The following is a 259,642-nucleotide window of genomic DNA, read 5'->3' on the forward strand; positions in this document are numbered from 1 at the left end:
AAACAACAGTTAAGTGGATCAGGTCAACTTCATGGATACCGTTGAATGCATCTATTCTGCACTCAGAATGGGTTTAGTACAACTCGTGCGACTGTAAGACGCATCATTAAAGACTTTGACCCCGAAGGCATAGATAGCACTGCGTTCAAGACTTCGATTACGTAGACGAGCATATCGTCCATTTGAGCCAAATTTCGTATGGCATATATAAATGGCTACGACAAGCTAAAACCAGACAGAATTTGCATAAACGGTGCGATCGATAGATACTCTCGTAAAATAATGTGGTTAGAAGCTTTTCGAACTAATAGTGACCCCAAAGTCATAGCAATTTCAGTGGCCAATCACCAAAACAAAATCGTGGCAATTCGTCCTAATCGTGATTATATCAATTGATATCAAATCAATTTACTAGGCAAGTGTGAACACAAGTTGTAATGTTTAATTACGACTAAACTTATACTATACCGTCTTTAACTATTTTCCAGAAAGAGATGGACGAGGTAGTTTCAGTATAGAACGCACATAGAATGCGTCCAACACGCAACTAAATTGTTCCGAATGGTCGGCCGATTATGCTTTTTAGTTGTACACAACTATTTGGAACTGAATCTGAACTTGAATCGAGGCATGTAAAGAGGAGTGAACATTGAAGGCGCATATCCTTGTGACGAAGATATTTTCGAATTGTGTTGTATACTTATGATGGAAATCAACATATGTCCCAAAAGATGCATATCAAGCTGCCTAACTATACATTGACCTGCGCACTGCTATCGTACAGGTCCTGGCTTGACGATACTGTAATCATGTTGCATTTGGACACATTGTGGGACCTTGGATATATTAATTTGGTAACATGGCGTTTGTTCAAAAGAGGATGACGGAGTAGATGTCGTGGTCATTTATGCACGTTGTTTTCAAATATTTGATGCAATTGCATATAAAACTTCAATAAAAAAGGTTAGTATTTATTGTAGTAAATATTCATGTTTGATTTGAATAAATTGTTATATTCATCATGATGATATCGTGTGATATGAACAAATATTCATACACACCGTTGGTAAAAATTTGATAATAATTACAGACAAAATTGAGAGTTTAATTAATTTGAATTTTAGCATATTTAGACGAAGTGGGGACTTGTTCTTTGCTTTATAAAATGTAAGATATGAGATTGCATCACTGGCTAACGTAATTGGAAACGATGAATTACGAATATTTAATTTGTATTAGTAAATAACACTTGAATATCCAATCAACAACGTGTATCAACTCATTTAGCAGAGTATACAGTGACAAGTAAAACATACCAACGTTCTACATGTGGTCAACGCCCGGGGGGTCACTCTATATGATGTTACTACCCCATGTACGTTCCAAATTTAGCGGGAAAGCGGGGTGTTTTTCACCTTCCAGAGCGGGCCCGCGTTGGAGGCAAATAGCCCCCCTTTAAAATGCTAATGTCTGCAATAGGCTCCCAAAAATAAACTAATAGGGTTGCTGCGTCCGCTGTAGGCCCGCTCTTGCAACAACCACTCTCATACACCGCCCTAGGCTCGAATTGGCGGACCCAGAGCCCCGACTAGGCCGCAAACGTCCGCCTGAACTTTCCCACTGGGACTTACCCGCCACTTCCAATACGTATTAATAATATTATTATTTTCGGCAAATATTTTGTAAATATTGTGCGTATAAAACCCATTTTCACTGATTAAAGTTTAATTTTTATTATGTGTGTTATCCCGTTTTGTTTCGTTTCGTCGATTACAATAAGCCGCATACAGAAAGTCATTCCCCGGAGTCATCCACACTTCCGAAACTTCTTTCGCGCCTCGGTCTCATTCGCATTCAGCTCCTGCTTTTTTTCTGACTTTTCTGCCCTGTAATCATGCCAAAGTCACCCGGAGCGGAACATAAAATTGCGCAATGATATCTGAGGGAATAAAAATCCTGGCAAAGTTGTGTGCATTGTGTATTAAACTATAAAATAAATGATCATATTCATAATCATGTCAATAGTTTTCATCTTTCTTCATCTAACAATGAATGACACCAACAGGAGTTGCACACAACTAGTAACTTGTTTGAGTTGATCACACTCCACTTGATTGCAAAAAAACGACAGAGAATGCTCGCAATATGGGGTAGGATGTTCTCAATATGTGTCTGAAATAGGGGGTGTTTTTTTTCTTCAATATGTCTGCTCTAGGGGGTACTAAATTTACATTGCAATAGGGGGTATGGTTTGCCAATGTGCTGCCAGCCCTAGGGCCTATTATTTTTTAGCAAGAACGCACATGGTGTAAGGTTTTAATATAGAGTGACCCCCCCGGGGGGTCAACGCAGCTAAAACTGAACGTCTGAGACATGTGAATAAATGTAATAGTCACTGAAATTCAATACCATAACAAGAGAAGAAACGAACAACATAATATTCAGTAGATAAAACATGATTTATAATAAAAAAATCGGTAAAGCATGAGTAGGTGATTTATAAATGATCTATGTAACACAACGCAACAGTATTTTGAAATGTCACTACTATAACTGCTCTAGTGTTTACTGATAGATTACTGATAAACGACAAAAATATGGCATTAATGACTGCCTCTTGAACTGAACAAGAATACAAGAATAACAAGTGAAATTAAACTTTCTGTCCAATGCAACTGGGCATTTTCTCTTTCCAAATAATGTCCATCACCCAAACACCAGCATTAACAATGGTGTTAAATTCGGCTCTAAAGTCTGGATAGTTGTCATATAATGAAGGCAGTTGCATTAAATTTGAGCAGGTGTGTGCTACTGGACGACGGTTTATACCAGACAGCTTGACAAATGATATGTTTGGAGGATCCCCAGGCATCATATCAGATCCAGTAATTTTACGTATATACCTCTGTAAATGATTCCCCACTATCCTTTCTTCTGTATTCATTTGGTCTGGAAACTGTAACTGATTCATAACTTTCTTTGGGATGGGCTTTTGTTCTGATAGAACTTGTTGATATTGTCGCTACAAATGGTACCGGAAAGTGGTATTTATCCCCAACGACCTGCAACAAACATAGGTTCCTGTATAATCTTTCTGTGAGCAATCTCCAAAATAATTTCACGCATATTATCAGCACTGGGCAACTTCCGGCATTGAAGGTTATACAGAGCATCAGTAAGATCTTCCCCATCTACTACATTCAAATCAGAAATTGCTTGATTAAATAGCTCAAGCTCGCTTTTGGGTACAAACAGAAAGTAAGCTTCAAGTAACTGCTGGGAATCACGCTGGAGATTTACTTTAGAAAAACTTCCATGATAAATGGCTGTGTTAAAGCAGTTGGGAAGTATTTAGCTAGATAGAAACCTTTGACAATAGTTCTGCCTACTGCTTTACATGAACTACGTGTGAAGTCATGTCGTAGGAATGGAACTCTGTATATGTTTCCAATAGTGCAACGTTCATAAAACTCCATCCAAAAGGCGGCGAAACACTCCCTAATGACTCCACCACCAACTGCCTGTTCCATGGCTGAACTGTCTGGTAATACCTAATATCAATATATTCTGCCAGGATACCAGGGTCAGAACATTCTTTCAACATGTCTTCCAGAACTGTGCTTCTATGTATCACAATCATACGTTCCCCCCAGGATGTGGAATTTCCAGTTCATGCATGGTTTCAGTGTTATCTAAATTTGGGATGGTGTCATTAAAATTGCTGAGACTATCTTGTAATAACACATCATCACTGCAAAACTAGACTATGCCTGAATTGATGCTATCATCATCATCATCATCATCATCATCATACAAAGCTTCTTCAACTTTAGTACGACCTGTACTTGGACCAGGTAGTTCTCTGTCTACTTGGTAGTGTTCTAGGTTATCCAATACAGGTGTTCGATGGTCTTCCTTTGTAACACCTGTGCTAGTACATGCAACAGCTGTGTCTGATTGCAACATTTCAAAATTCACACACAGTGACTCATTCATTTCAGATTCACAGACTGCGCTTTTACCAACCATGGACTTCTTCTTTGTTGCTAGATAAAAGCGTAGGAGCTTGAAACCAGATGTGTCATAAATATATTGAACTGTGCTGTTGTCACACGCAACGTAATATTACCGTAATTGGTGTAGTACAGGTGTGATGGTTCAAATATCAAAAATGGCAACAGTAACAGAAAGACTTCCCTGGCGGCGATGATAAAATACGAACAGGGAGCCAACAGATGAGGTTTCAACTGGTACTGGTATTATTATACTCTGCAAACATCAAGTACAATAACGCGGTAAAACTCCACTACTCCAATAACTAGATACTTAAACTCCAATAAAATTCAACGAGATCTTCGATCTGATCTCAGTGCTGAACAACTCCCCTATATATACCTCCATGCCTATATATACCCACACTGTCTATAAATAAACCATTACATCAGCATACATAATGAGTCTGGACTTTACTATAAATTTTTAGAATGTTCCATTACCTTCTATTGCCTCCTACATGTTCTATTACCTATTCAACCAGTTTCTAAAAAAAAATCTAGAATATTCCACCCAGATACAGTACGATTCTAGAACATTCTCAGTGACACGGAAGTGGTAAATAAGTCGTATGCGACAGATGTCATCATCTATAGTATTAACCTCAACATACTTTAGATCAACTTCAAATTCGTCAAGCCTTCCCCTTTTTGAAAGTTCATTTGGAAAGAAGATCCCTAACCCTAAAGTTCTTTCTGACAGACATATTTCTTGTACCGCCACCTTCTTTACTGCAAACTTTGAATGAGTTGGTTGAGTAACAGTAGTCCAGCCAACCGTAATCAATACTTCTGTCTCTTTTCATGGTATTCTTATTACCAAAACAACGATCAGATGATTGTAACTGTTGTTTGTTCTTCTTATCATCTCTCAACTTATCTATCACCTCTCTTGATACACCACAACGTTTCAAAAAGTCATATAATTTATCTGCCATGGCTACTTTAGTACTGTAGGAATGTAAAACATTTCTTAATATATAACACTATGTGGTCAATGTGATGAAAAACATATTGCATTTTTGGGATGACATTGCTTAATACTAATTTAATATTTCGACTGTTAAAGCTAGTAAAGACTGTCACTGACATTTGTACAATTTGGATCTCAATAATCAATACTTGAAATATGATACAGGGGGGGTGGAATTCTTTATTTTAATGAATTTACCTCTAATTTACACCTGTCACAACTGAGGAAATTCTAAAACTAAGCAAAAAGCAATTTGAATGGTCAGTATTAATTATACAATTTTACTAAATTAATAGTTCTGATAAACTGAATGAAAATAATTATGCAAGTCTTCTTTGTTAATGTACTTTACTTTACAGACTTGGCCGAACCTGTAATCATGTCGCAGCAGTTCTGCTTAAACTTGACCTCATTGCCTTGTACAAGTGGCTGGGAAATCTATGATTGTTGAACCATTGCAAATTAGAGACATGCAGTGGAATTTGCCCCATGCAGAGAGAAATGGTGAGTATATATCCTTCTCCCATGTTATAGTTTCTGAACTGGTAGACACACTGCTGAAGCAGTAATTCAACTGTCGGTGGTCCAGCTGGGCAGTGTTATCCCTGGTTGATAATCATGTTGTGTAAATTCTGCCAGGTTTTGAATGTTTCAATAAATATTTCACTTGTGCTTACCATATTATAAATATGATAGGCTGTCTATGAAAAATAAACAGTATAAAATAAATTTCTTGCAACCACTGTCATCTTTGAAATGTAGTAGCACCATCACCAAAATCAGTAGTCTGTGGTTTTTTAGCTTTTTATTTTGGCTGATCAGATTTTGTGAGCAGATTTAGATTTGATTTGATCAAATATCACCCAGTCTATAATATTTGTTTCTTTTTTTGTTCACAGATCATACAAAAACCATCAACCCACCAGTGAAGGCCAAACTCATTCAGCATTCTAAGAGTAGGAAGAATGGAATGACTTTTGATCAATTTCCTGAAAAAGCCCATAACTTATCCCCAAAGTCAGTATTATTTGCTGAGTGTTCCACCCAACGTGACACATCATTTGATGCTATGAGTCCTTCTACAGCCAGTTCATGTACATTCCCAGCACCATTGCCTCCCACCATTCTGGAGACAATAACTTTGTCAAAGATTGTGGATACAGCCGATCTACCAAAGTACTCCAATAACACAGTAAATACTATGGGAGAGAAGTACTGTGGCCAAGGGGACAACAGCTTGTGGCTAGAACAAAGAAACTGTCGCATCACAGCTTCCAATTTCTACATCAAAGTTAAAACAATTCAGGCAGTTGATAATGAACAAACTGTGAACACAAGTTCCTCTGTATGTAAACTATTAGGTTGTGTTTCCCTAAACCCAAAACTTGCCACTCTCAAGTATGGAAGATGAATGAAGCCTGTTGCTAAACAAGAATATCATATGTAAAATTGACGAAGAAACAGAGTCATAGAAATGTTACTCTAGTTGAGTGAGGCCTGTTTGTTGATAAAAATTGCATTTATTTGGGAGCAAGTCCAGATGTACTTGTTACCTGTGACTGCTGTGGTACAGGTTTACTCGAATGCAAATGTCCTTTGTCTGTTTCGGATTCTATACCAAATTCTGTCAATTTAGTTTATCTAACAAAGTCTGAGCCAGTAACAAAACTGAAACAAACACACACATATTACACACAGCAGTAGCACGCAAACAATGGTGTAATTTTCTTTGTTTACACCACACATGGCCATCATTTTGGAAAGAACCTGCGATATTTTTATAGCCATTATATGTTACCTGAGCTGAAGCAACATAAATGCAAATGGTCCAAGTAAAACATATAGTGTCCAGGTTGTGTCATCTTGCAAGCCTTGTTGTAAGTGGAGGGGGGGTTAGAAATTTAAAATCAATATTTGTTATTCACTGTAATAAATATTTTTTCATCATATGTAAATATTTTCCAGTTCACCTGTATTTATCAAAAAATAATTTACATGAAATGTGTTACAGTATATCACAACATTTCACACTTAAAAATGAAATGATGTGCAGTATTTTCACAATGAATAAAACTAGTAATATTTAAGTATACACTTTTTTGTTTTCAAAATCTTTTATTCTTTGCTTAACAATTTAAATAACTTGACTAAATTAGAACATTGTGCAATTTTTATTTACAATGAATAAACATGTAAATATTTTCTAACTCTCATTGTGTTTATCATACAATCTTTTTAAAAGTTTGTGTAAATGTATTTTATTGTATAAGGTTCAATGCAAAGAAATTGATTTTATTTAATATTGATGAGGACTTACTGTGTACATACAGTACTCAGAATGGCTGTGATCAATCTACAGCTTACATTGAAAATTGTATGAAAAGACTGATTTTATTTTTCACCATGAGTTGAACACTTTTGTTGCATGAGCACAAATATTTGAAGTACATCTAAATATTTAAGAACAGCATTTTAAAACAGTTATTATGTTTATTTGACCAAAGGTGGTAACAAATTACATCATCCAGAATAGCTATCATAGAGATTGGGTATGTATGCTGAAGAATTCTAAAGTCCATAAACCTGTTGATAGCCAATCTAAGGATTCGTGTGGAAAGATTTATCTTCTTTGTTAACTTTACATCAGTCTTTGTATGCTGGTCTTTTCCTCGTACACCAGGAGGGACTATTAACTCTGCACCTTTCATTATAAAATCGTGCCCCATTGAGAAACCCTTGTCTGCTAAATGCTGATCTCCAGGCTCTACAAAAGTCATAAAGCCAGAGTTCGATCCTGACAATGTGATTGTCAGATGCTCTACCTCTCCATGCATTTGAAATGAAGCTTATTGAGCCCCTAGGTGGACACGCTATGAGAACCTTTGCTGCATTGTGCTTTTTGTAGTCTGAAATGCTCACTAGCCTGGGTAAATGTTGTTGAAAGCACTGTGGAAGGTTTGGTACTACATTCTCTTTAGGATGGTAGCGAATTAGTGGTTTTAGTTCTGAATCAGTTGAGAGAACCTTATATGTTGTGAATATTCTACTGACGTGACTTGTAGATATTTCAAATCTGTTTGCCAGATCCTCATTCAGAAGGCCTAGTCTCAATTTCAATTCACCCTTACAATCAAGTTTACGTTTAGAACCAAATTTCTTGGGTTCTTGGACAAATTTTCTCTGCACATTTGTACTGATAACTTTTATTGGTCCATACCAATATGTCATCTTTTTAGTCTTAAATTTAACAAAGCTATACAATAAATTAAAACTAGAAAGACTTGGTAAACCGGTATAAAATTTAACTTTACTGTCACTAGACATATTTGCACATACTTTTTGCAGAACATTATTTGCAACCTTCACAGTTGTTTTCAAATTAAGTTTTCTTTCTAGTTCATCTCTTCTTGAAAGTAAAAGTTCAATAGTTTATTTGCAACTCTTGCATTCACAATTACATTTGAAGAAATAGTTTGCAGTGTTACTGTGATTTTTCTGAGTTTTATCCTTGTCAGGTTCTGAAGTGATTTGTTCATCTGTCTCGGGTGGAATATTTTCAATGTTACCGGTATTGTTTGTCTTTTTTTATTGGTACTTCAGCAGGGCTCTTCTGTATTTTACGCCGCGGAGCTACCACCTTGACACTGTAACCAAGATTCAAGGTAGGATATGGATTGGACTTGGTTGGCATACTGATCTGAGCATACTCTGCTGTATTTGTTGGGAATCCAGTTTTTGTTAGTTTTGGTGTCTTTGCGGTTGATGAGCTTGGGTCCACATAGCCAGACCATTTGGATCATTTTCTTTTTTTTTGGAAAGCTAAAGAGCTGGTATGGAGGCTCGCAAAAACAGTTTCCAACACCATGATGAAATCGATGAAACTGGCAAAACTTCTTCTTCTATGCTCTAAGTTTGTATGTATTATTGGCACATCCAGGCACAGCACAAGAACAAGTTGGCATTGTAAATATATAGAGAATACTGTAATACCTAACAAAAGGAACAGTGAAAGTTTATTGTACTTTAACTGAGATGTAAAGAATATCAGACTAACAAAAAACATTGTATATGAAACTACTCTACATTTTAAACTTTTAACCTTTAAAAAGAATCATAACAAAAACTTTAATATGTTCAGTAAAACAGTCAGTCCCACATTCACAAAGAATGAGTTCCTATTTTTTTAATGGTGAAAGTGATTAATAAAGCAAAATAAAAATAGACAGCCAGAGTACATACAAACTTCAATTTAGAAAGATGTATTTTAATGAATGGAAGTGTTAAAAGACTCTTTCTCGGTTAGGGAACTGTGAACATTTGATTCACTCCCTGTACTGCTGTACACTGTGAAAAAAATCAAGTTGAACAAGTTATATAAAGCACACCATGTATTCCACTTAAAAATTACACAAATAATTAACTGAGTGGAAAATTGTCGTAAGTTTTTTTTTCTATAACTGCAGTGAACAACTTCTGTATACTGTACTTTCAAAATGAAGTGAACAGGCAATTTAAGTTATTTGAAAAAAAAATTAGGATTTCCTATTTAATTATTAAAAACACACTATAAACTAATCTGTCAAAAGTTTAAGTTAATTACAGTTGAAAATTTTGAGAAAACTCACCTTAAATGGTTGGTTTCTGGGAGTACAGACAAGTGAGACTACCATAACACCACGGACACCATGTGTACGGAAAGAAAAGACACTACCTCATGTACCAAGTCTAAATCCTACTACAACAAATCACCACTCGCATACAACAGCAACACAAACAGAAATAACAACACAGCCTAAAATTCAAGTACCGGTAGCAGAATCATTTCAACCATTGCAAATACCTACAACGGCATCATCATCCAGATCAGGAAGAAACGAATGAGGATACTGGGACCGCACTTAATCAAAAAACTGCAATAATTGGAGACTCTGTGCTTCGCAACATCAACCCTAGACGTCTGATCAATACTGATTACATCAAATATGAAATCCAAGATTGTCCAAATGAAGTGTTAAAAGGCTTTGATGATCATTCACGTAGGGACTAATGATTTGAAAAGAAGTATAGGTATAGATGCAATGGTTGAAGAATACCATGAAACCATTCGACTAATGAAAAGAGTTGCCCCTAAAGCTAAAGTGTATATATCCAGCATATGTCCAAGAGGTGACAGGAAGAATGAAAATGTTGGTTTCATATATCACCAATTCCAACTCATAGCCAACAATAATAATTGTACCTTTATTAATAATGACAGGTTCTTCAAACTACAGAATGGTCATACTGATAGATCATTATACTATGATGATGTTCATCTCAACTATAAAGGTACAAAACATCTTCTACATTGTTAATCATCATATGTGCCTATTTTAAGGAACCACATGTCTTGAGTAATAACAAGAAAACAGGTACACAATATGACACAACATGATTGTTATTACTGTGGGGAACCAGGACATGTGCAATGTGTTTGTAGACATGGAAAGAAATTAACTGCTATAATTGCCATCGACAAGGACATAAAGCTAAGAACTGTCCAATGAACTATAATAACTGATTTCCTGGAAGAAAGCGCCGATAACAAGGGGACAAAAACTATGAACACAAATACTTACTATGATGACACTTTCAATATTAACACTGATGAATTTCAAATAGACGAGATTATGAGTAATAAGGAAAAGGATACTAGGAGTGATTCTTCTACTTGAGGTGATGATCTCAGATCTCAGAGAACTAAAGTAAGACGTAAGTCAAAGAAAGTAAAATCACACACTTCACAATTATTAATAGGTTATGTAAATTTTCGGGGTTTAAAATCAAAAAGTCATGAACTTGGTGACTTATTGAGACAACTAGAAGATAATCAAATGCCTAAATTAAAGAAATATAAATGGTTGGGAAAAAAACGAAAAGTCAAAAAAAGTAAAAAGGGGGTGGGGGTCACTTCGCTCCACTAGCAGCTCGTGTCCCTCGTTTGGGCATTGGATTTCATCCTGACCCCCATTTCAAGGTCGGGCAGCCTCATACATGTTTTCTTCCTCCTTTTTTTTGATCACGAAATCCATTGCTCAGGGGGGCACGTGCTGTCTTGGTGGGTAGAAGTGGGCCCCTGCCCAATTTTGTAGTTTTGTGAATTGTATCTTATTGAATTGTAATTTTATTAATTTTGTAGTTTGGTTCTGTAAGTCGTTTTTGCTCAATAAACTTGTCTTTGCCTTTTACTCGTTTACCGCGTGGAGTGTCTTTACAAAAGAGGGAGTAGATGAATTATACCATGAACTGCATGATAACATATCAAAATTGCTTGAAGCAAATAATCAGTTCATATTAATATTTCAATGGTAGAATCGGGGATATATCTGGGGATGTAATTATTAATAATTGTAATAAAATAATATCATTAATAGATGATTTTGTCGGTGCTCAATAACAGTGAAGTTAGCTTTGGAAAATGGACATGATCTAGACATACTCAACAATCTGTTATTGACTATCTGCTGACTAATGACCAATATAAATACAAAGCTAATGAATTGTATGGTGACGATGAAAGAATATTTGACATTGGAAGTGACCATAACATTATGTACACCAGACTAGCAATACCTGACATAAAACTTGAAGAACAAAAATAGGACATTAATATTGACACTAATTGGAATGAGTTTCAGAATGTTTTAACAAAAAAACTTGAATCATATTATAGTATTATTGCACTGGTTTCTGACAATGCAGATAAACAAACAGAATGTAATGAAGTATGGAATTGCTGGCTAACCAGTGATATTGATACATGCCATGAAGTTATCGGTGAAAAAAAACATTAAAAAGTACCACTGAGCCATGGTTTGATGAAGACAGCTGACCAAATTTTTATTTTGAAAGGTATACCAACTATCCGTAAACTAGACAAAAAGCACACTTTTAAAGCATTCCTGGACTTCAAAAAAGCTTATGACAGTATTTGGCGAGAAGGGTTGTGGTATGCTTTATGGCAAAATGGCATAAAGGGAAAACTTTGGCGTGTAATAAAACACACTTATGACCACATTGAGAGTAAAATTTGGAGATGTTGAAACTGAATACTTTTACCAGACTCTCCGTCTTAGGCAAGGTTGTGTCCTGGCTCCAAATCAATTCACAAAAAAATCCTGAATGATTCATCACTAGACATAACAATAAGTAATATACTCATTAATGGGTTATTCTTCGCTGACGATGTGGCCCTTATGACCCCCAAATGAGGAACAGCTAAAATCTATGTTAGAGATTGCCACTAAGTTCTGCAAACTATGGAAAATGTCCATTAATGTGGAAAAATCTAATATCCTGATAGTAAATAAAAGAATAAATAGACATAAGGAATGGTATATTGAGATTTAAAAATTAAAAAATCTAACGAGTACATTATTTATGCTACTGGTTCACCAGAAACCTGTCTGACCATACTCACTGTGTAAAACTAAGTGAAAAATTCAACAAACTATTCCAATTACTATTACATTCTGATTGGCTCATGTGAAAACTCAGATGGTGTTGGACAGACCCAGGACAATTTTGGTCCGTCATTTCAACTTGCTTTCCTGTGTGTTCTGCTACAATTTTGTTTGACAAGTTATACAGGCTACAACCATCATTCTGTGAGACTTGTATAAACTGCTCTGCGATCTCCTGCTTTCAGCGGTGCCCTCCAGAATACCAGCGTTCCTCTGAAAGCAAGACTCCTATATTTCTTCGTTGTTGTGTTGCAGAAGCCATTGACTGTCGTCCATTAATACATCCTGGAACTGTGAGTTATCACCAATACACACTTCCCTAAGCAATCTGTGCTTTATTTCTTGTAATTATTTTGAGAGGTATTAAAACCAGGAGCTTTAACTCGATATTTTGGTGTATGTGTATTTCATTCCCAGTACTATTGTCTTGTCTACCCCCATACTAGCAGGGAAAGAACCCCCTGTACAGTGTGAGTTCTGTAGGTGGCCCTCTCAATTGCGATAAGAAGGCCTTACACTGTGCCAAACATATAATACACATCTTATAAATTCACGATGTGTTTCGAGCGCGGTGATCAATCTGAAAACATTTATTTCGTATAACCTCCTTTGTAGAAACATATAAATGTTTTAGTTATCCACTTTAGTATGAATATTGCTTTGATTAGGTCAGCATTATCGGGGTGTGTGTGCATGTGTGTGTGTGGGGGGGGGTGTACTTGGATTGCTATATGTTGAGAGGACATAAATACAGATATATACCAACTTCCGAGGACATACACACCTTCCGAGGACCTTTTTCATAGTCCTCGGGAAAACATAATTTATATTAATAGTTAATTCGATTATTAATATTTATATTAATTTAATTGAACCATACCTCCCCCGATACTAAACCTAAGCTTCACAAACATTTCTATGTTCAGTCACGAGATATTCAACTTTTATTTAATTAAACTTAATTAAAACCTGATTCTACATTGTATTGCATTGTAATTTGATTGTAGTTTAATTAAACTCCAATTAAAACGCAACCCTATATAGGAACGCGTTTTAATCGAGTTCATATTGCAATACATTATAATAAAAGTTAATTCAACTATATTAAAAGTTAATCCAATGAAGTCCTCGTAACATATAGCAATATAAGTATGGGTGCGTGTGTGTGTGTCGAGGGGGGCGTGTGTGTAAGGGTGCATTTGTGTGTATTGGGATGTGTGTTTAAGATGGGTCAGGAAACAAGAGTATTGGGATCCATATACTTTATATATATATATATATATATGAAGCCAAGTCTGCTCTATATGCCCTACATATACATTTATGTAGCACATATTACATTTCATAATCAAGTCAATTCATTGTCAATCAATCAAAGTCCAAATTTGTTCTAACCCTTGTTTATTCAAATCTTAAGAACAAATAAGTTTACCATGTATACCAATTCAACAAATGTAACGATTGCACCAGTTCTGAACTGAATTATACTGAGAATTGCTCATAACAATCATCTATTTATAATTTCATTATTACAAATTTCAGTTCACATAACTTTTTTTTCAATCTATATTCCCGTCATCAATCCATTGACACAAATTATTAGCATTACTGAATAAAGGGCACTGGATTACGGCTCTTAACAATTCTTAATCCAACTGAAACTTAGGGTACCCATTTTTACTCTGAACAGAGAACATAATTTTAATTGTTTGTTTGTTTACGAAGCCGCCATTTCGGATTACATCACCATTACATTACATCATGTTTGTCAATAATTATTTAAAATTTTGAAACCATTTGAAAAGAATGTGTTACACAATTAACTTGTCACAACTGCACAGACTGTTGAAATGTCAAGTATGTGGAATTATACAGATATTTGACAAAATATTTGCAACCATTTAAATAGAAACGTTCAGAGCAATGTGTGACACATATTTGTGTTTCCAAAATATACGTGATACATCTTTTTTTCTCTCCCGTAATTTAATGGGGGAATCAATATCTTTCTTTTTTCTTCAATTATTTTGTTCTTTCAAAATCCTGTCGTCTAATCCAGTTTTCATATGGGAGGAAGCTAGATCCAAATTACTTGTGTTGTGTTGATATTGAATGTTTTCGGTCTAATCTAGACAATTTATATATTTAATTTGAAGAATACCAGAACATAGTCATCTGAAAATGTAGTCATTAGTCCTTTATTTCGCCTTTTCGTTTTACTTTTCAATTTTGACTCATCAATGATTTTCTATTTTATTTGTAAATTAAGGTAATCACGAAAGAGGCTGTAAAAACAGCTATTCAGCATAGTATCACACTTGCTGTGACAAAATGAAAAAAACGTGGACTCGGTGTTGATGTCAAGAAGGTTGTCCAAAAGTTGAATTTGTATCCAATATGATATCTGTTGGGTGTGGAAGTAGTAGGTTTTTAAAAAAAATCGTTAAAAATAAATTGACATAAATAGTTTCAAATAATGCAATATATCTTGTTGAAAAGAAAACATTACTGTCGTTCCACCTGTTCACGAATTGAAGTTGACTCTCTGGAAAAATGCCCACGAACACCAATTAGCATTTTAAAGATCTACCATAACTTCTGCGCAAGTGCAGAAGCACAATATGACGTCTTTGACCACTAAAGTAAATACGCAAATTTATTGCCCGCCAATCTGATTGGCTGATAGGGCTTTGAAGTATAATATTATCGAATACCAATAATAATACAAGGACATCTCTGTAATATGAACATATATTCAATTCTGTAGGTACCATGGACAAGCCAATCATTGACTATGCACTAAACCAGGCAGATGGGAACAGTGTGTACTGAAAGTTGGGGAGTATTTCACAGATCCAACGTCTCCCTTCATTCACAACACTCATCTACAAGTTTCGAGAAACCTGCAAACATGAAATAAAAAAGAAATTAGTAGAATATCTGGTTGAGTGTTGTCAGAGAGGAGATGAGATATTATTAAGTGGTGAAGAACGAGATTTAGTCATCTTGATTTTGAAAGCTTTAATTTGTAAAACTCTCGTAATTGATGTACCAATATACTTAGTATCCTTGTTCTAATCAACTAACATATCGTTTTTAAAATCTAGAGTTTGAGAGATATAACTGAGCATACTCGACATGACTTTAATAAGACTTATCACTGTGCATTGATTGTGAGTTGTCATCACTGACATGCACTAGTCTATTATTGATAGCTGATTACATTTTACACCATGTTCATGTCTACGAGTTTACGTTTTTTTATTTATTTAAATAACATTATTACGAAAATAAAAACAACTGATTATAGCTTACGAAAATACACCTTGCCGACCCTCTATAATAAATTTAGTATAACAAATAATTTATGCGCCATACTTTCCTGTAATATTATAACATTCAGGTTGATATGTAATACATTGGAAAGTAAAATAAATGAGTAAATCAAAATTGTATTACTTAGGGTATCCCTGTGTGAAGTATTGATCATTCAAAACCAGCCACAAGCTCATCCTGCAGGATATCGGTCACGGGATAACATAGTCAGGTCCCCTGAGGGCGGTTATGAAAATAGAGTAAACTTAGAATGATACACGAAATCAAAACTTTCTGCCATGTTGAAGTGAATCAGGATGTAGATAACATACTTATAATGACGACCAATGGCAGCCGAGGACACAATGGGCCGTACTTGACCCTATTTTCCTAACCGCTCTCAGTATTGAAATTAGGGCAGGGGACCAGATTAGGGAAAACATTGACTAAGTCACAAAACTTGTTTGTTTGTGGTACGAAAGTAGTTGAATGAGTAAAATAAAAAAATAACTCTTTCCACTTAATTTTTAAAAAAAAATTTCCCTTTTTTTTGGATAATATATAGATATTTTGAAAAATTAAAACATTCTTATTTTAGAGGAACGCCAGAAAAATACGCTGTTCTGTTTGAACTTCTTTGTGCATTTGATCTTCAACTGCCTAAACACTTTTATATTGCCAGGTCCTCTTGCTTGAACAATGCGTAGCTGTTAATCTTTTAAAAAGTAACCCTTTTGGGGGGGGGGTTTCGCAGATGTGCAAACTTCAAAAAAGTATACCCCTTTCTCTGTGAAATTCAGAACTAATCCTTCCCCCGCCCCATCCGCTAAGAAGAAACAACTTTATATAATTTATAATGTGGTAGAAGATTTTGGGATACAGAATGATGAGAACTTCATTGCCTACATGATCACCCATGTCCACTAGCAACTCTCGATGTTGTGAAAATAAGCTAGCCATCCAAGACTGCAATCAAAGTCAATAGAAACCGGTTTATGGTATTTGTACGGTTAAATCTCAGCCTTTCAGATTTTCTCCTGAATATTTGGCCTTAAGTTTCTGGATGTTCTGGAAATTTAATTTGTATGTAAATGTTAAAGAATGAAATATGTTTCTGATCACATTCAAAACTATTTTTATCTGTAAATAATAGAAAAAAATCAAATTCTGTGTTATATACTATAAATAGAACGAACCTATTCCCTTCATTTTTTATAAATATTTATAAATTTACTTGAACCCAACCATCCATGAAACATTGAAATGCAGCACTCAATGACGTCATTTGAAAACGTTTCACTGTCATTTTTCTTCTTTCAGTTTCAATTTATTTATATTTATTTATAAAAAAATAATGAGAATGGGCTTGTTGTGTTGATAGTATGTCTGGCATTATATTAATAAAGTAATTTCATGATTTCACCTCTAGGTGGCAGCGTTCAACTAGTTACACTTGCTTATCCTTTGGTTGTCACTTTATTACTATCTATATTACTTGCCGTGTGTATGCTTTTGTGATATTAGTATGTGATATTTTACCTGACCAAGGCAGTATGTGATATTTTACCTGCCCAAGGCAGTATTTGATATTTTACCTGGCTAAGGCAGTATGTGATATTTTACCTGACCAAGGCAGTATGTGATATTTTACCGGGCCACGGCAGTATGTGATATTTACCGGGCCAAAGCAGTATGTGATATTTTTACCGGGCCAAGGCAGTATGTGATATTTTACTGGGCCAAGGCAGTATGTGATATTTACCTGACCAAGGCAGTATGTGATATTTTACCGGGCCACGGCAGTATGTGATATTTACCGGGCCAAGGCAGTATGTGATATTTTTACCGGGCCAAGGCAGTATGTGATATTTTACTGGGCCAAGGCAGTATGTGATATTTACCTGACCAAGGCAGTATGTGATATGGGCCAAGGCAGTATGTGATAAGCGCCCTCTGTGGCGACCTTTTGGTGTGAAAATTGTCCCATGTTCGTATAACGACTCTATTCCACCAGTCATTACGCCGCGCTCGCTTTCACACTGATCGGTTCGCTGTCTATGACATGCATGAATAAAACTCTGTATTCTGTTACGCCCGTTGTATACTGTTTCTGTGCATCAAAAAAGTTGGGTCCGTCTTCTCTCGCGTTTCTGTGCACGTCACTTCAAAATTAGGACGAAACATGTCAGCAGCAGAAATAGAACCTAGCGCGTGTCATCTATTTTTCGTTCATAAATAGCGGCTTACCAAAGGTCACCGACTAATGGCACCCCTTAGCCCGTGCTAACGACTGTCCCTCCCTGTGCGTGGACGCAATTGGGTCTAGCCGAAATGCAAATATGCTAGATAAGCCTAAATCAGCTTAAATCTTAGCCCGTACTTCGTGTAACGTGAACACAACTAATATGTGGTGTTATATTCTAATTATATTCATATTGATACTAATCTGTGTTCTCGTAGTTTACAGCGTCAGTAATTTACCTTGTGTAAAATTGTATGTGCACTTGTGAAAATATAATGTAAAATAATATTGTTTTTTGGTAACAAAAATTATTTTAACAATTTATTTATAGACAATACTGTGTATTATTACCCTCTGAAGGTTTTTAGTAGTGTAATAAAGTTATTATTATTATTATTATTATTATTATTATTGTAATCGTCCCACTTAGCGCCAATATATGCCTAAGTGCCCATCCGCGATTTTCGGGGCCTTTCTATTTTCAGAGTCACGTTTGGCTATAAGCGCTTATCCCTTCCAAAATGATTCAAATTAGACTGTTCATATAACCTGGTATGTTGATGTGGCACCAACATTATAGTCTATCTCGGTTATCTTCTCTATAAAATCCAAATATAGTTGTAAGAGCAGCGGTTTAAATACCAGTTCTAGTGGAACATTGCTGAAACGCAGTTTGGTTTCCATACAATGGGTTGAAGCCTGATATGTCAATGTAGTTGTGGAATGATTTACGTACATGTAGTTTGTTATATTGAGTGCCACTTTCATTTGATTGTATGCATGCATTAACCATTTGATTTGAATCGGGCTTCAAGCTATCATCAAATTGCTTTCTATCCATGCATAATTCAGTTACATCTCTCGGTCACGTGGATGTAATCATTAAATACACATTTTTTACTGCTACTGTATTGAATGCCATTCACATTCATATGCAAATATAAATGTTCATGCTCCCTTAATGGATTTGGCAATGTGTTACCATGGAAACATCCGCTTCATCCCTAGTGATAGTGTATCTTAAGCCACATGACAAAAACTGATGTGAATTGGGGGATTTAAACGCTATCAGTTTTTGCAATTATACATACTAAATTTGAGTGCAGTCACTGTTACTCATGAAATGTTACTTACCACAGGATACATTTGTTCTCATAAAAGAACAATTTACTTGTCTGATATGAGTGTAATCAAAGTATAATAATTTTCTTTGGTTTAACACCATACAGCATGGACTGTGATATTTTACCTGGCCAAGGCAGTATGTGATATTTTACCTGGCCAAGGCTGTATGTGATATTTTACCTGGCCAAGGCAGTATGTGATATTTTACCTGGCCAGGGCTGTATGTGATATTTTACCTGGCCAAGGCAGTATGTGATATTTTACCTGGCCAAGGCAGTGTGTGATATTTTACCTGGCCAAGGCTGTATGTGATATTTTACCTGGCCAAGGCAGTATGTGATATTTTACCTGGCCAAGGCAGTATGTGATATTTTACCTGGCCAAGGCAGTATGTGATATTTTACCTGGCCAGGGCTGTATGTGATATTTTACCTGGCCAAGGCAGTATGTGATATTTTACCTGGCCAAGGCAGTATGTGATATTTTACCTGGCCAAGGCAGTATGTGATATTTTACCTGGCCAAGGCAGTATGTGATATTTTACCTGGCCAAGGCTGTATGTGATATTTTACCTGGCCAAGGCTGTATGTGATATTTTACCTGGCCAAGGCAGTATGTGATATTTTACCTGGCCAAGGCAGTATGTGATATTTTACCTGGCCAAGGCAGTATGTGATATTTTACCTGGCCAAGGCAGTATGTGATATTTTACCTGGCCAAGGCTGTATGTGATATTTTACCTGGCCAAGGCAGTATGTGATATTTTACTGGGCCAAGGCAGTATGTGATATTTACCTGACCAAGGCAGTATGTGATATTTTACCGGGCCACGGCAGTATGTGATATTTTACCTGGCCAAGGCAGTATGTGATATTTTACCTGGCCAAGGCAGTATGTGATATTTTACCTGGCCAAGGCTGTATGTGATATTTTACCTGGCCAAGGCTGTATGTGATATTTTACCTGGCCAAGGCTGTATGTGATATTTTACCTGGCCAAGGCAGTATGTGATATTTTACCTGGCCAAGGCAGTATGTGATATTTTACCTGGTCAAGGCAGTATGTGATATTTTACCTGGCCAAGGCGGTATGTGATATTTTACCTGGTCAAGGCGGTATGTGATATTTTACCTGGCCAAGGCAGTATGTGATATTTTACCTGGTCAAGGCAGTATGTGATATTTTACCTGGCCAAGGCAGTATGTGATATTTTACCTGGTCAAGGCAGTATGTGATATTTTACCTGGCCAAGGCAGTATGTGATATTTTACCTGTCCAAGGCAGTATGTGATATTTTACCTGGTCAAGGCTGTATGTGATATTTTACCTGGTCAAGGCAGTACATCCACTGGGCAACTTTAAAGGTCAGTGATCATCGTGCCACACATGTGTGAGATATGGGTCTCATATAAACAAAGGTGGACTTTCTCTGACTGTTGCGCACACCAGCTTCAGTTTTGTACTGATAATATTGAAATCCAGTCTTACCTTGAAAACTCATAAATATATAGAAAAAGGTGTTTTACATACACTCAAAATAATTAAAAAAATTAAATTTATATCTCATTTATAAATTAGTTCAGGGGAACAACACACAAGTATGTATATATTCAAAACAGGCTTCAATGAACGACCGGTTGTAAAATCACCCCCAGCAGGTAAAATATCACATACTGCCTTGGACTGGTAAAATATCATATGCAGTAATGTGGAAACCATGGAACATGCCAGACAACTATTGTCCCAGAGGGTGATCTCAACTGCATGGTCAGTACAAGTGTAGTTATAAACTATGTGTTGTAGTAATGTCTTAGATTCGATTTATTTTTTTTAAATACCAGGGTATATGCACTGTATAGTCCCCGTGGGACTATCATTACATTTAGTGCATGTCTTCCGGCAGTGATGGAACACTTGTGATAAATTAGAATCCTGTGTTTTAATGGTAATTTACATATGCCTGTAATGTATTCATTCCCACTCTTCAGATAGGTAACCATTTCCATGGTAATGTTTTATATTCTTGTATGATATCATATAGTGAAGATGATCCAGGTTGTATTATGTGAGGATGACAAATACGAGGACACATAAAAAACCTTACAGTAGTTTTAATACCATATATATATATGGTCATCATTTGAGGGACAAAATTACTTAATCTTGTATTTGCTTCAGGTTTCTTGGCAAGTTCAGTTGGTAGCCAATAGTTGAAAAGTTACTTTGAACATTTAATTTATTATACATCTGTCACCGTAACGCCATAAGTTACAGCGTGCCGTAATTTTGTGGCATTGCACTGGTTATTTTCATCCTACCTATATCAGAAAACGCAAAATTCCAAATATGGAATGATTACACATGATGTAATAATAGAAAACAAAACACGGCTGTTCCCCCACAGGGTTTGACCGGACCCCGCACAAAAAAGTTTGCTAAATCTGTGCTAAACGTTTTGGATTTCGGCATTCCCATGATGTATTCCTGGGTGGAAAAGATGTATAATAATGTTATTACGAGGATACTGCAAAGTATGTGCTCAGACAGTAGGCGGTCGCATAAACCTTCATTGTGTCTGTCAATACTCTTGCTGTACTCCCTTCGTGCATACTTTGCAGTATCCTCGTAATAACCTCATGTTAACCATGCATAGCTCTATTATTATTATAGGGCAAATCAAAACTATGCATCATCCACTGGAAATGGGCAATAAAAACATAGCAAAACTATTGAAACCTTGCCCTCAAGGGAATAGTTGATACTACTCGTTTAAGTTCAAGAATTGGCTTAATGTTCTACACTTTTTCTACTAAATCACTACGCATTACGCTCTTTCTCAAGCTGTTGTATATTTTTCCTCCTCAACCTCATTGCATTTTTCTCCTTTTCAGATTGTTTTACTTGAATATCTTTCCTTTTCCAGTTATGAGATATATTGCCTTTTAGTTTTTTTCTTAACTCGGATTGACAGCAACATTGGTCATTACGTTTCTCTTTCATATATTTTGTACATTCCCTCTTACAATAGCATAAGCTTTCACATGCTTCTTTTTTATTTCATCAAGCTTAATTTGCCTGTGTAATTCTTTACTTAACATATATTGAAGAGATGAACTAACATCAGCCTTGCATTGTATTTTGAACCTGATCTTTCACATCAGTAGATAAATCTCGCAAATTAAGTATGTTACATGATTCTTGGCTGTAATTGGTGGATCAACTGAGAAAATAACATCAATCATCATTGAAATTATACCAGTTATCAGATGCTTTAATACACGCCATAGTAATGTAATGGATTATAAATGTAATATTACACCATATAACTTGTATGAAGTATTACCATAGTAACTGTTGCTTACATACTCAGGCATGTTTAAATTTGTTGAATAACTGACAGACAGGTGTCTCTATTTTATTCCCAAAATTCGAAAAACGTTTCAACTGTATAACAAGGTATGGTGGTAATACTTGATTGATCACATTTTTTACAATGTCATGAACTTTGTTGCAATGACTACATGAATATTCATGTATTGGTTCTACACTAAAATAATCATAATAAGGCAATGTGAAATAGAAACTGGTTCACTATTACTAGAATATGTGATAAGAAGCTGTAAAACATTAAACATTCTGATATGCACAGTGTTTTGATTTATGTGTTATTATAGATACCCATAAATATACTTTGTAAAGTATTTACTGACATATTATTACTGTTCACGTCATATTGTTCTAATATGTCAAACATATTGACAAGAAACTCATGGGCATCATTTCCCATAAAAGGATTAAAAAGTTCTTAACTTTTATTTCTGTAACCATGCTGCACTGTTAAAACTGTTGTTACCCAAATACATCTCGATTATAAATGATTCCCATTCACATAACAGACAAGATATTGTTTTATTTCTCCTGCATTGATTGGTTTTTAATTGGGTAAGAATGTAGCTGCAAATGCTGGAGTATGTATTAATACTTGTATAATAACATTTTGATAATGAAAGTCCAAGGTTTTCTGAACCAGCACTAGGGAGTCCATTTATACCATCTAACCAATCAGTACTCACAATATTCTTTTGATACAAGTGAAACTGATTTAGTAATTGCATTACATTTGAAGATATGTTTCTTTGATTTGTTAGTCTGTCAAGTTTGTGCATTATTTGGTCCATAAAATTAACTTCATCTAATTCTACATGATTATCTGACTGAGAAAATATTTCACTATTTACTTCAAGGTTTTGTTGTTTACTGTACTGTTGAGGCAGTGACTTGCATGCTCTTATTTCCAGCATGTATTTACGTTTTTGTTCACGTTAACTTCAAAGCTCTTTTTCTTAAGTCGAGGCATTCTAAATAATGATAATATTGAAATGACACTAATATAATTGTGCAAAGTTAACTTAAATATTGGAAATTAGCAAATATTGCTCAGTGATTAACTACTATATATGCCAACTTATAGTATAATCATCTTATGTGACTTACAGTAATAACAAAACTTATTGCACCACAGTTACTAGAAGAACAATTAGGCAACTTTATTGTTAGATATGCTAATTATCTATTGACTTCACTATGACGTCATCGCTTATATTGCAGTCGATGTTCGTTTTCCATGTGTGTCCACTAAATTGATGAAATATAGCTCATTAAGCTGAAAGATCGTAGTAGAAGCATCTTCGACTTCTGTGTGAATGTTGTGTGATACTCAAGGTTTTGTTGTTCTCGTAAACAAAATGAAAATGCCAATAGTTTGTTTTGTTGACAGATTTTTCGTCTGTGAATCAAAATTGACCATGGCATTTTATACTCAAACAAGCAGCCTATCGGCTGAGATAGCTCCGCTGTTAGCAATGCACATTTCAATTAAAGAACAAAAGGTATCATTAGAAAATGAACAATATGTATAGTATCAAGCAATGGGACTTGCTGTTTTCAACAAGAATTCAAAAATATCACTTTTTACCAAAAATTACAAAAATTAGAGAATTGAAGATCTCATTACAAAATGAACAAATCTGAGAGAGGTCCACATGTAGTACCTATATATGCAATATCAAAGCAATTGCGGTTTTTAACAAAAAGTCGAAAATATCACTTTTTACCAAAAATGACAAATATATTCACGAAAATATCATTACAAAATGAACAAATCTGAGAGAGGTCCACATGCAGTACCTATATATGTAATATCAAAGCAATTGCACTTGCAGTTTTTAACAAGAAGTCGAAAATATCACTTTTTACCAAAAATGACAAAAATATTCACCAATATCAGAGAATTAAAGATATCATTACAAAATGAACAAATCTGATAGAGGTCCACATGTAGTACCTAAGCAATTGCACTTGCGGTTTTTAACAAGAAGTCGAAAATATCACTTTTTACCAAAAATGACAAAAATATTCACCAAAATTAGAGAATTAAAGATATCATCACGAAATGAACAAATCTGAGAGAGGTCCACATGTAGTATCTATATATTTAATATCAAAGCAATTGGACTTGTGGTTTTTAACAAGAAGTCGAAAATATCACTTTTCACCAAAAAATGACAAAAATATTCACCAAAATTAGAGAATTAAAGATATCAACATGAAATGAACAAATCTGAGAGAGGTCCACATGCAGTACCTATATATGTAATATCAAAGCAATTGCACTTGCAGTTTTTAACAAGAAGTCGAAAATATCACTTTTTACCAAAAATGACAAAAATATTCACCAATATCAGAGAATTAAAGATATCATTACAAAATGAACAAATCTGATAGAGGTCCACATGTAGTACCTAAGCAATTGCACTTGCGGTTTTTAACAAGAAGTCGAAAATATCACTTTTTACCAAAAATGACAAAAATATTCACCAAAATTAGAGAATTAAAGATATCATCACGAAATGAACAAATCTGAGAGAGGTCCACATGTAGTATCTATATATTTAATATCAAAGCAATTGGACTTGTGGTTTTTAACAAGAAGTCGAAAATATCACTTTTCACCAAAAAATGACAAAAATATTCACCAAAATTAGAGAATTAAAGATATCAACATGAAATGAACAAAGCTAAGTGAGGTCTATCCAAGGTACATATACACCAAGTATCAAAGCATTCAGGCTTGTAGTTTTCAAGAGGAAGTCGAAAACGTAACATATTGACACGGACGACGGCGGCGGACAATCACTCATATGATAAGCTCCGCTCGACAAAGTCGACAGCGTAGCTAAAAACTCTTTGGGAATGTTCTAAAATGTTAATATTTGTTACTACGTTATTATTTCGGTATTTTAATGTTGTGCTACGATTATCATAACTAGTTTCAATCTTAAATTTTTGGACAATTACGCTTTTTTTTATTGAGGTTAGCGACGTCAGCCATTGTGGCTGCCTTAGTCGTAACAGTTCAGGAAAATTGCTGAATAGTCGGCAGAAATTATATTTTAGTACAAAGCATTTGTTAAATTAATATTTATAGGGCGATCGTAAGTCTGCGTCTGCTGATGTCCAACGTTGCAACGAAGATTTGTACCCCAAAAAATGCATCTCTGAACGTTTCATAAGTTTATTTTGTACCTTGAATCATAATCTGCGAGTCTTTTATGAGAAAACTATGATAGTTTAAACAATGTTAGTTTCATTTTATCAAAGTTTGCAGACATTTTACTCCCAGATAGCAACGTCGGCCATCTTGTTTTTTTCCTGACCAGTGCGAGGGACACAGGAAGTTGTATAGTTTCATGTGTAGAGCAGTTTTAATCTGAATATATTTTTTTTTATTTCAGTGTTCATATTTCTACTAAATCCTGACAATGCTGTATAAATCGGAAAAAAAATTTACGAAAAAAAACAACATTACAGACAACCACAATCGAATCATTTTCAAAAGAATATGTAATTTTATGCAAATTACTATGGCCGCAACATCGGCAGTATGCTAATTTCATTTGTTTTAAATGTTTACCAAGACACGCATCCTAACAAAAGAAGCGAGAGTGTTTCCTAACCGTTCTTCTAGTAACTGATTGCACTTGTTTTATAACTCTCAGTGTGTAATGAAGAATACTGAATATGCTTTATGGCAACTTATAGTATAATTATCTTACATGACTTAGTAAGATACAACTTATTGTACAGTAATAACTTTACAAAACTTATTGCACCACGGTTACTAGAAGAACGATTAGGCAACTTTATTGTTAGATATGCTAATTATCTATTGACTTCACTTCCCTTTGATGCATGTTCATGCAACCACTATGACGTCATCGTTTATGTTGCAATCGTCATTCGTTTTCCATGTGTGTCCACTAAATTGATGAAATAGGGCTCATTAAACTGAAAGAACGTAGTAGAAGCATCTCCGACTTCTGTGTGAATGTTGTGTGATACTCAAGGTTTTGTTGTTCTCGTAAACAAAATGAAAATGCCGATAGTTTGTTTTGTTGACAGATTTTCCGTCTTATTGCACTTAGTTTATAACTCAGTGTGCAATGACGAATACTGAATATGCTTTATAGCAACTTATAGTATAATATCTTATCTGACTTAATAGGATATAACTTGTATATAATAGATAGAATGTTTAACAAACTAATTAAATTAAAAGAATGTTTTTGTACTGACAATAGTACCAAGCTCACAGTAAAAGTGTCAAGCAGTTGTTAACAACTGTGTTTGAATATAAACCTTGACCAGATCTAATTATCATAGAATGACTTCTCACAAAGATCAAATATTAACTAAAGTATAAATAGAAGGCATTTTCTAATAATGAACTTCAGATGGCACTGATTATAATAAGATGGAAAAATATAGTCACACAATGGAAATGAAATGACACATATACAAATGTAGTTGTACAAAGTTAACCCAATATTTGAGAAGATTACTGCTCACAGTATTAACTGTCAAGCACATGTTAACAAATGTGTTTGAAAATACACTTTGAACAGATCTAATTTCAATACAGTGACTTCACACAAAGATCAAATGTTAACTAGAGTAAAAACAAAGGCATTTTTCTATAATGAACTTAAAGATGGCTCTGGTTCCATTTAGATGAAAATGTATATGTAGTCACACAACAATGGAAAATTCCAAAGGATTTCAAAACAACTATTACACCATGGATTTTCTGGTTAAATCCTGATACAGATTAGAGGGATTTAATTACAAACATTAAAATTACTTTTCTTTAACTAAAAAAAACTAAACTTTCACAACAATACCTTTCAACTGAAAAAATAATTACTCCATATCTCATTAATTATGCACGTAAAATGCACCAATATTGAACTTGGTTATCCTTAAACCCTGTGTTTATAACATATAAAAATTTCAAACTGATCGTGTAAAAATTACTTGAGTTATCATGCCCACAAGTCAAAAGTCACGCTGACAACGACGCAAAAATTTTCCCCTTACTATACCTTACCCTTCAATTACACTACGGGCAAGGCAATAAAAACTGTTCTTGGAGGTGCATTTCAATTTCAGTCATCTGTTAAAAAAAAAATCTATAATTTCATTACAATGAAAAATGGTACAGAAACAATTTTTAAAAAGATTTCATATTTTGTTACTAGTTGAGTATGGCTTTATATATTGTAAACAAACTGTAAACAAAGTAATCTGAGTGAGAATAGCTCTTCTAACACTATACACGTACATCTGCTGTTAAAAAAAAACGTCAGGGAGGTCAGAGAAAATCAAAGAAAGCTTAGAAAGAACTCCCGTGTGCTGAGAGTATTGAAGACACATTAAAAATTAATTCAAAATTACTTGTACATGAGATATTGATAGAAGAGCTGAAAACTAATTATGTACATCAGGTAACTAATATGAACAGAACAGAACAAAAAAATTATGAATTATTATGCTAATTAGAGAATTAATATGAACAAATTTTAACCCAAAATTAATCAGGCCTGTCTATTGTCCTAGAGCATTTATGTACCAAATTTTATTCAAATGTGATGATCAGTAATTGAGATATCAGTGTTAATTATGTTAATTAGGAGATTAATAAGCATAAATATTTACCAAAAACTAATTGGGTTTCTGCATAGTTCTCTTTAAAAGTTTCATTAAAATCCAATTTGTGGTTCTTTATATATCAGTGGAACATTATGCAAATTAGGTAATTAATATCCAATTAAAACTAATTAGGTCTCTGCATAATCCTAGAAGATCTATGTAGCAAGTCTCATTGAAATATGATGATTACTACTTGATATATCAAAAGCTGAAAATTAATTAATTATGCAAATTAGGTGATTAATATGTACTCGTATTACCTTAAAAACTATCAGGTCTGTGCAGTGTCCTATGAGATCTATGTACCAAGTTTCATTGAAACGTGATGATTACTACTTGAAATATCAAAAGCTGAAAATTGATTAATTATGCTAATTAGGTAATTAATATCTACTGATATTACCCAAAAAACTATCAGGTCTGTGCAGTGTCCTATGACATCTATGTACCAAATTTCATTGAAATGTGATGATTACTACTTGAAATATCAAAAGCTGAAATATAATTAATTATGCTAACTAGGTAATTAATATGTACTCGTATTACCCTAAAAACTATCAGGTCTGTGCAGTGTCCTATGACATCTATGTACCAAGTGTCATTGAAATGTGATGATTAGTACTTGAAATATCAAAAGCTGAAAATTAATTAATTATGCAAATTAGGTAATTAATATGTACTCATATGACCCTAAAAACTATCAGGTCTGTGCAGTGTCCTATGACATCTATGTACCAAGTTTCATTGAAATGTGACAATTACTACTTGAAATATCAAAAGCTGAAAATTAATTAATTATGCTAATTAGGTAATTAATATCTACTGATATTACCCTAAAAACTTTCAGGTTTGTGCAGTGTCCTATGACATCTATGTACCAAGTTTTATTGAAATGTGATGATTAGTACTTGAGATATCAGTGGAAAAGCTGAAAATTGATTAATCATTATGCAAATTAGGTAATTAATATTGCACAGATTTTTACCCAAAACTAATCAAATCTGCGCATTAGTTTGGAGCATCTGTGTGCCAAGTTTCATCAAAATCCAATGAGTGGTTCTTTAGATATCAGTGGAACAGTCATGAAACAGCCAAAAATCAGCTAATTATCATGCAAATTAGGTAATTAATATGCATGGATTTTTACCAAAACCTAATCAAATCTGCGCATTGGTCCAGAGCATCTATGCACCAAGTTTCATCAAAAACTGATGTATGGTTCTTGAGATATCAGTGGAACAGACGGACACACATACACACATACAGACTAACTGCAAAGACTCCCTTTTTGTGCTTCGCACACGGGAGTCAAAAACAAATCAATTCATATTTGGATTTTTGTTAACAACAATAACACAATGAACTACGCATTTCTATAAACTAGTGAACTTTTCTAAGAATTCATTTATAACAGCTTGTATTAATGACCGTGGACAAGACTTACAAAAATTACTCTTACAGATGTTACAGTTATGAAAATATGAGGGGAAAAAAAATGAGTGTCTATTCAAATTATAATGTACACGTGGATAGGTTCAAATATATTAATGCAATGCCTGCTGAAAGCGTTTACGAATATGGTACATGTAGCTTGAATGAGAAAAAAAAAAGCGATGCGTTAATTCACTACGGTTGTCATGCAATTTTGACGTGGGTTCCATATGCAACACAAACAGGTTACATTGTTTACATGAAATTCACATACACACTTTAATAGTGATAAATGTGGCATGTTCCCCTGCTATTTGTTTTACAACTTTTTGCTTAACTTTTTTTGTTGATGCTCACTATGAAAGAGACACTAGGTACTGTACAAAAAATATGAAATAAATAACAGAATGAAATAGAAATATATATATAATTCATTATAAAATATTAGAAAACATATCAGGTGACTCAGGAGAATATATCTGATTTAATTATATGTTTTTTCCCATGTATGAATTTTTTTTAATTACCATTTCAAACCAAATGTACATAATTTAAGCAAAAAGAAAATGTTACAGGTTGTCACACTCGTTTACGTTTTGTACACGTACGAGTGTGCAGTAACGGGTTGGCAAGAACCAATAATTCACACTTGAAGACAAAATAATGGTATTGGTCGTTCACTGCTGCGGTTGTTAAATGTACATGTCCGCATTTATGTTAATACCAGTAAAACTTATGGACAATGTTATTGCAGCAGATCGCAAGTCTGGATGATACTTATTACCGCTTCGCAGGAACAAGTCATTGAAAATGACACAGTCCCATTAAATTTTTGAAAGTTCTCTTTGTGCTTGTTATATTGTGGCGTATACAACAGATTGTTTATTTACATCAAAACACGTGTTGCGTGTAGTAGTAATATGGCCAAAAATAAAAACAGCCGTTATTCGGCCATCTTTGATCTGATTATGAAACACACTGATATGTATGATGTATGTGCCAAATACGAATGAAAATGGTACATAAATTGTGGAAATATAGTAGTAAGGCCAAAAAGTCAGATGGCTGTCAATCGGCCATCCTTGTATAACATCCTAACATGTATAATCTATATAACCAAGTTTGAATGACAACTGACAAAGCATGTCCAAAATACAACTTTTTCAAAAAACAAGATGGCTGCCAGTCGGCCATTTTGAATCGAATCACTAAACTACTGCATGTGCATATGTCCCACACAAAGTACTAGGCACATGCAAAGAATGAACGAAATCGGTCCAAGGGATTCTGAGATATGACTCCGCACGGACGGAGACCGAATTATAAGTCCCCGTTTTCGGACTTCGTCTGAACGTGGACTAATAACGATTAACAGCAGTGAACAACACCTTAATCTCATTTTATCTTTGAGCGCAAATGACTGGCCAATCAGTCACTGTGCACACGCATGCACACAGAACATAAATAAGTATTCAAAGTATATAAATGTAGGAAAAAATTCCAATTCTCAGCAAGTGAGGGTATATAGGAATTTAGCATATTCCATAAAGCTACTTCAAGCACAAAGTAAAATCATCTACAGTAATTAAACGATCAAAAGTACAATGAATAAAAACTTGCAAAATATTTATGTGGATACGTTTTATATTTTCAATGTTAAAAAGCAGCGGTCATCGCGCAGTGCGTGTCTGAATTTCATGTAAACAGACAATGTATTATACAAATCATGTCGTGCATGTTGAGTCCCATAATGGACAGAATACGATGCGACTACCATCGCCCTTTACTATTTACGTTCCACTGGAAGATATTATGAATAATACTCCAGAAAAATTTGTCATCCCAATTCATGTAGTTTGAACAAAATTTGTTAAAAAGGCACAAGTCAAATGATTCTCACATCTCAGTTTCAAACAATAAATAGAACATTTTTTTTAAAGTATTTTTGTGCCAGGCGACAGTTCCGGACATTGAATGTCACTGTTGTCTCTCCTGACTTTTTTTTTTTGTATGTGCAAATTGCAAGTGCTAGTGCTGACACAGAAATCATTTCCTGTTTGGGACTACATGACAGAGCTGTGTGGCCATCTTCCTATCAAATGGCAATTTAATGCGCTATCCTGGCGTCAACCAGGCTCGGTCGAACACAAGCACCTGCGGACCTTAACCAAGGTTCCCCCAACATCGCATTCATTAGTGAATGAATCTCTGCCAGTGGATTGGCCTTCCCATCGAGTCTGTAGCACACTCACCCAGGGTAGGGGTCGACCCTGTTAATGTTCAGCCTATGGTAGGATTTGAACTTGGGTCTACCAATCATGAGTCTGATGCGACAACCACTATGAGGTCCCAGTAATGAGGGAGGGAGGACCCACGAAATGAGGGAGGGAGGACCCACGAAATGAGGGAGGGAGGTCCCACGAAATGAAAGGACCCATGAAATAAAAGATGAAGGACCCACGAATTTTGATTAAATTTCCTGTACTAAATATCAAGGAAATAAAGCATAACATCCAATGTTAAGTTGTCTAAACCACCTGAAAATCGTTGCCACCCATGGTTTTGGGCACAACATTAATTTTATTTCAATTTTATCTTAATTATGAAACAAACACGTAAAATATACCATGTATACAAGGAATGAGGTATTTGTAATACCAAAACATCTTATTATACAAGAGGTAATAAATATGTTACATACCTATTTTATTTAACATTCTAAAATCCGACTTTAGTGTCATATGATACATTACATATATAATTCAACTGCTTTTAATATTTCAGTTGCAAGATATTCACATAAAGCAATATACAGCTGCTCTTAGATTTTCCCAGCATATTTTGAAAAAAAAAATACAAAATTGTGGGGTGGAGGTATTACTATCAGTTAAATAAAAAAAAACTGTTGAAATACAATATAGATAAGAAACTAAGAACAGAAAAGAAAACCAAAAAAATAGATTTGTTTTTCTAGAAGCCAAAATATTGATATTAAACATTTTTTGAGCGTATAACATCAGCTTCGCTCATGTGCGGTAGAATTTTTAAGAGTTCGTTGATGCCATCTTGAACTGTCAACGTAGTACTGAAGCCGATCTTACGGATCTTCTCATAAGATACCTCGTAGTCACGCTTGTCTTTATCCTCCCCATTTTTTGATTCGGTGATCCTGCATCCCTTGACGCTCTTCTGTATCAAGTGTGCAATGTCGGATTTTGTCATATTCATACTTTCGTGTCCAACGTTATATGCATTGCCACTCATTTTGTCGTAATTTTCAAGGGCCAGTATAAAGCATCGGGCAGCGTCCTTTACATGCAGGAATGTACGGCGATAACTGCCTTGGTAAAGATCGAAATGCTTCAAATTCAGTCCTTTGTGTGTTAAGTCATTAACGAGCAGATCCAAGCGCATGCGAGGGGCAACGCCAAACACAGTTGCAAGTCGGAGGCCAACACCACCAACATTACACACTAGCTCTTCTCCTTTAGCTTTTGTGCTACCATATAAGGTAAGTGGGCAGATCGGTGTATCTTCTGAGCAGATTCCATCAACGGCTCCATAACAAGACCCTGTAGAAGCATATATCAGTTTCTGATAAGATTGCAGGTTCTTGGTTATGGTCTCCGTGGCGCCCACGTTGATTGCACAGGCTTTATCGGGTTCTTTGTCGCATGCCGGATACCCAACTACAGCAGCCAAGTGAATGATCACATCAACATTCTCCATGACTTTAACCAAATGTGCCTCGTCACAAACATCCCCCTTGATTATATGTAAATTGGGGTCACCTGCAAGCGGCAATAAAGAGTTTATGCCCCAGCGAAAAATATCATAAACAGTCACCTTGTAGCCATCTCTTAGTAGCATTGGTACCAGCGTTGATCCCAAGTAGCCAGCTCCGCCAGTTACTAACACATGGGTCTTGTTATCATTCTCCTGGTAGCCATTTTGATTGATAAGCAGTCCATTAGTGAAACCGTTCATTTTACCATTCGTCATACCGTTAACACCGTTTAGGGCGCTATTTACTGCATGTCCATTATGAGCCATTGTGTTTTGTAACTCTACAACAAAATGAAAGAATTTGATTGATTAATTAATAAATTATAAATTAATACAAGGGTGACGAGCACAACTGAAGTGATAAGAGTATGTTGCTTAGTGCATGAAACAGATCAAAAGGGTACAACGTGTGCAGACGATAAGTTTCAACTCATGCGTGCCAGTTTTGTTGCGGCTGGTAGTGATTTGTAACGAATCCAACAGAATTTACTGCCTGAACTAAACCACTGCAAAATTAAATGTACTGGTATAATTATTATAAATACATCTGCCACTTAAGTAAACAGTTATTTGCTCGTTTCTCTCTGAATCTCCATTCGGTTTATGAGATACGACTATGCATGGTATCAATCAGTAAATGAACGGAGTTATAAGGTCAATTGGTTGCATACCATCGTAGATTACAGCTATCTGAGATCACATGTGACCCACGCGAGTTTAGGAGACGTTTACAAAGCAACCCATGTTATGTTTTTATGTGTGTTACTAATATCTTCACTTCCAGCATACATTTGTAGTTATTTTAGTTTCACTTTTAACTAAGAACCTGATTCTGATTTAAAGCAGACAATGACAGATATTTTTTTTAACAGTGTGATTCAAATAATCACTCGGCATGTAGTTTTCGTCAATAGACAACATTTTTTCCACACTAAGGTCATATTGTCGTAGTGACATCAAAACATGACGTGGGATTCGACAAAAGAAGTACTGAAAATCGACTATTATTTATGATGTATACACCAGCACATGTAGAATCAGAAATATAGACATGGACAATGTTGAACTCTTGGGTCAATCAAAATACTTATTTGAACTTTAATCAACAGGTGGTACAATTATTGTGTAGGGGTGGCAGCTACTCCTTCGAGGGGCAGCTACTCTGCCTAAATGTGTCTCATATGAGTAACATAGGTAAATAAGTTGAAATCATTGATACGCAATTAAAAATAAAACATATTTTTGAAGAGACTATCTAGCTGACAGCCAGCTTGGAAACTACTCCCAGCGCAGACCAGCCACTGACCTGCTGCATCAACGAATAAAATAAAATGCACCAACTGAGCGGCACTTTTGTTCTTGACATCTGAATTATACAGTCTATTCAGTGAGAGTGTTGGATGCATGGGAGAGGTGGAAATACAGTTAACAGTTGCAATACTCAATACAAACATAAAATCTTTTATAAACCTATTGAATATGTACATGATAATGGTAATGGTAATGGTAAAAATAAACAATGAGCGAACAAGTACGTGGGTTGTTTTACAATGAAACCGAACCTGTTAACACAGTGGTACCAATTTTCAATTTAAAGATATCTTGCAAATGTCAATACTTATGATGGCTTTCTGAATAAAACAATAATCAAGATGACAATGCTTTTTGTCTTTCATCTTCTTTTCGACCTATTAAATAATAGCTTGCATTCATACTTCAATTCAAGTCGTAAAACGAACAATGTTTTACATAATGCATCTTTATCAGAGACACTGCTTTGAAACTGGTACTTTGAAGCGGGGGAGTTGTCACCTGTGTATGCGTCAGATGGCCATAGCGTATCATCGTTTACAAACAAGCCTTTACCCATGAACCTTTGAGTTTTTAGTGTGTGTTGATATCATCGCTTGGGACTCAATTCCCGTGTGTGCGCAGGTGATGACCCTCTCGCTTCAACAGCTTTGCATGAACGAAGGTTCAACTCAAACACTCAACGTTTATAGTTTAGCGTGTTCTATTTCGTTGCTTGATGCTGCAAGAATGGGTTAACGGCTGGCGTGCACAGTGCTTAGGTTGTAACTTAAGACATTTGAATGCGGACATTACTCTCAAAAATACATTTAATACCATCATATATTGTTGATGGTGATAGAATTGAAAACTATGCCATCATCTTATGAATGGTTTCAGAAATATGCATGAACAAAACTTTCAAAATTATACGTAGAATGTAGATTGAAAGAGCTCAATTGTGATTTTCATTGGCACATGAATTGCCTCCAAGTCCAACCGTTCTTACATTCATAGTTGCTATGTGTTAAGTGGAGACTCTCTGTCTACTATACTGATATTACAGTGTATACATATATTGCAGTGACTAGACTTTATGAACTGTTCACACAATAACACTGTGTAAATACAAGTCTCATTTGAAAAATTAACATAACACAATGTTATTATCAACGTCATTTAAAACAAGTACTTGACAACGCATTCGTAAGCATCCCAAATACTTGAGTCAAGGAAAGACTAAAAGAACATGTATCTATTTGGGGTTTTGTGCATTTATTCATTGTGTAGATTCCACTTACTAGTTGTTTAAAAGCTTTCCAGCCAAATAAATATGTTTAAAAGAATTTATTGATGACAAAATTTGGATTTAACCTTTCTTTGCTGTTATGGCTTTCTAAATTTAATTTTGAAAGACAATATTTAACAAGTTAACAATGTACAAAACTCAAAATAGATATTTTGATGGCTTTGTATTTGTTTCTTGATGTTTCCCTCACTTTTAAATCCATTGCTAATAGTTTTCATAATACAACTCCTGCTAAAATAGTATAGCTAAAGAGAGTTACCTAACCAAAAAAATAATCCTCTAAATGAGATCAGAGAAGGGACCTTGATATATTCTTATTAACTCAAGCTTCCTTCTTCATCAAACAACTTCCTTTCTCATCAGATAACTCAGACAAGTTGACAAAAATAAAAATGTAACAATTATATTCAATATAAAACAATTTCCTGTATATCATTCTATTTTTAACTATCCTCACTAAGGAAAACAAACAAACAAGCAATTGAAAAAAAATGACAGTGTCAAATAATTTGTTGGTATTCGTGACATTTGCAAATATATTGGTTTTCAATATTATTAACCTAAACTGGATTTGAAATGTTCTTTCACCAATTAGATATAGTTTTGTGTCACAGCAATTCAAAATTTAGGCTCATTTTTATAAATCCAAAATCACTGGAGATATTTTAGTTTACTCTGGATGTACGTGTTAGCATACACGTTTGCTATACGGAGGCTGCAGAAATTTGCTATTTCTTTGAAGATTAACAATAAAACAGAAAGAAATGAGCATTCTCTTGGCGCGCCGTTGCTACATACATGTACAAAATCAAAACATCGCGTCAGTACTATTTCAAGGCCGTTACTAGGATATTAATTTAGCCTCATTTAGTTGACTAGTACAGTTTTTGCCCTGGCGTATAATATTTTCAAAGGCTTTTTATAATCAGTGTTCTCCACAAGGGGTTTTAGGTGGGCGGCCCGCCCATCAAGTTGTACGGCCGCCTAGTAACTCTCAACAAGCGCCCACCAACGTACATCCAGCTGAAATTATTTGTTAAAAGCTTGCATTGTTCTTCCCAAGCCTAAACAAAAGAGTAGTTGCCCAACCCTTTATTTTGCTATTGTTTCATGAGTCCAAACATAAACAATGACCACTGGAAGTCTGCAAGCAGTTATCGAGTGTATTCATGGCAATGTGTCAATCGCCTGAATTCATTGTCGCCCGACATTGTTGCCACTTATTGCTCACGATACGCAACTACAGTGGTTTCAATTTACAGCTGTATTTTTAATAATCGTCTTCCGATCACGAAAGAAAGAAGTAAATACAAACGAAATGTATATGCACAGAAAATAAACAAATATATTAGCAGATTGTATGTAAACTCGAACAAAAATTAAAATTCTAGCCGTATTTACAACGTTCGCTCGATTTTCATCATGAAAACAGCATGGAGAAGGCAAACTGGTGACCTTTTGGCCTACCCCATTCAACGACCGTCGGCCACCCATCGCTGTTGGCGCTGTAACGATTTAGTATCTAAGTTGCATAGGGGAACAACGCATTCTGGGTGTTCGTGTACAGAATTAGGAAAACGGTAATAAACATCAAACATGGCTGCCGGATTAGTTTACCGCGAGTATTTGTAATTGAATAATATTTTAGTCATCTTTTCCACGTACTTTTTTCAATTTATCCATTTTTTATGTCTAATCTTTCGAGAACATAGCAGATTCTTTTATTTTGCCGATTGCTAGCATTTTTTCTTGAATTCCAAAAACAACGTGTGAAAACGCAACGTATCGTGATCGTACATGCGTAAATGCCGCCTGTCGGCACGGGTGAGTACTGATGCCACAAATAAAAAATGTTATGAGTTTTATTTTGACAAATCGTTCGTTTTGGCGTTGGGGACAAATCACCTCGTATATTTTCTACATTAATGTTTTGTACTTGCTCTTGGTTACTCAAATTGCATTTCATGAACGCAGAATAATTTGCGAACGTATAAATCACCGATTTCAGACTTTTTGCATTTCGTAAATATTAATAGTGACCAATCTGTTTGTATTTTAAAAAATTGTAACATGTTTCAATTAAATTAAAAAGAGAATAGTAAATAACTTAGTATGTATTGCAGTTCATGACATAAATGCTAGAATGCTGTATGTAAATGATATGTAAATTAATATGCAAATTTATGCTAATTAGGCCGCCCACCAGCTATTTTAGATTGTGGAGAACACTGATAATACATGTACATGATCAGCGAAATATATTAACATAAGGCGAGTTTTGTTGTAAATATGGCGACTTTAACTATCCCAGAAAATTCAAGTAACTATCGAAAAAAATGTCCGTGTTCTGGTAAAAGTCATTCCTTTTTCTTAATTATACATTCAAGAACATTACTATGAAGATAGTCTATACATTCAAATAATCGTTACTTTTCTAAAATATGGTCAATTTTAGCTAAAAAATATAACATTCAGCAACTCAACTCTCGTTTCCGGGTGATCTGATCTGAACTGAATAAAAGAATGACTGAAATGCACGCGAGACCAAGGATTCCCGATGAGTGTACTCTCCATTTGGCAAAATTAGGCAAAGCGCGAGCCACCAGCATAGCCGAGACACACGTTCGCCAGGAATTAGGCAAATTGACACCTCTAAACAATAGCATTGTCAGTGTGTTTATTAGTTGTCCGAGGTTTATATATCTATGAAGCATATCATATCCAGTACATGTATACATGTTTTCCAACATAAATGCCATAATTTCTTTAGATTGTTTAAAGGCTTATTTTTTTTATACAAATCTGCACCACTCTCTATGACTACTGTGAGTCTCATTTCAGTTATGTTCAAACATAAAAGCAAAAAGTTTTTGTAAGTGAGAATTTATCTACACCTACATGCACCGAGTTGTTGATAATTTTTTTTAGCAGGTGTGACTGTGATGCAGTGAGGACCGAGAATTGCGAATATGAGGATGAACTGTGAATCACCAAGGGCTGCAAGTATAACTAAAGCATATACAGAGCAGAGGTAGCAGGGGGTTATGTGATATGTATGGGTGAGACAGCGGGGGCTACAAGTGATATGTATGAGTAGAGACAGCGGGGACTACAAGTGATATGTATGGGTAGAGACAGCGGGGACTACAAGTGATATGTATGGGTAGAGACAGCGGGGACTACAAGTGATATGTATGGGTAGAGACAGCAGGGACTACAAGTGATATGTATGAGTAGAGACAGCAGGGACTACAAGTGATATGATGGGTAGAGACAGCGGGGACTACAAGTGATATGTATGGGTAGAGACAGCGGGAACTACAAGTGATATGTATGGGTAGAGACAGCGGGAACTACAAGTGATATGTATGGGTAGAGACAGCGGGGACTACAAGTGATATGTATGGGTAGAGACAGCAGGGACTACAAGTGATATGTATGGGTAGGGACAGCGGGGACTACAAGTGATATGTATGGGTAGAGACAGCGGGGACTACAAGTGATACGTATGGGTAGAGACAGCAGGGACTACAAGTGATATGTATGGGTAGAGACAGCGGGGACTACAAGTGATATGTATGGGTAGAGACAGCAGGGACTACAAGTGATATGTATGGGTAGAGACAGCAGGGACTACAAGTGATATGTATGAGTAGAGACAGCAGGGCTACAAGTGATATGTATGGGTGGAGACAGCGGGGACTACAAGTGATATGTATGGGTAGAGGCAGCGGGGACTACAAGTGATATGTATGGGTAGAGACAGCGGGGACTACAAGTGATATGTATGGGTAGAGACAGCTGGAACTACAAGTGATATGTATGGGTAGAGACAGCGGAGACTACAAGTGATATGTATGGGTAGAGACAGCAGGGACTACAAGTGATATGTATGGGTAGAGACAGCGGGGACTACAAGTGATATGTATGGGTAGAGACAGCGGGGACTACAAGTGATATGTATGGGTAGAGACAGCGGGGGCTACAAGTGATATGTATGAGTAGAGACAGCAGGGACTACAAGTGATATGTATGGGTAGAGACAGCGGGGACTACAAGTGATATGTATGGGTAGAGACAGCGGGGACTACAAGTGATATGTATGGGTAGAGACAGCGGGGACTACAAGTGATATGTATGGGTAGAGACAGCGGGGACTACAAGTGATATGTATGGGTAGAGACAGCAGGGACTACAAGTGATATGTATGGGTAGGGACAGCAGGGACTACAAGTGATATGTATGGGTAGAGACAGCGGGGACTACAAGTGATACGTATGGGTAGAAACAGCAGGGACTACAAGTGATATGTATGGGTAGAGACAGCGGGGACTACAAGTGATACGTATGGGTAGAGACAGCAGGGACTACAAGTGATATGTATGGGTAGAGACAGCAGGGACTACAAGTGATATGTATGAGTAGAGACAGCAGGGCTACAAGTGATATGTATGGGTGGAGACAGCGGGGACTACAAGTGATATGTATGGGTAGAGACAGCGGGGACTACAAGTGATATGTATGGGTAGAGACAGCGGGGACTACAAGTGATATGTATGGGTAGAGACAGCTGGAACTACAAGTGATATGTATGGGTAGAGACAGCGGAGACTACAAGTGATATGTATGGGTAGAGACAGCAGGGACTACAAGTGATATGTATGGGTAGAGACAGCGGGGACTACAAGTGATATGTATGGGTAGAGACAGCGGGGACTACAAGTGATATGTATGGGTAGAGACAGCGGGACTACAAGTGATATGTATGGGTAGAGACAGCGGGGGCTACAAGTGATATGTATAAGTAGAGACAGCAGGGACTACAAGTGATATGTATGGGTAGAGACAGCGGGGACTACAAGTGATATGTATGGGTAGAGACAGCGGGGACTACAAGTGATATGTACGGGTAGAGACAGCGGGGACTACAAGTGATATGTATGGGTAGAGACAGCGGGGACTACAAGTGATATGTATGGGTAGAGACAGCTGGAACTACAAGTGATATGTATGGGTAGAGACAGCGGAGACTACAAGTGATATGTATGGGTAGAGACAGCAGGGACTACAAGTGATATGTTAGGGTAGAGACAGCGGGGACTACAAGTGATATGTATGGGTAGAGACAGCGGGGGCTACAAGTGATATGTATGAGTAGAGACAGCAGGGACTACAAGTGATATGTATGGGTAGAGACAGCAGGGACTACAAGTGATATGTATGGGTAGAGACAGCGGGGACTACAAGTGATATGTATGGGTAGAGACAGCGGGGACTAGAAGTGATATGTATGGGTAGAGACAGCGGGGACTACAAGTGATATGTATGGGTAGAGACAGCAGGGACTACAAGTGATATGTATGGGTAGGGACAGCAGGGACTACAAGTGATATGTATGGGTAGAGACAGCGGGGACTACAAGTGATACGTATGGGTAGAGACAGCAGGACTACAAGTGATATGTATGGGTAGAGACAGCGGGGACTACAAGTGATACGTATGGGTAGAGACAGCAGGGACTACAAGTGATATGTATGGGTAGAGACAGCAGGGACTACAAGTGATATGTATGGGTAGAGACAGCGGGGACTACAAGTGATATGTATGGGTAGAGACAGCAGGGACTACAAGTGATATGTATGGGTAGGGACAGCAGGGACTACAAGTGATATGTATGGGTAGAGACAGCGGGGACTACAAGTGATATGTATGGGTAGAGACAGCAGGGACTACAAGTGATATGTATGGGTAGAGACAGCAGGGACTACAAGTGATATGTATGGGTAGAGACAGTGGGGACTACAAGTGATATGTATGGGTAGAGACAGCAGGGACTACAAGTGATATGTATAAGTAGAGACAGCAGGGCTACAAGTGATATGTATGGGTAGAGACAGCAGGGACTACAAGTGATATGTATAAGTAGAGACAGCAGGGCTACAAGTGATATGTATGGGTAGAGACAGCAGGGACTACAAGTGATATGTATGGGTAGAGACAGCGGGGACTACAAGTGATATGTATGAGTAGAGACAGCGGGGACTACAAGTGATATGTATGGGTAGAGACAGCGGGGACTACAAGTGATATGTATGGGTAGAGACAGCGGAGACTACAAGTGATATAATGGGTAGAGACAGCGGGGACTACAAGTGATATGATGGGTAGAGACAGCGGGGACGACAAGTGATATGATTTGTAGAGACAGCGGAGACTACAAGTGATATAATGGGTAGAGACAGCGGGGGCTACAAGTGATATGATGGGTAGAGACAGCGGGGACTACAAGTGATACGTATGGGTAGAGACAGCGGGGACTACAAGTGATATGTATGGGTAGAGACAGTGGAGACTACAAGTGATATGTATGAGTAGAGACAGTGGGGACTACAAGTGATATGTACGGGTAGAGACAGTGGGCACTACAAGTGATATGTATGAGTAGAGACAGCGGGGACTACAACGACCAAGGCTAAAGTAGAATAGAAATTCAAATGAGGGTAAATTAGTAAATAAACAAACAAAAATATAATAATAACGTCATCAGAATATCTTAGGGTAAATATGCATCTTTAAACTGGAATACCAGCAAAATTCATATTTTTTTTTTCTAGACAAACAGATTATGAAAATTAATATGGGAAATACTGCAATACATTTTGGCAAAACACTGACGATAAAGTGCACAATACCATTTATTTTTCAATATAAGAAATAGACAGCGGGAGGTACAAGTTTTTCTGTGTTTTTTGGTATATTTTAAACAGTCTATTCAAATTCTTACTACTGACTAAATGATTCAACCACTCAAAAAATAACATCTTAATGTTACTTCTAGCAATTCAGCTAGCTTAAAAAATAATCAGAAATTCTTTCTAATCAGAAATAAAAGAATTACTGTAATCACAATTTTTTGGGGGCGATAGGATTATCGTTCAATGGTTGATTCGAAATGGAAAATGTAATAGGAAATTTTTTTTTGTTTTCCTTATTAAAAACATTCAATAAAACTGAAAATCTAAAACAAAATGGAGCTACATGCAACTAACAAGCTCTCTCTGTGGTCGTTTCAATCCAGGTTTGAAAGGACATACTACTTCAATTTGATATCAACCCTTTAATCTTTAAACACCAAAGTCTAATTTTGTAATCAAATCAACACTGAAATACCAGCAAAAATTTTTTTTTTTTAATCTAGCAATGTAGACTATGAAAAATAATATTCAAATATGCCAAAATTGACATAGAAATGATAGAAAATACATTTTGGCAGAAAAACGCTGATGATAAAGTGCACAATACCATTTATTTTTCAACATTTGGAAAAAAGATTTTTATATCAACAGTTTTTAAAGTATAAAGAAGAATCGCATATAACAGTGACTGTTACTCAGATACATGTATCATAAGAAGATCAAAAACGGTATAATGGCCTACAACAATTTCATTCCCATTATATATCAGAGAGGTTTTGACAATACAGCTCTCGGTATTCGTGTTGTCTGTTCAGTAATTAAGATTTAGCAGAGCTCGTTATCATAAATTAAGCGGGTTCAAACTCCGCAGGAAATGCAAATTTCCTGTTTTATTTGAGTTATAATTGTTGCAGCTGATATTGATGATGTGTTGTCATAGAAACGCAACCTACAATTTCAGCTGTTGACTTGTTTCTATATACAATCAATTTACAAAGGGTAATTAAGGTAGCGAGAAGGGAAATTTTCACTTTTTTCTTGATTTTTCAAAAATTGATAAAACGGTTACTTTAGACCTTGATACATCACCCCAGGTTTACAAAAGATCGAAATTGCGAAATAACGTTGCTCAAATTAGTGTTTTAAAACACTAGCAGAAAAGACTACAACTGGAGTTTTGTGGATATTTGCATAATGTTCATCTTTGAAAGGGTTTAAATGATAACATCTTATCTGTATACTCTGTTGTTGACGATTCTGATATAACGGGTGATAAGCTTCCAGTTGCAAACACTGCGTGTTTATCTAACGTCCATTGTCAGCATTATTGTCAGTCGAGACTTCGTCCGAGAAACATGGTCATACAGTACTCATTTCGCCCAACCTTCCGCTTTTACATCGACCGCTTATCGCTTAATTTCCGACCACGCGGTCTTGTCCGACCGGAAACCGACCGCATTTTAAGCGCGTTTTTTTTTCCGCTCGCTCCTCATTGAAAACATTGACCGCTCGCCCAAACACTGATCACTGGCACATGAGTGGTCGAAATGGTGGTTTTGATAGTAAAGTGTGAACATACAACTAGTATTAACTATTATTACATTCTGAACGACACTTCAAATCTAATAGTTGTATTACACTTGTATCGTGAAAGCAACTGAACTGGGACCTCTTGTTACGTGTTTTGGGTGCTTGTTCTAGATGTAATATATTTTTTTTATTTTAATGAGACAGTTACGTGAAAAAAGCCTATGTAACTCCTTTTGAGAGAGCAGAGAAACGAGGAAATGTTAGTGATTAATTCCAAAAATAACGATACCGAATCCACATCGGTCCACGTCTGGTAAAATTTGACATTCAATTTTTAAAATTAAGTCACGATCATTGAATGAGTTCGGTCTATACCGTATACGTACCGCAAAAGTGTTCCCACAACAAATATTTTCGACTAAAAACGGTCATATGCCCTGAAAAAATTGAACAGAACTTGACATGTATGAATAATTTATTGGGCTTAAAAGAAAAACGTGTCAAATTTAGTTATAGCCATAACTATTTGGTGACCAGTCGATAAACAATTCGAAACTCAGGATTTACACATACCGGGGGTAAGTCCTTCAGGGCTGAAAATCATCGACCCTACTCTGGTTTACTTTATTTCACAACTTGCTGATTCGCGTGAACTCTAATGTATCTTAGCCTAGTATTTTCTTTTTGAACTAAGGTCAAATTCCATCAGTTTGTCAAAATATATGTTTTTCAGCGAATAATTTTGAAGCCTGTCACAGCACAAAAAACTATGCGAATCGACGCCGGAGATTGGATTGTACGACGACCCTTCAATTAGCGTCAAATATGCTTTGTTACAACATCATTGATTGGCTGAGAGTCGCCTGATCGAAACACGACCTGGGTCACAGAACCATATTTGTCCGGACTTTGCAAGATAACCACACCCACATTTTCAATCTTTTTTAGCGCGGAAGTTGCCAACAAATGTAAAAAAAAATCGTGAATTTCATGGATTCGAATAAAATAAAGCAAGCGATTGATAAGGATGATTATTAATATTTTCCCCGATGCTCTTCGAATTTTTTTTTTTTTATTTCAAGGTAAGAAATGGCTAGTTGAAGTTGCATCGTCTTCAATGCGGTTGTTTCACCGCGAACAACTCTAGCTCTGTTTTGGGCATGGTTTAGTTTTGCGATGTAAAATAAAATATATATTAAAATAATAATACTTGTTTAATTATTTGGGGTTTCAGCCCACAAATTACGGACATGATCCACATGAATTACGGTCATTGTTTGTCTTCTCTCGGCTGATTGTCACGGTGTTGATCGACGCCCTTCCTAAACTCAGTATGGAGAAACCAACAGGGATCGACATTCCAAACAAACAATCGAAATTATCAACGAAAGACGAGATTTTTCTAGATATTTACAAACATACTGTCATGACAAACATATGTAAAATTAACAAATACACAAAGAGGTGTAATATTAGGTTTTATTTTAGGCTTAGAAATATTTTCTTTCACTCAGCCCATGCATGTAACTGCCATTTAGCTTTACGGTCCTTCAGCATCGGGGGAAAACAACAATAATTATACAAAACACATTGCGGAGACTCAACAATCAGGAAAGAAACCCCAGACAACCATGTCGTACTTGTGTTGAAATATATTTTGTATTTCACGTCAGAATATTGTTTAAAATAAAATATTCAGGCCAAGGCAAATCGAGGTCAAAGGGTCAGGTTGCGTGCATATAATTAAAGATAGTTAAAACAAAAAGTATTTGAACGTTTGTCAGCTGTTCAACATCTATAAAAACCAAAAAGACAATTCTAAGACAATGTGAACCTCGGAAATTATTCTGTTAGTCCGAATTTTAAATGCGCGCGAGCGAGCAGGTGGGCGATGATATTTCATGGTTTGCGCGGTCGAAAATAAAGCGGAAATTGTATGGTCGAATTCAACAAGCGGTCGCAGAAGCGAGAGCAAAAGGTGATTGGAAAGCGGAAGCGGGCGGGAGGTTGTGCGAAAGGAGTACTGTAACTTTGCACAACTTTCTTTTAAATCGTTTTATTTTCCAAGTCAATATTCTATTTTACTAATACAATTTTTTTCTAACGCAATGGTGAAGAAAAGAAAGAAAGCGTTGACAGACGAGGCAAAGAAAAATCTGCCACTCAGTGTCGCACTCTGACACAGCAATTTTTTTTTAAACATCGGCCATTTTGTTTCACCATGAAAACCGTTTTATTAGATGTCTTATCAGAGACACTTGAAGGATTAGCTTGTTTGTAAACTGTCAGCGTGTACAGTGGGACAGTAATGTTTGTCAGACGATTATCCTTCGTTGTTCATTTGCATAACAATGGAAAACCCGAACGTTCCTGGAGTACGGACTCAAATGCCAGCAGTTTTCTTCATTTTTCACGCTCGAGCTTGAAATTATTCATTATCTGACACTCTTTATGAGTTCTATGATATCAGTGGTTAATATGTTTGGCCATTTTTAGTGTATATTTATAACAATGCAGCAAATCTACAGTGTTTTATTAACCAAAACTGTTTTTCGCGTTTTTCTCGAATTGAAGTTTTGATCGAGTACGACTCATCGGGACCGCCGCCAAATCAAGTGCGTTCGGACTAGGACATTCAAATTCGCAGTTATCGTTCAAAAGATAATGATGGTGCGAAATATGTCTGGGTTTTTAAAGAAAATGCTTTGTCACAGAATAATAGTCTGTTAAAGGTGCAAGTATGAAATAATTTAAGGACAAAAAAACAAACCTGCATAGAAATCAGAATAATAGCTCTTGATTATCGGAGACGCATTTCGGACAATGCATGACGTAAATTTCACCAGGAAATTCCGCAGTGTGCTCTCGCAATTGCGAACTTAGTCATTTTTACAAGGTTCGCCATTTTTGATGTCACGTGATAATTAAGTAAACAATGACTGTCCAGTTTGTGCGAACTTGTACCTCTATACTTAGTCTTTTGATATATATAACCTAAATTACTGTTCTGAACGAGACAACAGACTGAGAATGTTTTATTTAAAAACGTCACAAAACCTTCTCGCTACCTTAATAAGGGTACATGTACTTAATAAAAACTACTAGTGATAAGACTTTCCCCTTCTGTTCCATCACAAAAAGTAACTGGACATGTACGATGTAGCACATCACTGAGTAGAGCCGAGACAAGGCCGAAATTTGTACAATGAAAAGGCACATTACCATGGATTTCAGCATAGGTGATATACAGAACAAAATAGAACAGAATGTGTCTTGTCCGAATTAATTTTGAATCATATTCTAAGTATAGTTTGCATTAGGATGAATCAACATCTATTACTTAATTTGTTTGTTTGTTTTTAGAATAGAACTTGACTCTATTCTATTCAAAATGAATAATGTAAATATAGTTATTATTATGACATTAAAATTCATTGAAACAAAAACACAAAATAGAATGCATACGAAAATCATTATTTAACTGGTCAAGTATGTCTAATAATAAATGTTTAAATTTGCCAGCAGTTTTAGAACAGAGAAAATAAATAACAACATGCATGTTTGGACAAATTATTTGTACCTGTACGTTAAATTTTACGCCATTTTATCAGCCCTGAGATGCTCAGCTCAGTTCATTTCTATAAAATTTTATAATTTTGCTTAACTTTTGTAATTTGTCTCTTATGAACTAATGGGTTAATTTGTAGTGTACCTTTACCATCACTGTAGTCATAACAATAATATTTTACAATAAGACAGACATTTTCTCCTGTATTCTGTAAAAGAATTAATTATTCACCGAGTTTTAATTTTGTTTATTTCGCTGACTGGAAAATGCGCTAAATTAAAACCCAGTGAATATGTAAAATTTAGCATAGAACAGATTATCTAAATGAAAAAAAACTGAATTTAAACCCACTGAATATGCCTGAAATTGTATATCAGTGAAATTTAAACCCAGTGAAAATTACCCGGTAGTCATTTTACAGTATCTTTCCCTTTTTTTTTTACATTTCAGGCAAGGTTAAAAATGGACATTTCTTATTGATTCTAACATAAAAATCCAAGAATTTTAAAAATTTCACAACAAATTCTACAAAAATTGGGTCAGACCAACAAATAATTTATCCACATATTTTTCAAGACAAAATATTTGGGAAGCACACATGTTTTGTTTTTTATTCATTACACAAAATGCATTGTTTCTTTGAATAATAACATTGTGCTAAAAAATGCTGCACTACATGAATTTTTCGTGATTATTTATAAAAAAAATCTCGCTGAACTAGACTAGATGCAAATATACTATAGATTGCCTCTGCAGTCAATTGGACAAATTCACAGTATGTTATGAAGTCGGCAAGGAATTTTTATCCCGCAGTTTGTGAACAAATATTCTCTCGATACTCTTCTACAGCAGTCAGTTTGACAAAATCAACTGCTGTCACAATATGCAGGTCATTGATGTGACTTTACCAAATAGGTCAGTGATCGGCCCAATTCTCTGCTCGACTCAAGTTTCACAGCATAGCAAATTCCACAGAAAGTTGAAACAAGGTATCTACTGGCTAAAAGGCTAAACTAATCGCCGACAGATATCAAGAAATGAGCATGTTGGATTTTTTTGATCAAGCGACAATAACAGCTAGTTGACAATTTAAGAACACAGTTTTAGCTGAAAGGAACGAATTCTTGGTTCTACCACGGTCGGCTTGTAGAACCAACTTCTCTGCTTGGTCATAGGGTTAACCATTTCACCACCAGTTCCCACTTTTCATCACAAAATCCCAAACTAGTTTCATTTATAGTCAGCATTTTCTTACGAAGATTGGAACAAAAATAACTATTTTTTTTAGTAAACACTGAAAATATACTCAAATGTGGTCTGGTAGCTCCAAAATTAGGGTTAATTTCCAGAAATATTGAAGAATATAAGAAACAAGCAGCCTCTTGGTTGAGATAGCTCCGCTGTTATTCATCAAAATTAGAGAGTTAGCGATATCATCATGAAATGAACAAATCAGAGGTCTACATGCAGTACCTAGATATGTAATATCAAAGCAATCGACTTGCGGTTTTTAACAAGAAATCAAAAATATCACTTTTTACCAAAAATGACAAAAATATTCACCAAAATTAGAGAATTGAAGATATCAGCACGAAATGAACAAATCTGAGAGAAGTCTACCCAAGGTACATTAACACCAAGTATCAAAGCATTCAGGCTTGTAGTTTTCAAGAAGAAGTTGAAAAAGTAAAACATTGACACGAACGACGGACAATCACTCATATGATAAGCTCCGCTCGACAAAGCCGACAGCGGAGCTAAAAAGTGCAGACAAATTTCAGTGCCAAATGGTGTATCGACCTGTCACGTCTTATATAGAAGCTAACTTTATTGGGTACTTTTCGCATATATCTATATAGAATCTAAGTTTCTTGGATACCTGCCGAATACACCTTGCATTCAGCATAAAATCACAATACGACAAAACGTGACAACAGGTGGGCCATTAATATTGAGTATTGAAACCAACATGTACTATCAGTAGTACTTCTAAGTAATTACCGTTTATAATAAGCTGTCACAACTACACTGTTAACACCTCACGATAATGTGAATACAGCGTTATATAAACAGCAAAGTGCAAATTCAAATGGAAGTTTACCATCATAATTACTACAATAGATGGAAAATTCATCGGTTTGAAATGAATGTTAAAAGTATTGTACACTTTTGCTACTCCTTAGCACGGGCTAAGAGGTCAAATTCCTTAGCCCGTGCTAAGAAAACGTGCGTGAACGCATAGCACATGCTAAGGAATGCTAAGTACGGGTTAAATCTGATCCGAATTTAAGACACAGTCTAGACCTTAGCACGGGCAAACAAAGTATGCGCGAACGCTTAGCCCAGGGCTAAGCGCCCTCTGCGGCGACCTTTGGGTATGAAAATTGTCCCATGTTCGTATAACGACACTATTCCACCAGTCATTACTCCGCGCTCACTTCCACACTAATCGGGTCACTGTAGTAGAGCGTATAGCAGCTTCAATCGTAGACAAAATAAATTTGGTTCGCTGTCTACGACATGCATTAATAAAACGCTGTATTCTGTTACGCCCGTTGTATACTGTTTATGTGCATCCAAATAAGTGGTCCGTCTTCTCTCGCGTTCCTGTGCACGTCGCTTCAAAATTAGAACGAAACATGCCAGCAGCAGAAATAGAACCTCGCGCGTGTCATCTATTTTTCGTTCGTAAATAGCGGCTTACCAAAGGTCACCAACTAATGGCAGCCCTTAGCCCGTGCTAACGACTGGCCCTCCCTGTGCGTGGACGCAATTGGGTCTAGCTGAAATGCAAATATGCTAGATAAGCCTAAATCCGCTTAAATCTTAGCCCGTACTTTGTGTAACGTGAACACAACCATATACTCTATCCACGTTTGTCACACTGCTGAACAGTAACAGTAAACTGTTAAATGTTGCTATATCACAATGATAAGTATTTAGTGTTTGGGACAACATTCACCTCATCTCCACACTCGCCTCTCTTTCCTGCCTGCCACACTGCATAGGAAAGTACTTTGATAATAATATAGCCTCCTTGAAAGCAGTTTTATATAGAATGATAGCCAAAAATTATAATTAAAAAAAAAGTATTCAACACAAGTTAATAAAATAATTTTTTTATAAGTATTTATAATATTTATAGTTTAAAAATCTCACTGTGGTCTATATATAGTCAGCCAACTTAATAATAACGTCTGATTACATAATTTCAAGTAATATTCCATCTATGAATAACACCTAGGAATTCTTGCATTTACGCATAAATTAATTTGTGCTGGGAATTGGGAAATTACTCATTCAATTGTTGCCTAGCAACAGACACTTGCATAACCGTACGGTGTTTACTTACTTAATAGTTAAACTTAGCGATACTGGTTTACTCACTATAAATCCCTTCATCCTTCATCTCTTCATTCATTGGTTATGAAAACATAATGTAATGCAAATTCTCAGATTATAATTTCTTTGAATGGAATATTTCTTTGATACCGGAATATAATTTTACTAATTATGGACATCAGAGTGAACCGATGTTACGTTATTTCTTCTTCTGGAAGCTGAAGTAGAAATGTATTTTACCATCACCGTGGTTATGAAGGTAAACTGAACAGCAATGGTATTAGCTTGTCAATAATAGCCATGCAAGTGAGATTTTAGTGACAGCCACAGGTCAAATGCAATTTCTATTCAACAGTCAAGCAATTAGTATTAATATAGCTATATAACTTCACAAACACTGCAACTCTGACTATAATTGGCATGATAAATTACTCTGAGACAAAATAAAGTCTGCTCTTGCAGAAAATTAGTTATTCACTCAGGTGAAATGTATAGCGCTATAAAGCTACGAGTTTTTCTATCTAAAATACAGATTACAGAATAAAACTGTTACCATGGTTTTTTGATGACGCATTACGCATAGCTTGAGAAGCGTACGTCAAATGCTACGGTAACGTATTAGAATTGACAGAATATGTTGACACAGTTGCCTTTATATTGTAATGTTTTATAGAGGAAATTATCATTTCAAGATTTTAATGAAACAATTGATTATTTTCTAAATGACCTTTTCCTTAAGATGAGATCATCATGTCACTTTTAAATTTCCAATCTATTTTAGATTAAATATTGATAATTTGACATATTTGCATCAAAATTGTTTCAGAGGTAATATTTCTGATCGTTTTAATTACATTAATGTGAAAGATGTTCTGCATATAATACTACGTTGTAATGCAACTTTAAGGGATGACCATTTCAAATGGAGGGGGGTTAATTGAAATCTTTTCACATAAACAAGTATCCCATTATATTTTGGCAGAAAAAAAACAACAAACATGAACTGAAAGTACCAGTACTTCTATAGCTAATTAATTAGAATTTAGTAGAAATGCTAATGCATGCGAGGATTGTACTTGCTGCAAGTAATTGCATGACCAATTAGCATACTAATATCTGTTTCTGCAATGAAACTTGCCTCCAGAGGAACTCCAAGCTGTTGGTGACAACAAGATCGACATACCGGTACACCATTCATGTAAAACTAACATTTATATATCCTGATTTATGAATGAAGACAAAATCAGAGATGCATTTCAATTCCTTATACCTTGTCTCTTTCTATAATAAGCAAAGACAACAGATACATGACGAAGTTTCAAGATTCATCCCTGACTTAATGCAACGACACAGGATAACAAAGTGTATAACACAATGAACTAAAATGACATAATTACTGAGAAAGCCAAATTTTTTTTGTTAGTATTGCTACCCTTATTTTGTGTAACATTACCGACTTAAATGGTGATCTTTCTGAAGATAGTGTTGTGGCTAATAAATCGGACCTTTGCAATTCTAATACAAGAGAGCTTTCAGTGACGTACTCGTGCATTGTTATAAAAGTTGCATACATTTTTTAGTGTATTCACCGATTACTAAAGCAAACATTGCAAATAGCCCACCTAATGGTAATTACACAAGGTCTTACATATAACTATCACAAGAAACCACGCCTTTACATTACAAATTTGCCAAGTCATACCCAGACTCGCATAAAATAAACATAGTCATGGTGACAGATCAACATTGGAATGACTTCAAACACTTCACACTTATCAAGTTAATTTTCTCGAAAAAAAAAAAGAAGATAATGTACATATCATATATTCAAGAGTTTACTAATCACGATAAATACGCTCATCCGCTTTTACCAATATCAATAAGTCACGATACGGCACTGGGGATAACAGCAACGTCAACAAACTGCCAATCTCTTCAATTCGATCAAACCATGGAGCTTTTTTTAGCTCCATGATCAAACGTTATTTTCAAGATCGCAGATGGGAAAAAATAAAAAAAAAATACAGAAAACCGATAAGACGTGAAACAGCCGAATGCGTGTGTATTGATTTTAGAATGTGTAAATGACAGCACTGTACTGATCATCTGTGGTTTAAAATCGCAGTATCACTGACTTACCTAAAATAAATTCTGCTCACCACACCGCTGTCGTGTCAAGTATTTTCGGAGCGGAATACACTAGTCAGACTGCTGTGTTTGATCACTACAGTGTCACCGCTCGAATCCGTCACCTTCGTGTCAGTCTCACTGCCAAAAATCTCAATAAGCCGGTATCCGAAAAGACACGCCAGACTGAAATCAGCACATGTGAAATTGAAAGATATACAGGTCGGAGGTCACATACTCAATGCGCATGGGTAGAACTCGATTGATCACGCGGGAAAGAACTGGGGACAGGAATGCACATACATGTACACCCTTACATACACTATTAGCATTACAATTAACCACGCATTGTGAATTGTTTCTTAGTCACATTGCAGATTTGCCAAGTCACGCTCTGTTGTCATACGAGGCTCACTAAAATTATGATTCACCTCTATTAAATAATTCACAGATTAGCTGCCCCCTTATAAGTTGACAACGTAGTTATTTTATCAAATTCAAAAATAGGTTTTCAGATTTGACAAACTGGCCTTGAACACGGTAAATCATGATATTTAAATAATCAAATAAACTTCTAAATAACAACATTTCCTTCTATGAAAGCAAAGAAATATATAAGACAATTTAATTACCTCGGCCTCAATGTAACTCTAAATGAAAAAATTCTAGACTAAAATCACTGAAAAAAGCCCCCCAAGAGCAATCATGTTACAGGAGAATATTGGCTCAAATAAAAAAAACTGAATATTCAGCTACAATTGTCACTCTTTGACAAACTCATTCAATCCAAGTATAGTCTGTGGCTGTGACGTATGGAGTGGCGAAAGTTCAACCCGCTCCATCAAAGATGTACACCTCGCTTTCTTCTGAATATCTTACAAAAATTAACCTATTTACAGTGACTTGGTTAGACATCCAATTCATTGCTTTATTCAAAACAGACAATTAAATGTGTAAACTTAATAGCCCTTTCGAGAACATACTCCTGCATCAAATATTCTTGGTTAACAAAAATCTGAAGAACAAATTGTACATGAAAATGATATCCATTTTTTAAAATATGCAAACACCAAGAGCTAATTCATATGAAACAAAAACATCAGCAAAAATCAAAAACATTGAAATCTAAAAAAAATAATAATAATAAATACATTGGAAAATTGTAATACGTAACGAAAGGGGAATAGGAGAAAAGGTATCAGACAAAATAAACTTGGAAACTATCGACTTTTTAAACAATTGGAGTATTACTTGACAATTATTACAAATATTGAACTTAATTTTTGGACTATGTCTATGCATATACTAAGTAGCTGATTTGCATACTATTTTTGTTCCTTTTATCTTGTGTAAGCAAATATTTAACAACCTCCTAACAGATTTGATCGAATTCGGAATCCTAGGTAACCCAAGGTAATGCAAATTTGATTAATTTAGGCCATGTCCGTATCACGTGCTCTGACTCTGTGTTTGATTTTTCAAATATTGTTGTTTATACATGTATATTATATTCTGTATTCACACGGGTGAGCTTGCATAAAAATTTGACAAAGCATTTAAAAATGAGAAATATCAAAAGAAAATGTATATATGTTGTGCATCTAAAAAAATGTTTGAACTGGGTTGGAAAGTGATGTTTGCGTCGCAGTTGGAAAATTAATCATGCAATGTCATCTCGGTTTGCAATTTAATTGTTCCCATCTTGTAATAATGAGCATTTTGTTATGGTACCAGTAATGTTTGTACCTGTGTCAGCATGGTTTCAATTTCATGTCCGTCATGATGTACAAAGGTCAGTTAAGATGATCTGTCTTTCATGGTCAAAAATACGTTTGTTTGTTTTTGTCAAATGCAAATGTGTCATTTGCGCTGAGGCTTTGTAAAATGCACAAAATAAATTGGAATATTTAGTTCTCAATACAGAGAAATGTTGAATAATTTCACGATAAATATGGATATTAACTATTTGCGTCCTCTGACAAATGCAATTGGAGCATTCGTGGACCCCTTAGTTCCATGAAAATTGTTATTATTGTATCTCTGCAATTATGGAAATATATCATGATCCACTGTTTGAAAACTAGAACTAAGTCTAAGTGTTGTGACCTAAGTCTTTTAATTGGAAATACTGGAAACATGGAATGTAGAAAACCTGAAAAAAATATGAAAAACGTTCCGATTTTAAAATGATGAATAATTACGCATCCAACGGTACGTTTGTCAGGGGTAAAATCTTCTTCTCTCGGGGTTCTCCACACTTGTCAGGGGGGGGGAACTCGTCTCGTCTCTCTATCTCGTCTCCTTGAGGTACGGGATCGGGAAAGTCACTTTAACTTTACAGTCAAATAAGGCACACACAACGAAATACGTTTCAGCTCTCGTCTTAGTCGGTCAATCGAGCACTCTATCAGACACAGCGCCCTGGGGAAAAAATCCCCAAGACTCTCGCAAGGCTGAACCAAGACTCGCCCAAGACTGGACTCTCTCAAGGCTCACCCCTGGACTGCACTCTCGACTCGACTCGACTCGACTCGACTCGACTCGACTGCGTCTGTCGTGGAGTATTCGCCAAGACCAACTCAAACTCTCTTTATTCATTTTCACAACTCTAACCAATTACAAAGCAGTAAAAGACTCTAGGGCGTAACCTTCAATCATAAAGCCAATCACACTAAGTACTGAATACGTCATATCTTTTGATTAATCGTTCACTACATTAATAACTATGAATATAAACTGTCAAAATGGCGACGATTATCTGGTAATTAGTTCCAAATCACTGAGCCAAGTTCCGTCCAAAATTTCAAATAGACCTACACGATGACAGACATAACACAGCAATTCGCTAATAATCAGTTAATTAAGTCGGTTAACAGATACGCGAAAACAAATTCATGACACGTTATTCAATTTTAATATTTATTTCTTGTCGAAAGTCACTACTGTGACCAGGGATAGCTTGCTTGAATGACGACTGAATTTTAGTAAAATTATTGTTATAACTTTCAAGTAAATTATTGCAAAAGCCAAAAATGTTTTTATTATTATATTAAAATTAAAATGGCGATTTTAGAGACATAAATTGTAAACTTTTTTAATTATTATACAAAAAACTTCTAATGCATTTATAATAGTACCGATAAGCCATTCTCCAAATATCAGCAGTCTAGAAAAACTATACTGACAAAATCGATGGAACCGGAACATCACAAACCCCCACAAGGGAGTCAGACCAGGTGTACGTGAAGGGTAAGCATCTGCTGCTGGCATGCCACACCCGCCGTGATGTTTTAAAGTCATATCAGGGGAAAATGTCAAATCAAGTTTACAGTACAAATAACCACACCAAGCCACAAGGACAAACATGACCACATACATCAATCAACAACAAAAAAGTGAAATATTATAAGTGACTAAAATATTAACCGCTTTAGACCAGATTTAAAATTATCAGAACCAATCTAGTACATTTCAAAGTAAAAACAAAAAATACCTGTATCAGAAGTTCTTAATATAATCTTAAAGACTCAATAATTAAGATTATAACGCAATTAAAGTAAAACAAGTTTTGTGGAAGAATGTGTAATTGTGACTCACGCAGACATTTAATTCAACAATGTGGAAAGGAAATTATCATTATTATCGCGTCATTGTGATAATAATTCTAATAAGTCTTTCAATAGGTGTGTATGATTTGAGAAAAAAAATATAACAGCTTCACTATAAACTAAATTGTTTGTTACTAGTCTTATTGATTTAGTCAGTCATTTGAATTTAGTAGGTGTGTATACATCCACTAAAAAGTTATTTATGCTAAATATGACAGTTTATCATATATTACTTGTTTTTATAATTCATGGCATGGGCTTGATTGTTGCCTGGAGACTGAAGCATTTTTGGTCAAAATGAATACTAGTAGGCCTGGAAACTGTTTATTCGATTGTGATTGGTCAATGCAGTGGACAGCTCTCCCAATACTATGGTGTCATTCATACGTTTGTATTCGCCGTTGTTTTGATACAACGACGAATTAAATTCAACTTGTACGTAAGGTTAATATACATTTATATTGTTCTGACATCGTTCTAATGCGATACACATGTTGGTGGCATGGGTATTTTAAAGCTTTCTAGAATTTTGAAACTATTTCTTGTTGAGTGTCCAAAATAAACTTATATGTTTGCTAATTTGCATAATCACTTCAACAGCACAACCAATATTGTTCAGATCCCAAGCCAATCATGCCTATATCGTGTTCGGCGGTTTTTACCCGGAATCTAGTTTGACAGTTACGAGACTCGGGGGTTGTGAAAGTCTCCAACTACTTTATACTACATGCTCATTTCTAGGCCCGTAATCGTTGGGAATCGAAATGCAGACGCTGAACAGCGCCACTAGCCGGAGAGCACACTGGTTTCATTCGTTTTATCGCGCATCATTCTTTGAATTGCTCAGACTACTATTACAGCTGTACGGTCTCATGCCACTAATCAACCAATGGCTGCTTAATTTAAATGCCCAGCAAGAACCAATGAAATTTTTTAAATATTATTTTTCTCAGGTGCTCCCTGTTTGAGGGCGTAATCACCTGGGTCAGAGGTGAGACCAACATGTGGTCTTTTGTTTACTACTTAGCGGCTGTGTACCTGTGGGTTTATTCTGTGTGTTAATGGATGTTCTAATCTTGGTGTTTTTCCAGTGATTTCTCTTGGTGCAATCCAAATACAGTAGGTGTTTCTTGTTTACCTGAGATTTGCAAGAGTTTGAGCTGGCCAACATGTTAGTTTTTTTCATATGGTTGATTACTGGCATGTTGATTTCCCATTTTTGAGCCATATTTTCAACTTTCTTCGTCATTTTCATATAGCAATCTCGTCATATGTTAACATTGTCGTCTATGGAAATTCAATTAGTGGTATGAGCCCTGTATAGCAACACCACGCAGCTCTTGTGACTAGACGAAGATGGTGGCCACAAGAGGGCGCACGCAACTATTGTTCTGCTACCTAGATTCCGCAATCTTGAAATGGTTCACTCAGTGCACATCTACCAACAGTCAGATTTGTTTCTAATGTTCTTCAAATAATCAAAAGTAGTATTAATCAGATAAACAGATACAGTAGTTTTTGAATATTCTGTCACTCCAATCGGAGATCAAACGATTGAATGATGCCATGGTTCTTAGTTGGTACTAGTTGGGTTTGAATTACGTAACTGCTAATCCGTTTTTGTGAAAGACGTAATAAAAACTTAAAGAACGAACCGACATTTTGTAATGATATAATTCTTAAGAAACTTTATGACTGGTATTCTCGTTGAACTACGACAGAACAATAAATTTTCAGACTGTCACAAAAAACGAGATAAGAGTTTGCATTGCGCGATTTGAAATAGATCAACTTCACATGTCATGCTTGCTTCTCGACCAATCAGAATGCTCAATTGCATAATATTATATACATTAAAACAATCCTGTTTCCTAGGTACCCGGGGCTAGTTCGTGTTCGAAACCTGAGTGATGGAATGTACACGTTGTTACCTGTGCGACCTGAAATTGACAAAACATGGAACAACCCAAAACGAGCAAACAGGCCAAAAACTAGCCAAGTCACAAAGGAACCAAAATTAGGCACAAAATCAAAAAGGGTGAGTGATCAGCCATTTTGAAAGGATATTATTACTCTGAACTGGCAGTAGGGGCGCTGTTCTCATCTTGCTAATTAGGCGATGTCCCAGAAAAGTCAACACACGTAAATAAATAAATAAAACATCGTAATAAATATATGTACGTATGCAAATAAATAATAAAATGATAAAGATACTAATACACAATTATAATACATCAGAAATTTATAAATTGGTATATGACTAACTTGGCTAAGGTTGGCCTAGTAATATTGTAATGTTTTCCGAAAACAATTATAGTATTTGGTTTTTGGCGTAATTTCAATGAATTAATTAGCAGTAAGCAATTCAGATTTAGAGTTTAGCTGTGATTTTCAAAGCTTTACCTGTAGTAGTGACATTTGGTTTTTAAAAATAGGATTTTGAAATGAACGGCTAAAATAAAATAATAAAAAAACTACTTTCATGTTTAGAAAGAACCACCGGGAGTCAACGCAGCCATGAAATCGTCTTATCGTCCTCGCATGAATGATACGCCACAACAAGCAACGCTCCTAAAATAGCTCATTTTTCCATAAATTGTAATTTATATCATGAAATCTAGGATACTCCGCCACGTGTAAAAGATGTTTTATGTCATTCCGTTTAATTCCCGTATATACACCAGCTGTAAACGTTATGTGAATGAGCACAGTGGGCCAGTTTATGCCGCATAATTAAAAAAAATATATCACAATACGTCATACAATTAACCTTCAGGGAAACCATTCAATTACGGGTACCTCAAAGGCGTATCTGCGGGCGAGTTTTGCGAGCACGCAGGAGCCATAACACTGGTGCCTGCGTGTTGATCGGCGTGCAGGTTCTGCGGGCATGCAGATGCAGATGCCGTTTTGATCAAGTTTGCGTGTGCTACTGATTCTTTTGTTTTAATACGATAAATGCAATCCGTTAAGCGAGCAATAAAACTTGTTTTCAGTGCCGAATATATGGAGATGACGACAGAAAGAACTTAAGCAAGAAGCAAGGCCCATGTTTAAGATTAACCGAGCTATTATTTATTCTTTTGTTTTTACGAACGATACGAGTAAACCGACTATTCAATAGTTTGAATGTTGGGATCGAATGTACTAAATTTACAGTAGCACGATTAATTAATACCTGTTTTAAGAATAGCATTACCACTGGAGGTTCGTAGCCTGTGGTAGTGAAACTGCTCTACACGTTGTATGTACACAAATATGTAGTCATGTGACTTATTATGACAGCCATAACACCACGGCATCGCCAGTTTGAGCGGCACGTCGCATGAGCGGATGATTGCGGGGCTAATGTAATACATGGCCAATCGCGTTCATCTCATAATGATTGATACTACTTAAACACCTTTTATTCCTTTGGGTGTTCTGGGTTATATCAATGTAAACCTGAGTATTCTCAATTTGTTCATTGTGACATATAACAATAGTGTTAAAATCATTTTGTTGCACGGACGCATTTAACCAACCAGTAGAAATAATGTTAACCGCGTTTCGCAGTATAGCGGTTAACTATTGTTTGTTCGTGATGGCCAACAGACGGGTATGGTATGTGGGGTTATATGACAAGGGGTATTTAAGTGGAGGACAGAAGGTTGAATGTCAATCTAGGCCAGTCTCGCTACAGTGCAGTTTTCAACTGATTGTTTTGTAAGTTTGTTTATGTTTGTTGTATAATACAGGGCGACACCCGCCACCTTCCCCTGGGCACGTTCGACAGTGCGACGGGTACAGGTTTCCAGGTATTTTTTGTCCCCAAAGGGTTTCGTTTTATTCCTGGTTTTTCCTGGGTGGTCGGCGTGCCAGTAACGGGGGTTACTATTTTGTCGATGTTTTTGTCAGTTATTTTAAATGTTTCTTTGACCGAGTAATGTTAATGCCATTTGCCGAGCATCAATAGTTGATCTTTTTTGCAGTACATGCAAGTTAATTTTTCTCTCATTTAGTTTATTTCAATTTGAACACTACATGCAATGTAATGGCAGCCTTGTTTAGTCGGCTTTATTAGTATGTTTTGTTAAATAAATGGTTCGCCGGACCGACTGCACATGCGTGGCCGCACCTGGAATGAACCTTACCTTATGTAAGTGTGTGTTGCACATTGTCGGATGTGACGAGTCTAGTAAAGGCAGCATGACAAATGGCCGCCACCAGGTATGACGCAGACATAATCGACATAACGTTTCACGTGACACCCTTTAACCTCTTGGAGGTTTCGATGCGCGATATGCGCGGTGAAATTTTATCGGGGATTTTCTATTAAAAACTTGTGAGAAAAATATGTCAGAAAAATATACAGAGAAAATGTCATAAAACAAACGTTTAAAAAATAACTTACTCCTTGAATAGAGCGAAAGAACGAATCCAGCTCAAAACTTAAGAACAAAGTAATTGCCTTTCTGCTTTTCAACATTTCTATTGTTCAACTCCTTATTTTTTGCTCAGAATGTTAGCGTCATTCACAGTGATTCTGACGATCAAATGGGCGAGTCTGGATAGTATGTAAAAAACCGCTTGTATGCATAAATATTTTGTTGCGATAAATTCCAGGGTGACATTTTAACATTGATTAGTAGTTTCCACGCCACCGTGACGTCATATAAATCATTCGTTACAGTGACCAATCTTTGTTTACTTCAATATCGCTCTCTCAAATACAATTTTATTTTTCAACTAACTGCCATAGCCATAAACTGTTGCATAGCAATCGTTTTGCGATCTAAATTTAAATTTTTATCTCCCCAGAAAAATGTACTGGTCGCCCTCATAACAAGTTACAACCATAGTCAGCTGGCGCAAGCAGCAAACGCTCGGAACGTTTCTTGGATAACAAAAAATGACCTAAAGTGGGGTCGGCATATATAGTAACAGATTTTGTTATCGGTTGGCTTACTATTGTAAATGAATCATCCGTTATTAAAACTACTGGAAATCGCGTGTACGGTCACGCTGAAAGTGAAAAGCGTTGTGAATCCAATGACGGCTGCTAGAAGGGTGCGTCGCAAATGTATCAAAACAAACTTTATTGTAGCAAAACAACTTCAACAACAACATTGGAAGCAATTTACCGACAATGTTGATAATAACTTGCTGTAGTGTAGCAATATTTAGTTAAACATAATCGTTCAAAGAATGACTGAAACGATAGTAATATTACCCCCAACGGATCGTATTTATGTGAAAGATTGGCATTTTTGTCCTGATTTGTAGGAATCTGAAAAACGCGTTGCACAACTTGTTTCTTACTTACGTTTTATGCCGCATTCAAGATGGCGGCTACCATATAGGAAATATCGCATTTATTTTATTATCACGCTTGCGTCAGCTGACTGTGGTTACAACGCAATTTTACAACGCGTGATACTGTCCTTAGGGGAAAACGCGTTGTACTATCTCTCCATTTTAAGTTAAAAGCCGGGCGATACCGAGCAACATAATAAATAGCGGTTTTTTAATTTTAATGTAGTTTTACAGTTTTTTATTCTTACCACACATTTTTCTTATTACTTTTGTTTTTCCATTTCTAGCACAGCTTGGAAATAGTAGGTCCAGACTTTATTTACTGGTTACTTCTTAATAATAATTATCTAGTAGTGTTTATTTGGTTAAGATTTATTTATTACTTAAAATTAGTATGCATTAGTTTGTTTATTGTGTTATAATTATTTAGTATTTACTTACTCATACTATATTTTCATTTACATCTTTTCATTGTGTCGTTTGAGGACAGCGCCCCCAACTGTCAGTTTAAAGTATCCTTTTAAAATGACTGATCGCCCATCTTTTTTGAATTTGTGGCTAATTTTGGTTCGTTTGTTACTCTTTTGGGTAGTTTTTGGTCAGTTTGGCTTGTTTTTGGCTCGTTTTGGGTCAGTTTGGTTACGGTTCGTTTGGTTCGTTTTAGGTCGTTCCATGTTTTGTCAATGGCCGATGTTGGGCTACTATAGAAGAGGATACCTGTATATTAATTTTTTTTAATTTTAGGAGATTTGACGTTGTAGAGATAGTCACTGGATTGAAACAAAAAATATTCTGTTGTTAAATTTGTATAGTCACTGGGTTTTAATTTATCGCATTTAGCTGCCAGAGAAGTAAGCAACAATAAAACCCAGTGAATAATTAAGCCCTATATAGTACATTTGTACATCATGTTTGGAGTTGAATCATGAACATTAATAAGTTGATTATTACGCAACTGGTGTTACTTTAAATAGCAAGTTTAGAAAAGACAAACATACAAATGCAAAACTATAATTATTTCTTCTTGCAGCTACCATCTATACTTTTATATGGTATTTATTCCCAACAGTAGAAATACACAAGAAATGCTAAAAATACAATTAACATACAAAGACATGCAGAATCTACATAAAGTGGGTCTACGAAAGTAATCTGCCAATTAGACATAACTTAACATAGATATTTATACCATATTACCGGTAATAAACCATTTTTTTTCTCTTAATTCACAATAAATTAAATAAGATTTGAAAAATTTATTGATCGAATGGCAGACAATTGTAGAACATTTAAATGAGAAATTCTTTAAAATCAGAAAGTCTGGCTTAAAAAACTGAGCTTGCAAAAACTATTTAATAGCTTCATCCATTGGAAATACTCAAAGCAAAACTTAATTTATTTAACTTACATCTCTACAAAGCCTAAATGAGAATCTAGAATCAGGGGTTTCCAAGATGTCTACACTGAATATGGTGTTGGTCAGCTTTTTTTTTATCCATGGAAATCTACTGAAATGTTACATACTTGAACCATGGGAAGCAAAATACTCAACCAATCAAATTGACTGCTGACCATGTATGTTTTCATCGAGTGTTGTATTTGTGTATGAATTTGTTATAGAGGTCTTGGAGACATCAAAAAGTGCCTAGATTCTTAGCTGTGCTAATCTCTGAAATGGAGTTCTTGCCAGCTATTCATTACAACACAATTATGAAATTCTAATGTAAATATTCATCTACTGTTGTATAGATGCTCGCTTACTGATGCAAAATTTCCTAAAATGTACTAGGGTTTGTACATTCATATACTGGTAATGTACACAATTATTTTAGCAAGCATGTTATTTTAGCATCAGTAATTCTAAACAAATGATTCTTGTATTCTATTTTAATCCAGGTTTCAGTGTCGTGTAATCTTTTTGTCTGAGTATGTCATTGTGTCCACCATTTTGTTCATCATGATTTAATCACTCAAACTGTCTTCCGAATAACTTTCTATCTTACTACATGGCGTTTGATCTGTGCTACTGCAAAATTCTGAAAATCTGTTGTCATTATCTAATGAATCAGTTTTAAATGACCTATTTGCTGACATAATCAAGTGGCTATTCATGCGCAGAGTTGTTATGACTGAAAATAGCATGTAGCTATTAAAAAGTCTGCTTCATGAATGAATACAAGACAAACTCAGGGGCCATCTTTGATGAGTAGGAGAGGACTAGAATAATTATTCATCTGATCACAACTGGTAAGACACTGGAAATGTTGACAGACATTCGTATTTCATTAAAGTAATTACTACGGCAAGTTTTGGCACAACTACTGCCTAGACCCAACAACTACTTTGTGGTGGACCTAAAACAAAAACTATTTTTTGTACTGTAAAATACTTTATTTTCATTTGGAATTTCATTTGGCTATTTTCAGGGAAAATAAAATCCAGTGAAATTACTTTTTTTCCTATATTTTGCATTCAACTCGTCAAAAATCAGTGAAAATAAAATACAAAACACCCGAAATGTCTTTTCTGAGAAAATTAATTCCAGCTAAAATAAACTATTTTACAGTAATTAATTTGATGAAATTAATTATAAAACACATAAATTATACCAGTCCATATTTTTTTTTTTTTTATACAAAGGCTATCAATTTTTGCTAATTTATACTACAACAGGTTGACATGTTCTTTTTGCCTCTTCCCACAATTTTATGTGCAAAATAATTTTATTAATATTACTGAAACTGTTTTCATTTTGGACATTCTGGAACTACCGGTACATTCTTCATGTAAATTTATTTTTTTGTCTATTTTTTAACTTTAGCACCAATCTCAAAAAATTATCCGACTTCATCTCCTCTTATGTATATTACTATAAAATATTTTCAAAAACAGAGAAATTTACATAACTGTAAAATATTCAAAAATACAAATTTGTGCTCAATGTAGCTGGTGACGTGGTTTATAGCTCTGAAAGCCGATGCCAGTGTGTTGTTATAGTAACAAACACCTACGAAATCTGTTTGAAATCAAGAGTTTCCTCTAATAACCCAATCAGGGAAAGAAAACGTAATTTAAAAAGGCAGTCATTATAGAATTCAAAATTACCATTATTGTCTAAATTTCAAATGTTCATTCTTCTCTGTAAGAAATATTAATGCCCAAATGTGTCAACCCTTATCTAGTGGTTCTGAACAATTACATATACATGCCTAGTTTGCAGAATCTACCTTTGCCTAGAATCTATGTGGCGTTCCATTCACTATGTAAATTTCATTTGTTGTCATGCCAATTACAATGATGAAAAGAGTCACAGATGGATCTGCAAAAGCTTGCAATCTGAAGTGACAATATTGTACGAATTATTAAAGTTGTTTTTATTAACCATACATACATGTTTATTAAATAACGACAGCAGTGAGACACCATTACTCTAGCTTCGGATGTTAACAGCCGGTTCTTACCTACACATGCCAAAAAAGCATTAAAAAGTTTGTTCTTCAACATGACGTTAGTGGTATGCCGCATATATTCTATGCTTAACACGCACCTAGGCCAGACTAACAGGTACCTAGACTGGAGGTGCCTAGACTAGAATCTAACATGTACTTGACAAAACCACAAAATCATGTTAGCAAATCTTACACGGCAGGAACATAGTCCAAATCCCCATCGTCACCGTCAGCATCAGCATCAAACGAAGCTTTATAACTAGCATGACGAATGTGATTACTCGTTGAAGCGCCACTTTCAGACGCTGTCGCACTATCTGCGTAATGGATTTCACTATCAGTGTTTCCATCAAAGGTCTTGTTGACATACAGCTCCGTCCACACAGGGCAATGATTGGATACAACAGAGTTCCAGTTCCAGCCATCTGGAATGCACGGATGTTGCAAGCCTGAACGAATCACTCCAGTTTCACCTAAAAACACAGTCAAGATTTCTGCTTTATTATCTGGATATCATGTGCTATTAAAATTACTTGACAACTTGTATCGATTTTCAAATTTAAAATAAATAGATTTTGATATCTTGTATCCAGTCATATGTTATTTTGCATGAAAATAGTGTTCTATAAATGGGATAATGTTAGAAATATTTATAAAACAAATGAATCTCCCCATTTCATTTATCATAGAAATGCATCAATGTGTTTGATTTCATTGACGGTGAATATAGATAAATAGCGACAATTCTGACAATGTATAATGTCGAAGCAATCGCCGAATAAATGAAACCTTGACTGAAGTTGATGGTACTATTCCATCTCTCCATTCTCTTCACAATTATAAATATGAATGGAATTTGAATCAATCCAGCCAATTGGCCAATGAAAACTTTGCATAAAAACAGGACAAACAAAGGTCATAGCGTCGTAGTGGCGTCAAACATCGCGTGGGATTTGACAAACGCGAAAATATTTTGGGGGCATTTCCATGCTTAATAATGTGCTGTACACATTTGATGATAGAGAATTTTGATTAAGTGAGGGTATTCGAAAGCAATATTCCTCTGTCGAAGATCGGCTGGTCGGCTGAGCTACGAAATAACGAAATTCAAGTTCAAAATCAAATTGTTCGATTTTTGCGGCAGACGTTCGACACGCGTCTTTCATGCATCTCACGAGATCTCGCAGTTGAACGGAAAATAACCTATTTGACACAGTACAAAAAATGATTGAATTATTCATGTGTAGGGCATACAGTTCCACAAAATGCCCAGGTAATAATTACAAATATACTCTGAAAATCAAGAGTCCTATTATGGAAGAAAACATAATTATAGATGACTGAAAACTACCGTAAAATCTGTATTAGAAGCTGCATCTCTAATAAAAGTCGCACCCATTCTTTTTGAATAATTGAGAACCAAAAATTCACAATTTCTCATATGTGTAGATACTTTAATAGAAGCTCTTCTGTTGCATTGTACCATTTTAAGAAGCCGCAGCTTCTAATACAGATTTTACAGTACTCAGAGTAGTAGCGCTATTTCTTACCAGTTTTTACGTCTTGCAGTTCTTTACTAATCCACATGTTATCATGGCAACAAGAACCGTCTAAATCAGTTCGTGAAATATTTGTAAATAAAGTGGCTGCTATACTGTTTGTAAAACCTAAATTCTTCAGTATATCAAACTCCGATACTGTGGGTTCCGTGTGGAAGTCACCCACTATCATTATATTACTCTGCCCTGTAAAAAAACAAAAAAAACAAAAAAACTACAATAAGAAAATGCAGAAACGAGTTAAACTGACTCAAATTCTCATTACTTTGAATACAAAAGTATAAAACTTTGAATCTTTCATAGTGTATTGCAGCATGGGAAATAAAAACACAGAAGACATCCACAACAAATAAACAGGTCATACCAGTCTAACACACTGTCGTGCATAATTTAGTTAATAGTTTCTTTTCAGGATAGCATTACTATCATAAAGAATTTGGGGTAATTTTTGGGCAAAGACAGATGAGCAACAGTGAAAATGCTGATATTACCCTGAAAATTACTTCTGTTTATGTTAAACAGTTTGGCCATGCGTGATGCTACCCTCAAAATGGCTTATTCAGAGGCAAGTGTTCTGTGGAGACGAGCTAGGACACCAGATGGTACATGTTGATTTCATACACCATACTTGTTGGCCAATTCAAGACAGCCACATTACAATGAAAGTATGTCTCCAGGTATGCCCAATAATCGGGGTAGTAATGTGCATATCCCTGACTTTCTCTTATGTGTTACTGCTGTTAGCTACACAACACAAGTGTGTACCATATACGATCAACATCTGTTCAGAAAATGAATTTGGCTATTTGATTGGTTGAATTATTAATGAGCCGAGTAGACAAGCTCATTTATTCAATTGAAAGGAGTAAACGGAATGCCAGGAAGCAGCAATTTGAAAGGTGATTGTGCCGATGATTTCACTGTTATCTAGCATGATTAACTCTGGTCAGTCTGATTCAATTTAAATAACATTGTGATGGTTTTATTTATTTATTTAGTAAGCAGATCAACAGACAAAAAACCCAATTACAGATCTGGGATGAGGGAAAGTTTCAGACATCCCAGGGCAATCCGCTACTTGTTGACACATGGATGCTGTGTTTGGTTTTGTTATGTGCATTGAGGACAGGAACAGCTAATGGCAACAATTTCACGTCTCCTGCCACTGGTTGCCATATATCCAACCCTAAATGTAGCCTAGCAAGTGTTCAGTTGACCACGGGAGTAGAATCTCCAAATCCCCTGATGCTTAGCGGACATGCTAAGCTTCAAGCCACACACACACACCAGGGTTGCACCACAATATAAGCATGTAAGTTACCGGTAGCAACTCAAATAAACAAACAGCAAAGGAGGCTTTTAACCTGCAATATTCCTAATACAGTCATCTAACTTATTTAGGTGTCGGTAACATGTTTGTGTGATTGGCTACCTTTCGTGAAAGGTCATACAAAATTAAATTATGTCACTCACAGCAGAACTTCTGGGGAAAACGAAAGAAATTATTGTTAATCATTGTTACCTTGTACTTCAGTTTGGAGAGACTCAATGAGATAGGGTAGTTTTTTGACATCACTCTGAAAAAAACAAAAAAAAAAACAGACATGTACTGATAAGAAATAAATAGAATGGGCATAGATTCTAGGTTGATAAATTCTCAATATTTTTTTATCTGTATTGACTTCTCATATATATGCTAATACATGAGACTCATAAATTTCTATGTGTCAGCACTAGCACTTGCAATTTGCACATACAAAAAAAAAGTCAGGAGAGACAACATTCAATGTTCGGAACTGTCGCCTGGCACGAAAAAACTTTAAAAAAAGAAAAAAGAATAACAAGTCTATAAATAGACATATCGGTTGTAATAATTTATTGTCCTTGTACCATAGGTAACAGCCTGGAATATTTGAAAGCCTGAGTTATATAATAAACCACGTTTTCAACAGCTGGCTATAAATTGTGAAGTGAGGAAACACCATCAGGGTTATCCGTTGTAATATGCTTTTATTTTGTGAAAGAAATCTTTGTAGGTTTCATGAGCCAGTGAAAATTACAAATGTTGGTTAGCAGTAAAAATTGGGAGTTTTTGTGAAATATAAGTAATTCTAATACATTGTTAAACATCAAATATTTCTAGCAGCCAAAAATGTTTACACTGTAAATTAAAAATGTAAACTCTTAAAACAAAATTCACAAAATAAACTGACATAAGTTTTTTCCCAACATTTTTCCAAAAATTGTCATAGGCTTGTAGACAATGGGAATATCCTTTTGGTTGAAAATTTACAATGAAATTATGGAAAAACTCATACAAATTTGTGAAATGTTGCACCAAATACTCAAAGGTTCAAAGGGTTAATGAAAATTGAAGTGTAAGGGAGTATTGAAAACTTCTATTCTTTTTGGTCACCATCTTGCGATCTAACAACACCATCATATCATACTTATTCAATCTGCGGCAGTATAATTAAAAATGTAATGAATACTAACCACTTCTTTGTCTCTCCTATGATCCTGCGACTCTTTTGAGTTCAAATGTACACTGACCAGAGTAATGTCTAATTTGGCTGCCTGTTATAAATAAAGAGACATGAAATTAGGAACATATTTATACAAGCATTGATACTATGTATCAAGCATTCCATCCATTTAAAAGACAATATTTGCCACAATAAACCAGATCTACAACTGTTTGTCTGTTGACATTGAATAAAAAATGTTCAAATAAATGAGATGTGTTTCAAATTAATATAAAACATTTGTAAAACTGACCTGAAATAAACCAATGTAGGGCTGCCTGACAAATTGTTGATGTGCTGGTTTCTGCACTTGCTGCAACAGTCGAGCATCTTTCAAAGTTATTCCACGACTTTTGTCCCAGAGAAAACCATTATACTCTAGTGACTGAAACAAAAAAAGCATCTGGTGGTTAGTATGGTATAATATTACAGCAAGTAAGAGTAGTAAGAATAATCATTGAAGAATGCTACCCCACCCTCACCACTGGTTACTGGACAGCAATCAGAAAACACGAGTTAAAATTTCTGTAAAAACAAATTTTTTTGCCTCACATGCTTGCTTTCATTTTTGAACCTAATTTTGGCCATTGAAAATGTATGATGATTACAGATAAATTATTAAACACATTTATCACTGACTTGTTTGTAGAAGACAAACTTTAGTTCACTTTAAAATTACAAATATTTGAGAAACGTGCTGTGAGATTTGGTGATAAAGACTGAGGATGGATATTTTTAGCTTGCCAGAATAATCACATCAGTGACCCCCCCCCCCCCCCAACACAAGGATCACTACTGTAGAATACTTTATTTTCGCTTTGAATTTATTTTCGCTGAAAGGATGATTCCGTGAAAATAAAATCCAGCGAATATACTTTTTTCCCTATATTTCACATTTAACTCATCACAAATAAGTGAAAATTAATTCCATACAAAATGCCCAATATTCCTTTTCAGCGAAAATTTATTCCAGCAAAAATAAAGTATTTCACAGTATTTTATAAATAACTAACGTGGGTTGCCCTGTGGTTGTAAGTTGTACTCCTTGGTAACATTATGCTTATACAATGAGATTATTATGAAAATAAGTATGCATGAAGACAGTACGGTGATCGTATCCACCGACCAACGCCCACTGGCCGAGTGCATAGTTTGTGGTATTCTTGTGTTAACTTTATTACTATACATTTTCACCCGAGAAATATCAGCTTGAAATGGCAATGTAAAATGTTTTGTGTTGTGAAAGTTTGCAGATATGCAACACTTGGAAAACATCATTTAGGGATAGACGACTTCTATTGTTTGCAACGTCATACATACAATAATTAGTCGTTTTTGTCTCTGTTCCTGTGAACATTCACCTCGGGTTAATGTTGAAAAAAAATCCAGAAAACTATTTGTACATTTTCATACCCAATGCCTCCTCATTCATAGACATTGCCAATAATATAACAAGTTGTGTTTACAGTATGTATACAAGGAATAATTACACAGAGTTATTAGATATCACTAGTGTACTTGGTGAGTCTACTTTGTACATGGTTAACCTCTTCTATATATTGTGGTATATGTACCAGAATAATTAAAACCAAATGTATGAACACAATGGGGGTTAACTGTTGTCACAGAGATGATCAATTAGGACTTCAAATAAAACATTCCAATACATGGGTATTTTAGAATTAAACTTAGTTTGAACATGAACTTCTTTGCTTATTAGGCAGAGAAAAACAATATTCATGTTTCTGGAAATTGCATGAGTAGGTTAAAAAAAAAATCATGTTTCTGTTCATTGCACAAGTCAGTTAAAAATATTCATGTTTCCGGTCATTTGATGCTAGAAATATTCATGTTTCTGGTCATTGCACAAGTCAGATAAAAATATTCATGTTTCTGGTCATTTGATGCTAAAAATATTCATGTTTCTGGTCATTGCACAAGTCAGTTAAAAATATTCATGTTCTGGTAATTTGATGCTAAAAATATTCATGTTCTGGTCATTGCACAAGTCAGATAAAAATATTCATGTTTCTGGTCATTACACAAGTCATTTAAAAATATTCATGTTTCTAGTCATTGCACAAGTCAGTTGAAAATATTCATGTTCCTGGTCATTGCACGAGTAGGTTAAAAATATTCATGTTTTTGGTCATTGCACAAGTCAGGTAACAAAAAATCATGTTTCTGATCATTGCATGAGTAGGTTAAAAATATTCATGTTTCTGGTAATTGCATGAGTAAGTTAAAAATATTCATGTTTCTGGCAATTGCATGAGTAAGTTAAAAATATTCATGTTTTCGGTCATTGCATGAGTAGGTTAAAATATTCATGTTTCTGGTCATTGCACAAGTCAGTTAAAAATATTCATGTTTCTGGTCATTTGATGCTAAAAATATTCATGTTTCTGGTCATTGCACAAGTCAGATAAAAATATTCATGTTTCTGGTCATTTGATGCTAAAAATATTCATGTTTCTGGTCATTTGATGCTAAAAATATTCATGTTTCTGGTCATTGCACAAGTCAGTTAAAAATATTCATGTTCTGGTCATTTGATGCTAAAAATATTCATGTTTCTGGTCATTGCACAAGTCAGTTAAAAATATTCATGTTTCTGGTCATTGCACAAGTCAGTTAAAAATATTCATGTTTCTGGTCATTGCACAAGTCAGTTAAAAATATTCATGTTTCTGGTCATTGCACAAGTCATTTAAAAATATTCATGTTTCTGGTCATTACACAAGTCATTTAAAAATATTCATGTTTCTAGTCATTGCACAAGTCAGTTGAAAATATTCATGTTTCTGGTCATTGCACGAGTAGGTTAAAAATATTCATGTTTCCGGTCATTGCACAAATAAGTTAAAAATATTTATGTTTTTGGTCATTGCACAAGTCAGGTAACAAAAAATCATGTTTCTGGTCATTGCATGAGTAGGTTAAAAATATTCATGTTTTCGGTCATTGCATGAGTAGGTTAAAATATTCATGTTTCTGGTCATTGCACAAGTCAGTTAAAAATATTCATGTTTCTGGTCATTTGATGCTAGAAATATTCATGTTTCTGGTCATTGCACAAGTCAGATAAAAATATTCATGTTTCTGGTCATTTGATGCTAAAAATATTCATGTTTCTGGTCATTGCATAAGTCAGTTAAAAATATTCATGTTTCTGGTCATTTGATGCTAGAAATATTCATGTTTCTGGTCATTGCACAAGTCAGATAAAAATATTCATGTTTCTGGTCATTTGATGCTAGAAATATTCATGTTTCTGGTCATTGCACAAGTCAGATAAAAATATTCATGTTTCTGGTCATTTGATGCTAGAAATATTCATGTTTCTGGTCATTGCACGAGAACAGATGCATTATGATATACAAAATTAAATGACTAACATGCATATCTCATTACTCATTTAAAAATATTTTGTAAGAACGTTTACGTTATAATCCAACGGCACTAGATCAAAACAAACCAGTTTAAACATATTGAAGTACATGTAGTTGTTTTCTCAAAAAAAAATTGAAGTAGCTCACACAGCCATCTGCAGATCTGCCTAACATCAGGGTGCATGTATCTTGGCTCACTAGATATCAATACGTTTTATATAGATTAGTTATTAATATGCTTGGATGATAACTTGCAATATAAATCATCATCACCAACACAAGTGTTGCCCTTGACTTTTGACCCACCATTCTGAGAGTTGTAAACAAACCGTAAAACAATCGATATAATCAAAGTACACCTGTGATGTATAATCAAATATATATATATATATATCGGTAGTATTCAATCAAATTTTTAAAAATTACTGTACTTTTGCACTTTGGGTGATGTTTTTACTACATTTTAGTATGAAGTCTATAGTTTATATTAAAGCATTAAAATGCTTGAATGGTGTTACACAAATGTTGCCTTTGTTCTCTTAATACCAAGTAAAGTATCCTTAAACTTGAATCCAAATTGACAAAAAACAGCTGTTTGTCGGTTTTAAATAGAGAAACCCAGACAGGAAATAAACATATCAGCTTTGCTTGGTTTCAATCTTATACTTAGATATTTAACTGTAAATTCCCCCTGACCACATTGTAACTATGGTAATTACTATACGCGTGTCATAGATACTGCTATCAGGATAAGATTGACCAGACTGTACAGACATACCCGCGAAATAATAACCACAAAGTAATGGTTAATCATTAAACCATAGACCTTACAATAGACTCATTGTTCATCAGCTTAGAGCTAGCAATGTGCAGAAGAAGAGGAGAGACAATTAAATGAGACACCTTTGGGACACGTTACTGATTTTCAAAATCTGCCGCAGGTTGGCAATCCTGTACAGAATACAATTGTGAACATAAAAGCGTGTATATATTTACACACGTGTACAGGTCGTGAGTACGTACCTGATTAATTCTACCAGCAACATCTGAGACTTCACATTCCCACTGGCCTTGATGACCTGTCCAACCTACTATATTTGGCAGTGTAGGATTATTCAGTTCTGTACATACCTACGGAGAGTAGAAACATATCGTGAAGTTATTGTGAAATCACATTACATGTACAACAGAAGCAGTTTTCTTACATATTTTAGAGGCGAATCGCAACAGTAAATCAGAAAAAGAAATTACTCCACTTGCGACATCTTCAATGCCAATCGAGCAAAATGCAATTTACGAAATAAGATTTCTGCAATTCATCAAAAATCTTACTATAAAATCACAGATGTGATGATTTATCTTCATAAATAGAATTTAATATACAATTACCATGTTTAAAGATTCTTGATCAACTAGTTCTTGAAACGCCATCAGACTTAATCTGTAATGCAAAGGTAATTGATAACTTGAATGTAAGGCCGAAACAAAATCCTTGTTCAAAGAAAATCACTTGATCATTGATTCTCGCAAACTGGGAAAATCGGGCAGAGAATTGTTAGGGTGGCTTTCCAACTGCAATCCTATGTTAGGGGGGCTTTCCAACTGCAATCCTATGTTAGGGAGCCTTTCCAACTGCAATCCTATGTTAGGGGGCCTTTCCAACTGCAATCCTATGTTAGGGGGGCCTTTCCAACTGCAATCCTATGTTAGGGGGGCCTTTCCAACTGCAATCCTATGTTAGGGGGCCTTTCCAACTGCAATCCTATGTTAGGGGGCCTTTCCAACTGCAATCCTAGCCATAGTCCACCACCAATGATCATCTGCTTGTAATGTTTTCAATAAATTTCTAAATTTCAGTGCGTTTCGTTTTAAAGATGAGCACAAGTTTTTAAACTTTTTGGCAAAAAAAATAAGTTATGGTAATCTTATAAGCACACAGTTGACGAAATGTTTTACGATACTAGGTACTTCAAAACCACACCTATATGAAGACATACACTTGAATGCGTGTACATTGATGACCACCAAAGTTAAAGGACGGTGGTCGTCACGCTACGACGTCCTGTTCGATATGTAAATCTGTTTGATGTAAATCACGTGTGTAAAATACATTGTTCGTTTCATCAAAATTCAAAAACACACTGTATCAGTTTGATTAAAATTACCATTCAGGTGAGAAATGACATAATGTCATTAAGCAAGTCAAAAATTATATCCACACATGAACAAATTAATAACTGAAAACTATTTCAGTATAAAAATTTACAAATATGGGCATTTTCGCTCCATATATCTGTTGCAAAGAATTCATATGAGAAGAAATAAGAAAAGATCGGCATTTTGAATTGTATTCATACAATTATAATCAACAAATCATATAAATAATATTGATATAATGACCCACAAAAGATCAATATTGAGAGTCAAAACGGTGTTTCCTAGAAGAGCAAAGTTACCATCACTAAGTGTGATCATAGGCCATTGATGTATAGGTTACAACAAATCATGATTTCGTGCAATTTTTGTTTTCAACATGATCCCTGGGCAACTGATAATATAAAGTACCTAGATCTAGACCCCAACAGCATTATTTCACACAAATAAGCGGCTTATGTTATTACTCATGATCTAAAAATAACACACACACACAATATGCCACATCATACAACTAATGTGTTAGAGGAATACCCTGTTAATTGGCCATGTGTTCATGCAAACTAAATATAACATTTTAACTACTCGATATACTAGGGATTTTATTTTACCATTTTCGAGGTTCAATTCTGGGGGGTAAATGTTACCCTCATTATTGATGTTATGGAATGCATCATCATAGAGATGTTTTAATTTATAGGGAACTGTTTGTTTCTAGTTTGTTCACTAAAATATTGAAATTTCAATAAATTTGGACACTGAATTCAGATACCGTGAATAATTTTAGATTCACTCACATAATGAACTACTTGTGTATTCCACAACGCTATGTCACAAAGGTGGCTGTCTTTGAAAACTATGAATACCGGTAGTTAGAATTTTTGATTATTTTATTTAAAATTTTTATTTTACAAGAATTATTTTGTAACACATTCATTTTGCTTTCCCGTCGATTCAAAAAACAAAAGCTTTTTTATTCATGATTTCTAGAAATAATAAAACAAAACTACCGTGTGGTCAATCGCTACCACAATGTAACATGTAACACTGGACTCATGGTTGGAATCCATTACAAAGACATTAGAGTTAACATAATTTATGGTAATTTGTTTTATGCCATAATTTTTATAATATACTTTGTACACTTTTATGAATTTTTCAATGTCTACAAAATATTATCAGAATATATGAAAAAATTATACCAGGTAGATTTATTTGATATAAGCTTGAATCTCTGTCTTTTTTATTTATTTTGATTTCTTTTGGGGTAAAGTTTAGTACAGGTTTACCAGGTACATATTGGTTAGACCCAGAAAAACAAAAATAAAAACATTTCGGGTTACCGGTATATTGATTTTTGAAAAATGTTGACAAAATTCTGTGATGCAACATTTTTTTTTTTATCGGATGTACGTGATCACCAGAATCATAAATATTTATTTTTCAGTTATTACTAGTATATCAACCAGTAGCCATGAACTGTTTGCATCTTACAAAGCAATGTGTCGCTTCTATTCCCTGTTTTATGGATTGTATTTATTTATGTGGTGATAGCAAAGTAGGAGAATTAATTTTGAAAGCATGTAATTTTTATATGTAGGTAAAAGCGTCCTCACAAACACCTCATATTATCATTTGGGTTTGTTGTATATCATCTAAAGTACATACAAAAGTGGCTGAAAGCAACAATAACTCATTTTGAACATTTTTTTGTTTAAATATTACCACATAAAAATAACTAAATCTTACCAAAATATTGTTTTAGACACAATTGCATGATTAATAACACATAAAATGCGATATGTAAACTGAGGGTCGAGTTTCACCATGTCGCTTAAATCTGTCATATGGTGGAGGCCGTAGAAAATTATGACAACCCTGTGGCCATCTTTTTTCACTTGCAAATGATTTAATATACAACGTTAGTAAATATCGTATACACTCTGCTTTCAGTGTCCACATTTGGCAGTGGTCTTTACAAATTGGTACTAATAACCCAGGGAATGGTTTATTGCAGACAAATCAGAGGAAAAAAAAGGATAGCTACAGCTAATGCTGCTTTAAAAGGTGAATGTGTGAAAATGTGCACTAGTACTGTAGAAGAAGAAAATAATCAGGTGTTATAATATACCGGTATATGGTTTGTGAAGAAAACATAACATATATTATTATTTACTTGGTTTTAGTTTGGCATATAGCTATCAGTGAAATAAACGAAAATAAAACCCAGCGAATAATTAAGCCTTACGTGTGTGTACAGTACAATGACTGATGTGACGAGTCTAGGTCAACTTCATGAGGTCATAGGTCATCAATGGCATTTTTTTTCCTCTTTAAACTCAAGTGCTTAGTGACTATTGATGGTTGCATCATCTTTAGTCATGTCAATAAAAAACAAAAAACAAAGATGACTTTTACGCCCAGAAAAAAAATAAAATAATCAAGCTTGTCAGTTAACAAAGTGCATGTCACAGCATTTTTTTTTTTAGCTTTTTAAGGGCATTCATCAATAAATTTTAAAAGTTGACTCCCTCCATTAAAGTAGCTCAGTAAAATTTAACTGACACAAAATTGCACAATATGTCTGTAATACTGTCGACTGACCACACCATTTTTTTTTTTAGACATCTTAGAAAAAAAAAGACAAAATCATTTTTCAGTCGTAAAGCATTACAAAGTAAATATGAAATATTCAGTTATGTGCACAGTTTACTTACCCATTTTCAAGAATTGTAAAGCAGATAACTTCCATTACACCACTGTTACTGGCTTTTTCTTTACTCAACTTAGACATGTTCCAGCTGCCGACACGAATAATCGGCAAGCCATCTTTAACTCCAGTGAACTCAACGACTGGATCTCTGATATAGCTTGATCCTGATGGTGGGGTGGTTGGAGTAGGTGCTAAAAAGTCAGTTTGAGTACCGCTGCTTTTGCTATTTGAGCGATACAGTCGCCGCTTTGGCACGTGTCCATTCGAACCAATATCTGATCGACTGTTCGAGTACTCCATCTTCCCTAGTGTTATTTGGTCCAGGATTTTTATCAAAGTAGCTTGTCCAACACCAGGTATATCTGCGATTTCATCATATTTATAAAAAAGTCCATTTGTGTTACGATGATGGATAATCTTTTTAGCAAAGTGTTCTCCAAGTCCGTTAATTTTGCTTAGCTGAGCAACAGTTGCTGTGTTCACATCTACGTATTGAGCAGACTGACTAGTTTGAGCACTAGTTGAAGAAATTTTACCATTACCCGACGAATTTCTCGATATCCCACCTTCACTACCATGAGGTGTCCCATTTCTATTATTAACGCATATTTCATTTCTCATATGAGCCAACTTGACAGCACCGACTCCAGTGACCAATGCAATGTCTTCAACTTTACGAAAGCCACCAATCTGTCGTCGGTAATCCACGATGTTTCTAGCTACCGGTCTACTGACACCAGGCAATGTCATGAGCTCTTCCTCTGTAGCTGTATTCACATTCAGTTGATTAAAGGTGAACGCTAAATCTTTGGCACTGTATGTCGCGCTTAGATCTCGTTTGTGGCCTTTTATGTGAGGAACCAAATCATAATCACTATGCAGCCGACTCTTGTTGGGAAAACGCCCACAGCAAGTAGTAACCATATTTCCCATGTTATTAGAACCAGTGATTATACGAGAACATCAACACATGGCGCTGGATAATAGATGAGGAGACCTCCGTACTCTACACAGCTGTATATAAAGTGAATCAATATTATGTTAATAATACTAAATATAATACCAGCACAGTGAAATACTGCTAACCCATAGAAGAAGAAGAATTAAAAAGCTGTGATCATAGATGAAATAAGTTAAACATTAACATATTTATAAACAACAACTCCGATAAGATAAAGATTATTAAGTTTGTTCAATAAAGGTCACTACCCAGGAACATAGTCTATGTCAATGATCAAGCCACACTGATAATGAATTCAACTACAATTGAAAACTGAATATTCATAAATGACATCATTAGATTACATCATACCCATTACATTACATCACCTTGCCTGGGAATTTGACTTAAATTGCACAATTACTGTTCGTTCACCTTTTCAATAAAATTACGAAATGTAATTGATAATTGCTTATTATATGATAGAAAGCTTTTATGAATTTTCTTTCTATGTAAGGCTTCCACAAAATTCTTAATTGAAGCCCAGGAACAACATGGCACAGGCATGGCATGAAGCCCAGGGACAACATGGCACAGGCATGGCATGAAGCCCAGGGACAACATGGCACAGGCATGGCATGAAGCCCAGGGACAACATGGCACAGGCATGGCATGAAGCCCAGGGACAACATGGCACAGGCATGGCATGAAGCCCAGGGACAACATGGCACAGGCATGGCATGAAGCCCAGGGACAACATGGCACAGGCATGGCATGAAGCCCAGGGACAACATGGAACAGGAATGGCATGAAGCCCAGGGACAACATGGCACAGGCATGGCATGAAGCCCAGGGACAACATGGCACAGGCATGGCATGAAGCCCAGGGACAACATGGCACAGGCATGGCATGAAGCCCAGGGACAACATGGCACAGGCATGGCATGAAGCCCAGGGACAACATGGCACAGGCATGGCATGAAGCCCAGGGACAACATGGCACAGGCATGGCATGAAGCCCAGGGACAACATGGCACAGGCATGGCATGAAGCCCAGGGACAACATGGCACAGGCATGGCATGAAGCCCAGGGACAACATGGAACAGGAATGGCATGAAGCCCAGGGACAACATGGCACAGGCATGGCATGAAGCCCAGGGACAACATGGCACAGGCATGGCATGAAGCCCAGGGACAACATGGCACAGGCATGGCATGAAGCCCAGGGACAACATGGCACAGGCATGGCATGAAGCCCAGGGACAACATGGCACAGGCATGGCATGAAGCCCAGGGACAACATGGAACAGGAATGGCATGAAGCCCAGGGACAACATGGCACAGGCATGGCATGAAGCCCAGGGACAACATGGCACAGGCATGGCATGAAGCCCAGGGACAACATGGCACAGGCATGGCATGAAGCCCAGGGACAACATGGCACAGGCATGGCATGAAGCCCAGGGACAACATGGAACAGGAATGGCATGAAGCCCAGGGACAACATGGCACAGGCATGGCATGAAGCCCAGGGACAACATGGAACAGGCATGGCATGAAGCCCAGGGACAACATGGCACAGGCATGGCATGAAGCCCAGGGACAACATGGCACAGGCATGGCATGAAGCCCAGGGACAACATGGCACAGGCAGTACTGGTAACAATAATGGGCCATTCCAGTTTATATCTGCACCCCCCCTGTTGATGAGTTTGTGAGTTTACTTCATACAGGGTATAATTTCCATGGGTGTACAAGTCATACAAAGTTTTATTTCCAAATCACCATTCACCATACAGTAATGGAAATCCAAAACTATAGGTTCTACTTATGGTGTTGATGAGTTCCTTTGTGACACCATACAGAGTAGGATTTCCAAATATAACTCTCATCATATGCTAATTTACCAAGTTCAAAATTTTATATCTGATAATGGAAATCCAAACTAGTCCTGATTCACGGTGTTGATGAGCTCATTCGTCCCACCATCATTATCTAATTTCAGTAATAACTATTTCATACTGGCCCAATACAGTCCGAATTCCAAGTTTTTTTAGTCATACAGTGTTGGAAATCCAACCTCATCAACTGGTATGTGGTGAAATAAACTAGGCCATATTTTATTTAGTAGCCATAACTGCCTGGATTTCCAGAATTTTTTTTTCCATACTTGTCTAGATTTCCAGATTCTGTTTCTCCATATACAGTTGGAATTCCGGGGTATTTTCCCCATCATACAGTGCTGGAAATCCGACCTCATCAACAGGGGGGTGCAGATATAAACTGGAATGGCCCAATGGTGCATTTTCTTTCACATATGCTTAATAGAGTGATGGACCAAGGTATGTTTGTTGTGTAAATATACTTCCACTTTTTTAAGCTTGGAGATGATCTAACTAATGTTCACATAAGTGAAATGCATCATGGGAGTACCACAATACACTATGGGATTCATATATGATATATCCTCATATCATTTTTCAAATTTATTTTCAGGACAAAATTATTTCTTCCGTTTTTGGTTGTTCTTGGTCATTCTATGTTTAATTTAGACATGAAAAAACCTTGATAAAATCAAAATATAACTGATGAAGATCACTGACCTATCCAACTGAGTGTGGGCGGATAGTATATCATTCTGTGGATGGGTGTAACCTAGCATGCCATACAACCACTGTGAAATACCAGTAATTAACCTTATAGCATGTACACACACCTACTAAGTTTACAAAGGTTTAGAACAATTTGAAATTTTTGTTTATGATATGGGTTCTCATGATGAGGACACAGTAAATATGACAGTGAACTGGATAAAGTTTTTTTTTTTTTTTTTTTTTTTTTGTTTTAGAAAAAACAGAATTCTTGGAATACTGGCAAAAGCTTTATTTTATGTTTGTTCAATTTACCTCATACCTTTTCTTGGCAGCATGGGAAGGAAAGGCCATAATGACAACGTAAGAAATAACAATTTCATTTAATTGGTCTATTACATTTAATGGAAATTCCCCTCCCATAATGTATTTATGCTGAATGGCATGCTACCGGTATGTAATAGATATCTGAATCCTGCTGAAACTACTTGTGTTACAGTGAAAATACATATACCAAGCTAGCTTTAAAAAGTCTAGTAATATTTATTATGCCAGTATCACAAAGCTGAGGAAATCAACTATATACATTGTGTATATAACCCCCACCCCCACCCCCGGTACTGTAAAATCTTTTATTTTAGCTGGAAATTATTTTGGCTGAAAAGACTGTTTCGGTGTTTTGTATGGAATTTATTTTCACTGATTTTTGACGAGTTGAATGTAAAATATAGGGAAAAAAATATATTCTCTGGATAATAGTATTGCATTGAACAAGCTGGTAAACATTTATCTTTTGATACAAAAAGCAGGTCCAGACTGGTTAATATTTGTAGAAATTAAAAACAGATGTTATCTATGTAAAAATTATACTAAATATACTTTAGTAACCATGCAATTTAAAACAAAACAAAAATATCAGGCAAAGACATTTCAAGATGGTTATACATTGTATAATGTAAAAAATAATAGTATCATGAAAAAATTGTTTTTTTTTAATTTCATAAGTAGTGACAGTGTCAGTGACTTCACCTAACTTTTTTTTAGCACGGATGCCATAAAATCATCAAATAATGAAAATGAAACTGTTTACAGTACACGGAATTACATAATAGAAGAAACGCATAGTGTAATAGCGCAACAGTAAGCATGGTTACCGCACAAGTAAAACTAAAAGTGTCCTCCAGACTGTAGTTACCAGTTACACAACAGGAATAATGTTATCATAAAATATTTATTGTTCTACGATAAAAGGTGTAAACTTCAAGAACAATTGAGATCCCACATTCAGTCGACAACTATTTAACTGAATACAAAGAGTTTGACGACGTTTATTTTGTAAGAGCACGTACCACATAGCAATACACCCTATGGCTAGATTAGTACGGAGTTTCTGATTCTGACCCCCCCCCCCCACAAGATACAACGTCTATTTATAAGCAATAGATTACCATTACTTTACAATGTAAAAATAAACGATCCAGTGGTCGTTTAATACTACTGCGGGTACACTATGCGAAAGGGATGGGACTGATCCACCCCGACCCAAGAGCTACATTTGTAACAAATAAGTTCATTTTTTAAACAGCGACACAAAATATAAGAGTCATTGTACACTACAGCGTAATTTCACCGACTACAGGTTCACATTTGATACGGATCACCACTCGCCGCGGTGTACAGAACGTATTGCAGAGGTGTCGACCTTGTATCGCAAGCCTTTCTGCATTTTTTTCAGTAGCTTGTTTATAGTCAACCTCAAAACAGCGCAGTTTTTACACGTTTTTATCCTGCTTACATATGTGGCTTACCGCGCTGGGTTTACCAGCAGTAGTTCTACCTTAGTAACAGTGCCTATGTACTAGTTATTTTCCGAATCAAATGTGTCAAGAGTGAAAACACGTACGACTACGTTAGATGTTAGAACATAATATTGATACATAGACAAAATATGTGACAAAACAATACAAATGTACCTGTAAAAATGTCAGCTAGTCATCTTCGTGGACAGTCTGACTCAACAATATTACGGAGGATGGCAGCGTGAGCGCGAAAACACGTCAACAACATTAAAACAACAGCCAACAATAGAGTATTTGGCATGCCAGGGAAATCCAGCTGGAGATGTAAAGGTCAGTGCGCATGCCTGGTATGTTCTAGGGGTCATCAAACTTTGTAGGTGAGGCTTCGTCGGGCTTCACGAAAATGAGTCATCATCATATGGGCGAATCACGCACCAGACGCCCTCTAAAGGATATGACAATGACTTGGGGTGAATGTTCTGGCTAACATTTCAGATATGTATTATCTGAAACTGACAAGCTGTGCAATCTGTTCTTTTTCAGTATAACAGAAAATAATTGTACAACATCTGTAAAAATACAGTTATAGAGTGTGGGTGTGGTACGTTCTCGTTATGAAAAAATGTGATATTTTGTGTGTGGGGTGTGTGTGTATGGGTGTTTTCACATGAATAACATACCCACTATGTATTAACCCAGAGCCTGGAAAGATAGTGACAATAATTTTAAAAAAAAATGACTTGTCAGACCAAAATCAAGGTCGATAACGTAAGACGAAAATTCTAATTATGTGTGAACAGGAATTCTATTCTATTCTATAGTAATTCTGTTCTGTGTAAGATAGTATAATAAATACACGTTATTATTATAGTCGTTTGGGGGAGGGGTAATTGGAATCTCTTTTATACCTTTGCCAGCCAAGTTTATTTTGTCATGGCATCACGACCATTCTTTGTTTGTATTTAGCAAAACCATGTTGTGCAGACTTTTACACGTGATATGGGCATTTCAGTTGAAAAAAAAAAATAGAAATTATTATTATTTTAGAAATTATTCAGAAATGTAATTCAAATTCAAACGAGAGGCTGTAAGAGAATGGAAAATATTTATATCTGGATGTTTGAAAATAATATATACATATTTTTTATATTTTGTTTGGCAGAAGCCCCCCCCCCCCACACACACACACACACATAAGCGACACACACTATTTTTGTAGCATAATTCGCTATTGGGGTGCGCCTTTTCAGGGACGGATGCTGGAAATTTTGTTTGGGGCGCACATTTACAGCGACATCGTCGCCGCATTACATTTAAATGCGCGTTTGTCGTCACGCAGCGCGTGTTCGAATTTCATGTAAATAAACAATGCATTTTACACGCGTTGTACACGTCGCCATGAGTCCCATGCCGATCAAGACGCGACACGACGACTGTCGCCCCTTACAGCAAGTGTCAGAAGTATTGGGGCAGCCAATTTGCAAACTCGCTAGCGAATTGGCTAAATGTTTTGATTGTAACTAAACAGTTGGCTTTCGAATCTCACTGGCGCCGACTCGTGGTTGCGTCCACTCCGGGTGAGTCTATTTTGCATTAGGGAACATAGTATGCTTTTACGTAGCCTGGTAGGTACATGTCTAGATTCCCCTGAATGATTTTCTTTGCGAGGCGTGGTAATGTGAAAGTAGTTTCCCTGGTCATCCTGAGAATGGCCACAGTCGCTGGCGTGCAAGTGATAATATGATAAATGCACCGATATTTACTATATGGGAGTAGTCATCTTGAACACTGATTGAAACTAAATAAAGAAACAAGTTGAGAAAGCTTTCCTATAAATCACGGAGAAAAGAAATTTTCACATCCAAACGATTCGTTGGGGTAACATTAAACCAACCGCTAATAAAATTCAACTCATTCATCGTTGTTGCGTGGACCATCCCTTGTATACGAACACCACGACGAAAATAGAACATTTTCCCTGGTATATTTGGAAGCGAAATCGCCATCCAACTAAAGTATGACGACTGTCCCCGACTGTTATATGGATTCACCCAGAGTGGGCGTGACCACAGAACGGCGCCAGCGAGATTCAAGCCAACTGTTTAGTCAAAACCCAAGCAGTTAGCCAATTCGCCAGCGAGTTTGCAAATTGGCTGCCCCAATACTTCTGAGACTTGCTGTAATATGAAACATACGAATGCCACAGTGAAAAGAGCCACACCCTCAACGACAGAATAAATAAACAATTCCACTTGAAAATCTTGGATAACTTCAGTATGTACATTTCACATAACGTCGATTTTATGGACGCGCCCCTCTAAACGAGACACCGTTTTGTATATCCGCCCGACCGCATCTCACTGTATAAGTTAATTATTTGCTGAGATTTATTTTCGCTTATTTCGCCGACCATGGCAATGAATGTTAAAATTTTACGACACTATGCAGCGTTCCTTTCATAAAACCTAGGCAACCAGTGCCTTTAATTGCCTTTCTTATGTGTACAATTCCCATTGCCATGGAAACACCAACACGTACCGTGTCTACTTATATTTGAGACTACAATATGTAGCTTAGTAGATACCATAGCACAATTGGAAAGCCGTCATGCATGATATTCATTGTCAATCTCGCTACTGGTACACTACCGGTTTGTACCAGACGAGACTTGCGCAGCGCCACTCCATAGTATACACCACGGGCAATGACATTTAGTTACTAAAATAATACTTCGATTTAAATTTCCGGTGAAAAAAACAAAGAAACAAATAGAACAGTACAATGGATATTAGTCGGATGTTCTGTGAATTCAACTGAAAACTCGTTAAATTAAAATCAAATCTTCGACAAGTAATTTAACTGACCTCTGGGTTTCCAAGCTGGGGTGTTCGGCGGTTTCGTTAGCAAAATGCTTGTCAGTGTCCGCGAACTATGACCTTGCAGGTTCTGAAACCCGACACAATAAGTTTAGCCATTATGGTAACATATATGTGCTGCAATATTATTCAAAAATGTTTATTTGCAATAATATATATTTTATTTCAAAAAGTAAATTCATATTTAAAAACACATATTTAATGCATAATTCTTGGCATGTTTTTTTTTTGTTTGGCAGAAAACAGAAACTAAAACACTAGACTGAACCAGACCAGCTTATTACAGATTCCGTTAATGGGACATCAGCACATCAGGAAAATGGTTCTTGAATTTCTTGGAGAAGAATCATACCACAATCCGAGAAAATGTGATATAAGTAGAGCCTCTGTTTAAATTTTAACATAATTCTTAGAAATGTATTCCTAATGTCCATGCTTTTACGCAGGTTGATCATATTGATACCGGAAACAAAACACAACACAATGAGGCATTTTGTAAGTTACGTATAATCATGGCACAGGTATAGAGGGACTGGTCACGGTTACTATAGTGCAGGCAAAATTCAATCATGATGATGTTGCGGCTGATGTTTTGTCTGTCCTAGAGGGCGCTTCTGGCATACTCGTACTTAGAAATTAACTGGTTCCCGGCGTCCCTTGCGAAATGCCATTCTTGAGGCGGGAACCAGCCAAACTTAGAAATAGAATTTTCAGTTCGGTGACGCATTTTTTTGTATTAAAATTAAAATATACCGGTGCAAAGTGTGTGTTCAACATTTAACATTTCTTAAATAAAACTTTTGAATTCATGCATTAAAGCATCCACGACACAAACACTTCCCCATTACACCGTATATGGCGCACACTGTTACATACAGGACACTGGTAGTAACTCTTGTTATTACTCGAGTGATTTTTGTTAATGACTGGTCCACTCAATAACAGTAACCCGAGCGAGCGTCAAATGGGATTGCTTAGGGGGGTCTCAAAGTTTGTAACTCTTTAAGTACGAGTTAGAATCTGGTTTAAACTTGTTAGTACCTAGTTACAACGGGTTAGTATCTTGTTATTACAAGTTAGAATCTCGATTTAACGATTTAGTATCTAGTTATTACAAGTTAATATTTCAGTCAGTTCTTTCGTCTCCTCACCCTAATCAAAAACCATCATTCAGCAAATTATAAGCAGATATTGTTCCCAAACCGAAATTAGTAGATATACAAATATGATTGATCTAAAAGGTATAAAACCAGGACGTGTTTTTCCCTTCCCTCTATTCATTTTGATATCAGTACATGTACATATAATTTGTCATTTTGTTTGTTTAAAAAATACTATTGGTAACAAGTATTTTTTTCAATTTGAAACCTTCAACCTTTTCACAATGAGACTTTCTCGCCCAAATTATTCTGCACTTTTTTTCTCTTATATTCTTTAATATTTCTGGAAATTAACCCGAATTTTTGAGCCAACAGACAAAATTTGTGTTAGCTTTCATTCAAACAATTTGGCCATTTCTTCTGAAGGAAAGTACAGACTATAAACGGGACCATTTTGTGAATTTGTGATAAAGAGAAGGAACTAGTGAAAAGATTAAATCAATTCGGAATACGCCTTAGGATAGGATACGGATTATTTATAACCGAGAACACTGACCGATGAGTTGACGAACCCGTGATGACAACCACCACATATTACTGTTGAGATATTTCTGCCTTCAAATTCATTTTGTTCAATAAGTAATTTTATGTTTTTGTTCTCATGAAGGCATGTACCGGTAAGATCATATTTCCATCTCTGTGCGCATCTCTTACGATTTTAGCAACGCCATTAGCGTTCCAGCCAAACGTCTCCAAACCGAACTGAACAGCGCCATCAGTGGTGACAAATGATTTTTCTACCATCAGTAATTTTTTTTTGATTTACAGTGAACACAAAGAAATTATTCATTATAGTTTACCATACTTGATTTAGCCTGGAATCCAGCCCTTCCCTTCTCTTTGAACTCAACAATGGCCTGGTGAATCAGTACGTAAATGCTAAAATGGCACGATTCAGTTACAAAATTGACCAGAAACTTTTTTTTTTCTGCAGAAAATACTTTGCATTACCTTATTTTCACTGAAAACTGGGTCAGCACAATTTTCATGGATTTGTTAATGAACACCGTAGGCATGATACACTGGTTTATCACAAGACGATGATGCTTATTATTCACAGTTGCGACATTAGCATGAAATATCACTCAATATCAATAAACAGTATTTTATTACATACCATTTTACGTGTGCTAGAAAATACAAATCATATGGTATAGTTTTTATCGCAGCAACAATACAATAACAGACTTGGATATTTACTCTAATGGTGCAACAACTTTCAAAAATGCATCGACAGAAGGCCATTATTTCTGTCAGTTATTGCGAACTATCAGTGGCCATAACTGCAAATACACTTCCATCAACGCACGAGTAGCATAAATTAGCATATAATTCGTAAGCACACTTCCATCAACGCACGAGTAGCATAAATTAGCATAAATTAGCATATAATTCGTAAGCGTAGTTGCATGAAGATGCAATTACTTTGTAGCACTCAAAGTTGGTCATGTGATACATTCTCTTGCGGCTTGTGTAAACAATACTGTAAAATACTTTATTTTCACTAATGGGATGATTCAGTGAAAACAAGTCATTGTTAATGACATAGTCCCCGTTGAAATTAGGGGGAAATAAAGTATTTTACAGTAGTAGCCGACGACCTCACTTCAACCAGCTCTACAAATAAGTGATATAAGGTGTCAGCCTTATAACATCCCTTCAGAGTAAATTAATTACCATTGAACAGTTCAGCAAAAATGTTTTAAACACATGGGCCATGCCATCAATGGAGTGAACAGAAAACACAACATTATTTAACTTTTCAGTGCTGCGATTTATTCAGATGTTAATTCCAATGGCAACAATGAGTTTTTAGTTTTCAATATTTAAAAAAGAATATTTATGGCAACCCACACAGCTGGATATCATGTTCATCTAACAAAAGGAAACTACTATAAAATTTGGTAATACGTACACAACTCAGCACTGACAGTCAAAATTAAATCTATTCATTCAAATGCCTGTTTTAAGTGTCGGGAGTTATGTTTTTTCTATCTGAAAATAACATAAAAATACACGCAATACAAAAAAAAAAACTGTACAAGAGATTTGAAAAAACTTAAAATATTTGTTAATCAATAAAAATAACACCCCCCTCCAAAAAAAATAATTACTGCAATACAATCCTGCCTTATATTAATGACACCCTCTTGCGAAATTAATCAAGTGGTGAAAAAAAGTACACAGGTGATTAATAACTGGTGAATTATCTTTGCAAGATACATGCACCAAATATGGATACCAATGATGTCACTTATTGACATGGCGCCCTCACAGGCTGCCTGAGAATGAACTCAGAAACTGGGTCAAAACACTACAATAAAAAATTGAAAGATAAATGGCAGTCATAATTTACAGGGCTATGGAATAAATTGCAAACATTTTCTCTTGAACAATACAAAAAAGATCCATTCTATTACTACAAATTTAGAATGAGTGAAACATTCTTGTTTCTATTCAGCATTCAAGCTGCTATGAATAAGCTCAGTAAAGTACTATCATTCCATTAGAAGTACAGTAATTCAGTTTTCACAAATAGTATAAGTATAATGTAAATTTGGCTTAAATTTCTTAACACTTTTAAATGTGGAAGGAGTCTAAATGTCGCAAATAACACAAATAGTGATGACGGATTTCAATCTGAGGAAAACTGCACTATGACCTTACAAATTGCATTTAACCACTAATAAATTCCTAACAGGGGGTAGTATTACCTGGACTTAACTAATAATACAATGTCTAAAAAGACTAACTAATCCTTTAGAGGGGACATTTAGACAAAAACATTAGAGAGAAAGTGATTTAAAGCATGACAACAAAAAACACTTTCTATGTTTTTAGATTTAAAAAAAAGACACTTAACTAGTATACAGGGAAACTTATGCATACAACCAGTGCATTAAGGAATTTACCTAATTTCAGTTTAAGAAGAATCAAATTGAAAAAACTGACATGGTTATATGAAATTTACAAAACATACTCAACTCTGATAAACTGTAATGTGAAATTAGTCCATAATTGGTTATAAATAAAAAAAAAAATAATGTTTGGCTACAACAAAGGGTGAATGTCAGCTGTAGAAGCAAGTATTCAACTTATACCAGTACTAATACCGGGGGGTATGTTGAAGAATTGAATAATTAATAGAATCATACTTACCCAAGTCAAGTCAATGGAATCTTGTATTCAAAATAGGGGATACAATCTTACACATTAACTTAAATAATACAAATAACTGACAAATCAAAATGGTTTACTAACTACAATAGGAAGGATTCACAAGTACTGCAAACGTTGATTGTACAGCAGCGTAGTACCAGTAAAGAACCAAAAACAAAGTGGAAACAGCAAGATGTATCAATAGTAATGCCACAGAATCAGAATATACTAGTGTTATGAAGTGCCTACGAGTTATAAAGATTAAATCTACATGGAGATACATCAAATTGGAAGCAATTCTAAACTAAGTATTCAATTTCTTTGATACTATATATGGAAGATAATCGATTATAATTCGCAGTAAAATGCTATTCCTAAATGCGACAAGCACTCTCTCACTTTCACACAAAATAAAACATCAAAGGGAAGGAATAATATTTTAAGCGAGTATTGATAGCTGAGTTCAGACACCAATTCAGGATCTAAGACTCCCAACACACAGAGAAAGAAAGTAATAAAGTCTCTATATCGATGGCTAAATTGGAATTAAATACAGCAGCTTGCTGAATAGATTCAATAAACAAAATGTAAGTTTGAGTCGAGCAACAAACTCAAATAATTATTTGGACCATTAAGAATATGACCAACAATTAAAGTACCACAGTAGTGGTACAGTATTCAAATTTCATCAAGGTGTATGCGTCTCATGGGACCCACATCAAATTTGACACGACGCGATACCTGTGGTGCTTTATTTGATGGTCATCCCAACAAATTTTGAGGTTGGTGCATTATTAATTTAACAGTTGAACAATTAACCAGATAATTTAGATGTTGAAGACGCGTTTGAAGTTTGCTAGTGAGAATAGTATATCATAAGAACACATTGTCTGTGAGTACCCCTTCCCTTCCCTGAGAATTAACTCAGTTACAATATCTGAATTATTCTGATAATAATCAATGCAGCTCGCATACATGAATAATTAACACAGTTCTCGAACTGAAGCGACAGCAGCTGCAATTTCTTTAGTATTTTTGCAATTTTCTACTCTATAAAAAATACATTTTCGTCTCTACATATTGTCACAAGTTTATGTTTTCAAAGGATGAAATTATAATCAAGTCTCCCTGTTGAGTTGTGTCCTGGATGTTCGAAAACACCAATAAAGCTATTTCAGAGTTCAAGTTTAAAACCCCCTCGTGAAAATGTTCAATGCAAACAGTGCAGCACAGAATATCACTGAAAAAAATAATAGCAATATGCTTGCGAGTGAGAAAAATACTCAAACTAAATTGTTATCATTTAATGCAAAGTTTCATCTGCTGTGTCTGACTGAGTCGTCTTTGACTGCCCACACACTATCAGAGCATGTTGTCACATGTGTAACCATATCATTAGGTGAGAGCACACCTCATTATTTGGTAGTACATCACATTTTTTTTGTCATGCTACAACATGCATTGGGACCTTCTACCCAGTGTATTGTTATCTCTACAGTAGTTCTGATATAAAAAAAAAATGGATGACAAAAGATGTCAATTCAACTGGACATAGTACGTTTCTTTTATGAATTCCCAGTGTTATGGTATTGATGCTGATCAGACTTTGAGTTTACCATGGTCCCCGTCTGGGATCCTCAAAACAGAGAGGTTTTCTTCTTTTCTTTGCCTTTTTTGTTCATATCTAGTGTTCTGTTAAGTAAAACGGGAATAGTATTTATACACACATGTACCAAGTATCACTGGCTGGTTCATAGCAAGAAAAAATCACCCCTGATAAAATTTTTCCCACATGAACTAGCAGCAGTATTGTTCAAGGTTTTTTACAAGAGAAAATAATGCACATCTCACAACTGTACTGACGGTACCCGAGGAAAAGGATTCCAAGAATAGGAGAAAAGAAGCTGCCTGTCAGTCTGCTGTTAGCAATGCACATTTCAATTAAAGAACTGAAGATATCATTAGAAAATGAACAATATGTATCGTATTCAAAGCAATCAGACTTGCGGTTTTTAACAAGCAGTTGAAAATATCACTTTTTACCAAAAATGACAAAAATATTCACCAAAATTAGAGAATTGAAGATGTCATCATGAAATGAACAAATCTAAGAGAGATCTACCCAAGGTACATATACACTAAGTATCAAAGCATTCAGGCTCGTAGTTTTCAAGAAGAAGTCGAAAAAGTAAAACATTTACACGTACAACGACAACAGACAATCGCTCATATGATAAGCTCCGCTCGACAAAGTCGGCAGCGGAGCAAAAAACTTGTAGGTGCAATTTCACAGCCTAAATTAGCATTATATGCACAATATATCAATATGGAAGTAATTACCAACATAAATCTAAAATTACACTTTGAGGTCATCGTAACACCACATGAAGGCATTTCACTGATTTTTATTCAGTGTTATGTCAAAGCACTTACTTGGCATTGTCCAATTGCCTCCTTTTCAATTCATCTTCTTTTTGCCTAAAAGCTTCTTTTTCTTTTTCAAATTGACGAGTTTTTTCTTCTAATTCCTTTTGCTGTCGGTTTAAACTGATTTTCATTTGTTCATACCGAGTTTGTAACTAAAAGTGAAAAAGATATGATTTAACAATAGTAAAAGATAGAGGTTTTAAGTGAATCAGGATTCAATTTATACAAGGTCCGTAATAACCAAAATTATTGAATTAGAACTGTGTCTAAAGTTGCATTCCCACTTTGCAAATCACCTCCCACGGATTATTGAGAACATCATGAGAAATGATAAAAATCTAAATCGGTTTCTATATCACACTGAAGGTCGCAGTTTAATATCACCAAATCAAGAATTTTTTTATTGTTGTAATCACTCATGATTATGGATTTTAAAAGACTTTTAAATTCAATTCCAGGACTCGGTTAGATAAGATTTCACATGAACAGTTCAAAATCAAAAGCTGTTATGATGTTTACATGGGTTAGTGAGAGGATTTCTACAAATTATACAATGATTACGACAACTCTGATTGGGTGCATGTTTTAGAGTTCCTGCCAATCAGATCTATGTATTTTTACAGGTCAAATACGCGACATCATAGTAGAATCATGCACGAGGGTCATGTTTACACGTTGAGTTTGCAAAAGCATGCAATTGGAACAATGATCCTTGTTATGTACATCAAATAGTTCTCGCGACATAATGGATTATTCAAATTAGCTGAAAACTTAAAATCATTTCAACAAACAAACTCAACAAGATCAACAACTTACATCTACTTCTGAATCTTTTAATTTCTTTCTCTTTTCTTTGACTTTCATTTCAAACACTTGTTCCATCTCAGCTTCCATCTTTTTCATCTTAGTCTGATGTTCCCTCTTTTCTTCTTCAAACTGAGACATAGGGTTCTTTGATGATGCTCTGTGGTGAAAGGACACATGTTAAAACTCTTGTATATCCACAAATCAGCCACTGCCTAACATCTTTTGCTTGACTCCCTTCCCACATTCTATTGTCATCTTATATAACCTACCTGAAATTAGTCCTGTTTTCAATCTACTCGCAAATAATAATTTGAAAGTTAGCACAGTACAAATTTGATACTCTTATAACAGAAATGGTTTACAGCAAATAACTCTGATTAAAATATGTGTATACTGAAAAAAATTACTGGAAAATCTGTATTAGAAGCCACATCCCTAATAGAAGTCGCACCCATTCTTTTTTAACAATTGGGGATCAACAATTCAACATTTCTCATATTTGTAGATGCTCTAATAGAAGCCTCATCCCCTCTGTTGCATTGTACCATTTTAATAGAAACCGCATCTTCTAATATAGATTTTACAGTTTTTGAAAAAATAATTTGCATTGCAATGTTCTTAATAATTTGTGTTTCATTTTGAAACAAGATACTAAGTCCTATTTAATCATGTAGAAAGAAAAACTTGTTACTTACTTGGCCGCTCGAGATGGTTTTTGATCTCCTGACGTGACTTGTGTTAATTTCCGACACCTGAAGTTTTCATAGTGTACATTATTCGTTACATCTTTCAAATCTTGCATATGTGTTCGCAGCAAAAGATTCCGGAGAGTGACAAAATCACTGTGTTCCAAATTTTCAACTAGAAACATCAAGAAATTATTCACATACAGCATTAGTTGTAAAAATAAATACCCCCTATCATCAACCTGAAATTTTACTCATTCTGAACTCTAGGGGGCAGCCTTTTACTACACAGAGACTAAAGCTTGACATACTCATTACAAACACCCCCTTGACTTCATGCTTTAGAAATAATTTTCAAAAGTTCAAAACATTGTAACACAATCAATAATAGCAACATGAATAATTTGAAATGAAAAAAAAATACCTACCTTCTACGATACCCCAAGGGTACTGCCTGCCTCGGACTTTCTTACCATTTACTTCTAAAACTGTATTACTACCAACCACTGCAAATGGAACTCTATCCTATGTAGAGAATAGGGACAAAATGAAAACTATGACTATGTGAAAACTGCTGATACAACACTGGCGGATCCAGAAATTCGGTACGGGAGCGCACACTCCTATTGATGTGGCCGAAGTAGACCTCCAGTGGGCTGGGTTTGTCAATTGATTTGTCAATTTTTTTTTTTTTTTTTCACGGGTTGAAGGGGGCACGCCTCCCCTAAATCCATGCGTGTACAATGTACACATTGCTTGATGTAATGCAAAAAAAAAAGCCTTCTTCCAGTGGAGAAGATTTCATCAAGTTCAGATAACCCATCTTGATTTGTTGAATATACTCAATAAAGATGAAAACTGGTGCATGTCAAAAACAGATGAATGAAAAAATAAAGGGAATAAAGGGGTAAAGTAGCATTTTAGTTTTCTTAGGAATTGCGGGAAAACAGGGAATGAGAGTGGGGACAGATGCTCATACTTGACAAAAAATAAACAACGATGGCATATTTCAAAGGAATCAACAGTATAGAACATTATATATGCCAGGGAGTAGCCAAATAAAAATCGTGTTAAAAATATACTGAAAGGGGAGGGGGAGGGGAGGGGAGGGGAGGTTTTGTAGGAGGAGCAAAAAGCAACCTGAAGCATCCCTTAATAAACACCTCACACAAGACATGCAACAAGCGATAACAGCAGCACATGCACTATAGTTAAGTCTAAGCAGCAGCAGCAGCTAGGAAAGCAACATCAGTACTCTTGGTTAATTTTACATATTATGAGTTTTAATCTGATTAATATCTACGCTACAGCGATCACGGTTACTATTTAGTAGATACCTTCATAGTTGTTTTTTCTTTTTCTTTGTCCTTTGTCTCAAATCTCCGCTATATCAACAGAAATAAAGCAATCTGGAGTTCATACAAGACTAACTAGAAGGGGCAATCAATTGCGATAGTAATTGATAAATCACTCAAACCTTTGCAGTAAATACAACAGACAACTTTGACATGTGCATTTGCAAGTTTTTTCCAGCATTCAATTTTTAGGTCCTTTAAAGCATCTTATTATTTAATTTAAGAAGAGAGACACCAGCAATAGAAATACAAGTTCAAATGATGTCTGCTGTTCATTGCCTTTATTGGCATTTGAAACAACAAACAAAGCTAGCAAATAATGATAAGCAAATTAGATAAACGAATCCATTAATAAAATTAAAACATTCACATGCTGAAGCAACAACAAAAATATTGTAATGGCATCCACTGGCAACTGAAAACGAAAAGTCGTACATAGTTGAATTATAAATTAGAACAAAAACTTGAATAGAAAATCAGGTAGAGAAAAAGCTACTGCAAAATGTTTACAATTTAAAGGGCATTAAACAATAACACTATTGTGAGTTCAGTAAATTCATATTTCTTTACCTTAAAACTTGGGGCTTGTGGTACTGGTGTATTTTTAGCATTATTTTCTTTGTTATCATCTTCATCATCCGGCGTGTCTGGAAATTCATAAATCTTGATTTTATTTTCTTCTATGTCTTTCATGATCTTCAAGAAAAGAAAAGAAACGGCTGATAATAAATGCATTGATTGCGTGACAACGCTCGCATATAAGATTTTAGGGTGTCCAGTGCAAACTGACTAAAAAAAAGATGATAATATTGAACAGCAAATGTTCATGTAGTGTTATCTTGAGTGAAAACTTTCTTTCACCAGCTAGACAGCGCCATCTAGTGGCCATAATCAAAAAATTCAATCTGAACACCTATCATCAACTGAATCAAAATAATGTAATAACGATGTCCAACATAATAAACATCATCTATAAATAAAACATCTAGCACATTAACAACAAATATCATGTGAACTAACACCAGTCATTTTAACAAAGCAATAAGCTAATAGATGACTGTATAAACCCAAGGCAGATAGAAACGCGTGTTCTACATCACACTGTCAAAGTCATCGTATACAATTCACTGATGAACACCATCATACCTGTTTCTTGAACTGTTTACATTCTTCTGGTGTTAGAGTGTCTGCTTTGGAGATTAATGGTATAATGTTGACCTTCTCGTGAAGCTTCTTCATAAATTCAATATCTAATGGTTTTAACCTGTGAATATGCATAGGGTAGGATATGTCAATACAGTGAAGTGTTGGGGTAAACCATATGCTTGGCATTTCTCATCAATATTAATGATGGATGAATGACCTGGGACATCTAGTGTTCTTTAGTTTCCTTGTCTATTTCAGATTTTTTATCATCAGATTTTTGTTTATGGAACAACAAAACAATCCTTCAATAGTTGACAATTTGCTTCAATTATGTTGTTAGATTTTTGTTTATGGAACAACAAAACAATCCTTCAATAGTTGACAATTTGCTTCAATTATGTTGTTGCTTTTGTTTCAGAGGTTCATACACTGATTTGGGTGTTTTACATATAACTTAACATACATGGCATCACAAACTATGAAAATTCATTATCCACAATTTGGTTGGTACATGAGGAAATACATTTAGTGTATAATACTTTTTTAGGCAAAAATATATACCGGTAGTTTGCATTCATGTAAAAACCCGCACTTCAGAATAAAGAACTCCTGCTGCTATTACTTAAGCAGGTGAAGTGTTCTAAACGGGTAAAATACACATAGTTGTTAGAAGCAGGATGATGATAGCATATAAATGAACTTGTAGCTTAGATTAAAGTGCCTGTGAAAGAGCCCGGGTCCTACGTATGCATTTTATACATGTTTTGGAAGTTGTTAAAATAATTATTTGGTCTTTCACCATTTTGTGGCCATTTGAAAATTATAATTATAAAACCGCAACCTTTCCTTTATAAACACAAGAAAACCTCCATCTAAAGGAGAGAGTGTGTATGACGACAATTTTGAAAGGTCAACCAGGAGTTCATTGCAACCACATATATAAACATTCCATGACATGGTGTGTAAATGCCATTTTTTATTGGTCAATTACTTGACTTGGTGTACATCATTTAGTGTGAAAGATCACATGATATTTTACTACTGCAAGTTTTTACTATTCTGAGTAAGATATATCCTTGAGAACCATAATGGCGACATTGTTTCCTTTTTTTCTGACATTTGATAAAGGAGTTTTACTTTGAGACAAGTCAGAAAGCTAGGAACAATCAAATGCGACGGGACATAGGTGTGACTAAAACTCATTCAATTTTACTCAAATATTTTTTAAATGTCCACTTCAGTACAAAATGAACCAAAACATGTCATACATGAGTTGGTGGGTCTTTTACAGGCACTTTACAGAGTTAAATAAAACAAAATTATTCAACTCCCTCGGGCGAAATGGATAATCCAGCAGAGAATTTGTCAATATATGGTGAAAGATCATTAAAAGGTTGGACTAGACACATAAAAACACACCATCTTTAGGATTGTTGGACTGATTTAATTTATAGAGTCATACTGATACAGTTCATCTTCAGTACCCTGTCAGACACATAAGGATTCTTGTGTCAACCCATCATATTATAGTGGGACAGTAGTAAAAACTAACTCTTTAAATAAGAACACTTACCCATGCCCTGTCGGCGCTATAAAATAAAGACAGCAATGGACTCTGTTATCTGGCATTGTGCGTCTATTAACTCTGGATTCAGCATTTAAATAATCTTCAAATGTATTGTCAATATAGTCTGTGACAGGTACCCAGCTGAAAGAAAAACACGCAATACAGAGTTTACTGTTTATTTTTTCTACTTTTCTATGAAATTTTCACGTTGAAGATGATCATAGCACACCAGCATCCACAGCCGACTGACATCAAACTTTTCAATTTCACATAGAAGCTTATATAACATCATTGCATTCTATTAATTTAGCAAGAAAGTATGATGAAACCTGTGGGCGAAACAATAAGTGGCTAATTTACTTTACTAGGTGCAGTAATCTTGTGCATACAAATATTAATATTTAACAATATGTTAACAATATTTATTTATTCTATGAAGTATAAATACTACCATGGCTCATTGTTCACCAGCATCTTTGGGGAAGCCAAGCATGCAAATATATGCCAAGAATTATAGACTTATTAATATTGATGAACTGTGAGTAACTATTTTCAGACTTAATATCAATTTATTAAGCATTGACAGCAGCAAACATTCTTGAGAAAAGCAACTAACATTAATTTACTTTATTAATCATCTAGGGTCTGACTAATCTGACCTAAAGTAAGTGGTTACATCCGCTTTGAATCTGAAGTTTGATGACATGAAAATGAAGGATTGTGTGTAAATTCAAAATGTGTCATGAAGGATGTTTGCAATCACAGTAATAGTCGACTCACCAATTACTATTATCAACCGCATCCCCAAATCCAGGTGTATCTACTATTGTAAGCTGAAGCTGAACACCGCCCTCTTTGATTAAAACTTTTGATGTGTCCACCTGCAACAAAGAAACAACACCACTTGTTTATTATTATCACAGTATTTTTGAATGAACAAAAACAAACCAAAGTTTGAAGAGAAATGAGCACTTCAACTAAGAATGATATTTGTTTATCTAAAGTGTAAAGTTTATTTGAAGTGTTTTACATTATGTTGCTTGTTGGTAAAGAGTTTCCTACCGGTCACTGGTAGCATAGTGGTTGTCGCATCAGACTCATGATCGGTAGACCCAAGTTCAAATCCTACCTTAGGCTGAACATCAAAAGGGTCGACCCCTACCCTGGGTGAGTGTACCACAGACTCAATGGGAAGGCCAATTCCATTGGCCGAGATTCATTCACTAACAAATGCGACTTTGGGGGAACCTTGGTTAAGGTCCGGGCCTGGTTGACGCCAGGATAGCGCATTACAAATTGCCATTTGACAGAGATATGGCCACACAGCCCTGTCATGTAGTCCCAAACATGAATATGACTTCTGTGGCGGCAAAATGCACTATGTGTCGTCACTAGCACTTGCAATTTGCACATAAAAAAAAAAAATAGTCAGGAGAGACAACAGTGACACTCAATGTCTGAAACTGTCACCTGGCACAAAAAATATTTAAAATATATATATAAAATATATATCCTTTTCTCAAAATGAGAACACAGCACAAATGTGTATAGGTACAGACGATGAGTCCTCCCCCCCCCCCCTTTAGTCTATGGTCTAACCACACCACACCACAAATTTGATTGTGAAAACCATTCATTGACCATTTTAATATAATACTGAATAATTACAGTGACCACTGAGACTAGTGTGAATGGGGTGTGATTTAGTAAATTATGCTTCCATTGACCTGATCTGTTGACAACCGTGAATAATGGTATACTTCCTCACACTCAGTTTACCTTTCAAATAGTGCGAATTACAATTTTTTTAAAAAATCATTTTCGCTGAAATCAATGCCAACTGATTGTTTTTAAACATCGCAGTAATTCATTTTACCATTTTGTTAAAAAAAATTACTATCATCAGTATTCATGGAGAACTGTGTCAGTACGATACAGCATTCTCATTGAACCTGTCAAGTTAGAGGATGCTGTCAAAGGTTAAATCGTGCAAGAAAATACATGGTGGAAATTGCTTTGGATCAAGTACAAGCAAAAACATTCAACATCAAAGATAATGATGTAGATTTTGTTTCCTGACTGTTTAAAAGTTTCTTCAGTACATAACGTGCATATGAACTGAATTTTAAATAAATCTCAACTATAATAGCATTTTAAGCCGGAAAGGGGCTGACACACACCATTTAATTTAGCTGTTATGGTTGCTGAATTACCTCTTAGCACAAATAAATTTGATGCAAAAATAAAGCATTCTACAATACAGAAAGTAATTAAGAATCTAAACAAGTGAAATTTCAGGTTCAAATATAAATAGAGACTTATTCTTATAAACCAGTCTGAGAGAAGAGGGTGCCAGATCTTTTATAATTTTGACTCTGGTATAAATGCAATGTTTGTAAATACCAATTGAACTTTCTACAGTGATTGGCGCACGTCATTCAAACAGCAGGCTAGCCAATAGCATGTGCTGCTAAATATGCAGACAAGAAATGTACAGTCAAGATTACAAACATGCATCTTTGATTAAACATACAGAGAGAAAGAACTTGTCATTATTTTATACCATTGGACATAAAACAACATAAAAACCACAAGCACGAAGTCAGACTAGCAATGTTATTCCAAGAAAGATGAAGTCGCTATTACAGTAAAAACACCAAAACAAAACAAGGCCTCTTGTTGTGAATCAGAAAAAAACTAAATACAGAGTAGAATAATAACTGAAATCTCTTCATCTCTTTATGAATTTAAATAAACAATTAGTAACTTGGGCATTATTAATAACATTTACATTCGTGCATAACGACTGAAGCTCATTAAGTACACCTTGGTAACGGAAATATTGTGTTTGTTATTCAAGCACTTTAAATTCATATGTAATTTTAATCTTGCAGTACGCTTCTACTATATCAAACAAACTGAAGAAAATATCACAAAGTATGCACAAAGGCAGTTTGACGATTTTATTCATTAACGCTTATAGTTGGAGGTAGATGCAATCCCGTATTGCCCGAGTGCATACTTTGCAGTATTCTTGTGATAACCTATAAATAAACCTATAAATCTTTTCCTGCGTTTAGTCATAATTAAAGTACCAGCAAAAACTATTTTACAAGATTCGTGCAAACATGAATGTTTGCGTTCACTGATGGGATTCTATTTCCGGCATTCACTACATTGCTCCTTCGTAAGCGGTAAACAAAAAAAGTATTTGAATGTGACGTAAAATGAGACATTTACATATTCGAACACGTCAGTACATGGTTTTACAGATGAATGAATTCTGTATTATACATCTACATTGTAGATGTATAATACAGATGCATAAATTGCTTTAATTTCAATTTTTTCTGGCAATTTTTTGGTAAAGAAAATAAGGTCTGTGGTTGAATGAAATTTTTACACAAATGTTCAAATTTTCCACTAAGCAATGGTTACATTGTTAATAATCAACTGGGGATTTAATAATTAATTCTGTAAGCATTTTTCAGTCGCTAACCATAGACTGATAGAGACATTGCAATGACCATCATTCAAGAAGTCAAACAAAGGATTGTCCTTGATGTCATCTACAGATGCTATACTGATATCAAACAGCATACACTTGCATCTGTACTAAAGTCAATTCTATCTAAGTGCTAGTATATCACAACCAATGTCATCGCCTTGCACTTACCCTGTCAATATTTACAAAGTTCCAATCAATTTTTTTTTATTTTACTTTGACCTGATGATCGGCATAATTGTGACCCCAATCTTCCCAAACTGTAGACACCAAACAAGGTACCATACTTAAACAAATGCAGGATGATAATTTTAAGCACAAGTTTTAAGTAAAAGTGATACAAGACTCTGCAGTTATTATAAGTGATGTATTTAAACAGTTGTGGCTGTGTATTTGTGTACAGTACTTTATAACACTAACCCAACAATGCACTATGCCAATACAGTTGACCAGTCCACAACAAAAGATTTCTCCTTCTGTCAATATGAAAGTGTATCTGATGGCATGGAACGTAACAATCACTCAGCAAGGCTACATGTATTGTATCAAGATGCCATTTCAAATACTCTCAGAGGTGCAGATGAGAGTATTGTTGGCGAATGGGTTGTACATGTAGATTAAGGTGTGTCTAGTCAGGAATGTCCATTTAACAAAAGAAGTGGCAAGATCAAAGTGAAAATGCGTATAGGGCTTTATAATGATTAGCAGTGTTTTATTTTTGCAGTGAATTTGCACATTTAATGTATTAAATTTATTTCCTTCACACACCAGCGAATATCCTCGCAACATCCACTCTAATTGAACCCAGTGAATATTTCCCGTTCTACAGTCCTTCGAGTCAATGACCTTTCTGACTCGCATAAAACACTTCTGGGAGAGTTGTACTTATTGCCATCTGTCTGATAAATTTGCAATTGATTTGTCTCGCACCTGAATCTATCAGCTGGTTACATTAGTGTATTGTAGAGCAAAATAAGTGAAATATTTCCTAATTACAGTGGTCAAAACATTGGTTTTCAATTTCATAACATGCCTAGTAATAAAGCTGCAATCAACTGATGTGCTGACAATTGATGGGTTTCCTCACTTCACATGAAGGGATAATACCAGGGTACATGCATGCACGTCTATGGCTGACAGACAGAGGAATTACATACAATGACATACTATTAAGGTTAAGGTATGACTGTCATCAAAGTCTGTTATATCCTGTAGCTGGGTAAGAACACAAGTCTACAGGGATATTGAATGCCTAAGTTAATGAGCCAGCATTTCATTCTATAATTGAGGCAGCCTACAATACTGACAATCAAGACAAATGAATTATGACTGTTTTTATGTGTGATTTTTAGATCGTATAAAATTATTATTTTAATGACTTAAATGTACCATTACATCTAATGGTACTATGTATGGTAAAATGCTTTACGTTTGGTTGCCAGAAACACAAAAGTTTTCAAAATGAAGATAAATTATGTTACAAGGAAGCCATGTGTCAATTAGGGAGAAAGAATATAATGGATACAATCTTGTCACAGACAACTGTATATGGATATAATTATAGACATTTTGACAAAAACAGGAAATTAACATAGTCACATCACACGATGCCAACAAAGTTTTGTTTTCAGATACAATGATCCTGGTATAAATTGAATGAATTCCACAACACCTGTGTGTACTCAATCAATACTTACAAACTGTGCAAAATTGAGTCAGGAAGAGTTGCTGGTGGCATTAGAAGCATCATGGTAAATTTAATTATGTTGAAGATGCCATTTGAGATTCATGATTTTACTGTGTATGCTCTATTGGAAACGTACATGTATGAGCTCATTATGAAAAAACAGTGCAAAGTTTCATAGTGCATTTTCAATAGAGAGAATTAAAAAATTTTTTTGTCTATGGAGTCTATTGCAGATGCACTTTCAAACACTTGAGAGCAATTAGAGAATCAGAAACTAGGTTTTTTTTTTTAACACAATGAAAAGAAAAACCATCACTGTTTTGATATTAAGTCAACTAACAATATTCTAGTTCTTCAACTGTGCAGTGTTTCCTCCGATGAATAATTTTTATAACACATGGTTATCATATCATTTCTAAATTGAATTTATTATATTCAATAACATTCAATCTAGTACAATTAGAATACACAATCCAATGAACAGCTATTTACACCATGGTAACAACTGTTTCTAGGGTCAGTAATTCACTTTTCTAGACATGGATCATATAATAAAAGCCAGCTGAGTGTACAGACACAATTATCATCAATGAAGAGATTGATGCTAAAACTACATAGAACATGTGCACATTTGTGGCAGCCATTTTTAATTCCAATGGAAATAAACATTCGCTAGTTATATGCACTTAAAGTGGAGGATTGTTTTGACTCTGAGAATAATGATCACCTTGTTTAACCTTTTCATTGCAAATTCACAAAATAGCCCAGATCATAGTATGCACTTTCCTTCAAAAGATTGGGACAAAACAGCAAAATTTTTTTGTCAAAACTGAAAATTGACTCAAATTTTGTCTTTTTGGCTCTAAAATTCGGGTATTGAAAGAAGAAAAAAAAAAAAAAAAAAAAAAGTAAGGAATCAAGTTAAGTGGAAATGGAAACATTTTGGAGAAGTGAAAATTTCACTGGGGCTATTTGTCGCATTATCTTCCGCAAAATTTTATTCTCATGAAGAGAAAGTAAATCATGAAAAAAGTCCTGGCAGCCAAATTTTACAGCATATTTACAAGGAAATATGCACGACTGAAACAATGAATCCTAACAATAGAAATAAATCAGGCTACTTAATTCAAATTCATTCTAAAAGTAGACAGCGATTGTGTCTAGACAGAAGAATTCCCCCTATTAATAAGAGAACATAAATCATATCATTGAAACATGCTTCAGGGCAGATTATGCAAACTTAAGGGCATAAATAATTTGTTATTAAAGACTAATTGGTCTAGCCTTGACAAGTGTGAAATGTCCATCTGTAATGAGCACAATACCATTCGGATTTCAAAGTCAGTTACATACTTTGTAAAATTTCTTAATGTTATGTGAATGTTGCCTGATGAAATACAGAACTGTTAAAATTATATACACCGTAGAAACAGCATGAGTATCAGAGCTTATAACTAATGCGAAGTTACCCATTTTTGTGTGATAAATAATGTTAAAAATATCTTGGTCGTATGGAAACTGTGTGGTGAAAATTTAGGTGCACTAAGACAGTCAGATAGGGCATTGACGCAATTGCCTTGAATTTTTCATCTCTCGACTTTACCTCCACTCAATGGATAGTTTCTCCTAAAAGGCTAGATTAATTTTAATCTGAATAATTATATATGGCTGTGTTCCAGAGAGTTTGAGTGTGCTCTGTATTCATTTTATATGATTTGGCAATCTGAAGTTGGTGACACTTGTGTATATTAATGGGGGGGGGGGGGGGGCACTAGTGGATCATCAGTTGGCATCGAGTGCTGAATCATTACATCAACATAGAATATGCCGGATCATAACCCAGGATGACTAATAAAGTCAATAATTTAATAAGCAACCAAATTAAATATTTGGCCTGTTTCATCTTACAAAAATCCATATGCATATGAAGTTGTGTACAAAAATGTAGGTCCATGAAATATGAATGGTTAATAAAGTTTAATAATCAAATAAATGTATTGGTACTTTTGTCATGTTGCTAAATTATTAAAAATATTAACCAACCATTTTATTTTGACTGTAATGCTTACAGGACAGTGATTTAATACAGTGTAAACTGAAAGTGTTGTGAACTAGTAGTTTGCATATCCATGATGCAACCCAGAGCTTGGGGATATATTTGAGGGATTGGATGAGACATCAGGTGACATAAGCAAAGAGATGCAGAGTATAATTACTATGTACAATGTATGTATTACTGATTTCAATGCAAATATACCTATATATTATACAAGATACAATAGTGTCAAATTAGAATAATAGTTGTATTGCCTTGTATTGGAATACAACACTTTATCATCCTGATGGTCGTACATATTGACATCTTTGGAATAAGGCACATATTCAACATCAATGAGACTTTTTAGTTAACCCCCCCCCCCCCCCCAAATAACAAGAAACAAGCAGTTGTAATTGACATCTTGAAAGCAGTTTTAAGCGGGGGAGACGTCACCTGCGCATGCGTCGGATGGCCATAGCATGTCATTGTTTACAAAGAAGCGTCCACCCATGAGCTTTTGCATTTTTTAGCGCGTGTTATTATCGCCGCTTGGGGCTCAATTCTCCGTGTGCGCAGGTGACGACCCTCTCGCTTTAATGTAAATGCATTAACTGGGTTTCAATTTCTCTATTTCCACTGAATCAAATCCATGTAAATGAACGCAAGAAATAACAATAGAACTCGCCGTTTCACTGGCAAATTTCTGAACTTTTAATATGCACATAATATTAAAACAGGGAAATTAAATGATAGTGAAAATAAATAGTTTTACAGTAACATGACAAAAATAGAGACATGATATGGAAATGATAGTGATAGTGTCTTGGAAAGTGATAGAATGTACGACACTCGGGGATCATGTAAAAGGTTTATTGGATTTTATTGGAAGGGAGCCAACCTCAGTTATCCATTAAATGTTTTAACTGTAAAAAAAGCCTCAACTGAATAAAGTATTACACCACAAAGTATGTTGCATACTGTGGAATACTTTATTTTCGCTGGAATTAATTTTCGCTGAAAAGGCTTTTTGGGCGTTTTATATGGAATTTATTTTCACTGATTTTTGATGAGTTTAATGTGAAATATAGGAAAAAAAGTATATTCACTGGATTTTATTTTCACAGAATCACCCCTTCAGCGAAAATAGCGAAAATAAATTCCAAGCGAAAATAAAGTATTTTACAGTAGTAGAAGAACAAGCAACAGGGTAAAGTTTTCAGTTCAAATAAGACTAATTTCTGTTTACGATTCCATTAACTGCATTGGAACTGTCCCTCCCATTGCAAACCATCATTGTTTAGTCTTGGTGTAAACAGGGGGAAGATACATGGTAGGGAAGTTTCCTGCTGAACAATACTCGCTTGTAAATAAAGTAAAAGTAATTCCACTGTTTATACTTGAAGAAAAAAACAATCAAGAAACAGGAAGTGGTCATTAAAATATTTCTACAGATCATGAACTGAGGTTGCAAGTAAAACTGACCTCTGATTTACTACCATTTTATATCAAGTCTAGATTTCAACTGGAATGCATGAACGGAGTATAAGTCAGAGTATAAGTCGTGTCTGGGCCCAGTAGCTAATGAGGGAGAGTCTTTATTATGCTTGAAAATGGCACTGATGTGATTGGGATTGGACTGTTACGGAAATAGGATTTAAAATTAATGTACTAGGTATTAACATTGTTGTATGATATTGCTTATCAGTGAATTCTCAAATTCTGTGAGTAGAGAATGCAATGGGAAGCGGGGAGATCCAAGGAGTTATTACATTTAGATTTCCTATTACATCAAAACCCCATTTGTTTGATATTTCTAAATCTGGTGATTGAACCAAACTCATCGACGAAATACAAACTTCTAAATAAACACGCATCTACACCAATAAAATACCACCATGGTAGCACATATTGGAGGAATCATTGCACTTTTTGCATTATGTTACCCCCAGGAGGTCACCGATCTCTCCTATTCCCAGCATGCTTCAAGTTCTTCTAAGCAGCCTCAACTGTGTTCTGATAGCCCAATTAAACAGTACTCAGTTTATATTTTGACGAGAATTGCTGGTCTATGGGGAGTAGCCATAAAGAAATGTTCCGAAACAAAACACCAGCACTGTATGTCATAACTACAAACTATCGGTATATGCAATATAAATTTCAACCTTCCACATGGCCAGCAGCCACGTACTAACTAGCATCAAAGTTGAATATTATGACCACAGGGTATCATGGATGGATGAAGACAGATTGCGCTCTTTTGAAAAAATGTGGGGATTGTGTTCCTGATCCTGAATTGCTGAGTTCAATCCACATTTTGGGAAATTTGCAAGTCCCCTTTGTGTAGTACCACAGAATTAATTTTCAGTTCCTCGGCAATTTTTCACAGAAAACAGGGAATTTATGAAAGATTTATCACATCTTCAAATAGAAGGAAAAGCATGATGTATCTGTAGTGTGCTTAAGGCTTATGAATGTGTCAACATCAGTCAGACTGACAAAAGTTGGTTGAAAGTAATTACACAACACTGATCAGATCAACATAGCATGGCAATAATAGAGTTTGTGCTAATTCTTCAACATGACAGAATTATTGCCAACCTTTTTGAACCAAAACCTGTAGTTGGTTTACAATATTCCAGAACCTGGACAGTTAATAAAGGTGACAGCACTAATAATGATTAATTTGATAGCACTTTAACTGGTTAGTATCATTAACTATTATTAACCAAATTTAAGGTCCTTAAAATTTGTCATGATTAAAGGCTCAGTCATTTGCCTGATTGAATCCAAAACGAATCCACAGTGAATACAACCCAGACAATAAAGACAGATTTAATAAATTATAAACTTTATTAACTGACAGAGCCTTGGATACTCACACTTCAGGATATGTTTGCAAACTGTGATCTGGTGGTGAGTTGGGTATGGAGGGTCATATTACTTACTGAGACAGTTTTCTTGATCCTCAGTGATGGACCTGGATACTCCTTGTCATTATAGATATCTGTCAGGAATAGTGAGTTTATCAGTGTACTTTTACCAAGACCAGACTCCCCTGAAAAGAAGAACAAAACACATTAAACACCATGCAACACCTTACACATTGCAAAATATGCATAAATTTCTGGACGGTTCAGTTTTTCCTGACACATAAATTAGGCTTTCACATTTGCCTGATGTCTAAATTATTAGTAACAGTAGACAACAAAATTAAGTAAAGTATGTGAAAGCAAATGTTATTTTTGTACAAGATTCACAATCACTGAACAGACATTGTAGTGTATATTAATTTAAAACGCTGATACCTTGCTATACCTGCATATATAAAAATTCACATTAGGTGTAACGTGTAAAGCTATTTGTAGCTTTCACTTGGTTCACTCCCATTTTAATAATATTATTTTTGTATTTAAGAGAGTTTATTTATCCAGCATGCTTCCAAAAATTGAATTTGAACAATGGACCGCATTGTTCAGCAGTATTGTTCTGTTTTTTCCATGACAAGTTAGGTCAAAGCATGATAAAAATAGTGAAGGGCCTTCAATTACTTAAATGGCACTAACAACACAGGTACATGTGCAGTAAAGTGCTACCTGGAGAGGGGATACATTTCAGGAATCATTTCACAGTTCACTGCTTCGTGCAGGATGTCTAAACTAAACAGGTCACAATTTTCTTAGCTGTTTAAAAGTAACTGGTGGAAATAGTGGTACAATTATTACAAAGGCGACACTGTCAAACAGGTATGAAGAAGTGAATGAGATGAGATCTGGTTATTTGTACCACTGACTGTCAGAACTCCTTTAAGAAAGTTGGTTTGATTAGTTGCAGTTGTGAAATGCTTTGGCAAACAAATGAAAATGGAGATTAACATAGCTATGCCAGTGGAGTAAAGCTCAGCAAGGTACTAGTACTAGGCTACACATTGTATATATTCTCATACTTTGTTCATATACCTTGAAATGTTATAGCAAATAGTCTTATTTTTCTAGTACAATTAAAATTACCATTAAAAAAAAGAGGTTACTGTAATGTTCAAAATTCTGAAATAAACATATACATAATGTAAGATCACCACATATTTTTAGCAAAACGATCTCAAAAAATGTTTTTTTTTAATAGTTTACAATTGGTTCCTATGACAGAAAAGTGCCATCATATCCCCAAATTATTCATTGCCTAATGCTACAAAAAATGATATATACAACTGTCATGACAAAATTGTGGAATTTTGAATATTAGTATAAGTTATCCATGGCAGAATGTGTTTACACGGAATCCTATGGTTTCTATGGTCACAGTAAGTAATAATGAATCACTATACACCAAATGCAATTTTTGGTTTATAAGCATTTCTATTTGAGATGTGCTTCTAATAAAGCAAATACAGTACTATACATGACAACGCTCATACTGAATAATTAATCAAGAATAAATAAACCAGATCATGTCAAGAACATTTTATATTTTATTAGGCATCATGAACTCAAAAACCGAGAACTTGTGATTCTGCATGTGGTGTCACTGTCTATCCATCACCTTCAAATCAGATCAAAGAAAGCTTAGAAAGAACTCCAGTGTGCTGAGAGTATTGAAGACACATTAAAAATTAATTCAAAATTACTTGTACATGAGATATTGATAGAAAAGCTGAAAACTAATTATGTACATCAGGTAACTAATATGAACAGAACAGAACAAAAAAATTATGAATTATTATGCTAATTAGAGAATTAATATGAACAAATTTTAACCCAAAATTAATCAGGCCTGTCTATTGTCCTAGAGCATTTATGTACCAAATTTTATTCAAATGTGATGATCAGTAATTGAGATATCAGTGTTAATTAATTATGTTAATTAGGAGATTAATAAGCATAAATATTTACCAAAAACTAATTGGGTTTCTGCATAGTTCTCTTTAAAAGTTTCATTAAAATCCAATTTGTGGTTCTTTATATATCAGTGGAACATAATGCAAATTCGGTAATTAATATCCAATTAAAACTAATTAGGTCTCTGCATAATCCTAGAAGATCTATGTAGCAAGTCTCATTGAAATATGATGATTACTACTTGATATATCAAAAGCTGAAAATTAATTAATTATGCAAATTAGATAATTAATATGTACTCATATTACCCTAAAAACTATCAGGTTTGTGCAGTGTCCTATGACATCTATGTACCAAGTGTCATTGAAATGTGATGATTACTACTTGAAATATCAAAAGCTGAAAATTAATTAATTATGCAAATTAGGTAATTAATATATACTGATATTAGCCTAAAACTATCAGGTTTGTGCAGTGTCCTAAGACATCTATGTACCAAGTGTCATTGAAATGTGATGATTACTACTTGAAATATCAAAAGCTGAAAATTAATTAATTATGCAAATTAGGTAATTAATATATACTGATATTAGCCTAAAACTATCAGGTCTGAGCAGTGTCCTATGTCTATGTTCCAAATTTCATTGAAATGTGATGATTACTACTTGAAATATCAGAAGCTGAAAATTAATTAATTATGCAAATTAGGTAATTAATATGTACTCGTATTACCTTAAAAACTATCAGGTCTGTGCAGTGTCCTATGACATCTATGTACCAAGTGTCATTGAAATGTGATGATTACTACTTGAAATATCAAAAGCTGAAAATTAATTAATTATGCAAATTAGGTAATTAATATGTACTCATATTACCTTAAAAACTATCAGGTCTGTGCAGTGTCCTATGACATCTATGTACCAAGTTTCATTGAAATGTGACAATTACTACTTGAAATATCAAAAGCTGAAAATTAATTAATTATGCTAATTAGGTAATTAATATCTACTGATATTACCCTAAAAACTTTCAGGTTTGTGCAGTGTCCTATGACATCTATGTACCAAGTTTTATTGAAATGTGATGATTAGTACTTGAGATATCAGTGGAAAAGCCGAAAATTGATTAATCATTATGCAAATTAGGTAATTAATATTGCACAGATTTTTACCCAAAACTAATCAAATCTGCGCATTAGTTTGGAGCATCTGTGTGCCAAGTTTCATCAAAATCCAATGAGTGGTTCTTTAGATATCAGTGGAACAGTCATGAAACAGCCAAAAATCAGCTAATTATCATGCAAATTAGGTAATTAATATGCATGGATTTCTACCAAAACCTAATCAAATCTGCGCATTGGTCCAGAGCATCTATGCACCAAGTTTCATCAAAAACTGATGTATGGTTCTTGAGATATCAGTGGAACAGACGGACACACATACACACACACACACATACAGGTGTCCCATGAATTGTGGAGCCACCATTGAATTAACTTTTAATATAGTTGAATTAACTTTTAATATAGTTGAATTAACTTTTAATATAGTTGCGATATGAACTCGATTAAAACGCGTTCCTATATAGGGTTGTGTTTTAGTTGGAGTTTAATTAAACTCAATTACAATGCAATACAATGGAAAATTGCACTTTAATTAAAGGGGAACTAAATAGAGCCTATTTTGGTGTTTGTATTTATCAAGTTATGTATATTGATAATAAATTTGAAAAAAAAATGTAAAAAAAATGATTATCTTCAGAATTATGATGATTTAAATATGAGAAACCATAAACCTGCGAAGGACTTCCGTTTGCGCCATCTTGCCATAAAAAAACGCCCTCATGAGGAATAAACAGGTAAGGTAACAAAGCATGATGACGAAATAGTATCTGATTAAATATAAGCAACTTAGGGAGCCATAGCTGGCTGGACTGGTGAATTGACTTCTAGTTTAGGTTGTTTCGACTTTTACGTTAATGTTATTTACAAGCGTATCAACATACAAACATTATGGATGTGCCATTGATCGAGACAGGCATTTTGTTTTGTTTTTTGTCTATCTAATAAATGCTGTTTCCAGTACTGCACTGTGCGGCGTGCAAATTATTCAAAGTCTGGATGCTGGAGTTTGCTATCTTGAGTTCGTAGGGTGGTGGTGGAAACATTTTCGTCCATGTATTCACGGGGCTGCACTGGCAAATCATGGGACAAGTGTCACAGGAACACCAAGCAGATTGTTCACAGACTTCCGTGTAATTTGAAATAAAACTTTCATCCGAACAAGGGGCATCGTCGACGATATACTCTCATCACTCACACTGGACTGATCTGAATTGTCACAGTATACCGTACTTCCCTGATCATAAGCCCGGAGGCATGAACACGTAAAGGAAAAGTAAGGGATGAGCTTGTACTCGAGGACCAACTCAGAAAAAATGATTTTGTTTTGGGGTTAAACACTGTAACCATCTTGCAAACAACGAAAAATTATCCAAAAAAAATATTCGTTCACCACGCCGGGCTCAGGAAAATAATACTTATTTTTGAAAAAAAAATGCGTCATTGATTTGAACAATACTTACAATGAAGAAACAAACATGTTCATAAAAAACACACACATTTTATTACAATACGATTTACATACCGTCTGAATTTACGGTGAAATAATGGGTGGGTCTGTGAGGAAACGGTGGACGAAGGCGTTTATCATTATCTTCGTTTTGGTATGTTTTCGATCGTACGCAAACTCTCGACGCAAAACAATTTTCCACCATGAGGTTTTTCAGCACGATTTGACCTGGAACAACTTCCTTTGACATAACAGGTCATGTCTTTCATTAACCAATCAAAATGATGTGTCGTAATGATGAAATTTTCCGATTATTGACGATTTTTTTAGCGCAATGCGGAAGTGAATTACCGCAATGTTAAAATGCGATCTGTAGCACTGATTGCAACGAAAAAACGATGATTTTTTTCCCTAAAAACTGGCGATTCGCAATTTCCGAAATATAAACGACGGTTAATAGTAACCGTGGGTAAACTGAGTGTGGAGGAAGAATTTAAACACCTTTCTCGGTCGCCAACATGTCTCATCGTTCAAACCCTAGGCCTTTCATGATAGTCTCAAAGTAAACCATGCCCAATATCCAGGTACACGCCTTGACGATCACATTTTTGGCTTTTCGAAGGCTACTACTCAAAGAAATATGGATTACTCCAGAATTGCAACATCGATGTTCATCCTGAGTAAATGACAGAATAGAAACGATGCGAATCACGTTGTGTATGTTTGCCATGCACTCTGAACTTGAAATTAATGCGAGTTTTCTCATAAAACTAAAAGCATGAACCAAACTAACATGCCAATCACGATTATTATGAAATGAAACGCCTTTTACACGCATATTTTAAAGAATATCGTCGACGCCCAGTAAAAACACTCTGGGCTTATAATCGTGAATGCCCTCAACTCGATAAATACCAAGTAAAAACATAGGGATGGGCTTCATACTCGGGAGGGGTTTAAGATCGGGGAAGTACGGTACTTTAACGCAATTGGGCTTTCACTCTCAGAATACTGTGGTTCAAACGCATAAGGCTCTAACCCAAGTTTTAAAAAGCACATTGTGCATATAAAAGTTGAGTTTATACTAATAGTACACAATGCTTGGCAGCGTGAACGGCTATGTACAATGGCGTATACGAATGCGATCAGATACTAAAACGTCATAGCTTTGAAAAGTACCCGGATGTTAAATATGTTCGTTCGTTAATTATTCCCCTCCATGAATGGCCTCCATGGCAAGCACTTCAAATGCTTATCCAAGCTACAGTTATAATTAAAACAAAATTAAACCACTGCAATATTATTTCGAATACAGTTTAGAATATACACAACTATAAATTAAGGCCGCATTTAGGTTCGCTTTAAGTTTAATTAAACTAGAGTTGAATATCCCGTGACTGAACATAGAAATGTTTGCGAAGCTTAGGTTTAGTATCGGGGTAAGGTATGGTATAATTATATTAATATTAATATAACGTGAACCATACCTTCCCCGATACTAAACCTAAGCTTCGCAAACCTGACTTAAATTCGATTAAATATTAATATAAATTATGAAACATTGTGGAGCCACCAATTTGGGGCTCCACTTGTACAAAGGGCTCCACTTTGTTTGTGTATGTCTGGTCTACAGGCTTCACTTCTACGTCTACACCAACACACACACACACACACACACATACACACATACATACAGACACACTAACTGCAAAGACTCCCTTTTTGTGCTTCGCACACGGGAGTCAAAAACACTACCTAATTTACTGAACTGGATGGTTTACATTAAGAGAGGAGAACAAGCCGGGCTTTGTTCAAGTTATAGCCTCAGCTTATGCTTCATTACAATTGTATATTGACATAGATGGACGTATTTGACTATTACTATACCAGATGTCTCTAAATGTGAGCCATGGAGGCACAGGTCACAGTATAAATTTCAATATTGTACACTGGAAGAAAGTCACTGTTAACTCTGAGCTCAGTCACCCATGAGTAACCTAATGCTAGGGACCTTTTGCTATATTTTAAGATCAGGGCTGGAGTGTTGACACTCATTGCTATTTCAAACAGCTGAACAGTAACTTGCTTGTCCTAACAACTATAGTAAATATGCGAATCATTCTTTTATGGACGCATTCCACTAGAGTAAATAATTTATTTTAGATGGAATTAATTTTCACTGAAGACATTTTGGTTATTTTGTACGAGTTTATTTTCACTAATTTAGTCAAATGTAATATATAGTAAAATGGGTATTTTCACTGGATTTTATTTTCAGATTCATCCCTTCAGAGAAAATAAAAAAAAAACAGGTAAAAATAAAATACTTTACAGTATAGAAGACATTGCTTGTCGAAAAACGGAATAAATGGGAAAAAATGGGAAAAAATGGCGTCTGAAGCTAATGTGTTAAGAAACGCTCGTATTGTGGCTTATTCAAAATTAGATCATAGCTGTAAAATCAGTCAAGGTATATGTAAAGGCACATGGCAAGGACTATTCAATTTTCTTAGAAATGAAAGCAAAACAAATTCTTTCATATACAGTACTTCAGATTGTAATTAATGATTTCCAGAAAGACAACGGAGCATATCAGAATACTTGTGCTTATAAACATTACACAGGATGTGGTCAAACAATGTATGAATGGATGGGTGGTGGTTGGGTGGCGAGAATCAATGGGCACCATTGACCAATAGATGATGAGACTGCAAAAGTAGGTCAGACATGGTACCGGACATGAGTCATTCAGTAAGCACAATGAGTCATTAGTACTTGTAGGGGTTTTACCTCCATTCACATCAATTCTATAGATTTACGTACACATACATACATACATACATTGGAGGATGAAATCAGAGTACATTCAATTCAAGTAGTAGTGACTCATCCATGCATGGTACACTCAGTTGAACCGAGTTGAACACTGACAATGTGAAAAACAGCCATCAAAACATTCTGGATTGAACACTGGCGATATGAATAACAGCCATCAAAACATTCTGGATTGAACACTGGCGATATGAATAACAGCCATCAAAACATTCTGGATTGAACACTGGCGATGTGAATAATAGCCATCAAAACATTCTGGATTGAACACTGGCGATGTGAATAATAGCCATCAAAAATACTAAGTTGAACACTGGCAATGTGAATAACAGCCATCAAAACATTCTGGATTGAACACTGGTGATATGAATAACAGCCATCAAAACATTCTGGATTGAACACTGGCGATGTGAATAATAGCCATCAAAAATACTAAGTTGAACACTGGCAATGTGAATAACAGCCATCAAAACATACTGAGTTGAACACTGGCAATGTGAATAACAGCCATCAAAACATACTGAGTTGAACACTGGCAATGTGAATACTGTTTTGTTTTCAATTTCAATCTAACACGTGCTGAAGTGTTGACTTTTTTCTTTCAAAGAAATGTTAAGAGGTGGGCACAAGTCAGTCTTGATTAGCCTTGGTGAAGTATATCTATATATGTTATTACTTCAGTTTACAAATTTGCAATTCAACAGACAGACAATTGGCAGTAACTACCCACATTCTGCGTCACGAATCATGCATGCACCGACTGCTATGCAAATAAAAACAGATGCGACATGGATTTGGTTATCAATATTCAGGACCGATTGATTTTACTAAAGGGAATTGCTAACTCAATATCCTTCACAACTGTTAATTCATAGTTTTGGCTCAATGTTAACCCTTCTCAGTGAAGTGCGACTCATGATTAAACACTTCTAAGTCAATTGAACAGATATTTATGATCACCATATTTATGATCATATGAAATCAGTGAAATTGAAGCCAAAAGATTGAATAATTGTAAAAAAAAAAAAAAAAAAAAAAATTAGCAGTACCGGTAGTTAGGATTACACATTCTACGAATTTATTAAAATTTACCTCACAATGTATACAATCAAGTACACTGGACACACTACAAGTATTTGAAGCTCTTACAAATTAAAAAATTATATTTATTTTATGTTTGATAAAAAAATACAATTAATTTTGACCACAGATGTACATGTATCTGCAAATTAAGTAAGTACATACAAATAGAGTAAATACGGTATTCTCATTGGATCTGGTTGAATCGAGACACAAACAGACATCCTATAAAAATCAGACATTTTAATATATCAAATGGGCTAATAAATTGCTGAATCAAATTTTTTGAACTCACAATGAACTAAGCCAATCATATCCATGATTTCTATTAGAACCAGATAACACAGCAACAAGACAGATAACATAACATCAATTGTCATTTGCATGCAATGAGCTAAAAATAGATCAATATACATCAATATACATGTGCATGACATTAATATAATTCAAATATTTGTATTATAATCACGCTGTGAAGATAAAAACTAAACAGCATATACATGCTTGCAAGTGTCCATCTATATGTACATGTAGACGCCGCCTGTCCGCAATATCTAAATTTTATTAGGTCATCACTAACAATGAAATTACTAATAACTAAATAACAGTTGAGGAAGTGGTTGGATATTATATTTAATATAATACATGCATGCACAAATAGGCATCCATATAAGGAGAACATTTTGTCAGACAGCATTTATTTCACAGGATATAAACAGAGACAGTGCATCATTTCCTCTTGCAGCAGTTTTCTCACTATTTTTATATTTATATGAATATAATGTACATGTATTAGGATATTTCCTATGCTGCACAACATATTATACGCTAGAAATATAGAACACACAGGTAAAAACACAGTGAAACACGTAATTGCATTACATAGTCTTTGTGAGTTCTCAAAGTTTAATAAATATATAGATTGAACATAAACAGTCAGAGAATATGGCTTCAAAACTGCATTCACTAAAACGAAATGATTGTACAAAACAAAGTGACATGCATTAATTAAGAACCCATTAAGTTCGATATACATACCAAGTTTGAAAAAAAAAAAATCAAGATCCAGACTAGGAATTGCAGAATGCTTGATTTTAATGAATTTTTTTAACATTAACAACTACAATACGACCATCTTGAATGGATCACCAAATAAATATGCACATGTGGGACATGATGAATGATATATATATTTATTATACATCTGTCACAGTAACGACACAAGTTACAGCGTGGCGTAATTTTGCGGTATTTTACAGGATATTTTCTTCCTACTATATTAGGAAATGCGAATTCCAAAAATATGGAATGATTACGCACGTAAACGTCCTCTAATAATAAAAACAAACATGGCTGCCACCAGAGTCATACTCCACACAAAGAAGTTCGCCGATTCTGTTTTGAAATTTGGCATTTCCATGGTGTATCCTTGAAGGAAAAGATGTATAATAATAAGGTTATTACGAGAATACCTCAAAGTTTGCACTCAGACAGTATGCCGCGCATCTAACTCCGCTGCACGTCGGTCGATATTCCAACTGTACTATTTTCGTGCATACATATGTACTTCGAGGTATTCTAGTAATAACCTTATAATATTATAATATATTATAAGTTTGAACATCAAGAGTCATTATTGTAAAGATATAGCTCCAGAACTGCATTGGTTAAAGCAGAACGGCCACCAGTTGGCCATTTTGACATTTGATCTGAAAAACAAGCAATTTGCATCCAGGTCCCATAATGCATGTACTAAGTTTGAACTGAATCTGTCCATACCTGACCAAGATCCAGTTCTGGAATGTTAGAAATGCTCTATTTTGATGAATTTTTAACACCAAAATAGCTGCGATTTGCCTATTCTGAATCAGATCATGAAACATACAGATGTGCATATGTTGCATATGAATGTGATCGGACCAGGCCGAAAAACAGGTGGCGACACATGCACACACAAAGGTCAAAACCTAAGTATCCATTTCTGGAATGAGTCCAAACTGGGACTAACTAATGAAAGCTTGCCCTGGTCAAACTCAACCTTTTCACAGCTAATACTATTTTGTAAAGGCTGTATTTTCATCAAAATAAATCGTGCAGGGTACACAAATCGAATTGGAATCATTCTAGTAATTTTGCATCTTTTTATATTGCCAGCCATTTTAAATGTTGAGAGTACAATTCTTCCGATTGATTAATAAATAGAATTTGGCAGTGGATAATCAAAGACCTACTGGGTCAAAGAACAGGCACAAGTTTCAACTTGTTGAATAGTAAAGGCAAGCAAGATAAAATACTGTATGACCCACTACAGAGTCCCAGACAAGTTTCAGATGAGTTAGGCGTTTGATTTAGCTGAATGAAAACTATTTATTTATTTATTGTTTATACTGGATAGCATTGAAAACAAGAAAGAATATTTTTTATTTCTCGAGTGTGAAAACGAGCAAGGATTACGGTTGTGACCCCACAATTTTATTTTAATAATTCTACAAATTCAGACTGCTTTATTTTCAATAATTCCAATAATTAGCCTATTATGAAATCATTATTTAAAAGTGTTTCAAACTAATAATTACCATTAAGGTAACTGTAACCTCAAAAATAAATTTCAAAGCACCCTTGTCAGTGTTAATAAGCCATGATATCCATGTTCATCTTCCCTTCAGTGAGTAAACAACATCACACTTACAGATGCATTTTAAATGAGGAACAAACTTTTGACCTATGCCTTTGTCATCTCACAATTACTATAACTATGTTGTTTAGCTTATGCCATCTGCCACTGTAAGCTTCTAGCACACCAAATAATCTTGCACAAGAGCATAAAAGTTGTCTCCACTAATTTTTAGGTACCGGTAATCAAATTTAAAAGCACATCTTGAATTAGTGTTCGAATTGTACTGTACTGTAAAATGTATTAGACGTCGTGACTTCTTTTAAATGGTAAAATGCCAAAGAAGGGATGCTGATTCTATTAAGAACATCTACATATATGAGAAATGATGAATTTTTTTTCTCGATTGTTCACACAAAAAAATGGGTGTGGCTTCTAATACAGATTTTGAGCAAGCAAATGTTAAATAAATTGTATTTTATCAATATAGCATTAATGAACATTGCAGATAACCATGACTTAAACAGATATGAACCAGGGTAAACTCGAAAAATTTAACATTATATTTGTCTAGAAAATAACGAGATTGGTACTGTTGCAACAAAAACATTTATAACTTGATCAAAAGTTTGAGATGCTGAAGTTAAAAATTGTCTTACATACTGTATGTACAGAATGCTAAATAATATTTTGGTAGCTACGCAAAGGTGAACCCGCAAAAATATTGTTTGGTGGTCAAATAATACTGGTTCTTGCGGCTGCCTAAAAATGGTCACTATAAGAAGGTGGTCTTTATATAGAGGTGGTCAATAACAAGGTTTGACTGCACTATAGATGGCTGAAACGTGTACAGTAACAGGAATAACGAAAAAATAAGCAAACCCATACCCATAACCCAAATACGAAAACTGATAAAAATACCTCAGAGTGAGAGAAAATGCGCAAGTAATTTGAAAGGAACTATCAAATGCACTTAGCTGGGTTTTCTTTTCACTCATTTTGCCGACAGCTAAATGCCCCATATTAAAAACCAGCAAAAGTTAAGAATAGAACAAATTGTTCTCAGTGAATTTGAAACCTTGTGAATATTCTTACAACATCAAATCCACAACTACACCCAATGAATATTTCTCTTTATATTGCTAGGGCTTCACTGCAGGGGAATCCACAGAAAGTACCTTCAATGACTTTCTAAAAAGCCCTTTTATGGTTTGTATGAATTGTTCATATAAGTAGGGTTTGATCTTTAGTATTCTGAGGGCACCCGAATTCAAGGTCGAAATTTCTAAAAATGCCTTGAACTGATCTTGTGAAGTAATCACTGAAAGGCATCAAGGCATTCAGGCTGGGCATCAAGGCAATAGGTGATTTTCCGTACAACAGCGAGTTCTAGCGTGTTGCGTGAAAGTCGTGCACTGAACGTCTGTCGCAAAAATCGAACGGTTTGATTTTGAACTCAAATTTTTTTATTCCGTAGCTCACATTGAAAGGCCGATTTTTGACAGGGAAATATTCTGTTTGAATACCCTTAACTTCATCAAAATTGACCATCATCAAATGTGTACAGCACATTATTAAGCATCGGAATATCCCCCAAAATACTTTCGCGTTTGTTGAATCCCACTACGACGCTATGACCTTTGTTTGTCCTGTTTTTACCTTTGATTTCTCGCATAACACGGGATCTCGCAGTGAACGGAAAATGATCTATTGCTGCCATGGTCTCCGTGAATTTTGAACACTAAACAAGTGTATTATAATATAAAGTATAAACATATGTATATTCTGATGGAGATATTTTACACGTAACAAGTTATTCATATTACATAAGCGATCTTGAACCACTTTTATTGATCCTCATATGAATGGTTTGTCCACTGTAGTCCAACCAGTTGTACTAACAGTAACACTAATATACCCAGTGAATTGATCACTGGGTGCTCTGCCGGAGCATACTCAGCTGCATGTGACAGATGTGTACGCACAATCATAACACACCAGGCACACACTTTCGGAACCCAAGCTGTCGCATTATGCACTCGCTTCCTTTTGTCCTAGCAGAAGAGAATAATATACAAACCATACAAAATCAACAAACTTACTGCAGACCTATCACTAAAGCTGACATTAAACTGTCAACTGGAACAAAAACCATGAATCAAACAGTGCAAGTTTTATTACGACCCTCTTTACATACTAACTAGCAGAGCAGGCACATTATGTCCAGTCCAAAGACTGCCATTAGTGCAAATCAACTTCATATTTGGATGCTTATTACCAGACTGGACTAACATCTGGTTAGAAAATAATTGGGGAGTGTGTTTGAGGAGAGGATATGAGAAATTAATTAGTTGGATCACACACAAGTCACCAGTGGTGTGGCAGGCCCAACCTACAATTAATACACCACATGAATTCATGGAATGTGTGACAGCTAGCTACTTTGCAGGCAAAACAACAGATGATGCATTGAGCCCTGTTATGATATTGCTGGGTGGGTCACTTAATGTCATGGCCATGACTGCAATAATACACAGGTTAAAAAGCAAGATGGAATGAATCATGTTTTTTCAGAAATTTTTGCACTTTTCCAAGAGCTTAATCTTGCGCTAATGTTTTATTTTGAAATTACTGTCAATTTAATTTCACAGGACAGTGAAAATTGCATGAATTTGTATTACTGAAAATGTCTTAAATAAATTTAACTGTCTTTTGCAGGGAAAACTTAAGTAATCCTTCAATGAGTTGAAACAAATGTAATCAAGTTGAATTAATTCTACTATTTCAAGTAAAGAGTTGTAAGATAATACTGACGACTTTCTTAATTGCAAGATTTTGTAGCTCTGAATATTCCACTGGGGCCTTTAGTAACAGTGGCTTTGACATAAATATCATCTTGAACAAGGTCCTCAAACTTATTAAAATGCAAAAATTTGTTGTATTTAAAATTAAGTTTACAATAAATAAACATAGCATACTGCATGTGTAACAAAGATCTGGGTCATGAGTGTTCACAATAAGACTAATCACTACGGACAAGTAAATGCAAGACATCTCTTCATATTTAAATTTAATCATTGTTACTTTCTGTACGAAACCATACCACTACAAATTATAATAGCTTTTGTAAAAGATTCACCTCACTGTGACCTTTGAATAGGATATTTCAGATGGAATATTGACTCTAGTTACAACTCACATGATTGAAGAATGAGAAGATAGCATCTTTAGTTACCTTACAGCACTGAACAAAATGTGGACCATGTAAAATTAAATAAATGAATCATTATACTCAATAAGATGAGAAACTAGTGCATAGGAAACTAGTTATACCATTGAACTCCACAAACAAAGCCTCTATATCTGTTATAAATAATTTTAACAACAAGCCAATCAGGAAACTTCATTAATTATAAATTCATTAAATTAGTTTAATGACAATGAATCTAATTTTTAAGCAAGAATTAAAATATTTATCAGTTATTCTACAATTTGTGTTCCAAGTGACAATTGTTATTACTATGTATATTACTGTTGAGAATATCATTTTTGTTTTAATTGAGAACACTGAATAATATATTAACGAGTCTAGAACATTTTTAATAAAATACCCAAGCACGAGTAATAGACCATTAAGAATATGTACCACCCACCTGGGTCTCCAATTTTAAAGCGATTAAACACAATATATACTCTGAGCACACAAATAGAAATTGTGTAATTATAGCACAAATTATTAAATTCAAGAACAGACCAAACAACTGGATATGCATATTCAAATACATTGATGGGTAGACATTAGGAATCGCCAAGAGAAAAACAATTAGCATTTCCCATCAAATATTTGAAGTTAATTCATACAGAATATACGTAGGTCCCATTACAAATTTAATTCTAAATTAACAATATCTGAATGTCAAGCAGCAATGAAACCAGAAATTACAAAAAATCGGAGGGCATTTGATTGACATGTATAAACAACACTAGCAAAAATGTCACATATCACATTTTAAATTTTACGGAAGATGTTTTCAGTACACTATTATCCAGAATGTAAAATAAAAAAATGTTTGAACAAATATAGCAATATTGGTTTGATAGAAAATACTGAAAATACTAATTTTTAGTTTAATACCTTATAAATACAAGTATACCCAGGATGCATGTAAATTTTTCAATGAACACATATTCGTCTTCTCAATAACAAAAACAATTATTTAAACATAATCACAAATACTCAGTTATTGACTTTGTCTCTAACATTTATCTATCTGATAATACTGATATGAAAGCTGGTATTGAAAGTTTATTACTGTAAAATACTTTATTTTTCGCTGGAATTAATTTTTCGCTTCAATTAATTTTGAAGGTATTGTCACTGAATTTTTTTTCACTAATTCATCCTTTTAGCGAAAATATTAAAAACAAATTCAAATAAAGTATTTTACAATTATCAGTGGAAAAAATCTGAATAAAATACAACATTTCACTTTGACTCTAAACAAAATACACTGCTATTATTAAACCATTAGAGCTGAGAATGGAGACAAAAAAGTATTTATTACTCACAAGAGTAGGAGATTCTATTGGATGATGCTATTATGTTCTTTCTATACCTGTCTATTTGAGTTAATTTAACAATCACACAGAAAACACACAAACAACAACAGGTCCATGCTTTGTACTAGATGGAAATATGATATTTCTATCCACAGCACTCAGTAGCATTGGCACTTGTTCACTCTTCTGGGACTGAATAAGCTGAAGTGCAGAGTCATGTTCCAGCTTTGAAAGCGGACATTCTCCACTAAACCATGAAGTATTCCACAGCACACTGTACAACACACCAACTATCAATATAAATTAACAGCTGACCCTCACTCACACAACACCCATGCTAAAATGCAATCCAATCCACTTTCTGGTGTATTGAAAAGTAACCAAAAACTTAAACAAACTATGAGAAAGAGAACGCCCTTTGTTTGAAGGGCAACGCTTAGCTATTTGTGAAAACATTCTTTATAGAATTGATTCAGGGCAAAGTTTACTGACCATTACCTCACCACTGCACTGATTCAACAAACCACTGCCAAAACAAGATACCTTGCCAGCCATAGCATGACTAGTTGGATGCATGGTCTTTATGGAAATGCAAGGCCTTAGAAAGATTAAACAAAGTCAAATCATCAGGTTGCAATTGACTTCCTTGCTTACTATATACTATATAGTTACTGTTGACAATGGATATAATCCCATCACAAGTGTTTTCATGAGCTCATATATAACTGTCTTATTCTTCACTCTGATACAATGGCACACCCACCCAGAAGTTGAATCTGGGTCAAATACAATTAAATTAAATTGAGCAATCAAACTAGGTCTAGTGAGGTCTACATGGAATGACTTCAATGACCCAATCTCCCTCACTGTGGTAATACTGCTTCACAACAATATTGGTTATTTGTAGTCCCGTGTATACATTGTGATTTAGCCTGCAAGGTGTACACAGAATACAATACACACATGTCCACTGCAAGTTGGGCCAAGGGGATCTTGTCAACTAGTCTCTCTCGGTTTCTATACAACTTCATCCTTGATTCACATGTGTTCAGTTGCTATAAGATATCCGATTACAACAACTCATCAAAAGAGAAAAAAACCTTTACATATCTTTTTTGGAAGGATTCAGCCTGGGTATACACAAAGGTCCTTTAAAACTTGTGTGTTCAAGTCAATTAAAACTACACATCAAACTTTCATGCTGGCATTAAACATGAAGTTTTTTGAACTTTCTGATATTCAAAATAAAACAGTATTACAGTACAAACTTTTTAAATACTATTTTAGAATACAGTCACAAACAAGTCACAAAGGTGTATCCATTCCAGATTCCGACAAAGTATTCAAGCAAAACAAAAAGTTTTCATCAAGAAAACAACAATTTCACAATAGTTTAATAAAGCTTTTATGACGGATCATAAAAAGTGGACTTCTGCATCACACATATTCTTATTACACTTAAACGTCAATTGAGGTTGTTTTTTCTACCTTTGTTTTTTTTACTGCCCATATGTAAAATTTGGAGTTGGTTGAAGGGCATTGTTATAGCCTGATAACCTCGGACAAAAGATAAACAAGCTGTCAGGTCAAAGTTCACAGCATTGTAGCAAGATGACCTACACAGTGTTAGGAGACAGCATACACTTCAGTGACTACCACTGCATAGTTAGGATAACTTTATATGATCTACCTACACATGCGTATCACAAAGAATCCTGGCTCCATATAATTTATGACTAATTTTGTCATGGTTACATTCTAGCTCAAGTGTTTCAAAGTACAATGATTAACAATTTTTCACCTTGTTCATACACAATTGGTGCCCGAATATCCTGTGAAATAAACAACACCACTGATAAGTGACATCATTGTTTATCAAGCCACACCCTAAACATATTGGTTATAGTATTAATAAGACAACTTGAAATTCATTTAAACAAAAATAATCAGAGGTGTTAACTTTCAAAGTATTGTTGTTAAATTTAAAGGGGAATGACACGTGTATGTCTGAAATGATTTGTTAGCCTATTACAGGTGATTTAAAAACTAGCGTAAACAGTTCAATTTTTAGAGCTAGAAATGTTCATGATTTCTTGCATTCAAGATAGTTACAAGAATTAAATTAATTTCATTGATCTTCAGACTGAAGCGTGATTCATAAACAGGATACTAGCAAAGTAATGATCTGTACACTAAAGCTACATGTATCCCATCAGCGTTTCTATGGCTTCCTTGCGTTGCCATCCTGTACTGTGACACTTGACAACCAGTATCAAATGACAGTTTTCACCAACATTATTTTGTCTACACCCAGTTAAATCCCAAGACACAAAATTAAATTTTCTAAGGCCCCAGTCCAATTACATATCATCATTAGGTTCAAATAAGACTCAATCATCAAACTGTAAATAAAGTAATATCCAGTCCAAGTTGTCTCGAAAATATCTTGTACAATGACACTGGAGATGGGAATTTATACAAGTTGTGTAAAGTAGGTCACCCATTTTCTGTAGCTCTACTCAACCAGTATTTTTGAGTTCAGATCATTTTGAATGCCACACCAACAGCAGGCAATAAAGCATTGTACATGTTGACAGTTCACTAGTTTGGCCTGCCTTACGGGTAAAAAAAAGTTGCTAGAAACGTTACTGCCTTCTAGCATTTAACAATCTAGCAATCGTTTCTGTCCTGTATTCTAGGAGTACTAGAAAAGCGCAAGGATTTACGATCTCTGCAAACAGCAGAGTGATCAAACCTACAATGGAATGTAAACATGTGTTACTTACCAACCACCATTAATGTAAATTCAAAACCTCTTTTCACAGATCTTCGATACACTTGATTTGGAAGATTGGCAAACCCAACGTATCCTTCTAGTTCTTTGGCTTTGGTGTTCTGATATACAAAGACCAGAAAGGAAATTTTAATACATATATTGAGCACGCCACAGGCACTAAAGATCACTTTAATGAAAACAAACAACATGAAACTGAGATCAGGTGAAGGGATTGTGTGATAAAGCAAAAATTAATGGTTCTTACCGCTGTGGTCATTGTTGAGTCGCATGATAGGACAGGATAGCCAGGAAATATCCATGGAGAGAATTGAATATAAAAAATATTAGTCATTTATATTTTATGTGCATCACTTCCTACATAAACTATGGCGTTTTAGCAAACACGTGTTTGGAAGGGTGTGTGTGTGTGTAGACGAAACTAATATCTATTGTTTGAACCGACTGTGTAATTATTTCATTTTGATTAAAAAATAAAGCCAATTGTGTTTTTCGTCCACGTCAATTTAAACGTATATAGAGTAAAATAATAGCGCATTCATTGAACCTGATCAAGATTTAACTATTTTTGAATACAACATTCGAAAAGTGACAAGTATGTTTTTTTTTAAATTACAACGACTTGACGTGTGGACCACAGTACTAGGCAGGCTTAATTAAGCCTTTAAATTCAAAGTTCATTTTCTAGATTTGTCAAGGATAATAAACACCTCGTTTCATCGATAGTATATCATGTGAATACCGTTCACTGGTGGGTCATCCGTACAATGTGATAACATTTGGATTTCAACAAAACGAATAATACGAGGAAGATGTATTACACGGAAAGACGACATAGCACTAGCAGGTTGAAACTTCCGACTTGCCTCGCTCCGCAGACGTCAGTGAATACACCCTGTTTTAAAATAGTGTGTTTTCACTATTTTTTTCCGATGATTCATAATTTTCATTCTATTGAAAATCCGTGTACACATTTAAATAACACTCACAAGCGTTCGAAATGTCTGAAATATAAATAACACTCGTAAAACGTACCCATTTTCTGTAAGTCCAGAGGATAAAATCTCACCGCCACTTTCTAACTCCTATTGTATACGCATGCGCACAAGCTTTACCGGTAGTCCCGGTCCCACGAAGGTTCACGTGTGACGCGAGAATTGTGAATCATCATCAATTTCCGCAGGTACTGTATGAATAAAAAAGTCAGTCAAATACGGGACGCCATCAATCATATTAAAATAAAATCCTAGTTTGAGTTTTTTTTTTTAATTTCATTTTTGTCTTTACATTCTTGTATGTGTTTGATTATATATTGTAATTTATTCATGTTAATCTACAATGTAACTAATCTTTATTGACAAACAAAGCCTATCGAATGTCTACAAATATAGCTCAATTTATGAGAACCGCGTATTATGCAGCTAATTTCTCAATACCCCCGCACAATGTAATGCAATCGCCCCTCGAAAAAAATGTTGGGGCGTCGCCCCTCCAAAATCAAGCTGAAATCCTTTGTGTAAGAAAAAATCGGACCATCAAAATGCAGGAAATAGCGTTTCAGAGGGTCACGATTTCCAAATTTTTAAGGGGGAGCATGTCCCCGGACTCCCTAGTAAGGTCGAGCCTTCGGCGCGAGGTTGGTGAGCAGATCTCGTCCCCATGCTAAATTTCGCGCTGCTGCTTCTGCTAAATCGTTCTCGTAAAGACGAACGAGTCAAAATGAACGAGTTCAGAGTATCGGGTGAGTATACCTCTGATTCCTCAAACACGCCGCCAACGGCAGTAGGTGCTTGGATAATGAAAATACGCCACACAGAGGGCGCACACGTCATTATAAACCTTCTGTAATATAATACCCAAGCTTTCAAATCATCGATTTAAAATTTACACCTATCTCAGCGTTAACTGTAAACTAGTATTTAATTTGCTCTGAAAGCATATAATTGTTATCTTATTTGTGGTGATGTGAACCACATACTGATTTGTGGGTGGTTTTCTGGGATGACATATTCAGACGTCCGGGTATCTGTAAAAGCACAACATTCCTACCAGTCACGCGTTCTAGTGGCGGGGCGTCGAAATTGACGTACGTGAATGAAAGCATTTGTTATTCAAATTTACAGGTCTGTTCGTTTGTGTAGTCGTTCTTCATCTACAATATTATGAAATTTCTTCTCAACATAATATTCATCGATGAATGGCTAAGTACAGAACGTAACGATATTGACGGATTGAAAGGCGTACGTAGACGCCATAGAAACGCGTCGTCGCTAGGGACGCAGTTTATAGAAAAGGTATGGTGTCGTATATTCTCGTGGATGTTTTTCTTATGCATTCTCAATTTCTGACGCAACGAATGACCAGTTAATTTAGCAATTATTGAAAACTTAGGGAGGTGGTAAAATAACTGTTTCCCTCAATTAGTTTTGAACTATTTTTTTTTTCATCAACGCTACTGTCGTAAATGTATTTTTTTTCTGTCAAAAGTGTGCATATACAATGTAATTAGTTTATCTAATTTCGTTGACTTATGACACAGTAAATATATACATGTATAGTTAACTATAATGTGTTGTTCAAATCAATTAACCACGGTCTCTATTACAGTGTCGCAATATCGAACATTTATTCAAATTGCAAAATAAGCGAATACGCACCACTGGCATTCGACATGCCAACTCGGAGGTACAAATTTGCCACCCGCCCGTCCCAAATCTTAATTTCCACATACAAAACCATCAACACACATGCGCTCCGGTGAATAGCCCTGCGGACACCCGGTCGAGCGCCACAGTGACGCCGCAAGTCCACGACAAACCAACCACAAACCAGCACATGTAACAACCCTTAACGCCGAGAAGCAGCACGTGACTCCACCCACACCTCTTACTCATTATATATGATATCACCAGTTTAGAGAGTTTGTGCAAAGCCCTTGTCTGACTATGCACTCTCCCATTTGTACAGTTACCTGAATTAAGAACTCAATTTCTGTGTATTTTATACAAATTCATTAAAAACTGTAAAACTTAATTAATTAGGGATTGGTCAGTTACTTCGGCCTAGGGGGGGGGGGTCGGCAGATTCCATTTTGCCAGCTGTAAATCTCAGTTGACCCACCCCCTATCAAATAAAAAAAAGTGGGTGACCCCCCCCCACATTATATTTTAAAACTTAAAACATGCTGACCCCCCTAAAAAACAAAGAAACATTAACAGTTTTGGCTCTGACATGATTACAAAATGTATTATATGTGCATTGAAAATATCATGGTTTGCCATAATTTTTTAGCGTTTGCATTTAATGGACCTTAGGAGGGGAGGGGAAGCATAAACCCAAAAAATGACTACAGAAAAGGCTGCAGGAAGGAGGGAAATCTATTCTGCTAAAGATAGTAAATAAAAGCAAAGCTGTGGAGTACTTACTCGATAATCGCCCTTATAAGATAGGAAAAGAGGATTTGAATCTAGGCGGTTTGAACTCTTTGAAAACTAAGTTGGATTTAAAATATCTTTCATATCTTATAGACCAGGAAAGCTTTACACCCGAAGCACAGTCTGTGCTTATGAAAACAAAGGAAACTTTGATTTTTGCTTAAATTTGTGTTGGACTTTGGTATTTTACAGAGCAAAATATGCATATTTAAAAGTTAAAAAAAAACAAAAAAACTATTTATTTATTTTTTCATCATTTATTTTAATTTATATATCAGCATTTTCACAAATTTAACTTTTTTGATTTGCTGAACAAAAACTGTCACTGCTCTTTGTACTAATTGCTGTGTTGTCTTTCCGTCTCCTGTTATAATTGGATAAATCCAGTAAATATCTTATACAATAGTGACTTCAGACTTTAAATAAAATAATATGATATCAGCAGCACATGGACTTGGGATGTGTTTAAAACTTAACAGTATAATTGGGGTTCAAGCCGCATTGCATAATCTGTTAGTTATTTGGCAACTTTAACCTCAAAATATTTAGCCTATAACATTTCTTGCATCAACAAATTTATAGGCAATATAGGTAATAGTTATTAAGAACACATTTGTACGATTAACTTTTTTATCGTTTGTTCTGAAATAAATTTTTTAAAAATATATGCATGAGCGCGTGTGTGAATTCTGGAAAACATGATATCAAAAACAGGGTGACCCCCCCCCTATTCGCACAATCAAAAACAGGGTAACCCCCCTACTGATCCACCGACCCCCCCCCCCCCCAGGCCGAAGTAACTGACCAATCCCTTACAGAAGTTATCCCAGTTATTTTGGGTATAACGACACTTACAACACAGATGGACAAATAATTCGCTTTCAACTCCAATGCAAATCATACAGTACATTAGGTGGAGTCAGATTGTATAATTTCTCATTAGTCTAAATTATGTAATGTACCAGATTCCTTTCTAAGATTTATCTCAATATTTAGATAAACATCTTTTGTACACCTCCTTCTATACAATATGTTGATTTCTCTCCCACGAATGTTTGTAAAAATATAATTGTGAACGTGGTTGTCGATAACATGCAATCATGTAATCCTAAGGTACGTTATTCTATAAATATGGTGCAACTGTTTATCACGTAATAACGAGTATACCATCGACCATACCGAAATTGCATTGTGGGATAGTTGTGTAAGGTTGCACGTCGAGCGGGCGCCCTTTGTGATTGGCTGAGTTGTGTTTAATCACGCTTCGCTATGATTTAAAATTGCAATATGGTTTGTGGTCAGTGAATTATTTGAGCTCATTTTCAACATTCAACCCTGGCCATCCACGTGACTCCTGTGATCGAGTGTATAATACTACTTAATATCACATGCAACACGTAATGACACAAATACATACATACCTCACATAATCCAACGAACATAATGTACATAGAGATAATGCTAATTTTGTCATCGTGAGGGTGGTAATTTTATTATTATAATAATCAACCTGAACTGATTATAAATTATTAGTAAAAAAACATAATTTGCATAATCTAACATACACACATGACCTACATTTTGGATAAAGCACTGTCCCTCTCTACAGTAAACTTGAAGACATTGCAAAGATCTCACTCGAATTTCGTTAAAACAAACAATGTATTTTTTACATCGTATGCGGAAACCCATATTGACCCGGTCTTGTAATTGTAATGTAATTTCAAAACATTGACATTTCTATGTCACAACTATATCGAAGTAACGTGTATTTTTCAACTAGCAAAGTCAGCAAAAGTTCAAAATCATTTGTTATAGCAATATTTATTATCTTAACATTTCGAACTTAACTATTAAAAACAAGCAGAAATATAACTTGAAATGAATATTGACATTATAATCAATAATATCGAATAAAATCGAAGACCATGAATAATGTATGAAGGTTAACTTTTTTTTGATTATGTGTCAATATAGTTCCAAAACAAAGTTCAAATAATGAACTTCACACCATTGATGCCTGTGCACAAGACTTTCGTCAAGACGAGCGAGTCAAATGAGCAGTTTGAGGCATTTTTCTAAATTAGAATATATTTTAAAATTCGCAGCCTCTCTCTTGTCACAGGCTTAGAAACTATGACAGTCAATCGCAATGTGACATTGCAAACCATTCCAATACATAAATGCATATACGTAGGCATAAATCAATTTGACAACAAGTAATTGAAACCAAAAAATATGTATCATTTTTTAGTCAAACTTCATATAAAACAATTGTCTTTCATAATTTCGGCGTTTTGTGTACGATTTACGAGCTTGTGTCGAGATATATCCAGATTTCCTTAAATGTACACGAGTATACGATCAGGTATGACAAGTTGTTATTCTGCTTAGGCTAGGAGTACTCGTAGAGTACTTGATACAAATTTAAGGACTTCCGTCTTTTCACTGGGTAAATTGGTACGTTTGTAGTTGCGTGTCGTAATCATTAGGTAAAACGCTCTTAACTGATTCTAAATGTGTTCATGATATAAAAAAAAATAAAAAATAAAAAAAAACGAGACAATTGAATGATTTGAATCGCCTCACTAAAATGTACAGCGACAGTGCTTAATCCAAACTATGAGTGAAATGTTCAATTGGAAGATCTGATTTACGTTAATTGACATATATTATCTGTGCGACTTTGGCGAAACTAGGTCAATATCCGGGTGTTAAAGTTTGTTTGCCCAGTGGCGGATCTAGAGGGGGTGTTCTTGGGGTCCTCCTCCCGTTGAAAAAAATATTCAAATTGTTTTTAAATAAAAAAAAATATCATTAACTTAGTCTGGCGATTTTAAAGTTTGGACCACCACCGCCCCCCCCCATAAAAAAATCCTGTATCTGCCCCTATTGCCGTAGTATTCCATTAACGAATTTCTGTAAAATTATTATGCTAATATGATAGTTATACACCTCAAGCACAGTACATCAAATCCGGAAACCCAAGAGTGAATTGTTAGTCATATATGCTCATAGCTGATTTCTTATCCACTCCTTTAAATGCGTAGGAGCTATTTTCTCAGTGAGAGATTTTGATTATCTAACACCGAATGTCTCCCATTTCGGAAATCGTTTCTCAGGATTCGTCAAACTACATGATGAATTTTCGTAGATATCTAACAATGTTGCTAGGCAATCTGAAGTAATCAAATGCGGTGTTGTAATCTTTTGCATAATACTCTCCCAGTTCACATCTGAACTGATGCTGGGGGTGGGGGCGTGGTTTCTCATTCAATTTGCAGACGTCCGAGGTTCAGGTAAACCTCGGATTTAAAATTAAAATATCGGTAATGTAACGTGGTACTGCGGACCGCCTACTTGACATTCTCGAACAAAATCTTGAAATTCCAGTTTCGAAATACGTCAACTACAAGTAAATCAGGATACAGGACCTGCGATGACATCACCTTCATCCATCTTTTGTATTTTTGAAGTTCGCTCCCATGCTAATCGATTTCAACATTGCCACACACGTTTTCCGAACGTCATTTAATCGCAGACGAGGAGAGCCCACGTTTCGGGATTATTTTTGGGTGGTACGTTGTTATAAAGACATTTAATATAGTACCAAAACGATCAACATCATTGTTATCACCGATTCTATCTATGAACAGATATTGTAATTCCAGATCTTTGATCAATGACAGTGGCGGCGACAAGGCTGAATATTAGTGTAGGTGTAATAGTGAAAAAAAAACACTTACCAATACAATTATACTGTAAATTGAATTTTCCACATTTTATAATGTTTCATAAAAGTATACAACACATAATTATATTTTCCCGATTTAAATATTTAAACTGATAATAATAATAAGTGTAATAAGTCAGATGGTTTTGTGTTCGTTGTTTTGTGTCCTTAGAATTATTATTACACGTCATAGATTATGATATTTCTATCCTAAAACTTTGACCATTATGAATATACTAGTATATGATAGCAATGTAAAATAAAGTCCCACCAAATGTGTGTTTATATCGTAAGATAACACATAGAAATTATTATCTTATTCTGAACACATAGAATAGTAGTATAGAAAAAAACAGTTTTTGTTTTTTTATTCAAATATTAGAAGATTGAATCTTGATCATTGCAATATCATAAAAGATAAAGCAACAAACAATATCCCTCCCATTGCTAATGTTTATAATCTTTGAATATTTATATAAGTAATCGGTAATACAGGTTGTTAAATAATTTTACGTGACTTGCGTGTTTCTGATTGGTGAGTGTTATATCTGTCCGACTACGTCACAACTTGTAGGCTCGTTCAATGTGGGTTCATGTTACACACGGTCACCATCTCATATGTACGAATACACAGACATCATTAACTTTTATAGAAATCGAATCGAACATTTAGACATATTTTGAATGACAATTTTGCGATTATTGCACGACTGGCTACGAACAAGACATCAAGTGTCATGACGTACTCGGACAATGTTATGACGTACTCGGACAATGTTATGACGTACTCGGACAAATATATTACGTGATACGAAACGACGCAAGTCACCTACTACGTATATTATGTATTCAACACACTGATTGTTGAAGAGTGTATTCATATTGCGGAGGTTGTGGGACATCGGGTGATGTCGGAAGGGTGGTGTGGTCTTCTACATCAGGCAATCGGCCTCTACTCAGTGGTGACTGTTCCGACCCATTGCTAGCGATGTTTATATAATATACAGGCGCTGGTGGATTAGTATATCCAGGTGGCAACGTATTATAGGCATATAGTGTACATTTCCTGTAATCATACATATATAATGTCAACGGGATGTCACGTCGAAACTTTTGAAAGTGCTATCAAGATTTCGCTTTCAATTCAGTAACGGTTATAACATAATTAAAGCGGGGGAGTCGTCACCTCCGCATGCGTCAAATGGCCATAGCGTGTCAATGTTTACAAAAAAGCGTCTACCATGAGCCTTCGCGTTATTAACGTGTGTTGTTATCGTCGCTTGGAACACAATTCCCGCTCGTGCGCAGGTGACGACCCTCCCACTTTAAAGTATTATCAATACCTTCAGTTAATGGAAAATTATGCTAAATTGTTCAAACATTTGCGTGAGAACGGTGTGTTGAATTAAAGCGGGAGGGTCGTCATGCGCGGGAATTGAGTCCCAGGCGACAATAACAACACACGCTAAAACGCAAAGGCTCATGGGTAGACGCTTTTTTGTAAACATTGACACGCTATGGCCATTTGACGCATGCGCAGGTGACGACTCCTCCGCTTTAAATACCAAATACAAACAACGTGACAAAATTATGACACACATTGATGTGTTAGGTATACGCATTTGAACAATGGAGGAACGTTTCTTGAATGATGAAATAAAAGCAAAGAGGCACCTCGAACAAATTGCGTACCGTGAACCTGAACTTGAATCGGAAGTTGGTGGCGGAGCTGCATCTATATCTTGACTATATTCAGAAACTGAATTTGTTTGTTTTCGACATTTCTTGCAACTAACGACTACAGCAACAACGCAGGTCACTAGAAGCACCAAAAAGCATGCAGCAATAACAACCATTCTCGAACCTGAAATAATAACATATATTTTAATAATCGAAATTATCCGTATTGTTATGATTACTTGCAAATGAATGTGCTAATTCACTGAAATTTAGTTTAGAGTACTTTCAATTTATTATTTTTTTATTTTTCAATTACCATATATAGAACAGCGTAACATACAACATTGAGTATAATGTTTTCTAAAACAAATTTCAAAAAAACTAAACATATTTAAAAATTACATCATTCTTATCTAACCGGAATGGTGACCTTTTGTTGTATGAGTAGTATGAGGGATGCGGGTCGGTAGGTAACACATTCCCGTTTGTTGTATGAGGGGTGCGGGTTGGTTGGGGTTCGGTGAGTGTTGCAGCTAATGCAAATATTTTAATCTTTTAGATGAAGGGGTGGTGACTATATGTGCAGCGAATATAATTTAAATTAGAACACGTATAAATAAACTAAGCAGAAAATCCTAATTATTTCGGCCGTTCATACTAGCGGCAAATACGTTACTTTTCATGCAGTAAGTTTGTACTCGAGCATCGCTGGTTATAACACTATAAGAGTTTATCACAAATGTGATGAATGAATTGTAGCGACGAAAACAGAAGTTACAATAACTACTAATTTAATTAACTGCAATTGTACCACATCAACCCGATATTGAAATGAAAAAAAAAAATGCTCTATTCTACTTGATCCATTTAAAAGCAATTACCATATGTTGTATCTTTAATACGATACGTAGCCTGGAAACCCATCTTTGTATCTGTCTCATCACTTACAAAATGCAAGGTCAGGTAGGACCCCGAAGACGTAGTGTCTGGTGGTAAACCATACCCGGAGTATGTTCCAATTAGTTGAGCTGAAGTACTGCTTCCGTCGTATATATGAACGAAATCAGCATTCTTCTCTGTACTGAACTCACTGAACGTTAACTTCAAAGAGACAATCGAAACATACAGATGTGTTATTTGACAGTTGGACAACCCGCAATGTAAAGGCAGCGTTACTTAATAACATAACACTGAAAGAACTATAATTTTTACCTCTATTTGTTTATCACCGCAAAGTGCAATGTGGTAGTAACATTCACAGTTATTGTCGTATCTGTTTGGGAAGTTCGGAGAGCTCAGCTTCCCTTCTTCTGACATAAATGTATCGCCGCAGTTCGCTGCAAGGAAGTTTGCGGAGAATCCTTGGTACTGATTGATCTCATCCGAATGAAACTCAACCATGATAGATGATGTGCTTGATAATGCTACTATGGGTACAGTGTTTCCCGAATGCTTAGTCAGAAGTGGTTGATCCAATGAGTTCGAACCGTCGTATACGTTAACGTAATCTTCATTCTCTTCAGTGCTAAAAAAATTAAACTCCAACTACAAAAAATATATTCATTCAATTCAATTTGAAAATTGCTTTATAACCTATTACATTTTACACCTTGCCAATGTCTACGGATTTACATTTTTTATTTATTCAAATTACATTATTACGAAAATAAAAACAATTGATTACAGCTTACGAAAATACCCCTTGCCGACACTCACTATATATACATTATTTCTGTTACACATACACTCAATTGACCATCGCAATTTCGTTGGTTTCAACCTTAGCACGTTACACGTGTCATGTAGTTGACCATTACGATTCCGCTAGTTACCACCTTAACACGTTACACATGTCATGTAATTGACCATCGCAATTTTGTTGGTTTCAACCTTAACACGTTACACATGTCATGTAATTGACCGTTACGATTCCGCTAGTTACCACCTTAACACGTTACACAAGTCATGTAATTGACCGTTACGATTCCGCTAGTTACTACCTTAACACGTTACACAAGTCATGTAATTGACCGTTACGATTTCGCTAGCTACCACCTTAAGGTAGCAGAATAGTTTTTTGGGCACTTTTCACATTTTTTTTTGAAAATCACACGAATAGCTCCCTAAGGCATGCTACATACATTGGTGTTTTCATTTTATTAAAAAAAAAATATCTTGTACAAGTAAACTGATGGCCAAGTTTTTGTTTATCCAGTGTACACCAAACTAGTGCATCTCATTAATATGCATGGTTTACAAACATAACTGAACTGAGGGTAAATAGTTTTAAGTTGGGCCACTTTCTTTATTTGCTATTTATAAACAACTGATAAGATATCTGTTTGTAGTTTACACACAGCTGATAAGATGTGTGCACTGCTGCCTTTCTAGACAGGAAGTACAGCAAAGACAAAACAATCGCTTTTGAAACAACAAATTTTGAATAAACAAAAAAGTACATGAATGTACCACTTCAATGTAATTATATGTTAACAGAATAAAAACTTACAATAAATTTCTGTAATATTTTTTCTTGGCTTTGTCATAGAAAGGTGACTGACCATGGGGTTACTTTCTTACAGTCCAGAAGAAATGCAGTTACATTGAGTGGAGGCTCCCTTTTACAAAATATGGTTGCAAACAATAAAATACGGCCATCTGTGGTGGCTATGCATTGCATGAAAAGTCTGATAACAGGCCACAAACTACATGTAAAGGTTGATCAATGATAAGAATATGCTTGGACCTGGTTTATATAATCCATTTTTCAGAGGAGTTTTCACCAAGTAGGCTTACTTGCATGCTTAGGTTTTTCTAAATTCGTAAATTATGTTACATGTAATAAATCTCTCTGATTACACAAGTCATGTAATTGATCGTTACGATTTCGTTAGTTACCACCTGAACACGTTACACATGTAATGTAATTTGAACATGAATTTGAAATAAATGTGTAAACATTGCCCAAGCGTACCAGAGATTATTCACTATTCAGTTACTTAGGAATGTTGATCGCATGCCCGAATAATATACGTATTCTTATATATGACGTCATAACACATTGTGAAAATCATTGTTTTTAATAATAAATAATTATAATATTGACTGGATTACCTGCACTGACATGCCGTCCCTTACTGTGATGTAATATGAACAGTTTAGGTCGTTTGGGTAGTTGTCAGGATACTTAGGCGATGTTATCACACCGGTATCCGTATTGTAAGTATTAACACAGTTTCGAGGATGAGTGACAGCACTGTATACGGCGAGGAATCCTTGCCTGACCTGTGATTGGTCTGATTCAAATTCAACTGTCATATGCGAAGTGGACGACGTGATTGATGGTGGTATATCAGTTCCCGAGTAGACACCCAAACTCGGCGACAGTATTGATGGTCCATCGAAGACGAAGACATTGTCAAAATGATTTTCTGTGTCAAAACTTGTGAATTGTAACTGCGAAAATACATATTGAACCAACATGAGGGGTTAATATGTAAATCAGTATGTTAAACTGTTATTAATTATTTGACAATTAAACGAATAATACATAATTCGAACAAAGAATAATTAAATAAATACCATCACAAACATTCCATATTGGACTGTAATATAATAGTAACAATTCTGATTATTAGGATAAAGATAAGGATAGTTCGGCGAAGCAAATGTGTATTCTGACAGAAATGTACCACAGCCAGTATTATGAGTGATCGGTGACGTCATCACTAATGTTGCGAGCGTCGTGTTACCGTTAGTAGCACCATCCATTTCTGTGGGTTGTGTTGTTTCAGCATTCAATGTTGTATACGTTCCACCTAATGGAAAATAAAATAACACATATTATACATAATGAATATTATTAACCAACACTGGTGAGACCATGTTTTGAAATGAAAAAAAACATTCAATTCAATTGTAATGTTTCCTTTAATTCATATTTTGAGGTTATCACACTGTATTTACAAAGTGCAGACATTATGCAGGCATTGTGCCACGACTGGCCATGTGTCGCATCTTGTCACGACTCAATAACTAATTTGTACTTTGCGAATGCCGTAGTGTTACACAAACAAAATCGACATATTTTATTACAACTACGGCTCAAAAAATATTTACACAGGTTGTATATTTTCATCTAAACAAATCTGACGCCATCTCGACTAACATGTTTTTGCAATAGTTGTTGAAGGGTCAAGGCCACTGCTACAACTGGAGAAGAGTACAAATACATCGTAGGGGTTGACATACTTTTAAATTTGACATCATTAATTGCTCCATTGCGAGACGCAAATACCGGGATTTGATGGTTATTCATATTGTGTGTAAGTCTGATTAAAATTAAAATTACAACATTAATTATTAATTGAAAGACGACAGTTTATATAGAGCAGTGAACGTTAAACACAGCGCGCGTTCGTAAATTGTGTTAAGAAAGACACCTAGTCTAATAAAATATAAATACCAAGAATTTATTTATTTTGTAATTTGCACTCCGAGACAATATAGAAACGGATATTAACTTTGAAAAAGTTGGAGGTCACCAGCATGTATTTTAGTAGATAGTTGTTATTTTAGCACTTTTTCACCACAGGTTTCCATTGCAGAGATATGGTATATCTTAAATTGTAGGATGGCGGCAAAAGCTGAGAAAAATATATTAATATTGTAAATGATGGGACACTTTTTGTTGTCCTGAATTATTTCGAAATTCTGGGTTTTGAAAAATTGTGTTCTATGGAATTGTTCGAAAATATCGATTTTTGACACATGTTAGGAAAAGTTTTTCCCAAACATCACTGTACCACACAAAAGAATGCTATTTCATATATCACAATAGCTCCATGGCTTTACATAATAAAGCACTATGGCTTCTACCTAAACAAACATTGTACCTGTATAGGGTACATGGTTATACTACCGTCATATTGGCTTTACACGTGAGTTTCAGACCCGGAAATAATCCAACAAATCAACTGAATAACTTACATCAGATACTGCAAAAGAAGCCCCATGCAATAAAACTACACTTAACTGTAAGTGATTTCAACTCCACTCCATATGACCAAATGAAGTTTACAATATACTGAATGCATTTGGACAATTATAGAACAAAACATTAATGAAGACAAAGGGGCATCCATTATATTGACAGAGAACACTAGGCTCATATCAGCAATTCATTCATTTGATTTCGCAATGATTGGCATCTCTAAGACAAATTAAAGAACTTCTTCAAACCATTCGACTTAGGGGAAATCAAATTGAAGTTACAAATAGATTGACACCTTAACTGCATACACTCACTTATGGTTGAAATGTTTGAAAAAGTTGTAGGTAGGGATTCAATACTCACACGATCAAAACATAACAGACTATTCAATTATAGATACAGCTGCAAAAACAATATTAATCAGAAAAAAACATAATGCATGTTATAACAATAAGAAGCAGCAGAAGAAGTCGAAGAAGAAAAAAAGGAGGAAATTGTTCGATGATGACTGTAAATTAGTTAAGTCTGATATAATCACAACAGCTCTGCTTTTAAATACGTTTTTATATGACACTAGATTAAGAGAAATGTTAAAAGAAAGAAAAATGTTAGATAAATTTACATCTCTAAAGATAGCAACCCTAAAGTATTCTGGAATACATTAAAGAAAATAAGAAATAAGTAATTATATCAAGGAGTCAGGAACAAATATAGGAAAACATTTTTGTTTTATAATTAATAACAAATTAACACATTATTTATAGAAAAGAAAAACATTAAATATCAACCAGGCAGGTTTTTGCAAGACATGTCAAGAATACATTAAGTTGTATATCGGCTACGTACATTTTAGAGAAGCTTCTGATAGTGTTTTATATGAAATGTTAAAAGCAAGAGATAATTTATTTGATAATAGTAAGGGACCATTTGATTTAGCCACTTTGAATGACCACAATATCAACCATATAGCTACCATATTAAAATGACTTAGTAACAATGACACAAATATCAACTGACTTGCAGAACGAAATCAACATCCTCTGATGATTAATTTCAACAAAACTAAAGTCACAATTATACGTAAAAGATCACTGAAATTATCAGATTTTTACGTCATCGGGGAATTTCATAGGAGGTAGACATACTTTAGCAAAAAAGCAGCGAAGGCAAGATTTGCCCCCAACAAAAGCCTATCATATAACACATATACACTTGGACTGAATTGATACAAGTAATTCTATTTGTAGTAGTGATATATGTATATTTATTACTATAGATATTCAGATTAAGCTGCTCAATTATTGACTAAAGCTAAAAGAACTGTCAGAAAACAATTTCGATACATCAGCATACAATGAACAAAAATCACCAAATGATCATATGTGGCTGTCGGCAGTTAAATATATCATAAGAAATAGCATCATACTTAATATCTATTGGTAATATAAAACATAGAATTATTATGGACAACCAAGATTTTAAATATTGAACGCCGCGCGTCCAACAACCACGAACAGAACTGTAAACAGTGTGAAAATGAAATACATTTTCTGGTGATATGTTCTGAATACAACATTTTACGACCTACTTTCCCAAATTAACTATACATCACAAATTATCAAAAATAATATTACAAGAGTGCATTAATTATTGCTGCACATTGCATTCACACTTTTTTCAACAAACGAAACATGTAAACTTAATCGCGTTCATTTTTATTTCATAATTATATACTTGTATTTTCAAATATGCAGTAAACCACCGCTTTTACTTTAACCGCATTAAAAAACAATGTGTTTTCATGACATCATTTTATTTTTATTCCGAGAGAGCAGTCAAAGCAAATGTGCCTGCTTACCTTGGCTATTTGAAGTTGTGCGCAACACTATTAGTATTGCTGCGAGCAAACGTGACATCGCGGCAACACCAGTGAGGATCTGCTTTAAACGTGCACTTGAACTCTAGAAAAAAATAATTTATTAATTATTATTTTAATTAATTTCCACAGCTATAATTTCCTACATATTGTGGGTAGTTGCCGAGATAGAAGATTCTGCTACAATAAACAAAATACACACACACACACACACATATACACACGATTATCGCTGTTCGTCATCCGGGACAAACAGTATAGAGGTGGACTTTGGCATCTCGGGTTGTCAGTTGGATAATATTGTCTTACCAGAATAGCACAGTTTTCTGTAGTAATGAACAATCAACTACAATTTCATTGATATCCCAGTCAGCATATGATATATGGATGTGGCACACCCTTCGATATTAACGTCTATTTTACAAATAAAGACAGTTTAATCCATACTACGAACTATACTGTACAGTCAGTGGCTACGGCATCAGGAGATAATGCTCAGGTCAGAGTCATGTGATTACAGGGGTCACTTGACGGACATCTTACAATACGTTTGGTTGGGTATTAAAAAAACTACTTTGTTTTGATTTTAATTATAGTCTTTCAAATGTTTCAGAACCAGACGAATAAAAGCAAAGTGTTAAAACTCGTGATAAATCACACCCGAAAGCATACCAAACCTGTTTGTACTAGAAGTGTTAGTTTGTCTGCCGTTTAGCGTCATCATTCAACATGGCAGGTGATACATATAAAAGGCATGGTAAAAAGTATTAGCGACAGTTGGGTTATCAAGGTAATGCTATAAAAACACCCGACGACACTTAACTCGCACTGTTCTGAAATTATACGTTTTACTATTAACTATTAATTATTAATTGAGCCCAAAAATAGTTAGCTCAAAATGACCTGTAGTGATCATGAAAATGACGGAAATACGCAATTATGGACTATATAAACATATTTTAACTATACGCATATAAAACCTCGGATTCAAAATGAGCCACTCTGCTTATGATTATCCGTGAGATAAATACTATCCACCATCGAAGATAACCGGCAAGGGAAATCGGTGATTTTCCGTACAATTGCGAGATCTCGCGGGATGCATGAAAGACGCGCGTCGAACGTCTGCCGCAAAAATCGAACGATTTGATTTTGAACTAGAATTTCTTTATTTCGTAGCTTACATTGACCGGCAGATCTTTGACAGAGTAATATTGCTTCTGAATACCCTTACTTAATCGAAATTGTCTATCATCAAATGTGGACAGCACATTACTTAGTATTAAGCATGGAAATGTCCCCGAAATATTTTCGTGTTTGTCGAATCCCACGCGATCTTTGACGCGACTACGACGCTATGACCTTTGTTTGTCCTGTTTTTACGTTCGATTTCACGCATAACGCGTGATTCTCGCAGTGAACGGAAAATGGTCTATTTACACACACATGACCATTTAACGTTTTATCCAAATCTCTACTTATTCCAAGTACTAAAACATGTGGAGTTTTAGTTTTTCTTGATATACAACTACATGGTGAAATACTATGTTGGCTCAAAACCTTCAATTTAAGTAATTAAGAGGAAACCCATCTTAGTACATAAATATCAGCCAGAGACACTGTTTTGAAATATAAATATTTCAAATATCGACGTTTCACCTGAATAAGTCTACCCCCAATTGAATACAAGGTAATGTGCAAATTGTCTATCTTTCAATAAATTGAGACCTACCCTAAATAAAATATGTTTTAAATTTGAGGTGAACACATATAGTGGACATGGTAAGACCCAAAAATTATCAAAAACCTGCACTTTTTAGTACAAACATCCCACTCGGCGTGAAGCTAGTCTATGACCATATGAAACATTTAAGATATGGACACAATTTGTGGTGACCTTCTTTAACCCTCATTTACATAAATTCAAGATGGCCACCACCAGCGAATAGTGTCCTGATGTATTTTTTCCATATCTCTGGTTCTAGTCAGAATATTTGTAATATGTAAGGTTCGTAATGTATGTTTTTGATGACAGATTATCTGATAAGATAGTAACTTGGGTGCTACGAGATCAATTTATGTCTCTACAGCGTTCAAGGATAATTTTATCAAGTTTTAGGCAAAATTTACAAATTACCTAACAACTCTGGATATAAATATGGAAATCTTAGTTTTAAAATTTATGTTAAACATACTGAGCTGTTAAACATCTGTGACCATGGAGATGTAGTTTGACGGTTTTATGTTGCAGATTAAATATCATAATCATTATCTGGTTTATATTGTGAGTAAGGGTAACCCTTCACATGTTGGTGATATTTGTCACCCAATGAAGACTCACATGAAGAAGGAAGACTAAGCCTGCTCTGCGAAAAGGCTGGTGGAAACAAAGTTAAGGAAAGCTACCACATTCGGACTTGTATGAAGATGTGCTGTGATTATTGGTGACAAGGCATTTATATTGGGAAGATTCGGTGTACCATCTGTCATGTCTTACTAAGCTTTACAGAGATGCTGCAATAATTGAATCTACAAAGGATGATGATGACCAGCAAATTAAATTGCTGAAAGCACAAGCGTTTGCCGACTTGGTTGACTATATTGAATTACAACGAGGTACAAAAACTGTTTTCAAGATGGCAGCTCTTGCTAATCTGTATTCTTCTCGCCTAGTCTCCCTTTGCTTGAATGATTATGTTCACACATCTCGTCTTCGCCACAAAGTGGTAATTGCAGAGTCAGATCTTATTAAGTCAAATGTCCATCAAGCCATACTGATTTAGCATTTGGTGAGGATTTCAGTCCAACCCTTACTAGAGATATCAGTAGGGATTTTGAGATAACAGTTCTGGTCAAAGCAGCAAAGATACTGAGAAAACATGTATTCAACATGAAGTATGATTTCAATGGACATTTCCCACCAGATAGTGAGATAAAGTCAGTACCATAAATACTCTTGTCTTTCCAGCAGATGGTGTTAGATGGACCTACAATAATGATACCAGCTTCAGAACATGTACCCGCTGCTGCACTTTCAATTTCACAGCTCATCATTTACAACTCTGTGAAGCAACGTTCGACCAACCCTGGCTGCATTCCACGTCATATTTGCGAACGTGATAATTCACTTGTATATATTTCCCTAAAGATCTATGCAAATACCAGAAAAGAAGCCTTGTTGATTTCATGCATGAGCATACTCTCGCTTGCAGACAATATCAACTGATCTCGCTTTTATGAAAAGAGTGGTATAGTCATTCCTGTGAAAGCTTGTCATGTAGTCTTTGCGACAAATGCCTTTGACAACATCGACCACAACCCAAGTGCAATGATAAGCAAGTCAAGTTTTCATGGATCTTGTCTGTCTATTCTTCAATTTCCTACTCCTGGCAATGCTGGCACTAAAATTGGTCAAGAATGCATACTCAACCTAAAGGGGATCGACATTCTTCCACAGTCCTACACAACCATGAAAGAGGTTGCTTTGCCTAATGATGAGGTCATTTATGTGGCACCCCCTCTAATGACAACTTTGCAAGATACCTTCCAGTGGTTAGAGCATGCTCGTAAGATCTACCTCAAAGTTCAGCTCAGCAACAGTGATTGGATCTCCTGGGCAGCATACCATGTGAGTCAAGCGGTTGAAATCCCTACTGTTACACCATACTTCATGCTGTCATTGTTCAGGGAGTCAGATCCGGATCTGTGTCAGAGAACCCTAATGATATCCTTCTCAGCTTTGATGCCTGGTTCAATCAATAAAATGAAATTGAGTCACAGTTTCTGTATTGGCACCGTGAATGATGCTTGAGCTAACCACACTCCAGTTTGTCAAGTCCGTCCATACTGGAGACTTCAACCTCTTCCTTAAGACCATTGAACAACTATTACCCTGGGTATTTGCTCTGGAGAGAACTAATTACATACGAAACCTGACCATCCATAACCATGATATGCATGCACTTGAGGAACAACATCCAGACTAGGTCACTTCGTTGGACAAAAATCTAGCCATGCATTCTCCACAATTGCTCTTGACCAAATTCATGAGCAACTCATTTGTGAGCTCAAAAACAACAATTCTGGTGTAATGGGTCTCACGGAAATCCCAGCAAAGCTTCGATGCCATTTGATTGTTGGACCACAACTGTCACGCCTTATACAGGAGTTTGAGCAGCCAACTCCTAGTACAGACGGAAGGCATCATGAACAGTATGCTAAGTTTCAGCATACCTTCCAAGCAGATATCCAGACACTAGTTAAGGCATTTGTTGACCCTGGGAATCAATTCCTTGAAGATTCTAGGAAGCTGATTGAGCTTGATGGCTCTCTAATTATGACAGATGAAGTAAGTTGCACATTAGAAATATAGATGTTATTTGAAATCATTTAGACAGATTTCTGTATATCTATAAAGATGTATAATATTATATTTGGATATATTTGATATTGATGTAGTTGTCTTCAGATCATATTAGTTACTGGGAACGTTTATTGTATTGATAATATCAATTTTCTTCACAGGTAGTGGATGCTGTCAAATCTGTCATAATGGTTGTTAGCCAGCAGTACAATCACTTCTTTGAAAAGCGCATTGCACCTCCAAAGTAGAGAAATGAATCCATGGACTGCACCTATTCCCTGGAACAAGCTGAAACTATTAGATCCATACCCACAATTAAATAGACAAAAGACAGAGGTGACTACTCTGAAAGAAAAGCGGTTAAAAGTCATACAGCTACTGCTTGCTGCAAATTCAGAATGTGAAATCAACAAAGATGTATTTTCACCAGAGAGCAGCTCCAGCCCACTATCACTTTCTCGAATGGACATATGTTCCATGGTACTAAAGCTGACATCCTAACACTCCTAGAGGGAGAAGCTCACATTATGCCTTCAACTCATCCTCAAAGTGATGCTGCAATACTGGATGGTCCAGCAATTGTACAACTTATCAAGCCTGGAAGTTCCATGACAATATGTGATTACATTTATGGCAAAGTTTTTCCTCATTTGTTAGCTTGGCTGGAAAATCTTGCAAGACTGGACAGTATATGGGACATCTATAAGCAAAACAGTTTAAAATCTGGCACCAGAGAGAGTCGAGGCACATGTATACGCAGACCAAGGAACCTGGCAACTTCAAAAGGTTTCTGTGAGTTGATGACAACTAAACTGAATTATTCACACTCATGAGTGATGAAATTGAAAAGACGAAACTTCAACTAGAGAAGCAGCTGATATCAACTTGTGGCACCAATGCTGTCAGCACACTACCTAGTGAAAACCTTGCTAATATCCCTCCTTGTTTGCATGTTACATATAGAGCTGCCAATAGACACAAACGGGTTATAATCAGAACAACTGACAGTGATGTTGTGGTGATTGTCATAGCAGTTAAGCAAGACTTCCAGGAACTTTGTGAGCTCTGAATTGCTTTTGGATGTGAGAACTTCAGGTACATTCCTGTGCAAGAAATTGCCCAGCAGGTGGGCAATGCTCGTTCAACTGGTCTCCCATTTTTTCATAGCTTTAGAGGCTGTAAGAAGACTTCTTGGGCCATATGGCAGCAGAACACAGATATTACTTGGACGTTTAGGGCCCTCTCAGCCTCACCTGCCTCCTGTAAGTAATTCCACGATTAATGTATCAAGTGATGCTATATGAAAGAACTAATCTGAGGTGTAATAACTAGTCCAATAACTGAATAAATATTTATTTAAATGAGAAATGTTTATTAGACTACCGCGTGCTACTACCGGTAGTTTCATACCCAATGAATTTGCCTTGACCTATGCTGTAGAGTCATAAATCTCATGTCACCAACGTTATCAGATAATCTGTCATCAAAAACATACATTTAGATCCTTACATAATACAAATATCCTGACAAGAACCAGTCAGGATACGATTTGCTGGTGGCGGTCATTTTTAATTTATGCAAATGAGGGTTAAAAAAGGTGACCCCAGCTTGTGTCCATATCTTAAATTTTTGATATGGTCATGGACAACATTCATGCCAAAGGGGATGTTTGTACTACAATTTGCAGGTTTTAAGCCTTAGCAAGCCCACTAATAGGTAATCTGCTCTATGTTGTAAAAAAACAACTTTTCAATGGCATGCTCGAATGTTAAACTGTCATATAACACCAGTATAGCATAGCATTTGTGTGATTTAGCGAAAACCAACTGGAGATAGGTACAATTAGCTTGAAGTGTATTTGGCTTAATTATTTTTTTTTAAATATACAAACCACATTAGTCTAATTTAGTTTGTGGGAACATGAATCATAAGTTTACTAGGCTAACTTTGTAAAATAAAGTTGTTAAAGTTTGTACATTGTGTGTATACTTTAATCTTAATAGTGTGTCATTTTAGAGTCCATGAATTTACATAAGTTCAATGCACTACTTGAGTTTGCATGATATTAAATGAAGAAAGGTCCACTATAACTTTATATGTATTGATGTCATTCTATGCGAGTTCCCCAACATTACATATGATACATACACCTGTCAAAATGTTATTAGTGACCAATGGATAACATCAATCATCCCAAATATACACTTTTGCCAGCTGTGGGAAGACGAAACATGTAAGCTTTATATTGAACACTATTAGAGACAATTGTATATTCGACATTCCATACACCACATGAAGACTGTTCATGTTAACCCAAGTCAGCAGCACAATACCTTCTACTCGAGTTTATATACCGTATACAAATATACACAAAAGGCCATGATAATAAATAAGCCTGTCATACCTGTATGACCAACGTGAGACTGGGTCATGTTGGTTCTCTGTAAACAAGTCACTGACCCGATTTACTCGTTCATCAAATAAGAGTTACACGACAAGAACAGGTATCCGAGTTGTAAATAATTAGTATTCGTTTTTCTGCTTTTAAATAGTTGCGCAAAATACATACACACACCTTTATTTATCTTGGTATACACACCCACAATTTGTCTCCTCATTGTATTTATATATAAATAGCGTAAATAATTATCACAATTAAGTTTGTACAACACATACAACTTATACAAATTTGCAATCGGCATTTGCTCTCTGTATATTCAGTTCTCATTTAACTATTTTAAGTAATATACGAATAAAAGTAGATGGTGTCCTTATGACTATCAACTTGCTGATTTTAAACAAAACTTCAACTAATATTAAAATATTCTTATATAATATATATATCATAATATATATACTACTGGTAGAGAAAACACATGCTCTGTAACAGAGTGATTATTTATAGGATTTATTTTAGAAATAATAATCAAATACTTAGTGAAAACAATAAAATATTAATATGCACGCTGATTCAATGGAAATATGCCAAAAATAGTGGCTGTGAGACAAGCTAAAACTATCTTTATTACTTTGTACACAAGACGTTCGAGGCACTTGGTTAGTTGATTGACGAGAAATAATGCAATAACCAATCTAGTGTAAATAGAAATATTGTTAAACTTTATGAGCGAAGCATGCAGGTTCACTGAAGTTTGAATAACTCCCGTAAGGCGGTGCTGCATCTTCTGTTACATTAGCAGTACTTACATCCGATGGGTTGTGCGATATTTCTTCATACATTGGAGGCGGTGGTCGACTGTTCGCTAAATTTGCGAGAGGGTTGACATAATATACCGGCGAAACGAGACTATGTGATTCCGGTGGTAATGTGTTGTAACAAAATAAACCATCTGGGCTGTAACAAAATTGAACCAAAATATATGACACTGTAACAGTTGAACATTTTCTGAGGCTAATGTGGGAAAACAATATTTCAACTCAATGTTAAAATTGTAATAATTATTATATAGTTATATATTATGAACGCCATGATCTATTTTAGAGCAAAAAAGCCACTTGTTTTTACCTCACAAAACAGTGCTTTAATCTTCCCCCTCTCTCTCTCCCTCTCCCTCTGCGATGTTTACTTACCGCGTACTATTCTCATATGTAGGAGGTCGCACAGGCCTTGTAGGGTTGTGTTGGGGCAATCTTGACTTCTTGCAACGTTTGTAACCATGAATATAAATTATCACAAGTGAAATACATACTATGGCTAAAACGAGAACTAGTGGAATTGCCGTCATGTGAGCTAGAAGAATTAAAGTATGTGTTAATAAATTAAAATGTTAAAAAATATCTGGCATTTAGCAGCTCAGTTATAATAATACCATAATAACTAGGCTAGAGTGTGAGTGACACTGTTTAGAAATAGAATCGAAATATTGTGGACTGGCTGTGAATTCACTTAAAATGAGAATGCGTGGAAACCAATGGTGAATGAGAATAATCCACTGGAAATTGCGAAAACCATTTATCAGTTTTTACATCAAACTCTAACTATCAAATCACAGCAACTGGCAGCAATACATTCAGAAAGTTACTACAAACTATGTATTACCCACGTCCAGCTACCATGCTTTCAATATCAAAATTATGGAGATCATGGATGATGGAAGACAGCATCATCCTTGGCAGTAGAAACTATAAGAACGACACCGTGGACAAAAACATGATTGATACAAGAAATATTCAATATTCAACACCAATTATTAATTATCCTTCTAGATTACAGACTGTAGTACATAAGAAACCCAATTAAATAGTCAGAATTCAAGATGTAGGGAGATTAAGATTAAGACATTCAGTCTGATTAGTTTCAACATAGAGGGTCTATGGTTTTAATCATATACTAAATGGTTAAAGCGGGCGAGTCGTCACCTGCGCATGCGTCAGATGGCCATAGCGTGTAATTGTTTACAAACAAGCGTCTACCCATGATCCTTTTGCGTTTTTAGTGTGTGTTATTATTGTTGCTTAGGACTCAATTCCCGCGCGTGCGCAGGTGACGACTCTCCCGCTTCAAATACACCATGCATGCAACTACAAAGAATGAACAGTTAATCCATTGTCATATCGTTCGTACGGACACCCATCATGGGCTTTGTCAGGATTCCCATGGGTGACGCTTGTATTGACATAATATCAAGCGTATCTTCACATTGCTATCAATAACCGTGGTTTCTAAAACAATATCCGTGTCACTTTTAGCAAATATGTGGTATATGGGAAGCTGACAGTGTATAGCACCACGTGTAATAATATACTTTGTAAAACATTATCACCTGCGACAAATCAGCCTGTAAATGTGGAGGTGCTAAAATCACTTTTGTATTTTTATTCAATGTATTTTTCGGGAAACTTATGCCGGTGTATTAAACCACTGTCCTATCATAAAAGGTGTTTTGAGTCATGTAATGTATCAATTTGCATCACGTGATTTACCTCATAAAAAGACATGTTACTTTAGGAAGATATACTAGTAGACAGACTCAAACTTAGAGATACATACTCAGACATACAGACATTTACACCGGACCTGGTCCAATTGTTTGCTCTCTGGGCTTGGCAATTCGGCCAACGCCCAGGGACAACTATTGTACTCTATGCTCTGGCTAGGCTTCGTCCTCCTGATGTCACCATCCAAATAAAGATCACTGGTTCATGCCACTCTATGTTACAAGTAAATATCAAACTCTAATGCTTCTGTCTACACTGGTACATATTTCAAAACCTGGCAGTATGGCTCCTGGGAATAAGATTCTGTCATGTAGTATGGTCATGGATCCAGTATCAATGGGTATCATAGTGTCCTCTGGAAATACTTTGCATTACGGAAGATTAACCTCAGCAAAGGGGAGAAATAGCTGTGGTGTAGAAGTTGAACTCAATGGAGTAAAGCTGGAAGCGTTGGTCAGGTTTAATTGGGTACGAATTCAGTTTATAAAGAATTTGTTTTCAAAAGAGCCATAACGAATGAAATATAAAAAGTATGTATATATTAATACATACATGATTTCATTTTATGTGTGTTATATTCTAAAACATGATTCTTGCGCAACACAGCAAGTCCAAGTAGTCCATGTGTGGTAAGATTAGTGAATTTTATATATTCACATGGGTATGGCATAGTATTTCTAGTTTTATCTAAATGATATTTAAATGTTCATAGCTATTGACTTTGAGGTAGTCACACATTTTAACTTGACTTAAGTCATCTGTAGTAGAGTGTTTCTAAGATGTGTATTGTTGGCAGATGAGCATTTGGCAGGAGAGACATACATGACTGCTGAAACACACAGGGAAGCACATCCTTATTCATCAGCCATCAAAGCATATAAGCAGATGGTAGACATATTGAGATTTGGGATTATACAGCCTCATCATCACTATAGTACTTGTCCGAAAAATGGCTATGTACGTGTTTGTGATATTAGCGGCTAAATACCCAAAATAATGGATCAATGAATTTTTAAAACTATTTTCTGGAACTTCCTGGTTCTCAACGGTAGGTATGTCATTCAGAAACTGACAGACGAAGAGAGATACAAGTGCCAATGAGTAACATGCACCAAGTTGTTCGCTGAAGAGTCATGCCTTTTGAGTTGAACAATGCACCCTCAACTATCGAGACTTATGAAGACGGTGATAGCAGGATCACATTGAAAGACTCTGGTGCTGTTCCTGGATTATTTGATATAGTATTTGGAAGTACAGTGAGAGAAGAAATGAAATTCTCAGCATTTGAGAAGAACAGGGTTAAAACTAAAGTAAAAAAGTGCTTCTTCTGTCTTGTCAAATATATCAAAATAAAGTAAAGACTATTAAAAATTGTGTCAATCGACTTTCAATTTCAAACACAATCAAAATATTTAACATAAATAAAAACACCAAAACATGGAAAAGTATCGCATTGGAACTTGAGTTTTCAATCTATCAAATCTTATTCATGCTGTGGTACTTAAAATATACAATGAAGAGATACGAGTATCTACGATGGTGCAGAAAGACCAAAGTTTGATAGTTTGTAATTTGATTATAGCCTTAAAAATAGATATATTGGTTGAGAACAGAATGAGCAAATTCTATGACTAGGAACTGACGTATGTGGTTTGTATAACAAATTATAATAACCACAAAATCAATGTGCAAAAATGTGAACAAATATCCTTATATTGTTTAGTTGTATAGTATATTGAGGATAACAAAAACCGAAATGTCTTATTTAAATAAAGATGAAAAGTGTAATAGATACCATGGTAATATCAGTAACTATGAATCTGCTCTACCAAAAACCTGGCACATCCGATTTGTGACTGAGAAACGTAATCATCTAAGGCGGGACATCAAACAGTCCTGAACCATTGCAAGGTTTAAATTGAAATATAATAGAATCTTTTCACAATGTAAACTGAAATATACAAGTAACTCTTCACAACATACTCACTCACCATGATTGTTTGTAGTTATTCTATTATGATAGTAAGGTGTTGCTGTAGTGGGGGGCTCAGTTATATAATATGTAGCTCTGAATCCTGAATAACTATTGTTCACGTCAATGTGGAAATGAATAACCATGTGTGAACCGGTAGAGAACAAGTCAGGCACGTGATCAATCCGTGTAAAAGTCCCCATTAATGTAGCCGATGTGCTGCTGCCATCATACACATGAAGGAAGTCATGAGCAGCCATGTTGATGTCGGTGAACGATAGCTGTAAAAATTATGGTAAAATTTGTGTCAGAGTGAACGAGTCCCGGGGAACGAGTAACAATGAAACAAAAATAAGACTCAATAAATGATTACCTGTATTGTGTCGCCATAGGACACTAAGATGTAATAATAACAGTCTGAATCATAATCTCTGGGATATGAAGGTGATGCAAATGCAGCTCCTTTGCGTGATGTGAATACTCCACCACAGTTTGCTGACATGAAGTTGGCAGAAAAGCCTTCGTATTCAGTGTTGTAATCAGAATGAAAAACAACCGTTATGGAATTGCCGCTTGATAGTGGCAAAACAGGAGCACTGTCCCCTGAGTGTCCATTCAACAACGTTATCCCATTTGCGTAAGGGCCATCGTAAACAGTAACATTGTCGAATCCTTTTTCGGTGCTGAATGCACTAAATTCCAACTAAAACGAATCGAATAAGAAAATTCACAAACTAAGTAAACGCATGATTATCAGTACATTGTATTAATTCAAACACAATTATAACAATAATGATTTGTTTTTCAAGGATAATCTAAAACAGAAGTCCCTTGGGACACTTGATAGCATAGCTGGGAGGGATGTGCCCCTGAGTGCTCAAAAGCGTGACCATTTTTATACCTGGGTAGTGGCAAAATCTATACCCATATTTATACCAAAGTACCATTTCTGTCATCACTATTTATTCCAAATAAAACAGTTACCGTATTTGCTCTATTAGAAGAGCATCTCCAATGGAAGCAAATGTAAGTCAACAATTGCATTGTATATTGTTTTATTAAAATATGTATTTTGACCATAGAAACACCTCTGTCACTTACATAAGAGCATATTTATTACCGATATTTATACCTATCTTTACTAGAAATAAGACCGATACTTATACCTAAAATCCAAAAAAACGAGACCCATTTCAGGGGCACGTCCCCATTAGGCAAGTTCCGGGGGGCTGAAGCATGCAGTAAACATGATGGCCTTTACCAGTGATAATTGGTGTTGTGTTCTAGGTGTGTTCTAAATCTATGTTCTTCAACTGCAAAACAAACTCCGCGATATACGTCATCTACTAGTATATATTAGTCTATTTTTCTGCAATATTCATGTTTGTGACTTTTCGAACAGAGTTTATATCTAACACAGTATAATAAAGAAGTTCTGATCTATTGAATATACATCATTAAAGCATATCATCAACCATCTCAATAACGATTATAAGAAAGGCATTTACCTGCACTGACATACCAGTGGTCACAGTAATGTAATAATAACAATGTATAGACGAGGGATACTTGAAAGGATAATGAGGCGAAACAATTACACCTGACTCGCCATTGAAATAACCACCACAGCTAAATGGTGTTGTCGTCCATGGCAACGAGGATGTTGTCATTGGTTGGTATGTATCCACTGCATTGAACCTAGCTTGGAACCCCAGTCCAATGACATTGTAATCAGATGTAAACCTAACCAGCAGGTTTGAACTTTGCGATGTTATGCTAAATGGGTGTTTTGCACCAGAATAATATAACGTATTTAAATCATCCTGGACGTAGACAAAGTCACAGTAGCGTTCCGTATCGAATGTCATGAACTGCAACTGTAAGTATAAGTAATATTCTTTCAGTTGAAACACAGTACATAATCAGTTGAGATATTTTGTTTTTGTTTTAGCACACCATTTAACGTTGTTGTCGATAATATTTCAGAACCTCATAATAAGTGCAAGAGTACTTTCAGATTTAGGGGATTAACACATGGAATATTTGTATGTACTAGAAGTGGTAGACTGAATTCCGAATCTGAAAGTGTTGGGTTAATGAACATTTTAAAAAGATATGTGGCTTTTGTGTCAATACACAGGGTTTACAAACATTTTCACTAAGAAAATAACATATAAACGGTGCCGAAGTTTCAGTAACTAGCGATTTTGTTCAAGGTTAGGACAATCGTGGTTTTATTACATTTTTAAAGGTCATGGTAATCGATTTTAAGTATGTATGAAATATACATGGAGTAAATTGACATACACAATATATGTATTCACTTATTTCAAATAATCAAATGATAAAAAAATAAATTAATATGCATATTACCTGCACTGACATTCCATCGCGTACTGTGATGTCATAAAAACAATCTTGGTTGTTTGGGTAATTATTTGGATAATTAGGAGAACTGATTATCCCGGTATCACTATGAAATGTACCACCACAATCTTGTGGTGTCGTCTGTTTATCATAGTCTGATGTCGTTGAAATATCTGTCGTTGAAATATATATAGGTTGAACCGCATTGAAATAGGCGTGGAATCCACGTTTGGTTACCGTGCTATCTGAATAAAATCTCACCATCAAGTCTGGACCAGAGGAGACTATGATGGGCGGAATAGTAGAACCCAAATATGTTCCCATGTGTGCTGATGAAGTTGTTAATCCATCGTAGATAATCACGCGGTCGCAACACTCTTCTGTGTCAAATTCTGAGAATGTTAACTGCAAAAAATGTTAAAAAACAGTGTTAATATCAGTCATAAACCATTATTGCTGTACATGCAACATTTCCATAACATCCAATTTCACTTATTTTAGTATAAAAATAGCTTCTCAATTAAACTAAATACAAGTCGTTCGTTGAACAATCATGAAATATTTTAATTCATTGCAGGTACGCAATTTACTTTTTCTGTTGTATTAACTAACCATGTTTAATGTTTCTAAAGTCGCTTTTAAAACATTTTTTCTCATATGTATTTTTTGCCAATAAATAAATAACTACTAACATTCTTTAAATTTGAAAATGAAACTATTTCTAACTTCGAAACGTTTCCAGTAAATTTCAATTTCACTTTTTTCATTATGAGACAGAAATAAACAGATCCTGTACTCTCCACAATCTCTCAAAATCAGCTGGATGTATCATTGGAATATATACAAATATATATATATATATATATATATACGACAATTAATAACGAGGTTAGTATCATACTATATAAATTAATCGAAGATATTCACATTACCTGCACTGACATTCCATCGCGTACTGTGATGTAATAATAACAATATTGATTGTTTGGGTAATTATTTGGATAATTAGGAGAATTGATTATCCCGGTATCACTATGAAATGTACCACCACAATCTTGTGAGGTCGTCTGTTGATCATAGTCGGATGTCGTTGAGATATCTGTCGTTGAAATATATATAGGTTGAACCGCATTGAAATAGGCGTGGAATCCACGTTTGGTTACCGTGCTATCTGAATAAAATCTCACCATCAAGTCTGGACCAGAGGAGAGTATGATGGGTGGAATAGTAGAACCCGAATATGTTCCCATGTGTGCTGATGAAGTTGTTAAACCATCGTAGATAATCACGCGGTCGCAACACTCTTCTGTGTCAAATTCTGAGAACGTTAACTACACAAAATGTTAAAAAACAGTGTTAATATCAGTCATAAACCATTATTGCTGTACATGCAACATTTCCAGAACATCCAATTTCACTTATTTCAGTATAAAAATAGCTTCTCAATTAAACTAAATACAAGTCGTTCGTTGAACAATCATGAATTCGAAATGCATGTCATTGCTTTTTATAAACATTATATGGCCGTATTTTTGTCAGAAATTTCTATGTGAAATATTTTCATCGGTAAGTTTTAATTGTTGAAATTGTTCAAAAATTTGTATGGAAATATATGTCATCATGATTGGCTTCTGGTTATTTGAACAGCTATGTATTCTTTTAAAGACAGAATTTGTCGAAAATTTACCAAATTATTTGGTTTCAAAAGAAAATGACGAAATAATACAATTTTATTTCGATTTACTATCGATCACCAAAGGTATTTTTCAACATAGAGAAGAGATGACATTCAGAAAGTTATTGTTATTGTAGTTGAAGAAGAATTTAATTTTGTATAGTTTGCCCTGCTTATGAACCAATTAGTTGGCATATTTATTTTCTATTGTGATCCCCTATTGAAATGGAAATCTTATGTTTTAAGGAAAACTTGGATTGACAACCCTATATTATCAAGTATTTTTTTTTATATTTTTATCATTGTACGAACGGCCGATGGCCATAGGTGTTAAATAAATAAATATATATATATACATATATACGTAGATGAAAACACATTTCAATTTTGAATAATTTGCCAGAAAAAAACGCGTTTTCGAATTAAACAGTTTTAAAGCTGACATATTTCGCCGTTCATTGACTAAGATTTTATTTGTCTCACTACTACAATTTCCGTCATGCATTGCTTATCGAGCTCTGCTTCGGGAGCACGCTAAATATAACAACACGGCCAACGTAGAAAGTACGTAATGTGGAATGTTCGAAGTGTGTTCGAATGCAGTAGTAACATAAATAAAATAGTGGTTCATTAAATACAACAGACAGAACAGAGTGCACATAATAGTTGTACAAGAAACAACAAAAGAGTATATTGTGCATCTCAGACTAGTCTTAATGTAAAATACAGTAAACGGAATATGGATTATATAATTTACTCTTCGATCGTTGAACAAATAATCCCGCATGCAATTCGGTGACTTAAGGATGTAGTAGACATAACACGTATGTTATAGTTAGGCTTGATGTTTTCATATAAGAATTGTCCTGAACTATAGTGAACCATATATTGTATGAAACCTCTTATCTCACACTTCCTGAAATTCTGGGTCATTTTGGATAGAATTTAATGGTTATCACGTGACTGCTAAGTAAACAAACAAAAATGTTATTTTAAAAAAACGAGTACTGCGCGAAACTGAAACTAGTTAGATGAGTAACAAACATCGTAATGTTAACCAACGGATGTCCCATCCAATCGGGTAACAAGATTTTTGCCCAGCGAGATGCGTTTATTTCATGAGACCAGCTTGAAATGATGGACCACGGTCACTGAATTACACTTAATTTACTTTTAGTTTATAACGAGATTTTTCGCCAACGATTATTGTTAGGATAAAACGCTCTCACCCGGTTGTTTGACACTTTCGGCAGAACATCCTGTGCAAAATTCAAGCGAATGCGATACCCAGGGCACGCAGCGTACTCGATAATGTAGTTCACTAATTAGTCCGTTTTCATTTGGCAGAAACGACAAACGGAAACTCAATCACAATATAATCTACGGCATTACTCGGTGATGTTCGGCTATTAGCAATGCAGAATCTGGCAGATATCTTGCGAATATCGTAGTTGTTACATTTATTACAATATTTATTATAATTAGTATGTAAAAGGTTTCAAACAAAATTGTACTGACAATCATGGAAAAGCTATATAACTGACTATAGACAATGCGCTTTTATCACATGTTTTGTAGCACTAGGTTATATATTTACCTGAACTTGCTTTCCATTGTGTACTGTAATGCGAAACTCACAGTCCTGGTTGTTAGGATAATAGGAAGGGTAGTTAGGTGATTTAATTTCACCAGTGAAATAGTTTGGTGTTCTACAATGATTTGGTGGTGTCCAGAATGAGCTGTTGAAGTAAGTCGGCCTTTCTGTTGTTACGGCACGGAACACAGCGTAGAAACCTAGGTTCTGTCGTTCAGCGACACCAGAATGAAATACCACTCTCATCTCCGCATGAGGTGATGTCACGTCAGATTGACCATACGTACCATGGTACGTCGCCAATAGCAGCCCCGAAGTTCCATCATACACATGGACAAAGTCGACGTCATCATCTACGCTTAGCGTCATAAATGCTAACTACAATGAATGCAGACATGGACATAAATTTCTATGGCGCATGAACAATAACAACTATCTTCTGTGAAGTTTGTTTATTTATATTAGTCTAAGAGACAAACCTTCAAATACACAATACATGACATGGTATTTCATATTTTGGGTTGAGGCAAGGTGAGTTTTGTGTTGCAATTATTTGTTTAAACGAACTAACCTGTGCTGTATAAATAAGTATCAAATTGACAGTATGAATATAAATGGAAAAACAAAAACAAATAATACACACATTTGTCATTCCAATACATACATGAAATAAAAGTTGATTCGAAGCTCAGGGTGTACCGAAGTTATTCAAATTCGTGAACGTAAAACTAAAATTTACCTGCGCTAACATTCCGTCCGTTACTTTGATGTAATAGAAGCAAACTTTGTTGTCCGCATAGGGCTCAGGATAATTAGGCGATGTGATGACACCAATGTCAGAGTAGAAACTACCACCACAACCACAACTGCAGGTTGGAACTGACTCCACAGTTGTTATGTGTGTTGCAGTGGCATTTGTTGATGTGGGCACGTATGTAGTATTTGCTGTTATGGGCATGCGTGTGGCATTTGGTGTTATGAACACGTGGGTGGCATTCTCCGTTGCATTTCCTGGTTGCGTCGTATAACGGGGAATTTGTGGTGCATTTCTGGGTCCTGTCGAATTGAAATACATTGCATCAATTTTTCGAGAAGCACGTATTAATGAAGATCAATAATGTATTGTATTTCAGAAAAGCAGATGATAAAAGTAAACTACATGATATTGTTTTCTTATATTTTGGTGCCGGCCCATTTGTATCTATCTGATTCGGCGTACTGTCACTTCTAGATCCGATCCACGACGTCTTCCAATAGCTGAAAATCAAACGTCCAACATACAAAGTGTAGGCTAATTGTGTGTCGTATGTCAAAATGTCTGGATACAGTAAGTTCCTGTTTGTATTTGAACAATCATTTCCCTAAGTTGGTCAAATTAATTCATACTTATTATTATTTCATTATGTTGTTGAGCTGTTAAGTCATTGTAAAAAAATTTTGAATGAATGGCGTAGTGACCTTCTGTGACAATAGGAAGAAAAGAGTGTGACAATTGTGTCAAATGCGAATTCTATAAACTAATGTCTGCTTCTTATTATTATTGTATCAAAAAGAACAACTCTATGTGCAATTATATTTCTGGTTGGTTTTCTATATATTTTATTATATATATATTTTTATATATTTTTTACCCTTGCAATAGTGAGTCAAAATGTCATTTGTTGAACCAAATTAGTGAAGACATAGTTCAAAAAGCTGTAAAATGAATTTTAGATCAAACAGATTATATTTTCTGCCGTATGTTGGCGTAGTACTACATATAATATAAATATTTTGACAAAAAAAGCATAAGTATACGATAGCTATAATCGTGACATCATTAATACGTGACTTCAATACTGACTCTCCGCCACTATTTACAAGGAACTCTACCCCGATAAATCTCTGTGACCTTCTTTCGAAATCACTGGGTATGGAATTTTCCCCCTTCAGGCCATCCACATTCATAAACACAGAAAGCTTTAAATTGTGTTTTATTTAGATTTTAGATTGAAAATGAGTATGAGTATTTGTCAATTGTTGGTTGTTTTGATCTTGTGTAGTGTTTATGCATATTTTTGTTTTGTGTTTGTGTACTAACACATTGTACGTCAAGTAATGTAATAGAATTTATGAAGATAACAAGACGACTTAAAGCGCAGTGGTCGTCGCGCAACGCGTGTTCGAATTTCATGTAAATAAAACAATGTATTTTACACGCGTTGTATATGTCGCTATGAGTCCCATATCGAACAGGACGCGGCCCGACGACTGTCGCCCTTTAAAATATTAAAACACTAGGAAAGGCTCACCTTTATTCTGGCCAGAGACAACACAAGGTATAATCAAATTAACCAGGGTCGTAACTATAATGTATTTCTTGCTTGACTTCATTTCTGCATACTGCGTTATGTATGCATATATCTAAGAACAGCACGCAAAATATATATTTTAGACATCGACCAATTGTGGAAGGAAACATATCACATAGTGTAAGCCTCAAACTTGCATTCCAACTCTACAAATTTATGAGGTAACCTCCCCTGGCCTGTTATTTGTGGTTACATAGTTGGAGTAACCTTGGGGCTTACTTTATGTTTGGGTCAGAGTGCCACCGAACTGCTTGTGGTTGATTGGAACGGCGTGCGATGACAAATGATGGGTTTTTATTACACAACTACAGCTAGTGTTTACTGCACATTCTGTGTATACATTGATTGCGCAAGTCGACAAATAATAAAAACCCGCTTTCAGCATACATTGTATGGTATCTAAGCACATATAATTTATTGTTTCGAGAATATTTGCTTGTCTTCTAATTTATGGCTATTTGTTGACAAATGGGAGGGGCATAGTATCGTCAGTTCGTATATCTGGTAGTGTATTTAGTCATAGGATACAATTATACTAACATCTAAGCACAAGAACTTGAAAGTGGTCATTATTATAAAGAAACTGCAGAATACGACTATTAGACTTATGAATACTGTCAAACAAATTAGCGTTTGGCGTCGATTAAATACATTTCACTCACAATGGCCAGTAGCAGCGACGCCATTGTGGCGCACAACACACACGGAAGTTGACACAACACGTCGGTTTCTGATAATATATATCGTACATATCAACTCCGGCTATTCAGCGACGTCTGGTAATACACCAGAACAGCAAGATCTAGAAGTTGAATGTTACTCAAAAAATAGTTACCGAGCTTTCACTTACCGCAAGGTAATACTTGCACCCGATCTTTTATTTGGTCACGTGATGATAAGTGATAGTTGGCACGACTTCACCTTTGTGAACTCTTCGAGCGTGACCTGTTGGTGGCACTCTTTGAGCAAAACAGGTACGCATTTAGTGGTTTCGCGAAGCAAAGTCTCACGCGAGAAACTAGAAAGTGATCCCGTGTGAAGTAAATTTAATAACCAATAATTCAACTTTGTGAACTCTCCAAGCGTGACCTGTTGCTGGCTCTCTTTGAGCAAAACAAGTACGCATTTAGTAGTTTCGCGAACAAAGTGTAACGAGAGAAACTAGAATGTGTTCCTATGTGAAGTGAATCTGTAGTTTGGATACAGAACAAGTTAAAAATAGTTAATTTGTATTCACAGATAGGTGTCCGATTGAACAAACTACTATTATAACATTGAATGTACTAGACTGACAATTAGAATGCAAATTACCTAATTAATACGCGGCACAATCTTTTAATGCATTTGACCATGATAAACATAATGGTCACAAAAGATCCACAAAATCAAAACTCAGATAGAGAGGAATGTTGTACAGTGAATACAAGTTTATGTGGTTGCCAACGTAAACAGTACAGAAGAATTGGTGTTGATACAAACGCATGGTATAACGAACGTTTACATGTTTATCTAGCAATGCAAGTGTAATGCTTACTCGAATAGGTGATTTGAATTTGAACGATTTGATTTTGAACTCGAATTTCTTTACATCGAAAGGTCGATCTTTGACAAGGGAATATTGCTTTCGAATACCTTTACTTCATCGAAATTGCCCATCATCACATGTGTACAGCACGTGATTAAGCATGGAAATATCCCAAAAATACTTTCGCGTTAGTCGAATCCCACGCTATGTTTGACGCCACTACGACGCTATGACCTTTGTTTGTCCTGTTTTTACGTTCGATTTCACGCATAACGCGTGATTCTCGCAGTGAACGGAAAATGGTCTATTAAATGCCTAGTAGACAGTGTTGTAATTTAATTTGAAAGATAACTAAATCAGGTGTGTCTACAGCAAGTATCCCAATGGTTATACTCACTAGTACACACATGATTCGTTTTATATTTGGTCCTCTGTGCTAGTAACAAGCGGCATCGAGATGCAGATTTTTATGTGACACTTATTATGCAATTATTCACATTAATAGTATGCATCCCCTATAGACCCAAAATGTTATGAAAATTTGTTGTGCTGAACAACGAAAAAGAATTTCAAAAGATGGCACATTTCGAGTAAAAAATGTTTAAGATTTGCTGGGTAACTTTGTGGCAGATATTTTAAATTGCAACCATTAACATTAAAGGAGTATCAATTAAGTTTTTTTTTTCATGAGTTATTTTTCCCAAAATCTACAAGTCGGAACACTTTGTTTTGGCGATAATGTTCATATTAATCGTTTGCCTTACTTAATTGAACACGGATCATTTTGCAAAGTTGTAAGGTATATTATCTATAATTTGTTGCCATGGTTATTGTCGTACACTGGATTCGTTATTTCTTTTTGACGCCAAATTTATGTAAATAACATTTTATTTTTGGTAGAGTGGATAACAGATTAGTCAACTGAAGTTTTTTGGTCGCGAGAACGTTTCTTATTGTGTGTTTACTGGAAGCAGGGGGCGACAAATAGCCTTGTATTTCTCTGCTGAAAGTTATTATTTTATTGAAGTTTAAGTTTATGCATGAGTTATTATTTTACCGGAAGATGGGGGTCAAAGAACCTACTTTTGTTTTACTGTTAACGTTGTCACTGGGCATAGCCGCGAGGCTGTCACTTGGCAACCAACCTACTATCTGATATTTTCGCAAAAAATGGCGTATGTTATAACTACATAAACCGTGTGTTCTCGGCTGAATTCCCCAACACCAACCGAGTCTGAAACCAAACAAACTCTCACAGTTAGACTGATACAGTTTTAGTAATGACGGCACAAGAGTAACGGCAGATAGCTCTTACACGTCGTACCAGCCATTGAAAAAACAAAAGAGCAACTATCTTGATACCCGTATTTCAATCAGTATTCTAGCATACGAACTTATTGTTAGCTTCGACTTTTTTCAAACCATCGACCAGTTTTCTTTTACGTTCACAAGAGAAAATATTTAGAGTGGTATTAATAATATCTGTTGTTTATACAAAATATCTTGCAAACAAGTTACTGGTTTACAGCCGTTCTGAGAATTATTCGGACAGTCAGTTAGCAAAATGACTCGCAACTTTGCAAAACACTTTGGTCTTTGCCCAATCTCGACTTTGGCAACATATAACCTGTTAATATATAGTAACCAACGCGTGTCGTTTTGAAAACAGCGTTTTACCTGCATCTTGCAAGATAATGGAATGATTCCAATTGTGGGCGTGCCAATACAACGGCGCTATCAAGTCTAGATTGGAAAAGACCCAAGTGTTTTGCAAAGTTCCAACATATATTGCTAACTGACTGTCCGAATAATTCTCAGAACGGCTGTAAGTGTCGGATTTAGAGGGATGTCCCAACGGTCGAATTCAATATAGACACTTATGATGGAAACACGGACGGAAAGTGATATTGAATTATTGTTTCTTTCTGAAAAGTTTGACGCGAAAACTACAGCAAATGCCGGGAAAAGACGACAGCAAAATGCTTTATTTTTAATTCTCACAGAAACTATAATTGATGTAGCTTCAAGAGTGATATCACAGGCGAGTTAGGTAGCTAAATTCAGAATCCAGAACCATTCAGATAACCGGAAATATATTCACTTTTTTCGACGATCATTGTTGTGTCCATTCGCCGTCAATTACCACCGTCAATTTGGTACCGAAACCTAACACTCAACAATTCACCGACAGAGCATCTTTTTGACATTTTTTACTTGAAAAATTAAGCCTTGTCATATACATCTTTACAATTTTCATCTCTTCTCTAAAACCGTGAACCAGACAGCTTTCGTACTTACTAGGGAGGTTCACTATGGTTCTCTCCCAAATTATGTGAAGATAGTTATATTTTCTATTTTCAGTGAATGTTTTCTTGTTTAAATTGCTATTTTCGTTTACGTCCAAATATTGACTTGCGCCTAAGATTCGTCACTCGTACAATTTTTAAAGAAATGACGTTTGTTCTAATTAGTCATCAGTGGCACTGTTACAAGATATGGAAATACACGATTTGTGTTTACACACTGATGAGTTTTGAAACTTCAGACAAGAAAGTATTTTGAAATGATTTGTCTCATCTGGTTTAATTCTGTTTTTTGTTTTTTTCTTATGCCATTTGTAAAAAAAAATATTTTTCACTCTGTCGTGAATTGAATCAAAAAGGTGCTCACTGCCTAGAAATATTTGCCGAGAAATTTTCTTTTTTTGAAAGTTGGTTGTTGTTCTGGTATAAATTATAGTTTGATTTAGGCCCGCAGTAAACTACTCTCATTGTGTAGAAAGGTAAAACTTGCTGATCACAACGCCCTCTGTAGTTCAGATACAGAAATTATCGGTTTCAAATTATTACATGAATTATTAATGCATGTAATTTACATGTGCATTGTCTTTGCCCACGACTCTAATACTATAATTATATGAATTACCTAAATTGTCACTTAAATTCTCCATCTATGCATGAACCCTCCAGCAGAGGGTCTATGATCTAGGTGATTGAATGAATCATATATCATCCTTTATTGAAGTGTATTCTATTCACACTTTCAGTAAACATAATGTATTGTACACATCTGATGTTCATCACGGTAGAATATGTTATCAGTAGCGTGGTCAAGCACTGGTGAACTAAATTAAATATTACATTATTTTGTGGCCACGAGAGCTGCCATCTTTGCCAGAGCACATCACTGTTGCTTTGGTAGATCCTGGTCAGAGAACGATTATTAAAGTAGGCTCTCTGGCAAGCTGTGGTGTTATTTGTGAAAAGCTGGTAGTTATATGTATGCCAAGTATTTATACCTGTCACTTATGAGGAAAAAAAGTAGCGCCATCACAAAATATGATGGTGCCACCTAGAGTTGAAAATAGTCAATGACATTGTTTTTAAAGTTTAAGAACTGCTAAAAAAAAAATTATTGAACGGCTGCAAATTTTCAAGACCATTGTTTAGCCCCAAATATTAAAGAGGGTTGAAATAAACTCACCCAACCCAACATAAAATGCGAATAAGATACTGACAGTCATGACTACGCCCATATCTGTCTTTAGATTCAGAAAACAGTTTTTGAATTTTTTCATTGCATAGTTAAAGGTGCAATAAATTTTGCTTAATTGTATCATTAACGATAAATGTAAGACAAAACAAAAATTGTAAATATGAAGGAATATTTAATTGGAATAATTCTCTTTTTTTTTTTACAAACTTTCCATGTATGGGGGTTTTGTTTCTTTTAAAAAGATTAGACAAGCTGGAAAACAACAGTAGGTATTTCATGTGATTTGTGTACTGGTTTAACTACTTCTTGGCAAATGCTGAAGTTTTTTTCAAAATGCCAGCAATAACTGCTAGAAATAGTACATGTTTTGGTGGTTGAATTTTATATTTATTATCTCATGATAGAAGGTTGTCAAAAAACAGCTGCTGAAAAAAAAAAAATCGACTATTGTTCCGTTTAAAAGTTTTCCAGAGACTCTGTGCAAACTGGTGACCTGCGAGGCAGACGAATAAGCTGGATGTATTTATAAAAGTGAAATCCATTTAATGTTCATCACAGAATCATGAAGAACATGTTGAATTCTATTCCACAACAAATAATTTAGATTATTTAACAATTTGGAAGTCTAAAACTCCTAGGACGAAATATGTACATCATATCAAAATGATACATTCACAGTTAATGAAGTGTCCATCTCCCTTCTTATCAGTTGTACCTAATCAAAGTACAGAGCAGAATAGATGATTATCCACGTCACCTGGAAAAAACAAAACAAAGTAATTACAAATATTATATTTTTTGTTTGTGTTTAGTAACAAGTTGGTATTTCCATCATGTGCTTAAGCAGTACTGCATCCAACGTGATAATAAATATTTAAATTTGGCATCGATAACTTGGAGCATGTTCAATATTTTTGTATAGAGGGAAATTCTAATATTGGAATGAGTACAGATACATTCTGAAACGAGTGCATATGCAGCTTCTTCGGAAGAATTAATTCTATTCTTGTTGGTGCTAGATCATCGTCCGGATCGCACGGTTTCGCTAAAGCCGGCCATTCATAACCGGCCCAAACCCGTGCGTGATTGTGTTAGGAAAAGCTGCATTTCACTGCAGTTAAATTGAGTCATTTGATTGGGTGTGCCAAGAAGCTGTCGCTACCAATCAGCGTTGCTGTATCCCAAATTTGAAGATCCGGGGGTCATCACAGATTAAAACAATGGCGGCGTGTAGGCTTTGCGCTGATTCACCGGGAGTCAGGAACTGAAGGTCTATATTCGTTGACACTTTCCAAAATTGTTTATTCCACCGTTGAAAATTGTTTGTGGACAAGTGAATGAAGACTATGGAATGTTTGTGCAAACCGTGTTTTAGTAAACTTACAAAACTGTCGAAACAAATAACATATCGACTTTTCCGAACCGTTCCTCGTTGCTACTAACACATCATTTCCCTTAGATACAGCAGTAAGTTTTTCTTTTGATGGTCAGTAAGCTCGTTCACAGAGAAAAAGCTAGCAACATGTTAATTTTGTTTATTCTACCGAGCTAACGCCATGATTTTACAAAGTAATATGTTGTTACTATCGTGAGTTCTGATTGGGTAATGCAAAGGAGCCCAAGTGAATCTTATAATCGTTTGAGGGCATGCGACATACAGTAAATAATGGTGAAATCTGCCAAGGGTTAATGTTGAGGCTTCGGCCGAATAAATGGTCCTTGATTAATGATAATGTTAACTATCTTCTCTGATACACATCTTCAATAGAATACGGTAGCATGTATATGCATGGCAAATGAAAGTCATTTATTTAGTAGTTAATTGTCAATAAATGAATATGATGAGCTAATAATAGACCACAGTTTTAAAATCTAACTAAGAAATTTTGACACCAAACTGGTGTACAGGCTCTATTTGCCATTCACTTCTATCAGAGTAATATTGTATTATTATGTACATGTACTTGAGTTTAACCCTATTGAGTACCTTAATGTCACCCGCCAAAATTTAGAGCAACATTTTGTTCACATTTATGTATTTTTCTATAATTTATTTGTTAATTTTGGATCAGATTAACCTAATTACAAGTTTTTCATCACAATTTTGGAAAATTAGGAAAAAATTTGAATTTATTTTTTTAATTTTGAAAAAAGTTTACTTAGATGCTCAAATTGTTGGATGGGAAAAAAAGATAACTTACGAGAAACATTGCAAATGATGACATGAATCCTTCTTTAATAATCTCCCATATACCGCCATACTCGTCTTCGTCTATCCTTTGATACGCCATTGAGTAGACATAAGTTACGCCAGCATTCACTGCACCAAATCTAGCAGATATACAATTTACAAATCAAGGGTGAATAAACAAGGGCATGAACATTTTATACAGGTGTATGACGAGATCTCACAGCAAACCAAGTTTAATTGTGAAGAATATAGGTGAGTACCGGGAGTACAGAAGCCACCCATCATCAACAAAAGTTTTAAACCATTACTGGTACATTACATGTGGAATGTGTGAATGATGCAGTTTTTAATTGAGGAATAGTTTCAAAATCATTCTGTGTGCTAACACTTGACACTGCTGGTACATGAAGTGAAAACATTGCTACGGTACTTCTGAATCAATGACCAGCATGCCTCATCGATACATTGTATGAATACACAAGATGGAAAGTTTATTTCTTGTCACCCAACACTACCAGTAAACTTCAATGTTTTTAATAAAACATTTCCTTTGTCATTAATGTACTTTATAATTATCCTCTCCTATACCTTGACCTATAAGGTTAACTTACAGTCCAATACCCACAATGCCTTGCAGTGGAACAACACCCCATATAGCGCCAACTATAAGAGATAAAATCTGTTTCATCCAGTAAACTACATCCAAGAACTCATCCTGCAATACAAAGTTGAATCCATTAGAAATTTCTTAAAGTATTGTCAACAACTAGAAGTTACACAAGATAGACGTTGAAAACGTTGTCTAATAGAGACCATTAAAATTATAAGTCTGATACTAGTAATAATCAAGTAATACATAGTGTAATATTCATTCTTATACATCCATCAACGTAACCCATAAGTTACAGCATGCCGTAATTTTGCGGTATTGCACTGCGTATATTCATCCTACCATATTAGGAAATGTGAATTCCAAATGATTACGCATGTACAGTGTAAGCATACTCTAAAGATAAAAAACAAACATGGCTGACCCCAGGGTTTGATCGAACCCCACACAAAGAAGATTGCTAAATCTGTTAAACGTTTTGGATTTCAGCATTCCCATGATGTATCCTTGGGAGGAAAAGATATACAAGTATAATAACTTCATATTATACAAGCATTTCAATTGCCTAAATATGTCATTCTGATTAGCCAAGAATATATGTTTTTTATTTGGGCAAACTACAGGCATACATATGGTTTTCTGTGTTTAGACCCCAAATGTCAATAACACACACAAAAAATTTTAAATCCTTTCGTCAACAGAGATTGGCAAAAATAATATTTTACACTAAAGATGTAGCACATAATCACGAAAAATGCAAACTTCAGATATTTTGGGTTCAAAAGCAAGGCATGGGGAAAAATAATTTTTTAGAATTACGCACACAATGCCAAACAAACGATTACTGTCTGCCACAATCCTCAAATTGCAATCCTGTGTACAGTGTCTGTATTTTTTTGAAATTATGTCAATTTAGGATGATTACACATATATCAACATTGCAGCTGACAAGTAACTACATTAATATTTACCTTGCATTGCTGAACAATGGGCGGAATTTATGTCACTGCTCAAAGTATTTATAATCATTGTATGCTAGTTCCAGGGTACATTTCACTTAACGGTTGCAAATATGTTGTATCACATTTGAACATGGTTTTTGTGCTTTAAAATCATTTTCTTTATTTCTGTATCTCAGATCAGGGAGCTGTAACAGCCCCCTGCTCAGATTAGCTTTAAAATGAAGTTATATAATATGAAGTTATATAGTATAAATAATATAACAGGAATAACCACACCAAGAGGCGAGTATGCCGCTCGATCTTGACCAGTCCACTCTAAATACACACTTGCTATTGCTCGCAAAATTTCGTTGTGTACTCGCTTCTAAGGTGTGTGTGGTTATTTCTGAAATAATGAATGAAAACTCACTTTGTCTGGCCAATCCGATTTGCTCGTTAACGCTCGCTTTATAATTGCTGAGGTCGACGTTGAACCCGTCGGTTCGATCTCTACCTTTCTCCGTCTCACATTAGACATATTTCGAATGTTTCTGTTCTAAAATAGTGTAAATCTAAGTAAATGTCACGATAAAAACATGCCAGTTTTAAAACAACGTGCACTTGCTCTGCCTTTCTTTTCCGGGGTAGGTCAACGCTGAGGGCGAGCATTGGAATTCCTCTTTCTACCCTTTTTACACTAAGTAAGCATTAATTGTTTTGATAAATTATTTTTTCATAATACAACACTTCTAAAATGAATAAACTAGTGAGTTTTATGTTACATTCAAAATATATTCGAGAAACAATTTATGTATTTTAGAAAAATATACAATGTTCGAATATGTACTTTTGTACGAGGTTAGAACTGACCTCCCCGGTACTGTGACGTCATTAGAGATTCGGCGTTTACGGGCTTAGGGCGTATTTCGAGACTCGACGACTTGGTGGTGAATCAGTTTGTACTTTGACCACAGTTTACGTAGTTATTGCTTCACTCACAGCTCAAGTAGTGCGGGGATATTGACATTTTTTGTGATTATTGTCCGGATAGTTTATTTCGTCGGTAGTAATGTTATAATGACGGACGTTTTCACAAACGGTGTGGACGAAAATGGAGGGTCCCATCGAAAGGTGAGTAACGTAAACATCGCGACGCAATAATTTTTCGCGAAGTCGTTGCTTCGCACCGTATTTCAGTATTGTACGTCAAATGATGCGCCAGCGAAGATGGACATGCACTACGTCTATTTCTACTATATTATCTGTAGAGAGTTCCACGGTTTCCTACGAGATACAAAATAAACAGTGACCATTTATGTTATTATTTTGTAAATTCTCTATTGTTGTTGGTTTAGAAAAAAAGGTGAAATCGTTTTACTTTCTTCCTAATTCGGGTCATATTTTCAGTATACGCGAAATATTACAGGACACGACAATCATGGCGAATTACAAGTACATGTCTTCACCTATATTCACTACAGCGTTCTACGTTCTGTGTTTTTTTTCACCAGGGATCGGACCCTCTCGCACAAACAGTCCGCGGTAAAATGCAGAACAGGAGGCAGAAGTTGAATTATCAAATAAATAAAGAATTGAGGATGAGGGCTGGAGCAGAGAACCTTTTTAGGTGAGTCATTTTAAGGTCTTTCCCTTTTTGTTCGGGTGTGAAGGTCACCTGTTGGATCGCACACATACCAACATACCTGTGGCCAATTTACATATCACCCATTTTTATTTGGGACATTTCGCCCACGGTGGTGATTGTATTCGATATCGTACTTCCGTCGACTTTCAGTCAGAGTCAGAATCACGACCTGGGTGTGTAAAATATAATTATATGTAGGTTAGCGAAACGTTTTTGATTTTCCCATGCCAGAAATAAAAACAAATATATGAAAAATAAAACTGGGACAGGTAGCAGAATTACCAATGTGGGTTCAACCCTGTGAAAAACACACAATCAATGGATATCTTATTGTTCTTGTGTCCAGATTGAGGCAGTTTAATATCACCAATTGATTTAAATGTGTTAACTGTTAATAACTTAATTTAGCCTGCTCACTTTGAGTGATAACCCCAATCTCATTTGCACAACAAACCTAATTAACACATTGTGAATGCTTCCCAGCAACTTGAATTGTATGAATAATGTGTTTATATTCTTGTGAATGGGTTTTCCTATATTACCTGACTAGCTTTGCTGGAGTGCAAATTCACACTCCTGACATGCATTGTCAATTTAGTGGCTGCATGGCTGAAGTTGCTTTCACATTAAAATACAGAATAACTATGATTCTTTTCCATGAATGAATATTTAGGCCAAAAAATAAACTATGGATTCTATAACCTGATGAGCCCTATTTTACTCCCTGGTGCTACATTTTTTTTGGCCATATTTTAGAAAATGTCACAAATTCAGGCTTTGAATAAGATTTTATATTAATTCAAAAACAATGTTACATTGTAAATAACTGTTAACATGACTTATCACACTTGTACATGTATCTGCAAAAGTATTTGTGTATGCAAGAAAAAAAATTAAACTCAGTTGTTTACAACAACAAAATATTTAGAAAAATGATATTTATTAACTACCTACTTTTTGAAACCCACAAGATTATTTGTTATTGGCCTATTGCATTTCACATCTCTGTATGTGCATTCAGTAGTGTAGTTTGTAGTTTGATAAAAGAGTTTTCTGATTTGGGTGTAACATTATGATTAAGCACAGTGAGTGTTTACACATATGTAATCTGGCTGCTTTGTTTACCTTTTGATTATAATAAGATTATTGATGACGCAGCATTTGTTACCTCCTTGTTCAAGCAGGAAATTAATTCATTGTGAGTTGATGATGTCACTGATTCATTTTCCAAATCTAAGGTGTGGATTATTAGAAACTGTGCACATATTTTTTCACCCAAAATTTGAATAAAAATTTTATATTTGGGGGTTTTGATGCACATTGTACAAGTAGTACATTTTACTTTTATTTATATCTTATCTATTTTTTTCCCCCTATAGTCAGTTAATGCAGAATATTTGTCAGTGAAATTTGTTTAATTCATTTCTGTTGATTGGCTGGTTGGAAACAATTGCCATTGGAATTTATTAATAAAATTAGAGGGAATGGGTTTGCTGCATGTATGCTGAGAGTGTACAAGGTTATGTTTGAAGTATTTAGTTTGGTTGGAAATTTAAAATATTTGTGGTATATCAGGAATTAAAAAGGTGCTGTTTTGTCAGTCTTAGCCATGTCAAGTTGCATTTGTTCACATTGTAGTTTTCCAGTTTAGTACATGTTCATCCTGAGGGGGCATTTCTCATGATTGAATTCTCTTTCTGGTTAAGTATAGGTTTACTCTGGATCACACCACATAGCCACATGATTTACTTGCACATTATGCTTCAAGAAACAATGTTTTCTTACTCGTCAATACTGTAACTTGTATTGTCTATTGAGTACTGCGTACTGTGGCTTAGATATGAACTATCGTATACTGTGTGAACGATATGTACATTGCTTCCTTTGCATCCTGGTAGTATCATATCAAGATATTTTCATCTACTAAATCATATGTTTTTTGTTTGTTGAAGGTTGTCAAACTGACTAACTAACAATTTCATGGTCGGCTGTCCATGGAAGCACTGTCACAAAAAATATTGCTTGTCCTGAGAGGATACACTCTGAGACCTTTCAGAGAAAGAACATCTTTTGGGTCTTGGAACTATTAAGTAAAATATTTGAGATAATTGAAGATTCACCTGTCAGAAATAGACGCGACATGGCAGATCACATGTTTTAAACACAATTGCCGTAAATTAGAAGCTGGACTGATTGTCAATGTTAAAAAGCACTTATTCTCACAGGCTGAAAATCATGGGAAATTTGGACACATGACAGAGTATTCCCAAAACTCCAATAAAACCCTGTAAAAATTACCATGCACAATTTCACTTTAAACTTTTCGATTTTGAGTTTATAATAATTTTCACTGTTCAAACATTTATTTCATTCTAAAAATAATATGTATGATACCTAGAGCATATGTTTACTGTAAAATACTTAATTTTAGCTGGAATTAATTTGCACTCGAAAGACTTTTTAGAAGTTTTGTATTGAATTTATTTTCACTGATTTTTGACGAGTTAAATATAAAATATAGGAACAAAGGAATATTCGCTGGATTTTATTTTCACTGAATCATTCCTTTAGCGAAATTAATTCCGAGCAAAAATAAATTATTTTACAGTAACCAGAAATCAGCTAGAAACTTCAATTCAATGTGGATGTTATTGGATCTTATATAAAGCCCATTCTGATGATAAATTGAGCTATTGGTTTCATTGCAGAGTTGTTAAATGAGGTCATATGTCAAAAAATATTAAGTTACATTTTTTTTAGTTGCAAACAGAATGAATTTTGACAGAATTAATCGATGAAAGCCAGTATTTCAAGTACATGTAATATGGTCTTGTGTATTAAAAACTGTTGATTTGATTTGAATATTTAACAGTTTATCAAGGATATGCTTGTAAGTAGAAATATCTGGATATTGTTTTGATAATTTGCTAGCTTATGTTTATTGAAATATGAATCATTTTGATGGAGGCTCTTCACATAATCAATCAATTTTTGTTTTTGTAATAATGTTTTTTGATAAATATTGATATTGTTACTTTCAGATTGAAATTTAGATATTAATGGGGATTCGTTATGGAATTGTTGGTGGTAGGTGGCCAGTTTGATGATGCACTCAAAAAGTTGTGAATGTACTAGTGTTTATTCATTAATAACTGCCACTCGCCGTAGCTGGTTTCTAATATTGTCTTTGACCAAACTTTTACTTTGTGGCAAATACTTTGATACATTTCAATGGTATTGAACTTTTTCTAAATATAATTTACAATAGAAACTGCTAGCTGTAATATATGAAACTATTTATCATTCATTATGTGAATGTCTTCCTTTTTTTTCACTTTAATGCCCATGACTTTCCACCTTTTGAGTTTCCCTAACCATAATTTGTTTTGAGGTGTGTTCAACCCCCTGTAAGACTGAACTCTGGGAAACATTCATTGATTTAATCAGAAATAATGTGAATATATACAAACTTTATTTTGTTTCTTTTTCACTAAATCCTCACCATGTACACTTGTATTCTAAAATTTGAAATATAATTTCCTTTTTATTGAAAAATTTAATTCAGCGTTAGTTTACTGAAATTTCTGTACAACTAAAAAGGGCTTGTATATAAAAATATAAGCAGTGGAGCTGAGTTTGGAATGATGCCAAAATTCATGTTTGTAACCTAGCTTGTGATATCATGGCCAAAGGTTTTTTGTAAACAACATTGACATTCTACATAAGGGAATTGATCTCATTGTACAAATGTATGTGAATTACACTACATTATTTAATTAATTAATTGTCTGTTATTATAGTATATTTGAATGAAATGATCATCTATAATATTTGCATAAAGTAATGCAATGCTAAATATACATTTTTTCACATATTAATTAATTAATTAATTAATTAATTAATTTAATTGTCATTTATCACTAAATCTAATTAAAATGCTACTTGCTCACAGTTCTTCTCTTCTAGACTAGCAGATCTTTATCGGAAAAATATACATTATATGCCTTTGTTCTTTCAGTTGAATTAGATCTTGATCTAAGCTACAATATGCATGGTATGAATAAATTATTTTCTATTTGGTTTCACTCTCAAAAGTCCCTACTGGTAATTCCCTTGCGTGTCTGTCACAGATAATGTTTCTTAAACTGAAAAGCTGGGAGTTGAAACTAGGGTCGATTTCAGAGGCGAACAAAAAAATGTCTATACTTAGCCCTTCAGAGCTTGAATTAGCAGAAAGTTACGATAACCGACTTCAAGCAACACTTAAGAAACCATTACCAATTGAAAGCAAAGCTGCCCAAAGAGTCTGTACCGGTAAATGGAATGTGTGTGTGTAGTGGGGACGGGGTGCAGTGTTTATGGTTCCCTTAATGAACCCTTGATTTTCTATTTCATATGTCTGGAGTTACTTCATGAATATCTTCATATTATTAAAATGTAAGAATTTCTGATATTAAACAAATTATCAATAGTGAAAAGAATACAATTCTTATGTAATACACTCTTGTGGCTGAATCAATCCTACTGTCAAGCAGTCTGTTCTAATGTAAGTGGTTAATTTTATGTGTTATTAAGAAAGAAGGAAATGAAATTTCCTAGTCATACAGAGAACACTTTGGGTTTTAGACACAATTCACTGATGCGTGTTGTCTAGAATATTTATCTCTCGACTGAGGCTGAGCTATTTCTGATGTAATTGAAAATCAGTTTCAGAAATGAGTGCACAGCTGTTTCAGGAGCTACGTGCCTCTAGCGCTGTTGATAACAATCTGTCTATATAGTTTAAATGAGATATCTTACTGTAAGGCACAAGGAGATTAAACAATCTGTCAAATCAGTGTAACTTTATTGCCCATCTGCTTATCCATATTTATACTTAACACAACTCACTCACTGCCATCAATGACCTAAATAGAGAACAGACAATTCTCCTTGGAGATGTTAGTTTGATGAGTGGTGAAAATATCAGTGAAATCACTTTGCTGTGTTATGTTGTAATTATCAAGTGTTGAGTTGTATGTTTTTGTATTGATATAAGGTTCAGCTAGTACCGTAAAATCTGTATTAGAAGCCACATCCCTAATAGAAGTTGCACCCATTCCTTTTGAATAATTGAGAACCAAACATTCACAATTTTCTCATATGTGTAGATTCTCTAATAGAAGCCGCATCCGATCTGTTGCAATGCTCCATTTTAATAGAAGCCGTGGTTTCTATTACAGATTTTACAGTAGTTTCATTGATGTGACTCTAGCTGATTTTTAAGCCCTGGGTAATGGTATGCCGCTAAGAACAACAAATATTTAACCTTGCATGAGGTCCACTATATGATGTTTTGATCAGTGATGTTGCTGACCAAATGTACTTGTGTGTTTTCCATCTTCCCTTTACATGATTGTCTCCGTGGAAACCATCTCTGGCAGCCATCTTGAATGATCAGGTGTTTGCGCAAATTCTTCAAGATAAATACATCTTGTTAAGAATAGATATCACCAAGAAATTGGGCATGAGGGGACATCAGTTGTTTACCATTTTAAAAGACTCCATACAAGACCATATACATGTAGTACTAGAAAAATACAAAAAAATACAACTGCTGCTTTGTGTGATGATAGTGAAAAAATCTCATTCCCTATACAAAGTTTATTATAACAATATTTGGTTCAAGTTACACTGAGCTCTAGATTCATATAATTCTCAAAACTAACATACACTCTGCATGCTGGTGAAAAAAATTATTCAATTACTATCCAAAGAATTTCTGAAGCCCTTTGGTGGTCGACTGGGTGTGTCAGAAACAATATCACTTGAAGGAGGTCCCATAATAACTAACTGGGTAATGACCTCCACAAGGCCAAGAAGTGCTTCAGATTTCCACTTTCTGTATGAATAGATAGAAAATTTCCATGTACAAGTTTCCATGTAGCTTTTTCTCGTTCTGTGCCTGGTGCAGGTATGCTCCTGGTATGTTCTTGTATGGTCAGATATGCATCTGGTCTGGTCAAATCTGTCATATCATTGCAAGATGTTATTTAGCACTTGACATGTAGAAACCAAAAAATATGGAGAATAATTACTCGCTAAATTTAATTAATGATAATGTATTTATTTTCCCCAATGTTTTAACCCATTCAGTGCCAAAGTCAACTTTTAGTCATCTTTACAGTGATCTGTAGGCAACTGATTGTCAGTCATGTCTTTTAATCAAAATTAACAAAAAAAATTAGTGTAAAATTCATAAAGATGTTGTACCAGAATGTTAGTTTATGTTGTAAAAAAAGATTTGCAAGGAGTTAAAATAAATGTGTGTATCACAAGTGACTTACTATCAATTATTCACAACAACATATTAATTATAGCCAACTAGTGATTGTATGATCCTTGCAGTTGATACTTGACATTGACAGCTACTTAGTAATAAAATCTTTGCTAAACAGGTGTTCGGAAAGATTGGCTATCAAGGATGTCTGCTTGAGAAAGCATGGAAGGTCATGTTACTGTATAAATTTAATGTCTGTCAGATTTTCTGTGATTGAGGTCACTGTCTGTGTGTGTCACTGGCTAAACCCAACCCTATAGGTGTGTCAGCATCACAACCATGTGAAATTTATCACTATTGTTTCTCGATTTGAGAGTTTGCGAGTAATATATGAAGTGAATTCACTGGCTCAATCCTGTCTTGGAAAATAAACTGAATTTTCACTGCTACGTAATTTTTCAATTTCCTCTTGATTCATGAAATTGACAATTGATACGGAATGTCACACACATAGAAATTCAATTCAGTGTTGCACAAATTGCTGCCAACATCAGCAACTGGCAGTTGTTGATTGAGTAGACACCTGTCTGACAAAAAATGTACTACTTTGCGTTTATGGTGGGATGCATCTTGTTTAACTCCATTGTCTTTGTCAGTTTTCGGATAAACCTTACTCCATCATTGTCAACTTCTGTCACTTGACAATTGCGATAAATATAAATTGATGTTTCTAAATTTTACTTTGAATGGTCGTGAATTCTGAGTTTTCTTTGATAGTGTGGTATATTGGCAAGTGAAAATCATAGCAACCACATTTCATGTAAACTACCACATGATATTATATGACGTGCATGCTCAAGTCTTGGCTGAACCTTATGTAATCACCTTTCTATCAGGAAATAGAAGAAAAAAATATAGACATCTAGTGTGCATTGGCAGCGGAGGTCTGCTGTCATAGGGTACATTTACCAATCACCTTTCCATTGGGAAATAGAAAAAAAAATAGGCATCTAGTGTGCATTGGCAGAGGATGTCTGCTGTCATAGGGTACATTTACCAATCACCTTTCCATTGGGAAATAGAAAAAAAATAGGCATCTAGTGTGCATTGGCAGCGGAGGTCTGCTGTCATAGGGTACATTTACCAATCACCTTTCCATTGGGAAATAGAAAAAAAATAGGCAGCTAGTATGCATTGGCAGCGGAGGTCTGCTGTCATAGGGTACATTTACCAATCACCTTTCCATTGGGAAATAGAAAAAAATAGGCATCCAGTTCCCACTGGGAAAGCGGATGTCTGCTGTCATAGGGTACGTCAACCAATCACCTCTCCAACTAGGCATTCAGTCCTTTAGGAAAGCGAATATCTGTCCTGGTGTACATTTAACAATCACCTTTTCATCAGAAAATGGGGGTCGACATTCATTGCCCAGTAGGAAAGCAGATATCCGCTATCCTAGGGGTACATCCACCAGTCACCAATGGAAAACTATAAACAACTCATCATTCAGTGCCCAGTGGGAAAGCAGATATCTGTTCCGTTGTACATCTACTAATCATCTTTTCAATATGAAATTAAAACTGGTTCATTTAGGTCTCAACTAGTAGATTTGTTAATTCTGTATAATTATGCATATAATTAACAATGCTCCTGGGAACTATTCACTTTGTTATCGTCTCATGGTGGGTCACTGTAATCAATCAATAAAAACATAATTCTAATTTATTGTCCAAGCACACACACAAATTAAATTGATATTCCCGGTAACTTGGTAAATCAATATTTGTCATGCATGTCACAAGTATACATGTGGTTTGTACAGCGTATTGTGAGTTATACTAAACAATTGGTTATATGGATATACCAACATGGGTTATAACTGTATCAATTTACACAATATATACCGGCAGTGTAATATTCACTAATATATAGTCTGAGTAAAAAAATAACTCTTTGAAGTCAACTTTTGCCACCATTAGAAATTTTTTTTTCAAATTTTTTTATCAAGAACTGTACATGTACCTACCGGTATAAGGGATGATGCCCATTTGGTCCAAAATAATCTAAAAAATACCAAAAAGTAGGCAAAATGTTTAATCAGAATTCTGGCAGGAAAAACTACGGGGTTCAAAAGGTTAATTACACTCTTGATAGTGACCAAGCAAGATGGCTTGATGGCACTGTCCCATTGACATGCAACACAGTCAACATAATAGACAATGGTAAAAGATTTTTTTCAAAAGAATACAGAATTGTTAGAATGCACAAGCTTGTTACTTTGATGTGTTTTAATTTTTTTCAAATTACATAGTAGATAAACAAATATTGAATAAGTACACAAGACGGGGGTTTCATTAAGAGCCGGTCACCGGTCATATGGCCTGCTACAAGCCCAAATTGGCCGTCTACTTCCTGATCTCTGCCCTGACCACCTATGCCGGTCGCACTGCCAAAAGCCTTTTTATTTTTGTTTGGCCTGTTACAGGATGATGACATGCTATTAAATGCATTTGTGAAACACCTGCAAAATTTGAAAATCATCAGGTTGATCATCCCTGTGGTATAGTGAATCCCACGCAGCACGTAGTCTGTGAAACTGTGCTGTCATGTACACAACAAAGCAAATGTGTTTTGCAAACCAACTTGCTAACTGACTGTATGAATAATTCTCTGAACCACTGTTGTTTTTCCTAACGAGCATAGTGCATACATACACTGTGATTGTCCAGCAATCGGGGGTGGGGGTGGGGGGGGGGGGGTCTAGGAGATAACTGATGTCAGAAAATAAGTTTAAAAGTAGTTGCATCAATAGTTCAATCCATGAAAGTTTGACTGTTTCTTGAAAATTAATCTTTGTGAAAATTTGAATGTCAACCAAAATTAAGGATACCAAAATAATTATCAACAGTCAACGTATGATTTAATTAAAAATAGCTGTCTGAAAGTTCAATCCATGAAAATTTGACTGTTTCTTGAAAATTATTCTTTGTGAAAATTTGAATGTCAACCAAAATTAAGGATACCAAAATAATTATCAACAGTCAACGTATGATTTAATTAAAAATAGCTGTCTGAAATTCACATTTTCAGCTTTCTGCCTTGTTACGAATTACTGCAGCCCACAGAGCTGAAACATATCCATTGACCTTAAAGCAAGGGGTGAGGGATATGAAGACATTTTAAGGTAGTCCTATCTATCATACTGCTCCTAGTAAATCTGAAATGGTTTGCTGGTCTCTAGGTTAGCATGAACAATGTCATAAGATTCCACCAATTGTTTCTTTAAGTTTGCTCAATAAGTATTGAGCAATCATAAATCGATTTCATGCTCTAATTACCATGTTGTCTATGGTCATCCTGAATGCAGGTGAGAAATGTGTGTGTGTTCAGTACCAAGTGATAGCATTCTTTCTACTGCTCCAATGCCATTTAATTACTGTTTGTTGCTTTAATATTGAGTAACTTCACCCTCATCAAAACAACCTTTAAAGCTTTTACAATACCAGAATGGTTGATACAATATAATAGTTAATACAATACTATGCAACACAATACAATACTATGCAACACAATACAATACTATGCAACACAATACAATACTATGCAACACAATACAATAAAATACTATGCAATACTATGCAATGCTGTGCAATGCAATGCAACACAATAAAATACTATACAATGCAACGCAATGCAACACAATACAATACTATGCAATGCTGTGCAATGCAATGCAACACAATACAATACTATGCAACACAATAAAATACTATGCAATGCTGTGCAATGCAATGCAACACAATAACATACTATACAATGCAATGCAATGCAACACAATAAAATACTATGCAATGCTGTGCAATGCAATGCAACACAATAAAATACTATGCAACACAATAAAATACTATGCAATGCTGTGCAATGCAATGCAACACAATAACATACTATACAATGCAATGCAATGCAACACAATAAAATACTATACAATGCAACGCAATGCAACACAATAAAATACTATACAATGCAATGCAATGCAACACAATAAAATACTATACAATGCAACGCAATGCAACACAATAAAATACTATACAATGCAACGCAATGCAACACAATAAAATACTATACAATGCAATGCAACACAATAACATACTATACAATGCAACGCAATGCAACACAATAAAATACTATACAATGCAACGCAATGCAACACAATAAAATACTATACAATGCAATGCAATGCAACACAATAAAATACTATACAATGCAACGCAATGCAACACAATAAAATACTATACAATGCAACGCAATGCAACACAATAAAATACTATACAATGCAATGCAACACAATAAAATACTATACAATGCAATGCAACACAATAAAATACTATACAATGCAATGCAATGCAACACAATAAAATACTATACAATGCAATGCAACACAATAACATACTATACAATGCAATGCAATGCAACACAATAAAATACTATACAATGCAATGCAATGCAACACAATAAAATACTATACAATGCAATGCAATGCAACACAATAAAATACTATACAATGCAATGCAATGCAACACAATAAAATACTATACAATGCAACGCAATGCAACACAATAAAATACTATACAATGCAATGCAATGCAACACAATAAAATACTATACAATGCAACGCAATGCAACACAATGCAACACAATAAAATACTATACAATGCAATGCAACACAATAACATACTATACAATGCAATGCAATGCAACACAATAAAATACTATACAATGCAACGCAATGCAACACAATAAAATACTATACAATGCAATGCAACACAATAACATACTATACAATGCAATGCAATGCAACACAATAAAATACTATGCAACACAATACAATACTATGCAATGCTGTGCAATGCAATGCAACACAATAACATACTATGCAATGCAATGCAACACAATAAAATACTATACAATGCAATGCAATGCAACACAATAAAATACTATACAATGCAACGCAATGCAACACAATAAAATACTATACAATGCAACGCAATGCAACACAATAAAATACTATACAATGCAATGCAATGCAACACAATAAAATACTATACAATACAATGCAATGCAACACAATAAAATACTATACAATGCAACGCAATGCAACACAATAAAATACTATACAATGCAATGCAATGCAACACAATAAAATACTATACAATGCAATGCAACACAATAACATACTATACAATGCAATGCAATGCAATGCAACACAATAAAATACTATACAATGCAATGCAATGCAATGCAACACAATAAAATACTATACAATGCAATGCAATGCAATGCAACACAATAAAATACTATACAATGCAATGCAACACAATAACATACTATACAATGCAATGCAATGCAATGCAACACAATAAAATACTATACAATACAATGCAATGCAACACAATAAAATACTATACAATGCAACGCAATGCAACACAATAAAATACTATACAATGCAATGCAATGCAACACAATAAAATACTATACAATGCAATGCAACACAATAACATACTATACAATGCAATGCAATGCAATGCAACACAATAAAATACTATGCAACACAATACAATACTATGCAATGCTGTGCAATGCAATGCAACACAATAAAATACTATACAATGCAACGCAATGCAACACAATACAATACTATGCAATGCTGTGCAATGCAATGCAACACAATACAATACTATGCAACACAATAAAATACTATGCAATGCTGTGCAATGCAATGCAACACAATAACATACTATACAATGCAATGCAACACAATAACATACTATACAATGCAATGCAATGCAACACAATACAATACTATGCAATGCTGTGCAATGCAATGCAACACAATACAATACTATGCAACACAATAAAATACTATGCAATGCTGTGCAATGCAATGCAACACAATAACATACTATACAATGCAATGCAACACAATAACATACTATACAATGCAACGCAATGCAACACAATAAAATACTATGCAACACAATACAATACTATGCAATGCTGTGCAATGCAATGCAACACAATAAAATACTATACAATGCAACGCAATGCAACACAATAAAATACTATACAATGCAATGCAATGCAACACAATAAAATACTATACAATGCAATGCAATGCAACACAATAAAATACTATACAATGCAATGCAATGCAACACAATAAAATACTATACAATGCAATGCAATGCAACACAATAAAATACTATACAATGCAATGCAATGCAACACAATAAAATACTATACAATGCAATGCAACACAATAAAATACTATACAATGCAATGCAATGCAACACAATAAAATACTATACAATGCAATGCAATGCAACACAATAAAATACTATACAATGCAATGCAATGCAACACAATAAAATACTATACAATGCAATGCAACACAATAAAATACTATACAATGCAATGCAATGCAACACAATAAAATACTATACAATGCAATGCAATGCAACACAATAAAATACTATACAATGCAATGCAATGCAACACAATAAAATACTATACAATGCAATGCAATGCAACACAATAAAATACTATACAATGCAATGCAATGCAACACAATAAAATACTATACAATGCAATGCAATGCAACACAATAAAATACTATACAATGCAATGCAATGCAACACAATAAAATACTATACAATGCAATGCAATGCAACACAATAAAATACTATACAATGCAATGCAATGCAACACAACACAATAAAATACTATACAATGCAATGCAATGCAACACAATAAAATACTATACAATGCAATGCAATGCAACACAATAAAATACTATACAATGCAATGCAATGCAACACAATAAAATACTATACAATGCAATGCAATGCAACACAATAAAATACTATACAATGCAATGCAATGCAACACAATAAAATACTATACAATGCAATGCAATGCAACACAACACAATAAAATACTATACAATGCAATACAATGCAACACAATAAAATACTATACAATGCAATGCAATGCAACACAATAAAATACTATACAATGCAATGCAATGCAACACAACACAATAAAATACTATACAATGCAATACAATGCAACACAATAAAATACTATACAATGCAATGCAATGCAACACAATAAAATACTATACAATGCAATGCAATGCAACACAACACAATAAAATACTATACAATGCAATACAATGCAACACAATAAAATACTATACAATGCAATGCAATGCAACACAACACAATAAAATACTATACAATGCAATGCAATGCAACACAATAAAATACTATACAATGCAATGCAATGCAACACAATAAAATACTATACAACGCAATGCAACACAATAAAATACTATACAATGCAATGCAATGCAACACAACACAATAAAATACTATACAATGCAATACAATGCAACACAATAAAATACTATACAATGCAATGCAATGCAACACAATAAAATACTATACAACGCAATGCAACACAATAAAATACTATACAATGCAATGCAATGCAACACAACACAATAAAATACTATACAATGCAATGCAATGCAACACAATAAAATACTATACAATGCAATGCAATGCAACACAACACAATAAAATACTATACAATGCAATACAATGCAACACAATAAAATACTATACAATGCAATGCAATGCAACACAATAAAATACTATACAATGCAATGCAATGCAACACAACACAATAAAATACTATACAATGCAATACAATGCAACACAATAAAATACTATACAATGCAATGCAATGCAACACAATAAAATACTATACAATGCAATGCAATGCAACACAACACAATAAAATACTATACAATGCAATACAATGCAACACAATAAAATACTATACAATGCAATGCAATGCAACACAACACAATAAAATACTATACAATGCAATACAATGCAACACAATAAAATACTATACAATGCAATGCAATGCAACACAATAAAATACTATACAACGCAATGCAACACAATAAAATACTATACAATGCAATGCAATGCAACACAACACAATAAAATACTATACAATGCAATGCAATGCAACACAATAAAATACTATACAATGCAATGCAATGCAACACAACACAATAAAATACTATACAATGCAATACAATGCAACACAATAAAATACTATACAATGCAATGCAATGCAACACAATAAAATACTATACAATGCAATGCAATGCAACACAATAAAATACTATACAATGCTGTGCAATGCAACACAATAAAATACTATACAATGCAATGCAATGCAACACAATAAAATACTATACAATGCAATGCAACACAATAAAATACTATACAATGCAACGCAATGCAACACAATAAAATACTATACAATGCAATGCAATGCAACACAATAAAATACTATACAATGCAACGCAATGCAACACAATAAAATACTATACAATGCAATGCAATGCAACACAATAAAATACTATACAATGCAACGCAATGCAACACAATAAAATACTATACAATGCAATGCAACACAATAAAATACTATACAATGCAACGCAATGCAACACAATAAAATACTATACAATGCTGTGCAATGCAATGCAACACAATAAAATACTATACAATGCAATGCAACACAATAAAATACTATACAATGCAATGCAATGCAACACAATAAAATACTATACAATGCAACGCAATGCAACACAATAAAATACTATACAATGCAACGCAATGCAACACAATAAAATACTATACAATGCAACGCAATGCAACACAATAAAATACTATACAATGCAACGCAATGCAACACAATAAAATACTATACAATGCAACGCAATGCAACACAATAAAATACTATACAATGCAACGCAATGCAACACAATAAAATACTATACAATGCAATGCAATGCAACACAATAAAATACTATACAATGCAATGCAATGCAACACAATAAAATACTATACAATGCAACGCAATGTAACACAATAAAATACTATACAATGCAACGCAATGCAACACAATAAAATACTATACAATGCAACGCAATGCAACACAATAAAATACTATACAATGCAACGCAATGCAACACAATAAAATACTATACAATGCAACGCAATGCAACACAATAAAATACTATACAATGCAATGCAATGCAACACAATAAAATACTATACAATGCAATGCAATGCAACACAATAAAATACTATACAATGCAACGCAATGCAACACAATAAAATACTATACAATGCAACGCAATGCAACACAATAAAATACTATACAATGCAATGCAATGCAACACAATAAAATACTATACAATGCAACGCAATGCAACACAATAAAATACTATACAATGCAACGCAATGCAACACAATAAAATACTATACAATGCAACGCAATGCAACACAATAAAATACTATACAATGCAATGCAATGCAACACAATAAAATACTATACAATGCAACGCAATGCAACACAATAAAATACTATACAATGCAACGCAATGCAACACAATAAAATACTATACAATGCAATGCAATGCAACACAATAAAATACTATACAATGCAACGCAATGCAACACAATAAAATACTATACAATGCAATGCAATGCAACACAATAAAATACTATACAATGCAACGCAATGCAACACAATAAAATACTATACAATGCAATGCAATGCAACACAATAAAATACTATACAATGCAATGCAATGCAACGCAATGCAACACAATAAAATACTATACAATGCAATACAATGCAACACAATAAAATACTATACAATGCAACGCAATGCAACACAATAAAATACTATACAATGCAACGCAATGCAACACAATAAAATACTATACAATGCAACGCAATGCAACACAATAAAATACTATACAATGCAATGCAATGCAACACAATAAAATACTATACAATGCAACGCAATGCAACACAATAAAATACTATACAATGCAACGCAATGCAACACAATAAAATACTATACAATGCAATGCAATGCAACACAATAAAATACTATACAATGCAATGCAATGCAATGCAACACAATAAAATACTATACAATGCAATGCAATGCAACACAATAAAATACTATACAATGCAATGCAATGCAACACAATAAAATACTATACAATGCAATGCAATGCAACACAATAAAATACTATACAATGCAATGCAATGCAACACAATAAAATACTATACAATGCAATGCAATGCAACACAATAAAATACTATACAATGCAATGCAATGCAATGCAACACAATAAAATACTATACAATGCAATGCAATGCAACACAATAAAATACTATACAATGCAATGCAATGCAACACAATAAAATACTATACAATGCAATGCAATGCAACACAATAAAATACTATACAATGCAACGCAATGCAACACAATAAAATACTATACAATGCAATGCAATGCAACACAATAAAATACTATACAATGCAATGCAATGCAATGCAACACAATAAAATACTATACAATGCAACGCAATGCAACACAATAAAATACTATACAATGCAATGCAATGCAACACAATAAAATACTATACAATGCAACGCAATGCAACACAATAAAATACTATACAATGCAATGCAATGCAATGCAACACAATAAAATACTATACAATGCAACGCAATGCAACACAATAAAATACTATACAATGCAATGCAATGCAACACAATAAAATACTATACAATGCAATGCAATGCAACACAATAAAATACTATACAATGCAACGCAATGCAACACAATAAAATACTATACAATGCAACGCAATGCAACACAATAAAATACTATACAATGCAACGCAATGCAACACAATAAAATACTATACAATGCAACGCAATGCAACACAATAAAATACTATACAATGCAACGCAATGCAACACAATAAAATACTATACAATGCAATGCAATGCAACACAATAAAATACTATACAATGCAACGCAATGCAACACAATAAAATACTATACAATGCAATGCAATGCAACACAATAAAATACTATACAATGCAACGCAATGCAACACAATAAAATACTATACAATGCAATGCAATGCAACACAATAAAATACTATACAATGCAATGCAATGCAACACAATAAAATACTATACAATGCAACGCAATGCAACACAATAAAATACTATACAATGCAACGCAATGCAACACAATAAAATACTATACAATGCAACGCAATGCAACACAATAAAATACTATACAATGCAATGCAATGCAACGCAATGCAACACAATAAAATACTATACAATGCAACACAATAAAATACTATACAATGCAACGCAATGCAACACAATAAAATACTATACAATGCAACGCAATGCAACACAATAAAATACTATACAATGCAACGCAATGCAACACAATAAAATACTATACAATGCAACGCAATGCAACACAATAAAATACTATACAATGCAACGCAATGCAACACAATAAAATACTATACAATGCAACGCAATGCAACACAATAAAATACTATACAATGCAATGCAATGCAACACAATAAAATACTATACAATGCAACGCAATGCAACACAATAAAATACTATACAATGCAATGCAATGCAACACAATAAAATACTATACAATGCAACGCAATGCAACACAATAAAATACTATACAATGCAATGCAATGCAACACAATAAAATACTATACAATGCAATGCAATGCAACACAATAAAATACTATACAATGCAACGCAATGCAACACAATACAATACTATACAATGCAACGCAATGCAACACAATAAAATACTATACAATGCAATGCAATGCAATGCAACACAATAAAATACTATACAATGCAACGCAATGCAACACAATAAAATACTATACAATGCAATGCAATGCAACACAATAAAATACTATACAATGCAATGCAATGCAACACAATAAAATACTATACAATGCAACGCAATGCAACACAATAAAATACTATACAATGCAACGCAATGCAACACAATAAAATACTATACAATGCAACGCAATGCAACACAATAAAATACTATACAATGCAACGCAATGCAACACAATAAAATACTATACAATGCAACGCAATGCAACACAATAAAATACTATACAATGCAATGCAATGCAACACAATAAAATACTATACAATGCAACGCAATGCAACACAATAAAATACTATACAATGCAACGCAATGCAACACAATAAAATACTATACAATGCAATGCAATGCAACACAATAAAATACTATACAATGCAACGCAATGCAACACAATAAAATACTATACAATGCAACGCAATGCAACACAATAAAATACTATACAATGCAACGCAATGCAACACAATAAAATACTATACAATGCAATGCAATGCAACACAATAAAATACTATACAATGCAACGCAATGCAACACAATAAAATACTATACAATGCAACGCAATGCAACACAATAAAATACTATACAATGCAATGCAATGCAACACAATAAAATACTATACAATGCAACGCAATGCAACACAATAAAATACTATACAATGCAACGCAATGCAACACAATAAAATACTATACAATGCAATGCAATGCAACACAATAAAATACTATACAATGCAATGCAATGCAACACAATAAAATACTATACAATGCAACGCAATGCAACACAATACAATACTATACAATGCAACGCAATGCAACACAATAAAATACTATGCTATGCTATGCAACACACATTTTCTGTTTCTTCATTTCTTGTAGCTAATCATTGATGCAGCTAGTGCAATAAAGTGCTTGACTGATTGAATTTATTTTTTATTTAATTTGTAATTTTAACATGTATTGTCGTAATTAAATAATTTAATCATAAATTACTATTTCTGATCTGTTATTAGTGGTGCTTACTGTGTCTATCTAGTCAAAATAAGACAATACAGTACATTGAATGCAATTTGGTTTATTTGTCCTTCTATTGAAGATGTGCTTCTAGTCACAGAAAATAGAGGGACTGTGTTCTCTACTGGCTGGTTTAAGTGTTTTGGGTACTTAAATTGATCTGTATAATGTGTTTGGTTGTTGTATTCATCTAGCTAAGCTGCTTTTCACTCACACCTTGACTGAGATGATGTATAGGTTTTTGGAACCACAAAGCAATTTCAGTTGAATAGCTGTTTGTGTACCTCTTGTACAATTTATGCTTTGGCCTTGTATATACACGCAGTTTGTTCTAGTCGCAATCTTAACATTGAAGTGTCATAGTCTGCAACTAATGCTTGGAGTTCAATCTATATTATAATTACCGACATGCTGTGTTTGGTAACTTGAACTTGAGCATCATACAGTGGACTTGAGTTTTCTCCTCAAGGTGAAGTAGGTCCAATCCAAGTAGCAGTTTCCTTCTCCAGTTTGAATTAAAAAAAAGGCGGTGTCCGCTTGATGATAAATGATGATGCCACTTTTCAAATTTGCATTCTATGTGCTATCAAATTTAAAATGGCTGACATATATTGGAAATTGGCACCCATTACTTTTTTATCGATCACAAACCCTAGCTGTATCCTTGCCTTGAAGTGTAGGTGCTGCTTTAATTTTGCTCAAATCAGCTCAAATCAGCTCAAATCGCCCTACGACTTTCCAGCTCTACTTGGTTACCATCATTTTGTTCTTGAATCAAAAAACACAGTGCATTGTGGGTAAAATTATTGTTGATCTGAAATGGTTTGTCACAAGACTGTGTTCACCTGTGTGTGCAGATGATATTGTTCTTCAGAATTCCCAATCTATTGCTATACTTGCAACCAATGCCCCGAACAGTTGCCCCTAGAGTACAGATGTACATCCTATTGTTCAATACACAACTTCCTGTATACACTGTAAAATGTTTGATTTACACTGTTATTTGATGTCACAGATTTTCGTATGTTTAAGCATTGTCACTTGGGTTTAAATTAACAAAATCTAGCAGTGAAATAATCTATAACTGAGTTGCACAATGCTGTATTACTAGAAAAAGGATTCAAAATGGCCGCCATTTTGGCTTGCGAGACTCATTCAATGTACAATAATGCACAAGCTCATTTCCCTGGATCCAACTTTTTTTTGGCTCATTCACATGCCAACCAAGTAATTGTAATTCAATTTACTTACGAATATGGATTTAATTTAACAGATTTCTTTTCATTCAAAATAGTGAAACTAATAGTAATATACACAATGAGAATAACTGTGATGACGGGAATGAACAACAGATCATTCAACAGAATGGCTTTACAGTTTGCACTTTATATATCTAAATGCATATATACATGTAGATGATGTGAAAACAAGAACATACATTTCCTATCTTGTTTGTAAAACATTTTGATTAAAATTCCTCAGTAGGCGACTGCATGGACCCACAGATTGTTTTCTCGCTCAATGAAAAATGCAGTAATTGTCTACTTATTGCTTCTCTCTGGTGGTTGTGTAAACATCAGTGGATTTGTTCGATCCCTGACATAAGAACATTTCTACAACTGTCAAGTTTACAAGTGTTAATTTTATGCTTATATATTAAACATCTTTATATCAAGTTCATGGTGAATGGAACACATCACAATTGGTTTTGAAATGTTGAGCTGCGATGTTTTTCCCTATTATATCAGTTTCTCTAGAACTAAATTTTGAAAAAATAAAAAGATACTACAGTTCAAGTAATTTCCCCTGTATTAACACGTGGGCAATAGACTGTTCTTCCGTGAAAACGTCTGCCTCTCCACCTAAACCCCCACCTCATTTGGGAAACGTCCTTAATTTGATATAATTTTGGGGATTTTTTTTTCTTATGCAAGGAATGTTTCATATAAATGATATGTATATTTGACAAGTGGGAGTTGTTGAGGCGGCATATGTTATCATTAAATCACTTGAAAACTATCTGTAAAAACGAGGTCCAACGAGGTCACTGGATCTCGTTAAAAATATGGTTGGCATTCATATGGTGATTGCCCAACTTTTGTATGAGGGGTACCTTAAAAGCACAACAATTGACGGCTGAAGAATGCAGCGGCTCTTGTTGCTATGGTCGGCTGCATGCATGCCTTCCTTCGAAAATAGCTCAGCCATGCAGCCTTCCCAATGCCCTTATGCAAAAATGTACTTTGTTTTTTCATACTCCACAAATGTGTTGATCCTGAAAGTTGTTGTTCTATTAATTTTTAATATATTTAGAAACGTTTCCCATTCACATATACAATGTATTCTATATTACCAACTCATTGTTAGATAAATAAGACTACTCTGTATGTGTTTGTAAGAGATACTGTATAAGGTAATTCACATGTAACAATGCGTGACCAGGTGAATTTTTGTGCAGATTGTTCTTCACTGAATGTCACCTCTTCACAAGAAATACTAGTGAATTGCACTGGAATTCAGTCTGGCCATTACAATTTATTATTGTGATGAAATGTTGGTCCTTAACAAGGCAACATGGGCACATTGCCCTGTTGTAGTGACAAATAATAATTTGACTTTTTTTTTTTAAATATTATTTCTCTATAAAATTAATAGAGCAGTACAAAAACTGAAACCAAATTTAGGGAATTAGCATTGTTGTACTTTCTAAAAAGTTCTGTACACTGCATTTGATAATTCGCATGTATGTATATGTAGATATATGCTCCGTACTACAAGTATCATCAATATAATTGCTTCTTATTGCACCCTTGCTAATAAAGTCCTGGCGTATAAATTATCTGGTCTGTTTTAGCTTTAAATTGTGAAAAGTGGGCTTAACATAAACTCGTCCTTTGAAGATATTGTACAAAGTTTTGTGTTAAATTCCTGCATGAAATTTTTCTGAAGATTACATTTAATACTAAGAAAACAATTTCTGATGTCTGCTGATCGGAATTCATGTCTCGTTCTTTGTGCCTGAGTGAACTGAACTCATCTCTTAGGGTAGGTCTCGCTAGAATAGTTGTTTACATACTGGTAATGAGACTGATTATAGAATTATTATTAATCATAATTTGTTGTACATTCCGTTAAGTAGCAATCATTTCTTTCTGCCTTTATCACTTATTTCTCATTAACCTTCAGAATGTCCTTTCTGTATTTCTGGTAATTACCATCAGTGTTCAATTAGTAAAAGTTACCATCTAGTTAATCATCCACCTGCCCAACAGCTTATCTTCTAAAAAGTATACCAAGACATATTTCCATTTAGCTGTTTTTGCCCCACGTTTTTGATGACCTACCCCCGGTATTTCATTAAAGAATCTCATTATTTGAGCCCCTGTTGTTACAGCCAACAGTATAGTGTGATTTCTTTGTCATCTTAGTATGATTCACTTCATGATGCCTAGGTTTAGACCCATTAATTTGCACAATTAAATCTACATGTCGTCTTTTGTATATTTTTCAAACTTAGTATGATTCACTTCATGATACTCAAGTTTCTATAATAATACCCAACTCTGCTTGGTATTCATACATGGTATCACTGCAATAAATTCAGTAATACTGCACAGTTTTCTCCGATTAACGTGAATATTGTGATGTTTACGACCACATAGTGTATCTAATTAAAACAAGAATGTATGTAAGCATTTTGTGGGATTTTTAAAGTTCACAACTACCGACTAGCGTATATATATCTGTCATACTACAATAGAAAATCTTGCTACAAAGTAAATTACTCAACCAATCAAAAAACATTTTACTTCTAGAATATACCTGCATCATATTGTAGCATGGCTTTTTTCTGTTTGAAACGCGCATTCCGAGTGGCTCTTCCAAAATGTGAGATTTGAACGGTACTTTCTATTGGAGTTTATCAGATCTTCAGACGGCTTTCACAGTACTGTAAAATACTTCATTTTAGCTGGAATTAATTTTCACTGAAAAAAATGTTTTGGCAGTTCTGTATCAAGTTCATTTTCTCTGATTCTCTGAGTTGAATGTAAAATATAGGGGGAAGAAGTTTATTTGCTTCAGCAAAAATAGCGAAAATAAAGTATGTTACCATACAGTAAAACCAAATTACAAAAAAATGTAGTAAAAGTAATGGGGGAAAAAAAGACAATTTATTCTATAAAAGCCAAAACTATAGATATTATTTTAATCAGCTAGTGATACAAGTATTTCATAGCAAAATGCCACAACAGGCAATGATGTGCACCACGGTCATGATAAAAAACAGTCCATGTAATATACTCATTCATCCCCTATGCTTTTAACCAGCGGATCTGATTTACATCATTTAAAAACTAATGAGACCAGAGTGTTTTATGATACATAAAAATACTGTAAAACATGTTGAAAAAGCGATATGCAATTTTAGCGAATTGTAGTAAAATGACGTAAGAGTGAAATGTTGATTTAGCAAATCTCTCTTGTCATTGTTGATTTCTTGTTTGGCGGCCATATTGAATTGATAATTAATGATAGCGACATCTTGAATTAGCGAATCAGTTCTCTCGCTAAATTCGCGAAAAAGACATGTTTTACAGTAACATCTTTGACCAAAGTGTACCTGTTTAATGTCATTGACAGTTGCTAGGCAACGTATAGCTCGTATCGATGACATTAGTCAATCCGTGTGTTACCTAATAAGTATTATAATAGTGATATTATATTTCTTATGCAAAAGTCTGAATAAGTGATATGTTGTCAATGATGTATACCGCTATGAGGCTTTTCACAGGCCTTTGCATGTTTGCATATCCACATTGGCGCAACATGTAATATAATAATTGTGATATTTAATAATTTTTCAGAAGAACTAAGAAAATTTATATTTTTTTGTGAGGCTTCTTTCATTTTTTTTTTTTAGTTGTATGTTGTGCATTAATTAGGTTCTGTATGCATTTAATTAAATTTAATAATTATACTAGAAATCCGGGTTTGAAATTATTCTGATTAAAATTTACTGAGGTTTGAACAAATTTGAAGCATGGAGTTCTTTATAACCACAATTCGAGTTCCTTTCGCCTATCCGTAAACTTACATATATTTTTTCTCAGGATAACCATGAAATCATCCAAAGTATTGCAAGATTTGTATACACAGCTTTTCAGATTAGATATAATTTGTTAGTGTGAGTTCTCCAATAGATGAGTTGTATATGTGTGTGTATGTGTATATATATATATATAATACTTTATTTTATTGAGGCGAAAAAAGTCACGCCTGTAACTTGTAACTTTCGCATTGTAACCTGTTCCCCTAGGTTAGTGGGGTATATTTCTTTAGAGAAATGGAAATAAAATAATAATAATATAATGTGCATTATTGTATTGAAAACATGAACATGAAAGGCAGTAATATTTTGGCACCACAAATATCTTAATTTATGTAAACACTATTCTGTTAAATTTAACGAGATCAAACTCATTAAATGTGTCCACGCAAGTAAATGGCCGTAATTTATCATTATTATTAAGCACAGGCATTAACCTTACTTGGAATTTGTATTACCTAATATGGTAGTATGATGGTGCTGAGCGTGACATAATTTATTGCTTGATGGTACCAGGTGTGTCTAATAAAGGCTATTCTTATTACTACGTTTATTTATCACTTTGTTTTGTAAAAACTGGTGGCGAATATCCACAAGTGTGTGTTTATGTGAATACCCCGTCAAAATAGTCTGTATTTGTTCATTGCCGTGGGTGTGCTTGTGTAAATAACTAGTGTCTATGGTCAAAATAAAATGAACCAGTACACAATAAATGCAATGATATGTTTGTGTGTACTCCTTAACAAGGCAAATACAGGTAAAATTGGTTAAAATGAATTTTTCAGCTGTTGTCTAGGTAACATCATGATGCATGACTTATTTTGTTTGTGCACAACGCTGTAAGCCATATTTATTTTTGGGAAAAACAAATTAACAAAATTGAGTCGAGGGATATTCACAAAATGTCATGCGCATTCTTGAAAGAGTTGCAAATATCAAGGGAAAATTAGGCTCCAAATATTGAAATCCAAAACATCCCTGAAAGCAGAATTTACAAGCCTCGTGGGTAATTTCCACTGGTTATATACGGCCCCCTCTCTCGCGCATGAATTCATCTTTTGTCTTCTTGTTGAGATTTCTCCTCTACTCCAGTAGGTGACTGACATTATTTGATTGGCTGATATCGTGCTGGTGATCTGAATATATTACTTTTCCAAACATACATTAATAAGTTGTCCCTGCATGCTATATCAATTAATCGTTGATATCTGCATTGACCAAAGTGTGACTAGCCAATTCTTTATGATGTAGCAATTAAATTAAAAATTTTATTCAGGCAATTTGGGCAATTCGTATTCAGGCAAATGGATTTCAGTAGTTTAGAAAATATAAACAAAAAAATCAAGCATCGATCACCCAAATACAGATTGCTCTTCCAGCATATATAAAAAGTGTTTACTTGGCTTTGCATCATTCATTGAACAATTACTGTAAAACATGTCTTTTTCACGAATTTAGCGAGAGAACTGATTCGCTAATTCAAGATGTCGCTAATGACTTTATTATCAATTCAAAATGGCAGCCAAACAAAGAAATCAACAATGACAAGAGAGATTCTCTAAATCAACATTTCGCTATTACGTCATTTTACCACAGTTCATTAAAATTGCATGCGGCTTTTTCAACATGTTTTACAGTATACTCTTGTGTCACAAACTAACATTTTATCTTTTCTTTCTATTTTTAATGTCAATAGAGCGGCAACAAATAAGAAATTAAAAGAGCAGGTAGCGTTGGAACTCAGCTTTGTCAACTCCAATTTACAACTACTGAAAGAGGAACTTGAAGAGCTGAACAGCGATGTGGAGGCTTACCAGAATGACAGCCAGATGTCCAGTGTTCCAATGATTCCCTTAGGCTTGAAAGAAACCAAAGAAGTGGACTTCACAGTTCCATTTAAAGTGAGTGTTGCATGATGGGTATGGAGGGGGGTGGTTGTGGTATGAGGTAAAATGTTATATACTAGTAGGTCACAGATTATTATCCTTAAAACCGAATACTGTATCTTCTAGTTTTCGCATTTAGGGTATTCCATCAACGTCTGTTGATAATTCAGATCATTTGCCGCACTTGACAAAAAACTAGCCCAGGTATCTCGGCAACAATAGGCTTAGAATCTATTGAGAACACCAATGTTGTTTTCGCTGTTGTTAACAGAGCAGAACGTTGACTTAAGAAACACTGTATTCAAAGTGTTTATCTTTTTTGTTAAATGGCCAAAAATAAGCTAATATTCAATGCTAGGTTTTATGGCTGCTGCGCGCTCCCCTGCTTTATTTTCATGGAAGACAATTTTTTGCTAATTATACAAGTCCAAGAAAGTCATCACATTTTGTAACAGTGAACATCGGGATCTATACGACAGTGAGTCACAGTAACTATCCCAAAACCCACTCCTCAAATTATTTCAAAGCTGTCGGTGCTTCTGTGATCAACAGATTGTTACCACAAATTTGCAGTGAAATTAAAAATCTGTTAATAAATTACAATAAGGTCATGTAAACATCCTGATACTTTCTGAAGGGAAAAAGCCAGGTGACCTTCAGAGGTCATGACCTAGATTCTTACCATTGAAGCTTTTTTGAAAATGATTGTTCACTGGTGTTAATTTTCTAATTTTTCCCGCAGTACATTAATATTCTAATCAAACTCGCAAATCAAATTCGACCGAAATAGAATGACCGTATTTGCTGTATTAGAAACGCATCATTAAAGTACGACTTCTGTTGACCATAGACATACATTTGTCTTTTTTCGCAAGTGTGTTGTACGTGTGCTATTAATAGTGCAAATACGGTATATGTTAATGTTACAAGTGGAGTGCTCAAATATCTATATTGTCATTCCAGGATTTTATTTTAGAACATTATAGTGAAGACTGTGAAACTTATGAAAAAGAAATTAAAGAACTCATGGTCCTCAGACAGGTAGGAAATGGTTTTAATAAAATCATGTTTGAATTTTTGAAAATCTAGATGTTCATCATAATTTTTACTCAAAACATTGTGTCGATTCTGGCTATAGAAGAAGAGTCCTCTCAAATGTAAGTTGAGTATCATCTAGAGAGGACGTATATGTGTTTGTTGTGTTAAATGATGTCCTGTAAAAAATACTTTATTTTAACTGGAATTAAATTTTGCCCAAAAGAATATTTTGGTATTTTGTGTGGAGTTTATTTTCACTGATTTTTGATAAATTGAATGTCAAATATTGGAAAAAAGGTATATTTGCTGCATTTTGATTCTCTCAAAAATATGCATTTTATACAATAATTACTTTTTGAATAAAGTTTAAAATAATTGCGACCATAAACACATACATATGACAAATCAAGATGGCTGCCATTATGTCATTATTATTAGCTGTCTGCAATTTAATGTTTTTTTACTACAAAATTACGTATTTTGGCATTAGTTTTAAGGTCAGGTCAGGTGTATGGAAATTTTATACTGTGATTAGTATACATATATTCAGTGACCCATATCTAAAGATTCTATGATGTCATACTTTACCCATAATTCTTTGCTTGAAAATCAAGATGGCTGACTATATAATACTGTTGAAAAGTTGAATATCTAGAGAATGAAAAGTGATATAAAAAAACTGTAAATTGCATTCCCCTACATTTGTGGAGCTTTTTCTTGAGGGGTCATTATGTTGTTTGACTTGATGTTTCCTTTAACTTTACTAGTGGTGGAATGTGCAGGAGAAATTCACTGTTAGTAATTGCCCAATGTGTTCTTTGCAGGCTATGAGGACACCCAGAAGAAATGAAGAAGGGTTAGAACTACTCTATGAATATTACAATCAACTTTATTTTGTAGAAAATAGGTTTTTCCCAACAGATAGACATCTTGGAGTATACTTTCACTGGTATGTACAAAATAGCGTTGTTGAAATCAGGTGCTACCTGCATATTCTTGCAATAGACCATTCTCAGTTCACTGCGAGATCCCGCGTTATGCGTGAAATCAAACGTAAAAACAGGACAAACAAAGATCATAGCGCCATAGTGGCGTCAAACATCGCGTGGGATAGTAATGTGCTGATGATCAATTTCAATAAAGTAAAGGTATTCAAATGCAATATTCCCCTGTCAAAGATCGGCCTTTCGATGTGAGCTACAAAATAGAGAAATTCAAGTTAAAAATCAAATCGTTCGATTTTTGTGGCAAGCATTTGGTGCGCGTCTTTCTTGCAACTCGCGATATCTCGCAATTAAATGGAAAATCACCTATTCAGTCTATTGAGTCAACTAGTAAATACCTCATAAATCATGATTAGTGTAGAAAGTATGCACTCCCATATATTAAGCAAATACTTTTCTATATGGCTGGTCAAGTGTACTGATTGTATTCTTAAACTTTTCACCAACAGTTCCCTCTTTTCATCACAAATTCAAAAATAGTCCCATTTATAGTCTGTACTTTCCTTCAGAAGATAGGGGCAAAAATAGCCAAATTTTTTGAGTGAAAACTTAAAATTGACTCAAGTTTTGTTTGTTAGCTCTTAAATTAGGATTCATTTCCAGAAATATTGAAGAATATAAAAATGCAGAAAAATTTGGGTGAAAAAGTCTGGTGGTGAAAAGGCTAAGAATGGAAACAGCTGACATTTTTTCCATGACAGGAATTTTCTTGCATTTTGTCAAGTTATTATCCCTGTTCCTGGATATTTGAAAGTGAGAAGAAAATAACTTGGGATATCTGAAATAATGTTTTCATTCATCTAGTAGGACTTGGCTCTATAGAAAAGTCAGCCACTGTTTCCATGGAAACAACCTCATGTACCCCATCTTTTTTTTTTTTTTTATTTTGATCACTATCATTTATTCGATTTAATTATTGCTCAGCAAAGTATCAAGAAATTGTAGCTTTTTATAGTTTCTACTTGTTACTAATTTTACTAATTACATATTGTTGGTTTTACAATATCTCGTGCACACTTACATATTATATTAACCAGTTTGGGCATCTTGCCAAGTTTGATTTTGATACGTGTTCAATGTATATTTTCCAAGGTATTGGTGAAAATCCACTTAAATTGTCTTATAATAATCCAAACAATTTGTATTTATTTATTCTAGAGTCATAATAAGCAAGGTTGTAATAGTTGTGCTATGTTAATTCTAGTTACATCCCAAAACTGTGCACTCTCTCTTTCCTAATGAGATGTACTGGATTTGAGATAACAATTCCTCCTGTAATTTGACTGTGCTTTTACTTTTAGGTATGACTCGTTGACAGGTGTACCATCTGCACAGAGGACAGTAGCCTTTGAAAAAGGCAGTGCTTTGTTTAATATTGGAGCACTTTACACACAAATAGGAGCTAAACAGGTACAGTGTACTTCAATATGAAAAAACTGAGGATGGTAGGAATGGTTAAATATTATAAAGCGAATCGCACATCGTTATAATGCGTTATTGTGTGTGTACGGTTCATTATAGTGTGTTATTATACGTGTATAGTGATTTGCCTTGCAGTTCAGTTGTTTAAAGGTTAATTGTCAGTACAAATGAAAAGTTGATTTAGGTTTCAAATCATAAACATCATGAAAATATTGACATCAAAGATGTTGTGTTGCATTATGGGATTGAACACCTTGGCATAAAAACACAAACACTTACTCCCTCTTTAACTACACTTTACTGCAACGTAATTTCTAGTTCACATTTATTGAGCAATACCTGCGGTACAACGTTTTTAAAAGGCCAGGTCAGGAAATGCAGGTTTTGTTTTATTATTCCACAAACTTTATGCGGATAACCATATTTTAGTGCCACAATCTTAACTTTTTTCTTCATACTATCCACAGGACCGAAGTCATAAAGAAGGAATAGAGAAAGCTATAGAAAATTTCCAGAAGGCTGCTGGTGCATTCCGTTACTTAAGCGATAATTTCAGTCATGCACCCAGTATGGACATGAGTAATGCCGTACTCAATATGCTAGTGCATTTAATGCTGGTGAGTTTTTTTGTCTTCTTGAATATTGATTCTTGCCTATCATTTTTTTATTTTCATGGACTTGACATTTCCTCTGCTTTCACCCAATGTAGGCTCAGGTTCAAGAATGCGTCTTTGAAAAAAGAACCATTGGAGGAATTGAAATGTCTGTGAAAAATTATTTAGAAGTTGCACAGGAAGCATCAGCAGTAAGTGAAATAAGTGTATTTGTCATTCCTTTCAAAGAAATAGGTAAATTGAAAGATGTTGTCGAATGAACAAAAGTATTTGATGTGTTCAACACTTGGTGGTGCTGTTCATGTTATGACTGTATTTCATTCATCCAAGCATAGTCTAAAATTATCTAAATATCTAAAATCACTGTTGCATTAGTTGGTTTTCTTAAAATTAAAATAATTATGTTTTTATTTTCACAATTTTAGGTTTCAAAAGCTTATGGTACAGTACATCGTGCGATGAACGCAGATACAGTAAAAGACTATGTACCGTACTCATGGATTTCATTAGCTTTAGTTAAATCAGAACATTACAAGGCTATGTCACATTTCTACGTTGGAGTTGGATTACTTTGTCGGAAAGGTTAGTTTTATTCACTAATTTTATGCATCTCGTTATTATAAGGTTATTACGAGAGTACCTCAAGGTATGCACGAAGACAGTACAACTGGAGTATTGACGCAAAGTGGAGGTCGATGTGCGGCGTACTGTCTGAGTGCATACTGTGAGGTATTTTTATAATAACCTTATTATTATACATCTTTTCCTTCCAAGGATACACCATGGGAATGCCGAAATTCAAAATGTTTAGAACAGAATCAGCGAACTTCTCTGTGTGGAGTCAGACTCTGGTGTCTCTGGTGGCAGCCATGTTTGTTTTTAGTATTAGTAGACGCTTAGGCGCATAATTCCATATTTGGAATTCGCATTTCTTAATTATGGTAGGATGAAAATCCCCTGCAAAATTACGGCACGCTGTACGTTGCGACTTATCTGCGTAAACAAGGAGTAAGCAGACAATTAGCTTTAGATCATCTGATTATAATAATAGCAGTGTTCATAGTAACCAAGTCTTTGTGGTGTGTCTGCTTTTTACACAGATAATAGTGAGCAGGTTGTGTTGGAAGCTATGTTTCCTAAACTCCATGTGAAAACAGATAAGACGGATGAAAATCTTCCCATGCAAATACCAAAGAATTTCGATGACAGCAAAAGGTTGGGTAAGTAAATAGTCCTCAAAGTTGCACTCTGATATCAAGGGGGTGGATTATCATGTGAAATGTTCAATGATCAGATTAAGCATGTATTGCGGGTAATGTACACTAAATGTTCAATTTTCAATGGTTTTCAGCAAATATTGGTGATCGTTTTTTGCTTCCAGCTTTGAAATATTTTTTGTAACTTGATTTGGTTTGTAATTTATCTCTTCATAGAATTTTATTTCATATTTATACTGAATCTTATTTTTCAGCAAAAGCACATTTACACGCTTCATTGATGACACATGAAGAAACTATGAGGCTGCACAGAATGAGCAAAATGCTCCGGAAAATTGACACTTTAGGCGGTATCCTACGACTGTCACATGAGAGGGCAATGTCTCGGTATTCAGAGATAGACGAGGAAGATGAGTTCTATGATGTTGTTGTGGTTCCTGACGTCCAAGGTGAATTGCTTTTAAACCCTTCATGACACCATGTCTGCCAAGATAAAATTTGGGAACTGTGACTCCCCTGTCTTAAGTGAAATGTTGCACTTTGTGCTAACTCAGAGTTGGTGAAAATTCGTCTCTGCTGATTTAAAGTGATTTACTGTCTACCTAAAGCTACTCTAACTTGTAGGAATTTGTAAAATTTGTGTGTATATTTCTGTATACCTGAAAATGTTTCTGCCTTTTGACCGGCAAGTGATAAATAATTCTCTTAAAAGCACTGAAGCAAGTTATGAAAGTGATTTTGTATCATTTTGATTGAGGTAAAATAAAAAAAAAACATGTTAAAGATACTTAAGAAAAAGATACTTAAGGTCTGATACATATTACATGTATTTCATTTTTTCTCAGCAATTACATCGCAAAAAGCTGAATGTGTACTTCCTGACTTCAGTCAAGTCAAAGTTATGGACATATTCCATAGACTGGTGAGTATATGCAGTATGGTCTCCATTTGTTAGATCTGTCATCCAATCATTTCTATCAAAAACAGGTGGCATTTTGCTCCTTCCAGTGTCATTGGCATCATTATTGTCAGTATTCTCCTCCATGTGTGCAAAACTACAAAATTGTTGGTCATTGGCAATATATTGACACTGAGTGTGCACATCTCTAACATATGTGTAACATAATTGGTTCTGTGAATCTATTTCACAGGGTCCTCTGGCGATTTTTTCTGCAAAACACAGGTGGAGTGCCCCCAGAAAGGTAGAAATGGAGAGGACTGAAAACGGATTTGGATTCACAGTACGAGGGGATTCACCTGTTATTGTAGCGAGTTTAGACGAAGACGGGGCTGCTCAGGTGAGTTTATGTCAAATCGTTGGTAGTCAGTATTGTAGTAGGTACTCTTATCTGGGGATCAATGAGCACAGAAATGAGAGATGTCTACATTCTTTTATTACTCCATGAATACTCTACGAGTATAAGTCACTATTTTGAAATTCTGTCACTCAAGAATATTCAATCATACAGCTTTGTGAGGCTCTACAAAAAGTACAGAATTAGCAATTATTTTTTGTGCTGTTTCCTGTATTTTATTTTATGTTTCAATTTGCAGAGAAGCGGGATCAAAGAAGGCGATTTCATTGTCAAGATTGGTGAGAAAGATGTGAAGTGGGCAAAACATGACGATGTGGTGAAACATATAATGGAAAGCCATGGTCAGTTATCGATAAGCGTTGTCACACCACAAGGACGTGACTTCCTCCACCCCCAGGATGAAAGGCGATTAAGAACATCAGGTCGACATGACCACCAGTCAATTGCACCGAATGGAAATGTTATAAGTGCAAGAAACTCCCCAATGATGGGTCAGACAAAATCAGACGTACATTATCGAATGGGAATGCGCGATTCCATTGACAGTCGGAAAGGGCTAGAGGGAAAGAAAGAGAAAAAGGAGAAAAGAAAAAGCGGGGTTGGCATACTCGGGAAGAAAGAAGCAGCATTGTGGTAAAATACATTGACTGTTGGGAAGGGTTTGAACATACATTGATCAGGGTAAACCCTGTTGTGGCTAGCCTATCTTACAATGTCATATTGAACTAGAATGTATTTTTATTTAATTTTATATTCCCGTATCCACAGTGAACTTTCCATTAACATTGGTATTTAGCATAGTTGCTGGTAACCATCTATTCCATTTGTAATTTTCTTCACTCAATATTTATAAGTCAGTCTTCTTACCTTGGAGTATTCTTAAATAGGGTGAAATTATCCTTTTTGTGAACTACATCTACTTTTTCATTGTCAGTTTATATTTATTTGACCTTCAGTACTACTCATTTGTTTTGTAAAATTTAATTTAAAGAAAATGACAAAAGTTTCAGTGATTTCAAAAGTTTTGTAATATTTTTGTTAAAGAAGGTACCGGTAAATGTATGTATATAATTACTTACCTGGTATAAATTTCTAGATAGAGAAGGGGTGTCATTTGTATTCCAGTACACGTATGTACTGGTTGATTAGCCCCGTTTTTTTCATGCGTTTCCAAATAATGTAGAATGGTAACCTAACCCTTTCGCTGAAAGATATGTGGTTTTATCCCCTGTGTACTTACAGTTTGTCTCATTTCTTCAAGGCATAATAACAACACATTTTGTAAAAAAAAAGACAAACTTTTGAACCACTCCCCAGATGAACACAAAAATAAAAGTATTCCTACCAACCTACCTTTTTGTCCTATAAAAATTTGTAACAGATCACACAACAAAAAACAAAAATTTTTGAGACTAGATTAAGGGTGGGGACTATCTCCATAAACACATATATCTATCTATCCATCTATCTAATTACAATTTTGTTTCCAAAAAACAAAATTTTTGTCATCAATTTGCAACTCTTCCAACACCTTCTTCCTATGTCATGTCAGTCTTCACCAGACCCAAGTGCTGGATTCCATCCTTTGGTACAACATTTACTTGCGGTATTTATTCGAAGGGTATCTCTATGATCAGAATAAGTCTTACTTTAATGTTCCATATAATGTGTAAAAAATAAAATAGGTATCATGAATTTTGCCTGGCAAACTCTGGCAGTAAATAATAAATTTTATTAGATAAAAAAAATATATTGCTGGTTGGATTGTCCATATTGTGATGAACTATCATAACAAAGTAATCATTGTCAAGCTTGGATACCAAGGGTTTTCAAGATAATATATGTATATAGTGGGAAGACAAATGAACGACTTGTATTTTTATTATGTAATATATTCCCTGTCAACTCTTGAGTCAAGAAAAAAATTGCTCAAAAATATTTGATAATGTTTTATTATTGTTTTAGTTGAGGCTGGTTTCCATGGAATTTAAGAAGAGCTTTATCTATCTACATGCGATGCAATTTGAACACTTTGACACTGTGTTCTCCTCAAATGACTTTGCATTTGGTTACATACAGGCAGGAAAAATTATTCTGCCATTGATTTTTGTATTGTACGTTTTCCATTTTACTATTGTTTCTCGGCATCAAACTTTGCTGAACTTCTGTCATCTTAGAAAAAAACAAAAGTATTCATTTGTGTTGCCACTGGGTGGCGACATAGTAATAGATTGGCACCAATTTCAGTTAACTGTGTAAAAGTATTGTAAAATCTAACCATTTCATGTACAGAATTCAATTTCCTGCATGTGCTGCAGGATATTTATTTTTCATATTGATTTCATTTTTACAATCCAATGAAATATTGTTCTTATGTTGAATTTGATTAACATATTATTTATATTACTATATGTAGCTTTGAATGCTCAGTTAGTATTATACTGACTGTACTAGGTTATTTTGTTAAATTGCTCAATGTGAACCTCCTAGTTAAATCACAAAACTATAATGGGAATAATGGGGTTCAGCTCAGGTGTTCTGGTTCAGTCGATTTTCAGTTTAAACAGTTAAGCAAGGTTTTTTCAAGTAATACATGTACTAGTATGACAGTGTGCATTATATTTTCAGGTTTTATTTTCATTTTATATTATCCCGAGGTCTGATGTAGTATACTGCTTGTGACATGACAGAGAACTCAGTACTCCCAACCCACACCTCTGTCTTGACTTGCTTACATTTCATTCAGTTTCTCTCAATCAAAGTACAAAAAAAGGTTTGAGCCAATCATGACAACAATTGTCACTTGTTAACAGTAGTGTTGGGGAACCTAATTCTGTTTATTTTATCGTTATAATGCGTCTTCATATTTGTACAATTAATGTTTTATGCAGTGCTGTCAACAGCTGTTCTTTACCTTGTTGAGTGATTATACTCATTCACAGCTTGGTTCAACAACCAGGGAAAATGTTTCTCATTACTTGTAAATTCCTTATATCGCAAAATCTTAAAATAAGGCTTTTATTTTAACTCTTTGATTTTCATGGTATTTAATTTTTGATTTACACATGAGTTTTCAAACTGTTTTGCAGCTCCGAAAAATGGCACAAAATACTAATTTTCCAAGTGAATCAAATTGTAGTTTTCTTCAGACTTTCTCAAACTGAAGTGTAATCGCTGATTTTGCTATGATTTGCTAAAACATTATCGCTGCAAAAATATGCTAATTTACCTGGGCTATGATATGCGTAACTAAATAGTGCAACTTTTATAAAACATTGTACTCGGGTTTTCTCTGCGAGTAGCACTGTTTATTGGCAGTTGCTTGTTTTTGATATACTGGTGTTTGTTTTTTCAAGCATTGGTGTGTATTCTTATTTGTTTAGTCTATAAAATAGTCATCAACATCAGCATTATTGTATTACTAGTTTATTTTTTATGAGAATTGTAATTGTGCAAATGTATTGTTGCACTTTTCTGTTTCCAGTGAATACCTGCTACCATTGACAAGAACCCACGTTTGTATTCAATAAAGTACAGTGAATAACTATAGACTGTGTATCAATGTAGATGTGCCATTCTCAATTCGTGTACAGTTCACCAAGTTTGTTGTCGTGTGGCACCTGCCCTATAAATGGTGCCTTCTAGTGGCATCACAGGGAGCCCAGGAACTATAATCAACTGTAATACGCAGTCTCCCCCGCTCATAGAGACTGCGTATTACAGTTGATTATAGTTCCTGGGCTCCCTGTGGTGGCATAGTGCGAATGGGTGACGCGAAGGTCGATCAAAGTGTCGATATCGTTTTGATCTGTTGACGTTTATCAATGAATATGTTTTGAGTAATTATGCTTTTTATATGACGAACAACCAAACACAGTGGTCGATTTGCCTTCACCCATACACGTCATTTTGATGTTACAGAAGCATTGCATCAATTGAGGGCGCTATTTATAGGAAAGCTGCGTCATGTGATATGTCATTGTACAGGTACCTAAAGGGTTGGTGGACTGTAGTTATTAGATCACCGTGGTTGTTTTTAAAAGCTTACAACAAGTTATGTGCCATGTATGTTGTACCCACTGATATAATATACGATTTGTTCCATCTCTGAGAGTGAATTTTACGGGGGAAAAATACGAGTAAAAAAACACATCAATGACGGTCTTACGACTGATCATATGAAAAACCAACCCTTCCCTTTCTACTGCAAACTCTAAATTAGTATTTTGCAGTAACGTGACCATCAGCGAAGTCAATTGAAGGACATTCTTTATTGGCGGTGAATACGTGTATCCGACCTCGCTCGCTCAATCCCAGGTCTGAAAATAACAATTGTTTCATGGATTTCCGTGAAGTGGCATTGATTTATCCATCGACCTTATGAGGTCCATGATTAGATCAGTGTCATTGCATGCCTACTTCACACTACACCATCACATATGTACACTATATTAGTATTTTTATCCATAAAAAGTTCGATTTTTGCGCCTGTGTATTTCAAATGATTAATTATTAACTATTATAAACCATGGGGTAGAATGTGAGAAGTGCAAATTTACTTTTCATGGTGGCTTATCTGAACAGTTTTCTTTTTCTTGAACAACATCTTGCTAGTATTTTTTCCTCTCTCAATACGCAGCTCACAATTGTTCTCAACAAATCTTCCTGTCACCCTGACTGAGGAGTCGATCATTGATACACACGTGTTCAATTCGTTCAGTTCAGATTGTTTAAGCATGTATGGTGGGTGTTGGTAGACAGATTTGATGCATGGCATGTTATTATTGGAGAAGAATTGATTTTCAGTATTGTTGTTTTATGTTACGTGGTCACGTGATGAATAACATTGGACTACGACTTATCATGAAATGAAAACACTATTGTCGTTCGATTAAACCATAGACCCTTTTTAGAGGGTCTATGATTAAACATTGAAATTCTTTAATACGCATGCGCACTGGTTGTTTTTGGTACTTAGAATAACAATCATTTCATTTTCGTCTAGCGAATACTTTTGTGTGTCTTTGCAAACGCAGCATTTTTAGTTTATCGTAAATCATAATCCGATTTGGTCTACAGTATGGAGTGTATCGAACAACAATATTAAAAAATATCATCCATATTTCATATTTTTAACTCCAGAATGATAATCCTTCACTGTCTATACAGGATATTGAATGAACTCCAACATCCGACTTCAGGTACATAACAATCCTGTCAATAAGGAATATTAGCATTGTTTTCGACCATGGAAATTCACGAGCTAGTTCCGTTCAGGTTTAGTTGCTTGGGATAATGTACTGAACATTTATGTTACCAAGGTGTCCTTCATATGTGAATTTTATTTGAATGTTTGCTTTGGCCTTCATTGGTGTAATAGCGCCCTCTTGAATTCAACTGACACGAACGTTAAAGGGCGGTGGCCGTCGCTCAGCGCGTGTTCGAATTTCATGTAAATAAACAATGTATTTTACACGCGTTGTATACGTAGCTATGAGTCCCATACTATGACTGCCGCCCGTTAAACATTGAATTATAGAACAAAAACAGACGGCAACGAAATAATCGTATTATTTCGGGAAATCTGCAGTCGGTGGTACAGGGGGCTTTGTTGTCTGGACACTACTGAACTTGTACAAGCCAGTGTGCCATTTTACCTGTGCCATTGTATTTAGTGTCATCATTTCTTGTGCCAATTTACCACGCACCCGAACAATCACTTGAGGTCTAACATCAAATTAATAAAATCAAATCAGTACTATTTATTATTATTTTTTCTTCATTTCCATCACCAATTCTGAATTCAAACCTAGTGTTACAATTACGTACTGGCATCCCGTTACACACTGTCAGTTCACACGACGTTACAGTATTATTTAGAATCAACAACTTGCATGTTTAAAGTAGACATCATAAACATATATTACAGAAATTTTATAAATAGATTGTTTACTAGTTATATTCATTAGTGGCAATTTCGCAATGCTTTAACCGTGAGATCACCTAGTAATCACGTGATCGCGCAAACGGATGCAGCGATTGGCTGGTCGCATGTTTACTATGTCACGACTTAGAGTTTTATGAGTTTCCTAAAACAAGGACGTAAACAAAGATCATTTTTTTACCTCCAAGCCTGAACACAACCCTTTGTTCACAGCACTAGTTGAAGGAGTTTCATAAAATGGATCGTGGAAGAATGCATGGAGCTTTTCAGCCTATGGTTGAAGTGAATGTTGCGTCGATTTCACAGCGGTAGAGTTTCATTTTTTAGAGAGAAATAGCTTTTAAAATCGTGGAAAATTAATAATAAACAGTACTGACCATTTAATTAATTTTAAAACCTCAAGTGACTGTTTATAACAGTTCCGGCCTGCCATGATCAAACACTAATCTAGTATATACAGCGTTGTGTGTTCGTACTGACAGTGCATAGTAATACTGACTCCAATTATTATTATTTTTTTTGATTTTGTTGAAAATGGATTATGTTTTGAAAGTTTTTTTTTTGTTTCCACGTTGTTTAAATTATACATAAGTAAGGGTGTCGTAATAGAATCAAATAATGCATTCCATCTGTCTGTGGTGTTTTTCCACAACGGAAATACATCGACTGGAACAAACAATTCAATGAGGTGTGTATAATACTATTACCCCCCCTCGATCTACTCATGCAAGTACAACTGTCAATACAATATTTTAGCTGACACAAAATACTAACATCGATATTTTGTTTTCAAACAATGGAATTAATGCCGTGTGACGGCTGTACGTGTTCAAAATTCAGTCATTGAGCTATATATGATTGTATTATGCTTATTATGATATTGTTTTAGTTTATAATTTCGTAAATGTTTACATTACGTAATTGTCGTGACTATGGCGTTATATTCAAACAGACAAATAAAATATGACATTCATACATCTAGTAATAAATATAATGGAATTTTATTTTGAAATTAGAAAAAAATTTACATTGTGTCGTCTGCTCCTGGTGGGCCAATCCACTACGTCGATAGGGGTGAGCATTTTAAATCCTGAGAAGGGTGATTTTTTGTTTGTTTTAATCAATGAAAATATAATTTATTTTCTAACTGTACGAAACGTTCATTGTGATGGTGTTATATTCATTGAAGTCAGATTAAATTTGATTAGTTCCCTATCTAATCATCGCCACCCCCTTAATATCAAATTACCCGCAACATTGTTCAGTGGTCTTTTATTTCTATTGAAATAAGAAAAATTACATTTCGTATAATTAGTAAAATGAAGTAATTTATTTCTACATATATTTCTAGACTACTAAATCGTATTATTTCCGTCCACCTTCATGTAAAAGAATGACTGGCCTATACGTCACGATTTTTGATTAGCTCCACCCCTGCATTTATAAACTGTTTGTGCTATGGATAAAAACCATGGAAGGTAGTTCTACTGCCTATTACCTTCCATGATATTAACTGGTAAATATTATGACTGAACAAAACGTCCGCGGTAAATATTTACATGATTGTACCGGTTATTATTTTTGCAATTGCACAATAGAACCTGCAATACTTATTATGCGTTCTATGGTTGAAACCATGTTTGTTTGTTTTTAGACATTTTCGTTCACTTGAAGCTTTCCGCGTTAATTTGAGATTAGGGGCCCGATACGACTGATTAAATAGTGCTTACTCTGACTTTTCTGTTTGTGGTGTTTTTTTCCCCAGAAGCGGGTCTCGTTTTAGCTAAAGACCATAATATTATTACTCACTAGGTCGACTCGGAAAAAAAATGTAGTGTGTATAAACATATACCGGTACATCAACTCGGCATAAGCATGTTTAGCATTTACTCGCCACGGTTACACGTGTTCAAAAACAGATAATCCCATAGACTGAGACAATCACGTCTTGTCAGTGGGATACTTTACGTTATTATAGCGCAAATAAAGCTAATAATTTTAGTTTATTATTTCACAATAGACCATAGTGTCCACGTGGTCTGATGTGATATTCATTTGTGCATTATGTTCGAAATATTACATGTATACACAACCTGTTGATTGTCTACGCATCGATTATTGGTTACTGTGATAAATATAAAATATAATGGAATCTGTTTATAAATAAAAGTGGTGGATAGATGCAGTGTTGTCTATATCATGTTTTCGTCTTTGGTGGGCCAGTCCATTATGTCGCTGGGAGGGAAAGATATAATGTGAATTGTTTCCGATTAACCAAGGTGCAACTCATTTCAAAACTATATACAAAACCCATCGTGGCAAGATTTTGTTCATAAAAGTCCGATTGAAAGCTGCTGCCCCTCAAACCACCCTGTGCACCCCCTTGATCTCAATCAAATGGGACACACCTTATTTCACTGGCGCATATCCTTCGGTTTTTTGAAATATTTTTGAAGTAGTACATTTCGTAACACAAAAGATGCAATTATTGCTGCACATGTATCGTAGTTGAAATGGCTTACACCTTCGAGCTATGTTCGTTCATTAATGTTTTACCCTTTCACCACCAGACTTTCACACCTATTTTGTCTTGTATATTCTTCAATATTGCTGAAACGAACTCTAATTTGGAGCCTGCAGATAAAATTTGAGTCAATTTTCAGTTTGCTATTTTTTCCCAATCTTCTGAAAGAAAGTGCAGACTATAGACCGTACAACCTGTATATCATGTGAAACGGTACCTCCATGATTGTGTATCTTTATTGTTAAGTGTATTGTGCTTTTCACGTATTATAAAAAACTATTCATATATAGAACGCGTTTATTTCATATTTATTTCAACAAAAAAATTGTTAAATTTAGACACTCTCGGCTCGAACCTACTAACTCCATGGAACGACGTATACATGTCCGTTCAAATATTGTACAAACGTTAGTGTTTAGCCGTGTAAACTCTAAACTGGACGTTATTATTCTGACCACGTAGCCATATTATGTTTCTTAACTCTGGAACTTTTAGCAGTTCATCGCAGTGTCATGAATTTGTTTTTGCGTATCTGTTAACCGACTTAATTAGCTGATTATTAGCGAATTGCTGTGTTATGTCTGTCATCGTTCAGGCCTATTAGAAGTTTTGGACGGAACTTGGCTCAGTGATTTGGAACTAATTACGAAATAATCGTCGCCATTCTGACAGTTTATATTCATAGTTATTAATGTACGTATTCAGTACTTAGTGTGATTGGCTTTATGATTGAAGGTTACGCCCTAGAGTCTTTTACTGTTTTGTAATTGGTTAGAGTTTTGAAAATGAATAAAGAGAGTTTGAGTTGGTCTTGGCGAATACTCCACGACAGACGCAGTCGAGAGTCCAGTCCAGGGGCGAGCCTTGAGGCAGTCCAGTCTTGGGCGAGTCTTGGTTCAGCCTTGTGAGAGTCGTGGGGACTTTTCCCCAGGGCGCTGTGTCTTATAGAGTGCTCCAAAAGATCGACTAAGACGAGAGTTGAAACGTATTTCGTTGTGTGTGCCTTATTTGACTGTAAAGTTAAAGTGACTTTCCCGATCCCGTACCTCAAGGGGACGAGATAGAGAGACGAGACGAGTTTCCCCCCTGACAAGTGTGGAGAACCCCGTGGAGAAGAATTTCCCCCTGATAGAGGATAAATTATAAATTTACAAATAAATAGTAAAAAACGTTGGTAAAAGGCAGGTTTCCCTACCATTAACGACACGACATTGAACTTTGTCACATGATTTTGAACCTTCGAACCTGAATCACGCGAGATCTCATTAGAGGCTGAGAGTCCGCTATTCTATAGTTTAAAAACGATTGGAATTGATATTAAAAACATGCCTGTAAACACTATAGTTGCAGGGTAGTAACTGCATAGCCAGAAAAAAAATTATAATGTAAAGACGCAAATACGATGCGCGGTGCGACGACCACCGCCCTTTAATTATGGTGGAGGTAACACCAGCGACCATTCCCGAAGAGGATTGTAAGTGCATCGGCAATTGGGTTTGGTATAGTTTAACTGAAAATGACACAGGTAATTATTACCGCCTAGGCCATTTACACAGTGCCATTTTCTACCGCGCATTGGTCTGAAACATGTCTAGAAAACAACAATTCAATGTACCTCCCCGACAAATAAAAAAAAACGTGACAACACAGTGCAGAGCAGAGTAACGTCCCTTAGCAGCAACCACAATGGGTGTAGTGACTATTTCCGAATTACCGTGTTCACATGTGTTTTTGTTTTGTTTTGTTATGCTGGTGTAAGTTGCGTCATCGTAAGAGAAAAATAAAATTTAAACACGTTACGCCTACGTAAAGGGGTTTTAAAATGGTGGAGTTTAAATGGCGGCGGTCGTCGCGCCACGCATGCGCGAGATATTGAACTCAACGAGTACAAAGTGGGGCGTTACTAAGCTTTAACTATGTAATTTCTTCGGTGATTGGAAAGTCTCGAAAGAGTCACCGGCGCTAATTATAGTGTACGTTGCGCCTTGGTCAAAACACATACTCGTGATTTCCATTAGAAGAGCGCATTTGATTGTGGGAGAATCAATGTTTATCAACACAAATGTCGCACATGCACAGCGCGACGACCACCGCCCTTTAATTACGGTGGAAGTGACACCAGCGACCATTCCCGAAAAGAATTGTAAGTGCATTGGCGTCTTGGCAATGTGGGGTAACATAATCAACTGTATTTCAGTTTATCCACATTCCTTGTTGAGGGACTGTGGTTTATCATATTTAATAGCAGTCGGAATACTAGTATGCCAATTGGTTCCGCCACAGAACTAAAACGTCAAGAGATTAGCTTCATGTTCCAACACGTTTATATGTATGTATATTATTATAACATTTTTCATGATCCTATTATTGCTCGATTGAAAAAGTACATAAAGGACAGAAATACACCTTAATAATCTGTGAAAATTCTACTACTTATGCTTATTCAATATCGCTTTCTGCATGGTCAACATCAAATTTATCATCTCCGTAGTTACTGATGGATAAGAACATTGGTGGGCGGAAGTGTCAGCCACCGGAATTTCGGCAACCATTCGCCAGAAGTTTTTGCCACGGTAGTTCTGGCCTCATACATGTTATATATCTTATTAATTGAGTTCTTACAGTTATTTATTTAGTTTTGACACGTACAAGCACGGCGTATTTCCAATTATTTAATTGTAACATAATTAAGCCTGCTTGCAATGTACGAGTTATTATTAGATAAATACAACTGAACCGACCCTGCAACGTACACGTTATTAGTAAAATACATATAAAAGCGGCGTACCTGCAACGTACTGTTTTGTAAAAAATGTTCTCATCAAATATTGCTTACCGGATTTTTCACACCAAAATATATGCGGTTATTCAAATAATCGATAAGTTGAGAGTTGAAAAACATAATATGGCTACTTGATCAGAACACTGACGTTCTGTTCAGAGTTTTATTAATAATACAAATGTATCTCAATTTATGCAAGTATATTGTATGATGACAATGAATAGCAAATGTACAATAAAACAATGAATTATGCCCGCATGTTTCATCATGTCATTGCCTGTGCAAACGATTTCGATTACATTCTGGGGTAACAGACGATCAAGTTGGACTCTAATCTATTTCTCACATTCATTGCCTGATAGCAGCCAAGCAACAGAGTTGTTCGTGGCGTGTAAACACACTACATGGGCAGTGAATAAATAACATGACACTCAAACAATAAAGTTATAAAATTGAGATCGACACGAACCGTTTGTTCTGATTGCTTGCGGGGTAAGATTTTAGAAAATAAATGGCACACTCAGGTCAAATGACAGGAATTAATGGCACGGGTAATAACGGCACAATGGACACGGTCGGGGCGGTAATAATGTCACACATGTGGGAAAACTTGATCCGAGCATGGAACTATGGGGTTTATAGTTCCATGATCCGAGGAATAAAAGCAAGGCTCGTGTTTCTGTTTGTTAGCAATCATGGTGTAGTAGACAAGTTGATATCTGAATTCATGGGGTATTTTTTTAGACATTTTTAATTAACCTTATCAAGACAACAAAAACTGATCTGATCTCCGATAATTTAGATGTAAGATACCCAGAGTATTGCTAAAGGCCCGATGGCTAATGGTGGTTAACAAAACAGATGAGGGCGATTGAAAGCAACGATTCGTACCACATTTGGTGGTAGTTAGGCACTTAAATAACGTTCATTTTGATTTAAAATGGCGTCCGACCTACTTGTATAGCAGTTGTTGTTAGTGCAAATAAATAAATATGCTAATTTAAAACTAATATAATATTTGCCGCATAAACTCATACTTGTATGTTATAAAACATTCCATTGCTTCTTTCGCAAAACGCGTAGGAGAAAAGTCCCAGATACCATGTTGTGTGGTGTGGTGTGGTGTGGTGTGGTGTGGTGTGGTGTGGTGTCCGATTGTGTCTATAAACACGTGAATGTGAAATGTGTGAACTGGGCACGCGATTTTGATGAATGAAGAGACTCGTTCATGATTGGACGCAAACATTGGATCTTCTAAAATTTTCTAGATGTCGCTTTGTTTTCACTGTTACTAATTTTATCCCAAGCATATACATGGCACGCGTCGCAAGAATTATTCACAGCTACAAAACAATCACACGGTATACTGACATAAAACGTGCATTTTAGCTCCGTCGCGGCATGGAGGTAGAAAAGAGATTTCTACCTCCATGGTCGCGGTTATTAAAACCCCACCCCAACCAAACCAATCCCTTACATACCCAAATAACACTTATTAAAATTGATTATTATTTGTTTTATACTGCAGATCTGTTGGTGACACTTCATACTGGATTCATACGTTGGGGCGATTACTGAAACTTCAGATAGTATCTTGTATGTGCGTTTGTTTGGAAGACATTGGCCATACTGCCCGCATCATTATCAAACGGCGACCGTCACTTTATTTAATAGACAACGTTAATATTAGCTTGTACGGGATGTTCGCCACTAACGTACCGGGTCACGCTTCTATCGTTTCTATCAATTTGCATGCCTAATTACCTACTAAACAATGGGCAGATATGTGGACTACGTTCGGATAGGTCAGTGTCATATTCATTGTGGATCCAGCGACAACGGAGCAAGGTTCGTGGTCCTCTGTCAGCGAGTTCGGACCTACACTTGCTATCCGTGCTTGTCTGCTATAGAGCCGAGTGCTATCGCTATTTGCTTGTTTTCGGCAAACTTCACACTTTCGGATTTATAAGTAAGTTGACTTTTTCTAGCTCGATATGGTTAAAGACACAGACGTCAATTCCTCTCTGAGTAAACGGGCGATGGGTGGTAAAAACATCTACGATCCTGTCGATGTGGCCACATCGAACGGTCATGCACCCGTGGGCGAAGGTGGGAATACTGAATCTGAGAGTTGCGAACAATTAACAATGAAACCTCAGATAAGTTTGATGAGCGGCTGCAACATCATCATCGGTACAATTATCGGGTCGGGTATATTTATCTCACCCGTTGGCGTGGTCAAGTTTACCGGCTCCGTCGGCCTGTCGATCATAGTGTGGGCGGGCTGCGGACTATTCTCCATGGTAGGGGCGCTTTGCTACGCGGAGTTGGGGACATCGATCACAAAGTCGGGTGGAGATTACGCATACATTTTGGAAGCCTTCGGTGAACTACCTGCATTTCTCCTACTTTGGATAACGCTAATTATCATAAGGCCAACGTCTCAAGCCATCGTTGCCATCGTATTCGCCACCTATTTCTTGCAACCCTTTTTCCCGCAAGAAGGATGTTCACCACCGGAAGAAGCTGTCGCCTTACTTGCAGCAATTTGTCTTTGTAAGTACAAGTATGTTTAATTAAAATAATTTTCATTCCATATGGTAAGTTTATTGGCCATCTATGTTTTTACATATAAAAAAGTTATTACAAACAATGATGTACATTTAAATCGTCAGTCTTGCTCCAGAAATGGCTTTATTCGTCTTTGTTTTAGAGTTAGTTTGAATATTGCATTTATTTATGTATTTACGGGGTAGGTGTGAATCTGCGAGTACACTCTTTGTCTACGTGCTTTTTGTGTATTTAGATAGGGGGTCACTATTTGGTGCTTATTACCAAACGCTTCAGCGTGGTATTAAGATTTTGTTTTCAGGCTTGGGTGGTACCAAGGTGGAAAATGGTTGCACATATGGGGGGTAATTCCTGGAATTGCAATAGAGAGGGTTCAGGCCGAAATACATATATATAGTGTTTCCATGTTTCGTCTGATATTTCTGTGGTATTCTGCTGCTGTAAATAATGCAAGATTTGTTCCGAAATTCAGTGTGTTGTGTGCACTCCAGGGTTATTCGTTTTTTTTGCTCAAAACACCCCTATTTTTTAATGGCAGAGTCGAATAGTTTCACTCCCACTGGGAAATCTGCATTGTTACTTGAATGAGAGCTAACTAAACACATTTTCCAGACCGGCGAAAGTGTATGCAACAGCCAATTTTAACAGCCTGTCACGTGATTTTAGTCTGAATGTCAACCTCAAAAGAGGCTAATCCATTTACGCAGGTATAACTGGGAATAGAATATGTGAGGGATTGTATCAACAGAGATGTGTATAATGAAAAGTAACATCTATCCTTCTTTTGCATCGCTGAGCATTTCTGTTTTAGTATACTGGTTTGAAAATGTTGAATTTGCATGATTTGCAATGTGTTTTTTTACTGAAACTCCCCTATTGATCGAATCCCGGGTTTGAAAGAGAACGGCACACCACGTGATTCGTTTGAATACAATGGTGAAGGCACGCAAGCACGACTTACGTTGTCAGCAGTAGTCGCTGAGCTTCACGCTACATCTTCACTTGTGATGTTGCTTGTTAGCCGTGGATTGAATTAATCTTGATTACCGGTTAAAATGTTGCTTATTTGGCGTTGGTGATCTTTATTTGGAACTGGGTAACGTCGCCAGCAGAAACCTCCTGGGATTTTGATGTTGATGGTTGCGCCTCCATGGCAATCGCTAATTTTACTGCGGGTGGATCTTCCAAGAGCCCTTCGGGGTTTATAAAACTCATTCAACATACATAAAGTTCTCTCAATCGTAGTAGTCCATGTGATGTACACCTAATATGCCAAACATGTTACTGAACGATTTTGCCAATGAAAACAAGCCGGTTGGCGATCCACTCCACTAAAAAAAAACTAGCAATATGTTTTCGGCTGTTGCCATGGTAGGACATGAACGTGAAGCTAACGTCGGTTTATAACTAAAACTGGGCACCGTATACAAAGTTCGCAAAAAAACATTCAGTCCTTAGAAGTCATTACCAAACGCTTCAGCGTGGTATTAAGAGTTTGTTTTCAGGGGTGGGTGATACCAAGGTGGGAAATGGATGCACATATGGGGTTAATTCCTTGAATTGCAATATAGAGGGTTCAAGCTGAAATACAATATATAGTGTTTTCATGTTTCGTCTGATATTTCTGTGGTATTCTGCTGCTGTAAGTAATGCACGATTTGTTCCGAAATTCAGTATATTGTGTGTATTCCAGGGTTATTCGTTTTTTGCTAAAAACACCCCTATTTTTTTAGTGGCAGAGTCGAATAGTCTCACTCCCACTGGGAAATCTGCATTGTTGCTTGAATGTGAGTTAATTAAACACCTTTTCCAGACCGGCGAAAGAGTATACAACAGCCAATTTTAACAGCCTGTCACGTGATTTTAGTCTGAACGTCAACATGAAGAGGCTAGTCCATTTTACGCAGGAGTAATTGGGAGTAGAAAATGTGAGGGATAGTATCATCAAAAGAGGCTAATCCATTTACGCAGGTATAACTGGGAATAGAATATGTGAGGGATTGTATCAACAGAGATGTGTATAATGAAAAGTAACATCTATCCTTCTTTTGCATCGCTGAGCATTTCTGTTTTAGTATACTGGTTTGAAAATGTTGAATTTGCATGATTTGCAATGTGTTTTTTTACTGAAACTCCCCTATTGATCGAATCCCGGGTTTGAAAGAGAACGGCACACCACGTGATTCGTTTGAATACAATGGTGAAGGCACGCAAGCATGACTTACGTTGTCAGCAGTAGTCGCTGAGCTTCACGCTACATCTTCACTTGTGATGTTGCTTGTTAGCCGTGGATTGAATTAATCTTGATTACCGGTTAAAATGTTGCTTATTTGGCGTTGGTGATCTTTATTTGGAACTGGGTAACGTCGCCAGCAGAAACCTCCTGGGATTTTGATGTTGATGGTTGCGCCTCCATGGCAATCGCTAATTTTACTGCGGGTGGATCTTCCAAGAGCCCTTCGGGGTTTATAAAACTCATTCAACATACATAAAGTTCTCTCAATCGTAGTAGTCCATGTGATGTACACCTAATATGCCAAACATGTTACTGAACGATTTTGCCAATGAAAACAAGCCGGTTGGCGATCCACTCCACTAAAAAAAAACTAGCAATATGTTTTCGGCTGTTGCCATGGTAGGACATGAACGTGAAGCTAACGTCGGTTTATAACTAAAACTGGGCACCGTATACAAAGTTCGCAAAAAAACATTCAGTCCTTAGAAGTCATTACCAAACGCTTCAGCGTGGTATTAAGAGTTTGTTTTCAGGGGTGGGTGATACCAAGGTGGGAAATGGATGCACATATGGGGTTAATTCCTTGAATTGCAATATAGAGGGTTCAAGCTGAAATACAATATATAGTGTTTTCATGTTTCGTCTGATATTTCTGTGGTATTCTGCTGCTGTAAGTAATGCACGATTTGTTCCGAAATTCAGTATATTGTGTGTATTCCAGGGTTATTCGTGTCCCACTGGGAAATCTGCATTGTTGCTTGAATGTGAGTTAATTAAACACCTTTTCCAGACCGGCGAAAGAGTATACAACAGCCAATTTTAACAGCCTGTCACGTGATTTTAGTCTGAACGTCAACATGAAGAGGCTAGTCCATTTTACGCAGGAGTAATTGGGAGTAGAAAATGTGAGGGATAGTATCAACAGAGATGTGTATAGTGAAAAGTAATATCTATCCTTCATTTGCATCTCTGAGCATTTCTGTTTTAGTATATTGGTTTGAAAATGTTGAACTTGCATGATTTGCAATGTGTTTTTTTAATTGGGACTCCCCTATTGATCGAATCCCGGGTTTGAACGAGAACGGCACACCACGTGATTCGTTTGAATACAATGCTGATGGCAAACATGCCGTGTTACTGCAGTACTGCACTGACGGGATGACTTACTGGTACTGCATGCTACAACTTCGCGTGTGATGTTGCTTGTTAGCCATGGATTACATGAATCTTGATTACCAGTCAAATGTTGCTCATTTGACGTTGGTAATCTTTATTTGGAACTGAGTAACTTCCTGGTACTTCGTACTATGATAAAAATCAGTCAACATACATCAAGTTCTCTCAATCATAGTATTCCATGTGATGTACACCTAATATGCCAAAAATGTTGCTGAACGATTTGAACTGAATAAAAATAGCAGACGAAAATTTGTTTACAAAATAAAAATACTTCGGTTGCCAATGAAAAGCGGTAAAAAAACAAGCAATATGTTTTCGGCTGTTATCATGGAAGGGACATGAACGTGAAGCTAACGTCCGTTTATAACTAAAACCGGGCACCTTATACGAGGTTCGCAAAATAACATGGCAGTCATTAGAAGTCACATTATTTTATTGTTAGGACGTATTCAGCCGTTAAATGTATTATTTCCAACCGTTTTGCGATAGTATTTTCTAGATTGGAGGCAGCATTTACATTTTATTCAAAGTTCAAAGCTGCGTTGGGATTCCGTTGACAGTGGTAACAATGTCGGCGCCGGTGATCTCTTACCAGTGCGCAACGTAGCCACAATAAAAGGCATGATCATTTGGGCACTGCTATTACAAGACTTTGGCTGTTGCCATGATAGCGGTGGGTCAGGATTGTTTTTCCAATTAGTGATGGTACGACCTGCCTGTCAAATATGAACCGTGACAAAATCAGCCAAGCCAAAAAAATCACAGAAGAGTTAAAAAGCCATTCCTGCTGAACAGTTACTCTAACTTCGGGGTCAACTTTCTCATTAATGAAAACAGATATCAAAAATTCAAATAGTAACTTTTTGCCCACACTCAAGCCGAGTACAATGAGCTATGTCTGAGGTGTTGTATCACAGGGAGTTGGACAAACTTATGTATTTTAATAAATTATTGAATAATAAAATGTTATATAACTTTTCTTTTACCCCCCTCCCCTTCCTGGTATCTATTTCAAGTATTTTTGTCAGGTTCAAATCGTTCACCAGCATTTTTGGCATGTTAGATGTACATCACATAGAATACTAGGATTGGGAGAACTTAATGTTTGTTGACCACCTGGAATCTGAGTTTTATAAATCTTGAAGGGCTCTCGGAAGATCCACCCGCTGCCTGGACCCGCAGTGAAATCTCCGATTAATATGGAGCCGCAACCATCAACATCGATATACCATGAGGTTTCTGTTGGCGACGTTGCGGCGTTACTCGGTTCCAAATAAAGATTACCAACGCCAAATTAGCAAAATTTAACCGGTAACCAAGACTCAGTCCATCCACGACAAGCAAGCAACATCACAAACGAGGTTGTAGTGTGCAGCTCACGAGTCAGCGACGACCGATTTCAACGAAAGTCATTCCGTCAGTGGAGTACTGCAGTTGCACGGCATGTTTGCCAATGCACAGATCTGTGGAGGAACTTTTAACTTCAACATCAACCGTGTATCGTAGTCGCCCAGTTTAAGTTCTGGTTCTGTCGTGGTCCCAACTAAAGGGCGACAGTCGTCGTGTCGCGTCCTGTTCAATATGGGACTCATAGCGACGTATACAACGCGTGTAAAATACATTGTTTATTTACATGAAATTCGAACACGCGCTGCGCTACGACCACCGCGCTTAAACATCCACGAGTTATTTATTCGGACAATGACTTAAATTAGACGTCTGATTATTTTATTTTCACACGTACAGCGACACGCGTTCTACACTGACAAGCGTTGCTAGGTCGCAGCACTGTCTTGGAGCATATTAATGGGCAATTGGGTTCCCCGATCTAAATTTCTATCCCGGTTTGTTGCACGTTCTTTTTTTAATATGAAATAATCAAATATGGGACATGTGTATAATAACAGAACCCCACACCCTCCCCGTGGCTTCGCTCGTGAAAGTACGGCAGCAGGATACACCGCATCACTCGTGAAAATAACTTCCATACGCAATGAAAGCCACGGGGAGGGTATCTGTCATAATACTTCATTATCACTGAAAACATTTTTCCCCTGAAATAAATTCCAGTGAATATGCCATTTCCCTCATACTCTATTGAGACACAGCGCAGTGAAAATTGGATTCACATGTAATGCTTGAAAACATGTCAGAAAAAATAAATTAAGTGAAATTCTACGTGACTTCATAATAGTTGGAAATGAACACATTACACCCGACCCTACCACTCTATATACAATGTAAACTACACCCCAAAACATCCTTTCACCCACAGTTACTACCGTGTTTCACCAGTGTATTCTATTTGACGTCAGGAGAAATTGAAATAAACAAATTAATTATAATTTCAGCCTCTAGTTGACCACTGATTAAATAAACTACCTCGTCTTTATGTCAACTTGCAGTTATTCGTTGCCTACACCAGTGACTTCAAAATATATGTTTCAATCCCAGGAATTTCACTCGCTGTTAATTGCATGGGAGTGGCAGTCTTTAATGAATTTCTATTGTCATGTCAATTTCTTGCGATTACTCGAACATTAAGCTGTAACCACATACCGCCTAGGTGCTGTAATTAAATCCTGGTGTAAGCACCATATGAACTATGAACAATGTATGTGAAGCCAGCTGTGGGGTATATTCAATCCTATAGATTTCTCATTGTTTGGTAACTATTTGCTGCAAATGCAACAAAAATCAATATAAAAAATATTACCCACACAGTATTCTACAGGTTACTTGTTTACATAATTATACTTACTTTGTCTCTATTGGTCTAAATAAGAGCGCTTCAACTGCATATTGAAAAAAAGGTTATATCTTGTTGGTGTAAATATTTATATCAACTATCCCGCAGAAGGTATTTTTTTCACACTTGATATCATTATATCCCTCCTAAAAAATGCACATGCTGTGTAATACGTAAGGTTAATACCTGTAAACTCAATATGCCAGTTTTCGCACGGTGTGCAGTCGATCTGCGATTCCCCAATAAACCAGTTAACACGCAAAACCAAACCATTACTGAAACTAAAAACACGATAATCACACACAAGCTGTCCAAATGTGAGATTAGTATTCCCCCGTTTCTTTTTTTTTCTTTTTTTCAGCAAATTGGTCTACTCACTTATAACATGGAGATAAAAAGAGCTCTATGTTTATTTAACAAAAGACTGTAAAAGATCCTAGTGACTTCCGTCTAACCGCCCGGAAGTGTGCTATGCTAATGATAAAAGTATTACACGATATAGAGAACCCGCGCCATGCATAAATTCAATGTATGTATGTAACCCCATGAAAAAAGTAAAAAAAGTATGGCTATCAATCAAACTGCGACTCTCTTGAATGCACCTGCTGCATTTCCAGTAGATGAATGGAATAGAATGACGCCCCCTATCTTCAAACGTATGTTATGTGTGTTGTAGTTGGAGACCGTTCATTCATTTCAGCTCAAATAATTCCAATTTTCAATCAGTTGCTGAAGTAACTTTTTAGCGGCGTAATTAAAATTAATTATGATAAACATAAATATAATAAAACATATATGATATCATTTGGACATGAAGGCGGAAGAATTATAAGTATGTTATTAGCCCCCACGAAGAGCTCTCTGTAAAATAGAGTCACTACACGTTTTAATATTAGTGTTTTATTTATCCTAGTATTTATTTAGTAAATGGTCTCAATAAACTATAGTACCCGTTATTCACGATATCACAACATTATCGTCTGGTCGGTTGTTGATTTCCCATGTGAAGGCCCCGATGTTTTGCATACAATGTAAGGCAATTACAATAATATAACATAGCGAAGGTCAAGTTCAGATATAAATTGGAATATTATAATGTCAAGGTCTATGTATTCATAAAATTTATAATATTTCTCTATGCCTAAAATATAACATTGAAACACATATATATAAATTATAATGACGAATTCAACTCAGGTCAGTGTATGGACAAGGATGGTTCGCAAAAAGACCCACATGTTTAAAAAGTTGGATGATGCAATCCACGCTTTGTGGATTTGTTCACCCACGATACGTGACACTATGCATAATTTAAAATTGTTAAATTGTATTTTAACGTTATTAAAACTCGTGGCGTCCCACAATATATGGTCTGGGCACGAGAGGTAGTAAACTAGTAACTGGCATGGCGACCACGTCGCGATGACCAGGCAAAATAGAGAAGTCGTCTTTCCAATGAATTACGTGTTAGATCCGGCGCAATTTCCTTTGTATGCAGATGCACGACTAGAAACAATGAACCTGGGTAGAAACCTCGACAATGCCACGTTGCTTTGTTTTCAAGTCACCCGTGGCGGTTGAAAAACCTACTACACCCCATGATATTGGAGCATGTTTGTTTCTTGTTTACTATTTCAAGGACAACCTTTTACCTCATTGAATATGTAAATCTAAATCCTGTGATTGGTCAAAATGAATGCATGACCTTTGACGACACATCAATGAATGATTTGCCGCTCTCCTGCGCATGTCCGTACGAATTTCCTTTCGCAACGAGATAGAGTAACGTGGACTGGTGTTTTTGAACTTCCATATGGGAAAGTAACGCAGATTTGTCAAAGAGTGTTCCAGTTTTTTAGCACGCCTTGTTTCTCGCTGCGCTCCCTAGACCTTCCGACTGCTTCATCGGTGTTGTCACATTGCACAGTGCTCTGCTTGATAAGCAAGACATTCGAAAGCTCACGCTGCCAGCACTTACTCTACGAGTCACTATAGTTGAACATACTTTCACTACAATGGGCAAAGATAAAAACGAGGACCCACTCAGTAAACGCGCATCGGGTGGTAAGAAGATCTACGACCCAGTGGATGGCAGTGCACCGAATGGAGACATTGATGTAGGTGATGCTGTACGTTTGAAACCGGAGATATCTTTGTTAAATGGCTGTACTATTATCATCGGTACAATCATTGGGTCGGGGATCTTCATTTCGCCGGTTGGTGTAGTGAAATTCACCGGATCCGTCGGTCTATCGTTAGTCGTATGGGCGTGCTGTGGACTCTTCTCGCTAGTAGGTGCCCTCTGCTATTCTGAGTTAGGTACATCTATCAGAAAATCTGGAGGGGATTACGCCTATATCCTCGAAGCCTTCGGGGAGTTGCCTGCTTTCTTGTTGTTGTGGATAACGCTCATTATTATTAGACCAACTTCACAGGCGATCATCGCTATTGTTTTCGCTAATTACATTATCCAGCCGCTATTCCCTGATCCGGACTGTGCTCCACCCAAGGAGGCAACAGCATTATTAGCAGCTCTCTGTTTATGTGAGTATCCATCTGCCTTTGATAAATACATTTATTTAAAGCCTAAATTTAAATCATTGATTACAGTACCAGCACATGGTGACTTGTATCCGGTATATAAAGCTGTAGACCCCACAATACGCCCGTGTTAGTTACTATGTATATACTAGTAGTGTAAGTTCCATTTATTGGAGCTGAAACACCAGAAGGTGGCACAACATTATTAAAGGCATGACAAAAATATTGTAATCAAGCTAACATCCAACTCAATCAATAACAATGACCTGTACTACTTTCTATCCAAATACAAAATACGTACAAAACGATACACGTTCATCACAATATCAAAAAACTACGTCCGAATCAAAAACAACGCCTGAATGTATTTATGAAGTGTGTTGATAACATGTAGGAAGTGTTGTTTACATTTCACTAGTAATATACGTGGGTTCATAAGGTAAATACATACCCGCTATGTGGTTGACCTAATTGCATGTCACTTGTTTTACTCGGCGTTAATGCTATTCGAGTATGATTTACAACTGCATGTAGACATATGGCGATCCAGTACTAGTGGTGTAATGAGTGAAAAAAATGAGTTATATTTTTCCGAAAAATAAATGTGTGTACAAAATGTATACTTTATCTCGTGCATGATGCAATACTAGTACTTTCTCTTACATTGGAGAAACGAAACATCGAACACATGTACATGGATCAGCAGGTTAATAGTATAACTGATAAATTGTAGATATCCAACAGCTGTAGAAAAGCGTGTTCATTTCTATGAATAATTAGTATTACCAGCATCATTTACTACATTATCGAACGAACTTTCTAATATTAACCGAACATTTTGAATAGTTTGCTATAGTATAAGTATTTTAACTACTATTAACCAGACATACCCTTACGTAGCGTGTGAGAGTGTCGTGTTTCGAGGATTGTCTGTACACGTTTTACCACAGCGGTTTGGTAGACTGTAGAATACTTTATTTTTGCGTGGAATTAATTTTCGCTGAAGGAATGATTCAGTGAAAATAAATTCCATACAAAGCACTAAAAATGTCTTTTCATCGAAAATTAATTACAGCTAAAATAAAGTATTTTACAGTACTAAGGGCTTTCTAAATAGCAGTAGCAAGGGTAGAATGCATATTGTATATGTATTCAAAGTGTACGTTTGTTTTTCTTTTATGCCAAAACACTGGTGTTCTACTGTTCGCATGAAAGTTTTCCCGCGCAATCAGTCCGGGACAATAGTTTGATTTATAGTCCTAGTTCGCTGCAAGGTTAAATGTCAAAGTTCATCCATAGATGAACTGTGGTTCATCAAACTTTTACTGGACGTTTATTATACTGGTACATGGTTTAACCACGTGTTAGTCACATTCCAAACGTATGGTACCCCCTTATCGGCGCCCACCAGGAGGATATTATAATATTAAATTTGGATATTACTCTGTGTCATTGATTATCCGTGTTTATATTAAAAATATGACTGTGTGAAAATGGAAAGACAATATTGCAATATGTTTTGCCTATTACATTGCGTGATGTAGTTATTGTGTTAGCAAAGCAATGTCCCGTACTACGATATTGCCGTTCCATTCCATTCCTTGTTGCAACCACAGTGAAGGCAAGGAAACACTTGGCACAGCCGAGATCTACAGTTTATGGTTGGTAAAATCAGCTACTAGTATTCTAAACCGACCTTCGTCATTCGCATAACCCCTTGAAACTTTTGACCCAAAAAACTACAAAGGGTGTGTATGTGTTTTCACAAGTGAACGCCCGTTTAGCCCTATTATTTAGGTGTAATAAAACTACATCAATACAATAACTGACGTGCACGTGGTGTGCGTGTTTTTGAAAACTCAATGTTGCGCTTAAAACCCCGGGGTTGGCATTCGGTCAAGTATTACATGTTATTACATTGCATTTTCACTGAACCAACTCTGCCCGCACCATGTCCCGCGTGTCTAGTCATTCACCGGTCCTAATGCAAGGCGTTCTTTCTCAAGTGTCTAACCATACACCTGTTTTAGTAATAACAAATAAGATAAACACAACCCAACAAATTAATTATAACCATTTCATACATATGTTTTTAAGATTTTTTTAAAATCCTGTTCAATACTCCATACTGCTGTTATCCAATGTCCGTTAGATGAATAATATGAACCCACTAATACGCATGCGTAGTAATTTTATTGTATGACTACGTACCAAAAACAATATGCGTATGAGAAAATTGTATTGTTACTAGTACATGAAACGAATATCCAGATGTTAGTTGCAAAACATCTTTTTCATTTCATGATAAATCATTGATAAGTGTATTTATATATATTTTAAAACATTCATCTTGACAGCTACGAATACAATTCTGTTCACCGCCATATAAACCATAAATTACTATTGATTTATTTATTAATATATTGGCTGATGCAATATGGCCAGACGTCATGGAATTGCGGCGACCCCTACTCATTTCCACGCATTGAATGATGCAACTCTTTCCATCGAGCAACATATTTAAACTAAAATTACCTTAACCAGTACAAAGATGCATTTTTTTCATATTCAAAGACATTTCGGACTCTCGAAAAAAGTGTGGGATGATTCTAATTTTGTTATTTCATTATCCTTATTCTAGTAGCGTTAACCCGCAATAACGAACACTTGAAAGATATAGCATATAATCTTCAATTCGTCGGGAACTTCCTTTAACCTATCACGAATCCCACCATTCGATTGTTCTCGGCAATGAATGTACAGTATGACGCAATATTCTCCGTTTTGAGTTGTACGTACGTGCTGACGCAGTCATTCATTCATTATTTCCTGTTTTCAGAATTTTCATCCCAAATAGAACTCAATATTTGAAGTCTTCTCCATCAATACAAATATTTGTTGTTAAACCTCATCCCGTTGCTTGGCAACCTGAGATAATGTTTTACGCCACTGTCCAACATATTCTCATTTCTATGGAAACCCCACACACAGTCATCCATTCAATGGATTGTCAAACGCACGAGTTTTCCCTCACTTTCGGCAAATTACTTCTGGTTTTTTCCTTCTTTTGTTTCTAAATTGATCTCCATGACTACCGATTTTACGTACTTCGTCACTGCTTCCGGCTTAGCTTATAAGTCAGGAAAACTCGTTGTTACTATCGTTAGGAATTTCTCAATTGAATGTCATTCGACCCAAGTCATATAAAGCGTGATATTTCTACTGAAGCAATGGAGTCCAGGAAATAAGAAGCGCGATAGGAACCAATTCAGTCTTCAATACTAGTGCTAGTATATACAATACATTTAAATTTGGTTCATTCTTTGCCTAACTTTAATATAAAGAAACGATATTCCGAAACTTGGGGGAAAATCGTGTAAGTTGTCGCAGTGGACAATTAAACTGAAAACCTTACCAGTGAAAATGGAGAATCGTAGCAAAATGTCAGAAATTTAATAATTTGCAGCAATCGTGCGTACTAGTATATAAGTACGTTTTACGTCACGAGAGTATGCTACCGGAAACACTTGGATTTAAGCTCGGTTAATAGTGAAGCCAACGCACAAATTACGTCATTGGGTAATACCGTAAAATGTATACCCATCATTCAGTTCAAAACGAGACCCTTAGCGAATTTCATTCATTAAAGCTCGATTATTTTTACTGGATGTTACACACACTTAATTAGTAGTAGTCAATCGGCACTCTACCATTGAACCATCTGTCTTTTACCTCCATGATTAAACCAATGTTTGTAAAACGTCCATTCATAGAAAAAAGACTGCACCATTATATTGGAAGGGGTGGAGAGTACAAACTGCACGTTTCTCACACGATCCCAGTGATAACAATGTTGTATCATATATAATTCACGTCATACGTATGTTTTTGTCGTATAATTAGTCAGTCGTATTTCCCGCCAATACGGTCAGTCAACACGGAAGATTGATCACTGAATATATTATTTATAAAAGAACAAAAAATGAATTTACAGTAAGAACAATCTATTACGTTTGTCACTGGACAGCCCTCCAAAAAAAACAAAAAACGTTAGTTGTATTATAACAGAACAACAAAACACCATGGCAGCAACTTATAAAATAGTTTGATTAATTAATTAATTAATTAACGTCCAATTAATTAATTAATTGATTGACTCTTAGTCTGACCGTTAATTCAGATCTTGTGATAATCATCGACAGTTTCACGCCAACCTGAACGCCAGTGACATATTTCCTTTACAAAAGCTAATCAACAATCTTCTACGTCAAGGACCAACGCGCATGGTAACGGAATTGTATTATTCACAGATCATTTATAATCGTAACACCGGCTGTCGTGGCTCATATTTCCACCCATTTGGGCCAATATAGTACGCGCTTTTGTAGAAGTGGATTAATATAAATATAATTAGAGTTAAAAGGTCTCGAAGAAAACTCCTGATCGATAACACGTGTTATTATACACGCAACTAATTTACATTATCGGAATGCTATAATATAATATTATCGTTGCAATTACACATTTTCGTGTTACCCCACGCGATGTTATCATATCATATTATCGCCTTCATTGCACTGAGCCACCCCCCCCCCCGTAACCTGTATTCATTTTAAAGAATAAACAAGACCAGTTTTAACAATGAAAAATGTGTAACTGACAAGAAAACTGTTAACCTCGAGCAATTTTATATCGATATGCCAGTATTGCGGGCTCCATAATATTAAAAAATAATTTGTGAAGAACGTAATATTTAATATAAAAAATAAATCACCCCAGGATTTCAATTGGTTCACTCCTTATAAACTGCTGCTGGCCTTCAACTGGACAAATAATATAAACGGGGATGATGCACATTTCATTTATTTATTTATTTTATTATTGCAGGCATATTGACCTACGTAAATTGCGTGAGTGTCCGTTGGTCAACTAGAGTACAAGACGTGTTCACTGCCTCAAAAGTGTTCGCTTTGATATTAATTATCATCACCGGTCTGGTTCAAATAGGAAAAGGTACGTATATTTAAATTTTTAGGTATCAGGTGTGCTTGCTTCCACAATCCATCAACTACAGTATTCATACAAAGTGTCTGGTTTAATAACAGCGCATGTATTGGTATAAGGCTGTTACAGCAAGAAAGAGGTTGTTGTGGTGCCGCCGTGCTGTCAAAGGTAGTTGAATGATCTATTGGGTCTTTAGTAATGGTCCGTTGTATAGATCCGGTCATCAACTGCAACTAACAGTAAATATTCATTTTTTTCGATTTCGCGAGTACGAGCGGTGTTTTGCATCCTGCGACCCGTGTTTGTAAACATGTTAGAATCTTATTTAATATTGTGAGATATTGTTCACTCTGCAGTTTGCGAAACCCAGGTCACTCGATTGCATCGACGGCAGTTGCCTCCGAAAAGTATAAGCCATTTCCAACCCTTTTTTATCGAACTGACATTTGTCGTCGCGATCTGACGCATTTAGTCACTGGTATGTGTTAACACAATGACTGACAACGTTGCTGTTATCAGTTCGGTTGTTCAAACAGATGCACGCAACCAAATTGCTGGTAAAACAATTTTAGATATGTGACATGGACCTTTCCAATGGAAGCTTGATTGGTGATGGTATACAAATATCGCCACATCGACCCAGAATGTACATTTCACACCGGTATCGGCCAAACAATCGATCACTCTACAAAGCTGTCACCAGTGTTCGCGGGGCAGCGTTTTTTTTTCAAAGGGGTGTTTTCACTCGATACACCTGGTTCTGACAGTATCGTGCAGGGGTCAGTTACCTTAAGTGCCTCATATCCAGCAGTGGATGTCGTAGCCGCGGTACAACCACAGGGAGCCCAGGAACTATAATCAACTGTAATACGCAGTCTCTATGAGCGGGGGGGGGGGGGTATCGGCTGGTATCCAGTGTAAGAAATAGACAAGGGATGAAGGCTCCAGCCAGCTCACATTTTTTAAACTCGAAAAAACAGACGAAAAAAATAAAAAATAAAATCTAAAAAAAATACCAGGTTGAAGAATATTAGTTGCTCCTTCGAATTTCGCCAAAGCCTTACCTACATTTTACCGATATCTGCAGAATAAATCAAGAAAATTACACAAATTGACTCCATTTAGGAATTCCTAACGGTTTGCCCGAACGCACGGCACAGTTGGGGGCGTGGCCTGTTCAGCATTTGTCAACAACCAATCACAAGACTGGTTACGAACCACATCGAGGTCACGACTCGGTTAGTCTTGCTCAACTGGTTCGTAACCAATCTTGTGATTGGTTGTTGATAAATGCTGAACAGGCCACGCCTCCAACGGTGTCGTGCGTTCGGACTAACCGTTAGGAATTCCTAAATGGAGTCAATTTGTGTAGTTTTCTTGATTTATTCTGCAGATATCGGTAAAATGTAGATAAGGCTTTGGCGAAATTCGAAGGAGCAACTAATATTCTTCAACCTGGTATTTTTTTGACTCCCATGTGCGAAGCACAAAATGGGAGTCTTTGCAGTTAGTGTGTCTGTATGTGTGTATGTGTGTATGTGTGTATGTGTGTATGTGTGTCCGACTGTTCCACTGCTATCTCAAGAACCATACATTGGTTTTTGATGAAACTTGGTGCATAGATGCTCTGGGCCAATGCGCAGATTTGATTAGGTTTTGGTAAAAATCCATGCTCGTTAATTACCTAATTTGCATGATAATTAGCTAATTTTTAGCTGTTCTATGACTGTTCCACTGATATCTAAAGAACCACTCATTGGATTTTGATGAAACTTGGTACATAGATGCTCTGAACATATGCGCAGATTTGATTAATTTTTGGTAAAAATCCGTGCATATTAATTACCTAATTTGCATGATAATTAGCTATTTTTTAGTGGTTCCATGACTGTTCCACTGATATCTAAACAACCACTCATTGGATTTTGATGAAACTTGGTACATAGATGCTCTGAACTAATGCTAGGTTTTGATTAGTTTTTGGTAATAATCCGTGGATACTAATTACCTAATTTGCATAATGATTAGTCAATTTTCGGTTTTTCCACTGATATCTCAAGTACTAATCATCACATTTCAATGAAACTTGGTACATAGATGTCATACGACACTGCACAGACCTGATAGTTTTTATGGTAATATCAGTACATATTAATTACCTAATTTGCATAATTAATTAATTTTCAGCATTTGATATAAGTAGTTAGCATTACATTTCAATGAAACTTGGTACTTACATACTCAAGGACTATGCAGAGATTGATTGTTTTCGATAAATATTTGTGCATATTAATCACCTAATTTGCATAATTAGTTAATTTTCAGCTTTTCCACGGGTATCTCAAGTACTAATCATCGCATTTCAATGAAACTTGGTACATAGATCCTTTAGGACTATGCAGAGACCTGATTAGTTTTAGGGTAAATAATTGTGCATATTAATTACCTAATTTGCATAATTAATTTTCAGCTTTTCTACTGATATCTAAAGTACTAATCATCATATTTCAATGAATCTAGAATTATGCAGACCCAATTAGTTTCCGGTAAATATTTGTGCATATTAATCACCTAATTTGCATAATTAACCAACTTTCACACTGATATCTCAGGTACTATACATCACATATCAATGAATGTACATGGATGCTGTAGGACAATAGACAGACCTGAATAATTGTGGGTTAAAATCTGTACATATTAATTACCTAATTTGCATAATTAACCAATTTTAATCTTTCACACTGATATCTAAAGTACCGTAAAAACTCCAAAATTTCGACTGGTTTTAAATAATTTGTGTTAGAAATGTGACGTGTTTTTAGAGTCAAAATTAAGGTGCATTTTCGGACGGTCGAATTTTTCAGAATAGAAATCAGCAAAAAAAAATGGGGATGATAGACAGTGTGCTTCATTAGTTTTTAAAAAATGCAATGTCCGTCAATTGACGTAAACTTCCTCATGTTTCACGGTAAAAGCAAAGGTCGTGGCCGAGTTGTAACTCAAAATCTAAACAAAGTCATCAATCAGTGAGTATTATGACAAGCAAAACAAAACATCAAGACGCGGAGAAGAGGTCAGCACAAAACTAATAGGTCAAAAGACAAAGCTGTCTCGCACTACCTAGGAAAACTTGTGAATGTTCGAAGTACAGGTACCCATTGGACAAAAGATACATGGAAGTTTAGCAAACGATCTCCCCGACCCAGTGCAATGTATCCGGTTAGAATCAAAGCTCACGTGTCCCTTATTTGAGCACCGTACCGGTGATTTGAGGGACCAAATTCTGCCGTAAATTCGCCCTTGGATTAAAAAATATAATGGGATTTAAGAAAATAAAATGGGACTTTTAAGGTGTATTTTGGCGTCATTTTTCGGACATTTCAATCAATCCTGCCGGCTAAAATAGAGTCTAAGTTTTACCGTAGTCATTGACGTCTGTCTATTCAAGAGTACACGTGTATGATTTTTATCGTGACTAGCGTGAGCGGGTAAGCTTCCTTTCGAGAATGAGCTGTTATCACTGTGAACAATGTTAAATTATTCTTCAGATGACCAGTTTATTTTTTAAAAACAACTAATTTTTTTATTTAAAAAAAATCATGCCGTTTTCGCATCATCCAGCTTTTTGATTGGTTAATTAGCGATTTGACCTATTTGACCTAAGAGAACATGGCGGATATCCTACAGCATCAAACGTTTATACGAGACCGGAATCATTCGCTTACGATGAAACTAAGTTGACTTTTATTTGTATTTCATAACCATTCAACAAATTTATTTTGTGTACATTATTATAATCACTACTGAGTACAGTAATAATCAACAATTCAGAAACGCAGCATGCCGAGATTTTTGTGTTCGTTTTTATTTGAAACTTCGTTTATTTAGAATATATTTTCGTTACCAATAAAATAAAAATCTCTCAGTCAATCAGAAACCCGGATTCATGCCTTTGAGGAAGGTCCCGTTTGAACGCTCACATCGGTTTTTTTTTCGTTTGGGGGAAAACTAAAACTGGTCGCAATTTTCGAATAAGAATGAGTCGGCAATTTTTAGTGGAGTCGAAAATTTGGAGGTAAATAAAACACCGAAACCCGGCAAATAAATAGGCGGTCAAATTTTTAGAGGGGTCGAAATTTTGGAGTTTTCGCGGTGTTAATTATTCCATTTCAATGAAACTTAGTACAAAGATGCTCTAGGACAATGTACAAACCTAATTAGTTTGGGGTAAAAATCTGTTCATATTAATTCCCTAATAAGCATAATAATTCATAATTTTTTGGTTCTGTTACATTGCGCAGACCTCATTAGTTTTACACTCAAATCTGGTCATATTAATTTTCTGATTTGCATAATTAGTTTTCAGCTAAGTAATTTCGAATTATATTTAATGTGTCTCCAATACTCTCAGCACATGGGAGTTCTTTCTAAGCTTTCTTTGATTTAGATTTTATTTTTTATTTTTTTCGTCTGTTTTTTCGAGTTTAAAAAATGTGAGCTGGCTGGAGCCTTCATCCCTTGTCTATTTCTTACACAAGATACCAGCCGATACCCCCCCCCCCCCCCGCTCATAGAGATTGCGTATTACAGTTGATTATAGTTCCTGGGCTCCCTGTGGTAAAATATGATAAAAGAGAGTTTCTATGTTTGGTTTACAGTAAACCAAACATAGAAACTCTCTTTTATCATATTTTACGCCAAAATGTAAATTCAGAATTGCATAGCAAATCGAGTGGTCTAAATCGTTGTCCATGTAATGAATGGGATCTAGTAAATTTACACTTCTTTTATTTGCATGGTTAAATTTACCTATTCATAAAACATTATACGACAGTCTAATTATTATCATTATTATTATCTAATAATTAACATTGGATGGATGGATGGATGGATATATTGGTGGATGAATCGTATACGTGGTAAGATTAGTTTAACAACCCCCTGTACTTTATTTATTTTATATTTTGCACTCAAATTCATCCAGTGTGGTAGTCAGTTTAATTAGATGTAGATATCATGCATTAAATTATGTCAATAAATATACTAGTAAATGTCAGTCAATAGTATGCTCTACGAAAGGTTAATTGTCGTAAAATTGTCGTAAATTAAAGTGCGACCCCCCCCTTGTTTCGCTACACAGATTACTGGCAGCGTCAAGTTGCTACGCGCATAGGGATATGATGCAAACACATATCTGATTTAAATATTATTTCTGTCTTCATATAGGCACCTTGTGACTAAATCATTAGATATGTGGGACTAAAAAGTATATTTTTATCTATTATATATATATATATATATATATATATATATATATATATATATATATATATATATATATATATATATATATATATATATATATATATTCTGTCTGTATAGACAGACAACATTTCGATTATTAGTTTTATCAATGAAAGCTTCGGGATTCAGTTTTGTAGCAGGTGCAATGATATATCACTAGTATACAGTGGTAAAAGCACACAGGAAGCTTTTGAAATCACACGACACAGAGATCCTCAATGGCTTTCTCATTTAACGACAAAAACACACGCTCTGGTAATCCGACTGGATTTAAAGGCTTGTGGCTCAGTCAAACTTTAAGTCGTCTTTGGCGTGACGCGGAATTCCCATGATGCACCGCTTGATTTATTTGACATACACGCCTCTTTGAGCAAACATCTAAAATTTAAAAGCGAATCGACAGGCACACAAGCGGAAACACCGGGAGTATAAATATTTAAAAATGTTTCTGTTACGGTTGCCTGATTTAATCGTTTGAGGTGAAATAACTTTTGAAATCGTTTGTATGTTATGAATTTTAAATTGAAACTTACATCATATGAATATTTCTATAGAAAAAAACGCGAAATTTCCTGATACCGTGGTAATGAGACAACATCTATCAAACACTAGTTTGCGTTCCATCGGCACATTTTAGAACCTTGACCGGTCAAATAATTGATGACTAATAAAAAAAATCGATCGATGGACATAGTACTTGTACCAGATACACACTTTGGTTTGTAAATGTTTCTGATGTAGGCCATAGCGGCCATTCAACTGATAAACACAAAGGCTGGCATAAATGCTAAACTCCTCACTTTAAAAATGGGAATTTATACTTCGAGGAGTGAACCGTCTTGATTTCATATTGAAATTCCACATTCGCTTGAAAACCCCCCTGAGACAGAAGCCGTACTGGCAGAATGTTGACCGAATCTTTGAGTAGATTGGCTTTGACATCATATCACATATCCCATAGGTATAAAAGAAGAGTTGCGATATTCCCATTGGTCCTTGGGCACCATGTAGTCATATATAACTAATGACACATGCGAGAGACTAATTCTCAAATTAATTTACATAAAGTGTCTTTAGTGTGATCATCGACGCCACGAACTGGTAGTCGGTCTATAGTTGGGTGTTCTTGCCCTCACCCCCTGTATCGGTGCTGAGGTGATCTGGTTATAAAACGATGGGTATGATAGCAAATCATTACTCAGATGTATGCTCACGTGATCCGATTCTCCGCAATTCTTCGTATAATTCACATAGTCGAAATACCAGCACGGACTGAAAACATTCACTGCCTCGTGTCTCATTTTGTGAAACAGGAATTTTTTATTTATCAATTTCCCCCTTTTTTTAATAGTCTATATTCAATGTTACGCAAGTCGAATCTCAATAATTTAGTGTTCCCTGCTCGCACAACCTCTTCATGCTTGTTTTACCCAGATAATTTCACGTAGAATCCCGACCTAATAGGCCACCGTTCTATTAATACACCAGGCACTATTATGGCGATGTTTGAATACAAATCTCAACCTGTCATTTTCAGATGCTCAAAGTTCTTTGTGATTTGTGTTGATGTGTGTATTAATTGTTCATGGTTACAAGAAGGCCCATCGATCTGTACATGAACATGTCAAATCCGGTACCTGTTCCGATTCCTTAATTTGCGTGGTTAAAAAAAATCAAACCAATTTCATCACATTCTCTGTGCATTTGTATGTGTATCCCCGTGGCGCTAAGGTAGAACTGATACGAGATCCGGAATGATTTGTAGTCTGCCCGCTTATATCAAATGACTTATCTTGAGTGTTGACTTTTACTCTGTGTCTGATCGACAGTCCGCATTTCATACACTGTAATCTTGTTTTCACCCGACGAGATTGCATTAATGATTTGTTTGTGATAAAAGGCGAATACTTGTCCTTGCGGGCCACTCAATTACTGGTCCTTTGTACAAGTCACTGTCATCGGCCCATGGTGCGTGGCAATGTGCTTTTGTGATGTTTCACTCTAGACACACGTGCTGACATCGCATGGCATTGCGAAATGGTATCAATGTATATTTAACCATCTCTATGCAAAACTACCACCTGTTTGCGCACTGAATTCTGCAAATGCAATTAAATTAAATTACCTATCGGCCTGTGGCGTTATTTAGATTTTGGGAAGCGATAATCGAACTGTACATTTGGTACAGTATTTAACCAGCTGCTTGATCTTTGACATGCCAAAATGATTGATATGTCGCAATGAACCCTGTCATCCGCTGTACAAAGAGATCATGACGCTTAATATTCCATCTGTTTCTTCCATATTCAATTCAGGAAACACTGCAAATTTCGAGGATGGATTTGCGGGTTCAACCACCGATGTTGGAGATATTGTATTGGCATTCTACTCTGGTCTGTTTGCTTTTGGAGGATGGTAAGTCAATTTAGAAACAGAAAAAGTCATGAATACGATTCTGATAATGCATAATATCATTCAAGCCCTACACCTAAATCACACGAGTATTGTTTAAAGCGCGGTGGTCGTCGTGCAGCGCGTGTTCGAATTTCATGGAAATAAACAATGTTTTTTGACGTGGCACGACGACTGCCGCCCTTAATTAAACCTTTCACCAGATCCGGTGAACTCATTGGACTTCTTCTTTTTGAGGTACATTGTCCGATTATCTGTCATTAACCTTGATTAACCTTGAACATACGGTTATCTTTTTAGGAATTACTTGAACTTTGTTACTGAGGAGTTGAAAGATCCACAAAAGTAAGTATATATGTAGATAAAAAAAAACATGATAGTATTGTACGATTTAATGCTATGTGACATTGCACGTCGTTGAAATTTGAACCAACTGTCGAAAAATATAAACAAATGAATCTGCTCAGTGGTAATGAAAAAAACAACTGTTAGCTTCTATTCTAATAGATACTGTGAAACTGTGTACCTATGTCTATTGCTTCCTCTTTCAGATCTCACTGTCAATGTTTTGTTTTACAGGAACCTTCCTCGTGCTATCGTGATTTCCATTCTATTGGTTACGGTGATCTACGTTCTTACCAACATTGCATATTTTGCTGTCCTCTCGCCAGAGCAGATGCAGAACAGCCCTGCAGTTGCAGTGGTAAGTTCTGTTTGTTACTATGGTGATGTACGGGCGTGTTCTGGATGTATTTATATCATTTGATTTACACCAAAAAGGCCTGTATATCGAGCCATTTCGCACTGTCAATGAGACCGCAATAAAAACATGTTCCACCACAAATTATAGTTATTATCACAGATAATTCACCAATTTTCTTTTTTCTGCCCAGTTTTAAATCATTTATAGCATTTGTGATTTTCCGTGGCTAATTGGTAATATTTTCGCACACATTCCGTGTCTTTGAATGTTAGTAATAGTTTGCTTTCGTCAATTTTCTGTCCAACGGGTGTTCATGTTGTGAGGTACTAATACCAATTTTGACAATTCCACCAATGCGATCAGTTCGTAACAAACCAAATAATGCGCGTTACAACACGAACAGACGACGTTCGGTCCTGCTTGCCAAGTGTTTGGGCGAATAATGCACGCACACACCAGTTAAAATAATACAATTGAGATACAGATTTCAATAGTTATTCGTAAACACTTGTTTGTGCTTTAATGCCCTTACTGATAGAAGCCCTCTAAATGCCTTCTGTGTCTCCACAGTGAATGCGCTCGTCTCCTGTATTCAGTAACGCAGGCATGGTGTACCATAGAAACCACGCTCATGAATTGAAAATTAGGCGATGAGTGGGACAATTAAATATAACAAGTACCGGAACGGAGTTAATCACCACGTTTTGACTAATTAGCTTAAATTGTTAATGTTTAATATGTTAGGATGATCTATACTTTGACTTCACAGTGCTAGAATCGGAAGTAGACAAAATAATGTGTAGTCAGGGAACTAAATTTTCAGAATAATAAATATCATGCAAATATTACTCTGTGATGGTTTACTTGTAGCCTGAGACAAGTGCAATGCGTCGTCTGCGTCGTTTGTTGCGTTCATTGAGTCTAATGTAAACAGTTAAATAGGTCACTATCCCCCGACTCGAGACGTACATTGTTGGGTCTATGATTATACATAAATATAGTTTTCAGCTGTCGGGTAGAAGATCCAGTATCGAGAGACTTGCACATAACAGTTTTTTTTTAAATAATGTATCAAAAGTGCATTCATAAAAACCAGTTCGAAATGTAGAGACAGACACATATTAGGTCAACTGACTGGTGCTTGTCTTAATGTTGAGATACAACCGATATGCTGGGGGCTGGTCGGGGTGATTACGTGCCGAGTTTAACTAGCTGTTGGGGGACATGCGTCCTTAGAATGAACATGGCCTGCAGCTCAATGATACTGACGTCATTTTTACGTCATATTCACCAAGAAGACGAATACTATATTTCGTTGCAACATGTTCTGTTCGATTTTTGATTATTCAGTTTGATCTGTACCACACCGTACTTCGCCGCCTGTGCGTACGGAAGTCCATAAAAAAGTCACCAAGCAGACAGTTTATGGCTGCATTATTGACCAATAAATCATTGTATCTTTAAATTTTATTACCCTTTATTTCACCTTTCAAGAAATGTTACTGTCGTTGGGTACAAAACCATTACAGCCTGAATGTACATGTAAAATACACTCCACTGACTACACCTCGTTCGTTTTTTTTTTTTTTTTTTTTTTTTTTTTGTAACACAGACTTTTGGTAATTGGACCCTTGGTGTTATGGCCTGGTGTATACCTGTATTTGTTGGATTGTCTACTTTTGGAAGTGTAAATGGATCTCTGTTAACTGGATCAAGGTGAGGGACATAAACAAATGAACTTGCTCTATCGTCAATAGATGGCGCCTTCCCATAGTGCTCTTGTCGTTTTCATTGCAGCCACAGTCAGCTGGCGCACACGTGATAATAACATAAATACGATATTTACTATATGGGGGCCGCCATCTTGAATGATGCATAAAACTAAATAAGAGACAAGTTGTGAAACGCGTTTTTCAGATTCCTACAAATCACGACAAAAATATCAATCTTTCACAAAAATACGGTCCGTTGGGGTTATATTAAGCCAACCGATAACAAAATTCGACCTAATTCGTCGTTTTTGTGTGGAAAAATCCCTTGCATACGAACACCTAATTACGCGAAGAACCTAGAACACTTTCCTGGGGTATTTAAAACTAAAAATTGGCATTCCAGCTCAGCAGCCAATCAGCGACGGCCTAACGCTTAGATGACAATTTCGGTTTCAAATACCCCGGCTTAGTGTTCTAGGTTCTTCGCATAATTAGGTGTTCGTATGCAACAGGTTTTTTCCACACGAAAACGACGAATTCGGCCGAATTTTGTTATCGGTTGGCTTAATATAACCCCAACGGACCGTATTTTTGTGAAAGATTGGTATTTTTGTCGTGATTTGTAGGAATCTGTAAAACGCGTTTCACAACTTGTCTCTTATTTAGTTTTATGCGTCATAGTAAATATCGTATTTATTTTATTATCACGTGTGTGCCAGCTGACTGTGATTGCAGCGACCCTGATAATCCGTGGTGCATAAAGTTACTGTATAAGATGAGATACTTTTTTTTTATTCATCAGTTTATTGTTAATCATTTGATGATTCTTTCATATTCAAACTTCTGTGTGTTTTTTTTCCAGAATTTTCTTCGTAGGTGCACGTGAAAATCAACTTCCTAATGTGTTAGCTATGATTAATGTTGGCAAGAAGACTCCCACACCATCATTATTTCTCACCGTAAGAACTAGTATTCTTGTTAGCTTACCACAAGGCTTATTTGTTTTAATTAAATTTACGCATTTCCAGTCTATACACAAAACTATACATAACCAAATTGCTTAACAAATTAATAATTTTATCTATTTTATTTATTTTTTTTCAGTGTTTTCTTTCGTTGATGTATTTACTTTCTGATGATATTGGAACTTTGATCAACTACTTCAGTTTTATAACGTGGTTGTCTATTGGGACTGCCATAGTTGGTATGGTTTATCTCCGCTGGAAGAAACCAGACATGCCTCGACCCATCAAGGTACGTCGTCATGGTGTCACTGTGGTCATCATGGAACACTGTTTGCAACTATATTGCTTTCATTACTTTGTTGTATTGCCAAACATATAATGCACTGTATTTCCTCTATTAGAAGCACATGTCCGAGAATTGCAAATAAACCAATATATCATATATTGTACATTGTTAAAGCGCAGTAGTCGTCACATGTTTGAGATTTGTGTTGATAAACATTGATTTTCCCACAATCCAATGCGCTCTTCAAATGGAAATTTAATTGAAATGCTTTAATTGAAATGCGACTTAAAATTACTATAGATACACATGTTAGTGTGTTAAAGAATAGGAGGGAATAGTCTGCCATTAACTTCATCCTGAACCTTTTTTTTTATTGTAGGTGAACTTAATCTTGCCCATCATCTTCATTATTGCATGTGCCTTCCTCATCATTGTGGGTTTCTATGCTGCCCCTAAAGACACTGGCATCGGTATTGGTATCTTACTGACCGGTGTTCCTGTCTACTTCATTGGAGTGTACTGGAAGAACAAACCAAAGTGGTTGAAGAATATGATTGGTGAGTTGAGATGTTTATGTTAGAGGCAGGGGGCATTGTTAGTTTTGCTATGTAAAAACAGCTTCTATTTTCTAAATAATCTCAATATGAAAGCATAACTAAGAAAAAATATACTTTTCATATGTTTTTTTCTGGAATTATGTTGAAAATTGGTTACATTAATAATTCTAATTATGTTATTGTCACTTTTTGCGCCTGTCTTCTAGAAGTTGATTGAATTTTTAGACAAGATGAAATAAACTGTTAACTTAATGTGATCAAATTCATGTTATTTGTATACCGTAATTTTGTAACCTAATTTTGGATTTCCTTATAGTGAACAGAAATGTTAATTTTTGTTTTTGTTTTTTTATTTTCAGCACAAGCTACAATCGGTTGTCAAAAGGTTATGTTTGTAACACTAACAGAAGACAAGCTCAATTGATGATGTTGATAAGCTGAAGTCATGCTGATTGGTATATGTCATAGATTATTTTAGAAATAGTTTATTTCATAATTTATTGTTTTCTTTTAGGATGTCATAGAATGTAATGTGCATTTTCCTCTGCTCTTTTTTTTGGTCATATTTTCGACACAGTTTATGGCGCCACCAAGAGTTGATGTTTAGGGAATGCTTTTGTTTTTATCTGCTGTGCACACCAAATTGTTATATTTAGTTATGTGTGTAGCATTTTAGTCTCTTAAATAGGACAGACTCACAGACAGACTCTTAGCTTATCTGCCTCTGTAGATAGAAGTTACCATATAAAATGCATGAAGTTATTAACAAGTACACATATTAAAAGTTGGTGACTATGCTTCAATTGTGGAGATTATTAACAATTAACAAAAAAGCTTTGATTTGAAAAATAAAAATTAATAAGCTCGCAACAATATTACTAGTATTTATGTTTGCCAGTTTATTTATTCTGAATTTTGTAGAATGATTAACAAAATCATGTGCTTCCATGTGTTCCTTTCCAACGTCACTGCCTTTGGACCAACATTGTCGTAAACGATTGATTCCTCAGTCTACTCTAATTTTTAATTCCAACTTAATTCAACGACCATCAAAAATAGATCAAATTTTACCGAATCCTGCCAGTATAGTGGGTCTTTCATGAGATATTGAGGCTTTTATTCACATCTTAACTTTTTTTCAGTTTACATGTATATTATTTTAAAATTTCTTCTATTATGGGACAGATGAGTTTAGTGAGAATCTGTTTTAATAATAAACAGATTCATTTTGTTGCGAGTTTTTGTATCCCTTATATGTAAGGAACATCAAATGTTATAAATGAGAAAGCTTTTTTTAAAAAAAAAAAACGTGGGCATATCAATATAATGTACTTTATTTTCTCCTTACTACAACTTTCTTAGTGTATGTTTTCCCAAAGTTTGTTTTTAAATCAGTTTGTTTGTTTTTTCTAAAATGAAAAAAAAGAAAATCTAATTTAATTACATCTACTGATGCCATTGTCAATATATTTAGTTTTTTTCTCCAAATTTCTGAGATTAAGGCAATATTTTATCTATATACTATTTTTTGTGTCTGTGTATCTTATATTTATCCATCACATTAATGAATTGTATTTTTCCTTGTGGTGGGTGATAGTCAACAATCAAAATAGATGAAATTTTACACTGAATATTAATTGGCAGTTGATATGGAAATATGTGAATTATGGTTGTAATGAATTGATTAGAAAACGTGTCAATAAAATCTGTTTTCAGTCTTAAAGGTGTGCATTTATTTTCCCTTCTGTCCGTGATATCATCACCCTTGACTCGTTGCTTGTCATCGTAGATGGCGCTGTATTGAACTTTTTGATATGTTGTATATCCTCGGGGGGCGGACATCCGGGTATTTTCACCGCCTGGCAACCCGCGGCGGTGAAAACAAAGGCCCAAAACTCGCATAAAACGGTACTTTGGGATGATTGTTGAGACTCCTCTGAACAGTGCAACAAAATTAGCCCTACGTGTGTAACATATATAAATTTGGTTTTTCGGGATTACTTTAAAGTTGAGTTTGTGTTGTTTTCTCGAATTTTCATCGGCTCGACCGGCGTTCCGCAGCAGCGCACACAGAGCCCATAGAAATGCATGGTACAGTGGTGCGCGTCTTAGCAACGTGGAACGTCTGTGATGTAGCTCCGCCCCCGAGGATATCTGAATATTTATAGTTGGAACGCGACTGTTGAAAGTAAACTGTTGAAATTCAGAAACAGCTCCCAAAATGCGTAATAATTGGTGAACGTGAAAAAACAAATATGCACTTCATGCGCCGGACCGGTTATGCGTTCATTTTTGTTATTAAAGGCGAAGATTTATTAAAGCGGGAGGGTCGTCACCTGCGCACGCGCTGAAATTGAGTCCCGAGTGACGATAACACACGCTAAAAACGTAAAGGCTCATGAGTAGAAGCTTGTTGGTAAACAATGACACGCTATGGCCATCTGACGCATGCGCATGTGACGAATATTTACATTTGAAATGGTCAAGTAAAAGAACAATTAGATATTTAAGTCATAATAACACTGAGTATCGGAGATCTCGGAGATATCGCGATATTATGTCTTCAAGAATGTCATCAAATCGCGAAAATTCCTAAGTAGCGTAAATAAACGGTTTGCACTATGTACAGCTCATAAATTCAATATTTGTGACAGTGCTGTAAATTCTATTATTACATGTTTTTTTTCTACGTATGTTGGAGTTTGAGATGTGGACAATTTTATTTTAACGCTGAGTTTTCTCTAAAAATCCGTTCACCTAATTTAAAATTAAAAAGCGGGAGGGTCGTCAGCTGCGCACGCGCGAGAATTGAGTCCCAAGCGATGATAACACACGCTAAAAACGCTAAGGCTCATGGGTAGACGCTTGTTTGTAAACAATGACAGGTTATGGCCACCTGACGCGTGTGTAGGTGACGACTCCCCCGCTTTAAGCTTTTGGCTGGTGGGTCAGTTTTAAAATTGCAGTCTACATGTATTTCTGTTTTGCCTATTTATTGAGGGTAATCATGTGACCTCTGATATGCCACAAAAATGTGACCGTGACGAGCAATAAACTATGTACAGGACGACAGATGATGTCTTCATACTCGCTGGCTACGTAAATATAGTATAGTAATTGATTGTGTGTGATACGTTTTATTTTAGAAAAATAGAAATATATTATGAAATTTATTTTTATTTGGCGTCAACAGAGAATATATATTTGTTGGTATTTTGTAGATTTTTTTTAGCAAATGTGTGTTTATACAAATCTGTTATTCCCGAATTTTAAACGCCCCAATTGCTACGTTCACACGACAGTATTTCATAGGAGCCCTACGGAGCCGGCTCGGGCCAAGCATGGAGCTAACTCCATGGGCCAAGTCAGGACGGCTCCATTAAACCCTATCGATTGAACTCCGATAGCCAGAGTAGGGCCCGACATGGCTTCGACCGTGTATCAGCATCGCCCTCAGTCGCTTACTTCAAGTAACCACTCATTTTAAATATGGCGGAAACAACATCGTTTGTAATTTTGCGTAATTTCTGGCTTGACGAAGAGGTTAGCTATCTAATATCTATTACGGAGCAGGTGAGTTTACTTCTAGCATGGAGGGCTTCTAGTAACCGTGTGTAAACGTTGCAACTGGCATGACGCCACGTGCGATGGAAAGATGTCATGTGAGTTGCGCCTCAAACGGCAACTCTGATCACATTCTGTACATGATAGCTCAATCAATTAATATAATCATGGAGATAAAAATAGATTTTGATCTATGCTTGAATTTACTGCATTTGTTCTCAGCTTCGAAATAAATGACTTGCTCATAACATGCGGTTTATTGTTGTAACGCAAGAGAATTGGTAGGGAATTGAATCGCTCAGAGATGAAACAGGATGTGAGTGTCCGATGATCTCGTTGTACTAGTTGTCTGAGGCACCGGCCCTCAACACCGTCCCTCAACACTGTGTTGAGGGACAGTGTCTGAGGTTGTAGGGTGATGCCCGTAGAATGTGTTGCAACGTCCATCACCTGCCGCACTCCGTCACCGCAAGTCCAAGTAGACTCTCGTCAATTGAAGTGGAAACCGGGGATGTAGTCGAAGAATTGAGTGTGCCTTCTCTCTTCTCTGGTAGCATCGTCCGAATTGCACATTCATAACCGGTCCGAAGCTTCGGCTAAATAAATGGTCCTTGGCTAACGAAGATGCTCTGGTAGACGTGTCATCTGTTTTTCGTAAATCTTTATCAAAGGGTGGCAATGTGTTATCAATGATAAATACAATGCTAAGATCACATTATTTGAATAAACAAAGACGAAGAACACATGTCACTGTACTTTCAATTACGCATAAACATACCTCCATGGTATAAATATTTAGAATGTCAGTTTGGTTGCATGTGTCTAGCAAACAATGCCACCATTGTGTTTTGTTCTATTGAGGGACGGTGACTGGAGGTAATGAATTCATAGCTTGACTGTCAATTCAATACCGGTATCGTGAATCACCGTCCCTCAACACCTGGTTAAGAAACGCTATTGTCTAAAGGTGTTAATCCCTTAATCAACCAGGCGACGGTGCGTGAATGCAGGCGTTTCAAAACAATTAACACCGTGTAGGTGTGGTAGTCATTTGCCCCGGGCAAGTGTGAATTGGAGGTGTGGCTATGTTAATAAGTGTTGTTAATCACTTGCATAGCCTATGAAGCATCCTGTTTCAGAGGTCCAACATCACGTTACTGCAGCAGATTGACAGCAGTTAATTATTTAAGATTAGTAGCGCGTCCCTTTCCCCGGTTCCTGTTTTTGACTTTTATTCGCCAAAATCTCAACCCGTACACTATTTATTGTCATAAATACTACACACAGTCACTGCTGTGATATTCATAGTCACAATGCATCCACTTTGGCACGACATAATAGACCTGTAAGTTCGAGAAAACGCGTTTTTACCGGAGCTTGGCTTGAACTGTTTACTACAGCGTGACAAGCAAGGAAATAATCCCTATTGTTTAGGAGCGTATTTATAGTATACCTGGGCCTTTAAACAAAGCATGGACAAAGGGAGGACATGTACACCTTGTGATGGTGTCAATTTCCTAACAGAGCACTGTCTGCCACTCGTGAACGGGGACATAACATGGGCATGGTAGTATCATGGAGGTACCTCCATGGTAGTATGTTATTATTATAAGACGAAAATCTGTATCTGTAAATTTTGTTACCATATGTACATCACTTCCCAAGTATGTGATTTGTTCCTAAATTAAAAAAAACAAAAACACGATTGAGTCTAATCCTACAAGACAGAAGTACACTAAAACATCATGCTCCATTGCTTGACCTGCATCTTATCCATATCCACCTAATCCGACGTCGATACTCCCCCACTCCATATACACACAGCACAGTAATATCACATGTTTTATGGTTTTCAAAAAAAGTTGGTGAAGCGATTATTTTCACTCAAATATATAACAACGCACATGTTTTGCTGGTTTAATCCGTCAACAGAGGGCGTTGTGCGGGCGAAATACTCGTACATAAAACGCTGACTAGAAACATTATTTTTTGGCCTAATCACTAAGGAATAATTATCTTCTCCGTGTACCAATACACGTCTGACATCTCAGTTGTTTTTCCGCTGACAGTTACGTTCACTAAAATCTCATTTCCACCTTAATTTGATGATAACAACACTTTAACATGGTATAAAAATCAATAACCTATCTTTCCGCATCAATCAAAGGGATGGGTATCAGTGATTTGTTGTATTTACATAATGTGGCGATGGTGTATTTTGAATTAATTTGTTTCCGCGCTGGCCCGCATGTCCCCCGGTTTACGTCGCATATGTGATTTACTCTGGAACAAATACAATCCACGACCTGTGATTTACAGTCATCATGGCGAATTGCAAAGACGACATTAGGAATCAGAAGTTTTGGCGAGCGCTCGTTGGTGAATTTATCGGTACTCTTTTCATAGTGTTTTTTGGCATAGGATCATCGATAAGTTGGAATCCACCACATACACCAAGTGTAGTACAAATTTCTTTGTGTTCTGGGCTGACAGTTGCCACTATGATACAGTGCTTTGTACACGTTAGCGGAGCGCACTTCAATCCAGCAATAACTTGCACCTTTCTCGTAACAAGACAAATCAGTGTTCTGCGGGCGTTTCTCTACTTGGTCAGCCAAATTATCGGCGCGATTGCTGGTGCTGGATTGATTTATGCCGTTACCCCAGTCGGTGTCCGGGGAGGGCTCGGAACGACTTCACTCGGCGCCGGCGTTACCGCCGAGCAAGGATTCGCCATCGAATATATGATAACGTTTGTGCTGTTGTTCACATTATGTGCTACCATCGATTCGAAAAGAATAGATTTACAAGGTTCCGGTCCCCTTGCAGTTGGTTTATCCGTTGTTATTGGCGTTTTGTTTGCGGTAAGTGACATTTTTCTCAAAGTACTTTTATCACAAAAATCGAAACACGAAAATGAGCCACTACTACATGCACAGTCACGTAGCAAATGTTTACAATCTTGACAAGGTTGCATAACTTCTAGCTCCCATATTCACACTGCGACTGTGCTTAGAACGACTTTTTTGAAGAGATATAAAACAACACGTTATTTTATTGTTCATTCCTTGATTCAACCAATCTTACACCAAAGCCAAATGATAATTCAAGACAGCTTCAACTACTATTGCCGGCACGGTTTATTCTTGTTGCTTTGGACATTTGGAATTTACACCATACCTGACATTTTAACAACGTGAAGTGAACTAATGTTATTCAGCTCACCATATTTCAAAGCCACGCGTGGTAATATGTAGGTTTGTAGTTTTGGCTGTTTAATTAATATACGTTCTGATCATGGAGGTAGAAAAGAGTCTTTTCTACCTCCATGTTCTGATTGACACTCTCTCAAGTTTTTTTTTTTTTTTTTTTTTTTTTTTTTTTTTTTTTTTGAGCTTGAATAATTGACTTGAACCAGACAAAACGACTCTAAAATTCTTACTAAATTAATCGCAAATATCAGACGTTCAGTTTACTACGGACAAGTGCTTAATGCACAAATCATGGAACTATAAGGGTTTATAGTTCCATGCACAAATCAATACATGAAACGCCCTCTGCATGGTCCGAACGACGAGTGTACCGGTAGTTCAACTCATTTCGTTGCTTGGTTGTGGAATGGCAGACATAATGCATGAATAATCGTTGCAATAGTAGCGTTCACGCTACTCGTACGCAAAGTACGGGCTAATCTCGTATGTTTGCATATCGGATAGACTCAATTGCGTTCATGTACGAGAGAAAGTAGTGGTTATCACGGGCCAGGGAACGCCCAAACTTGTTTAAAATATACGAAATTAAAATTTTCAGTCATTTTAGCTAGGATTACTCAGTACAGTACCTACAGTACAGTACCTAGGCATACATGTTAGTTCTACCGTAGTTCTACGCGTCTAAAACAATACCAAAGCAAATGCAGAAATTGCAGATTGCAGAATAACAGGAAGTATCACAGAGTCTCATCGTTAGTTTATCTTTTCCCTGCTAAGAACAATGTCCCTAGATGTACTCGCGTTGGTTGTCATGCCGGAAATGGCATGCCGGAATAACTAGGAATATAATAGTAAATCGTCCAAATAAACATTGAATACACTGGCGTTTTTGCTGCTTAGCCTGAGATAAGCGTTCACGCACACCTCGTTAGCCCGGGACCGGGTCTTAAAAACGGGTCAGATTTAGATATCAGCCCGTGCTAAGAAAATGTGTCTGGGCGCTTAGCACGCGTCTTCATTATACATGTGAATATTAATGAGCACGCGAGATTTGTTTGCAGTGGCTTTCATTTTGGACAACTTTACTCTGTGCTGGGTACTAGTATAGTTAATTTTTACACATTTCTTTAAGACGTGAGTGTAACATGACAGAAATTAAACGTATATTTTAGTATACGAGTATATTCTGCAAGTAGGAACAACATCAAAATGTTATGAATACGAAATAATCCAACAAAATGGGAAACGTCACATATTCTTTTATTTAAAAAAAAAATCGAAGCTGAATATCAGCTCAAATTTTTGTCTGACATCTCAGTTGTTTTTCCGCTGACAGTTACGATCCTAACGTGAACTGTGAAGCAAATTCCTCATTGACATTGAGACAATTGTAATGAAGATTCAATGGAAACCTTGAAATTTTGAAGCGGAATAACGCAAGGCGATTATTTTTATCGAATAAATTGTCTTGATGAGTAAGGGAACATCAACAGATCGATGTTGGATTACGGAATACTTCGATGACTGGAATAGAACCCAGCACGCCCAATAACTCAAATTCTAGTAAATATCCAGGTACACGGCAAGGTAACGCATAGTTACTGCCGGACTCGTTGGATCCGCAGATACACAAAATGTACCACACATTGCGCAATACTGATCAAGAACAACGCTTTTGGTGTTTTAATTTAGATATTAAAAACAAATCTGGCAAATGAATAGGTCACGAACCATTTTTTTTGGGGGGGAGGGGGTAAATTACTTGGCACGGATTAGGAATTACTAGTATTTTAAAACTCAAAGTAATGGAACAATTACTGGAGACCTGCATTTTTGTAGATAAAAAGCGGAGCACGGTCATATTTGTAAAGATACGGCAGGTTCAATAATTTACCTTTTACTAATCAGGGATTGCGTTAACCCCATATTTTGCTTTCTGAACTCCAATTACTGAAGAGGGACCCAGTTTTTCAGGCAAGCAGGGGTCAAATCTTTAATAAATTTATCCAGGGTTAAATTTCAATTGTAAGATACATTTCCCGTTTACGCAAAATTCGAAGGCGCGCTGAATGACGACGGTGAACGCCGTGCAACAAAAATGGAATCATAACGAAGCTGGTTATTACTACTTTAACTTTATTACTTTAAGAGTTAACAGTAATTCACATACTTATCATTTATTTGTTTGTTTCGATCTCTGAGTATAGAATTCAAAATGTGAGAATAGAGAAGAAACGAAAATTGTATAATAAGAAGAAGATATTTGTCATCATACAATAACATCATATGAACTATTTCAACAGCCAATCCCTGGATACCGTTGCCACTCTAATCGCCGGCACTCTTATCAAGTGTCAAAGAGTGCAATGCATTATGTGACATAATCAATATTGCGAAAGAATTATTAGACAAACAATAGGGTCAGCCTAAGTGTTCGCAGATAGCATGGAATGTCACTCAATCTCTTATCTCATTGTCCGTCTTCCACTCAATTACATACTAGTATATTCGCACGGAACTAGTCTAATGTTTTACCTCTATTATCCGCGTACCTATTTTTTTTTAAAATATAATTATATGCATTAATATTGATGACAAAAGCGCATATACACAACGGTCACCGCTGGCCGATTTAGCGAACGTCCGTAGTTTGAATGCGTAAAATCGTCTATATTAATATGCGGCATCAAACGTGAGATATCATAAATCGATCGTGTGCAATACATATTTAACATATTGTATTTACAAAAAGATTATTTCTGGTTCACGTTTGAATCATGTCCACCATGCCTTGTAAAGCGATCTGGACATGTTGGTGAACCGTCTCTTTGGTCGCAGAAACCAATTAAAAACTTGGTCGATTTGCTTCGCAATAGCGGTGGGCACCCAAGTGAAGTCTCGCACCTTTCCGCGTAAGACACGTGACCATATAATACTAGTATGCAGGCCGGCCAGCGGAATACGAATTCATTCTGGAAAGCGCCCCATACTTTTTTTTATTTATCCCGGAGTTTGAAATCTACTATTTGTACACCGCTAATGTCACTGTATAATTTTATATGACCGATGGTAACTTGAATGGCTCCGATTTATTTTCACTGGCGTGGGCTGAGCATCGGACAACGTATTTCTCATTCGCATAATAAAAATGAGAAGAAGTCCCTAATCACTGACGCGCGTTACGGAACCTACTCGTAAATGCAAACACCCAGAATTTATTCACACTGCAATAAATTGTACTCTTGGGCAATATAAAGATATTGATTTTTAAAAAAAGTTGGGGGTCACTAGCGTAATTTCCGAGAAAATGATGGTTCAATTTTAGTGGACAGTCATTTTGGCAGTATTTTAACACTATTTTACTATATGTTCCTACATAAGGCAGAATATTATGCCATGTCTCAAAAGTTGGTGTCCGAAATTATTTCAAAATCTAGGTTTTAAAAAGTGTCAACATTTGAATTTTTTGGTTCTATAGAATTATTCTAAAACTAACGATTGTTTAATTATGCTGTAAGACGTTGTTTCAATGCGGTCCCTGATCGTCCCACTCCCGGCCGCATAACAACAAACAAGAACAATGTAAGCGAGGGAGTCGTCACCTGCGTGTGCGTCAGATGGCCATAGCGTGTCATTGTTTACAAACAAGCGTCCACCCATGAGCCTTTGCGTTTTTATTGTGTGTTGTTATCGTCGTTCGGGACTCAATTCCCGCGCGTGCGCAGGTGACGTCTCCCCCGCTTTAAGACCAAATATAGCATAACGCACACTGTCCATTCGGGTGTTAAACTAAAATTATGCAATTGCTTACTTTATCCGTTTACTTCTTCAGAAAGTGTCTTTCATCAATGGGATAATGCAAATTGTAGCTTTTATCTGTTATACATACTGAAGTTCGTCGTCTATGTACACAATCGCGACCATCACGTAATTAGCGAAAAAAATCAATATTACAAATCGAATAACACAGCCTTTACCCCTTTGACTGTTCTGGGTTTTATCAATACAAACACGTGATTCGTACTCAGTACGTTCCATTTGGATCTTTGACATATAACACGGAATAAGGAACGGGCCTATTTTTGGAGCGTTTTGAACATTATTACCACAATTATCAAAGCGTTTTTTTTTCTTAAAATAGGCCGTTTTTGTCTGTTATACATACCGAAGTTCGTCGTCCTTAAATTACGTACACAGGTCAGATGAGCAAAATCCGTGACCAATAGCGGTCATTGTTTATGAATCGAGAAAAAAAACAAGAGCACATATCACATAACGCACTTTTTCTCCCTTTGAGTGTTCTGATTTTCATGGATGTAAAAAAATCAATAAACACCTTCTGTTTCTTTTCGCGAGCGAGTGAAAGCGCTGAAAATCTTTTCGTTAAATGGACGTGTTTATCCTGCCGATTAAAGCCGTGTCAAACAGCAGCCACGAAATGTTGACAACGAACATTCAATATTACGTACTAGTATTTCGTGACACACTTTACCCCTATCGAGCGTTCTGATGTTCAACAATTACATACGACGTGCGTGGTGATATTTACTCAATAAAGGATTGGCGAAACAAACGAACCAAAGAATGGAAAAAAAAAAATCAGTAATCATTAAAAAAATCTAGCTGATAATAATTAATTTGCGTTGTTTTTCCACCATCTCGACATCCTCTCCGAGTTTATAATTTCCAACCCCTAGCAGATTCGGTCTCATCGGCTTCACTTAAATCGGACAGTCAAAGGAACGTGTCCCAACGATGTCCCTGGACAGTGTCTACTTGTAGCAACCATTGGTTTGCACTGCCCGATCATTTTTGATTACTTTTTGGTCTGCTTTTCCTAATTTCGATTGTACACAAAACACGTTGTCTCCGAAATTCCAGGATTCGGGCGGGCTTGTTGGCTTCGGAAACCAAATCATGTGATTGATCAAAATTATTTAAATTTTTTTCTCGCAAGAAGCCCTGGCTATACATGTTATATACAAAATAGCAAGCTGATCGGTCGAAGAACTCATGAGAAACACATGCTTCAAATTGTGGTCATTTTTGCTAGAAATCTAAAACGGCGGCCATACCCATGAGAAGAAGCTATGGTCATACATTTGATTGGCAGCTGATTGGCTGCACCATTCACCCGAAACAAATGCTTAAACCTTTGGTCAATAATCAAAGATGACGGCCAGATATTTTATTATTATTATTTTTCTCGTAAGGAGCTTGGGTCTCACATGATATATACATGTACAAAAGATCGAGTTGATTGGTTAAGGCATTCAAGAGAAAAAAATGCACAAACTTTTGGTAATTTTGTAAAAAATCAAAGATGGCGGCCAAACCACATGACCAGTCAAAATTATTTTATTTCTCCCTATAAAAAGCTTTGACCAAAGTTGACCAAGTAAAGCACTCGTGAGAAAGAAATGCACAATATGTTTGCTGAAAATTTAAGATGACGGCCGAACCACGTGTCTGAGTGATCTGATTTTTTTGTGCAGTCTGGAGGAATTCGATATAGATATGCAAATGAAGTTACCGTTTTCCCGAAAAAAAACCCCGCGTGACCACGTGTTCGTTTGAGATAGTATTGCTGATTTCTATTGCACATGAACTTAGAACTGTCTGGACCAATGACAATTTCGAAATTATGGTAACTGGTTCTAAACTAGCCCCCATTAACATAGCAAGTAATGAAAACTATTCATAAAACACATACAATGACACTAATGGATTTTTGTTACCACTATTTCATACCCACAATACACCCAGCACACGACAATTCTTTCTGTTATTGTCTATCAATCCACATACACTGACAGACCAACGTTTTCATTTTCATAGAGTTATTTTTATTGTGATGGATGCTGTCTCCCATTTAAGTGATGTCTTATCCTAAATTAATTGATGACTCTATAAGCAACGTGACGATAACATGATCCCAGTTTAATGAAAATGACAAAAGTTTAGTGAGGTGCAAATTAATACAAGAATGCCAAAAAGGCAATAATTATTTGCAGAAATAGTGGTAACAAAAATCCATTAGTGTCATTGTATGTGTCGAGGTTCCGTTTAATAAGCCTTGGCCAAGAAACATGTTCTGCTTGTGAAATAGTTACAAACAGTGTGATACTTTATCAATGTAAATGTTTTAATTGATACAAATTATATTGACTATGGCCCTGAAACGTCCAGGAAGTACGATGACAATATTGACTTTTTTTGAAAATAATTACATTTGCGTTTTAGCAAAAAACGCGTATATTACATTAAAAATAGCTGATACGTGAACATTAGTAAAAGAAGATAAAATATACAATATATAGCTCATAGAATGTAAACTAGAAAGCTAGAAAATAGATGATTTATTTCTGGCTTGCATTTTAAAAGCTCCCGGGAGATGTTGTTTCGAAAATCATTGCGAATAAAGTCGCACCGCCAGCGACGAAAAGAGTCATTTTCCCTGAATAATTTTGTTTTTCAGAATTTTCTCTGTTTTAAGTTCTTTCAGAATCTGTCCCAGTTTCTAAAAGGCTAATACTTTATTGAATAACTTTTAGGTCGCGCATAGTACGCGAAACGCTCAAAGGGGGGGGGGGGAGTACCACGTAACACTTAATATCGCGTATTCGTGGTCCATATTTGACGAACGTTATTTGTCGCGTCTTCAATCGGTTGGCTAAAGCAACCCATGTGAGAAAATCAATTTTACCTTTATTCGATATAACGTAAATGGTTAAAACGTGATAAATAGAGTGGATTCGTACTTACATTGGCACAAAACAACCACAACAGTCAACGGGTAAAGAGTCTGATACGGGATATTGATTATCCACGACTGTTACACGATTGCCGCGAATGGTCACGGATTGAGTACACGCACACACAGTATTGATTGACCCTATAAATATAAATAACTACGCTGAGGTTACTTACTGTTTATCAATGTCAACTTAGTTTTTGTAACTTTGCGTAAATGAATGATTGCTATATTCACACCTAAAAAGGGCACATGTCACACCGGGTCGTGTTTGATATAGGCCCCGTACAACGAGTGTAAAATACATTGTTTACGCGAAATTCGGACGAGAGATGCGTGTCGACTGCGTGATTTAACATCCGTCTTTAAGAAAACCGACCTATGTGTGGTTGATTTCCAAAATTGCACATCGATTATCAATTTTATAGCACCAACCAATAGAGTAACACTACCATTCTATCGTACAATTGGTGCATAAATTACCAAGAATTATTTGCGCACGGTGTTAAGCTGACTGGTACAACATGTTGCAAATCATACATGTCTGTTACCATAGTAACATATGACTTCAGACGGACAAGTTCATAATAGGCAGTGCATGCTTACTGATCCAATGCAAATCGTCGTCCAATGTAGCGATGTCTACATTGGCTGTCTGTACCACCTCTTAGAAACACCAACTTGCCCTCTCATTGGAAACGAATACTATGTTTGTTTGAATACTACGATGAAGACTTTCCGTTTTCGACAGTTGTGAATTTTTTTTTTTTATTTTTAAGTAAAATCATATTTATTGAAGTTATTGTTCATACATGAATTGTTGAACACACTGCATAGTTTGTAATTTCATTCAGCTTTTTTCAGTCATAATTCAAGACAAATAAAAAGCAAAAACATAGAGAATATAGCGAATTATCTTTTTTTCTGTAATATTCTTGTGTAAGCAGTAATTTTCATCCGTATGCATATGTAATACATTTCGTTGTGAATGTTCTTAATATATTTCTGATCGTCCTTGTCAAAATCAGTTGTTTCCAGTTTTGTCCCAAAAAGAATTTCGCAATGTTGAAAACAGAAAATCGTAGTGTCTTTTTTTTTGGGGGGGGGGGGGAAGGAAAACCAATGTCAGACTTACACATGCTATCCATGTTGTATATTTGAAATATACCGTGACAGGAATTGGTTTTGTGGTATCTTTTGTATCACGATTTTTTATAAATATATGGAATAATATAATAACACAGAGACCAATAAGAAAATATTTACATTCGATTTCGACGTATTCTTTCCACAGAATACTGTGAACAAAATAAGTGATAACTGTAGATTGCCTTGTTTTGAGGAGTTACAGAGTTTTACTAAAAAAACAAAAATAACGTATACCGTTGTCGCCAGGGGCGG

At 35.4% G+C, this 259,642-nt stretch overlaps 8 protein-coding genes and 1 pseudogene across 9 annotated transcripts; 4 read left to right on the plus strand and 5 right to left on the minus strand.

The window, feature by feature from the left end:
* Window positions 1-32,377: 32,377 nt before the first annotated feature.
* LOC100377323 (uncharacterized) lies at window positions 32,378-53,535 on the minus strand. The gene is made up of 2 exons (XM_002735062.3): window positions 53,348-53,535; window positions 32,378-33,755 (listed from the first exon to the last, which is right to left on the minus strand). The coding sequence occupies exon 2, from the start codon at window positions 33,739-33,741 to the stop codon at window positions 32,680-32,682; it is 1,062 nt and encodes a 353-aa protein (XP_002735108.1). The 5' UTR covers window positions 33,742-33,755; window positions 53,348-53,535; the 3' UTR covers window positions 32,378-32,679.
* A 9,743-nt stretch (window positions 53,536-63,278) lies between these two features.
* On the minus strand, window positions 63,279-83,681 carry LOC102806288 (endonuclease/exonuclease/phosphatase family domain-containing protein 1-like). Its single transcript, XM_085500230.1, has 9 exons — window positions 83,536-83,681; window positions 78,035-79,044; window positions 74,553-74,604; window positions 74,187-74,294; window positions 70,025-70,156; window positions 69,743-69,823; window positions 68,769-68,823; window positions 67,238-67,432; window positions 63,279-66,160 (listed from the first exon to the last, which is right to left on the minus strand). The coding sequence occupies exons 2-9, from the start codon at window positions 78,961-78,963 to the stop codon at window positions 65,877-65,879; spliced, it is 1,836 nt and encodes a 611-aa protein (XP_085356356.1). The 5' UTR covers window positions 78,964-79,044; window positions 83,536-83,681; the 3' UTR covers window positions 63,279-65,876.
* Window positions 83,682-88,486: 4,805 nt separating this feature from the next.
* On the minus strand, window positions 88,487-127,155 carry LOC100377473 (septin-7-like). Of its 2 annotated transcripts, XM_085500236.1 has the most exons (12): window positions 127,052-127,155; window positions 108,720-108,829; window positions 99,325-99,425; window positions 98,551-98,685; window positions 96,978-97,095; window positions 96,402-96,527; window positions 95,814-95,861; window positions 94,905-95,001; window positions 94,486-94,651; window positions 93,800-93,947; window positions 92,990-93,135; window positions 88,487-92,248 (listed from the first exon to the last, which is right to left on the minus strand). In XM_085500236.1, the coding sequence occupies exons 1-12, from the start codon at window positions 127,059-127,061 to the stop codon at window positions 92,194-92,196; spliced, it is 1,260 nt and encodes a 419-aa protein (XP_085356362.1). In that variant the 5' UTR covers window positions 127,062-127,155; the 3' UTR covers window positions 88,487-92,193. The 2 variants fall into 2 exon arrangements, with proteins under 2 accessions (XP_085356362.1, XP_085356363.1); XM_085500237.1 differs by lacking the exon at window positions 95,814-95,861.
* Window positions 127,156-150,030: 22,875 nt separating this feature from the next.
* LOC102806408 (dorsal-ventral patterning tolloid-like protein 1) lies at window positions 150,031-162,954 on the minus strand. The gene is made up of 11 exons (XM_006816892.3): window positions 162,907-162,954; window positions 161,997-162,108; window positions 160,445-160,761; window positions 159,709-160,083; window positions 157,369-157,767; window positions 156,443-156,841; window positions 155,578-155,946; window positions 154,443-154,772; window positions 154,089-154,350; window positions 150,730-150,889; window positions 150,031-150,493 (listed from the first exon to the last, which is right to left on the minus strand). Exons 2-11 carry the CDS (start codon window positions 162,076-162,078, stop codon window positions 150,253-150,255), a joined length of 2,934 nt encoding a protein of 977 aa, XP_006816955.2. The 5' UTR covers window positions 162,079-162,108; window positions 162,907-162,954; the 3' UTR covers window positions 150,031-150,252.
* A 4,274-nt stretch (window positions 162,955-167,228) lies between these two features.
* LOC146742169 (GEL complex subunit OPTI-like) lies at window positions 167,229-171,456 on the minus strand. The gene is made up of 4 exons (XM_085500811.1): window positions 171,249-171,456; window positions 169,879-169,982; window positions 169,278-169,407; window positions 167,229-167,833 (listed from the first exon to the last, which is right to left on the minus strand). The coding sequence occupies exons 1-4, from the start codon at window positions 171,354-171,356 to the stop codon at window positions 167,792-167,794; spliced, it is 384 nt and encodes a 127-aa protein (XP_085356937.1). The 5' UTR covers window positions 171,357-171,456; the 3' UTR covers window positions 167,229-167,791.
* Window positions 171,457-171,702: 246 nt separating this feature from the next.
* Window positions 171,703-208,788, plus strand: LOC100377778 (rhophilin-2-like). Its single transcript, XM_006816883.3, has 14 exons — window positions 171,703-171,949; window positions 172,330-172,445; window positions 198,439-198,643; window positions 199,592-199,669; window positions 200,491-200,615; window positions 201,972-202,080; window positions 202,560-202,709; window positions 202,802-202,897; window positions 203,132-203,288; window positions 203,807-203,926; window positions 204,178-204,372; window positions 204,769-204,845; window positions 205,075-205,221; window positions 205,478-208,788. Exons 1-14 carry the CDS (start codon window positions 171,896-171,898, stop codon window positions 205,874-205,876), a joined length of 2,028 nt encoding a protein of 675 aa, XP_006816946.1. The 5' UTR covers window positions 171,703-171,895; the 3' UTR covers window positions 205,877-208,788.
* A 9,695-nt stretch (window positions 208,789-218,483) lies between these two features.
* LOC144352612 (putative L-type amino acid transporter 1-like protein MLAS) lies at window positions 218,484-219,065 on the plus strand. Its single transcript, XM_078009545.1, has one exon. It carries the CDS (start codon window positions 218,484-218,486, stop codon window positions 219,063-219,065), a length of 582 nt encoding a protein of 193 aa, XP_077865671.1.
* Window positions 219,066-226,987: 7,922 nt separating this feature from the next.
* LOC100377923 (large neutral amino acids transporter small subunit 1-like) lies at window positions 226,988-245,586 on the plus strand. The gene is made up of 10 exons (XM_078009536.2): window positions 226,988-227,768; window positions 232,653-232,778; window positions 240,392-240,491; window positions 240,789-240,833; window positions 241,068-241,191; window positions 242,804-242,907; window positions 243,766-243,862; window positions 244,008-244,157; window positions 244,534-244,711; window positions 245,071-245,586. The coding sequence occupies exons 1-10, from the start codon at window positions 227,240-227,242 to the stop codon at window positions 245,133-245,135; spliced, it is 1,518 nt and encodes a 505-aa protein (XP_077865662.2). The 5' UTR covers window positions 226,988-227,239; the 3' UTR covers window positions 245,136-245,586.
* A 5,013-nt stretch (window positions 245,587-250,599) lies between these two features.
* Window positions 250,600-251,241, plus strand: LOC102806524 (aquaporin-4 pseudogene; annotated as a pseudogene).
* The last annotated feature ends 8,401 nt before the right edge of the window (window positions 251,242-259,642 follow it).

This window comes from Saccoglossus kowalevskii, chromosome 6 (assembly GCF_978046115.1).
Source record: "Saccoglossus kowalevskii chromosome 6, keSacKowa6.1, whole genome shotgun sequence".
NCBI lineage: Eukaryota > Metazoa > Hemichordata > Enteropneusta > Harrimaniidae > Saccoglossus > Saccoglossus kowalevskii.

Bases quoted from the DNA above. Each gene is read 5' to 3' on its own strand.
- LOC100377323 (XM_002735062.3), bottom strand. From the start codon at position 33,741: ATGGCTCATAATGGACATGCAGTAAATAGCGCCCTAAACGGTGTTAAC.
- LOC102806288 (XM_085500230.1), bottom strand. From the start codon at position 78,963: ATGGGAAATATGGTTACTACTTGCTGTGGGCGTTTTCCCAACAAGAGT. The intron at 74,295-74,552 runs GTAATTGTATAT...TACTCTCCGTAG, and splicing joins ATCAAGAATCTTTAAACATG to GTATGTACAGAACTGAATAA. The intron at 68,824-69,742 runs GTTAGTATTCAT...TGTTTTTTTCAG, and splicing joins ATAGGAGAGACAAAGAAGTG to AGTGATGTCAAAAAACTACC.
- LOC100377473 (XM_085500236.1), bottom strand. The intron at 98,686-99,324 runs GTGAGTCGACTA...TTTTTCTTTCAG, and splicing joins GCGGTTGATAATAGTAATTG to CTGGGTACCTGTCACAGACT. The intron at 95,862-96,401 runs GTAAAGAAATAT...CTGTTGATATAG, and splicing joins CACAAGCCCCAAGTTTTAAG to CGGAGATTTGAGACAAAGGA.
- LOC102806408 (XM_006816892.3), bottom strand. From the start codon at position 162,078: ATGAAGTCAAGCAAGAAATACATTATAGTTACGACCCTGGTTAATTTG. The intron at 160,084-160,444 runs GTAAATTTTAGT...CATTCATTGTAG, and splicing joins CGGACGGAATGTTAGCGCAG to TTAGCATTTATGACGCTAAG. The intron at 150,890-154,088 runs GTGAGTGAGTAT...TAATTCTTCTAG, and splicing joins AATAACTACAAACAATCATG to CTCACATGACGGCAATTCCA.
- LOC146742169 (XM_085500811.1), bottom strand. From the start codon at position 171,356: ATGTCTAATGTGAGACGGAGAAAGGTAGAGATCGAACCGACGGGTTCA. The intron at 169,983-171,248 runs GTGAGTTTTCAT...TTTGTATTGCAG, and splicing joins AATCGGATTGGCCAGACAAA to GATGAGTTCTTGGATGTAGT. The intron at 169,408-169,878 runs GTAAGTTAACCT...TATATCTGCTAG, and splicing joins GGCATTGTGGGTATTGGACT to ATTTGGTGCAGTGAATGCTG.
- LOC100377778 (XM_006816883.3), top strand. From the start codon at position 171,896: ATGACGGACGTTTTCACAAACGGTGTGGACGAAAATGGAGGGTCCCAT. The intron at 200,616-201,971 runs GTATGTACAAAA...TTTTACTTTTAG, and splicing joins CTTGGAGTATACTTTCACTG to GTATGACTCGTTGACAGGTG. The intron at 204,846-205,074 runs GTGAGTATATGC...TCTATTTCACAG, and splicing joins TGGACATATTCCATAGACTG to GGTCCTCTGGCGATTTTTTC.
- LOC144352612 (XM_078009545.1), top strand. From the start codon at position 218,484: ATGGTTAAAGACACAGACGTCAATTCCTCTCTGAGTAAACGGGCGATG.
- LOC100377923 (XM_078009536.2), top strand. From the start codon at position 227,240: ATGGGCAAAGATAAAAACGAGGACCCACTCAGTAAACGCGCATCGGGT. The intron at 241,192-242,803 runs GTAAGTTCTGTT...TTTGTAACACAG, and splicing joins ACAGCCCTGCAGTTGCAGTG to ACTTTTGGTAATTGGACCCT. The intron at 244,712-245,070 runs GTGAGTTGAGAT...TTTTATTTTCAG, and splicing joins GTGGTTGAAGAATATGATTG to CACAAGCTACAATCGGTTGT.